General features: G+C 34.1%; 1 long non-coding RNA gene across 11 annotated transcripts; it reads left to right on the top strand.

Annotated features, from left to right (window-relative positions):
- Positions 1–40003: 40003 nt before the first annotated feature.
- LOC102152860 lies at positions 40004–225371 on the top strand. 11 transcript variants are annotated; one of them, XR_005382073.1, is made up of 11 exons: positions 40004–40245; positions 85919–86044; positions 99461–99511; positions 151953–152002; positions 153908–153989; positions 155566–155647; positions 156076–156253; positions 170360–170550; positions 173119–173249; positions 206859–206968; positions 224980–225371. It is a non-coding gene; the product is annotated as an uncharacterized LOC102152860 (long non-coding RNA). The 11 variants fall into 11 exon arrangements; XR_005382070.1 differs by lacking the exon at positions 99461–99511 and having other exon boundaries at positions 40005–40245; XR_005382076.1 differs by lacking the exon at positions 153908–153989 and having other exon boundaries at positions 40005–40245.
- Positions 225372–274634: the final 49263 nt, after the last annotated feature.

The following is a 274634-nucleotide window of genomic DNA, read 5'->3' as shown; positions in this document are numbered from 1 at the left end:
CCCAAGCTTTTTAGTCATTTAATTTGTTTCATGATAATTTTTATGCAGAAATTTAAAATTTATGCAGCTGGTTTTATCTGTCTTTTATGGCTTCTGGGATTTGTGTGAAAGTTAGAAAAGTCTTTACTACTTGGAGATTATACAAAACTGCCACTATGACTTTATCTAGTATTTTATGAATGTTTATTATATTTAAGATTTTAATCCTTTGGAAATGATCCAGGTAAAATATATATGACATGGTACTTAATTCCCATTCTCTACTCAAATAACCCAATGTCATTTATTTCTTCAGTGACTTGAGTATGTTTATTAGAAATGGTGAGAATATATTTTGGCTTTATTATGGACTGTCAATTCTGCTCCTTAGAACCTATTGGTTTCTTTATATGCTGTTAGAATTTTTTTTTTTTTAATGATTTTTATTCATTTATTCATGAGAGACAGAAAGAGAGAGGCAGAGACATAGGCAGAGGGAGAAGCAGTCTCCATGCAGGGAGCCTGATGTGGGACTCGATCCCGGGTCTCCAGGATCATGCGCCGTTAGAATGTTCCTAAAATTACGGCGGCTTTATAACTGATAGGAAAAGCCCTTCTGTTTATCCTCTCTTTTCATGATTTTCAAGATATTCATGCTTTTCCTTCTTCATATCTTTAGAATATCTGTATCTTGGGGCACTTTACATTGTTTCCAATAGCATCTACTTTCACTTACTCTCTTACCAATTTCAACTTTATTTGTGTGAAATATTTTGCCTTCTACTTTTATTCCAAGAAAAGGCACAATATTTTATTTATATGTGCCATATGTTTGAGGTTTTGCTTTCCTTATTTTTTATAAGTTACCATTTAACTAAATGCTATTATAATTTGTGAAAGTTTTTTCTCAAATATCTTTACATGTAATTTCCTATTTTATTTTTCTTTCTTCATTTACTTACATTATCTTTGTAAAAACTTTGCCTGCAATTCTTTTTAAATAATATGCATTAATAACGGGAGTTTAGTGGACTGCAGTCTTTGTGGTAGACTTGAGGGTAGTAAAGTGTCAGGGCTATGTTTCACACTGGGTTGTTTCTTGGGGTACAGTTTTGTGTTTGGGGTCTTTTGGGCTTCTCCAGATCCAATGAAAAGAAACACTTGTTGCATATTTTACAATACAAAGATTCTCTTCTTTGTTGCTACAGAGGCACACAAAGTCCAGAAATGTGGCTTGTTAGTGATATTCTTTATTTCCACCTCTTCTTCCTGAGTTCTTTGGAACTTATGTAGACACTGCCATCAGCCAAGGAATTCCCATTCATGTAGCAGCCAACTGGAATATGAAGCTTGTTCCGCATCTTGGAGAAATGTGACTTTTATTGCACAAAGCCATTAGATCTTCTTGGTGCTATGCTCTTTTCATCATCCTCTGTTCCACTTTTCCTCCACAGACATTGTTGCTATTTTATATCTTTGCAGCTTTCAAAAGATGTTTGGTCATTTTTTTCCATTAGTTTGTAAATATTATTTCATTGTCTTCTAGTTTCCAGTGTTATTGATAAATGCATGCCATATTCTTTTCTTTCACAATTAAATTGTTTGAGAATTGTATTTCTCCCTCGCTCTCTTTCTCACTCTCTTTCTCTCTCTCTCTCTCTTTTTTAACAATCGGATTTGAACAGCTTAGTTATCTCATAATTTTGTTTTCTTTTTTAGATCTCTAAAAAGGGTACAGGTTTGATTATTATATCTACATAAATTGTTACTCTTTTTTAAGATATTTTATTTATTTATTCATAAGAGACAGAGAGAAAGAGGCAGAGGGAGAAGCAAGCTCCATGCAGGGAGCCTGATGTGGGACTCGATCCAGGGTCTCCAGGATCAGGCCCCGGGCTAAAGGTGGTGCTAAACCGCTGAGCCACCCGAGCTGCCCAAATTGTTACTTTTTATATGTTCATTTTGTTTATTGGGACTTAACTTTAAATTTATCTTTACTATTATAAAATATTGTCTCTGCTTCTTTCTCTTTTTTTGCCTTTGTCTCATATCTCTTTGCCCAACTTTGGTTTAGAAACTTATTTCTTTCTTTAGTGTTTTCCTTTAATAGCATAGAGCTAATTTTAAATTTTTTTGCTGAAATCTGTTAATAAGAATTTAGTCTATTTACATTTACTATAAAAATTGACAAATTTTACTTTGTTTTTCATTTACCCTTTATTGTCTTGATTCTTTTGTCTCTTTTTCCATATGACCTTTAAGTCCTCACCAAGAGGACTTTTTCCTCAGTGTTTCCCTATTTCCATCCTAATAGATTGTAGCTTTTACTTTTATTTTCTTAGGAGGAATGGGTAGAGGGGGAGTGGCATCGGGAGAGGGAGAGAGAGAAACCTAAGCAGGCTCCATGCCCAGCATGGAGCCCAATGAAAGTCTCAATTTCAGACCCTGAGATCATGACCTGAGCCAAGATTAAGAGTCAGATGCTCAACCCAGATGAGCCACCCAGATGCTTTTACTTTTTAATGCCAACTCTCTATTCATTTAACATTTAAATTTTATTATAATAATTAATTATTTTTAATTTTATGATTCAGGAAAGCCCCTGGATTATGGCTTTCTTATATCAAAAACACCTATTCTGTTATATATATTTGTATTTCAAACATATTACCAAGTTACTAATATTTTATATATTTCCAGTCATTTTTTAATTACCCATTTAGATTTATCCATACTTCTTACAAAACTATTGCTTACCTTTGTTTCTTCTCTTATTATATTTCCCCATACTTAATTTATTGTTACATTAACATTTTAATAGAGTCTTTTCATAGATATTGCTCTTTGAGAGTGTAGGGGCCAATGGCAGGCTTCCCCAAGACTGACCAGTTTGGTAAGAACATAATCTTGAATTAAAAGCAATCAAAACCCAGTAGATGCAAGAAAAGCTCTCTTCACAGTCCTCAACTGCCTAAATTTCCATTGGAAAATAGAGCACCCTTATCAGGAAAAGCACTATTAACAGAGACACCCCACCCACCCACCCTTACCTAAGCAACTTATCTGCATAACAGGGCAACTTTTGTTTTTCAAAACATCTCCTTTCACCCTCCTGCTGATGGGCTTCCTCCCCTTTGTAACCATTAGATTCCTGACCCTCTCCTTAAATCTTTTGAGCTTCATGTGGTCTCATTGTTTTTGGAATTTCTGGGTTTATGTAGATTCCCCAGAGGGAATTTGATTTTCTGTTAAACTGTCTCATTTCAATTTGATTCTTAGTCTAGGTAGAATGATCTTGAAGGGCACAGGAAGGTCTTCCTCCCCAAGAGAATGCAGTCTGATATCTTCTCTTCTTCCCTACATATCTGCAAACATTTGTATTTCATGGTGATAGGTGAATGATATTATGAATAGGCATAGAATTATTGGGAACTAACTCCTTTTCCCAAGTGTTTTATGAATATTATTCTTTGTGCTATACCTCTTTTAAGTTGTTAATTCCTGGGACACCTGAGTGGCTCAGTTAAGCATCTGACTATTGATTTGGGCTGAGATCATGATCTCAGGGTTGTGAGGTTGAACCCCCCATTGGGCTCTATACTGAACAAGCAACCTGCTTAAGATTCTCTTTCCCTCTACCTCTCTCTCACCACTCTCTCTTCTTTCTGTCTAAAAAAAAAAAAAAAAAAAAAAAAAAAAAAAAAAAGGCATTGATTGCTATTCTTTAAATGGTGATTTTTTTTTTTTTCTATTTGACAATTTGTCAGAATCTCTTTGTATTTTCAAGACTATACCAAGGACTACATTCATTTTCTCATCTTCTAGTCATAATTTTGGTGGGACTTTTAATTAAAAAGCTTCATTGGTATTGATTTATTTCCTCCATTTTCTCTGTTCTTTATTTCCTCTTCTGATAATTTTATGCCAGTTTAGTGATGCTTTGAATTGTGATCTTCTCTGGTCATCTAATATTACTTACATTTTAGAGTTATAAAATAGCTCCATGATAATAGTTACTAGTTATATTTAGTGAGAGACAAAAGGCAGAATGAATGTACTTACTCCATCTGACCCAAATTAGAAACTTTTCTAGAGATTGAAATAAAAAAAAAAAAAGTTAAATGGCAGATTACACACACACAAAGAAGAGTAAACTTGAAGTTAGACCTAAAAATCATTCAATATATAGCAGAGATAAACATGGAGATGAAAAATAGGAAAGAGGGGATCCCTGGGTGGTGCAGCGGTTTAGCGCCTGCCTTTGGCCCAGGGCACGATCGAATCCCACGTCGGGCTCCCAGTGCATGGAGCCTGCTTCTCCCTCTGCCTGTGTCTCTGCCTCTCTCTCTCTCTCACTCTCTCTGTGACTATCATAAATAAATAAATAAAAAATTAAAAAAAAAGAAAAATAGGAAAAACAAGTTTACAATCATGGAGAATAAAATGAAGTAAATAGTATACATTTAGTTAGATTTCTAAAATTAGATAATAAGGAGAATGAGTGAGAAAAATAGTAAGAAAAAAGCTGAGGATTTTTAGAATCAATAAAATTATTCTAGAAAGAATTAAACATATTGATAAAACTTCTATTTATCTAAACAGCACTCTAAAATGTAAAGCTGGAATAAAAGATACATGTTAAATATGTATCCACAAAAGTTGTGTGTCAGGTTTCTAAAGAAACTCTACAAATCAGAAAAATAATATGGGAGAAAGAGACAAAAGATATGAAGAATCAGTTTGTTTGTTTTTTTCAGAAGATGTAACACTAATGGAGAACAAAAACATACACAAAGTTTACTTTCTTCGGTAATCAAAGACATGCAAATTAAAACTATAAGGAGACTTCATTTACGTGTGTTTTAAATTTATTCAACACTTATTTCACTGAGTATTCATTAATTGTACTAAAAATTTTAGAAACTATAAAGTTGAGGAATGCAAAGCAGGCTAACTGCCATCACTAAGTTTACAAAATGGCAGAGGAGAAATAATTTCTATGGATATAAGGTAAGAAAATAGTATCCTAGTTAAAAGGACACATTGTTAACAATAATTTTTTTTTAATTTTTTTATTTATTTATGATAGTCACAGAGAGAGAAAGAGAGAGAGGCAGAGACATAGGCAGAGGGAGAAGCAGGCTCCATGCACCAGGAGCCCGATGTGGGATTCGATCCCGGGTCTCCAGGATCACGCCCTGGGCCAAAGGCAGGCGCCAAACCGCTGCGCTACCCAGGGATCCCAACAATAAATTTTTAACACAGTGAAATGATGTGTGGAAAAGAGGTGTGTTACTTAAATAATTTATGGAGAACTAGTTAGATATACTAACTTTCCCCACCTGTAAAAATGCAAGCCTAACTAACATACTTATTTTTTGTCTTTTGAAACAGAATTAACTATTCATTTTATTTATTATATTGGAATAGTGCTTATCTAAAAATTAGTGCTACATATGTCTACCATTTATACATGGTAACAAAATTAATGACAGCAATCCCACTTTTTCATCTTAGACAGCCAGAATCCATCATTGCATCTGCCTCATAATAAATTTTAATTACAGGAATAAAATGTAAAAAAAATCATTTATTCATTGTGATAGAAATTGAAACCCAAAAAAATATATCTCTACTTTCTTTGGTAGATGATAAAAAATCGATGAAGATGGAGTGACATGATGAAAACCATATTTTAAAAAGATGAATTTACCTGCTCTCTACTTGATAGACTGGATAAAGGAAGAGACTGTTACAAGGCACTGAATACATCCATTGTGAGAGAACAAGCTTGTGAACAAGGGTACCAGCAGATGAGTAAAGATGATGGGACTATTCAATAGGCAAATTGAATATTAAATGAATAGTCTTTAATAGTGCATACAGTGGATATTGATGGCTAAGAGAAAACAAAGGAGGAAAGGACACAGAATATTTGTTCAGTGTGAAACTTCTCTATAGTATGTAGATCATTTCAACTGCAGGTTCAAAGATGAAATTAATTTAGTGAACCAGTTAAGGAGAAGCAAACACCAACACAATTGAATTGTATGTCGATAGATATCCAAGGTGGCTCAGAATAAAAAGAGTAAAGAAATGTTGATTGCACATTAAAATATGCAAATTATTCAGTGTGGAAATTATTTCTGGGAGAAGATGAATATTGTAAATGATTATATTAACAAAAGAGTAAATAGAATTGGAAAATAGGAGTAGCAGATGTTATCTTTTGTTTTCTACTTGTCAGAGCCAGCAAGTCCTACATTTTCAACATTGCGATTTAAATTCCTCTTGCCCACCAGTAGGCATCAGGTGTTTGAACTTAACCTAAATACTGGATAAGAAATCTTCAAACAAAATGAGACACTATACTTTGGAAGCATGCCTACCTAAGTTTTTAAAAGTTGAGCCTCATATTGTCAAATTCTTCACATAAAATTAGTCAATATGAATCAAGACATTTGTAATATGCTTTAACCTTAATGAACTTGAAAAGTTCTTTCCCTTTATTGTTGATCTGTCTATATACATGCGTAATCTATGCTACTCACTCTTCCCTTTATCTACTTGTATAATAATTTATAAAGACAAACTATAAATATATATTACAATTAGATCAAATTATTCCCACATATTCAACACTATATTATTATTCAAGTTCCAGAAATTAATTTTAAAGTGCTATTTTAAATATCCTAACATAGATAACACTTATTTTATACATAAGTAGGAACTAATTAATATGAGGTGGTTTTGGAAATCTAAATCTTCTTTCAACTTGGATACAGCTTCTATTTGAAGAGTTTCTTTGTTATATTGCTGATTGCACTATTTCAAATTAAAATTTAATGCAACATGTTGGTGAATTATCATGCTCTGTATGCAATCACCTTTATAGATTGAATGATTTTAATTCATAATATATTTACATAGATTTGACCAGAAAAAAATTAAATTGATTTAAAGTCAGAACAACTAAATTCTGTTACAATATTGTATAATTTAAGATCTTATCATTCAGTTTCTCTCTTGCTAATGTATGAAAATTATGTTTGCTTATTACTGTTTCAAAGAACAGCTAGTTGATGATTGGTAGTTGTAATAAGACCTCTGGTGTTTTGGATGAACATTCACCAGGGGAATATGTATATAGCATCATAAAATTGATTAAAACTTAAAAAATAATTTTGGTTTTGATGTCATGGGTATAAAATGATCTCTTCAGCATTAGTCTACATTTATAGCCACAACTGAGATGAAAGCTGGTATTTCCATCAAGAAGGCTATAGTCCATTATTTCTGACCACATCTATTCTTGTCACTTTTGAATCACATTTCCTCCTCACCGGAATTATTATAAAACAACTGCAAAACAAAAACAAAAAACAAAAACAAAAAACCCAAACATCTACCCAAACTTTTCTTTTTTGAATAACACTGAAATGATATTACTGAACCAAATTCTTATCAATAAATCTTTTTCTAGACACCAGAAATAATTGTATTATTTTTCATGCTTTCTGGCATGGTCAGGCAATCAGGTTCTTTAGAGAATTAAGTTTTTTAGTAAACAGCTTTCTCATGAACATAATCTATACATAAACTAACAAATTTCAACAAATAAAAAAAATTATAACACTGCTCTAATACTAAACACACATATGTAATTCATGTATATGTTTTTTTAATTTTTTTTATGTATATGTTTTAATACTTCATAAAGTATATCAAAACCTTACAGTGCATTAAAGTCATTAATAGTACTTATATTAACTATTTCATAGTAAACCTCCATATTTTTGCCTCTTTCCTTTTCCTCAAATAAAATTTTTATTATACTTTTAATAGATAATATGATCTGTGTCTTATTTTAGATATTATATGGCATAGGAAAAATTACTTGGTTCTTGTCCCAAGACATTTACAGTTTAATCTCTCAGTCATTAAAATATTTCATTCTTATTTCTATAATCCCCATGTTGTACCCTAATAGCAGATCAGTTTTTAACCTACATATGTCTTTTTACTCTGTATAAAAATAACTACCAATATAAAATTTTGAGAAATATTTTCTGCTCTAATTAAAATGGATTGGCTAAGATGTATTCTTAATTGATTCTTAGCAGTTTTAAAATAAGCAGAAAATAAAAACATATTATCCAACATATGTAACCATTATTTATGTGTGTGTGGTAAAATAATTATGAGAATAATCTTCTTTTGTAGTTCTTTTGTATAATGAGTGGCAAAATAAAAAGAAACTTGTATCATAAAACTTCTTAGTATTAATTTAAAAATCAAAGAAAAATATGTATTTTAAATCTTTAAATGCATATTACATTAATGCAGTTTTATATTTGAGGTAACCTAATATGGTAAAAAAAAATTGAAAGAAAAGAAGAAAAAAAGAAAAGAAAAAGAAAAGAAAAGAAAAGAAAAGAAAGAAAAGAAAAGAAAAGAAGAAAAGAAAAAATAAATAATTGTGATGGACTAAGAACTTGGAATGAACTAAAGTTTAAGTATCATTTGTAATACCCACTATTGTTCTGTAATTATATAAAATATTTTAAGGCATTTAAGATAACAAATACTTCATACACTATTTGATAATTGTCTCTTAGTGTTTTAATATTCTCAAGGCCTATAATGATTCATTGTGACCAAGGACCTTTGCTGAAGTTGAAAGGACCATGGGTAGCCCTGAAAATTATAGTATAATTAACTTGATTAGTTTATTTACATGTTTATGTTTTTAAAATATACACTGGATAAACATGTCTAACTCAGAAAAATATAGGATTGTTTTTATATTAACCATCTATTATTATCTTCATATGTCAAATGATTTTTATAAGACATCATTTAAGAAATTAAAAACATATGGGGTGCCTCCATGGCTCAGTTGGTTAAACATCTGACTCTTGTTTCAGCTCAGGTCAGGATCTCAGGGTCCCAAGATCGAGCCCAATATCAGGCTCCATGTAGCATGGAGTCTACTTGGGATTCTCTCTCTCTCTCTCTCTCTCCATTGACCCTCCCCCCGCTCTCTCTCTCTCTCTCTAAAATAATAATATAAATAAAATAAGTTTAAAAAAAAGAAAATCTTGAGAGTTTTTTGGTTGCTGTTATTTATTTATTTTTTTTTTGGTTGCTGTTAAAATAAAGTGGAGACCATTTGTTTTTATCAGTAAACCCATAATTGTAATTTTCTTTTTGTTTTCATAATTGTAATTTTCTTTTCTGCAATGGCATAATATTCTGAACAATTAAATTTTATTATTCAGGTTTTCATTATACATAGATTTAATACAATGTAATTTAAATTTTCCTATCTTTGGGAAGCCTAGGTGGCTCTGTGGTTCAGCATCTACCTTTGGCTCAGGGTATGATCCTGGGATCCTAGATCAAGTCCCACATCAGGTTCCCCACAGGAAGCCCACTTCTCCCTATGTCTGTGTCTCTGCCTCTCTCTCTCTGTGTCTCTCATGAATATATAAAAATCTAAATAAATAAATAAATAATATTCCTATCTTTTAAAAAATCTCTCCAGTATGTTTATAAGCAAATTAATGTTACTATAGTCATATATTTAGAATATTATTGTTTCAAAAATAAATGTAGAAAAATTAATTCCTTGATAATTGGAATAAAAATAAATGTTGATTTATCAAACTGTTTATACTTTTAATATATTAGTTCAAGTAACATACACATATATAAACATTCATATGCAGATACATATATGTCATACATGTGTAAGTGCATGTATGCAATGTAAATACATTTTATATTTATAAATATATATATAATGTGTACAAACACACATTTACTGTTATTCCCTATGATATAAAATGTATGTTCTTTCTCACTGAGTCAAAAGATAAAAATTGTGTAAACAATAACAGAACAATCCAATTTTTTTCCCTGACCACTGAAGAATGAGGACAGTGAATCATGATTAGTTTGACATTCTTTGTTTCTTTTTTATAAAGACAACCTTAACAGAAAGATCAGAAGTTTATAAGATGATTTTCAAAAGTAAAAGCAGTAACAAAACTAATTTTTTCAGTGTAAACACCATTTCCTGGGAGTCCCTGGAAGTATCACAAGTTCACTGTGTGACAAGTTTATTTATAAAATCTGGACTTTAGGTTCTTTGTATAATCAAAGCATTGAAAAAGAACAGTAGCATTTGATATATTTTAAAACTTCAGTACATTGTAATAGACACAATTAAGATTAAGAGACTAGGTAATGTAGACCAACCCCATTTTCAGAGGACATTTAGAAAAGATGTGAGAAGTTTTAGAAATGCCACCTTGAAAGAACTAGTAAACAAATGAGATAATAAATAAATACTGATTCAAATTGAGAAATGGACAGAAATCCAAAATTATTCTTTTGACTTGGGACTTTTTTGCTTTTGGAGAATGCTAATCTCAAAGACATGGATTAAGACTGTGCAAGGCTTTTGACAGCCTTGAAGTTATAGTGTGACACAGATTAATATCCAAGAATTGCCATAGTGAAACTTCATTACCTTGGAATAGAATCCTAAAAACTTATATTCTGGACATGGGGGAATTACCAAAACCACAAGCCAAAATAAAACAAAACAAAAACACTCAAATTCACTGTACTTCCTTTGTGACTGTCACATGATGACCCAGAAAAATTTAATTCTGACAAGGAGATTGCCATTGCCTTTTATTATCTTGGTGCATGTATCATAAGCAAATGGGAATCTTCTTTAGAAAATGACATCATGCTTGACTTCAAATTATTTCTACAATTTCTCAAAATATACTACCCTGTCTCACAATCCATACATTCAGAGATAGTAATTACCAAACAGTTAAGTTCAAAATAATTATGCAAAAAAACCTCAAAAACCAAAACAAAAATCAAAACAAAACAAAATAATTATGCATTCTCGATTTGAGGTTTAAAAAATTAAATATTATAGTAGATAATTGGAAACCATAAAAATTAAATAAATTTGAAAAATACTAAATAGAAATTCTAAAAATTAACATATTTACTAAAATTAAGACAAAATTAAAATTAGCAAGTATAACTAGAAGGAAATGGAATACAGAAATATAGTTAAATGAGCAAAAAATAACTAGAAATCCATTATATGTTTCAATATCAAATGGAGTTTTCAGTAACTCATTGTAAATAAAAAAAAGTTCAGTTAAGTTGTGAAATTATTTTAAACTAATTGTTATTGGAAATTCAACATCTAAACACTTGTGGTAGGAAGATAAACATCAAAAGGGATAATTGTATCCTTAAATATATATTAGGAAAATGTAAAATATGAAATCAGTGAACTATTTATATACATTTAAAAATAAATACATTCACATAGAAAAAGTAATAAAATATAAAGAAATCTCTCAATAAAAAAATAAAGCTACATACAACTCTTTAGTAGGAGTAAATGACTCATAAAAAATGAGAGGACAAAAACAGTCAATGTTGGGAATTAAAAGAGACTTTCACTCTAGACTCTGCATAGTTTAACAGTATATTAAAAGAATACTTGGATAGGGAATCCCTGGGTAGCTCAGTGGTTTAGTGCCTGCCTTTGGCCCAGGGCATGATCCCGGAGTCCCGGGATGGAGTCCCACATCAGGCTCCCTGCATGGAGCCTCTGCCTGTGTCTCTGCCTCTCTCTCTCTTCCGTGTCTTCCATGAATGAATGAATGAATGAATGAATGAATAAATAAATAAATCTTAAAAAAAATACTTGGATAAAACTAATAATATCTTTGAAAGTTTAAAAGAAATGGAAAAATTCCTAGAGAAACCACTGCAGTATATCTAAACAACATGATATATTGAAAATTAAATATTAAATATTTCTCTATAATTTGTTATGTATATGTTTTTAAGTATATAGAAAAATAATAAGATTTTCATAGTAAATACTCGTATATTCACCACTAGATTCTATTATTATTTTACTATACTTGCTTTATCACATAACTCTAGACATTCCTTTTGCTAGCCATAAATGCATTTTATTTTTGATGCATTGGAAAGTAAATTGTGGGGATCCCTGGGTGGCGCAGCGGTTTGGCACCTGCCTTTGGCCCAGGGCGCGATCCTGGAGACCCAGGATCGAATCCCACGTCGGGCTCCCGGTGCATGGAGCCTGCTTCTCCCTCTGCCTGTGTCTCTGCCCCCCTCTCTCTCTCTGTGACTATCATAAATAAATAAAAATTAAAAAAAAAGGAAAGTAAATTGTGGATATTAATAAAATTTCCTCTAAGCATACATGCTATAAGCTGAAGTTAAACTTTTATATACATTTTTATATTGAGGGAAAACTTGTATACAATGAGTTTTATAAATCTTAAGAAAATATTCAGTGAGTTTTGACAAATGTATATATCTATATAACCTTAAACTCTACCAAGGTATAGTGCATTACTTAATGGCCTGTTTCTAGTTAATTCCATGGTTTGTACCCATATACGTCCCTCAGTCTCTTCCTATTTTCTCTAAGTGATGATCCAGGAAGAGGGAGGATAGAGGAAAAAAAGGGAGAGCTCTTCAAACTTCAAAAAAAAAAATCACAAAAGAAGCTTCTAGTCATGACTGCAATGTTAGTTCTTGAATTAGATTGCATAGCTTGTTCAAAAGGTATTAAGATTTAGACGAGAAGAAAGCAATGGAAAAAAAGAAACCCATAAATTGTAATTAATTATATCATTGAAGTTGCCTAAAGAAAAGAGTAACCCTTAAAGGAAATTTATTTATGCAATAAAAATATTAGTATTTGAGCATATCTGGCTTATAGTTACCAAATTTATACCAGTTATAAAAATGAGGTTCAATAGATGAAAAAACATAAGTGTTGCTTCTGCTTTGAGTTACTTATGACCCCTTTCAATCTTTCTGGCTTTATCAGTCTAATAGCTTCTCAATCTAAATTCTTTGTGACAGTGAGCTCTTCTATTTCTCCCACTGAGGTAAGTGAGTCTTTAACTAAGGTTAGCTGTAAGAAATGAATCAGGATCAATACGAATACAGGGCTTCTGTGGGAGTATATAGAGTATTTCCAGCGTAATATGAAGTCTGGAGAAAGATTCATATGTATGAATAGATGAGACAAAATTTTGTCAGTATGAGATAAAATAGTTTCAAGTGTGGAAAGTAGAAGAAGAGAGAGATGAGAAATAAGATATTTCATGATTAATGAATGACACCAAAGCACACAGGATTCACACCGCATAACTGTTTTTTTACTACAAGCGTGATCATGCTTTCTTGTGAATATTCTTAAAAAAGGAAAGGATAGCAACTGTAAGTCATGAGGAATAGTAAAACAATGATATTCATGAGACAATAATCACGTATTTCAGAAAAGTTTTTCAAAACTCAGACTTCTCTATCCTTAATAGGCTGTTTATGGAAGGGCCAAAAAAATTATAGCTCCCTTGAGCTGCAAGCACAATATCATTATTTACCTCTACTAAATATAGAAATCCTTTACACACTTCTGTTGGCAATGGTGTTCCACAAATGTCAGCATCATGCTTTGTTTTTTAACTTTATCAATAATATCAATCGTAGTCTACTTGATTTCAATCACTCTGAGGAATCCAAATACACATCACCTTCTCCAGGGCCTCAGGTCCTGAAAAGAAGACATTAGTTCAAAATAAGGAAAAAGTGGAAAGGTCAAAAGGGACTTTAGGAGAACTGGAAGCTAAAATGAGAAAAAAAAAAAAAAAAGTGTGTTTGGAGTGTGTATCACATTTCACCAAAATCATATTATAATCATTTTAATACATAAGGCTCTCAAGTTCTATTGTTTTCATTATAGAAACACACACATTTATAATAGACAGTTGGCCAGAATAGGAAATATATTCTAATATATCCTGTAGATACAATGGTCTGAATTACTTTATATAATCACATCCACCTCTTTCCACCCTGACTGCTGAAAATTGTGCAGTTTTGTAGGTGGAAATAGAATATCTTTTCTAAATTGTTAGTGAGATGTTAATAGTTATTCCAAGATAAAAGAGACTATAATTGATAAGATTGAGAAAAGTTGGTTTAAAAAATTAAATAACCATATATGTCAGGGTTTCTCAAAAAATATTCTAATGAGAATTGTAACAAAGTGTTAGTGAAAGGTGACTGAACATGATGCTTGAATGTGGGAAGTGGTGTTTTATAGGAATTGGAAGTCAGTAATGTGGTACTAGGAACAGAGGAAGGGAGGCCGGAGAGATAGGAACAAACCAATTATGTGGGACTTTGTCATTATCTAAGAGGAGTGGAGAAAGTCTTTGAAAGACTTCAGAGGAGTAAGTAACCTAGGTGTTAGAAGATGACTCTGGCAGCACTGCAGAATGGATTTGAGCGTGGAAGAAAAGGGGATCCAAGTCAAGAGAATATGCCAGTAGTTGAGAGGAAGTAGAAGATCTTTAAATCAGAACAGTGGCCATGGTACTGTGGAGACATGTCTATGCCCAAGGCAATTTTATTGACTGATTTATGCATTCATTAAAAAAATTATTTGGTCTCTACCATGGAACTAGAGCAGTTCTAGTCAGAGGAGATATTAATGAACAAGATAGATAAGGGCTCTGCTCATTTAGAATGTATATCTCCTGGGTTCAGAAATATAAAAACATATGTAAAGAAACTAACTGAATAAGTAATAAAGTTTAACATGATCATAATAACTCTGCAGAAAAAAATGTAAGACCATTTGTGAAAGAATAAATTAGAATTCATAGAATTGAAAATATAATTGTTGAAATTAAAATCTAAATGGACAAGTTAAATAGCACATTAGAGAAGCTGAAAGAAAAAAGGTGACTGGGATGGTATTATTTAGAATGAAATACAAAAAGAAAAAGAAATTTTAAAAGTACATAGAGAAACTGAAGGAGAAGAAGAAAATTTATGGTGCTAAAAGTCAGAAAATCAGCTACCTGTAGGTGGTTATTGATTATAAGTGGCACAGTGATGCCTTCTGAAATACTGAAATTGTTCCATATCATGGGTGTGTATAAAAATAAATTTGTATTATGACACATTCTTCTATTTGGTTTAAAGTTCTAGATGTAAGCTATAACTCAAAAAAAAAAAGTAAAAACAAAGCAATAAATAAAAAGTAGATAAAAAGAAAAACTAAAAAAATATGTGGGTTTTTTTTTTTTTAAGATTTTATTTATTTATTCATGAGCGACAGAGAGAAGGAGAAGCAGACTCCATGCAGGGAGCCCGACGTGGGACTCAATCCAGCGTATCCAGGATCATGCCCTGGGTTGAAGGCAGCGCTAAACCACTGAGCCACCCAGGCTGCCCCAAAAAATATGTTTGATTAGAGTTTTATATGTAGAGAAGTAAGTAAATAGATGAAAAGCAAAGAAAAAATAACTGGAAGATTTCCAATGACGGTTTTAACATTTTTTGGGAAAAATAGAAACATGAAGAAGAAAAAGCAGTCTCTATAGAATTAACTTTGACAGGTGAGAAGAGTTTGAGTTTTGCTTATCTTAGCCAATGTTTTTAAGGACCTTTTCAATACTTCTGTAGCTTTGTACAGAACATTCCTATTAAATAATGTGAAGGACAATCTATAACATATGGGCTTCGTTTAGTATATTGAATATAAAGCTGTTAACATTATTCTGATCATTCATTAAAAGCAAAGACTTCAAAAACAGGCAACAGAAGACTTTTTAAAAGGGATGTTAGGATTTGGAATGTAAAAGGAAAGCGTGCTGTAGCTCCACTACTACTTTTAAAGCAATTGGGACCCTTGAGAATAATTACAGCTGTTACACTTCTTTATATCTTTATAGGATCCCATGAGAGGTACAAGAACATTTTCTTTAGGTTGCAGGTTGGACCTTTTTTAGTTCCAGGATGCTAATTGAATAAATAAATATTAAAACAAGAACAATCATCTCAATAAGCCTTCCAGAATTATACTTTCAACCTTTCCCCATTATTTATTTTTCTTCATCTTTCATTTTCATGCCTCCATACTTTTCTTGTGATATCCAGTTGTATGTTTCATAGTGACTATTGGAAAAGCCATGCTATCTCATAAGCAAAGTTCAGCCTATGTTCCTCTACTGCATCTTCAGTATAATACATAACATTTTGCACAATTTGCATCACCAAGATGCCTGTAACAACTTTATTTTCTATATAATCATGCACAAAAATATTACTGAACATTTTGTCACAGGTCAGATTCTGGAGAATATACTGGAGTAGAATTTCAGATGTAAGATATGTAGTAAGAAACAGCAGTAATGGGAAGGTTGGAGGAAAGCAAGAGTTTAAACTGTGATACAAACCATTCATCAGAATGTCCTATATCAGATAGAAATGGCTGAGACTGTATATCCTGTCTCATTAGAGATCAGAGCTCAGAGTTGTAGGGATGGTAAGCATGAAACCTCCCAGTAGGTAGGGGAGATAGTTATAAATGGGGCCATTCCCCATTTGTGGCACAAATCTTATATCTCTTATTACCAGACCTATGTATTTTTTTCTTTTGGGGATATAGTACCACTTTTTGTTCTCTGATTTTATGAAATACTGCATGCTAGAGAATGGCAAAACATCCTCACAGAGTGTTGTCTGAGCTGGCACTTCAGTTATGTCTTCAACAGGCAAGACAATGCTGAAACATTGAGTATGTGATACAATAAATGTTTCTTATGTTTGCAATCCTACACCCAACCTATTAAATGGTTCTGCTGGTCTGATACGTTCTTATGTAAGATTCCACGTTGAAAAAAGCAAACTCTTCCACATGCTTTCCTATTATAGTGCTGACTGGTCTCTACAGGAAGAAATGGTAACCAAACTATGGATGGAATATGTAACAATCCCTGTGAGAATGAAGTGTCATTCTATGATGAAAAAGTCCCAATGTAGTCAATTTTAGCCATGTAGTTGGTCAGTCTCTTTGAGAAATTATGCCATATGAGAGTCTTAGCACTTTTCACTCTTGTTGACAGGCTGTACATTTGGCATCAGCAGTAGATGGTTCAGTTTTGATAAGAATGGGTTCTCGGTATTGGCCATTATTAGCCTCCATCTCTATCAGTGTGGATACCTCAGTCATGTATTCATTATGGCAGGACTGGGTTGCCCAAGACAGAGGGGCTTATATAAATGGCTTGAATCATTTTGCCTTTTCATATTCACCTCAGACTACCTTGCCTCCCACTCCTGAATAAAACACTTTCCTTTGATTTTCATGGCCACCCACAGATGAGGCTGCAGTGAAACCTCTGTCAATTTTGGTTAGCACCCACATACTGAAATAACCAAGCACCCACATATATAAACTAACGTTGTTTTCATTCGTTCTCCTCCTTCAGCTGGTTATTTGGAATTCTTCCATAAAATGACAGACATATACTGTCTGAAGGAACAGAGCTATTGTAGAAGTGGTGGATACTGTATTGCTTGTGACTTCTTGTCTTATGTGTGCCTTTACCACTTTATCATACAATGGATTATCTCTTGGCCTTTATGGCCACATGACAAATCTGTAGGACCCAGCTCATGATGGTAGCTCCAGCCATATGGTCATTTAGTATCTCATGGTTGAGTCTTTTTCCATACCTACCAGGGCCCAGAGACATGTAAGAATTGTTTTTCAGAAGGCCTATAATTCTCTTATAGAGATTTCATGGCTTTGCTTCAGAAACTCAGGGCCTGTGTCACAATGCTTTTAATATGGCTTGCTACAAACTTCATGTGGAACCTTTTCCCTCCATTGATACTACCAATTTCATAAAATCTGCCAGATTACAGGGCCTCAGTGACAAGGATGTATGTACCACACCTTAGATCTACTGTAGAGGAATTTCCTCTTTTAAGACCCATTCAGAGATGGAAGCATTTTGCATGCCTGGTTTCTGACCAAGACATATTCCTAGGTATGAAATTTGCTGTTTCCAAAATGTGAAAAGGCCCACCAGAAATTTTGCCTCCTTCTTTGCAATAGGCAGTATAAGGTACAATAATTTATCTTTTACCCTGGAGATTATGTCTTCTTACCCATTAGAATCACTTTTAATATTTAAATGCAAAAAGTGAGCACATTTCTTTTTCTTTTTTAGATACATATGCAGGTCCAGTAGCTAAAATGGGCAGAACAAATGAGCTCCTGCTCTGTCCTCCACACTCTCCATCCAGCTTCAGCTGCTGCCAGCCCTCTCTCATTTTTAACATAGAAATTCACAGTGGCTGCTTTACACTACATCTGTAATGCATTATGTATTTCATATTTTGTACAGGTCCCTTCCCAACACCTCCTTACTTAAAAACAAATATTCAGAGGTACATCCTTCCTAGTGGCATCACTTCCTCTGCCACAAGGGGAGTCTGAGAAGATCTTGTAGTCACAAGTTACTTGGCAAAGGGGGTGGGATGGCAGAGCTGGACTAACCATCTACATTGCTGCACTCTGGTTTCGGAAGGAGGACAGATGAAATGGGACAGTATGGAGGGCACAGCTGCAAGTTAGCCATCTCCATGAGAAACTGGTAGAGAATTCTCCCCACCAAGTTTAGATAGATCAGTGTTCTAAAGTCACAAAAAAAGAAGAATCAAAATAATCACCAGTTCAAACACTATTGAGTTTTCAAGTTTTTCTCACCAAGGTAAGTCATATAACATTAACAATCGAGATCTTTCCAGGAAGTGAAGATAGAGCCCCTGGCATTCTTCCAGAGAGTTCTGTGCTCCTCCCTAGAAGTATTTGCCCTTGCTACAGTTGTAGTTCCATATTCAACTTATCAGTCTCAAAGACAAAAGGAAGAACCAGGATCATGAAGGAAAATGGTTCCAATCCACAAGACTTCCCTGGAAAACCTGTACATGTTTTGAGCTACAAAGAGAGAGAGATAGAGATGGATCAGAAGTGTCTCTAGTTGTGGACTGGGCCCTCTCTGGGAGCATCTCTATTCGACCCCACAATCTCTCTGACATGGCTTATTCTAGCTCCTTGTCATTCTCCTCTTCCAGTGCCTCCTTAGACTTCTTGGCATCGTCTCTCAGAAGCAATTTGTACTGGAACGGGGGAACCTCAGGGCTGGTAGGGTGGCAGCAACCATGGTTCTGGATATTATGTCTTGACCTGATTTGAACCACTAGACCCTTAAAAATATTATGGATAGGTGGCTCAGTTGATTAAGCATCTGACTTTTGGTTTTAGCTCAGGTCATGATCTCAGGGTTGTGAGATTGAGCCCTACATGGGGCTCCTTGCTCAGTGTGGAGTCTGCTTGAGATTCTTTCCTTCTCCTTCTTCCTCTGCCCCTCCCCTCACTGCTGCTCTCACTCTCTCAATTAAATAAATAAATAATAAATAAAGGGTTTTCTTCTTTGCTCAGTGCATAATAAGCTATGCAAATGGCAATATATCCCTTTAAGAGAATTACTGGAAGAACAATTATCTTGTATACTTGCTGTGTTGTGTAAGATTTTTCTTTCTGAATACTCAGCCACATCTTCAGTTGGTGGCTTCTAGGGTGACCAAATAGCTCAACTGTGGAAACCAGACATGAAATCACAGCCCTCAACAATCTAGTTCTTCATTGTTGATTTTTTCATGCTTTCCCTTGTCAGCTGCCCATGCATTTGTTTCAAAGGATGCTATATTTTATTAAACATACCCATGACTCAATGAGTCAGATTATTTGGGCTGCCACTTTGACCTTATGGGTTGTTGCAATAATTATGACCCCCACCCCGACCTCTGGAGGTTAAATTCTTCCACTTGGCTTCTATTGTTTCTATCATCACCACTATCTTTAAACTAAGTTTTGTAACAGTCTCTTACTTATATCAACTTGGGTGAACAACTTTGGGTTTTCCTGGAACAGAACGGTTTCCTGGGATATAGAGTACTAAAACTAAGAGAATTGGTCATCCTACATACCACCAGCCCTGGACTACAAAGGAGAACCATTATGAAACTTTTAAATTCATGCTGGTACTTCTCTACTAGAACACTTTTTCCATGGCCTGGGTAAATAATGTAGCTTCTGGGTCTTCTTGGGAGTCATGATTATCTATCTAGTTTATCTCTGACCACAAACAGTGTACCCTATAAAGGATATCTTATTCCCCCAAATTTCTCATCCCATCCTTTATGTTTGCCATGGCAATTCTGATATTTCAATTCATTCAGCAAAATTTAGCATCACTTTTTCCATGCATCTGAGAGGCACCCTGGTAATGCATTAACATTTCCTTGAGTCTTTTTCATCATGTTAAATATTATTCCTTGGAGAGTGCCCTTAAGTCAAAAACCTATTTCCTATCCAGTTTTATGGTTGACATTCAGTGCCCTCTGTCCTCCCACCAGAGGAGATAACTTTTTTGTGTACAAAGAGGACTCTGGATTTCGTAGCTGGTTTTAAATTGCCTATCTCCTACCCTCAGTTCTTCACTTTCTTTCAGTAGAGCACCAGTGGTACCTGGCAATAGCCATCCAGTTCCTTATCCTTACAGCCACTATGTCTTCAGTACATTTTAATGTGTAACACACCACGTATTATACATTAGAAACACAGGAATAGCTTCACATTTCATCACCAGTGAAGTTTTAACAATTGGACTGCCACACTGTGCCACTGGCTGCCTGTGGGCCATCTATCACAAATCATAGGTCCTCACTGCCAGCCAGGTAGTGAATCATCCAGCTCTAAAAAGTCACCATTTGCTTTCTTGGACTACTCCCAGTGCCAACTATTGCCAGTTGGGTCTCTAAAAGTAGACACTGAGATTGGAGTTTAAGGTATAAGATGATTATGAGGGATCAACACCAATAGAAGAAAGTGGGAAGAAACATTATTGAGCAGAGGAAGTAGTCAAGCTACAGTACAGGCCCAGCACATCTTTGATCCATCTGATGAGAAGCCCATCAGATTGCTCTGTGTTGAACCAAAGTGCATGGGCCTTTATATCATTCCTATCAGTAACTGTGGGATGTGGGCTGCCCCAGCGATGAGATCTCTGCAGCTGAGGCAGCCCCTGCAGGGTCCCACAGCTGGAGGGTATGTGCTGGCACTGCAACCATGTAGCCTTCCTTGAAAATAGATCTACAGGTCAACCTCCCTGTCTCCCAGAACATCATTCTCTGATTCATGCTATCTGAGAGAAAGAAAACAATGTATATTAAATGATCATTTTTTTTGCCCTATTATTACTTGTACTTGTATTCTGAACAAGAATATTTATAGATGTTAAATTCATCTCACCATTTTAATAGTAATTGTAATTATGCATACAATTGGCACTCTCATCCTAGTAAAATTACTGATATGTATAAGCTACATGTAAATATAGGAAACGAATAAAAGCTTGGCCCTGTGTGTACTAGATTATAATAAGAGTATAGGGGGAATTATGATAGGGTTCAGTTGCTTGCAATAAAAATCGGGCATAAAAAGCAAACAGTGGTACAAATGGGTAATTAGGCTGGTCTTTCTCATGTTACAAGTAGTTGGAAGGTCAGTATTACAGGGCTGGATTTACTGCTCAAAGGCCTAGTCTCCTTTTATCTTTCTTCTCTATTCTTCGCCTATCTTTTCTCCCCTTGATTATAAGATGGCAACTAGACTCCAGGCATGAAATTCTGTATCAGACACAGAAGGAAAAGGATAAATGGTAAAGATGGTTGATGACTCTTTTCCTTGTATCAGGAAAAAAACAAAAATGCCTTCCCGGAATCTTCCTTACTCAGGAGATTCATGCTTGTATCTCAATGCTTAGAATTATGTCACATGGTACCATTACCTGTAAGGATGCTTGTAGGGATGGTTTTTTACCTGAGCACATTAGTACCCAAAACTACATCTAGGTTCTTTTTTTTTTTTTTTTTTTTTTTAAGTAAGATCAGAATGTAACTTGCAGTGTTTGCCATAGGGCGTGTTTAAATTTTTAAATGGCTAACCGCTGACTGATAGTACTATTAATATTGCAAAAACAAACTTTATAGAGAATTTTAGTATCTTTAGCATTATGTATACTATTACCACTATGTTCAGCTTCTTTTATTTATAGATTGAGTCCAGTTTTCACCAGTAATTTTGCCCTGAGATGGTCTTACAATCAACAAAATAAAGGCACATTCTTTCCTGATATAGTCCTCACAAATTTAAAAGCATTCTTCTAAGATATCAAGAAAGGAAATGAACTTCTTTGCAGTTACCTATCATAAAAGTGTGTTAACCTTTTAGTCACATGCTGTTGAAATGTGTTTAAAAATTCCCCCTTCCTTTCAGCATGCAGTAGTAATAGATGAATTATTTATAAAAAGAAAAAAATGACAAGACTATAAAATAAGATAAACATCCCAGTCTATCAGAAATAAAACAAAAACTCAATAAGGTAGTAGGGCCAATGCCTGAGGCCAGCTGGACAGCAACACCTGAGGCAAAAATCAATCAATCAATCAATCAATCAATCTAGGAGTTCATCTTCTGTGATGTAATTGGTAACTGAAATGTTCCTATTGAGATTACCATGACCAAAGTCAGTTTCACATATTGGGCTGGAGCATGGATCTTCTGTCCATATAAGACAGATGCAAGAGACCTGAGGGTATTCACTGCTTGGGGCTGCAACTTCTATCAAGCTGTCTACCTAGGGTCAAGAAGAAGCAGGCAGGGGGATCCCTGGGTGGCGCAGCGGTTTGGCGCCTGCCTTTGGCCCAGGGCGCGATCCTGGAGACCCGGGATCGAATCCCACGTCGGGCTCCCGGTGCATGGAGCCTGCTTCTCTCTCTGCCTGTGTCTCTGCCTCTCTCTCTTTCTCTCTGTGACTATCATAAATTAAAAAAAAAAAAAAAAAAAAAAAAAAAAAAAAAAAAAAAAAAGAAGAAGAAGCAGGCAGAGCCTCAAGGCCAGAAATTTAGCCAAGTTACTTGCTACCTTAGTTATTATCTGTCTCCTCAATGTGACAGTGGGGATGGGGCCCTGAGTACCCCTCTTTCCACACTGGGGAGTCCGACAGCTAACATGGAGGAAGCAAGATTAGCACTGGCCAGATAAATGAGTTGAGTTTCTCTGCAACCTAGCCCCCTTAGAGTTATTCTTTAACTTCCTTAGAAACTCCCCCTTCTCCCCTTTTGTCCCTCTTCAGTTGTTTGAATCCACATTTTGAAAAAGACTGATCTCAGAAATTCTGATAAAATAAATAAAATAAAGGAATTTACTGTTTCTTAGAGTGGTTTTGTTTCTTTTTGAATTTTGAACTTTAAGGGGTCACTTCTGCCACCGTTTTTAATATATGTCCTGCCCCCAGAACAAGGCACACTACCGAATTCAGTTATACATCATTAGATTATTCCTTCTACTTTGCATAGAATTTATTAAATTAATATCACCTAAAAAGTATGCTAAAAATAGATGGCTTTCTTACCTACCAATGAGATGCATAACTGATTCAATTTGAGAGAAAGAAGCATTAAACCAAGTGAGATTTCAATAAAGGTAGCAGAGGGAGTAAGTTAGCTGTAGGAGGTGAGCCAGCTGATTAAATTGAGCCAGAGTCTAAAATTTGACATGAATATAACTCTCCAAATATTTTCTTCTTTGGGATACACCCTGGAAGTCCTGGAATCATATTCCTCTGACTTTCCTAAAAAGGCTTTCATATACTAAAAAATATATATAGTCACTTTCTGCAGAAGAAAATTAGGATTTCCCAATCCAAATACTATAATTTTCCAACTAGATCTTAACTTATTTAGCCCTACATTTTTTGTATTTTCAATAAATCTGAGTTAACATTGGTAGTTCTTCTGACTTGCAGCCCTATGAAGCAAATAATGCCTAAAATTTAAAGAATTATGTTTAGTCAGGGAAACAAATGTGCCTATGATTTTGGAACAAGAGAGTAGGTAAATTTCAACTTTTACTCTGGCTGCCAAAATGGACTAAAGTAAAAAGCACAGATCATTTGCTTTGTCGTCATAGCATCCACAGACATAGTAAAAGACAAGGCTATAATGTACTTATATTATTTTTTGTGCATGAGCAGAGGTTAGTTTTTTTCCCTAAGAGAATTGAAAATTGAAGACAAGCATGCATGCATGCAGGCAGACACACATACACACAGTGAATGGAAAGCATTTAAGCATTTTTGGTTGATCCAATACCCTAATCTTGTTCTTTTCAGGGGCAGAGATAGTGCCTATGAAACACTTCAACAGACACTGTGTTTAGATTTTATCTGTGATTAAAAAGATTTTACTGTCACTTATCTGACAGAATTGTGATGTGATCATTGGCAGATTGGTATAGAAAACTTGGGTTGCAATAAATGATGTAATAAACTTTCTTTTTTTCTTAGCAGGTTACAGCACTAGACACATTTTTAGTCTGTAAACTTTACTTATGGTGCTTCTTTTTCTTTTTATCAATTTGTGTCTCTTTCAGAGGACTTACCCTTTGCCAACCATACTCTAAACTCTTCTTTCAGACTCCCCAACTCATGAGAATTATATGATGTTTTATTGCTTTATAAAAGAATTTTTGAACTATTGGCTCCAAGTCTTATATAGTTTTAAAAGAAAAGTCAACAGCCAATACCAATACTTATTTTTTTTAAATTGAAGTTTGATTTGCCAACACATAATACCATCCAACACTTAAATCTCGACTTAACAACTTTTCTCAGAAAAAATTAGAAACTTTGAAACTATTAAATCTGCCTTCTCACGTGGTTGTGATTGTTGAGTGCTAAAAAGAAGCTGGCCCTCCAGAAAGGTTAGGTGGTCCCCAGTTCACCCAGGCTCTTCTAGCCTCTTTTGTATTATACTTGGATTTAGGCTATTTCTCTCATTTGCATTAACAGCATAGCCCCTGTGGGCTTTTGAATTTGTGACCCCTATTATATAACTTTCTCTCTGAACTGTCAGCTAAGCCCAATTAACATGTTTATTGATAAGACAATATCTCTCACTGGTACATATTAATAAGAACTACTTGAAATCTTTCAACACTTAAACCTTTCAAAATCTGAAGAAAAAAAAGTGGTTAAATAGAACATATTTATAGAAGTTGTTACCTCTGGACCAAGTGTTTCCTGAAAACTTCTTAAGAGTGGGATGCCAATTCTAGTTTCACCATTGGCCGTATGATCCTCTTATTCCATCTTTTTGAACCTTTATATTTACCTGTAAATATGAAGAAATTGGGTTGAGACCCCCGCCTTCCCCCACTTCACTATCTCCATTTCTACCTTGATTCCTTCTATCTATCCCTTAATCTCCCCTTAGTTTTAAAACTAAGGTTACTTCCTTCTGGAGAATATTTTCTAGATCCATTTTTATTTAGACAGATCTCTCTGTATTCTCAATATTTTATGCATACTTCTCTTGTAGCCATTATCATACTGCATTATCATGTTTTGGTTTTCACAAATGATGGAGTTGAGTTTTACTGTATAATATGTATCAGTAATAAGTGTTTCATTTTTTTTTTTTTTTAAGTGTTTCATTTTTTAAATGTCTTTGAATTTGGTCTTTAAGCCAGATCATCTAAGACCTCAACTTCCTATCCAGGGGAAAATCCAATTTTAGGACTGTTAAAGGGGAACTTTGTCCTTAAAGCCAGGAAAAATCCCCATGAGACCAAGTACACTCAAGGACAAACACTTTTCTCAATCAATAGTCATCGCTGTTGATAATTTTCATTGAGAGAGGTTCTACTGGTCTCTGTTAAATTTGGATAGGAGTATCTTAGCTGAAGCCAGAAGACTGATGCCTAAAATCCAGTCTCCATTAACAATTCATTCAAGCTAATCACCTGATAGCTTATATGGGCCATTTCTCAATAATTAATGAAATCACATAGCCATCCTCTCTCTTGCCTCAAGAAAATCACTTAAAATTTTTTTTTTCTCAAGTTGACACATTTCCATCACTTCTAAACTTCAGTTTTGCCTTCTGGGACTTTTGAATTCCATCTATTCTAGGAGTCTGGATAGGTATTACATTGTAGATGGTTGCCATTTATTCCTCTGTTCCTCAGACACTAGTTTGTTACCTTCTTGAGGAGATAAGGAAACAAAAACAAAAACATAGTGAGACAATAATTTTTTTAAACACTGATTGCGGTAATTTGATAGGTAACATAGAAAAATAATATGGAACCTTCATGCAAGAGCTAGGGAAAAGACAATATCTCAAAGATTGAGAATACAGTATTCGGAGTATTTTTTGTTACTTACTTGTAATTTCATTGAGGGTAGATATTGGTCTTAGTCGTGTTTATTTTCTCAGTATTAGCCCAATATCTGAATGGTAATAGATGATACATCTTTTACTTGGATAAATTTATGGATAATATAAGCTAGAAAATGTTATTGTTCTAAGAAATTTAAATATTAAAGTAAGGAAGAAATATTTGGAGATAAAAAATTAAAAAGAAAAAAAGAAAGAAAAAAAAAGAAATATTTGGAGATGATCTAAGGAAATAGCAGGATTTGGTATAATACTTTTATCAGAGTATATGTCTTAATAAATGTATAAACTTAAGCAAAGGAGATTGAAATTAAATGAATGAAAGAGCAATCAAGATAAACTAACATGCACTTAATATGACTTTGCCATCACACGATGAGATGGACAGTCTACTAATTGCCATCTTTGTTTTGGAAAGAACACCTAAGGGCATGAGAAGACTTCTATTTCTTAGAAACATTTATATATAATATATAAAATAAAGTCATTTTAACTTTTAACAGCATAAAGGATCACACACAGATGCAAACACACACCTAAAATGAATTAACTGAAAACTAGTGTTCCTGAAAATCCTACATTTGAAGTAAGGTATGTGTGAACACGGAAGGCACAGGAGGCATTACAATCTAATATTATACAGAAACAAAATCTAATACAATTTGAGACTTCATACGGAGAGCAATCATATCAGAGAGTAAGAAGGTAATAGTTCCTCTTTACTAAGTTCTGGTAAGAGCATTGGGAATACATTGCACGTTCAATCCTGGGGATCTCTGTACTGAAAAAAAAAAGAAAGAAAGAAATTCATCAGCTAGAAATATGTGAGAGAAGAGGTACCAAAGGTTGGGGTGTTAGAAGAATTGAGGCTCTTTGGGAAAATAACAAAATAACTTATAACATCTAATTGACCTAAATCATCTGGAGTAGGTAAAATTTTCTTCAGTTACATGGAGAGTGTAGTCACAGAAGACACTGAAGAAATTACCAGGGCAGTGCTTCCCAAAGGTTACCTTGAAAACAATTTCTTTAGGAATCTGATTGGACTCGGAAAAGCAATTCAACCTTAAAATTTTTCTCCCCAATGATATTTCCTATCACTTCCCACTCTTCATCTTGTTATTTAAAATTTTGTACAGTCCAGGGCTTTTTCCTTTCTTTCTGTTATAAACTGTAAGCTACTTTATACAGAAATCCATCCGTTCTGTTATTATTATTATTATTAACAACAATGAACAGAATGATAATCTTTCAAATTCAGGAAAGTTGAACATGTATATGTTCTTAATCAGCAGAAAGATTAATTTATTAATCTGATTTGCACAAGCAAAATATGAACAATGTTGGTGATGACATGTTTCATGTTTTTATGTTTTTACTTGTGCTTTAGGAAAATCTAGAATATACAAATATATTTTTAAAATGGTGAAATACAATTCCATAATAATTCTTTCCAAATCCAAAAATGAATGCACTGAGACATTGAGAAATTTGGATGTTTTTTGGCTTCATTTTCATAGCCATAGGTCTCAGACAGCATTATTTGTCATATAGTAAGATTTCTCTCTTTTCTTTAATTTTTTAAAACAATATTTTTATTAGAACTACCCACATATTGAATGAGCCTTTATCAGAGCACTTTATAAAATTCTTAAAAAATGCTTTAAACATCTTTTCAATTATTTTTTTTTATGTTTACATTTAATACTTGGTGTGTTTATTTTATTTTTGTACCATTAATGAGCTTTTGATGATGTCTTTTCTGAAACAAGTAAGCTTACTCAACAGGGACTTGCACTGGTGAGGATCTTTCAGGTTTCTGTGAGGTGGATTTCTTGTATTTGAGTCTACTCACATGTGCTGCATGTCCACACTTTACATGTCCCCATCCTCTACCTCCCTACTTCCCTTTACAACTTATTCTTTGAAAGAAAAATCCACCGAAGAAAGTTCCGCACTTCATTTAAACCTTTAGAGCTAGGATTTGTTACTATTGTGTCTGTAGGGACTGATGTGAGAGAAAAGTAGGAATTGAATCACTGTCTCTCATGAGCAGAGGATTTGCTTGCCAGGAAAGGGCTAAATGGCAACTCTCAAGTCCTCTTACTAAGCAACTGTATTTCCACTTATTAAGCAGGTTAAGGCTTATTAAACTGTCTTTTCTTCACAATAGCTAGTTTTCTTTTAAGTCAGTTGATTTTTATAAGAAAGAGTTCAACAGTATACCCAAGGCCATTACATAGTACATGATTATACTGTCTATACCAGTAGCAAAAATTGATAGATACAGAGGATTACAGTTGGGATGAGTAAAAATGGTTAGTACTTAATTAATCACATATTTATAAATCCTTCTAATTGATTTCACAGAGGTGCTTCAACCAATTGGAGGGATACACATAAAAATGCTTTACTTTTTTATATAACTGCTAATAGCTGTACAAAGTCAAATCCACTTTGCTAGTGGGAAATGAGTTTCCTTAATAAATTTCACTCTGATTACATTTTTAAATATAATTTGGATTTGGAATTTACTGTAGACAATTTAATTTCAATCTGATATTAATCTTTTAGTAATCCTTCTTACCACAGCTGAGGTGAGACTCATAGTTCTGAACTGAAGGCATGGGGTTGATTATTCACTTTCAATTCCTTCTATCTTCCCAGGGCTTTTTGTTTTTTTGTTTGCTTGTTTTTGTCTTTGTTTTGTTTTTTCCAATTGCTGAGAAAAAGATAAAAAAGAAAAGAGGATTCCTTATTCCAGCACCATTGGTGAGTAGGTTATCTTTCATGTTAGTAATAAATGCTATTTATTTTGTGAATAATTACAAGGTTGTAAAGGCAGCGTTGTGACTCCTCATATTGGCCCCAAAGTGATATAGTTCATGGCTCAGCCTATGGCTGGATGTGGGTGTGAAACCTTAGTGGGCCTACTAGTGAGCATCTCCCTAGGCCTTGACAATTAGAGACGGGACTATACCAAATGTTTTCCACATGGTAACATTAGACCACGTTCATCAAATGGACTCAGTCCCCACCAATTCCGTAGTCCCTGATCTCAATCACTTCCAATGGTCTAACTCAGGATAGCAGACAAAAATAGAATTAATTTTTCTAACCTCTTCAAGACAAGAGAATTAGAACCAGTGATTCTCCTCGCTTTGTCTTCTCATAGTGCACAGTCATTTGACTACAGTGTTTTGTTTTGTTTTTTTTTCTTTCCCTGGGACACATCAGCTGATTCATGCCTTTAAGTTTTTGTATTTCCTGTTTCTTCTTACTACAATATTTTTCCTTATAATAGATAAATAAATCTTTAAAAAACAGGGGCTACTGAGTGGCTCAGCCAGTTAGTGTCAGACTCTTGGTTTTAGCTCAGATCATGATCTCAGGGTCCTAGGATGGAGCCCTGCATCAGCTTCCATGCTCAACAGGTAGTCTGCTTGAGAACTGTCTCTTTCCCTCTCCCTAAACTCCTCCTCCATGCTCTCTCTCTGAAAAATAAATAAATAAATAAATAAATAAATAAATAAATAATAAATAAATAAATAAATCTTTAGAATATTATTTCCTTAGAAGTCTTTCATAGTACACTCTTTCTTCCTTCAGGTGGTGCTATGAAATTAATTCTGCTCCCCCCTCCCACTTGAATTCATATATTGAAGCCCTAATTAACAGTGTGACTATATTTGAAGAGGGTCTCTAGGAAGTAAATTAAATAAAATAAAGTCATAAAGGTAGGACTCTAATCCGATAGAACTAGTGGTCTTATTTTTTTTTTTTTAAGATTTTATTCATTTATTCATGAGATACAGAGAGAGAGAGAGGCAGAGACACAGGCAGAGGGAGAAGCAGGCTCCACACAAGGAGCCCGATGTGGGACTTGATCCAGGAATTCCAAGATCATGCCCTGGGCTGAAGGCAGGCGCCAAACGGCTGAGCCACCAAGGGATCCCAGAACTAGTGGTCTTATAAGAAGAAGAGAGAAAGAGATATGTTTCACTCTCTTTATGAGCATTCACCAAGGAAAGGCCAAATGAACATACAACAAAATGGCACCCAACTACTAGCCAAGTAAAGAGAACTTACAATGAAATTTATCCTGATGGCACCTTGATTTTGAACTTCCCTGCCTCCATAATTGTGAGAAATAAATTTTCTGTTAAGTAAGTTACCTGGTCTATGGTATTTTGTTATGGCAGCCCAAGCAGACTAAGAAAGATGGTAACTCAAAGGCCACTTGCTTAGAGAGAACATTCTCAGATACTCATACCCTCCATGAAAAAATCTCAAATATACTTCATAATTTGATCCTTATTCTCAGCTTTTATTGTGTAGTCCTAATGCTTGACAGAACTTTCTTATTTCCTTTGCTTTAAACTATGACTTGGATTTTTCTGAATAAGCCAACTTTAGCCCACCCATGTATTTATTTCCTCTGATCCAGTATAGCTCTTGGGGATGATTAATTTTTGTGAGTGGCGCTTCATTGGAAGTACTTTTCACAGATGTCCCTGTGGCTTCATGAGCAGGGTCCACAAAACATGGAAAAGAACTTTCCTGCTTTGCTTCACGAGTTATCATAATTGCTACTATAGTGACATCCCTCTCTCGACCAGAAAAAAGTGCTTGGTTAGTACTGTTTCTTTATAAACTCTTCAAAATGTGCCAAAATATCATTTGAAATTAAAATTAAATAATTATGCCAAACAATCTGTCATTATGTTGTCCTTTGTGCTCCACTGGAACATGTCATAAAATTATTATGATATGATGTAACAAAAATTCAAATATCACAAGAAGTTAAAAATGCAACATATAATCCATATTATTTAATTAATTCTCCAATTTTCAAATATAGTTTTGCTGTCTAAAATAACAAATTAATTAAAATAAATCTAAAACAATGTCTCCAAAGTTCACTGTTAATTTGGGAATCTTCTCCATCACTTTTCTCCCACCTATCCCTTTTCTAAGCTTATCAATTTATTTCTATCAACATGTGGTGGTATGGTGCTCTTAAGACTAACTATATACTCTCAGTTATTGAACATGAAGTTAAATGAATAAATTTTTCCTGAGATAATAGTGGAACTCTTGAGTGTCAAGTGGAAAATTAATCCAATGTAACAGTAACCTCCAAGAACACTAATGGTTCCAGAGACCATGAAACAGAAAGGATTTCAGACTACACTTACATCTTGAATCTCATGTTAGTTGAATCAATTTAAAACACACATCAAATAGCAAGAAGAAAGAGTTTAGGGGAGTTAACATTTTGAATAGGATGCAAGCTAGGTAGAAACAACAACTTAGAGGCAAACACACATACGAATTAATGAATAATTTTGTAAAATTTGTTTAGGTATATATTCATGAAAAAATGTCTGCTTAACACAATAGAGATATTCTTTTATTCCCTGCTTTTGTCTATTTAACAAACAAAATCAAATTATCTTTATCATTAACTGTAGACTTAAGTGATAATTTTAATAGTTTCCTATCACTGATATCTATATGTAACCTACTGATTTAGTAACCTCATATTATTGAATACTAGCTATTAATATCTTTTTTTATTAATGTGAGCAATACAATGTAGGAATTCTGCAATTGTTGAATTATTTCCTCTGAGTCAATTTCCTAATGTGTAGTCTTAGTAAAAGGATCAATGTCTTCTTCACACTTCTGAAAAAAATTGAAAGTATAGGTTGTGCTGCTTTAAAATGTCTATTGTAATCACCAGGATAGCCCTTAGGAGTGATTTATCATAGAATGGACACTCATGGGAACTACTTTTAATAAATTCTTCTGCACACCCAAAGTGGTAAAGGATTTTGCTTTCATTTGCATTCTTCCACAAATAATATTTTAAACTTAACAATTTTTTTTAATTTTTTAAGTAATGATCACTTTTGAACTATTAATCTGTGTTTTGGCAACCCTCTTTTCTGAGTAAAATCATTGGGTTCCAGATATTTTTTTTCTCATTAAATATAATCTAAAATACTTTTTAAAATCTTTCTCTTCCTTTTGTTTTCCTTTTCTTTCCCTTATCTTTCTTTTCTTTTCCTTTTGAGCATTTTAGTCCTAAAAACATTAGAAGGAATAAAGGAGTATAGATGTTTATGGTATAGGAACCTGGGGGTCAGAAGCCACAATGATATAAGAGCTTGCAGGAGGTGGGTTAGAGTTCACATAAAGTAATAGGCAACCTGTGAAGGAAAAGTAGATTGAAAAAGATGGCCTTGTTTGAGGTGTCACACCCCAGGCACTGTAGGGAAGTTTTGCATGTGGAAAGATGGACTCTTGAGATAATTGGAGTCCAGGAAATATTCACAGGGGCCTCGACAGTGGGTCAGTGATCCCGTATAAGGTGTTCTAACCTGATCAGAGAGAGAAGACCACCATGGGTGGTAAGATCTTGGTTTGTGGTGGGGAGGGTAGTTTTGGTGGGGAGAGGAGAGACTGGTATGATGACTGTGAGCTCAAATGGGGTGAGAAAGTCATTCATCCATTGGTGACACTGATATGGGGTGTCAGACCCTGAGAAATGTGAGGGGGGCATTTCAACAGAAAGTACTCAGTGTGAATGTCAGAGCCCAAGCAAGGTGGGAAGATTGTCTAAATGATGCATGACTTAGCACTGGAGGTCAGAACAGGGTAAGGATAGTAACTACACGGGCGGAGGAGATGACAATGAAAATAGGACATTTACACATATGAGAGAATTGATCAAGAAATTAAATATAAGGAAAACGGAAAACAGATTTCTTACTGTTTAAGAAAGAACTTCTAGTTATAGAAAAGCAGAAAATAGATGGCACCTGGGTGGCTCAGTGGTTGAGCGTTTACTTTTGGCTCAGGTCATTTTCTCAGGTCCTGGGATTGAGTCCCATATCAGGCTTCCCGCATGGAGCCTACTTTTCCCTCTGCCTTTGTCTCTGACTCTCTCTCCGTGTTTCAAATAAATAAATAAATAAATAAATAAATAAATAATTGAAAAAGCAGAAAATAGAAATTGTGCTGTTAGTTCTATATTTGTATATATTTGTTGGATACATTCTGTATGTATGTGTGTGTACATTCTGTAGATCTATTTATTAGGAGGTTTGGGGAATAATCACACCTCAATAGCAATATGTACAGTTATGTCATTGGGAAGGAAAGCAAAGCTTCCTAGAGAAATGTCTAGTTTCAAGATTGGGCCAGGAAAATGATGAGACAAGAAGATGAGCTAAAACATCTTGTTGTACCCCCAATAAAGAGAGTGTTTAAAAAATGAAGGAGACAATTTCTAAATAACACAAAATCCAGATGTATTGAGTTCTTTCTGGCCAAAACGAATACCTCAAGCATCAAAATAATAGTAATAATAAATTATCTTTTCACTGAATAAACTAAGAAAACATGAATCTATACAGATGTAAATAAGGGAATAAATACTTTGAGAGTTTGATGATGAATGGGATATTTTTACAAATTCAAAACATTGCTCCCATAAATTCATGTTAATTATGAAGAAGTAGAGGAGTAACTTTATATTGGAGAAACCTGGCAGATAACATCTTAAGTGATCAAAGTGAACACCATTAATAATTAGACAAATTGATGTTGCCTACCACTTGATAGAAGTAGTTAGAAAATGTACCATCACCCCTGTGATATTTCTGCCAAACATGTGTGGCCTGAATATTATGAGGAAATGTTAGACAAACCCCCCCAAAAGACACATTATACAAAATAAGTAGCCTATAATCTCAAAAGTGGGAAGGTCATGAAAATCAAGGAAAGACTGAAGAGACATTCCATACTAAAGAGACTAAGAAGGAAGGATATTTAACTGCAGTAGATGATGCTAAATGGAAACTAAATAATAACATTACTTAGATCTTTGAGAAAACTTGAAGAGAATCTGAAGATTAGATGGTATAGCAAACAGCCTCCAAGATATCCCCAATGACTCCTGATCCTACTATTCACATCTCAGTGTAATCCCCTCCCTTTAAGTGTGAGCTGGAGCTAGAAACTCACTTTTAATGGAAACAGTATGGTGAGAATTTTAAAATGCTTCTCTCAATAGTAGGTTATAAAAGGAATGGGGTTTCCAATTTGCGCCATCTCTCGCTTTCTTATCTTCTCACTCTGATGGAAATTGCCTGATGTTTTGTCAACTACTCTTTGGAGAAGCTCCTGTGGCAAGGATGTGAGGGAAGCTTCTGATCAATATAGCCAGTGGGGCACTGAGTCTCTTAGTTCAAGAACCTATGAGCATGTAAATTTTGCCAACAGCCATGTGAGTGAGCTTTGAAGCAAGTCCTTCCTGAGCTGAGTCCTCAGATGAGACAACAGCCCAAGTAGCTGCTTTAACTGCAATATTATGACCCAGTGGAAAGATCCAACTAAACCACATTCAGATTCCTGTCCCACAGAAAGCGTGAAATAAAAAATGTTTTAAGCAATTATATTTTAGGACTTTTTATGCAGTAAGAGATAACTATTACACATAGTTATCAATAATGTTTCCTTGCTAAATTCTTGATTTTGATGAATATATGATGGTTATGTAAGAAAGTAGCCTATTTATAAAATACACACACACACACACACACGTTTTGGAGGGCAATGAAGTGTCAGCTTGGCAATTTACTCTCCAGTGACTCAAGAGAGAAATATTTCCGGGATGCCTGGTGGTTCACTGGTTAAGCCTCTACCTTCAGCTCAGGGCATGATCTCTGAGTCCTGGGATTGAGTCCCATATCGGGCTCTTAGCATGGAGCCTGCTTCTCCTGTCTCTGCCTCTCTCTCTGCCTGTCTCTGTGTCTCTCATGAATAAATAAATAAAATCTTTAAAAAAGGAGAGAAATATTTTCTTGTAATACTTCCATTGTTTATTATTTTAAAAATGTGTTGGAAATTTAAAAAAAACTAATAAGGCATAGGTTTTCCTTATTATTTCATCTCTTTCTGCTTGGAAATATTGTTATTTCCTTAGGTTTATTTTTAGTTGTCTATCAAGAACATAATATTTGCTTCTCTGGAAGCTTCATTGTTTTCCTTGGACTTAAACAAAGGGAGTTCAAATATCAAAGTAGATGAAGGGAAATATGTGAATTCAATAGCTAGATCCAATGTCTCTTTTAATTTCCCTGTGAAGCTTTAAGTGGAAAATACATACTAGAATACATACTAATTATATATTCTGCAGAAATGCATTCCTCTATTAGCACAGATAATCAAGAATTAACTGTGTAGAAATAAAGTTCTATATAGACGATGAGAAGACAGTGCCATCACCTGCAAGGCAAGCTCATTCTATTCCTAGTTACATAATAACTGTTGTTATTTTGGGAGCAGACATTTGGAATTAATGATATTTGTGATCAGGCATTAATCTTCATCTTAATTATTTAGAAATTTTATTCTCTGTAATTATATTTTATTCCATGTGTTACTCTTCATCCATATTAGATTTTTACCTGCACAAACACTTCTCTTTAAAAATGTCCATTAGTTGATATACTTAAATGCTTATGTTTTAATCATAAAACAAAAAAAGTTGTTTTATGTACAATAAACTCATATTTTTGGAATTTTTATTTGTAGGACTATAGCACTATTTTTAAGTATTTTTTACAATCAAAACATTCCATGTCAATTTTTCTGTCTTTAATTAATTATTTTTAAAGAATTTTCCTAGGTATTTGATAACTCATTATCACCTACTGAGATAAATGTTTCTAGTTAAATCCCTAAAGAGTCAATGCTACAAATCCTGTAGCATCTATAAATAACAAAATCTAGATAATATAAGTCAAGCATAGGCAACATATAATACTTGTATTTGCAAAAGAAGCACAAGTTAGTTCTGGAAGTAATATTCCTCTACGTCTTTGATTTTTTTCTTTCTTTGTGCTTTCTTTTTTTTTGCTTCATCCTCTGCTTTCTCTATTCAATACAGTCAATTCTAATTATTTTTATTGTTTTTGTTTTCTGAGTTTACCATTTCTGCTCTTACTTCTTGTCATTCTGCATTATTCTGCAAAGAATCCAAAGATGGATTTAAGTCATATATTTATGTATTTTTCAAGATTGTCTTATTTAAATATATTAAAAGTTTTTGTGGAACTTATGGTTAAACATGTTTAAACATATGGTTTAAAAATCATTTTAGAACCTAAGAAAGTTGAGATGCCTGGTGGCTCAGGGGTTAAGCATCTGCCTTTGGCTCAGGGTGCTATCCTGGAGTCCCGGGATCGAATCCTGCGTCAGGCTCCCTGCATGGGGCCTGCTTTTCCCTCTGCCTATGTCTCTGCCTCTCTCTCTCTCTCTCTCTGTCTCATGAATAAATAAATACAATCTTAAAAAAAAAAAACTAAGAAAGTTAACATCAACTCTAAGGCCAATTGTAATATAAGACTTTTGTACATCTTACATTTCTTATTGTACATTTCTATGCTATTATTGTGGCTTGCATTTTTCAACCCACTAATATGATCAAGGCCACTTCTCCTGATATCTGGGCTGCATGATGTAACAGTCAGAGACAAAAGCCACATGGAATAAGGAAAATATATATCACCCTTCGTCTCCAGTGGAATAGAAAACTCCAATCATCTTGCTCTTCTCTAGAAGCACATAGTGCTATTAGAATTTCAAAACTTTTTACTAGAGCCTCAGTCTTGAGAAATTTTTCTTAAAGCTTTGGAAGTCTGTAAACATCTTAATTTTAGAAAATTTGGCAGAATGTTTAATTACCAGAAGAAGATCATGCTATTAATCAAATTTTGGAATTGCTACCATTACAAATAAATGATTGTAAGGAAATTGAGGATTTAATTACTTCTTTCAGATGCAACATTCTGTTTGCTTTCTCTTTGAAATTGTCTCCAAATGAAGACAGCACAATAACATCTTGAAGGAAATACTGGTAAACCTCATTTAATTTGTTTCTATCCCTTTTAAGAATCTACTCCTATTAAAAAGGAATGGCTTGTTGATAAGAAAGCAGTCCAGTGTTATGACAGATTCAGTCTCCCCAAACTACTGACTTTCAGTTTGGCTCCAGAGAAAGATTATTGCCTCAGATATTTATTTTGCTGGTTCTCATATAGTTTAAACTCCATAGTTGAATCAAAATGTTAAAAGAATAAAATGGTCAGAGAACTCTGAGAAATCTTATTAATTTTGTAATGGTGTTGAAAGCTTACCAAAGATTTCTGTTCCCTAAAGCTACTGCTTTGAGTAAATCAGAAGGGATTTCTTCTTAACTGCAGAAAAGAAGCTGGTCTTTCTCTGGTTTGCTGTGTATAAAATGACAAATGTGGAGCCTCAGCATGTCTTATGGATGCTTGTCTGATTATGTCAGCTTTGATTTTTTGAATACACATTACATGTATACAGGCACATGTATGCATGCATATATATTAATTTACAGCAGTACAAATATGAGGGAACAGAAAGTATAAATGAACCAATTGTTGGAAATTATGTTATTTGTTTTTTTTTCAAGTTTTCTTTTTTTTTAACTTTTATTTATTTATGATAGTCACACAGAGAGAGAGAGAGAGGCAGAGACACAGGCAGAGGGAGAAGCAGGCTCCATGCACCGGGAGCCCGACGTGGGATTCGATCCAGGGTCTCCCGGATCGCGCCCTGGGCCAAAGGCAGGAGCCAAACCGCTGCGCCACCCAGGGATCCCGGAAATTGTGTTTATGACTGTGATGGGTACATACCTAATCTTAGCTATCATTAAAAGTTACAGAATTTCCACAAAGTTGTTATTTATGAAAAAAATCATATGATATTTTAAATTAAATACTGGGGCATGGAACAAAAACAAAAGGGGAAGAAGGAAGAAATGTGGCAAGAGAGGTGCTAACAGTCCGGGAGAGTTACAAATAAAATCTAAGAATATGATATCTGTCAGTCTGTGGTAACAGCTACCTGAGAATTGACAGCAAATGAATAAAATATTTAATAAATTGAAAAAATGCACAATAATTATTGTATATGAAGAAATTATGTTCTACATTCTAGGTGACTTACCTTATGAAGTTTTTCTTCAGTTAATTATCCAACAAATATTAAGTGAGTGCTTACTATTGCCACATTTTATTCTAGGCACTTCTGAAAGGACAGTGAGCAAAACAAACCAAAATATGTCTTTTCATGGACCTTACATTCTAAGGAAAGGACTAACAATGAAGAGGTTAGTTGAGTGAAATATATGATGATTTATATAGCATTTAGAAATAGTATATATATAGTAGTAGAAATTTAAATAGAGTTGTTATGGGTGAGAGAGACAGAGTCTGCATTGGGTGAATGGAAGTCTCAGTCCTTGGATTCCCCATGAGAAGATTTATAGGGGGAATCTGCTCTCAGTATAAAGACAGCCAGAAGGAAAGTAGCAAGCACAGACACTCTCAAAGTGGGAGAGTTGGCAGGTCCCACTTCCAATGTGTTTGTTTGGGGATTGGGTATTACTGAGTGTCTCTGGGCTGGGGGGGAGCTGTGATATACAGTGAGGTGGTGTAAAATGGAGGCTGCTTCCAATCACTTGGGAACCTCCTCCCACAGGTTGGAAGGGGGAGTTTTTTGAACCTACAAGGTTTGTATAGGAACCCTCATGGCAGCCTTTCTTCATTGGTTGGATTTGTTCATACAATGCTAATGTATTATAATGAGTCTAGGGGCAGAGAAGGAAGAGGAAAATGCATGTTCTGTACCTGTGGCTCTTGATCATCGGGCCTGAGGTCCTGGAAGCCACAAAGTTAGGATGTTGTGTTCCCAGGCTTATAATGTGTAGCTTATTTATCTAGGTCCTTGCCTTCAGCTCACATGTCTCTATCATTTCCCTTCAAGGACTTGAGACTCTCCCTCAGATCTAGCTCCTCTCTCGCTTCTACATAACAGAGTTACTGTGTATGGTAAATATATAGTAATGTAGATGGTGATAAGTATTAGGTAGAGAACATAAAGCAGGGAAAGGGCATGGAGATTCAGTTTTAGTATGGTGGGTATGAAAGCTGTCACTGAAAGGTGCCTTCTGAATGAAGACTGGGGGTAGTGAGGGACTAGCTCTGCAAGATGTGGGAAAATAGTATTCTAGATGAAAGGACAGCAAGTGAATGGGCTCTGAGTGAATGAGATATGTTTAAAGAAGAATAGTAAGCAATTCCATAAGAGGGGTGTGAAGAAGGAAGAGAAGAGTGGAACATAAACTGAACTCTTAGAAATAACAAACAAATTGTGCAGTTTCTCCTAGGTCAAAGGATTCTGGGTGTTACTCTTTGTAAAGAAGAAGGTATCTGAAGAACATGATATGATTTATGTTTTAAATAGATCCCTCTGTTGATTGCAGTGATGCTTTCAAAGAGTGTATGCATTGCCAAATCGTACCAAATTGAACATTTTAAGTATGAGTATTTTTTTAAGTTTTTATTTATTTATTCATGAGGGACACAGAGAGAGAAAGAGACAGAGACAGAGACATAGGCAGAGGGAGAAGCAGGCCTCCTGCAAGGAGCCCAATGTGGAACTCATTCCCAGACCCGAGGATCACGACCCAAGCTGAAGACAGATGCTCAATCACTGAGCCACCCAGGCATCCCTATTGGTACTTTTTAAATGTCAATTATGTTTCAATAAAAGCTGTTAGAAATTTCATCTGGCTGCAACATTGAGAATTGAGTGTTTCTGGGGGCAAGGTAAATTCAGAGAGACCCCTTTGGGGCTCATTCAGTGATAGAATTGTGAGATCACAATGCTTGGACCAAGATGATAGCAGCAGATATACTGAGAAGTGAGCATGTGCTGTATATATTTTAAAACTGATACCAACAGGATATCCTGATGAGTGGATGTTCACTATGAAAGAAGAAGGGCATGAAGGAAGATACCAAGGTTTTGACTTAAACAACTAAGAAGATGGATTTACTATTAAGATGCAAAAGGTCAAAAGAAAAACTTGTTTGGATATGGATTAACAGGAACTGTGTAAGTGAAATTTCTATTAGATATCTGGGTGAATCTGTCAAATAGGCATTTGGATAAATGTGTCAAATTCAGTGGAGTAGTCTGTGCTGGAAATATCAGTGTAGAGCTGTTTATCATCTATCATCTATCAATCTATGTCATATCTACCTACATGTTCACATATCTATATGTCAATATCTTATGATGTTTGAAAGTATAAAGCTATGTGTTACCCTTTAGAAACAATGTGTAGACAGTGAATGGGAGATAACTGTGGGGGCATTCTCAAAGTTAGAGGTTGGGAAGGTGATGCAGTATCAGTAAAAGAAACTGACAGAGAATAACCAGCATATGAAAGGGAAATAGAGGAAGACAGAGTGATTAACCATGTAAATTACACTACGATGCCACATAAGATGAACCCTGACAAACAACATTTGGTCACACTGAAATAATGTTAATGTTGGCCAATTAGTAAAAACCTTAGAGGAAGAAATTGAAGATGAGGAGGAGAGAATTGTAGAAATTCTTTCCCAGTGTTTTTATCCAAGGGAATAAAAATAATTATACCATGATTTGGAGAAGGAAGTAGACCAAACAATTTGTTTAACGTGGGAACAAAGAGCTTATTTCTTTGTCAATAGAAATGAACTTCTGGGCTGGGAAGCATAGAAGTAACAAGACATAAGGGGAAATTGCTAGAATCATGTCCATAAGTCATCAAGAGGCATTGTGTTCAAGCATATGAATAGAGGAATCGGTCTTACCTATTGCATGGACAGTGCATCTGAAGACGGTAGGAAGGACATGTGCCTACAAATGCTGATAGGGAGATAGGTATGGCTGCAACTTGTAGAAATCTTTATCTCATTGATTTTTTGTTTTCATTAAAATAAAACAAAAATTCATTAGCTGAGAGTGAGGTTGGAGTAAAGGAAGTTGGAAAGTGTGAGAAGAGAGGGATAATTATGAGTCATTTACAGAGGTAGAAGAGTGAATAAAGTAGGGATGTATACAGTTGCCTGGCAGCAGTAAGGCTAACTATATATAATGGATATAAATTCATATAAATGGTGACCAGTCAGCGTAATATCATCATTTTTTTACTATAGCCATGTTCAGACACATGGATGCAGCTATGTGATAAAAGAGCTTTAGATTTAACCAGGATTGTGGTTGAATCAAAAGGAGAGTGATGCAAGATCAGAGATCTTAGTCTCATTTGTCTGACTTCAAAGCCCTTTTGCTTAATTATTCTACCAGATTCTTCCCACAGCAACTGTATAGATTCTGAGGAGAGAAACAAAAAATGGTCTAGATGCTTAGCATATTTAAAATTATCTAGATGCCAGAAATTCAAAAATTAATCATAACCAGGTTTTCACTTAATTGGATTCATGGTACTAGATATGAAAGTATTTTTAAGTTCCTTCCAGTTCTCTTAGACAAAAGTAGGTAAGCATTTTAAAGGAACTCTCATCTACTAGCTTTTTTAGCATACAATATTTTTATATTTTCCTCATCAATACTGTAAAAATTGTGTTAATAGTGGGAAAATGACTTCAGTTGTTTAAAAGTTTGATATACTCTTTAAGAGACTATTCATAATGTTACTATTGATGTTCATATATGTGACAGAACATCTAGTGAAAAATCACCATATTTTAGATTAAGTTTTACAGATGGTATTTCAGAAGTATTATAATGTTTGGCATTGCTGCTAGTTTTATGTCTAAAATTGATTAGAAAAATCTAAATTTTAATTTGATAATTAAACTATATTTTTTATAGAAAATATTAGAAGTCAGCCTGAAACTTACTATACAAAAATGAAACCTTAATGATTAAATTTGGTTACTCACATTTACTGAACTTTTATATTCCAGATGCTGTTTTTCAGCACTTTTATAAAAATTTTCTCGCTAGAAGTATACAACAATCTGAAATAGAAGCTAAAATTATTTCGATTTTAAAAATTAAAGCATAGAGAGGTTTAACAACAAGCTAATATCCATAATAAAAATTTAGTGTAAATATCTATGTATATAAACATGCATTTTTAATACACAACATTGCAAATATAATTTTAAGAATCAGCATATTAGTCATTTGGAATTTTGACATTTGTTAAAGAAATATTCCAATTTCATTTAGTTGAAAACTCCTTATTTAGGAAAATTCAATTTATGGTCCAAAAAAGAGGGGGTGGGAAAAAAGAGAAACAGATACTAGGGAACATTAATTGGCAAATAAAATAAAATATATGATAGAAAAGCCAAACTGGCAAATTTTTGTATAGTTCCTTTATAACCTGACATTGAAATATAACCTGATAAGGCTTACTTTATACAAATTTACATGCATACATACATATGCATACATACACATAATCTCTACTCTCTCTACATATAATATAATGTAGAAAAAATGTATATGTAATTTAATAAATAAGTGAATTCAAATGTTAAGTGAAATGTGATCTGCCTTACAACAGAAGAGATAATTCATATATAATTAAAATATTTTAAATATTTCTTCAATTGTTATATTATTGAGTTATATGAAACAAATTCATTGTCGCTTATGTTTTTCATAAAAAAAATAAAGTCAAAATGCTTATATATGTTGTAAACCTTCTAGTAAATACCACCGTTTTGGAAATGATGAGAAAACAAGAACAGATAAGTTAATATATGATTCTTAAAAGAAAATATACTTTATAGGTTTAGACTAACATAATATCTGGACATTCATTTAGTTCAAAAATTTTTAAATGATCTAGTGTAGTTTCTTGAAGGCAACATAGGTTATTTTGCAGTTATCAAAAAGCTATTTTGTTATTATATGGACTCTGCTTGGGATTTTTTTTTTTAATTTTTATTTATTTATGATAGTCACAGAGAGAGAGGCAGAGACACAGGCAGAGGGAGAAGCAGGCTCCATGCACCGGGAGCCCGATGTGGGAATCGATCCAGTGTCTCCCGGATCGCCTCCTGTGCCAAAGGCAGGCGCCAAACCACTGCACCACCCAGGGATCCCTCTGCTTGGGATTTGTAATGCACTATGCAAACATTAAATTTTATATTCAACTAATTGTTTTAGGTAATAGAAATATAGATATGGAAGAAAGCATTACTGACTCCAAGAGGGCCATGGTCTAGAAAGGGAAATAAATAAATTACAGTAAGTTACATTCTGACAAAAATTAATGCAGGGTGCTAGGAAAGCCCATACGATGAGCAACTTTATCAGATGTATGTGTGCCTATATGCAGAGAAGGAAGAGAAGAAAGAAAGGAGAGTCTTACAGGGAGAGCAGGAACTAGTGAAGATAAAGTAGACTGTAGGTAAAAAGGAAATCGTAGAATGAGATACTGCTAAGAACCTTATTCAGATCACCAATATCTTTCTCCCAGATTATGGCAATAGCCTAGTACCTGTTCATCCTGGTTCCACTCCTACTATCTACAACCAGTTCTTAACACTTAACACTTAAATTGATGTCTCTCAAAAAAATCTTCCCGCGAAGGAGGAAGTCTTTACAAGGCCCTCTATGACTCTTGTCTCACCTCCCTACCTCTCTGTTTCTTACTTGCTCACATTACTCCACTCAGATTGGTCTGTTTTGCTTCAGACATGACACACAGACTTTTCCTCATGACCTTTAGACTTGAAATCCTATTTTTTTCTTTATTTGGTTTGTTCCTCATTTTCTTTACTTGGATGCTATTTCTCAATGCTACCCACCCAACTTAACCACTTGAATTTACATCACAAAATTCCTCCTGTGATACTAGTATTCTCTTTGACCTTTGTTCATGCTTTATTTTTCTTCCCATAGCATTCTCCATAGCATTTAGTACCAACTAACACAGCATACAATCCACTTGTTTATTATATTTATTTACGTTTTTGGTATGCTTTATCTCCTATCCCCAAGATTTTAAGCAACATGAAGGCAGAAATATTTCCTTTAAAACTTATTTGTGCATGCCAAATCCCCAAACAGATTTGTTATTTTTTTGTCTCACCTATAGTAAATGCTCAATGTAATATTTATTAAGTATACACCAGAATAGAATGTTACGTATAAGAAGTCACAGAAGAGTGGCCATGCAACAGTCTGGAAACTTCAAGTGGTTTAGAACTGCTAGAATATCTGAACTTGAATGTCAAGACTGGAGAGAGATCACTCTAAAAACTATGCAAAGACTTTTCTGGTTCGTAGGTCAAATGTAAGAAACACATTTATCTTAGGTAAATAAGATAGAAAAACCTAGGGCTCACATTAAAACATGAAAAATTTATGCCAAAGGATAAACATTAGTACTTTTAAATACCAAACATCACTCAGAGTTGTAAAATGGTCACATGAACCATAATAGTCTCAGTTTGTTTTGCACTGGCCAGAACTAAATATTTAAAAGTTACACTCTTTCCCCCATAAAAAGGAATATCCTAAGGATAAGTAAATGCCTGGCCTCGTACAGAATTATGACAAAAACTTTGGAATTTCTTTTCCTTGGAGCCCATGCAAATAGCTAAGCATACTCCTTTTAAATAAGTCTATTATATCCCTGCAGAACTCAAGTTAATTGTAATAACAAGCTATATATGATTTTATAAGAGAAAAAAAATTCCTTGGCTTCCTGTAGGGCAAAAAGACAAATAGACAAAGAAAATTTCTCATCATACAGACTCTCGCTTTCTCTCTCTTGCACTTTTTCTATTATAAATTAGAAGTAAAGTTTAAATCACTTAGAAGATTATTTTTTATACCCAAGAAGCCAGGCAAGAGTATAATCTATTCTGAAATTCATGAGAAAATCCTTTAAAATGTCAGACAACAGTTAAAACATTCTATGATTAGGGCATATTTTAATTTTCTTAATGTCAAAACTCTGCTGTGGGAGAAGCTTATGCACACTCATTTGATATTCACACGAGCTGATATTAAAATGGAGCCACACTCTTACAAGTATCGATATCAGGGATTGAGGATATTTTTAAAGGGAGACCAGTCTGACCTTCAGCAAGGACAGTGCAGAGTAAGATGAACCAGAAATAAAATCATTTTTTTAAACAATAAATAGCATAATTTCTTTTAAGAGGATCTGGGCAAGGGTAGATAAAATTTTTCTCATGGATAATGTTCATTAAGTACATTTGCATTCAATTAAAAGAATTGACCTGGGACATATATTAAGTGAAGGTTAGACAAGGTGATCTTAAGTGTAAGATACTTCTATCCTTTCAAATAATGGGGACAATGCAACAGTCATGTGAACACTTCCCAGACATGGATAGGGGCCAATGAATTTAGTACATTTCATATTCTATAAATATTTCTTAAGAAAATGCAATGTTCCAAGTGTTAACCATTAGGAGATTTCTTTCTTCACTGAGCATAGGCTCCATGAGGGCATTTTTGTAGGTGAACTGTACTATGTATTGTGAATATAGGAGTGAACATGGGACAGACTTTGCCCTCGGGGTTGCATTGAAGTGAAAAAGATGAATGTAAGTCAGTCTTTAATTTAATGTCAAGTAGTGAACAGTGCTGTGAAAGAAAAGAAAAGCATATTTTATGGGGATAAAATATGACAAGTAAATTGCTCTTACTGATGGCAGTTGAGGAAGTTCTCTTGAAAGAATGGACATTGGAAGAGCGATGCAAAAAGTTGGAGACATGCGTTATAAACATATAGAAGAGCATTTATGGAAGAGTGAATAGCAAGCTTAAAAACTTTGAGATGGAAAAATGCCTTACATACTTATGGAAAATTAGAAGTCTGGTATGGTTGTACTAGAGGGAAAAAAGAAGCAGTGTGGTAGGTTTAAGATAAGACCTAGAGACATAGCTCCATGTCACATAGAAATCTGTAAGCCTCTAGGAAGGATTTTAGATGTTATACTAACTATAAAGAAAAGATATCAGGGGACTTTGAGTTGGGTAGTACTAGAGTGTTAAAATCTGATTTATACTTCAAATAGCTTCAGAGCAAATGCATAATCTCCTATTGCTTATATTCTAATGACTTTAACTATGAAAAAATGTCTTGACTTTGGTGATAGCAGCAACAAAACACCAAGCTATATATTACCTCATATTCTATGACTGACATTACCACATGTCAAGTCTTTCTATATGAGCTATAAGGGGTCATAGTTGGCAGAGAAATCTCAGTCTTTTGCACATACTATTTTTACTAAAGAGAAACTTTGACCAAGGCCGGCCTGATGAGGGTGAAAGAATGCAAAAACAACACAATCTGCATGAAAAGTGGAACAGAAAAGAATAGAGAAGATCTTATATGTTGGACAATTATCAACATAATTGTCAAGATGTTAAAATAGAGTTTATAGGGCACCTGGGTGGCTCAGCAATTGAATGTCTGCCTTTGGCTCAGGTCATGATTCCAGGGTTCTGGGATTGAGTTCTGGTTCAGGCTCCCCCCAGAGACCCTGCTTCTCCCTCTGCCTATGTCTCTGCCTCTCTGCCTCTCTGCCTCTCTCTGTGTCTCTCAAGAAAAAATAAATAAAATCTTTAAAAAAGATAGAGTTTATAAAATCTAACATAAAGGATCAAAAACAAAAAAAGCATATCTAATGTCATCCCTAAAAATAAGTGTAATACAGATGAAGCAAATTTAGAGTACTGTGGTCTACTTAAAATAATGCATGCATATCCCAACTCCCTTCTCTGAATCATCTCTTTTGCTATGGTACAAATGTAAAGGAAATGCTTTGGCAAGTGGCAGTCAGGCTTCCTGGCAAAATACCAGTTGAGAGGTCTCCGGAAACACTAGGAACACGCTCATTTTAGCATATTAACAACTTTTGGAATTCCCTTAAAACTCACTTCATAGCAAATAGCTTTTAGTTATACATAAATTTGAAATCTAAGCAACTCTTATTATAAGAATCAATGGAAGGTTGTCTATTTGTGGATTATTTTGCAACCCAAAAGGAGATATTTAACTAGTATAAGACCTTACCCTGAAAACCACTATTCAAGTTCAAAAACCTGGAGAAATACTTTGACCTTTGAATGGATATATTACTTTAATGTTTTTTGATGAACATAAAAAAAAGTTAGGTAAATGTAGAATTTAAATGCAACTTCAGATGCACAGCACTATACTTTTTTAGATGTAAAGTTAAAGGTAATGATTTTGTTAAATCTTCATTCAATATATGTGGCATTAAAATTATGATTTATTGTTTCACTTGCATTGCTCTACCTTCTGTGTTAAAACTTTGATTTTCCTTTAAAATAACAACAAAGATTGAAGTGAAAATAAATATGGTTAATCAGATCCTAGATCATGATATTCAAGATAATGAGTTCTATTTATTTGTCTTATATTATTTGGATACACGTGTACCTTTTTTTCAGTTCTTAGAAATAAACTCAAAACTCAAATAAAAGTTTAGGTATAAGTATTGCTATTTTTGTTAAATGCAACCCTTAATTTTCCATGCCCTAGCCATTTATTTTACTAATTTTACTACATTTGGAAAACACTAAATATATTTGAAAAGGATATTGCTAGAAGGATTTTTCTAATTATATCTTCATCTCATCTATGTGCATATATGGCAAATCATTGTTTATATAGCCAATTTTTAGACATCAAACTAATCATTACATATTACCTTTATTTTTAATATATATCCTTTGTACTTTATAGTGATTACTGGAATATAACCTCCATGAAGGGATGCTCTACAGCTCTTGTGTTTATCCATGTATTTCTATTGCCTTGAGTAGATATCTGTTGAATAAATGGCTTAATAAGTGATTATTCTCAGCACATCTTGCTGATTTTTATTTCCACTGCTGCTAACTATAGCCATAGCCTTTTAAGTTCTGGCTTACTTTTTGATCTTCTAAGGTTGAGTCAATCTCTCTCTATATTTTCCTTCCAGAGATGCCTTTCCGTTTGATTCTCCTTATATATAATATCCATTCTTATAACTTTCAGTGTTTTCTATGTATCAATGACTTCCAAATTTTTAATCTCAGTCCAGACACTCCTCTAAGCTCCATATTTTCAGTCATACTACCTACTTGATATCTCCATTTATCTATTTCTTAGGCATCTCAAATTTACTATGGTTAAATAACAGTATTTGCATCTAACCACTCAAAATATTTTTCATAATATTCCTTATCTTGGAGCTCAACCTGGAGATATAGAAGTCTCTTTTGATGCTTCTATATCCGACATCTTGAATATTGAAGATATCAACAGGTCCTTTTAGCTATTGGTCAAAATATTTTGAATCGATGCATGCTTTATATTTGTACTGTTGTCCTTTTATCTAAGCCACCATCATCTGTCATCTCAATCAACATAATATACCTCTAACTTATTCACTTTTCATTTATGTTCTCATTTCCCTATTGAAAGGGATGATAATATATCACCCCAAACTTTGTCTCTTAGAAACAAACAATATTTTAAGCTGAAAGGCAAGTAAAAAGTAGTAAGTGCGGCAAAAATTTCTCCTTTTTTATTTAAAGGCAGAAAATAAGTTCTCCTTTAACTAGAGACAGACTAATCATCCCAGAGAGGACACCAAAGGAATTTGCAAGCAAATCCTAAGAAGGTTGAAGAAAGTATTTTCCTTCCCTATACTATTTATTTATTTATTTTATTTATTTATTTATTTTTTCCCTATACTATTTAATACATAGTAGTCAGAATGATGATTTAAGTAACTAAAACTGCGCATTTGAGGTTTACAATTTGGTGTCTCAACTTGAAACCATCACCACAATCAAGATAATAAATGTAGCCATCAGCTCCAATAGAGTTCCCTTTATAAATCCTCCTTTCTGTTCTGCCTTCCTCTGCTTTTGCTCCATCCCTGGTCAACTCCTAATCTGTCTTCTGTCTCTAAAGATCATAAATCGATTCATAAATAGAATAATAAGTGAATTTGAGTATGCATTCACATCTGACTTTTTTTCACACAGTGTGATTATCAGGAGAGTTCTTCATGTTGTGGCATAGATCTATACTGCGGTTGTTTTTCAAGGGACATTTTATTATTTTCTTGTTTAAAGGCTTCCATTATTTTCTTGTTCATAGGAGATATTTGAGCTGTTTATGGCTGCCAAATTAGTTTGACCATCCTTATGGTGTCTGTAGATGTGTCCCCATTTTGTGTGTGTGTGTGTGTGTTTTTTTTTTTTTTTTTCTGTTGCTGTTGTAACACATTAGCACGATGTGCTTAAAGTAACACAAATTTATTATCTTACTCTTTGGGAGATCAGAAATCTAAAATGGATCTTCAGAGCTGCATTTCTGTAGGAGACTTTGGAGGAATCTATTCCCTTGCCTTTTCTAGCTTTTAAAATCCCCCCTGTATTTCTTGGCTTGTGGCTCTTTCCTTTGTCTTCAAAGGCAGCAATATAGCATTATCTCACCTTTCTAAATTCTCCTTTCCTTCTTTCAACTGTTTCTTAATCTTTCTCTTTCTCTCTGTCTCTGTCTTTGTGTGTATATGTGGCTAGCAACTATAAAGTTCCTTTTGCATGTAGTAACAAAACGTATCCAAAGATTCTGGGAATTAGATATGAATATCTTTGGTAGGTCATTATTTAGCTAATACACAGTCTTCTAACCTAAAATGAAAATTAAAATTCATTCTTCTAAGCCTTCTCATGGCTATTATGTAGGCATTTATTGTATGTTCCCCAGTCAGAATCGTTCATTCAAAAATCATGATTTAAAGAGAGCAACATGAGGAAGTAAGGATACATTTATCTTTTGTCACACATGATGAGATATATTTCTAAATTCTAAGAAGTAACAGTGGTGAAACTTCTAGATCCCAGTTCTGAGCAGTATCAGTAGCAGTGGTCACTTTTTCGTCTACAAAATTGAACTACTAGTTTTAGAAGGTAGTTAATAGTAAATTTTTTGTTATAGTAAATCCATATATTGTGATGTGGCATTTCTCCTAGAGAGCTCTGCTCTATTCAGTTATTCTATGAGCTATCTAGAAACAAAATCCATTATTTCCCTAAGTAAATTAGTAACAAATTAGTAATAAGGACTTTATTTCAGCTAAAAAACCTTACTGCTATGGAAATTGGTACTTAAAGTACCAATTCTTTCTGATGAAAGATCCTAAAGAAAATGGGAATCTGGAATTGATTATCAGGTCTGTTTGGGTCCCAGAGCAGTGAGATGGTAGCTATAATGAAAATATTGGGGGGGATCCCTGGGTGGCGCAGTGGTTTAGCGCCTGCCTTTGGCCCAGGGCGCGATCCTGGAGACCCGGGATCGAATCCCACGTCAGGCTCCCGGTGCATGGAGCCTGCTTCTCCCTCTGCCTGTGTCCCTGCGCCTCCCTCTCTCTCTCTCTCTCTCTCTCTCTCTCTGTGACTATCATAAATTTAAAAAAAAAAAAAAAAAAAGAAAATATTGGACTTTATCAGCCCATAGAATGAAATGGTATAATAGTTAAAATATACCATAATATTTAAAGTATACCAGAAATCAGAAAGGATTCCAGATAAATCCTTTCTCATTTATCTGGAAAGGAGTGTGCATTGGATGAAAAGTTTTTGAAGCAATATGATTAGCTTGAGGAATATACGGGCTATGGAGTTTTGTGTATAGCTTAAAGATTGGAAGTTATAAGCTCAAAATTCTAAATCTAATTCTACAGCCTCAAGAACTGTAAGAAAGTAAGGATTTTCTAAAATTAGCATAAAAGAATCTCAACTAAGATTGAAAAGGTAACATGGTCAAAGGTCAACCTGAAAATGTTCCATGTTCTATTTGTTAATTAAAACATGATTTGAGTTGAGAGCCACCAAATTCATGTGTGAAAGAGAAAACATTAGTAGGAAAAGAATGGGCCCTGTGATTGTAATGGGGGCATGGGAGTGTTCAGTTCACCAAGAGTACTTCAAGCCCCCAGAAGTCCCTGACTCTCCTCTACCAGCAAAAGCAGCACCTCCTCCCCTTGCTTTTTTTTTTTTTTCCTCCTCCCCTTGCTGATGATGCTAATTCTCCTTTGCCTAATGACCCTAATGACATCCCATGATATAGTTACTCTCCATAGAAAGCCACTTCTTACTTCCCAACCCGATGCCTTTTATTAACCTCATAACTAGAGATAATTGCCTACATAACCCATGAGGCCAATTATCAAGTCAAATCTTAGAGGAAAAAGGCTTACACATGAAAAGAATTATGAGATTTTACAACAATCAGAAAATATGTACCTATGAATAGATTCTGAAGACCAGAGGAAAAAAATAAATTAATTTTGATACAGGTTAAATTTAGCCATAAAGGTACATTTACCAGACATCCCTGAGTCAAATGTTTAAACTCAAGCAGCTTGTAAATAGTTCTTTTCTTTTTTCTCAGTATTTTGAATTAAGCATAGATTTTTTTGGTGACCTGTGAAAAATAAAGTTGATGTATTAGAAATCTTATGATATAATATAAAGAAATGCAAAGATTTAAGGAGCCAGGGATGTTAGAATGGATTTATCTTATGCAATCTGCCCAACCACCCACTAACCCTAATCCATTTCTAGTTGTGTGTCAGATAAGCCATTTTCAAGACAGTGAAAAAGACTTCATTGGGACAAAACATGTTTGAAAACCATAATGACTATTTTCTATAGGCCAGGAAAGGTGGGGTAAGACTTTGTCACTGAAATGGGCTCTCAGGGACACCTCGTTGGCTCAGCCGTTGAGCGTCTGCCTTCAGCTCATGCCATGATCCTGGAGTCCCAGGATTGAGTGCCACATTGGGCTCCCTGCATGGAGCCTGCTTCTCTGTCTGCCTGTGTCTCTGCCTCTCTCTGTGTCTCTCATGGGTAAATAAATTAAAAAAAAAAAAAAAAGAAAAATGAAATGGGCTCTCATTGTGGGAGTAGCCATATTGCAGTACTCAAAAAGGGCGATCTCCATGTGGTTCCACAGCAGATAGTGACTCAATGTTAGTACACACATATATTTTCTTCTATCATTTCTGTATTTGAAACTTTAACAACATTTACTCTATGTTAAATATCCCAGGAAGTGTTAGAATAGTGCTTTGGAAAGGAATATGTGTCTTCACTGCCCTTTTCTTGTTTATATTCTAAGATAATAAATTCAAACAGACATTGTAATTAACAAATCTATTGTATTAAAAGTCATCATCATACATTATAATAATGTGCATATTTCTTTGCTCTAGCACTGATCTGTGCATTCATTTTTTAAAAGATTTTATTTATTTATTCATGAGAGACACAAGAGAGAGGTAGAGACACAGGCAGAGGGAGAAGCAGGCTCCATGCAAGGAACCCAGTGTGGGACTTGACCCCGGGACCCCAGGATAATGACCTAAACCAAAGGCAGATGCTCAACCGCTGAGCCACCCAGGTATCCTGATCTGTACATTCTCAGCAGAACATCAACATAGTACCCTGAAAATAATTGTCATTAAATTGCGTATATTACATACTAATAATCTGTGTTTGTCTTAAACAATATTTAGTACCAATTTTGAGAGGGGATGGTAAAGAGAAAAATATAAATTTAAGGAAAGGTTTCTAAGGTAGGGTGGCAAGTATGAGGTTTGAAAAGATGATAAAAGGTATTTTGTGGATTGATAATAATATCACACTTGAGATTGGTTTCTTTTGGAAAGTAATACCAGGAGAAAGAAATGTATGGAAGACTGAATAATGAAGGCTGTGAGTAGAGAAAACCAATACAGAGGTATATGAAAGAGCGGGTCACTGCTTGGGTGCCATGGATTCAATCCCTCAGATCTTCCACAGCCACTGAGCATGGACCTCAAAATCGTAAGCACAAGAAACAGAAGTCCCTATCCCCTTTACTCACAGGTTGCTGAAGGGTGTAAATTCCCTTACACTTCCAGGCTTGCTCATGCAGAAGTGCTAAACTGGTTTCCTTAGGTACCCAAGAGTAACATTTCCAAGAAAGTTACTGGTCTCTGATCTTATCTCAATTTAGACTTCCCATAATTTGGATTCCAATGATTGTATGCTCTAGGGTAGTAATTTTGGAGAGTGGGGCATTGACTTCTGTCTTTGCCTCAGTCTCAGGAATGCTCTTTAAAATTATGCAGGATTCACTCAGCTGATTTTTCTTGAGTGAAAAATTAATCTAGATGCCATTAGAGTAAAATATACTTAGAAATGCATTTCTGTTTGAATATAAAACTGGTAATTAGAGAACTTTGCATATAAAAAAGAAAACTCTTCACCTGAAATAACCCACTGCCTGCTGTTCATTTGCATATCTTCACTTTAACAGTTAGATTCAAGCAGTCGGAATATGTTAATAGCTGCACCCATTTCATATCCTAATGCAGGAAATCCAATAGCTCAATGATAGGCATATATGTGCTTTAAAGAGAATCTCTAAAATTACTTGGCAAAGGAAAAATATTTCTTGCAGCTCTGCACAAGTTCTCAGGAAGCCCTTTCAGGAGCTACAGTGAACAGTCCATCAGCACCAGTTTTAAGCTGCAGAAATGGCATCTTTCTACCACAGGCACTATGTAATCTGAATTTTAATCACCTCCTTTTCTTACCATGTCTAATCCTTTCTCAAACAGCTGATCAATTTAGCTTTACCTTATAAAGAAATATGTTACATAAGTTCTATTCTGATATAGAAAAAGAAATACCGTGGCAGCTAATAAAATGTTCTTGGTTCAAATTAGGAAATAGAAATTTAAAACTTAGTTAAACAACCTCATATGACTCCCTGCTATTACATTAAATCTCTATTTAATCTCATCCTTCAGAGTGCCTAAGCATTATTCACGACATTGTTCAAAATGAAGGTCTCCACATACCCCAAAATGTAAATTTAGTTAGTGCAGAAGTGGCCTTTCAGTGTTTTGGTTCTTTTTTTTTTTTAAGATTTTATTTATTTATTCATGAGAGACACACACAGAGAGAGAGGCAGAGACACAGGCAGAGGGAGAAGCAGGCTCCATGCAGGGAGCCCAATGTGGGACTGGATCTCCGGACTCCCAGATCACGCCTTGAGCCGAAGGCAGACGGTCAACCACTGAGCCACCCAGGTGTCCCTGTTTCAGTGTTTTTAACAATCACAAAGGTGATTTTGATACTAATTTGAGAAATCCTACTTTAAACTGACAAAAAACCTGACATACAGTATATGTGTCAGTAGTATAGTGGGATTATTATTATGTATCTATATAATCAATGTATATCACATTTTCTCATATATTCTGATGACTTCCTTCTTTCCAGTTCCCAAACAGATACAGCCAACATGAGAACATAATAACTACCAGTTGTAAATTGGAACATTGTATCCCAAATAGAAAGTGTTAGCAGAAGCTGCCAAATGCTCAACACCTGCACGGTTATTTGAGGTAGTAGATCATGAAGTCAATGTATAAAATTTCTCATTGGCCCAGAAGAAAATACTGTCAGTCTGCTATATCACTTGGAGATTATCGTGCCAAATATGAAAACTTAGTGCATACATTCTCAGTATGTACATGATGTTTTATATATGATTAACCCCAACTCTATTTTATGTTTTATTTGCTTATTCATTTCTGTATCTGCAGTTCCTGGACCTATAAAATAGTCAGTGTGTGTAGTTGAAGAGATGTGTGTTCATAAATATATTTTTGGAAACTACAATATTTACCTGATTTACTTAGATCCAAATGGTATCTCTTTTTACTTCCTTATTTTGTATGTTACAACCGTTTGTACTAGAAGCCTATTTTGATGGGGCTGGTGGCAGCATTTCAAACTGAAGATCCCTGCTCAGTGCTATAGGTTTAACACCTCGTTTCTTGAACGATATTTTGGAAAACTTCCCAGTTCTACCTCCAAAACAGGTGGGACTGGGAAAAGATGCGTCTGTCAACAGGGCTCTATAACTCCTTCAGTTTCTGTCAAGTAGTCCACTGGTGCATTTACTTTCCCTTCTTAGCTATTCAATATCCAAGCACCCGGCTGTTGGCTGATGAACTGCTCCCTTCCAGTGCAAGCAGCAGTCCAGACATAACACACATGTCTCAGCTGCCTACACTGTGGAGAAAAGCACACTGCAACTCTTCTCTGTAAGAGGAATAATTAGTGACAATCATTTAAAAGGGTCAAACTTAGTCCAAGTGAAAGAAAGAGCATCTCATTGTGTTTGAATCCATAATTTAAAGAAAGTTAAGTTCACTTTTTAAAAGAATGTTCCGCCTCGGTCTGGTTGAAGGTGGTTTAATGACTAGAACCATAAACCTGACGCATAATGGCCAGCATGTCAAATACACAGAAACCATTATTAGACTGAACATTTTGATTTAGATGGCTAAATGGGTTATGTTTTACTTTAAAACTTAGTTAAATAACCTCATATGACTCCCTGTTATTATACTATCAACCTTTCAGTATGAGTTCAATAAAACACTCATGTGACAGAGTTCCCCAAATAAAGGACATTTCATTCTTAGTATTTTAGTGTATTAATATTGGTTTAATGAAAACACATTTGTGTAGTTGCATCACAATTGTTTATTAGCAATGGGATAAAAATATGTTTTACATTGATATATTTCTAAGAAATAATTAGAAGAGCACCTGTGTGCTCCGTGTTTCCCATTTATTATAGATTCATTTCATTATATATTGTGGCATGAAGATGGTAACTAAATTAAAAGTTAAAGTGTATGGACATTTTAATGATTTTGCTTTCCCAAAAAGACAATATTTAACACGCAATGTAAGATTCAGCTTTTGTAAGCTGATTCAAAACCATTTTTCTTAGCATTAAATCAGTTTCTGAACATACACTGAGAAGTTTAGAGAATTATTTTAAAAATAGAAATAATAAAATTGTACGTTTCTTACTGATTATATTTATTTTTGCTTTGTCACAGTGAAACCATTCTGTATTTTTTAAATTTAGAACTTATATAATTTAAATAATTATAATAATGTTGATGTGATTTAAGTCACGTGTGCTAAAGTTTTTGACAATTTCTAGACAAATGGCCAAATCTTATAAAATTATTTTTCAGTTTTAATTCCAGAAATATTAATTGAAAGAATTATGCTGAAATATTCCAACACAGGTTGAAATAAGATGGAAAAGGAAATAGATTTTTAAAAGAATATTTCTATTTAAGTTGATATTAAGAAATAATATCATTTCACCAGTCAACACTTTTATAATGCTGAGATATAAAAGAGGCTTGTTATCTATAAGGAGGCAGATGCTCCTGAATTAATTCACATATATCACTGGGAATTTGCTCTTTAGGTGAAATAAAGTTTATCATACTGGGTAGAAGGCAGAAATATATTTTTAAAGCCCTATGTAATTTCTTAAGCTCTTATAAGTGAAGAGCTGGAAAAGGCAGGAATGAGTCTTAATTAAGCATTCTTATTGATGAGTTATTTCTGTTCTATCAAAGATATCAGTGTTCTTAATTTTAATATAATTTTAATAAATTCTATTTAAATAAATATAAAAGAATTTGGAAGATAAGTAAAACATGTTAAGGAAATTTAACATCTAGTGAATAAAAAGTCACATGGAATATTAGAACTACACAAATTAGACACTATTCTGCAAACTAATATTAATGTGCTCAGCATTGTGCTAGAACTGACATAGTATCCCATATTCATTCATTAATTGTTTTTTAAGATTTTATTCATCCATTCATGAGAGACACAGAGAGAGAGAGAGACAGAGAGAGAGAGAGAGGCAGAGACACAGGCAGAGGGAGAAGCAGGCTCCATGCAGGGAGCCCGACGTGGGACTCGATCCGGGGTCTCCAGGATCATGCCCTGGGCCGAAGGTGGTGCTAAACTGCTGGACCACCGGGGCTAATCTACTTGGGGTGATAGAATAAATTAAAAATAAGTTAAAATTGTCTATTCAGATAACTGCATTTTTGATACAGGATAACATCGTGCTGATATACTATACTCTACTATTATATACTAGTGGATTATTACTCTATGAAGCGTCAGACCTCTAACTATAAAGCTAAAGAGTAGGAGGGCTAAGCAATAGCTTTACAGAGGAAACAGATACTGGAAGATTGTTGGGATTGAAATAAAGAGAAATGATGGCATCTCAGCTATAGGATAGAATGCAAGTATGTGGGGGAAAACTTAATAGGATTATAGAAATAAGAAAACTGACATGACCACACATGCATCTAACTGCTTCTTTAGTCTAAGACTTCTTTTGGATATAAGATATAAAGTCATCCTGGAAGAAATCGAGGAATATAAATTCTAAGAACTGAGAAATCAAAGATACTTTCAAAGTATTTCAGAAATAGAACAGCGACTTCTTTCACTTTGTTTCATTAAACACTGGTTGAGTTGGAAGGAGCCTTGGAATGTTGCCAAGTTTGCTTTTAAATGCCTATTATTAGTTAGAAAAAACGCCAATAATCTGAAATTGCTGTCAATTTTACCCTCTGACTGCATCACCCAGTTTTAAATGTTCCTTCTTTCCATCCAAAGTCAAAATGAAAAGACAACAGCATGACAATTATACGGAGTATCTTCTGTTTCCTTCTACTAAGGCATCTTTGTCAGGCACCAGACTACTTTTTTTAAGCTTCTAAACTTAAAGATACCCCTATCTTGATATATTGACATAGTTAAGGAAATAAAATGCTTCTTTCTTCTTATTTTATGTAGACCATTTTCTTCCTATGTTGCTGTATCTTCTTAATTTTTTTTCTATTTTTGTCTCCCATTTCAAAGCATTAAAAGAGTTCTTTCTTTCTCAAAATGTCATTTATGGTACTGAGAATTAACAAGTGTTGAGAATCAAAAAGTAGGAGAGTGGGAAATTAAGATTAAAATAAATAAAGGAGTAAACCAATTTTTTTCTCTTTTCTGTTCATTTTAATAAGAAGTCAAAAACATTTATGGGGGCTAACCAGGTAGTTCTTAAATAAGGCAACCAAAATTAAAGGAATTTGACAATAGTTAATGGAAAAATAAAAGATAACTAAAGAAGAGTGAGAAAGATAACCAGAGAAACTATAGTTGAAATCTTTTTTATTTTCTTCTAATGCTTAAGTTTAACACAGTATACTAAATCTGTCCTATTCAGATCCACAAACAATTTTGTAAAACTGCAACAAAGAAAGTGAAATGCCCCTCATTAATGTTAGTAATATATGCCCTGTTTAACAAAAAAAAAAAAAAAAAAAAAAGGAAAAAGGAAAAGAAGAATTCTAAGATTTCTAGAGCTGAAGAAATAGAAGATATTACCTGGTCAATCTTGAATTATAGATAAGAAAAAAAAAAAAAAAAAAAAGAAGAACCCTAGAGTATTTGTATCTTTTCTAGGAAATCTCATGTAATACAAAGATTAAAATAAAAGTATATAACTATATCCTATATATCAATCTCTCATCTCTATTATTTCTATTCATCTACATCATCTATCTATTGAATGCACTTTCATTTTAGTGTTTTTTCTAATATATCCAAACTCACTTTTTATGCAAAGTAATGTAGTTAATCCAATATATAGTATCTTACACGTATGCAAAGAAGGAAGAAAAAAGAGGAGAAAAAGGAGGAGAAAGGAGGAGGGGAAAAAGGAAGAGGAAGCAGAGGAGGAGAGAGGGAACCAAGCAAGGAAAGATAGAGGATTAGAAGGAAGGAAGGATGCAAAGGATAAGAAAAGTGAAAGAAATAGAGGAAAGGAAGTTTTTGTTTTGTTTTGTTTTGTTTTTATTCGAGAGAGAGAAAGAGAGAGAGAGAGAGAGAGAGAATGAAGCAGAGACACAGGCAGAGGGAGAAGCAGGCTCCATGCGGGGAGCCCAACGTGGGACTCGATCCCGGGTCTCCAAGATCAGGCCCTGGGCTGAAGGCAGCGCTAAATCGCAGAGTCACCCGGGCTGCCCTGGGAAGAAAGTTTTTAAAAATCCTTCAAGTGTTCTAAGGAAGTGTGAGAAATATTCTACTATATTTATTTAGTATGAAGAGTTTTTTTGAAATCTTGTGTCCAATAAAGATGTTTAATATAGATATCTGATAGGAGGGAGCAAGTTTTCATTGCATTTCTACATATCTTATGATAACACTTGTCCTAGAATATCTTTTTAAGGATATTTATATAGTATCCATCGTGTTTGCTCTGCATCACCCATATGGGGCTTGGGCCAGCAAGAAGAACCATAAGACTCATGCTATTTGTTATACCACAGGTAATAGTCCTTTGTCTCTGACCCAGAAATATCATGTCCTCTGCCATCATTTATGCCACTGTGGCAGGGTAAATTTTTAGCTTGTGAGTGTGGTAAAGCCTCGAACCCTTCACAATTTCTGATTGAGAACTGCTTCTCTTTTGGGGAAGGTTTCGGTGAGGATCTTGTAGAGACATAGTAGGGATATTAGATAAGTTGCCATTGTCCTTTTTAATGAAATGAACCATTAACTTACTCAGCAGTCCAATGTAGCCAAATAACTTCCTTACTTCATCTGACGAATGCTGTGATAGGTGGTGGACTCTTGAGCAAAAATAAAGCGTATCTATAATGAGAATATCATGTGCTTTACCCAGATGATGGGCAAGGTTGGTTTTTGATGCTCCTGAGGTTCAGGGCAGACCATCAGCCTCCAAATTTTCCAATCTGTGCCATTTATTAGCACTAAAGCGGTTCTAGAATCTAGCATCCAGTTGAGTGCAATTGGTATCTGGTTTGATTGAACCTGCTGTCACCCATGTACCTGCTTTTTTACAGCAAGACTGCAGATGTCAGAATATTATTTGTCAAGCACACAGTAAGATAAAGAATCTGGAGATGCTGTTTTTTCTTGCCACTAAAATTAGAGAGGATATGCTGAAAAGATAATATACTGTACAACTGGGTCAATCTGCCAGGCCAAAATGGAATGTCAAAGTGTCAGTTGTGATAATTATAAGATACATTATGATTAAATGGGCTTCCATCTGGAGCTCTGGTGAAGAATTATGCCTTGAGAAATTATGCCTGGAGAGATATAACTCAAAAGGCTGATGGCACTTGGTACTGAGTAACCCCGAACACACTCAATTGGCTATATTGTTGAATTCAGATTGATGGTCACTGACCAAATTTGGCACTCTGCTGAGATATTGCTATGATAGGCATCTCCTAATCGACTATTAAAAAAAAATAACATAGGGTCTTGCAGATAAGGTTAATAACTGAGAAAGTTTAAAACTTAGGCTGTGTACTTTTAAGTTTATATAGAACTTAGTCCTAAACAAATTTTCTTTCTACTCCCTCATTTAAAGCCATCACTATTTGTTCCTCCAAAAGCAGGGGTTACATTCATGTCTAAATAACCTCAAACAATTGTAGCAAGACTTCTGAATGAAATATTTGTGTTTCTTGTCCTGAAATGACACTGATGTGATCTTTCAGTGATCTTTCCTCTTCTAGCCATTTAATATTATCTTAATTTAATTTGTATTCAGGGTTTGTAACAACTTTAAAAAATTTAATGTATGATTTCACTCAGTCAATAATATCTACTATGCATATACCAGTTCCAAAATATTTTATTGAAAGTGACACAAGGAAGAGATTTTATGGATGCTTATATTAAAATGCTTACAGACAGGTTAGCTATACATAATCTATGTGTTTTAAAGGAAGCAATTAAATGTGTTTAGAGAATGAGATCATTGGGGTACATGTGATTTCAAATTATATTATTCAATATATACTAAATATTATCTGTAATAGTTCATTGAGAAGTACATAAAGAGTGAAATGATAAATACAAACTTTTGTTTTTTAAAGATTCTATTTAGGGTAGCCCTGGTGGTTCAGCAGTTTGGAGTCGCCTTCAGCCCAGGGCCTGATCCTGGAGCCCCGGGATCGAGTCCCACGTCAGGCTCCCTCCATGGAGCCTACTTCTCCCTTTGTCTGTGTCTCTGCCTCTCTCTCTCTCTCTGTGTCTCTCGTGAATAAAGAAAGAAAGAAAGAAAAAGAATGAAAGATTTTATTTATTTATTTATTTATTTATTTATTATTATTTTATTTTATTTTATTTTATTTTATTTTATTTTATTTTATTTATTTATTCATGAGAAACACAGAGGCAGAGACAGAGACAAAGGGAGAAGCAGGCTCCCTGCAGGGATCATGCCCTGAACTGAAGGGAGATGCTCAACTACTGAGCCACCCAGGCGTCAACTTAAATAACAACTTTAAAACCATATAAATAGTCATGGCATTCTTCTCTGAACACTATTGTTAACATACGATTTTCTTGACTGGAAGGCTTAATTTTAGATACAACTTTAAACTTTTTTATTTATTTATTTATTTGAGAGAAAACAAGAGAGAGAGATCATAGAGGGAGAGGAGAAGCAGACTTCCCCCTGAAGAGAGAGCCAGACATGGGGCTCCATCCCAGGACCCCAAGATCATGACCTGAGCTGAAGGCAGATGCCTAAACAACTGAGCCACCCAGGGGCCCCTAGATATAACTTTAATATGAAAAGATACTGCATTAAAATGACCTATAGACAGAATTTTAGAAACCACTAGGCATATCAGTTGCATCAACATGACTGTCTCTTATTGAAAATACTTATTTACATTAACTCCTAATATCTCACTATAACTTGTGCTAAAAGAAATCAATATTCTCTGGCCTTTGTTGGTCTCATAGAAAATTATAAAAATAGGGATCCCTGGGTGGCGCAGGGGTTTGGCGTCTGCCTTTGGCCCAGGGCGCGATCCTGGAGACCCGGGATCGAATCCCACATCGGGCTCCGGATGCATGGAATCTGCTTCTCCCTCTGCCTATGTCTCTGCCTCTCTCTCTCCCCTCTCTCTCTCTCTCTCTCTGTGACTATCATAAATAAATAAAAAATTTAAAAAAAGAAAATTATAAAAATATTAAACTTATATAATTTACTACATCTCTTTTCTGAGTACTGGATATTTTATCCAAATCTGCCTGTTTCAAACAGCTTATATAAAATCTTATAAAATTAAGATATAAACTCCATCTCTCATTGCAAGAATTCTAAAAATCTCACTTTTTCAGTTTTATTGAATTATAATTGACAAAATTATGAGATATTTAAAGTGAAGATCATAATTTGATATATGTATACATTTTGCAATAATTTTCCCATGTAAGTAAGTAACACATCCATCATCTCACATATTTATCTTTTATTTTTTTTTTATTTTTATTTTTTGGTGAGAACATTTAGATTCTACTTTCTTAGTAAATTTCAATTATACAATACAGTGTTATTAACTATAGTTACTGTATTATTCATTACATCCTTAGTCCTAACTCATCTTATAGCTGAAAGTTTATATCCTTTGACTAACCTCCCTCTAACTCCCCTACTCCCAACAATGGCAACCACTTTTCTACTGTTTGTTACTATTAGCTTAACTTCTTTTTTTTTTTTTTTTTTTAAGATTCCACATATAAGTGATACTTTGCAGGATTTATCTTCCTCTATGCAAGTTATTTCATTCAGTATGATGCCCTCAAGATCCATCCATGTTGTCACAAGTAACAGGAATTCCTTCTTTTTTGTGGCTGAATAATATTCCATTGAATGTATGTATCTCACATCTTCTTTATCCATTCATCCAATGACAGACATCTAGGTTGTTTTCATACCTTGGCTATCATAAACAATGGAATAATTAACCTGGGAGTACATGTATACCTTCAAGATAATGTATTTATTTCCCTTGGATGTACACACAGAAGTGGTATTGCTGAGTCATACAGCAGTACTATTGATTTATTTATTGATTGGTTGATTGAGGAAACTTCATACTATTTTCCATAATAGCTATACAAATTTACATTCCGATCCACAGCGCATCAGCCTTTTTCTCCCCATCCTTGTCAGAATTTATTATCGCTTGTATTTTTGGTGATAGTAATTCCAACAGGTGTGAGATGTGACTTTGATTTGCATAAAATCTTATTTGTAATAAGCTAATATACCTAACTAATTTTATTTCTGGATATTTATATTTTCTTCTCTATCTCTTCATTATTTAAATCAGAGATTGGGATTTGAATTTTTACTGATTGTGACATCTTGCTTTTTTTTCTTTCTTTTTTTTCTTGCATATTGTATTGTACTTGAAAGTTATGGAATCCACTGACAGATGAAAATTACATAAAATAGATCAATGAATTGGCATATATTTTAATAGTTCTTAAGCATTTTCCCCCATTGCTTTCCTTGGATATATGCTATCTCCTTGGCAGATCCATTTATTAAAAAGCACCTTTTCCTGTCCTTTATATTAAACTTTCACCTTGTTCTTTTGAATTTAGCTCTCTTCACTGATTTTCTAAAGCTTATAAGAAATGCTGGCAATATGGAAATGAGGTCTGGCAGAGGGGTGTTGAGATCTCCTGCTACTCAGAGATATAAAATAGATAAGGCCATGAAACAAAATGTCCTTCTGGGTATTGGCAATTGTAGTGCAACTTTTATTGCAGTTATTAGCCTCTAAGTACAAAGACTATTTTGTGGTTGTGCAGCTGTTCCAACAGATTGTCTTCTTCAGTGAAGTACAAGAAGTGATAGGAAGTTGGTATTTGTAAGTGAAATCTGAATTTAATTATTTCTTAATTAAGAAAATGTTGTTCCATGATATCAAAGCACAATACAAGAAAATAGAATCAAATGGCTAAGGAGATTTAAAAAGAAAAAAAACAATGCAATATAAAACAAAATGTAGAAAGTACATATCAGTGAAGATAAAGAACAACGAGAGATTTAAAGAGAGACCTGACAGAGAAGTTATATCAGGTGCAAAACTTGTCATTTTGTTTTATTGCTTTTCTGACATTAATTATAAATGACAGGTGACCTGTCAGCTAAGTACAGTGTGTTCATAGAGACTGTAAAAAAGTTTTAGATCCTCTGATAACTCTACTGGGAACAAAGCACAAATTCAAGTTAATTTTAGCAAGACTATATTATAAAAAATGGTTTTAGAATTAATCAACTATTCAAAACATTTTACAAACATTTGATAATTAATTAATCCTTGCACTGTAATTTTGTTTTTATTTGATATTGTCTGATTATCACATGTTTTCTCTATTAGAAAGAACAGCCTATGAAAAGACCATATTTATTTTGTTCAGCACATAGTAGGAGTTAAGTGAATATTTATTAAAGAAATAGTTCACCTGGAGACCAATGCAAGTATTATCCTTTATACAAGGAGAGATTCTCCTGTGTACTGAAACAGAAAATGCACTTTATTAATGTGTTTACATTCAAAGTATTTAAGTAAATATGCATATGTACATATATTTCAAAATCAATAGGAATAGAAAGGTACAAAATGATGTAAACATATTTTTAAACCCTTCCTCCATTCCTCTATTTGAAAACAAATAATTTGAACCAAATTAAATACCTTATTTACTCCCTGTTCCTCAGCTGTGGGAGAAGGTGCTCAATTTTGAAAAGAAACATCAAAGATCATAGAATAACAATAACTACCATCTATTGTGCCCTTATTAAATGCTATTAAGCCTTCATAATGGCAAATCTAAAAAGGTATTATTAGCATGCCTATTTTACACTAAGAGAGCTGAGTAGCTAGTCAGTTCTAAAGAGGTTTGTTTTTGCCAAGGAATACATCTTCTACAATACATTATCTGAAGCCCCTTTAGCATCATCATCATCATCATCATCATCATAATTATCATTATTACAAATAATTTTGTAGGATAAGTAATTCTATCTCTATTGATAGGAGATTTCTAACAGATATAAGAGAAAGAATTGACAGCTCTAGGTTTGATCAATTGGGAAAGAAATTATGGTCAATACTATCCAGAAGTCCAAGAAGCTGGTCATATTAGTGATTATTCACAGCCATGATAATAAGTAAAATCTCACATAAGATGTATTCAGTGAGGTCTGTGATACTGTAGACATGTAGACAGGATCAAAGTTCCTTAAATACTTATCCCAAATGTTTGAAGAAAAAAAGTTACACAAGAAGAAATTACAGGTATGCCCTCCGAGCACTGGAACCTGATATTTAGAAGGCAGTACTATATAATTTGTTATATCATTATTGTTTTATGGGCTTACTGCTCTGTGAGGACAAATATTACATATTTGTACCAATATGTACATCACAAACAATATTCCCAACATCTGCACATCTGCTAGCAACCACCCTCACAACCCCAAAGATGTCTACAGGTATAACTTCAATATTACCTAGACACCATCACTTATTGAGTCCCTTATATGATTGGTTTTCTTCTAAAAGATCAGATTCAGTATGATTTTTTATAAAGATACGATTAATCAGTGCCTTGATTGTGTAAACTACGGAGTTCTGCAAGATCACAGTCAAACTTCTCTGCCTTAATCTCTGGTGACCACATAGCTATCTCTAACCTCTGCAGGAGATATTTTGGAAATCCCAGTATCACAATCCTTTTCTTTCTCCCAGAATCTTGCTTTCCCCACTCTTGAGGGTGAAGGAAGGCCTCTGAACATAGTATGATGTAAGCAGCTTTTCCTAGAGCATAAAGCAGTGATGGCTTGCCTATTAAACAAAACAGTTGTCCAGCCAACATACACTGCTATGGTTTGTAAAAAAAAATCATGAAACATTGAAATAATTCAAAGAAGACTAAAAAACAAATACAATATCAAGGTGATTATGATGTGCAATTGCTAAGAAAGGTAATGGCCCCTTTGATTATATTTGGAACATAAATAGGAGTTACTAAGAAAAAAATCCTTTCTTTAGAAGCATATGGAGTAAGATGCTGAGACAGCTGAGAGAAACAGAACTTCCATGTTTTGGGGAGTTATTTTGAAAAATTATCCTTAGATTGAGGTGTTAAAATAGATGGACATAGAAGATATTGAGACATAGAGTTTCCTTGCAATATAAAGACCAAAATCCTTCCCTGATTAAAAAAGAGAAAGAAGGAAGGAAGGAAGGAAGGAAGGAAGGAAGGAAGGAAGGAAGGAAGGAAGGAAGGAAGGAAAGAAAGAAAGAAAGAAAGAAAGAAAGAAAGAAAGAAAGAAAGAAAGAAAGAAAGAAAGAAAAGAAAAGTAAGGAAACCAGTCTATATCCTCTGACTTTATTTTGTACTTCTTCTCTCAATGTCAACTACATTCCACCAAACTACAGTGTTTTTTCTTACACAAAAGTATGCAGAAGAGTAAGGAAAGATTCTACAGTTTTCATAGAGAAAGAAACAGTGAATTCAGTATAGTACAAATCAACTTGTCATATTACCTAGCAAATTCTAGGATTGTTTATTAAATGGAAGATATGTAGAAATTGAAAGACATGGAAAAAATGGGAAATAGAAAAAATGTAGAAATTATTTTATGCTTTTTCAAAAGAAGACATGCAACTTTTATCACCTTTCCTTTTTCTATTGCTCAGTGCATTTTCAGATTCTTAGTTCAAGAGATCACTTTATATTTAGGACAACTGCTTCAAAAATCTTTGTTTTTGTGCATAGTATGTATGCTGTACATATGCATAAATAGTTAAATATGCTCTTACCTTGTTAAAAAATTTTGTGTAAAAAATATTCTTGAGGATCTAACATTAACCTAAGAGGAGAGCTCTGGTAAATATATTTGCTCTATCATAGTGAATGTATTTATTAATATATTGAATTAAAAAAACATAAAGCATCCTCCTCAACTTTCCATATTTTTGTATTCATTCAACAAACATTTACTAATTTATTAAATTACTAGGTCAAAAATGAATAAGACATAGTTTCTACCCTTGGGAAACTCACAGTCTAGTAGGGAAGACATAAATAAATAACACCCTAAAATATGAAAAGTGTTATAAAGGATGCTTATGTCAATGATTCAAAGGGAAACCTAATGAATTTGATGACAGAAGTGATGTATTGATTATAAGTTCAATATGAGTCAACAGTGTGATTGCTGCCAGAAAGAGAAAACAAAAACTTAGCCTGGATTTGTGTATATTTAATGCCCAGAAATGAAGAAGAAAATCATGTCACAATACGATTTAAAAATTTGATCACATCTGGACTGTCACTCAGCAATTATATATGGGCTTTCAGTAATGGAATGGATAAACCACAGGGATAAAAGGTACAGCTTAGGAAATACAGTCAATGGTATTGTATTTGTATTTATGGTGATAGATGGTCACATTTATGGTGAGCATAGTATGACATACATATGTATTGAATCACTATGTTGTGCACCTGAAATTAATATAACATTTGTGTCAACTATACTTCAATTAAAAAACACCTAGATATGTTTAAAATTGACAGAGAAAAAAACTAAGTAGGAAAATTCTAGGAATGGTATTCAGGATAATAAAAATTGATGACATTGTGACATTGAAATATGTTGAAGAGAATGGGACTGTACTGTTTAGTATAAAGAAATATGGAGGGCACATGGATGAATGAATGTGGTTTTCAAATATTTTAAGAATTGCCACATTAAAATAAAATCCATTTACCTCCAGAGCATAGAACTAAGATGCTCTGGAACATTGCAGGAAGGAAATTCCTGTTATAACACAAAGAGCTGTTTTTTGTTTTTGTTTTTGTTTTTGTTTTTTTAAATAATTAGAACTATTTAGAAATTGAAGAAGCTTCTCCTAAACTTCTTTCTGACTATCCTCCACTTAGAGGAGGCAAATGAACTGTCAGAATTGTTGCAGAATAGGTTGATGCATTGGGTGGGTGAGTGAACTGGTTGACCTCATGTTATTTTTAAAGCTTACCTCTCTCTATTTCTCTTTTTAATACACCATGCACATAAACATAAATGCATGCATTCTTTCAATCTCTCTAACAGATTCTCTATTTACATACACACTTAAAACTTTACACACATGTTGTGTGTCTATGTAAATAGAAAAGGCATCTAAATTCATTGGAGCAATTTTTATTTGAAACAGGATAGGGAAAAAAACATTTACAATAGAGTATATCAACAATGACACATTATCCAGCGATTACATTTTATAGTAAATATGTGCATAAGAGATTATTGTAATGATCTGCTTAATCTTTGATACTGGAATCATTTTTAAGCAGTAAAAATAGATGGACCCCTAGATTAGTAGTTTATAGTGTTACCAGCTAACCTGTTTTACTACAGATTTAAATGTCCATTTTCACCTGGTTCTAAGATATTGATCCCCAGTATCAGACCGATTTCTTGCTTTCTCATCTCTATGTGCAAACTTGTTTTTCATTTGCTTATTTCTTTACTAGAATTTAAATTTGTGTCTCAGTCCTTACCTTTAAAATCTGCTGAATTCTTTTTTTCCTATATCCCCACCCCAGAAGGTCCCTGGTGTTAGCCTCCTACTATAAACTGAGCTACCCTTACAACATTGATGTTTTTTTGTTTTGTTTTGTTTTGTTTTGTTTAATTTTTTTAAATTTATTTATGATAGTCACAGAGAGAGAGAGAGGCGCAGAGACACAGGCAGAGGGAGAAGCAGGCTCCATGCACCGGGAGCCCGATGTGGGATTCGATCCCGGGTCTCCAGGATCGCGCCCTGGGCCAAAGGCAGGCGCCAAACCGCTGCGCCACCCAGGGATCCCAACATTGATGTTTTTAATGGAAATAATCTTGTTCTTAGAAAAATTGAAGACTCATTATATGTTAGGCACTAACCTCATTCTTTGAGAGACATTATCTCATTGACTTCTCATAGCACCATCCTGTGAACTAGATTTCAATATCGCCATTTTAAGGACAATGACTAAATCTGCAAATAAAATTTCGGTTAATGTCTTACACTTGTTCAGTGTTCAAGATAGGAATTGAACTCGTTATATATTTTAAAGTCAAGTAATTTATTAAGCAAATTAAAATAGAAACATTCCTCCTGAATTTGAAGTTTAGATTTCTATCATAAGCAAAAAAAAAAAAAAAAAAAAAAAAAAAAAAAATCATAGATAAGTATGAGAAAAATTAATACAGTAGTTCAAACATAAAAATAGAATAGCCAACGTAATAATGTAATATAAGATCTAATAGAACAGAAAGAATATATTAAGTCAGAAATGTAGAATGAAGAGTTTAGAGATTAAAAATATTGGGAATTACAAGAAACTGGAAAATGAAAGAAATTTAACAGATAGGAAGATATGTGGCATCTAAATCAAGAATATTTAACAAAAAAAAAGAATATTTTAAGATCACTTATAATTTGGCTTTCTTAGTTATCACTAAGTTCTCTATATTACTTATCATATCATGTAATATCATAAAAATAATTGATATTTTTATATTAATTAGCCCAGTATGTAAGTCAACATTATTTTAATTGTAAATGACATGTGCTAAAATGTGAAATTGGCTGAGATTAAGTAGCGCTGAAGAAGTAAAATTCTTCCTATAGCAATAAATAATTTTCATACATTAATGAAAAAATAATTTTGCTATTTTCTGTAGGAACTGAAGACTTCAACTCTTGTATCTATGAAAGCTGGAACATTAGAAAATAAAATCAAAAAAAAAAAAAAGGGAGAGACACCTGGGTAGCTCAGTGGTTGAGCATCTACCTTCAGCTCAGGGCATGATCCTGGAGTTCCTGGATCAAGTCCCACTTCGGGCTTCCTGTAGGGAATCTGCTTCTTCCTCTGTCTATGTCTCTGCCTCTCTCTGTGTGTCTCTCACGAATGAATGAATGAATGAATGAATGAATGAATAAATAAATAAATAAATAAATAAAATCTTTTTTAAAAAGCTGTAACATTAGAAAACTCAGTAAGAAAAAATGAGAATATTAGTTTATGTTAATTTCAACTTGTAATTTGTGAGGTCTTAATACAAAAAGACAAGCTTATCTGAAAAGTAATACCTATTAGCATAGATGACTTTATTTCTTTAGAGACAAGTAAGTTTACATTTATTAGGTAGGACCATGGAAACAACACTTAAATTTCAGTGCTATACATTAGCAAATGTTTACTGCTTACTCATATGGTATATTAGTTATATGTTGGCTACAGCTTTGTGGCACTAATTCATCTGTCCTTCAACTTGGGATCTAGACTTGGTAGTCTTTACCTTAGATGTGGACAAAGAGGTGTGAATAAGACATGTGATGGCTTTTAAATCTACTGCTTGGGTTTGGCATACCTTACCTCTACTTCTTATTTTTCATTAGCCAGAAAATGAAGTGGCATGCCCACAAGGAAAGAAAATAAACTACTTAAGTAGGGGTGAGAATGGCCAGGATATGTATATAAAATCTCTTTATTAATAAGGAAGTAAATATCTGTAAGCAGTAATACAAAGTACTATCCACTGTTTTGTTTCATATTCATATCCTACCTCTGCATGCAAAACACATTTGCACGTATTCAGGAAGACACTCTAAAAGTCTCATCTCATCAAGATATAGATTCAAAGTTTTAGGTTTCACAATAATCTATACATCTGGTATAGATGTGGCTGCTCTTGATCTGGATATCTAAGAACTGAAATATGAGAACACAGAGTAGTCAAAGAGGGATAAATAATTGCCATAAATACTATTATTTATTCTAGACAAAAATAGACAATAGCAACTGCTCCATAGCAAATTTCAAATACTACTGGGAAGATGTTTTGAGGACTCATTCTCCAGGTTTCATAAAATATTTCTTCCTAAGGCCCAGATTATATGTCCTGTGATTAGCTCTTGGCTTTGCCCTTTGGAGGTTTCTTTTCTTTTCTTTTCTTTTCTTTTCTTTTCTTTTCTTTTCTTTTCTTTTCTTTTCTTTTCTTTTCTTTTCTTTCTTTCTTTTTTTTCTTTTCTTTTCTTTTCTTTTCTTTTCTTCTTTCTTTCTTTCTTCTTTCTTTCTTTCTTTCTTTCTTTCTTTCTTTCTTTCTTTCTTTCTTTCTTTCTTTCTTTCTTTTCTTCTTTCCATTTAGTTCTTTGGTCATAAATGAAGCAGGCATTGGAGATTATGCCATGTTGGGGTTGGGTATCTTTCCCAGCTAGCTTTCTGCCCATAAAAGTTGAAATGACTTATAAAGCTTACCTTAATTACCAAGAAAAATTAGTAGTAATGAAATAGTAATAGTCATGCCTAACCATCCATTGGTCATAGCATCAAATTTCCTTTGGCCAGAAGTGAGAAAGCTGAGATCAAGAGATGGGCAGAGCACCTATTGTTAGATTGAAATTCCCGGGCCACAATTAGTTCAGTCCATAATTTGACAAGTTCACCCAACTTTGAATAGAAATTGAATAGAAGTTGACTAGATACAAATGCTGAAAAGTATCTACAGGATACTTAATGGAATTATACTGTCAGGGTACTCCTAAACTGAGGAAAGAAAAGCTAATTGGCACTTACTCAGATTCTATGAGAAATCCTTTGTTTCTACAAACTAACACTAAGTGTTAAAGAAGAGTAGGCTCTGAAAGAGGAGTCCCCACAAAGGCCATTCTTTGTAGTATCCATTTTATAAGGTGCCATGGGGGACAAAATAAATGGTCATCACAGATTGGAAACCTGTGAAAGTTCTGCCATTTGCAATTAAGGGAGCACTAAATGAGATAACATTTCCCCTGTTCTATATACATGCATTATATATCAAGGTGTAAAGAGTCATACTTCAAATCAAGTATTGCTACTTATTTTACTAGGAACATTTTGGCATAAAACTTGGTAAATTAATTTTAATATTTATAACTAATGTGAAAGAAGAACACTGTAGTAGGTAAAGGGATGTTAGCAAATATTTCCACTCTTTGTCACTGAGCAGATGGTAGATGTGATAGATTGTGATAACAATTGACACTTTTCATCCTTTAACATATCCAGGACTTTTGCCACAGGAGTTTTGTGATGTCACAGTTTCTCCCACTAAAGAAGCAAAATATATTTTCCTGCCCCTTGGATTGGTATTTGACCATATGATTGGCTTGGACCATTTGAATAAAATTGAAATGTCTTTATGCCAGTTTCAAGTTAGGGCTTTTATATACCTACTTGCTTTCTTACCCTTCTATCACTATTAAGAGCAGAACATGCTTGAACAAGCTGCCCCTGAAGAGGAAGAGAGAGGAGTGAGGCAGAGGTTAGCTCTGAGGTATGAGTAAACCGGTTAGTCATTATCAGCATTGTCATCCAGACAAGCCCAGCCTAGATTGGCCATCACCCAGGCAATCCAAATAGTCATAAGCTTAATAAAAGTTTAATGTTCATTTTGTATTTACTGTGGGTTTAGTTAACTGATACAATAGAAGACATGTCTCTGCTCTTTTAAATCCAGTTTGGCCATGTATCTTGTTTTGACAACCAAATTTTAGGAACTGATATACAATTTGCAAATCTCTCCGTGTCATGACAACAGAAGTGTTCTAGAGAAGGTATGCACCGTCAATTTGGATCTGTAAGTGGAGACAAAATAAAGCAAAATCACCGGAAAATCAAGATAGGAATCAGGCAGAAATGAGAAATAAATATTTTTGCTTTAAGCCCATCCTAACTGATAAATGAAGTATTTTTTTCTTTGTAAAATATTAAAATGTAGAAAACTAAAATGTGCCAAAATCTGAAAAAAGGTTATTGTCCTTTACATTAATATATAAGAGAGAGGAAAAGGAGAATTGGCAATAATAAAAAAAATACTATAAAAATACTTGGCCAATTGAAAATAGCATAAAATAAAAATAAATATGCAGTTTCTCATACTCTGAAATATTTCAAATTTAATCTCATAGTTGTATAGTTAGAAAAAAACAATGATAGTTTATTATCTTTAAATCAGGCAATTAGAACTTTTGATGTTAATGTAAGAAGCCTTATTTTGTTCACAAAATTCCCTCAAGTATTAAATTTTTATGTCTGAAGCACCTGAGTAGCTCAGTGGTTGAGTATCTGCCTTTGGCTCAGGTCATGATCCCAGGATCCTGGGATCAAGTTCTGCATCGGCCTCCCTGCATGGGAGTCTGCTTCTCCCTCTGCCTGTGTCTCTGCCTCTCTCCCTGTGTCTCTCATGAATAAATAAATAAAATCTTAAAAAAAATAAATTTTTATTCCTATTTTCCTAAAAATCAAAACTTGGACATTTTCTTATAATTTCTATTTCATCATTTCCTGATTCTTATAACTAGAGGATAAAAATAAACCATATTACAATAAAGACATGAATATTTAAGGACAGTTATCCAGAAACAAGGCGAGGGAGACACACCTGCATAAACCAGGTGCTAAAATAAAGTGCTACTTGATACTTAATATTAAAAATTAAGTACATATTTAACATCATACTTTGCATCCATTCTCATTTGTTATTTCAAAAATTACTAAAGTATGATCATTACCAGTTTTAGGGAAACCTATAGACTATAGTCTGGGACCTGTGTTTTACCAGGCTCCATTCTGTTCCTCCTCTGGATACACCTTTCTCCAATGTGCAAAGTCTGAGGGCTCAGGGGTATGTCAATACCCGTACCTCACATTTCTCACTCCAGACTATGCTCTGAGTAATCTGGATTTTAAAATGTCTGTTCAATATGCCCATGCCCACTTCCAGGGCTTTTGTGAGCTTCTCACTGGTTCTCATTCTCTCAAGAGCTTATGTGTTGCCAGGGTTGGTGTGCACAGCTTTGGGTCTATGTGAAGACTAAGGGGCAGCTGCTTGAGACAACTATAGAGAGAGGTTGAAGAGTCTGGCTGATGTTCTCACAAATGCCTTGAAAGACCCTATATGGTCTAAGGCAGAGCTAGGTGTCCGAAGATAAGTGATATGGGCTGAAGACCAATTCCTCTACCCCACTGCACATGGCATAGAATTCTGGAAGTCCTGAGAATTTAAAATTTTAAACCTTACCTTTCAAATCACCTTGTGATGAAGTTGTACTGTTTATGATGGAAGAACAATATAAAACATTTTGTGTAGCCATTTATTAGTTGTTTTTTAAAAATTTTATTTACTTATTTTTGAGAAACACACAGAGAGAAGCAGAGACAGAGGCAGAGGAAGAGGTAGGCTCCTTGCAGGAGACTGATATGGAACTCCAGGGATCATGACCTTAGCCAACAGCAGATGCTCAGCCACTGAGCCACCCAGGTGTCCCAACCATTTATTAGTTTGAATTATTACTTTAAAATCAGGCATATGGTAATTGTGTCTCCATTACTACTACTGCCCACTTGTACAAACAAAGTGACTAGGATTTAGGTTAAACCAACTGCTCAATTTCCTATGGCTAGTAAAGCACAGAATAGGGACTATACTGAAAACCTGTAGTATTTTAAAACTCTGTATGCTGGCCCATTTTAGTTTCACACTGCCTGCAAATGGAATGATGGAGTAAAGCATCATGTAGAGAGAAGTAGAACAGTGAAAAGTTGTACGATATTTACCAAAAAAAGTACATGTTGTATATGTCCAATTAAGACTTAGTCTTTTTTTTTTTTTGTAGTTTCAAGTTTTTATTCAAATTCCAATTAACATATATTGTAATATTAGTTTCAGGTGTAGAATTTAGTGATTCAACACTTAAATACAACACCCAATGCTTATCATAATATTCTCCTTAATACCCATTTAATCCATACCTCCGCCCACCTCACTCCAGCCAACCTTTGTTTTTTTTTCTCTTAACTATAAAAATCCATTTTGTGTATTGCCTTTCTCTTTATTCCCCCTATGTTCATCTGTTTTGTTTGTTTCTGAAGTTCCACATAAGATTGAAATCATATGAATTTTGGTTAGCATAATAAACTCCAGCTTCAACCATGTCAGTGCAAATGGCAAGATTTCATTCTTTTTGATGGCCAAATAATATTCATGTATGTGAATATTCATTCATACACACACACACACACACACATATGGGGATATTTTATCCATTCATAAGTTGATGGACATTTGAGCTCTTATTATAATTTGGCTATTGTTGATAATACTGCTAATGCATGCATCCCTTTGATCTGTATTTTTGCATCCTTTGTAGTGCAGTTGCTGAGTAGTAGGGTAGTTCTATTTTTAACTTTTTGAGGAAACCCCATACTGCTTTCCAGAGTAGCCACACCAGTTTGCTTTCCCACTAGCAGTGTAAGGAGGGCTCCCCTTTCTCTGCATCCTCCTTAACATTGATTGTTTCCTGTATTGCTAATTTTAGCCATTCCGATAGGTGTTGAAGTGATATATTATTGTAGCTTTGATTTGTATTTCCTTGATAATGAGTGATGGTGACCATCTTTTTATGTGTCTGTTAGCCATCTCCATGTCTTCTTTGGAAAAATATCTATTCATGTCTTCTGTCCATTTTTTAACCAGATTATTTGGGTTTCGGATGTTGGATTGATAAATTAATTATAGAGTTTGAATACTAACCCTTTATCAGATATGTTATTTGCAAATACCGTGCCCCATTCCATAGGCTGCCTTCTAGTTTAGTTGTATGTTTCCTTCACTCTGCAGAAGCTTTTTATCCTGATGAAGTCACAATAGTTCATTTTTGCTTCTGTTTCCCTTGCCTGTGAAGATAGGTCTAGTAAGAAGTTGCTATGGTCTAGGTCAAAGAGTTTGCTGCCTGTGTTTTCCTTTAGGATTTCTATGGTTTGTCTCAAATTTAGGTCTTTGACCCATTTTGAATTTATATTTGTTTGGTGTAAGAAAATGATCCAGTTTCATTCTTCTGCATTTTGCTGTCCATTTCCCCCGTCTATTTATTGAAGATATTTTTTTCCATTGGATATTCTTTCTTGCATTGTGGAAGATTAGTTAACCATATAGTTGTGGGTTCATTTCTGGGTTTTCTATTCTGTTCCATTGATCTATGCTTCTGTTTTTGTGCCAGGGCTACACTGCCTGGATGACTAGAGCTTTGTAATTATAGTTTGAAGTCTGGAGTTGTGATGCCTCCAGCTTTGGTTTCCTTTTTTCAGATGGTTTTGGCTATTTGGGCTCTTTCATGGTTCCATCCAAATTTTAGGATTTTTTGGTCCAATTCTTGAAAAATGCTGGTGGTATGTTGATAGAGTTTGCATTAAAAATGTAGATTGCTTTGGGTAGTATAGACATTTGAACAACCTTTGCTCTTCCAACCCATGAGCATGGAATGTCTTTCCGTTTTTTTATGTCATCTTCAATTTCTTTCATTGCTGCTTTGGTTTTCAGAGTACAGGTCTTTCACCTCATTCATTAGGTTTATTCCCAGTCTCTTAAGTTTTCTGGTGCAATTGTAAATGGGATTGACTCCTTACTTTCTCTTTCTGCTGTTTCATTATTGGTGAATAGAAACGCAACAGATTTCTGTCCTATAATAACTTTTTTTAAAAAAAAAGATTTTATTTCTTTATTCATGAAAGACACAAAGAGACAGAGACACAAGGCAGAGGGAGAAGCAGGCTCCCTGTGGGGAGCCTAATGTCGGATTCATTCCCAGGACCCGGGGATCATGACCTGAGCCAAAGGCAGATGCTCAACTGCTGAGCCACCCAGGTGCCCACCTAACTTTAAATCAAGTCAGTTGCTTTCATCTAATGTTTATAATAGTTGTTTCGCTGTGTTTGGTTCTTGAAACATTTCTTAGCAATTTTCAAAATACATTTACATCAATACAGTGTCAAATTTAGAGATTTTGATGATTCCATCTCCATGTTGATGAAATGGTTTACCAACTCACTGGAAATTAGTCTCAAGTTAATGTTGCTTCCTGATGTTATATATATTCCCATGCTGTCTTTAAAATGCATTTTTGACATATTTAACCTCCCTTCTTTTTCTTAATGATATATTTCAAATAATTATTTTTTTCCAAATAGAGCTTTTCTTGTAAACAAAATATAAACAAATAATTATTTTGTCTTTCTGCCCACTGACATACATTTATAACTTATAGATTATAGCTACAGAACATCAAAACAATGGCATGTAGGCAAAAAAGGGGAAAATAAAGTTTCTCACTGGCTCCTTTGCCAATAGGCAGGAATTATGGTAGGAAAAGTGATGGGGATTATCTACCAAGTGGATGTATGTATAATAGAACTGAAAGTAGTTAAGGTGTTTCTAATGCAGACATGGGTAAGTTATATATAATAAGATCTCAGTGGGTTTGAAGAAATCAAATAGGTCAGTGTTTCCAACCAGGGGTACAGATGAGAAATTTCTGGGGAGCTGTTAAAAAATACAAGTGCTTAGGTCCCACTACAAAGCTATTGAATAAGCATTTCCTGGAGTCCCTGAGGAAAAGAAACATGTTCATTATAGTTAAAGACAATTTTTTAAAGATTTTATTTATTTATTCATGAGAAACAGAGAGAGAGAGAGAGAGAGAGAGAGAGAGAGGTAGAGACACAGGTAGAGGGAGAAACAGGCTCCCTGAAGGGAGCCTGACATGGGACTCGATCCCAGGTTTCCAGGATCACACCCTGGGCCAAAGGTGGTACTAAACCTCTGAGCTACCTGGGCTTCCCCAGTTAAAGACAATTTAAATTATACCTTAGGGGAAGTAAAATTCTGTGTAGGTACTGACTGTGTCCATTGGCTAGGAAATAAAACAATCTTATTCAAGTTATGAACTTAAGTGTTACCTAAATAACATAATGTCTTAAAACTTCAGTATGTCATTATAAGAAACCAAATCCAATACAACTTAAAAAAATAAAATAACTTTTTATATCTTAGCTTTTGTAGGTATGTAACCTTGAGACTTTGGATAGAAGCCTATTGTGATTTCTGAAACTATCCAAGAAACTGCACTGCATTGAAATCATAGTTTAGCATAAGCTCATTTGCAGCATTTTTCATCTCTAGAGCATAAAGTCATCTTGAATACAGCAATATTGGAGAATTTAAGTCAGTGTATCACTCCATTTTCAAAGTCAAAATTATGCCTAGGCAAAAAACTGAAAAGACACACTTGATCAATAATTCCTTGTTTGATGGCCACTCCCTTTGACTCTCCTAGAAGTGCCCAGATATTTTATTTCTCAAACTCATAGAAACTTTGATCATGAATTGAATGGAGTTTTAGGAAATTTCCTTATCAAGATCAGGAATAAAATAGCTAGTATTTATTGAGTGGTTAATGTGTGCCAGCTACTCTTCTGAATACTTTGTATGGATTAACTTGTTTAATCCTTTAATAACTCATCAAATACTTTGTTATTATCTCATTTCATGGAGAAGGAAGCTGAGGTACAGAGAGCTTAAATAAGGGGCCTTAGGTCATACTGGTAGTAAGTAGCAGTCTAGCATAGAAATTTGGGTTTATAATCATGATGCAAAGTATATAAATATATATTAATATATAAATATGCATATATGTTTTATATTTATATTACATATTATATATTTATATTATTATATTTATATGAATTTGTTTATTTATTTATTTATTTATTTATTTATTTATTTATTTGACTGCAAGAATGCCGGAAAAATTATCCACTATTCTTAAGGTTATGTGATGTGAAACCGGTGTGTCCTTTACCTGTCTTGAAGCTATAGCACACTACCTCTCTCACTAACCTTTATCTTAAGTACTCTATCATGCATCCTCCCTGCCATCTGTTCCATAGAACTAAAGATTTGTCATCTCCATTCTATTATACCCTGCATTGAAACATATCTGTTCTGAGTTTCTAGCCATCAAAGGCAAAGTTTCTTTGCCTTCAAAAGGAGCATGACTAATTAGATGTACCACTATTATCAGAAAAAGGCAGAACTATCCAAAAAGAAGCAAATACACATTCTAAACACAAACTACTAGATTCTGTTAGAAAGTCTAGCAAAGCATGCTTAGTAAGAAGGTAACTCCTCCAGAAACCTGCCCATTTATCTCTTTAGCTGGTAGAGAGGAGAATAGAATTTTTCCTAGTTCTAAGCAACTGATAATATCTCCTGAGATTAGGATTAGAAAATACTTCTTATAAACAGATGGTTAAGAAACCAAGAAAATAGGATGAGAGTAGGAGGTCCCTCATACCTCTTGAAGAGCCCATTGGGTAATGATCTCAGTTCAAAGCACATTTCATATTCTCTTTTTTTTTTTTTTTGTTTTGTGAGAAACACAAATCACTTTGGCCACTTATTTTTATGCCTTTACTCCCAACATGAACTCAATATTGTAAACTTTTTCTTTGTTTCAAATATATTTGTTTATTATAAGATATCAAGAAAATAAATTTATTTTATTGCTGGTAATGTTGATTTTTTGTTTTGTTTTGTTTTGCTCTACACTTTTTTTTAAATAGAAGATTAACCAATGTTGAGGAACTGTGATTATATCAAAGGCAATTCATTTTAAAGAAAAAAAAAGTATAATAAAAATGAAAGCCAGCATGCAATGCTCTTTTCCCCTAAAAATAATAATTTAACAAACATAATCATTTACTGTCCAAAAACATAATGTCCAAATATTCAGGAGGTTTAATATTCTTATTGGCTGTTTTGTTTGAAAAATGTATTTAGATAAAAATACTTTTCTTCTAGCCAAACATATTTTAAAAAGTTAAAATATTTAGAAACATTCTGAATTAAAGAATTACATTGATTTAAAAAGCTCGGTTTTTCCTTTAAAATTAATTTATGTGCATAAATGAACCACAAAATTCCATATTTCTACAAAATCAGTCTAAAATTAAGGCAATTATCCAGATTAATTCAGGAAAGCACATTGTTTTCTAGGAAGAAAATGGTTTTCTTTTTCTTTTTCTTTTTTTTTTTTAAGGATTTCACTTATTTGTTTTGACAGAAAGACAGCAGGAGCAGGGGGAGGGGAAGAGGAAGAGGGATAAGCAGACCCTCTGCTAAGCTAGGAGCCTCATATGGGACTGGATCCCAGGACTCTGAGGTCATAACCTGAGACAAATGTGACTGAGGTATCCAGGCACCCCAAGAAAATGGTTCCTTAGTTTTCTGTTATCCTGCTTAACTGTTTATCTAAAATTTTTTCAGAAGAATGCCTACTCTTTTCATCTTTTTCAATATTTATGTTGGATTTTAGTTTTAAATGCGATTTTCTTGTAGCAAAATATGACATATTGTTGAAAGAAAATATGTAAATTCACATTGCTAAGTAACAAGCTTATGTCAATATTTCACACTTCAATCGTGAAAGCAAGTTCTATTAAGTTGATGTATAATTTAACCAGTTAATATCTTCATAATAAAAGAAATTTCATTTCACACTTTTATCCACAAAATACCATTTATATCATTAATAATGACATTTTCTATTTGATCTTGATCATTATATGTATTAATAGAATTACCTGTAATTTGTATTTTAATTTATGGAGAGTCAACTTAGACAATGAAACTAAACCCAGTGAAATATATTTGTTAGAGTTTAAGATGAGGTTTACTAAATGATATGGCACTCTAGATCATATCCATAAGATAAACTATTGTGATCATTTTTTAATTTTCCTGAATTTTATATTCATATCATGGTACATATATGGAGGAAGGGGGAAAAAGTGAGAAAATTTGTATTCAATATAAAGTTATAATTTCTACTTTTGTATTTCCTAATGCTGATTTATTTTATTTTAGTAAATATATATGATAGATTCAGGCTAATTATAATAAATATTTTCATCAGCCCCAAACTAAGTAGACTTTAATGTCTTAATCTATGTAATCATTTTTGTATTGAACTTTAATGCTTTTTTTTTTTTTTTTTTTACATTTTCTTTATATTTTAATTGATAGCATAGTGGTTTATTTTTTAGGTTATCAGTGTTATACTTTTGAGATTTTTAAGCTTCCACATATCTTGTAATGCCATCCTTATTTTTAGCCTCTGCTTCTTAAATAATTTCTACAAGTTGAAAACAGTTCAAAGCATTTTACTGTATTATTTATATCCTGATATACTATGTAGCATGTACATGGACATAATCAATTCAGGGAAAATACACGGGGGACATAAGCTATACACATAAAAACCTGGCTCACTCTCATGTACTATCTGGACTCATGCTCATACAAGTTTTACTCATATATATTGTGAGAAACTGTGTTTGAAGAGCAAACATATTTTATGAAATTGATGTTCACTGAAGGATTCTATTTAGATTATTGATGATGAGGAAAGTATGCCAGTGACTATTTGATTGTTCTGAAAGATTTTTCCATACATAGTTTTCTTTGTTTTGTTTTTACATAAATCTCTAATGCATCTAACATTCCAAAAAACATTCATATATTAATAATTTCATAGTCCATAGCTCCTCATTATGAGGAAAACAAATATCTGGAGTTTGACAGAGGAAATCAACCATAAGTAGTACACTATTTAAGAGATAACAGCATTATTTATTGTATCTTGATGAAAAATTGATCGGAAAGTGACTATATGAGGTAATAGTAAATCAATTTTTAATTAATAAATTTTTAAATTGTTGGAAGTCCATGCAGTCTTAATCTTAGTTCAATTTTAATCATTTTTTTGATCATAGGTCTTTATGAAAGTCTCTTCTGAAAAAAACAAAATCAAATTGTGGAGGGTTGTATCTGGTCACAGAAGAGATATCCAACATTTAGTGACAATATCCATATTTTTTTAAAATAAAATAAATCAAATCCTCATGGTTATGAAAATAATTGGAGATATTAAAGTTGCTCAATCTTTGTAATTATAAGAAGCATATCCTGATATCCAACCTATCCAGACACTGCTTTTGCTTTATGAGACAAGTAATATGAGAATTATTTAGTTCTTACTGTGAAGGGATGGATAGCATTAGGAAAAATAAGTTGCACTCACAAAATCATTACCTAATTTGTTTAAAAAAACTGCAAGATTAATGATTTTTTAAGGCAGTGAAACTCTCTTTTTATTTGTGCTGCCAATAAAAGAACCACAGATCACAATGAACAAGAGTTTTATGAAATAAGACTTTGTTTAAATAAACTCGTTTTTGTTTGAATAGTGCTTTCATGTGAAGAATTAAATAACATATCTTCACTGTGGAGCTTTCTTTCAACTCCTCCATTTTCATTTTTCCCACTTATTAAAGAAAAATCTAGAACATAAATTGTACTTTTTGGTGATAATCTCATAGATATATTTGGTCAAGGAATAATTATTAGCTACATCCATCATCTATTTAAGTAATCATGTGTCTCTAGAAATGCACTTTGAATATACCATGAAAAAAGTTTCTATTTCAGTTTTAAATATCACTAAATACAACGTTCAACTTGTTACTCTTTTAATTCTTTTTATAATAGACTACTCCCCTTTCCTCTGGTATTTGTTTTTTACATTATGACTTGAAATAATTTAGGATCAGGAGTTTTATATTATTTTGAAAAGATAAGACATGGTTAAAAGGTAGACATACTTTTTTAGTGAAGTTAGTGGCTTTGTAAAAAGTAAGTTTGTTGCCAACATTTATAACAAGTCTAGGCTGGGGAGTCTAAATTTGAGGCTCTTCTTCTGTGGTTGTTTTGCTCTGGCATGTGATCATACAGGACCCAGGCTGACAGAGGTTTCAGCATTGCAGAGCTGTGTTTGTTAAGGTCACTATATGTATATCCATGACAGTCTGTTAGAAAGAGAAAAGAGCATAGACAAGTTCATAAAGGATTGTTAGAGCCCAGCCTTGAAAACAGGAACATTGTTTCCATTTAGGGTGGCTAAATTCAGTTTGCTTTTGTCTTTCCTGATTTTAGCACTTAAATTGCCACATTGTGGGAATCCCCTTAGTTGTGTATAGAAATGGTTGGTTGGTCTCACTATTTCTGCTCACATTCCACTGTGGAGAACTTAGCCACATGGCCACACCTAAAGGCAAAAAAGCTCAGACAATACCTTGCTCTGTGGTTAAGAGGAGGATTATAGATTTGGCTGCTGGCAATCCATTCACAAAATCCTCCACAAAAGACTAGAATTTATTAATCTTTAGTTCAAAGGCCCTAGCTTAGTACTTGGCTTAGATAAGGATGTAAATAAATGCTGATAAAATGACATTAATGACATAGATATGTCTTTGTCCCTTTAAACTTAAAAAAAGAACTGAACAAATATATGGCTTTCTTATATAAAGCTCTGGTAAAACCCTTTGTTTAAGAAAAATATTTCTCTACTGTAATGACTTGATGTTAATAATGAACTCAGTTTTCTATCTTAATGCCCACTCTTCTCAGTCTCTATAAATTAGCTACTCTTGTTTTTAACAAAGTAAGAAAACATATTTTCCTTTAATGGACTGTTAAATATTGCACTTCATTACCTCCTCCTTTTTTGACTTTGGAAGCTCATCTATATTTAGCTGAGTGTGTAAGATGTAATTGACAGGGTACTTAGTAGAAGGAACAAGGATACGGATTCAGGTAACCTAAGTGTCATCCCTTAGCAGATGAATGGTTTTAAACATGTCACTTAAACTTTCTGGACTTCAATTGTTCATTGTTGGACTTCATTGTTTCTCAGATTGGAATATTAATATATGTCCTATCTATATCAAAGGATTATATGAAAGATAAAATTAGGCAGTGTAAACAGAATGGAAAATGTTAGGAGCACGTTAGGTCTGCTTAACCATGCTATTCACTTACTGGGACGTGTAAAGCAGCATGCTTGCTTTTCAGCACTGTCATAAAGCACAGACTTCAGAAATCTCTATTTCTGAGCATTTTCTTACCATTGCAGATAAAAGTAATCAATGAATCATCGTGTTGTTGGGACTTGTTTATTTTATAAGATAAATACCTCAGAATGGAGGGAATTATTTTCCCATTCTTGGAGAAACATTGCTTTTCTAAATATTGGCAGAGTAAGTTATGTTGAAATGTTTTACTATCTGCCTTTGGTCATAATACGTACTTCTAAAACTATAGGATGATGACCAATTGAGAAAAAAATATTGCAAAGTGATACATTTTTTTTTTGTGGAATATAAAGTTACCTGCCCCTAACAAAAAAGCATTAAGATAAATACACATATGGGTACCCAACTGATGATGCTAACTTCAACTGAAAAATAGATTTTAGCCAATGCATAAGGTCAGCATTTTTATGTATCCATTTCTTTACTTTTGAATTAATCAAAGGCAGTTTAAGAGTTCTTTGTTCTTTGTGATAATATGAAAGAGATAGAAGGAACAGAGAGCAGAAAGCTAGTTGGAAAGACAGAGGTAGGCTTAGAACAGGAGTTTTTAAACTATGTCTCTTGGGCAACTCAGCTGACAGGCAGAGAGTGAAAAGAGAAACAAGGCAGGCAGGCTGAAGCTCTGTCACTTGTACTTCAACCACAACAGTACGTTTTTATCTGATTCATGGATCCTGATGAGAAAGATATCTCACTCCTTTAAGGGAGCCTGAAAATCTTTTAAAATATATTTTAAATTTCATATATTATAGAAATACTTTTCAAGTTGTAGAAATTTGATCAAGGGTCAAGCAAGTGTTCTGGAGAAAGGGTAGAAACATACTGAACTGATGGAGACTACATTATGCTTTTATATAGTGAAGGAGTATCTAGGAAATAATCTTAAAGGAAAAAAAAAAAAAAAGCCCTAGAGTTAAACATATAATCAGCTGAAGATGACTCCGTCAGGATCAGAGGAAAGCTCTGAAGACATATATGACATAGGAGGATGCCATTGTTCTGATCCACAATGTCACTTGTTATGGCCACAGCTGCCTAGAGATAAAGTAATTTTGTATTAAAGGGGCTACACAGTTGGAAGTATTGGTGGACAGAGTAAGAAATTAAGTGCTGGTATGACTGAATAGATTCGATTTTAGGGTTTGTTACTTGAGCTAAATAATATCAGTAGTTAGTATAGATCGAGTGTTTTCTATGTGCCAGACACCTTAAGAATACACATTCAATAGCTCACGCAGATATTTCAAAATTATTATTCCCATGTATGAAAAAGGAAAGTAAATTATGGAGATTGGGTAGTTCCCCAAGGTCACACAAATGGTAAAAGTAAGGATTTGGATCAGTTGAGCCGAAGTTCTTAACCTCAATACTATATTTTATTTTGAATTCATGTGAAATATTGATATATTCCTCCAAAATGAAATGATCACTTTTTATTTGACTTTCTTAGACCTAAAATGTAATATTATACTTTTAAGAAATTACATTAGAAAAAAAATTGTCATTTTTTATCAACTTTTAATTGATAATTTGGAAGTAACATAAACTCAGTGTTTATATTCAGTCAGGCCTGGTTGGAATTCCAAATCCATCTTTCATTCTTACATGTAATTTGAGGACAATAGAATCTACTGCAAAGGATGGTTTTAAGGCCTAGATGATATACCATATTACCATATAAAAGTGCTTAGTTGTGGGCCTAATAGCTCTGTGAATGTTTGTCCTCCTTGATTTATATTTCATGTTTACAATCTTCCTCTCTGTCTCTGTCTCTGTCTCTCTCTCTCTCTATATATATATGTATATATATATATATATATATACACACACACACAAACACACAAATATATATATATAAATATAAACTATATTTATTTACATAAACAAAAGGCTTATGGAAGTTATTTAAAGCTTTTGTTTTTAAAATCTTGAACAGAATTCACACTAAGGTTAATCCCAATGGATTAATGGAGCTGTTTCCTAATGGATGAGCTTTTCATATTAGTTGGATGAATGCCATAGACTCTTTTTTTCTTGGTTTGATACTATTTTGAAATATCAACATTTCTTTTTGTCTCAGAAATGTTCTGAGAATGGACCCCGTTCTGAGGATGGATTCCCATTTGGAAGAAGAGAGGAGAGAGTGTTCTGCGCTCACTGCACTGAAAGTACGTTTGGTTCACAGAAATACAGAGAAAAATAGAAGGTAATGTTGGATTTTGACCTTCAAAAGATCTAAGCATAAGGCAAGTTTTTCCTACTACAGAGGACATCAGTAAAATATGGTAAAAGCAGAGGGCAAGAATCAGAGAGAGCTGGCTGCTCAGGAAGATTCCTCAGAAGTTCTGGAAATGACTTTTCACCCACTATGAGCTCAAAACACCAAAAGAAGGATAAAATTCTCAACTTATGTGGGAATCTGAGCAGAGGAATCCAGAGCATTGTTTTCCAGATGGGACTGAGGAAAATAGAAAGTTTCTAGAATTACCTCACATCTTGCCATGATTCATTAATTCATGAGTAATATGATTCATTAACAATCAACTAGATATGACTTTGGTTTGGTCTATTCACATAGAGAGACCCTGAAGCAATCCTTCTGAATTCACTGCAGATGTATAGTTACCTGAGAGTATTCCAGAATTCTCTGTGTTCTTCAAAAGAGCCACAAAATACATGGAGAAGGTCTATAGATTTGAAGAGGTCTATAGTCATGATAAAGAGGATATTGAGTGATGTATGTATGTGAGCTCTTGACCAGATAGGAATGAGGACGCTTAAGGGAGTTAGGGGATACACACTAGTAACTTTAACCAGTGGAGAAAAGTAGAATAGCAAGGGCAGGGAATCCAGGCAAGACTTGAATGTGGGTAGTTACCTCCTAGATATTTTATAAAATCATTTGGAAATGGTCAAAGTAGGAAAGATACCTGAATTCATTAAAAGAAATTTGTTTTTACAATTAGAATGTGGGTAATGTCCCCACTGCAATAATATTGTCATTGCCTTTTTAAGTTGAAGTATAGTTGACACACAATGTTACTTTAGTTTCAGCTGTACAACATAATAATTTGACAGGTCTCTTGTCATTCTGCTCTATCTCCTATATTTCATTGACCAAAACTTAAGGACTCATTAAGTGCAAGAAAGACTGAAAAATATGATCTTCCTACCCAGAGGAACAAAAAATAGATCTAGTGAGCATCTAACTCTGTTCAACAACATGGTAACAATTGCTGTCAAGACAAATACAGTCAATTGATATGATAGAGATTAATGGGGCAAATGTGTAGACAGTATTTTAAATATGATCTGTAAGGAAAGCCTGACTAGAAGACTTTTGTGTGGAGATTTGAATGAGGAGAATCAGTAAGCTACACAAATAACTGAAGGAAGAGCAGTCCATAATAACTTTGATAGATGGAAGTCATGGGTTATGTTCTAATAAGAATAAAATGACTGTACTTTGATATAGGCAGTTCAACTCCAAAAAAGGTATAGCTTTTAGATCTCTTTTTCTCAAGATCTTACCGTGAGCTTGGCAAAATATTTATGTAAAGAACCAATGGTAAATATTTTAGTCTTCGTGGGTTATATGCAATGTGTGTCTTAACTAGTCAACTTTGTCTTATAGTGTGAAAGTGCTGTAGACAAATACCAAAAAAATGGGTATTGGAATGGCTGTATTCCAATAAAAAATTTAGCAAAATAGGCAGAAGGCCAGATTTGGACTATAGGCTATAGTTTTCCCACTCCTACTTTATAGCAACATCTACAGGATGCACTGAGTTCTAATATCTTTTTTATTCTTCATTACTTGTCATACTTTTAAAACAATCAAGCAAATTATTTTATGCCTAACATAGAATTTGGTAACTTGCCTAACAAATGCATGTTTAAGGCAATGCAACATACTTCATACTATGACAAGAATAATCAGACTGAAATAGCACATTACCTTAAGATTACTTTAATATTTATGAAAGTATATTTTTAAAGTTATTTTATTATAAAACTTAGGAGAAATAAGTCAATAGAGAGATTGAGCAAAAACTATTGATAATGTTAGAGTGAGTTTTAATTTTTCCCCTGAACATCTGCTACTGCTGTAAATTTTTAAATTGTTAATGCCTTAGATTTTTCAGTAAAATACTGTTATCTTTTCTTTTGACTGTAATTAGAGACCAATTTTAAGCTTGACTAAGTGAGTCTCAAAGTCAACCTCCATTACACTTAGCTCAAGGTGTTTTTTATAGTTACTCTTGCAAATTCTCTTTCAATTTGACCTCAAAGCTATGGAAATACTTATGCAGTAGCTTTGTGTTGAAAACAGTGTAATAGAAAAATGAACTTGCTAAATTATTGCTTGATTACTACATTGCTTATGGTCTGATTGGAAGGCACTGCAATTTTAATTCTACTATATTGCAGAAAAGCATTATATATGCTTCTGCAATGGGATTTGATTTCTTAACTGATATGGGCTAAACACATTGATAATAACTTTGGAAGTTGAATAGTGTGCACAAATGCAATACACAAAATTAAATCATCATCTTGATTCAATATTATTTCAGGGGAAGAAATAACTTTTTATTTGCTTTTTAATAAAATATATATCATTCTAAAATGTTCATGTCAATGAGCCAATAATGAATAAAGAAAAGACAATTAATACTGTATGTGTGTGCACACAAACAGTATATGTGTATAAATGTATATATCAGCCACTTCAATCACTAAGATTCATACCCTCAAAATGAAATAGCATATTTTTCATTTAAAAATGTTTTCATTTTTAAATTGCCTATCCATAATAATAATCAAATGAGTTATATGTATGTATATATTTTTATATGTTATAACATATATAAGCTAATAGAGAGAGCATCTCTATATTTATTATCTATCTATCTATCTATCTATCTATCTATCTATCTATCTTATACATCTTATGTAATAGTCTTCCCTTCTCAACAATTTTACTTTCCAGTTTTAGTTTTCCATTGTCAACTCTGATCTAGAAGCAGATGACCCTTCTTTTGATGTATGGTCAGAAAGGTCACTGGTAGTCAAATGCTGTATCACATCCTCTGCTGATAAGGAGCACATGGCGGATTACTCTGTAGAGGTCCCAGACTCCATCTTCTCTGTTGCTCCACCATATCCTAAGGCATCTGGAGGATTATGTAGGAACTTTTAGATTCTAGGAGCCAGCCTTGCATCTCTTCCACGTTTCATTGTGTGTGTATTTGTGTGTATGCATATAGATAGATGATAGATAGACAGACAGATACCATATGTACATACATAACTGGTTTAACTCTTATTACACTTAGGCAATGGCAAAAAAAAAAAAAAAAAAAAACCTAAATTATGTTTTTAAAAATATATGGGGGATCCCTGGGTGGCGCAGCGGTTTGGCGCCTGCCTTTGGCCCAGGGCACGATCCTGGAGATCCAGGATCGAATCCCACATCGGCTCCCGGTGCATGGAGCCTGCTTCTCCCTCTGCCTATGTCTCTGCCTCTCTCTCTCTCTCTCCGTGTGTGTGACTATCATAAAATAAATAAATAAATAAATAAATAAATAAATAAATAAATAAATATAAAAATATATGGATGCCACTCTGTTATAGGCAAAATTTGTTGGTGTTTCTTAAGGTTTTGTCCTATTTAAAATCTTGCTTGGGATCAGATGGTCAAATTTTATTTGCAAGTCTAGAGAATATCAATATTGTGATAGTACATGGTGCTAGGCACTAGGGATATATAGAGTAAGAATACAAAATACTTGCACTCACAGAAATAAAAATCCACAGATATAATCCATCCAGTACAAAGTAGTGGGAAGAAAAAGTGAACTTTGCATCAAGGACTCTGATTTTGTTTGAATGCAGACACTAGCCAGCAGTGTAACATAGAGAGAGTTATTTAACATTTCTGGTGTTAACTCCTGAAAAACGGTAAATTATACTAGAGATTATATATCTGGAAGATCTCTTCTAATTTTAAAGTATTAAAATCTTAACATTGAATAAAGGCATACAAAATTGTCTCTACTTAAGTAACAACAAAATTTGATGTTTTGATTAAGAGTGTGTCTTGCTACTAAATGAATTATCTAGATTAATAAGTAAGGGCTTTCTATCTTTCCAAGTCAAATATATTTTTAAATTAAGATTTGAAACATAAACAAGTAATAAGCACAAGTTAAATTTGTATTTTGTACTTTAATCTGTACTTTTAAGAAAGGCTTATATCAGTAGGAAAAGTGGGATTTCAACAACATAAGAAGAATCATTGGAACCACATGTTTCTATAATTCTAACAGCACAAAATCTAAATCTAAAGAAATCCTCGCAGAAAAATTATTACTTAAATAATTTAGGAATATTTATAATTTATTGCAAATTACCAGAGTAGGGGTACTGGATTTAAACTTAGTCCTAAGTCAGTTACTTGCTAGTCAAATGAATTTGAATTTGAGCAGGCCCTAATTTCCTTATCTACATGGGTTTTAATATATGATCTGTTAGGTTCTTAAAACTAATGACATGCGGTATGATATAAATGGCCCATTCAAATATTTCTCATTTTGACATCTCTGAATTTCCCTTGCTCTTGTCCAGGAGCAACCATTTTGTAATTGCTATTGTTTGTACATGTGCAAAGAAGGGTACTTTTCTTGTCACAAATGGACAAATGCAAACCCTTTGCTTTCAGTCAACACATAATTTAAGAACCATTTGAAGAAGGAACGAGAATCTTGACTGTTATTTAAATATCTTCTGATGAAAATTTCTGGTCTAATAAATAAATTAACATCTTCAAATTTTGCAGAATGAGAGTTAACAGGTTGGAAAAATCTTCCCTTTGACAATAATGAAAAACTTTTGTAGAAATTTTGCATCTCAATTGCACAGAGAATATCTTCTGACGAAATATACATAGGATGACTCTAAGTAGAAAAGTAATTTAGAAGAATTAGATTCCAAAAAAAATATTTTAAGGATACCTGATCCACTGTATTTGCTAATATCTATATCAACGATATATATTTCTATCTATGTCTAAATTTATGCAAATACAACTAAAAGAGCTTTCCTGACAAATATAAAATATTATAAGTATAATTACATTCTAATGAAAGTGTATGCCATGTTTTAATTGACAGACTATTTTTTAGTGGATATATAATAATGGTATATTTTACAAGTGATGGCATCTTTGATTTCATAAAATACAATAAAGTTACATTATAAATTCAAGTGTTATATGTAAAAAGTCTTGGTATGTTATTATTACTAACAATATTTTGCTTCAGCATCATTCAGAAGCAAAAAAAAAAAGCTAATATGAAGATTACACAGGATATTGGAGTAACAGGTTATGTTGGGTAGTTGAGAACTTTTATATGTAAAAAATATATATGGCAGGAAAATAATTTATGGAACCAGATGTAAAAAAAAAATGCTTGCATTACCTCAAAGAGAATAAATAAATGTGACATTGATGGGAATTGCTAAATTTAATTTCTCATACATCTAAAAGCTATCTTGTGTTTCCTTCCTTATATTTATTTTTTAATATGCAGAAAAATATTAGAATACCACAGGAGGATTGGAGGGATATATAAGAAAAATTATATGTAGTATCAACACTAATATATTGACTTATTCAGTTACAAAGGACATATTAGAATTTATTATGTATTATGTTCTAGGTGCTGCAAATTTAGCTACAAACAAAACAGATGAAAATGCCTGTCCTTATGAAGCCTATATTTTAAAAGAGTCAATAAACATAAATAAATGTAGAATACATATTAGAAGATGGCAAATACTCTGACTAAAAATGAAGAGGAAAGTGATGTTCTCTAATAAGGAGACCACTGAACAGAGACCTGAAGTAAGAGGTAGAAGATATTTGAGCCTCAGATGCAAAAGTGCCCAGGCAGGTGGAATATTACATACAAAAATATTTTTTTATATAAGGAGTTCCTTTGATAAAAGAGTTTTGATAAGATAGCTTACAGGCTGGCATGGTCACCCACCCTAAAATTTTAGATGTAGAGTCAGATGATTCAAATCACTCACCAGTAAATAAAAGTAAAGTACATTCAGTGCTCACATCAAGTTGAAGATTTTGGGGAAGGGAAGAGCTCACATAGGAGTCTGAAGAGCAAGCTGTGAAAGCAACAAAAATGGACTTTAACTTGGACTTTAACTTAACTCATCTGTTAAGTTCCCATGCTTGGAGAAGCTAATGTCAGCTCATCATGTGATACTCAATTTGTACAATAAATTATGAACCTGAAAAATAAAAGGGGGCAGGCTGGGTGGCTCAGCAGTTTAGCACTGCCTGCAGCCCGGGGTGTGATCCTGGAGACTGGGGATCGAGTCCCAAGTCGGGCTCCCTGCATGGAGCCTGCTTCTCCTCTGCCTGTGTCTCTGCCTCTCTCTCTCACTCTCCAAAAAAAAAAAAAAAAAAAAAAAAAAAGAAAGAAAAAGAAAAAAAAAGAGGAACTCTGCTAATAGCTTTACATATATTAAAAAAAAAAAAAAAAGAATAGGAAGTGGTGAGAGTTAGCTTCAGATTTTTACTGTGAGTAGGGAATGAAATTGGAATGAGATTTCTCATGTGGTCTAGATGGACTGTGCTGTTTGAAATGCCCACCATCCTCCAGGGGCAGAAAGTACTCATAAGTGGGTCCTTCTAAGTCACAAAGATGGAGAAGTGACCGGGTGTTAAGACTGAAGAGGGAAAAGAAAAGGAGTGAAGAGGGAGACAGGAAGCCTACTTAGGGTCAAACATCAATGACAGAGTAATGTTCTTTATTATAGGAGTGAAGAGGGAAAACAAAAAAGGAGTGAAGAGGCAGACAGGAAGCCTAGTTAGGGTCAAACATCAACGACAGAGTAATGTTCTCTATTACAGGAAATCAATCTAATTTCAAAGCAGGTATAAAATACTTTATTAACATAATATCTTAAAAAGTATTTTAAAAAGATTTATAAGTACTGTAGAATAGTGAATGAAAAGATATTTGTTACATAAAAATATTGCCAATAAAATGGTAGGAATACTAGCAGTTTGGATTAATGAACAAAACTGCTTAGTGTTTTCATGTTTCAAACTGTTTTGCATTTTTAACAATTCAATTTAATTTATGTCCAATTTTTTATATATTTTTCTCTTTAACACCTGATATCCAAATTAACCTCTAGTACCTCTCAAATAATGAGAAATAATATAAAAGTAAATGAATACATGTATTTACAGATATGTAAAGTTTTCAGAAAATTTTACAGATATTTGGTAAAGAAGTCACCAAACTAAGGCTAAATCCAATATGCCTCCTGTTTTTATAAATAAACTTATAATGAAATGCAGACAGGCCCATTTGTTGAAGTATTGCCTGTACTACTTTTGTCCTACAATCATTCAGTTGAACAGTTATGACAGAGACCTTATGATGTTCAAAGCTTAAAATATTTACTATCTGGCCCTTTACAAAGAAAGTTTGCCTAGTCCTAATCCAGTTTTATTAATTTGATATTTTCCATTAATTTATAATGGTGTATAAGTGTAATCTTCATGACATACAGAATATTAAAGAACTCACAACTTTGTAAAAGTCATGTAAATAGATATAGGGATTTTACATTAGAATGTTCAGGGAAGGCTGACAGTAAAATACATATTATAGTTTAAAGAGAAAACAACAACAACCAAGATCACATCACAATCAAAACCCATTTTTAAATCAAAACATTAATTACTTCATGGTACTTAGCCGACTTGCCCCATGTCCAGATGTAGAAAAATGGATAACCATTAATATTATCAAAAGAGTTCCTTTGTCCTAAGAGCAAATGTTTATTAAAACCAATACTTTTGATAGTCATAGATGTTTAGACAGCTTTTCTTATCTAATTTTGTATTTGTCTGAGCCTGCTCTGCTGCTAACTGCACTTTAGAATGACTGACCTTGGGAAATAAGAGCCAAGAAAATAGTAAGCAGTAATAGTGTCATTTATGATTAAACTTCAAAAACCTATATATCAGGTAACTCAGCTTCCTCCATATCAAAAATTTCTGGTCAACCTTACCTTAATCATTGCCAATCTTTCTGTAAATCATCTCACTCTGTCTCTCTGTCTCTGTATCTCTATTTCTTTCTCTCATTCCATCCTTCTCTCTCTTCTTCCTTCTCTCCTCTTTCTCCTTCTCATTCTGCTACCTCTCCTTTTTTTTCCTTCTCTATCTTTCCACTATTTCTTTCTCTTTTCCAACACTACCTCTTTTTTCACCTTCTTTGCTAATCCTGGAAGTACTGGAATCAGTACTACAGGGGCCCCAGCATTTTAGAAACTAAAAGATAACTAAAAAGTAATCATGCTTCAAACTATAGTCCTCATGATGCTCATACTGAATATGAATTAAATTCTGGTTGATCCCAGTCATTTCTGGGATATTACGATCCGTCCCTCACACACACACACACACACACACACACACACACACACACAAACCTAGAAAAAAACCACACAAAACATTTTAGTAAGAAAATGGAAAATGATTATCACTGAAACTACATCCACAGCCTGGTCTCCTCTCTACTCCCATTTACCTCCATATCACACAAGAAATCACAGCCTCCACCATTAAGGTAATTCGTAACCTATCTTCTTCCTTGATTCTATAAACTGCACAGCAAATGCCATTCATAATATTGACTATATAATTTAATATTGATATTAATATTTAAATCTTAAGTTTTGTGTTTTTAATTTGCAAGTGTGTATCCAGACTTTCATTATGCATATATATATATATAATATTATATATATTATATAAGCTCCTATAAGGCACATGTTGTGCTTCCTCTTCTCATGCCTTTGTCCCTAGCTCCAAGTTCAATGACCTAAGTGATTTGTTTAATTTAAAAAATGCATTCCAAGAGATCTAATGATATGAAAAGACTGTTAAAACATTCCACATGATGAACTATATGATCCCTTGTGATAACATAAGGATGTGAAAACAGAAACCGAGAAATCTGAAAAGGATGACTTCATAGACACATACATCAGGGAGTCAGCATGTGGAGTGTTCATCAGAGTTGCCATGTGAAGATACGAAAGATGTCCCTTTCTATAATCCCTTGTACACAGATTGGGACATAGACTAGGATATTTCTTTTATCACTTTCTGAAAAATGTTCAAATATTATCAGTTATCTCCCTATCCTTTACTGCAAATTGAGTGTTAATCATAAATCTTGTTTGTTTTTGCTTTTTAAAGAAATATGAGCTTTCAGTCTTTTAGTCTATTATTCAAGTAAACTTAAGCAAGGCCACAGCAGTCATCTGGGTAGTTCCATTTAGGTGTTTTTCAAGCTGGATCATTCAGGTCAAATACAAATGTTTTTCAATCATGCAGGTTTTTTTTTTTTTCCCTTTCTCGATTTAATTTCCTCATCATTCCACTTCACATTGCCTATGTAAATTAAGCTGTCGTGCTGTAAACCACAGTTCCCCCTTGTCTATTTTCTCAGTAACAGCTTCAAAGTACTAAAAAGCTAAAATAGCTACAAAAGAACAATTAATTTGAGCAAAATCACAGAGGCGCTGTAGGTATTAAAAACACTACAATAAGGCTTTTATCAGCCAGCTAAACTGCACAGCATTAAGCTCAAAACTAATAGGGCTGAACATGCAGCACAATGATGAGGATGATAAAGGAATTTCAAGGACATGCAGAGAATTGGGGTAACGTGACTTAGAAATGATGCAGTTATTTCAAATAAACATCTACATAAGTACATATGAAAAATGCTGATCTGTTGGGAAAGGCAGGTTTAGACCAGTAAGTAAAATTTCATCTATTTTTGGAGAAACTTACATTTTTATGGAAATGACTGTTGATGATTTTGATACGTTCCCTGAGGTTGCTCAACATACACCTGTAGATTGGCGACTGGCTGAAAATTTGATATTTAAAAACTCAAATCTCTGAATTGTAAAAAAAATAATAATGGCATCTTATATCTAAAACTGCCTGAATGTTAACATTAAAACATAATCAGGAGTGTCACCACCTCCTGTGGTAAACAGAAATGGAAAAAATTATTTTAGTTTTTTAAAGATTTTTTAAATTTTTTTATTCATAGAGACACAGAGAGAGAGAGAGAGAGGCAGAGACACAGGCAGAGGGAGAAGCAGGCTCCATGCAGGGAGCCCGATGGGGGACTCGATCCCGGGTCTCCAGGATCAGGTCCTGGGCTGAAGGCGCCGCTAAACCGCTGAGCTACCTGGGCTGCCCGAAACGGAAACAATTATTTTAATCATTAATTGTTTATTTAATGGCTGCCCTTCATACAAAATTGTGTTAGGTTCTGTGGGCTGGAAAAGAAGTTAAGCTATTGCTGTAATTTCCAAGTAAACACATTAAATGCTTCCAGAACTAGATAGAGAAGAATGAATTTCTAATTGTTAAGTAAATACAGTGGATGCAACAAGACCTAGAGGGAGGATAATATGGGAAGATACACCTTTATTTATTTTGCAACCAGATATATCTATATTTAAATCCCAGGCCCTCCATTAATGTACTGTGAGATTTTTATGCCACTTATTCTTTCTGTTCCAGTTTAAGTTTCTAAACTGGAAAATGGAGGAGAATAAGACATACCTCACAGAGCTGTTATAAGGCCGAAATAAGAAAAATACTTTAACTGTGTAGCACATGGTCAGCGTTCTGGGAATATATGCTTAGTTTATCTTTTTTTTTTTTAATTTTTAAAATGATTTTATTTATTTACTTGAGAGAGAGAGAGAGAGAGAGAGAGAGAGCGCATGAGCAGGGGAAGGGTCGGAGAGAGAGAGAGAGAAGCAAACTCCTCCGCTGAGCCACGAGCCCAGGTGAGGGCACAGACCCCAGAACCCTGAACTAAAGGCAGATGCTCAACAGATTGAGCCACTCAGGAGCCCCAGTGCTTAGTTATCTTTAACAAAGATATCCACATACAACAAATACATGCCTACTATGCTTACTATAATTCATAGAATTAAAAATATTAATTTTTTTGGAAGTAATCATTTGGTCTAATGTATTTAATTTACAGATGTGAACGTTGATATTCAACAGCTGACATCTGAGATTCCCTCTGAAAAGGAATACCATGTACAGAGTGCCCTATAAAGAACCAATAAATGTTGTAATGTGTTTTGGAATATTAGATCCTAGACTCCACCGCTGAACATAAGAGAATACTACTAGCCCGTTTTTTTAGTTGTTCCTTCTTATTCCAATGTCATACTTCAAGAAAATCTAAATTACTTATTGCATAGATTTGCATGCTTTCATTATAATGTGGCCACACGTCAAATATTCATTTGCATATAATTCATAACTTAATATAAATAAGAGTTCCAAGTTTATTTAGACTGATTTATGTAAAACACAATGAGAATTATGAAAAGCAATTTGTCTAACATTAGCTCTTCAATATCAGAAAATTTTTTTTTAAATGCAAGATATTTACACCCAGAGATTGTAGAAAACTCACTGCTTACTTTGTGGTAACTATATTATGCTAATTCAATGTATATTAAGAGAAATTTTACCAGTGCTTATTATTATCAAACTGTGATGTGCAGTTAGGAAATATTTCCAAGCAAATGGAAATAATTAACAGTGGTCTTATTTTCACACATTTTTCTGGATATACAGTTTAAGCTTTTCTACTTCACATTTTACTTTATAAATTCCCAAACCTGCCAAAATGATGAAAAAAAAAAAAAAAAACCATATAGATAACACTTTCACTCACATTCACACATTTTTCCTCTTGTTCTATTTCTCTGTTGAATTATTTGAAACCTTTTGTAAATATCCTTTGACCTCACTCCCAAATGCTGAAGCATTTAAATTATATATGACTTTATAAGGAAATTTATCATTGATTCAATAATATTATCTAATAAAGAAAGCATAGTCAAAGTATCTTTTGGAGCCAGGTGTTAAATTCACATAGAAAGTTTTGCTCTGTACATACGTTTTTCCAAACCTATGAGTGTCACAGATACACTACATTTATACCCTTGAAATGTACAATCTTAACACTATGTAATGTAAGGTTTGTTTCAGATTTCAGTTATTACAGCTTATTATGATATTTTCTAAAATGACATTTTATAAAGAGAAGTGAATCTTGAACTGATCGCCCCATTTTATAATTCAAGGAAATATAAAGATGTACAATGCAAGTGTGAATAAAACAGAAAATAGCATGCTATACTAGTCATATACATCTTTAATAGAGATCATTAAATTAATTTAAAATCAGAATTTGAAATTCTGTACTCTAAAGTATAGAAAAAGTTTCTTGTATTCTTATATGGATATTTTGATAGTAATACCAAAAAACAATACTTAAATAATATTGAATTTATCCTTATAGGATTATAAATATACAAAATAGATTCTATTATTAAGATAACTTGAATCTTGATGGTAGAGCAGGAGGCTAGGCATCAGTGGGTGGTTATTGAAAGTACTAATACTTTATATATATATATGTATATATATACAAATATATATATATATTTGTCCTATACATTTCATCAACTAAATATTAGAGACATTTACTTAATGCAGTACAATATTCAGCATCCAACTACAGAAGAGATTTGTTTTTATTACCAGAACATTTGCCAACATATTTACTTGATTTTTTAAATGTATATGTTCAATCAATAAATACTGAGCGTCATCCTTGTTCATTACATGAAACCAGGTGATGGAGGGTATACGAATATGAGTTAGACATCTTAACTATTCTTAAGATGCAAAAATCTCATAAAAGAAAAGAAAACACAGAATCAAAATGTATTAAGTAGTTGAGACAGAATGAATCTATGTTACTTCTGGGAACAAATTTCTTCAGTTTGTTAGTGTCATAGTTTTATCATAGAAAAGATAAATAGAGTATTTGTTCAATGTGAAAATACCATGATCCAGAGAAGATCCAAAATGGTAATTTCCCTAACATTCATTTTTCAGATCTTGTTGTATAATTTCTAACTACACAATGAATTGCAAATGCAGTAAAATTGATATTCTTATTTTTTAAGATGTTACTTACTTATTCATGTGAGACAGAGAGAGGCAGAGACAGAGGAAGAGGTAGAAGTAGGCCCCCGACTGGGGAGCCTGATGTGGGACTTGATCCCAGCACCCCAGGATCATGAGCTGAGCTGAAGGCAGATGTAACCACTGAGCTACCCAGGGGCCCTGATATTTTTATTGTTAACAAACATTTAAAGCATAGATATTATGTATTGATTTAATATTTACTAAACTCTACTCTGTTTTAAGGTATCTTCTATATATTGTGGGTAAAATGTAAGACTTAGTTGCTTTAGTTAGAAAGCCACACTTGTCAAGCCTTGGCAGGATGAGAATGATAAAGGGCGATCCTGAGACTCTTCAGTAGTCTGTTTGATAAACTGGTACATGGAGATTGTTATTTTTTAAATGGACTTAGAGAATTACTTATAAGAATATAAATGTTGAAATTGATGCTGTATTCTATTTTCTCTGCCAACCCATTAGTTCAGTGGAAAACAAAAAAGAGACTTCATGAATCTTGATTCTGACAGAAAGGTAAATGATTAAAACCTATTCAGTTTGTCGGATGAATTTTCAAAATTGTTGATACACTGATAATTAAAGCTATATATTAGTTGTATTATATTTTTCCATAACTCTCCTACAGCAGCTGGAAGATATTAGTTTAGTGTGGAGCCATTTAAAATGAGTCTTTTATTTTATTTCCAAGTGTTAGTTTGGAACATAAAAGGTAAAGGGAAATTGTATGCTTCTATTAACTGTAGGAACAAAATATTGAAAGATTGGAGTTCAGGGAAATGAACACAATAGAGAAGCTATAGGAAATTATGAATGAAACATAGAAAGTAAACTGTAATTAAGCTTCTGAAGCTTTTCAATAAAAAACAAAAATATATGAGTGGAGGAGCATGGCCTTTGTTTTCCAGTTACAGCCTGTCATTCATTTCTCTTAGTCTGTTATCACATGACCCATTTAGTGACAGTAATTCCTGCACTGTTTGGGGCCAGCGATACTGAGCTAAGAGGAAAGCAAACGAGACCAGTTGGAGTTACAACAGCCTTTTCCAGACCAAGGGCGGGGCAACTGATGGAGAATAGGGTACACCTTAGCGTCAAAGGTAGGACAGGAAGCAAGAGAAGTTGGATGCATTTCTTGGACTGCACAAGTGAGTCCCCTTTTCTGATTAGGGTTTATGAATGTCTTTCTCATTAAGAAAATTTATTATTGATTGACTGATTGATTAATTGATTTTGCTACACATTATTCATTTTCCTGATGGCAAGGAAACCAGAGGAGCTTTCTTATAGAGACACTTTGAATTGCCTGAGAGCATTACAGATAACTTAGTGGACACATCAATAGAAAAGAATATACTGGAGATATTCAGTGTTCTCAGTCTTAGCATAACGTGTTAATCTCTTGCAGTTTGGTTGCAACTACAATTTTAATTAAAAATTTAAAAATGTCATACTCGTATATTCCTTGGTGTGTTACTGATCCAGATGCAAAGCTGAACAAATATATATGAATAAGATGATACTAAGTTTTAGAGAGAAAGTGACTAAAAAGGGCATAAAACTTGAAAAGAGAAAAAGAATTTTGTGTGAAAATAGAATAGACATTATTAAATAAGAAAAGATTTAGGGGTGCTTGGATGGCTCAGTTGGTTAGGCATCTGCCTTCGGCTCAGGTGGTGACCCTGGGGTCCTGGGATAGAGTCCCACATTGAGGTCCCTGCTTCTGCCCCTCCCCTCTGCTAGTCCTCTCTTTCTGCCCCAATTAAATAAATAAAATTAAAAAAAAAATTCATAACATGGAAGTGTTACTGTCATTATTATCCTTATATTTTTCTGTTTCTTTTTACTTCCACACATACAAAGACAACAAAGGCAATAGAATAAACCACATGGATTTTCAGATCATTAGTTTCCTCTCCTCTAAACCAGGGAAAAATGATGTAATTATATTCATCATATATAAGAACCTACCTGGTGTTTGGCTTACTAGGGTTCCATATAATTTGGTTTCCTTTCTTTGAAAGTGTTGAAAATTACTCCCTGTAATATTCAATGAAAAACCTAATACAAGGCCAGGCAATAAAATGGATTCAAATAAATGTATGGAGAAAAAAAATATTGTACACACAATATTAACACAAAACAAGCAATATAAAACTAAACACTAAATTTATGGCTCCTATAGTAGTAGAAGTATAATGCAGGAGTAATTAAAATAGCACAAGGCAACATATAATTAAATAGTGATACTTATTAAATCTAGCAGTAAATAGTTGTATAATTACTTGTTTAAGGAGGTCAAAGAAAATGGAGAATAATGGCAATTCTATTGGTCAGGAAATATTTAATGGAGATGGCAGGTCTTAAGCTTGAAGAAATGACCCAGTGGGACAAAGATCATTGGGAGAAGAAACCAGCTTTATGAACGAAAGGTCAAAGTATGTCTCCCCAAAACAAAAACACATATACAAGATGCATTGGCTATGTAGCACCCAGTCAGGAATGGTTTCATTATTTCTCTATTCACAAATGGTATGACTTGTAATAATAATCAGATGAAATCATAAAAATGTATATATGTAAAGACATTACATTCATATTTTCTTGACATAAAGTTTTATAAATTTTCATTTATAATTACTTGTTCCATATGTTTTCCAAAACATTTATTTTCTTGCCTGAACTTGACATAATCCTTCAATTTGGGGGTCCCCACCTTAAACAGAATAGCATTATCAAGGTGTAGCTTTAGAATGACTCATCCACAGACAGGAACTTTGGAATTCCTATTTTTTTTTTTTTTGTATTTTGTAGATATCCCATTATATTTTGTATATTTTAGAAATTTGTAAGTTAGACAATAGTGTCACAAACTTCATCACTCAGCTTTCACAATTACTAGTAGTTTGAAAATTTTCCTTCAGTTACAGCAATTATTATTTTTATTTTTTTTAATATTTTTATTTATTTATTTATTTGACAGAGAGAGAGCAGAAGCAGGGTGAGTGGCAGGCAGAGGGAGAGGGAGAAGCTGGCTTCCTGCTGAGCAGAAAGCCTGATTTGGGGCTCCATCTCAAGACCCTGGGCTTATGACTTGAGTGGAAGGCAAACACTTACCCAACTGAGCCACCCAGGCTCCCGTATTACAGTTATTTTTTTTTTTAATTTTTATTTATTTATGATAGTCACAGAGAGAGAGAGAGAGAGAGGCAGAGACACAGGCGGAGGGAGAAGCAGGCTCCATGCACCGGGAGCCCGACGTGGGATTCGATCCCGGGTCTCCAGGATCGCGCCCTGGGCCAAAGGCAGGCACTAAACCGCTGCGCCACCCAGGGATCCCTACAGTTATTTATTTATTTGCTGTTTTAGTCCTAAAATAAATCCTAGATACAGTTTAATTTTGTGCACACACATTACAGCATTCACCTTCAACAAAATCACACTTTTAAAAAACAATCTCACAAGTTACTGCATTTAATATAATTGACAATATTTGCTCAATGCTATCTTAAATTTTGATTCTGCTCAAATTTCCCTTTTGTAAAATTTACCTTTGTAAAAATTTACCTTTGTAAAAATTTACCTTTTTTGCACTTGATATTTATTTATTTTTTTTTTAAAGATTCATCTATTTATTTATTTATTCATGACAGACACAGAGAGAGAGGCAGAGACACAGGCAGAGGGAGAAGCAGGCTCCATGCAGGGAGCCTGATGTGGGACTAGATCCTGCATCTCCAGGATCACACCCTGGGCTGAAGGCAGCGCTAAATTGCTGAGCCACCCAGGCTGTCCTGCACTTGATATTGATTTGATTAAGCAAATCAATATTATATTTCCTTATTCAGCTTTTTGTCAGCTTGTTGAGATATACTACAAAATTGTAAGATACTTGAAATGTACTGCGTGATGATATCATATACATGTGCATTGTGACAGGAGTTAATTGACACATCATCACCTCACAGATTAACGTAATTTTTCTTTTTCAGTGAGAACATTTAAGTTCTACTCTCTTAGAAAAATTTAATTATAAAATACAGTGTTATCAACTATAGTGACTTTTTTTTAAGATTCCACATATAAGTGTTAGCATGCAGTATGTGTCTTTCTCTCCCTAGCTTATTTCACTTGACATAATATCCTCCAGATTCATCTATATTGTTGCAAGTGACAGGATTTCCTTATTTTAAAGCCTGAACAATATTCCATTATATACATACATAATATATGTATCTCACATTGATATATTTTATTATATATATTAAATGTGTATATATATTCCATTTTACATAGAGAATATGTGTATATCACATATACTTACTTTTCATATATTGTGATATATTAATAATGTTAATATAATAGATATTAAATATGGATATGTACATAGATAATCATTTTTGATCCTTTTATTTATTAATGGACACCTGTTATTTTCATAAGTTGGCAATTTGAATAATGCTGTAGTGAATATGGGAGTTCAGATATATCTTTGATAATATGGAATTAACCTCCATACTATCTTTTTATAGTGACTGTACCAATTTACATTACAACTAACAGTACATAAGAGTTTCCTATTCTCCACGTCATCCCAGCGTTTATCTATTTTTCCTTTTTTTTTTTTCTATCTTTTCAATAGTAGCTCTTCTAGCAGGTTTGAGGTGATATCATGATGATTTTCCTGATTAGTGATATTGAGCATCTTTTCAAGTACCTGTTGGCCAATTATAGCTCTTCTTTGGACCCACCCAATGTCATTTCATATATTTCTTCTCTCCTTTATTCTAAAACAGATTTCCTTCTCCTTAGCTTTTAATACTATTTATTGGTTGAAGATATTGGATAATTTGTCCTGTAGCATCTGGCTGATTTCAACTTTATGGTGTTTTCTAACATGTACCTTTATCTTTTATATTTCTAACACACTGTTATTTAATATGGAGGCCTTATTAATATTAAATTTCTTTTTTGGGTAAAAATACTTCATGTTAACAGTTTTGTGTATGTTGTGCTGCAGCAAATCAGGTGGTCTATAGTGTCTGATTTTCTAAATTTACTTTAAGTTTGATCAGCGAGTTCTGATGTGGTCATATTGATTCATTCATTTTTCTCTATCACAACATTTCCAACTTGTTTTGCTTAACTAGTGATGTGTTTTATATAGGTTACTTATTTCACTAGGGATTGCAAATGATGATTTTCTAATTTTATCAACATTTCTGCAGTTATTTCTTTTAGTCTTTAAGAACTCTCATTGATCAGTTATAGTTACCCTGAAATTGAATTGTACAGGAAATACCATATCAATGCTTGGTTAGATTTGTGCATTTATTTTTTTGGAATAACTAATTGCATGTGTTTCAATGATTTACAGTCAATATTCTGTTTGATGCTCCAATTGTCTTACACTTAGCCAGTGACTATCCTTCCAAGTTGGAGCCCAGGTTCTTTTAGGAACATTGATATTTTCAATGCTTTCTGGCAAAACAAAATGCCTGGGACATCCTATATATTTACTGCCCCGGATGTAGATTTATCCATTTCTCCAAAGAGCTCTTGTTCTTTTAATCACATTTAGAGATCACAATCTGAAGACTCCATGTGTTCACTGCTACTGGTTTGTCGTGAATATTGAAAAAGAAAAAGCAAGGAAATAATTACTATTTAGAAAAATAGAAAAAAATCATATGTTTGTATATTTTTTCTAATGCTTAGAAAAATCATTAAGTCTAAGTTTCATTAATTTCTTCTATTTTTATTCTATTTATTTCGCTTACACACAAAATCTTTTCTCCTAATGACTTCTACATCATTCCTTATTTGCTTTAACCTGTATTTATATCTAATATTTCAAAATACCATTGTTCTTACTAAAATGAAGACTATGATGCAGTTTAAGATTGTTTTGATCATTTTTCTACTGTAAATCGCAGTAAGAATACAGAGTCATTGATGTAATTTTTATCTGTGTTGTTGTAGCACCAGTTTTATTTAAAAGTTACATTCTTTGGTTTCAATTTACCTTTGACTTTTAGTTACTATGGTAAAGGATTGTTTTAGAAATCAACCTGGTGAAGGCAGAGTTTTTCCCATATGGGATTAGAAATTTATCTCAGGTATGGATTTTTCTTTGTGGTTTTCAATTCTTTTTCCAGCATCACTGTGTATAGACAAACAGAAACAACTAATTCATAGCCATCGTGTTCCATGCAACATTACCTCTGACCAGAGAACACTTAAAAGATAGAGGGCAGCAATGAAATTGAGTTCATGGAATTCTCTACTCCTAGCACATACTCCAACATCCAGAAACAGAGTAGTGAAATGGTCTACTGACAGCTCAGTGATGATACCAGTCAGGAGACAACTCCTTGTGTGGCTGGCCTTAAACCAGTGCCTTAAGCTGCTGCCAAGCATTTGATGTCATTTCCTACTGCCTGAATGCAGGGCTTTTCTTCTTCATCTCTTCACCCTGCCTCTATCACTGTAGATCTTGTAGATCACCTAGTTATAAAGTAGTTTGGGAAACTCATTTACATACAGAGATACTTGAGCACATTATGTCACTAGATTTATTGAAATTATTATTTTTTTTCCTATTGCCATCTTAATTGCTCTGTTTCCGTGGAGAGATTTGGAGAAATTTAGAAACACGAATGACCATTTTTCCCACCTGCTCACTTATTTTTTAAACTACAGTGGTACATTACTCATTCAGATCTGGCTTTCAATCCTAAATGTCATCAGATCTTTTGTCTCACATTTCTTTAGGAAAGTATTCCTGAAAAATTTTTTGATTTGGAGCCAGCAGGACAGGTTTTGATTTCTGTCTAGGTGACTTATTTGATGTGAGAATTTGAATAATGTACTTAATTTTCAGAAACTTCAACTATCTTTTCTGAAAAAGTGATAATCCTACTTACCTTAGACAGTAAGGAATAAAATAATGTCCGGGCAGCCCGGGTGGTTCAGCGGTTTAGCTCCACCTTCAGCCCAGGGCGTGATCCTGGAGATGGGGTATCAAGTCCCACGTTGGGCACCCTGCATGGAGCCTGCTCCCTCTGCCTGTGTCTCTGCCTCTCTCTCTCTCTCTGTGTCTAACATCAATAAATAAATAAAACCAAAACCAAAAACAAAAAAAAAAAGGAAAGAAAAAAAAGAAAAGAAAAAAAGAAAAGAAAACATTAAAAAAAAAAGATTAATTTCTTAGGCACAATGTTGAGACATGGATATTTTCCCTTTTCCCCATTGTGATTTAATTTTCTGTTTTCTAAAAAATAAAAAAAAAAAAAAAAAAAAAAAAAAAAAATTTTCTGTTTTCTTACATTTCAATAGTTGAAGACATCAATTAACAAACAATTTCTATTTTTCTTTGTAAACACTGCACCTTGGGAGTAAATTCCTTAAGAGAAAAATTGTCTAGCATCCAAAGATATTGAAGGAAGCACATTGGTTTATTTCTTTTCAATAAAATGTTTACCAAATGTATATTGTCATAGCAATTCCATCAAGAAACTTCTGACAGCAAGCCATCAAAAAACCTAACCACATTGGCTAAAGAGATCGGTTTCATTAAAAATATTGATCACTCATGTCTTCCAAAGTACTTATGCTGATTTGTCAGACATATTCAGTTTAAAAATAGTGAAAAAAATAGTAGTGTTATATATGTAATATATGTTTGTAGCAGATATGTGTAGTACTTGACTTTAAAATATAAATTCCTAGAAATTGAGGACCGTGTTGTGTCTATTTTGTGTATCACTCCTAACATATTGTGAGAGATCAATAAATATTAAACCAACATATTGTGCTTCCACAAAACTAGACATGAATTCAGAAAGTGACAATAGAAGCACTGGGCAAAATATCTCATTTGGAACTAACCATATAAAGAGGCAATAGGGAACAGATTAAAGGGCACTGTGGTCTCATTCCACAAGTTTAGTTGGAAAATAGACCAGAGAATATGGGAATATGTGATTGTATAGCTTTCCTATAGGCTCATCCCTTCTAGGCTCCACGGGGTTTTACAACAGTATCTTTCCTCTTCACTGCAGATCTGTGATGCTCACACATTGACAGCAGTTAGTTCTTCTACTTATTGAACTAAAATTTTAGTGTGACAGTTGTTCCCTCAATGACTAATGAAGAGTCAGAAAAACATAAACCACATTCAATTCAGTTCTACACAACCTTGGGTTGATTATTTTCAAGATGATAGTAGAGAAGTTAAAGTAAATGAAGTACATAGTCCATATTTTCTTTAAACAGTATTTTATAGATTCTTTCACTTAGTAAAGCTGTATCTTTAGTCTTGAACCGCATTCAGGTGCACCTTATATGGTCTCATTTGTCACATATCAGCAGGCAAACAGAGCGTTTAAAAATTACTATGATCTATGCTTTGTGTTTTCATAATATAACATTTTTACTTTTAGCACTGTAGAAAATATTAAAATATTACAAACACAGTATTTAGTCTTTTCAATTCTCTGCAGGAAGAACAGGTATTGTTTTTCTCAATAGAGAGATGAAAATCTGACCCTAAGAAAAATTATGTAATTTGCATAAGCTCATTAGCAAGAGGCCAGGCCAGAACTTGGGCCTCTGGGCTCTACTCTGCCACATATTTTTAAAGTGATACACTGGTTGAATTCATTAGTACTGAGTTGTGTATTGAGTGCCCACTATGTGTCAAGAAGGGCTACTCTGCTAAAAATGGTAGAAAAGGTCACTTCCTTCCTGAGCTCTGTAACCTAATGAAACATCTATACAAATAAATGAAGTAATAACACAATGTGTTAAGTGCAATAAAAGCAATACAGAGTGTGAGATACAGGACACCAGAGACAGACTGTGGTCATAGGGCTGCCAGACTAAGAAAAAACAAAAACAAGATACCAGGTAAATCTAAATTTCAATTAACCAGCATTTTCTGTTTGCATGTTTATGTCCTATGTAATATTTGTAACACTCAAAACATTGTTTAACTGAAGTTCATATTCAACTGAGCATCCAGTGTTTTACCCTGACCAGCTTCTTTCAGAAGTGACATTTGACCTAGGACCTGAATAAACTAAAGAGCTAACTATACAAAGATTCAAACAAAGAACATTCCCTTAGAAAATCAGCTAAGTTCTGAATCCAGAAGGCTCTTGAGAAACCTGAAGAAGCCAGTATGTCTTGATTTTGGTGAATGAGGGTGATAACAGTGCAAGATGAGGCTGAAGAGGTAAACAGAAGCCAGAAATATAGAGTCCTCTGGGTAAGGGATATGGACTATATTCTTAGTACTTCATATTAAGAGATTGTAAATTAGAAAGGCGATGACTGACTTTTGCTTTAAAAAAAAGACCCTTCTGGCTTCTGTGTAGAAAAGAGGTTGAAGATGGGAGCAAAAACTAAAGCAGGGTGCATGATGGGAGATTATTTTCAAGGTTCAGGGAGAAAATCTTGGCTTGAATTCAGGGATGATGGTACGCACAGAGAAGTAGATGGATTTGAATTTGACCCTTCTGTTAGAACCCAGAAGGCATGCTCATAGATTCGATATGAGGGATGAAAATGGGATGAATTAAGAACCCCTAGGTTTTGGACTCTGGTGTATAGTGACGGAATTCCCTGCGATTAAGCAGAATGTATAAAGAAAAACTCAGGGATAGGTGTTGATAATCAAATGATCTTTTTTTTTTTTTTAAAGATTTTATTTATTTATTCATGAGAGACACAGACAGAGAGAGAGGCAGAGACACAGGCAGAGAGAGAAGCAGGCTCCATGCAGGGAGCCTGACGTGGGACTCGATCCACGTCTCCAGGATCACGCCCTGAGCCAAAGGCAGCGCTAAACCGCTGAGCCACCCAGGCTGCCTCAAATGATCTATTTTCGGCATAAGTTTGAGAGGTCTGCTAGATTTTAAAATGGAGATGCCAAATCAATGATTGATTCTTATCCAAGAAAACAGAATGAAAGTCCTCAATGAGAGTGACATTTAGAGCAAGATCTGAGAAAATATCACAAAGAAAAAGGACATGTAGAGAAAATCCAAAGTTTCATAACTAAGGTCTGAAAAATTTAAAGGAGTAAAAATCAGCACAGAAAATGAGAAGGAGGTCCTATAATGTTAGGTCACAGAAGCTAAGAAGAACAATGTTTTATAAAGAGTAGGATGACCGATCACCTTTTTCTGAATATACTGCTGAGACTTACAGTGGGTTCAAGACAAGCGTATACATCTGATTTGGTCAAATGGCACTCACACTGAGAAAAAGAGCTCTTCAAAAGTATTAACTGAAAAATTCAAACTTGATCTCTAGCTATTTTGGAACTGAAATTTGTGTTTGTTGAAACAGTTTATGTTGCTATTTGTGGGGGATTCAAGCATTAGAAACTCTCTAATATATTAAGATGAGTGGAGGTATTCCTCTTCTAAAATACTGTTCCCTATTTACTTCCTTATCAAGCATTTATTTTGCGTCTATTATATACAATAACTAATTTAATTTTCCGGATAAAAAGAAGTTGCTAATATATTTCTTAATCTCAGGAATGAAAGTAGAAGAAATGGAAAAGTCTGTAACAAACTGTACAACAGTACCATTTTATAAGGGCTAAAATAGAAAAGTTAATAAAGTTGTACAAAATTTTGTTTGGGATATTTGGTGAATGTACATTTGAACCAAAACACCAAATAATATGCCAATCCTTGAATTTCAATTAAAGGAGTACTTTCCAAATGATTGGTCCTTCTTGCTGATCCCTAGAAGCTGAAGCTGGTGAATCACTTGGTAAAAAATCAGTATTGTTGCATATCCTACTTTGTCTTTTGGCATTCACAAGGAAAGATTAGTGCTACATTATTAAAGTGGTTGATGTTAACTTCATCCTAAAAGTTCCTTATTTCAGTGTAGATTGCAGAATACTATGAGAGGAGGCTTAAAATACATTAAATCTATCAATTATAATGTTGACTGCAATATACTGAAACTATTTTTGATCTGAACGATCCAAGCACATTTTCTATACTTTGTTAGTTTAATCTTGTCAAATTCACTGAAAAACAATCAAAACGAGATGTGTTTTTATCCTTTAAGAGTGAATCCATGGCATTGCGCTTTATATATCAATCTATATTTGTACCTTCCCTGGAGACAAGGAGAGCTCATCTTTGTGCTCCTGATGCGTATTTATGCTTCATTGTTTTGTATCCAATTAAAATGTATTATACATTTCACAGAAAAGTAATTTGTTTTGTGGTTATATCTGTGAAAAAAGTATGTGTTTAATCTTTCCATAATGCTTAATTGGAGGAAGTTACTTAGAGAAAGTAGCCTTAAAAAAAAGGAGTTTGGATGGATGAAAATACCATTACTGAGGTTTTGTAAATTTTTTTTAAATTTTTTTTATTTATTTATGATAGTCACAGAGAGAGAGAGAGAGAGAGGCAGAGACACAGGCAGAGGGAGAAGCAGGCTCCATGCACCGGGAGCCTGACGTGGGATTCGATCCCGGGTCTCCAGGATCGCGCCCTGGGCCAAAGGCAGGCGCTAAACCACTGCGCCACCCAGGGATCCCATTACTGAGGTTTTGAAGGGAATGAAATGCTATGTCAAATCATGTCGAGGAAAAAATTCTCAAATTCAAAAACACTACATATGTAATTCTCTCAAAAATTGATTTAATGTCTCCATAGCTTTGAAAATATCATCCTTATCCAACAGTCTTCAAAAAGAGTTATCAGTGGAGCTTTTCTTAGTTTATGATAACAGCATAACTAATGACTATTCTGGAGAATTAGCGGTATTGCTGACAAAAAATGAAGAGATTAATTATAGTAATATGAATAGTTTCTATACTTTTTCCATAAATAATTTGTACAAAACCATGAAAACTTATAATGTGATCATTATCACACCCAAATGTCCATATTTGTGGTTGTTCATGTAAACAAGGAAATAGTAATATAACTCTTCCAAAACATCTTCAATTGATTAGCTGTGTCATTGGAGTAAATTTTGGGTTCCAATTCTAATATTTAAAAAAGAGAAAAAAAATTGGTTCTAATTAAAAAATTACTACTACTACTACTACTTCTACTACTACTACCAATTAACCTAGTATTTATTGAACACTTACAACGTTCCTAATCACTTAGCATGCATTATATCATTAATGTTTACAATATTCATATGTGTTAGGTAAAATATTTTCCTCATTCTTATGAAAACTTGCCCAGGGAGTTTAATGTAACAGCTTAGTGTTGTCAGTGAGTGGTGGGATCAAAATTCAACAAATGCTGATGTGTCTTTAGGCATCTTTAGTCTTGTACCAAATAGTGTACCATGACACCTTTTTCTTTCTGTACATTTTTTTCCTAGAGTTATTTACTTCAATTTTCATTTCTTGGGTATTTTATATTGCTATTTATAATTCTTCCAAACTCTCTATCAGAATAGAATTTCCCACATGGCAAAGCACATCAGGTGATGTATCAGTTCCAATTAATTTTCTTTCCTGGAGTCTGTCCTCTTGGCACTTTCTATTCTTTTGCCCCTATTTGTACTCTAGTTCTGTAGGCCAATGGTACAGCTGGCTCTCCTCTTACTGATCTTCTTTGGATCAATTTTCTCCATTTTGCTAGAAAGTGGCTTCCAGAAAAGTATGGATAATGATTTGCATAAATGGTACATTTTTGAGATATTGTAAGCTTGAATGTATTTCCATTTTACCATCATTTTTAATTGAAATTTTTACTGATAAAGAAACCCAGTTGAAATTATTTTTCTTTAGAATTTTGAAGGCATTGTGCCTTTGACATCTCACTTCTGATAGTTCTGTTGGGGAATCAATTGCCATGTTAACACAATTGTTTACATGTATTTATCTTCTTTTCCCCCCTCATTTTAGCCTCTTCACATTATCTTCACTTTTCAGAAGTGAGAAAATATGTATTGGAAGACAATGCTCTGTGAATATTTTTACATTGATCATGATTTGCTGAACAAGGATTGCTAATGACCAAGGTTAAAAGTATGCTTGAATGGCAAACATGCATTGCACATTAGAAATTGCCTATTTCTAAAAAAATAATAAAAAAATAAAAGAAAAGAAAAGAAATTGCCTATTTCTTTGATAGGATTTAAAGTCTTCTCTGTCCTGAAGCTCTTTCTTCAGATTACAGAGATGAGGTAAAGGTAGAGATTTTCTCCTTTTTCTAGAGAGGAATTGTTTATATTTCAAAGCAAAGAATTTCTTACTCTTCTCTCTCTCTCAATCTCCTCAGATGTAGGAGAGCTAGATATCTCTTAATCCTGTACAAGCTACAAGAATTTGGAGTTTTTGTTTTGTTTTGTTTTTTTGTTTTTTGTTTTCTTGTGATGCAACCCTATAGCATATGCAGACTAGAACAGGCCCTATCCCTTGAATCATTCTTTGGGGAATTGGGGTGTGGGGAACTGGTATTTTGATGCTACTCTGCTACCATGACTAATAAAAGGTTCAAACTCTCACCTGGACATTGCAGGTTGACTAACATTTAAGTGGGTAAAATCTTAGATCTTCACAATCTCAGGTGCAAAAACATGTTCAATGTGAGTCATTTGTTCATTATTTGTTCAAGAGACCCTCAATCTAGAAATCTATTTCATTTAGTCTAAGATACTTCCTTTTATTGACTTTTGATGACTCACTTTCCTCTGTTTTCTCTGTTCTCTCTTTCTGGGATTTCTATTACTTATAAGTTAGAGCAGACTCCACTTTTCTTATTTTTCTTTCTTTTCAATTTTCCATGTTTTGTTTTTGATGTTGAGATTGCTATAATTCCTTCAGTATGACGTATATTTAATGTTCTAAGCAATATAAAAAAAACAAGATTTTTATATTTTGACTCGATTTTAAAGCAGTTTCTTTTATGTCCTGTGTCTTTTAAATATAATTAATTATTGTTTCATGAGTAAAAATACCTCACCATTTTGAATATATTATATTCTCAGATATTATAATATCTAACTTTTTACTCAAGAACTTCTTTTTCTTGTTTGATAATGTTTCTCACTGTCATTCCTCAAATCCAAATATTTTTGCAATGTCTACTCATATAAAATTTTGAGGCACTAAATAGCTAATGATAAACATTGTGGAAATATGAGGATAGGCCAGGGACTTGCCAATTGTTAGGATTTCTTGGCAGGGAATTCCCAAATGTGAGCCTGTGCTAGTCTTTTCTCTGGGACCATTTAGTTGCTAACTGAGGTGAAGTGATGGAAGGGAGTGGATGCTGATGTGTGACTATCATCATCCTAAAACTGAGCACCCCAGGGAGGTTGGAGATTTTAATCATTCAATGTAAAGATTTTCATTTAACCCCACTCTTTCAGATTTTGCTTTTACTGTGCTCCTCTGTGACTGAGATCCCAGAGTCTGGGCCCTTCTAGCTAAGTTTCTTTGTAGAATAAGCTAAACATTGAGAATAGTCAGTTTGCCCCATATTTAGAAGATAGCATGGAGTTGACATGGGGAATATAACATGTTTTTTTTTTTTCCTTACACAGGCTTTCTAACAAATTCTCTGTTTCAGTCATGCCTTCATTCTCTCCTTCCTACTTATCAGGCACATCCAAAGCCTTAGGATTTGTGGTCTTCAATAGAGAAACTCATATTTCTTCTTCTTAGAATTCATTTGTTCTGGTCTGGTGTTCAGCTTATTTTTCTGCTAATTTCTTCATGTTATTATCACCCTTCAAAATATTAGTCATCTATTTTTTTTATTCTCTTATACTTTTTTTATCCTACTTTTTTGAAGTAGGATAATATTTTTTTTTCAAAAAGATTTTTATTTTAAAAATTTTAATATTTTGTTTCAACTCAGGTTGAGCTGAGTTTCAGGAGGGAATATATCTAAAATATGTGTTCAATTCCCTATGTTAATTTGGAAATCCAAATTCACTTTTTGTTTCAAGTTAAACAAGTATATATTTTGTTTACTGTTACCTTGAGTTCTATATTAAGCTTTTTTATCTTAGTTTTTATACTAGCCATTATCTACTATGTCCTAAACAATAGCCATAAATCTGATTAAAATATCATTAAAAAAAGTCTAATTACTCAATAATCTGAATAGTCTATTCATTTATTGAGTCAACTATTCAGTGAATGCTTGAACTAAATGAGTTAATAAGAAAGCGAGGCTTCCTACTGCCTGTGAGAGCACATTCAATGAGGAAGCCAGGTATTAAACAATAGGCCTTATTATTAACCACAATAACTATTTTTATATAAATCATCATATGCTTTAACTATAATTTATATAGTGTATAAGATGGTTATACATTCTATATAGAATGTAGAAGAGGAAAGAAGGTTTAGAAATGCTAGACACAGTACGAGAAAGGCAAGTTGAAGTATTAACTGACAGTCTGCCTAAGCCTTATTTAGAGGTTGGTATCTGAGCAAGGACCTTAGGAAGGTAATGGAAAAAATCAAATGGATATTTAGTAAAGAAATGAATATGTAAACAAAGATACCAGTGCAGTAATGTGTCTCCCAACTGTTATGTTCAAGGAATAGCTAGGAACCTTGTTGGAACAGGATGCAACAAATACTGGCATGAATTTCAATATGCACCCAAGGCATTATGTACATTATAAATGGATTTTGAATTTTATAAACTGAAGACTTCAGTAGTTCACTGTATTACGGAATTCACTTTTTGTTCTTTCTGTTATTCTGCTGAACATAACTGAATGTTTATTCCTATAAGTATTTTTTTTACTGATTTTATTTATATATTCATGAGACAGAGAGACAGAGAGAGAGAGAGAGAGCAGAGACACAGGCAGAGGGAGTAGCAGGCTCCATGCAGGGAGCCCGATGTGGAACTTGATCCCTGGACTCCAGGATCATGCCCTGGGCATGAAGGCAGGTGTTAAACCACTGAGCCACCCAGTGATCTCTTTTTCCTATATATATAAAAGCTGTATTTGTGTTAATTTTCTGGATTTTTGCCCCCAAGAATATTGCACTGTTTCCTCTCAAGCCTGCCTATCATAAATGTACCTTTTCCTTGTAGTTTTAGTTCTGTATTTCATGCTGTAAATGACTATGTTTCACTGTTTTTTTTTTAAGTTTATTTATTTATTTTTTTAGTAATCTCTACAGCCAATGTGGGGCTTGAACTCATGACCCCGAGATCAAAAGTTGCATACTCTTCTGACTGAACCAGCCAGTTGCCCTATCTCTCACTTTTTTACTTTGTTTCAGAAATAACTGACACAAATTAAAAATACATTAAATGAATAAGATATCTCCATAAATTTTTAGGGAAGGAATTATGATCGTATCCAAAATACTCTAATAATTTTTACCAATAATTTTATCAACAAAATTAGTTGCACCATGAAAACAACTTTTATATGAGCAATAAATAAGTTGGAAGTAAACAAGTCTATCGCAAAAATGTAATATAATGGATATGGCATTTTTGCAACTAAAGGAAGAACTTAATATTGATTTGGTGGAGGAGGGTTGTGAGAGACACATTCCTTGGAAGGTGATATAGAATCAGATGAGCAATTTTCAGGCAGGCAGGCAGGCAGGCAACCTTTATGCCTTGAAGTCTTATACTCAAACTGCTCTTAAAAATAAATGTATAATGCCAAAACATCTTTAAGTGAGGATAGAATGGGGTGGGGTGAGATAGAATGGGGTGAAATACAAAGTATTTCAAAATATATGGAAATAGAATCTGGGCCTCAGTGAAGATTCATAAAAGATGCTACCTCTTTATCCCACGTGTTGGGATGAGAAAACCATTTTGGGTCCATGTAAATATGGTACAGGGTTCAGTTTATTCTTTCTGATATTCCCTGACCAGAAATAGCTGAGTCAAGTGAAGTATCAAATATATGTATTCACCTGAAACAGTCAGGTCAAAATCACGACTTCTTATAATTATTTAGTAAACTCGATGGCAAAAAAATAATTCACTCTGTGAAAGGTAGTATAAGTTTTTCAGGTCCATTTTGACAAGAATGAATAAAGCCATCATTAAGTGAATAAGATGTTTTAAACACTGAATTGAATCTATAGCTACTTCAGACCAGATCCTTGCACTTGTCACTCATCATTCATTAAATGAATGAATACGTACATACATACATACATACATACATATATATGTACATCTATACCAATGAGTTTAAATGGACCTCTATCCAGAATAAATTAGTGTATCAAAGGCTCAGGCAGTTTTCTCCTAAACTGTTTTAATTTTTACAAATTATTATTATTTATATTGACTTAAGGAGTCTTTGTTAACCTCCTAATTAAATGTATCCTCAAATCTGGTTTATTTGTGTTAACTAGTTAAAAAAAACAAATCCTTTTTACTTTTTAGTTTTTGATGATAGCAATTTAAGAAATTCTAAAATCAAATGTTTAAAACAAAGAATGTCCACATAAGTCATAAAGGCATGTTTCTCTCTGACAGCATGTCTATTCAGATAAGACATAAGTATAAATGTACCAAGCATGCACTGTGATTTTAGACTTCCTCCTTCATGTGCAGGAACGCAACCAAATTAAGTCCTCTGAAAGAATAAACTTAGAAATAGGATGCAGTGTTTGTTTGCATAGATGTGTACACACTTATGTATGCTATATCCCTCATGTTATTTTTTTCTCTCTTTTCCTGAGATTGGAGTCCATGGATGATCAAAGGGCACCAATTACAATGGCTCACTTACTGAACATGTTAAAGGGCTTTAGGACCTCTGTTTTGTTGTTGTTGTTGTTGTTGTTGTTGTTGTTGTTCTAAATGTTGGAGATTGGTTAGTTTCTCTTGCTAATGATTTGACAACACTGCACAAAAGGCATTGAGGAGCTATCAGAGATTTTCAGGCATTTCATATGAGAAATTTCCTGCCCTTCTTATTAATCACAAGAATATCTTTTTATTGTCCTCTTTCCAATCATATTCACACACTACTTAAGATTTCAAAGGGTAATTTCATTATCACTTAATATTTTATTACCACCCTGTACTATGTGTTTAAATGAAAATTTCTTAAAATTCCAGTTAATGGCAAGAGAAAATAGAGAACAGAATAAATATATAATAAGGTGTGCTATTTGGCTACTATGATTATTTTTTTATAGTATCTTGAACAGTTAACTTCTGGCTTAACTGTAAAGCCCAAGTCTCAATTAAGTTTATATTTCAGTGGTCACCAATTACTATAGAATAATTTGATTGAAATATAATATGATGTGAGTTGAGTTTACTGTTTTTCTAGTAAAGGAAAGGGCATTTTAACATCTAGAAATGCCTTATAAGTAGAATGAGGGAAAACCAAGACATCCATGATTTAGCTTCACAACAAAATTTCTATCTCCCAAACAAACTCAGAAGTTAATAATAACATTGGAATTTATGAATATTGATAATTATCTTAGCAAAGGTGTATAGTTTTCTTAAAAACTCAACATACTTGAGTCCCCATTAAGGAGATGGATTGCCTACCTTTAAACTCACGTTCTATACTTGCTAACTTAGCAAGTTTGAAAGAGTTTCTCAATTTCTTCCAGATACAGTTCCTTTCTCTCTAAAATAAATGTAATGCCTACTGCTTTAATGCCTACTGCATAGCTATTTTTATGGTTAAATGACATAATGATTGGAAAGTACTTAACATGGCACAGACATGCAGACATGGGACAGTTGTTAGTTGTCACTGCCATTGCTACTGCTGTTGATGTTGCTATCATCTTTAGAAAGCTTCACCTATTAGGTGGCTTAGTTGGTTAAGCATCTGACTCAGTTTCAGTTCAGGTAATGATCTTGTGGATCATGGGATTGAGCTCCACATTGAACCCAAGCTCAGCAGAGACTCTGCTTAAAGATTCTCTCCCTCTGCCCCTCCCTCCACTCATGCTCTCTTTCTCTTTAAAATAAATAAATCTTAAAAAAAAAAAAAAAAGCTCGAGCAATTAGAAAGTTTCCCTTCCATGAAGACAAAAATCTCATATTTGTAAATTTTATTTTCTCTTTCCACAAATTTTTTGCTTGATGAAGACAGTCAAGATAAAGCTCGATAGGTTTTAAGTGATACTTTCCACTAGATGTGGGATATATTTTAAGATTTTAAGAATATTTGGAATTTTTAAAATCTATGGGTTAAGAGTTAAGGTAGTTATCTAATTTATTGTTCCAAATAGGACTTATTTATTTATAAAACATTTTATTTATTTATTTTAGAGAGATGGAGAGAAAGGGAGAGAGCAGGGAGGAGGACTAGAGGAAGAAGGAGAGAATCTCAAGCAGATTCTATACTGAATGCAGAGCCTGATGCAGGGCTTGATCCCACAACCCAGAGATAATGACCTGAGCCAAAATCAAGACTTACTTGCTTAACTGACTGAGCCACCCAAGTGTCCCCCTCCCCCAACTATGACTGTTTTAAAATTAAGAATGGTTCTTATTAATTATGTGGGAACCACAAATTGAATATACGATTGAACCTCACTTATGCTATTATATACTTTTAAAATAAGAAATACTAATAGGGAATTTTGTAATGTTCACCCTGAAAGTATCTGTCATGCTATTACCTATAATAGGCTAGAAAATAAAAGAAGCACGTGTCCCTGTGTTTAAATCTGTCTCATTACAAAGGCAATATGATTTGGGAAATAATTTTAACAACAGCTCTCTGAAATTTTCCATAGCTTTGTGAGAGACAAGAGTAAATCTTAGGATACTAGGAAGCTTAGAGAATGTTCATTGCAATCTCTCATATTATAGATAGGGAAGTTGTGACTGATATATAAACTCACCTAAAGTCATATTATTGTTGAGTCCAGTCTTCTAATCACAGGCCATTTTAGTTTCCATTTGTATGTCACAAAGGCTTATAGGAGCAAAAATATAGACCAAGTAAGTGAAGAAGGAAATCCATATTTCCACTGAGTCATTTGTTATTGAGGGTAAACACAAAAAAAGTCACATGTGGTGAGGGTTAAACCAAAACTATACTCCTATTTTTCAGTTTTGGGGGGAGCATACCATAAAGATGTTTATTGATATGATAACATTTGTATTTTATGCATCTGGTTATATTTTGGTTTATTAAAAGACAAGACAGCGATCACTCAAATGAAATAGATTTACTTTGCAATACATTTCTTTAAATTATCAAGTAAATGCTGTAAACACCATTTCTAGTTTCTCTGAAGTCTTCCAAAGCTGTACTACAAAAAATAAAATAAATAAATAAAGTTGTATTACAGTAGGTCATCAATTTTGGAGAGGTGATATTGGTAAGATTTCATGATAGGCAAAGCATGTGAATATTGCATGCATTTAAATATGGAATAATAACTAATCATCTATAGAGGAATTTGCAGGAGCCAAGACTATTTGTCTTTTTTTCTTGCTAGGAATATGCATACGTCTTGATTTTTATACTCCTAAATGATTTGATAAACACCTGTACCCTTTTTGAAAAATGGAAACAGAACCATTTTACACTCTGACAAGTGCCACAAAGTCTTTTTGTTTCCTCATTCCCTGTTTCTAATTATGTTGTAAGTTTCCTCTGAATACATAAGATTTATGGTAATTTTAAAAAGTAGAGTGCAACAAGGTGTACTAAAATATTTTATTAAGAGTAACTGAATATGTTGGTATTTAAAACTTAGTTAAAAAAGAACAAGCAAATGAGAAACTGAACAAAGAGTAGGAATATTAGATATCCAACATGGATTTGTTCCCTCTTCTCCTATAGCCAAATTAGAGATGTGTAATGATGTTTTGTTAAGTGATTCAATGGGAGTCACTTGTTCTCACCACTCATTGAGCTGCACAATTGTCCTGCTTTCTTTAGGAGTCATCTCTCCAAAGGTAGCTGGGTAAGCACAATAAAACAATGAAACAATGTGTAGGCTAAAAAACCAGAAATTTATTTAATAAGGTTCAGGAAAACAAATCCCTTTAAATAAGCACTGATGTAATTTGGAATATTGCAAATGCCTACAATTTTCAAGAGATTAAGTCAAATATTCTTAATCCCAAGTCACATTAATTCTTCTAGCTTTTAACATTGCTTAACATTATAATATTATAAAGGAGTGATGTGAAAAAACACTTAAAATTCTATATAATCATGTAAGCCTTTTTCCCTTTTAAGCAATTGTTCTGGGAGCTGTTAGTATGCTAAATTTCTCAAGCTCTTTTTGAAACTGTTCTTTGGCTTTTCTTTCTTTCTTTCTTTTTTCTTTCTTTCTTTCTTTCTTTCTTTCTTTCTTTCTTTCTTTCTTTCTTTCTTTCTTTCTTTCTTTCTTTCTTTCTTGTCTGTCTTTTTTTTTAACCACAACCTACCAGAATGTTCTTTTTGATACAACTAGCTCTGTATATTTAAAAGATAACTTTCATATTCTCAAATAGCTAAAAATTCTTAACAATGTCTACAACTCTCTTCCAAATCAAAAACAGTGTCTCTGGGCAGCCTGGGTGGCTTAGCGGTTTAGTGTCACCTTTGGCCCAGGGCATGATCCTGGAGACCTGGGATCGAGTCCCATATTGGGCTCCCTGCATGGAGCCTGCTTCTCCCTCTGCCTGTGTCTCTGCCTCTCTTTCTCTGTGTCTCTCATGAATAAATAAATAAAATCTTAAAAAACAAAAATCAGTGTCTCTGAAGTGAGATTAATTTACTTGTGTGGGTCAGAAGTCCTCTCTACTATTGTCAGCGATTTTATAGTGACATTACAATTGTAATAAAAGTGATTCCAGACATAAAAGGTAAATTATTATGTCATGGTGATCTTTTAATTTGTAAGAAAGTTCCATGCAAATTACTTTTAAAATAATCTCATTAAATATATATATGTAAATTGCATATAATCATAAATGATAGGAACACTTGAGAATAGCAGAACAATAAACCTGCAAATTATCTCAAAATTCTATCATATTATAACATTGAACCAGCGTATACAAATTCTTCTATTAAGAAAGAGAGGAAGAAATAAAGATCTATAAGTTATCACAGTTTTACTAATAATGTTGAAAAATGGAAATGATCTAAATGTCCAGAAATAGGAGATGGATAATTATGTTCTCATTTAAATGCTTATGAAACATATACATGCTGTAAGAAATTGTTATAATAATTGCAAAAATCAGGACATGAACTGAATGTACAGAACGAGTGCACCAATTATTTATGCTAGAATAAATAGATGCAATAACAGCTATTTCTGTGGCGGCAAGGAGAGGAGATTTGGTGAGTTTAATTTTTTTATTTATATATTTGGCATGATATATTACTAACAATGAGCGTGTATTCCTTACATAGCTGGGGGGTGAGAACAGTAGCTGTGATTTACTTAATTTTTAAAAGGAAATAAACAAGAGGGTTAGAGTGTGGGTACTGCTTCCATGAGTTCAAACCTTATTCTGGTAAACAGTTTGTGTATAGTGCTGTGGATTGTTTGAGAAACGTAACTCAGTAGACAAATGCTTACTGTCAAAGCTCCTGGAAAAAATTGCAGGGCTTAAAATAAACTTTAACCCCTTTAGTGCATCTCTGTTCAGCTTCTCCAGTTCTTCCATCTGCCAGCCCAAGCCCATCTCATTGCTTTGGTTGCTTTACAAATACAACCCAATCTTTGCTGCCTCTCTCCTAGATAAAACTCACTTCATTTAGTACTACATTAAATTAATTTGCAGAAAAGTCAATATTTTTATATGGAGTAAATATTTTCTACTTAGTGGCAATGAATGATAGGCTTAAACATCTGGGATGTGTTTGCTTACTTAATGAAAAGCTTATTATTTCTGGCCCAAATACTCTTTTATTGAATCTATTGAATCTTTTATTTCTGTGTGTCCCTGAGATCTAATTTTCTTTGTGCTATTAAAACTCATTTCTAAGAACTGAGAACAGAGTCGAACCATCCTGACCACATAGGTCTTTTCACATAGATTGCTCCTCAATACATATACATTGTCTTATTCCAGAGTTTTCACTCATGTGTTCAAGAAATTCTTCTTCACAGCAGCAGCAAAGCAACTAATCTCTTCCTTCCCATCTCTCTATTAAAAGCTATTTACCTACTTATTTTTTAAAGTTATGTCTACTGAGGTATGATTTACCTACACTAAAATTCACCATTTGGGGACTTTTTTCTGGTCAACAAATATCACAGGGACCAAATTTGCTTTTTGCCTACAAGAAAATCAGGACAGGTGGGGAGGACAGAATGGTATTTCGACTATTCATCAGGAAGTGCAGGACTCTATGAGAAAGGGGAAGCAAATAAAATTAGTGCTGATGATTAACCCAAAATAACTGAATGGAGAGAGCCATAGTCCAGGGCAGGGGAAACTGGAGGAGTCTGTCAGGATTTATGTGTTGAGGGAATGGAACAGAAAAATATAGGAAGGATACACAGATGAAGTTTTCAAGGCAGAGAACCAGAGAGAAGGGGAGATTGCTCCAGAAAAGAGTTCTGAAGATCTCAAGAGACGTCTTTAACTGTTCGGATAAATAATATCACCACAAGCAGGTAGGAACAGAACCCAATCCCAGGGAAATAACCACCCAAAAGAAACAGATGGAACAATCACCTGGCTCACACAGGACCAGGAATAGTTCCTGTGCTCACTATTCTCACGATTCACAGGGCACTGAATACTTAGAGGTACTGCCTATGCGGTAGAGCAAAGTAAACCTTAGAATAAGAACCTTAGAATAAAGCTCTTTCACTTCAGTCTAATAAAATATAAAAGAAAGCTTCAAAAATATCAAACCTAATTGCATTCCAAAATAAAGCTCAAGGAGATTTATAGGAATCCAAAAATTCTCATTTATTTTTATGTGTATATGTGTGTGTGTGTGTGTGTGTGTGTACATATATATATAATGTATTTATACGACTACAGCAGTACTTGTTCCCCAACAAGACAAAAATTACAATGTCTGATAGTCAATAAAAAAATATTGGGTCAGACAAGAAGCAAGAGATTACACTCATAATGAAAAAAACCTCAGTGAAAAAAGACCCAGAAGGGCACAAAAGATAGAATAAATAGACAAACATTAACATAGTTAATGGGATTATATTTCAAATAAGAAGGTGAGAAAAGTTTGAGCTGATTAAATATAGACCAGAGCACATTATATACATTTATATTCTATATCAAATATATGTATATATCATAATATGTATAATATAGTACATACACATAAATCAGATTCAACTTAACAAAGATCGAAAATATATCTTATATGTAATATACAGTATCCTGTTTAGTGACTAAAAAACAAAATAAGGGCAGCCCGGGTGGCGCAGCGGTTTAGTGCTGCCTTCAGCCCAGGGCCTGATCCTGAAGACCCGGGATCAAGTCCTACGTCGGACTCCCTGCATGAAGCCTGCTTCTCCCTCTGCCTGTATCTCTGCCTCTCTCCCTCTCCCTCTCTCTCTCTCTCTCTCTCTCTCCTCTCTGTCTTTCATGAATAAATAAAAATAAATTCTTAAAGACACAGAAGTACAAACTGTTTTAAGTAAAATTCTGAAAAAAATACTGCAAAAATAGAATAGCAGTGTTTATGTATAACTTCAAACACCTGAATATAAGCAAATTTACTTATATTATGAAAATAGAAGAAAGAAATAATGGCAGAAAATTACCCAAATTTTATAAAAACTATAATTCCTCAGTGTCAAGTAGCTCAATGAACTCCAGGTATAAGAAACATAAGAAAAATAAAAATAAAAAGGCAACAGAGGCATGTCATAATCAAATTGCTTAAACCCAAAGATTAATACAAAATCATAAAATTAGTCCACAGGGAAAAATATAAATTGTATAAAGAAGAACAAAGATAAAGAATGATGGCAATGTTTTATCACCAAAAGCAATGCAAAAAGACTATGAGACAACATCATTGAAGAACTGAAAGAAAAAAGAATGATGTTAGAATTCTATTTATAGTGCAAACACCCTGAAAAAATATAGATGGAATAAATGCTTTACAGACATATAAAAGTTGAAAGAATTGATCACTAGCTGACCTGCCATACCAAAATTGTGAAAGATAATCCTTTAAGGCAGAAAAAGGCCAATACACTCAGAAATCCGAATCTACACAAAGAATAATTAGCACCAGAAATGCCATGGGGCTACTGTAAAAAATATCTTGTAAAAGGATAATTAACCATGTAAATAAAAAATGTTAGTAAAGTGCTTTTGATTATTTAACATACATAGAAATAAAATATACAGTAATAGTTATACAAAGGTCAGAAAGTAAAAAATGGAAAACAATTTTGTAAGGATTTTAAACTATATGTGTAGTCACATGAACTTTTTTAAGGATGGTCTGTGGTACGTTAATAATGTATGCTTTGAAATCTAAAGCAAAGACTAAAAAATAAAACAAACAATAAAGAAGATGAAATGGAACAATGAGAAAAATAATCCAATTAATATTAAAAACGTAGGAAAAGTGGAAAAAGGAACAAAGAATACATGATTTTAATTTTAATTCAACTACAGCAATAATTATATATAGATGATCCAGCCACCCCAATTTAAAAGCTGAGATTCAGAATAAAAAAAAAAAGATAACTGTGTATTGTCAATAAGAAATGGTTTCTAAGTATGAAGAACAAATACATTAAAAGTAAAAGGGTGTAAAATAGTATAAAGCACTAACACTAATCAAAAGAAGCTAAGATGGCTATATTAACATCAGGCAAAGTAGATTTCAGATAAAGTAGTATATTACTAATAATTAAGGGTTTCAGTTCATAATCTTAAAGGGGTAAATACATCAGGTGCACATAGCAATTCTAAAAAATATGTTACTTATTAACAGATTTTCAAAATAGACTCAAGAAGAAATAGACATATCCACAATTATAGCTAGGAAGTTGTCTATTCCTTTGAATAATAGATAGAAAAAGTAAAGAGAAAATCTATCTAGGTTTAGAGGACTTATCAATTGACTTAAACCTAAATGAAATTTATAGAATACTTAATTTAAAAACAAAAGAATATATTTTCTTTTCAACTACACCGAAGAACATTTATAAAGATAGACAATATTCTGGGATGTAAAAGGACAAAATAAATTTAATATTACTCATTTCACAAAGTATGCTCTCATTGGGTTACAATGAAATTAAATAGGAATTCCATAATATAATTACATCTGGAAAATTTCCAAATATTTGGAAACCAAATAGCACACTTCTAAATGACAAAGATGAAATTAAAATGAAAATTACAAAGTATTTGTACTAAATGGGAACCATAATTCATCATATCAAACTATGTGGAAAGTTATTAAAGCAGTACTTTAAGAGAACTATATTATAAAAGAAGAAAAGCCTCAGATCAATGATTTCAGGGATTGATAGACATGATGTGATTTATTATTAGAAACATATATTTGGTCTTCCTCCCAAGTCCTGGCACAGAGCTCCTAAAACTCTCAGAATTCCTTAAGTGATAAAAGCCATAAAGATGTCTCGATATTCTTAACAATTGCCTTTCAATCTTAGTTTATGTTAATGAGGTGACTTTTGGAACCTATCTTAGCAGGAGCACTAGTGTCCAGGGCACCAACCATGTAATTGAAGATTTGGAATTTTCTCAATGCCCTCTAGGGAAGGAAGAGGGGCTGGAGGTTGAAACAATTACCAATGGCCAATGATTTAATCAATCATGCCTACAGAATGAGGCCTCTGTAAAAACACAAAAGGACTTGGTTGAGAGAGCTTCTGGGTTGGTGAACATGTGGAAATTTGGGGAGAGTATCATGCTGAGAGAAGGCCTGAAAGCTTCAAGCCCCTTCCCTATATATTGCCCTATGCATATCTTCCATCTGGCTATTATTCCTGAGTTATTTTATTTTATAATAAACCAACAAGCTATTAAATAAACTGTTTCTTTGAACACCATGAGACACTCTAGCAAATTAATTGGAACCATGAAGGGGGTCATTGGATCTTCCAGTTTATAGTCAGTGGTCAGAAGCACAGGTAACAACCTGAACTTGCTATGAGGTCTCAAGTATTGGAGGGAATAGAGGAGAAAACAGTCTTGTGGGGCTAACCCCTAGCCTGTGGGATCTGATGCTCTCAGAAGATAGTGCTGGAATTTAGTTGAATTATAGGGCACCCAGCTTGTGTTGGAGAATAGCTTGATGTGGGGAAAGAATCCACACAATTAGAATTGATCCCAGAGTATATTTTTTGTCCTTTCTATATTTTATAAATGTCACTCCATTGTCTCTAATTTCATGAGATATCTGCTAGAATTCTCATCATTATTTCTTTGCAAGGAATATCTTATTTTCTTACCTGCCTTCATAATTTTCTATTTATTTTTGCTTTTCATTTGAGCATGATGTATTTGGATGTGTGCTGTTTGTTTTGGTACTTCTCCAAAATATAATTCTCTGATGCCTTTCATTAATTTAGGACATTCTCAGACATAATCTCTTCAAGTATTACTTTTTGTACTGTTCTTTGTCAGTTTTCACCTTGTAGGATTCCATTCCAAAAACATCATTTGATGTTTTTCATCTTTTTTTTTTTTTTTTTTCACTTGGGTGATTTCTATTGAATTACCTTAAGGTTCACTACTTTTCTCCTCACTTGTATTGATACTACTAATGAACACTTTAAAGGAATTCTTCATTTCTTTACTGTTTATTTTGTTTCTAGCAACTCTTCGACTCAGTTACCATCTCTCTGCTGAAATGGCTAATCTGATCATGCATGTTACCATAATTTCCACTGGAATTTTAGCCGATGAATCAGTTATGGTAATGATTATATGATGAAAGTGATGACAATGGTATTTAAATTCTCTCTTAATTCTAATATCTGGGTTATTTCAATCTGTTTCTATTTATTCCTTTATATATTGACAGTGGATTGTATTTTATTGCTTTTCTTTGTGTTTCATTGCCTTGATTTTTTTTTTTTCATCAAATGTCCCAAAGCATGCATAGAATGGCAGAGACTAAGGTAAAGAATATTTCTATCTAGACATGGACATATGTCTTTTGCTAAGCTTATTGAAGGAGGTTATGTCAATCTACTCAGGATTTAAGCAGAGTTTGAATTTTTCTGTTGCTCTACTTATTAATGCCCAAGAGCTTCAAATTCCTTTAGCTTTGTTTGACCTAGGATGAATGCTGTTTTGACTGTGAGTTTTAATCAATGTTTCCATTCTACCCTCAACTTTAGCCTTTCTTGAGCACCTGTGCCAATAAGGGTCCCTTTCTCCATGTACTTGCCCCTATCCCAGTGGTACATTTTTGTTGATGCTTATTTCATGCTTACTAGCTTGATGGTCAAGCAGGGTGGTCATCTGATGTCATAGTTTGTCCCAGTTAGGCAAGACATGTTTGGGTGCATTTCAAGGTGGGATTTTCTAAATAATCCTGTTCCTTCTCCTTACAGGCATCAAAATCTGCCTTGTGGGACACCTGGGTGACTCAGCAGTTTAGCACTTGACTTCAGCCCAGGGCCTGATCCTGGAGTCCCAGGATTGAGTCTCACTTCGGGTACCCTGAATGGAGCCTGCTTCTCCCTCTGCCTGTGTCTCTGCCTCTCTGTGTGTGTGTCTTTCATGAATAAATAAACTCTAATGTTGTTTGACATTATTCTTTAAAAAAAAAAATCTGCCTTGTAAATTTTGGGGACTTGTGCAAGGGAATTCCATCTCCTCTGCCAGCTATGCAAGATTACTAATGGTATTTGTATAGAGTAACCCTTGAAAATGTGGGTTTGTACTGTGCAAGTCTATTTACATGTGGATTTTTTATAGTATGGTACCATAAATGTATTTTTTCTTCTTTATGATTTTCTTTAAAAAATATTCTATTTATTTTAGAGAGTTGGGGAAGGGCAGAGGGAGAGAGAGAGAAGCAGACTCCCCACTGAGTGGGGAGCCAAATGTGGGACTCAACTTCATGACCCTGAGATCATGACTTGAGCTGAAGTCAAGAGTCAGATGCTTAACTGACTGAGCCACCCAGGTACCCCTTCTTCACTATTTTCTTAATCAGTAAGGCTTCTTGTCAATAGTAGGCTATAAGCAGTTAAGTTTTGAGGGAGTCAAAAGTTATGTATTTATTTTTGACAGTGCAGGGGATCCATACCCTAAACCCCTGTGTTGTTCAAGAGTCAACTGTATATAGTAAATAGAAAAAGACCATCCGGAGATGTCTTCTAGGGACCAAATTGTCTGCCCAACTATTTTGGATATGCTGAAGCCCTAACCCCCAATGTGCCAGTATCTGGAGATGGGATATTAAGGATGCAATCTGGTAATACTGTGACCTTGTAAGAACAGGAAGAGAGAGAGAGGTTTCTCTCTTTTACACCAGTTGAGGGCACAGCAAAAAGATGGTCTTCTACTAGCCAAAAAGGGAGTCTCAACAGAACTTGACCAGGCTGGTCCCAGACTTCAAGGCTCTGAAACTGTGAGAAAATAGATTTTTGTTGTTTAAGTGACCTAGTCTATGTATTTTTTATGGCAGCCCTAGCTGATAAGATGATGTCCATGTCTTAGTCCCTAGAACTGTGACTATGTTAACTTAAATGTTAAGAAGGACTATACAAATGCAATGGAGAGATTATCTAGGTGGATCTAACTTGCTTTCATGAGTCTTTAAAGTGAAGAGCTTTTCCTGGCTATGGTCAGAGATATGAAAACTGATGGAGGGTCAGAGAGATTTGACATGTTTTCTCTGAAGATGGAGGAAAGGGAAAAGAGCCAAGGGATATGGTTGGCTTCTAAAAGCTGTAAAGACAAGGAAATAAATTATCCTATATCCTCCAAAATATACACAGCCCTTGTTCAGTGAGATATATATAGGAATTCTGACCTACACATATGTAATCAGATTGATTTGTATTGCTTAAAATGCAAAGTTTGTGTTAATTTCTTACAGAAGCAAAAAGAAACAGACCCAATATAGAATTCTTAAGCCATAATTGTTTCCTGTCCCTACTACTGTCCCAAATGTAGATGGTTATTTTATTTGTTTTGGTTTTGGTTGGTTTTGTTTGTTTTTAGAGAGAGAGGGTAGAAGAGAGGGAGAGAATCTTAAGCTGGCTCCATACTTTGTGTGGAGCCCTATATGGGGCTGAATCTCACAATCCTGAGATCATTACCATAAGACCATGAACTGAGCTGAAATCAAGAGTTGGTTGCTTCTCAGATTGGGCCACGCAGGCACCACTTAAATGCAGACCTTTTTCATTTGTTTTCTTTTTATTCTTCTCCCAGTGATAAGTCTTCAATTGTGCTCCCAGGGTGAAAAAAGTGGACCGCCCCCATCTTTAAGGTTTCTGCTTTTTACAAGAGAAAGGTCTGTGTCCTTTTTTAAGCCTTTCCTGTATCTCAATAATTGGTCCCCTCCCTCAAGCCAGAACCACAAAGTAGACTCCAATTTTCCTCCCTTCCTCAGCGTTTTTCATGAGTCCCTGATAGAGGAGAAAAATGTGCATGCCAACACAAACTCTACCTTGGCTTAAGCTCTTCATGCTTTCATGCTTAGCATATACTTGATATTTAACTGTATGTTAAATTTTTAACTGAATTATTCGTATTCTATGTGGCAACCAGAGGCTCTGCCTCCCATACTTTTCTACAGATGGCTCAACATTTATGTTCTGTTTTTCCTATGAAGAGCTAGCCTTCCTTGAGTTAATACTACTTAATTAAAAAATGTTATGATTTTATATCTTATCTGGCTTTTCCTTATAATAAGGGTGGGGGCAATGCTCTTGTTAGCTTTCTATATCTCAAGTAGAAGCAAATTCCAATTCCACTTTTAATGCAGGTCTTTTGCCTCTTTTGTTCATGAACATGAAATGATATAACTAAATATATGCCCTAAAACTTAGCATGTCTAATAAAATATTTATATTACATATTCCAGCATGAACACATTATGCTTTTAAAACCTATTTAGTAATAAAAATTAACCACCTATGTTACTTTTTATCTGGATTCTTTCATTTTCTATGTCTATCTTGAAATATGATCAATATTAAAACTAATGTTCTAATAAGAATATATTACTAAAATAAGGCAAATCAAATGCTATTATATAAACTATGTTATATAAAAATTTACTTATAAATATGTATAAAACATTAAAATGAATGTGGAGAAAAATAATTGCTAGTAGAGATACTCATATTCTGGAGATCCATAAAGATGTCTTCTAGATGTCTTTTCTAGAGGAATTATGCACATATACATAAGAGAATAATAGCACTTCTTTTTATTTATTTATTTTTTATTTATTTATTTTTTTATTTATGATAGTCACACAGATTGAGAGAGAGAGAGGCAGAGACACAGGCAGAGGGAGAAGCAGGCTCCATGCTCTGGGAGCCCAACGTGGGATTCGATCCCGGGTCTCCAGGATCACGCCCTGGGCCAAAGGCAGGCACCAAACCGCTGTGCCACCCAGGGATCCCCTAACACTTCTTCTTAAAAAAGATTTTATTTACTTATTCATGAGAGACAGAGAGAGAGGCAGAGACACAGGCAGAGGGAGAAGCAGGCTCCATGCAGGAAGCTCGATGTGGGACTCGATCCAGGGTCTCCGGGATCACCCCTGAGCCAAAAGCAGGGGCTCAACCGCTGAGCCTCCCAGGCATCCCAATGACCCTTCTTTCAATAGTTTTGTAATGAAGAAAACTTGGGAAAAAATCTTAAGCAACATAGAAAAGGTTAGGAAAAATGGGGCTTATACATAGAGCAATATTGCTGTTAGAATGTATTATATTTATATGAATAATACAGATAAATGTCAAAATCATAACATGAGTGAAAAGAAACTTTCAGAAAGATATGTACAGTATGATAAAAATTATGAAATATGTGTATAAAACAGAGTGGTATAAATTATTTTGAGGTTTTTGCATGTGCATATGGGTGTAATACACTTTACAGAGCAGAGACTTCACAAACCAAATTCATAATAGAGCTAAAGTATGGTGGTGAAAGGATAAAGGAAATGGGGTAGTTCGTAATTTGATTTCATCCTTATCTCTAATGTTTTATTTTTGACTACTAAAATTATGTAAAGTGACAATGACAAAATTGTATTAATCTTTAGTCAAATTATACTGCTATTTATTTTACTCTCTGATTGTCTGAATTTTTATTTTGTTTCCTAGTTATAAAAAAATACTACATTGGATATAATTTGTAATCAGCTTTGACAATTTCTTTCTTTAATCTGTACTTAAGCTCTACCAGGATTCTTCTAGGCAATACTATATGTTATTTTTAAGTGTATGTCCTTGCATTTATCCCTGCTGGATGTTATTATTTCTTTTGGACAGTTGACTAAATCTTAAAAGGCAATGTAGATTTCCTTATTACACTTAGCAATAGTATCTATCTAACACCTTACTATTGCCTGTGAATTGAGTGAGCATATTGGCAATTCCTTTGTTCAAATCATCCAGATATTTTTATTGAATGAACATAAATAAAGAATGTTTACTTTTGGGGACTACACAATATCCCACCTTGGGATGATGCTTAACTACTGGTAACTATCGAAATTCAGCCCTAAGGCCCATTAATTAGTCTAACCACTAGAGTCAGTATATGCAGATCTAGTAGGAAGAAAAGATGGAGGCCAAAGATATTTTCCAGAGTTTGATCATCAGTAATTAACATCTTTATTGTAATAAGGCACAGGTTTACATATTGATCTCTGATTAGCAATACAGAAATTCTCATAGCCTTTCAAGAAAGAGACTAAAACACTGTGGAAATCTAAAAGATTCTAAAATGTGATCCTCATATTTTAAGTGCAAGATTGAATGTGATAGGTATATGGTTCTCTGTTTATGAAGGAAGCTTAGGAGTACATGTCAGAACATCTAAGAGGCAAAGAATGCATCATAATTCATCATCAAATGTCCTATTTTTAGTGAGCAGATTTAGAAGCTAGGACAAAAACCGGTTAATAAAATAAGCACAACTGGAAATAAAAGTTAATATGAAAGTTACTGAAAACACAAGCAAACTTGTAGAATTCAGTTAAACTTATTACTTTGCTCTTCTCTATGTTATATGACAGTTATAAAGGAAAATGAATGATAACAAAGATCACAATTTATTGAGTAGGTGGTATGTTCGGTAAAACCTTCAATTTATTGAGTACGTGGTAGGTTCAGTAAAACCTTCTTTTACGTATATTTTTTTATTGAATGACAAAAATCATAATTACAGTAAATAAACTGTTTTTTTTTTTTTTAATTTAGAAATGTAAGCTATACTTGTACTCCCTTTAACTGATTCCATCAGTATTGTCTGGATGTAACTTTGCATTCTAGATTTAGTTTGACTCTATATACATTTTTAAGAGTTTATTTTGTATGATATGAATTTCCTAAGACCATATTATTTTTGCTACAGTCTTTAATGCACATGAAGACATTACACATTTATATTACTGTAATCTTTACGTGCATCTATATATACATACTTAGATAATATAAAGGATTCATAGATCATGTTTCATTTTAATTGCTCTTATAGAGATGAATTTAGTTGGGGCACCTGGGTGGCTCAGTTGGTTAAGCGTCTGCCTTTGGCTTAGGTCATGACCCTGGAGTCCTAGGATCAATCCCTGTGTTGGGCTCCCTGCTCAGCAGGGAGTCTGCTTCTCCCTCTCTCTACCCCTCTGCCCTGCTTGTGCACTTGGACTCTCTCTCTCTTTCTCTCTCAAATAAGTAAATAAAATCTTCTTTAAAAAGGAAAGAAATACATTTAGTTATTTCTAGCAGCTTTTATAAATTTATTTTAATTATTGCAGCATTAACATTTGGACATTCTTTTTAATTTATTTGTAATTTAATATTATTTTCAATTGGTTTTTCAATTGGTTTTTAGTTGATATAATTTGTAACTAAAACATGTGTTACCTTTAAGTGTTTTTAAAATATTCCTCATGATGTAAGAATTATCTGTTCATTAATCAATGCATAAAACCTTTTGATGTATTTTATATATTTTATTTTAAAGCTCCAATTATTTGATAGAGTTGTAGGGGAGGAAAACTTTCCCCTTCTTCTCTTCTAGTTTCTTTGGCTGACCTAATAATTAAGTTGATATAAAACAGATTTACAGGAGAAAAAAACAATTTAATTTCATATATACATAAACCCATAGAAATATGAGACTCAAAGAAATGATCATAGCAGGCATCTTTCATGTCTTTAGACAAAGAAACAATAAATTTGTGAAGAATTGATAAGACAATAAGAATTGATAAGGGTTTGGGGTTAGGGAAGTAAATAAGTAAAGAAGTAACAAGGTTTGTAACAGCCTTCTTGGCTCTAAAATTTCCTATCTCTAATGAAAAAGGTACTTTCTATCGTTGTGGCACAAGGAGGGTACTTTCACATGGGAGGTTCATTTCCTGCTTTCAGAGAAACAAAGAAGGATCAAAGTGTCCTTGCCCTGGTTGTTTCTTAAGTAACATTAACTCAAAATAATCAAAATGGCAGGACACCTGAGTGGCTCAGTCGTTGAGCATCTACCTTCCACTCAGGGCATGATCCTGGGATCCTGGGATCGAGTCCTGCATTGGGTTCCCTGCATGGAGCCTGCTACTCCCTCTACCTGTGTCTCTTCCTCTCTTTGTGTATCTCATGAATAAATAAATAAAATCTTAAAATAATAATAACAAAAATGGCATATTTTGAGGTGGCATATTCTATTCCTCTTGAGAATACTCATTGCAGATATAAGCATCTCTTAAGTTGTTTTAAAAAATTACTCTAGGAGACATTTGTTTTTCACAGAATATCAACACAATTTTGCTGTTGTCTAGCTATTAAGTTAGGCATATTATATATATAGTTTTCCAGGAGAATTTAACTGGGACTCTTCAGGATTAATGATTTATTCTAGACTGGATTTTCAGCTGACCAATACATAAACAAAGTCATTAAAGAAAAATAAAAATGGCCACAGCATTTTCCTTTCTCTAATCCTTTGGGATGCCTTGTCCTGCATGATTTCCTCAAGATAATGGCAAATGGTTCATCAATGACATCTGACATTTCCTTAATTACCCTCAGGGCACATGACAGGAGAATGTTCTGATTTGAATTCTTCCAATTTTTCTAGGAGATACTTTCTCATTTCAGCCTGATTCTCATTCCATGCTCCAGGTAACAGGTTTCTTCTAACATTAAAAGCTTTATTGCTGGCTATCATTGGGTTTCTTCTTACCTGTCAAAGTAAGGTAATTTCCTCTGATTCTCCTTTTTTATTTTTTTTCTAATATATTCACATACTTTTTTGAAAGGATAGGTAATATTTTATGGACTCTGTGAGGAGTATTTCCTCTCTATTTCTGGCCTTCCAACATTAAACCTAAGTAAGTCCACTAATTAGACATTTCAACTCTTTTACCTAACTTTGAATTCTGTTTTATACAGATTTTTAAAATTTCAGTGATCAATTATTGAGTTTCTAGGCATATTTTCACATTCAATTTAGTGACACAATGGGATTTTCATCAAAATGAATTCCCAGTAAGTGAAATTTTAAAGTACTTTTATTGTATTCAAGCCAGAATTTTGCCTGGGCAAAAGTTAGTGGCAGGGTTTCATCAGAAACATTCCCTTTATGGGGGCAAAATTATTGGATTTTGGATTTAGAAACCAGAAGATACAGGTTAAATTGTATCTTTGTGACCCTGGAACAAATTCAATCCCTCTATGTGTATATAAAACATGGCAAATAATCTCTGCCCTACCTACCTCACAAAGAACACTGCATATGAATGCATTTTATAGACCATGAACCTAGGGACAAATGCAGTATACTGTTGTTAAAAACATATCCTATAAAGAGCAAATAAGAAAAAGACTGAGGAACTGAGAAAAACTGTTGAGGCCATGTCTTCCAAACTTAAGCATTCCCATAGCATTTACAGTTATTCTCCAGAAACTCTATTGTATACTTGATTTAGTCAGATGTTACAGGGGAAGGAAATCTGCTTTTGTAGCTTTATGCTGTAAAAATGGATAATCCCTATGTCATTCCCTAAGGGAGTAGGAGGCTATCAAAAGCTCTTCCCACACAACTCACTCCAGCTGAGTTGATACACATACCTTTTCAGTTCAGTGTCAAGCTCCCATTGAACTCTGTGTCAGCTGAACAGCTCTTCAAATTTCCTTATAAGCTTCATCACTAGTTGCTCACTGATGCTGAGATGTTGCCACTTGGTATATTCCCACTTCTTATACTGAGGGCTAAAATTCCCTGTTATCAGAGGACTGGAGAACATGAAATGTTCAAGTCTTACTGGGAGGCTGTCTTTCTTTAATATTTCACATTAGTCATTCCATTTTATTAAGCCAGATATTGCAAAACACAAAGAGGGAAAAAGGTGACAGAGGAAAAGGGATGATATGCTTTATACTTGATACATTTGAATTTCTAAGATGTTAATATTAATGATTAAAGTGCCTAAAATGATGTCCTAAGTAAAACTAACCATGGCTTATTTATTTTTGTTCCAATGGACACAATGGCCTTTCTTTTTCCAATTACTTAGAATTTGAGTACTTAGTTACTGGTCAAGTTATTAACCCTGGGCTTTGGACAGTTCTCTCAACTTCTTTTAGACACCATCTTCTAAGTTGTCAAATGGGACTAGTAATATTTATGTGTCCCAGAATCTGTGAACAGTGATTGAAATAATATATAGGGAAGCATATCTTTAAAGAAATAGAGTATATTATAATTGGTATATATTTCACTTTCAGCAGGATCTGTAGAACATATACAACAAACCTATACCCAAAAAAATTAAGACATAGGACTATTATGCCAAGAAGCATAAGTTATAATTGTGGATCCAAGATCAAAGAATATAATAGTAGATACAGTATACAAGAACAGAACAGAATACATAGTATACAAGAGCAGAATGTACTGAAATATATTTGCTAAATATTATGGTTCAATTATTACAGCTAGGTATTCAGGGAGGTTAAGATCAATAAAAAATAAAGTGGGAAGGACCTCACAGAGATTTTCTGGGAGGCTTGGAGATATATAGGATTCAGATAGGCAGAATATTGGATGGAGAAACTCACAGGTAAAAGGAGAAGCATTCATGATTGCAAAAATCAAAATGACTGAGAAAAAAATGAGGACTTTGCTTTCTAGAACAAGCATCATATTCAGCTGATATGAATAAAAAAGTAAATGTTTGAGGGCAGCCCAGGTGGCTCAGTGGTTTAGCGCCTGCCTTGGGCCCAGGGTTTGATCCTGGAGACGTGGGATAGAGTCTCACGTTGGGCTCCCTGCTTGGAGCCTGCTTCTCCTCTGCCTTTGTCTCTGCCTCTCTCTCTCTCTCTCTCTTTTTTTCTCTCTCTCTCTGTGTCTCTCATGAATAAATAAATAAATAACTAAAAATCTTTAAAAAAAGTAATTTCTTTGGATAGGTAAGATGAAGTCAGTTTAGAAAAGATTTTAAAAGTAAACATGTAGTGCATTGAGTGGGATGGAAAATATGATTTTTTTTTAAAGATTTTATTTATTTATTCATGAGAGACACAGAGTAGAGAGGCAGAGACACAGGCAGAGGAGAAGCAGGCTCCCTGCAGGAAGCCGGATGTGGGACTCAATCCTGGGGTCCAGGATCACGCCCTGAACAGAAGGCAGCAGCTCAACTGCTAAGCCACCCAGGCGTCCCTGGAAAATACAAATTAAAGCACAGCTTTTTAGCAATAAAATTATGTTAAATTTCTTTTAAATTGTACTTTTTTTTAAGAAGTAGTCTAGCAATGAGAAGAGAAATTAGAATTGAGAAAACAAGCTCTTTGTGGCACCTATTTATGTTAAAGGTGATGATGTTATATATTCAAATATGGTGGGAATAGAGAAAATGATAAAACTCACAGAAAACAATAATATAGTCAAGACTAAGTATCATCTTTAAGACTGACAGAAACAGTAGCAAATCATACTGTAACTCTCCTGAGAATTTCTTTCACCCTGCCATTTTAATATGAGTAAACTTAGGTAAAATTAACAGTTAATGGCCATAAAAAAATAACTCACTAAAAATGAAACCTGATATGCATGTATTAAAGAGAAATAGTTTCTTTGTTCTGGCAATGATGGCAGACTTTCTGGACTGATTTTTAAAAAATATTCAGATATCATATACCTGATTTTTTAGTTTCAGTTTATAAAATCCTCATTGTTCTACTCCTTCAATGACTGAATAGGATTCAACAACATGGAGCCCTCAAGAGTCTGGGGTCTGGGCTGATTTTGTAAAATTGCTCTCTATTAGATAGACTTCTGAAAGCAGTTGTCAAATCAAACAAGGCTGCATTGGCTACAAGCTATTGAAAGCAAAAAGACAAACATAAAATAAATGGTTGACCTAGCTCAGCTTTGCAGTGAAGGAAAGCTACGCATGTCAGTCAGATCACTGTACAATTCTTCCTGGAACAGATAAAACTTACAGGAGGAGAAAGGAGGGGGAAAAAAATGAAAACTGAAACCTAGAAAAGATGTAAAGACCAAGTGAAAAAATAAAACCCCATAGAAAACAAAAGGCAGGCACAGCACAGTAGAAAGGCCAAATTCATTTTTATTTAGTAGAAAATTCAAACATTCATTTCCCCTTCCTTTTAAGTTGATCACCTTAGGGCCATAATGGTTCACAGAAACAACCCAAAGCACAGGAGAGAAACAAGAGCATCCGATGGGGAAAAGAATCAATGAAGACAAGCTGGTTTAACTTTGAAGAATTATTAACCACCAGAAAAGTCAAAATGGTTAAGAAACAAGGAGATGTAAGTCAAAGAGGAGAGTGTGAAAGATTTATTTTTAAATCCAGTTGACATGCCAGTTTACCCAGTCAAGAACTAAGGTAATAGCTTAAAACATCTTGGGAACTTTTCTATGAAGTATGGTAAAACAAGAATAGAAAGGGCTTGCCAGCTCTGTAGGCATGCACAGATTCATTGAATTCCTAATTACCCAAAGGCATCTTTTTTTTTATTTTTTTAATCAGATGATCTTTGTTCACTGCTGCTAAAAAATTTAGTATCACTTTAAAAGTCACACAGAATATATTACGAGTAAGATTGGAAAATGCAATCTTTTCTGATGATGGGTCTCTGAGTTTGCCTTCTCTGACATCCTTAATGTAACTGGACAACTGGCACTTCTTGGAAATAAAGCCCATGGCCATCTTCGAAAAGAGAGTTTTAAAAATAATCTAATCACACTATAAGCCCATCAAATTATGACTTTATATTAATTTATCTTACAGATGGCAGAAGCAGCTTATATACATATTTGACTATGAAATAAAACAATGTTTTAAGGGTAAACAGAAAATATGTGTTCCCAAGTTTCCTATTATTTTTCAGAAATATTAAATACTAGACTAATAAAAATGTATTCCATTACAATTTTTAAAGCATATTTCATACAATTAAACTTAATGCTTTGTGAAACTTAAGTAGACAAAAAAGATGGGTAGCTAGACTCCTCCCCACCACAAACACAAGCACAAACACAAAACATTGTAGCCGCTCTACATCCCCAAGGTATTTTCTCCAACTTTTGGGTTTCCCTTGGGATCTCTCTCTTCCTCTACAATAATGAGAGATGTACATTCTCTCAAATTCATCTAATTTAAATTGGGAGAACATTGGAGTGTTCCTCCAGTTTTCCCTTGCCACTTCTATTACTCTACCATCCTTACAGAAAGTTCCATCGGTTCTCATTCTTATGTTCAGCTTTGCAACCCTGTACCCTCCTTCCACCCAGTGTTAGCTACTAACCTAACAACTCCCTCTCAGGTTTAGAGATACATGGTCAGTCTCCCTGTTTATCTCACCACCTGTATCATCTGAATGACATTATTTTTCCCCTCAGGTGATCCAGACACTGTAAATCATCCACTGGAATACAATTTTCCTCTCCACTGTACTTCAACCACACCCTTTGTGCCCACAAACTAAGATTTTTGTCATTTCCCTCAAACTGTTACACCTCTGAAATAATAAACTTATATATAAAGTGATCTATCAGAAGAAATATGTATTTAGTCCTGTTTCTGCACAGAGCTCCTAAATTCCTTGGAATTTCCCCGCAACAAGAGTCTTAATGGTGTCTTTTGTTATGCTAATGAGTGACCTTTGAACACTCCTCACCCTCCAGCTAAGGATTGGGGCTAGTTGCCAGTGGAGCCACATTGTAATTAGAGGATTAGAACTTTCAGGCCCACCCCTTTCCCCACCCCCCAGGAGGAGATACATGCTGGAAGTTAAATCACCAATAGCCAATGATCTAATCAAATCACACTGTGTAATGAAGCCCTTCTAAAAAACCCAAAGGACTGAATTCAGAGGCCTCTGGATTAATAAATATGTGGAGATTTGGGGAGAGAGGCATGGAAGCTCTAAGCCCCTTCCTCATACCTTGCCCAATGCATCTCTTCCATTTGGCTGTCTCTGAGTTATATCTTTTTATAATAAACTGGTAATCAAGTAAGTAAAATGTTTCTAAGTTCTGGGAGCAACTTGGGCAAATTAAACCCGAAGCAGGGGTGTTTGGAACTTCCAATCTATTGTCAATTTGGTTAAGAGCATAGGTGACAATCTGGACTTGCCATTGGCATTTGAAGTGGGAATGAGGGGGCCAATTTTTGGGCTTGAGGCCTTAACTGGTGGGATCTGTGACTATCTCCATGTAGGTAGAATCAGAGTTGAGTTGCACTATAGGACACCCAGCTGGTGTCTAAGAATTGCTTGGTGTGGACAAACAACAACAATGTTGGATTTAGTGTCAGAATCCCACTGTAACATTCCACATTCTTTGGCTCCCTTAACTCAGTTACTCTTCTCACCTTTCCTTCTACCTAATAATCTTCTCCACTCCCTTGAAACACTGTTGCCTTATTAAATCATTTTTCACTTTTTTAAACCTCTGGCCCTATGATATCCTTATTGATTCTCAGCCAATGATTCGTATTCTTAATTCAAAGACAGTAGGAAAGTAATCAAACAGAAAAGCCTTCAAATTTCTTCCATCAAACTAAAACTCATCTCTCCACCATCCTTTTATGGTTCTTTCTGTTGTGCTTCTGTGTTCTTCTGTGGGATGAAATTCTACTCAGACTGTAATCAGATCTTAGTTTTGATATTCTGACCTCCCAACCCCCATCCAATTGGAGTCAAGGGCCTTTTTAATCTGTTCCCAAAGCATTTTATATATTTCTTCTTTCTTTCAGGACATCTACTGACTTCCGGCAATAGCATATTAAGTTTGATAAACCTTTCATCCTACCAAGCAGACCCTAGAATATCCACCTGGGTACATACACATTTACACAAATGAATACACATATATTTATGTATGCATACATAATATATGCATAGGTTCATTTTTTAGTACAGTTTTAGATTTGCAGGAAAATAAAAAAAAATAGAATCTCCATAAACAGAACAGTTTACCTTATTGTTAAACCTTTAATATGGTGCATTTGTTACGATTAGTGAACCAATTTTATTACATTACTATTAAAGCTCATAGTTCAGATTTCCTTTTTTTTTTTTTTTCCCCACTGTCCTTTTTCTGTTTTAGAATTCCATCCAGGATATCACATTACATGTAATTTAGTTTAGTCATGTGTCCTTTGGCTACTTTTGACTGGAAGAGTTTCTCAAACTTTCCTTGTTTTTAGAGCCTTTATAGTTCTAAGAAGCATTGGTCAGTATTTTTTAGGATGTGCCACCATTCAAATTTGTCTGCTATTTTTCTCATGATAAACTACGGTTGTGAGTTACTGGAGGAAGATCAGAGAGGCAAAGTGCCATTTCTTCACATGGTATCAAAGGTAAATAAGATCACCATGATATACAACTATTGATGTTGACCTTGATCACCTAGCTGATGTGGTGTTTGCCAGGATTCTCCACTGTAAACTTACTTCACACACTCCTTTTCCATACTGTGCTCTCTGGAAGAAAAAAAAAATAAAGATTTTATTTATTTATTCATGTGAGACACAGAGAGAGAGAGAGAGCAGAGACAGGCAGAGGGAGAAGCAGGCTCCATGTAGGGAGCCTGATGCAGAACTAGATCCCAGGACCCCAGGACCCCAGGAACCCAGGATCCCAGAATCCCAGGATCACACCCTGGGCTGAAGGCAGGTGCTAAAACACTGAGCCACCCAGGGATCCCCACTCTCTGGAAGAAATTAACTGTGTTCTGCCCCCATTGTGAAGTCAGGAGTTATGTTCCTTCCTTGAAGGCAGATTATCTATATAAATTATTTGGAATTCCTCTGTATAGGAAATTTGTCTTTTCTCCTTCATTTATTAATTTGTTTAGTTATTTATTCATATCACTATGGGCTAATAGGTATTTATGTTACCCTATGGTTATAATATATTATTACTTTATTTATTTTATTGTTGTTCAAATTGTATCAGCTTTGGCCACCTGAGGCCACTGGGAGCTCTTTCAATTGGATCTGGGCTCCTTTGTCATACTCCTATTATTGCGTATATGTGTGTGTTATGTAGCTATTTTGGTTTGTTTTATTTTAAGCATTTCTTTATTTTCCAACACTACAAGTTGTTCCAGGTTCGTCTTGTATATTTCTTGCATGAGCCCTAGAATTAACAATTTCTCCAAGGAGCCTGCTTCTTTTTGTTGGAGCATAGTATTAAAACCAAGACTTGGATACTAGTTATGATCATTGCTAGTGGGTATTTATTCCTTTTAGGTCCTCTCCATTGTCACAGTAAGAAAATATATCTATGTATACTAACCTATGTATATTCACTTACCTGTACACATTTTTATATGTTACCCTCCATATCTATATTAAGCTAAACATGAATTCTTAATTATGACTCCAACATTAATCCATTACTACATGGATCATTCTTGCCTACTTCTTTTGTTTTATCTATAAATTCCCACTCCAACACTGAAAAGCCTGGCTCCCAAAATCCCCCATCCATTTACTTGAGTCTACATTTCCAGTATACATATAAATCAGTATGAGATTTGTCAACCATTACCCTGTGGAAAATAATTTATCTGCTAGAGTACAGGCCTTATGTGCTGTCCCTCTACCTGTGTTCTTACTAACTTCACTCAATTCCAAATGAATAAGGCTCTGATATAATTTTGCTTGCAAAGTAGGGTTTTGTTATGGAGAATGATCTGGGTATATATTTTTAAATGGTTTCCCTATCCCTGTTAGAAAAATAAGTTTTTTTCCTTTTTCTTTTTTCTTTTTTTTTTTTTTTTTTTATTCTTTACCATGAGAATCTGGTGGGGTTCCTGGAGGTAGGACTTATGAATATGTAGAAGTTCCCCCAACACTTAAGGCCCCCAGGATTTTCTCATTCTCATACTAGTTCACACTCAGCCTCTAGCAATTTGTCAAAATTAGGATTTAAGTGTTCCTGCCATATAAACAGCTTCTGCTCCAGGTAAGCAGATCTCGGTTGTTGAGTGGCAGTTTGGCAGTCTGATGAATCCAAGAAAAGTAGTTGATTTATAATTTGTTAGCTTTTTTTCTTATTATAAAGATAAAAGTGATGACATCTAAGCTCTGACTTTACCTGCTGCAATTGAAACCAGAAATTCTTCATATAATTTAGAGGAAGCAACTAGACTTCTTAGACTCCCTCTACTTACCCAGTTCAGCTTTTTTTCCATACCCGAAAAAAGCCATTCAAGAATGCTGTTAATTCGATAATTGTACAGACTTACCAGATATCTCCCCAGGCCAAACATTAGGGTCTTTAGTTATTCATCTTATATATATGTATAACAGTGAGATTAAAAAAAAGTGTAGTGGTAATAATTCCAGAGATAGACATACTAACAAAATGAGTAAAAGCTGAAAGAAATACAGAAGACTGGGAAAAAAACAAAAGCTGTTGCAAGCAACATAAATTCTTGCCAGTCTGCCAACTTTTAGTTAGGGGGCTCACAGTCTTACAAATCTGTTATATAAACCTGGTGGTAACTTATGTGTTTCCATTGAATGTAATAATTCAGGTAATTATAAGCTCAAGTCATGAAAATACAAAAACACAAAACTATGTCTGATGCATTAAGTGTATTAAGGCAGGGATATGCCTAACGTATTTTATAGCAACCCCCACACTTAATACACTTACACTTAAACACAAATTGGGACATAAGTTAGTCAGCTTCTATTGCCTGGAAAGCCTTATATAGAATACCCCAGTCTTCCAGGGTTCTCAGTAGGTGAACTGGTTTCTGCATATGTTATCTATGAACTATCTGCTACAATAGGTAATTGTAGCAAGTGACAGCCATATTAAAAGAAACATTTTTCTTACCCAGGCAGTGCTATTATGGATAAATCTCCATGAAATATCTTGACTATATGCATCAAACTGAAGTTGGTTAATAGTCACCTAATTCTTGTTCATGAGAGTGAAAACAGACTACTGGAATATTCCCTGATGATAGATTGTTTTAGGGACATGACAAACGATCTTACAGTTAGTGACAGAATCATCTTTTACTTTTTATGAGAGTGGCTGAAGAACAAATGCTTGCACTGTGACCATATTGTATAAATATCTGTTTAAAACCAATTTGGGGGGATGCCTGGGTGGCTTGGCGGTTGGGTGCCTGCCTTCGGGCTCAGGTCCTGATCCCAGGATCCGGGATCGAGTCCTATATCAGGCTCCTTGCAGGAAGCCTGCTTCTCCCTCTGCCTGTGTCTCTGCCTCTCTCTCTCTGTGTCTCTCATGAATAGATAAATAAAATCTTAAAAAAAAATTTTTTTGGAAGGGGTAACTCAGTCTTTCCTTGTAAAGACACATTTAGTAGTTACTTAGAGTGCCTCATGAAGCTGGTTATGGATTTTCACGAGAGGATACTAATGGTTCTCAATGACCAATAATTGATTAAAAGATACTTTCAGATTGCACACCAGCAAGCTATTTCAGTACAGAAGATACAATTTACAGAGCTTATCATAGTTCAAAGTTATGCTCCTTTGCCTGAAAGTCTGGCCTGATGTACTTCAGAGTCTGAGAAAAGGAGTGACATTATCAAAATGACACTTTCAAAAGATGATTCTTGGCGTCACTGGGTGTGACAGATCAGAGTAGCAGAAGCTGGCTCTGGAGAGGTTAGAAAGGAAGCACTTTATAGACATTTAGCAGCAGGCTGAATTTGGCTGGACGAGGATTCTGGGTTATGGCTGAAGCAACACAAATTAATGGCTGTAATGTGGAAAATTAAGGAGAAAGTTTTGGCAAGGCTTGAAGATACTCTGAAAAATCAAAGGAAAAGAATAATATTTACTTGTCTTCTTACTGAATAGAAATGTCATTAATTATGGCTTTGGGGAAAAATTATATCAGAAATGAATTAGCTGCTATCTGTCTGAATTAGGGACTGAGGTATTTCCTAATATAATGAATGCTTCAGCATGGGGAGATACTGTATGTAGAATAGGATGTCCAATGGGATATGAGTGGGTATTGTCCAATTAAATTGCAACCAAGGCACAATGCAAAGGGTAAGGGTCTTGAAATGCCTTTTTCCAAAAAAAAAAAAAAAAAAAAAAGTTGCCAGAAGTTGGAGTCAGTTACCCTCTTACAGGTCTCACTGAGTGCTGACAGAAATAGCCCTTTATTTGCCATATCCATAAACCTCTCCCCAGGAAATAAGGAGTGAAAGTAAACAGTGCGATTGTGTGTTGGAGGATGCTGATATCCCACAAAGTATATTATTCTCTTGTCTCACGTCAGCTTTTCTACCCTGAGCCAAGTGAAGGAGGATCCAAGAACATCACTCACAGAAATTAGAAAGGCCTGGAGAAAAGATTATAGTAGGATTGTCACATAAAATATAGGAAGCTAGTTAAATATGAATTTCACATAAACAACAAAATTTTTGTATTTCAAACATGGCTTATGCAATATTTAAGATATGCTCACAATAGACCATAGTTACTCTTCATCTAAAATTTGAGTGTAACTAGGCACCCTGCATTTTTATTGGCTAAATATGGCAATCTGAATATGGTGACCTGGGTGATAGGCATCTTGTTTCCTGGATGAGTACTTGTTTCACTTATTTCACTTCAATTTTATTCTATTATTACCAGCTGGCTCAAGCATGATGAGAGAATTTTTTAAAAATGTATTATGGGAGGCTAAGAGCATGGCACAGTGTTGAGATGTCTCAATGAACCAGTTCTCTGCTTTTGAGATGTGATAAGCTCGATTGTCTTTCCATGACAAGCCAGATGCCTGCCAAGAAATTTCAAAGAGTAGCAGTATCTCAGAGCAGGACTCCTAAAATGTACTGTGCAAAAAGAATTCCCAGGGGATCTTGATAAAAAGCAGAATTTGATTTTGAAGGTCTAGGGTGGCACCTGAAATTCTACTTTTCTATTATTAGAAAAGTTATTGCCAAGGTTGAAGTTCCACTCATCACACTTTGAGTCACAATGCAGTGAGCATTATCTAGGGTGCAGAGTTAATGCAAAATATTAGGTCCAAAAACTTGGTCTTGTCACTGACCTCAGAAATTTTGGTCATCTAGATATACTAATCTAATTTGTTTTAAAGATTTATTTATTTATTCATTCATGAGAGTCAGAGAGAGAGGCAGAGACATAGGCAGAGGAAGAAGCAGGCTCCCCACCGGAAGCTCCATGGGGGACTCAATCCTGGATCCCAGGATCATGCCCTGAGCCAAAGGCAGATGCTCAACCACCGAGCCACCCAGGAATCCCTACTAACCTAAATTTAATCAAACTTCAAGCAAATGAACTGGTGTAAGAATCCAAAATACTATGCTGTAAACCACCTTCTTCCTTATTAATAAATTAAAACCTAGCACAGAACATGTCATTTCTCTCCATAAAGCCCTCTATAGCCTCCTATTCTCAGAGTAAAAGCCAGTGTACCTCATGATGGCTCTGAGGCTCTGCATGTCCTGCCTCTCATTTACCCTCGTGACCTCACTGCTAAGAGTCTCCCTACTTATCCTCACACTCCCTTTTCTTGCCACATTAACTTCATAGCTATTATTGGTAGAACACATCAGACATTCTCCTGTCTCCAAGTTTTTTTTTTTTTTTTTGCTTGTTTTTCCCAAATTCTCTTCCTTCCAACATGCACAGAGCTTCCTTTCCCCCATCTTTCAAGACTTCACTTAAAATGTACCTTCTCAGTGAGGCTTTCCTGCTCATCTTGTTTTAAATTGCAACTCTTTACCCCACACTCCGGGTATTCCCTTACTCTGATCTAATTTTTTTCATTTCTGAATATAGCATATATTTTGCTAATGTGTCTTTTTAATTGTTATTCCTTATATTCTTATGCTAGAATGCAAACTTCATGAGGGCAAGAATGAAGCGCACTGCTCAAACATCATTCAAGTCATAATAAGCTCTTAATACATGCTTTCTTGTTTGTTTGTTTGAATTCAAGTAATTTATTTGAGAGGAATTACTGAATGAAAAGTTACTTTGAAAAGACAAAGGAGGTGGAAAGTCATGAAATACACTTATACCACGAGATAGTAAGCCTGATAAAGCATCCCTGGACCTTACCATGTCTCTAAGAATCTGATCGTTTTCTGTTGATATTATTCTATTTTTTGTTAATGAGTTTTGGAAGCACTTTTCCAAAAATTTGTTTTCTCTCTTATTCTCATTTCTCCTTGATGGTTGTATCCATTTCATTGAATCAATATTTTTAATGTTAACACCACAGACTTAGCTATTCTGTGGAAGAATTTTATCTTTTTCAGATAGCTGGACAATTATTTGATATGATCTAGGATAGCTGATTTAATTCTCAGAGATAGGGAGATGTATAGATGTAGAGACTTTGTTTTGTATGACAGCATCTGAAAACATATGATGTTGAAAAGAACTAATGGTATGAACTGACGACATAGTTCATAATGTGTAATTTTCTCAATTGTGTAATTTTCTCAATTGTGTAATTTTCTCAATTGTGGTAGAGAAAGGGGAACAAAAAATTATGAGAGTCCACGTTACATAAAGAAACTTCATATAGCAAATTCAGTGTCAAACTATTTTAACTGTTCCATATTTAGTATTACATTAGTTTATTTAATCCAGTTTTTGAAATATCTGACATTTGAAGTGTAAGAAATGAAGATAGTTGAGAAGAATGTTAAGAAATTGTTTGAGAAAATTAGGAAATGTCGTTGAGATACAGCTTTCCATAAGGGAGGGAAGATGAGGATTAGATAAAGAATAACACTGATTAATCAGGAGTTTAGTAGGTACCCTATATATAACTTGGAGTGTACTAACATAAAACAGGTTTAAAAATTATATAAAAAAAAAAAAAAAAAAAAAAAAAAACATGTGAAAAACCCATAACCTAAATTCCATGACAAACAGATCATATAGAACATTTCGGATTTCCCCCAAATGATTTTATACATTTTTGGAATTAAATCTCTTTTACAGTGTTGTTTTTTTTTTCCTGAATATCCATCAACATACTCTGTATTAAGATTTTTGTTAAATTTTATTTTATTACCAAAACACCAATCAAAACGGCACTAGAAACAAAGTCTTAGTAATAGCATTAACCAAAATGATTAAAATACTTCCTTTTATACTTTTAAAGCTAAGGGTTAAGTGTCAGTATGTGTTTTAATATGAGACATAGAGAGAGAGAAAGAGGCAGAGACACAGGCAGAGGGAGAAGCAGGCCCCATGCCAGGAGCTGGACTCAGGACTCGATCCCGAGACTCCAGGATTGCGCCCTGGACCAAAGGCAGGCGCTAAACTGCTGAGCCACCCAGGGATCCCCTTACTTCCAATTTAAAACAAACTTGAGACCATGTCTGTATTGTTATTATCATGGTTTTAAAAATAAGTTCAAACTCTAAAAAAAAAGTGTTGAATAGTTTCCTAATGGTCTTTAATATATGCATTTCATTTTATATTTGAAGATTTGAAACTCAGATAAAGTCATGTACTTGAAATTACCTTTTTCTTTCCTCTATCAAATTTTGAAATGATAAAATTTATTCTCTATATATTGGAAAATATATTTCCATTTTGACAAAATAAATTAATATCTATATAATATCATAAGGAAATTTGAAGTTCCATAAAATGTTCAGAAAACTTATTTCCTACCTTTGTTACTATAGATGTCAGAGCATTATTACCTGTTCTGACCATACTCCAATTCCAGATTCATAGTTCTCACTTCCTGCAATGTAAAGGTTTTGTACCATTAAATCGCCCACCTCATTACTACATAACTAATTGGACTAAAGGGGAAAACCTGACCTATTGTAGGCTAGCCATCTCTGTGTCATTTGACATGTCAGGTAAAGTTGAGCCAATCTGATTCTCTAATTCAGAAATTTAAATTCAAAATAAAAGGAAGAATTGTCTTATTAGAAGTAAAAGGGAAAAAATAATATGTATAGACACATGATTGGGCAGAGTGTATGTCATGTAGAAGCCAAACTAATGAGAAAGCACAGCAAGTCAATTCATAGCATGATAAATAAAGCAGACACATAATGTCACTGGACTCATGTATCAGCAGAGGACTAGAGCAAAGATTGGTGAACTCTCTCTAGGTTGTCTTCAGCCTGTGTGAATCTAAAACTGCCCACTTGCTCCAGACTCACTTTGGCCTATTCTACTATATCCTGTTTTCATAAATCTTCATGAAAGAACTCTCATGGATTCACATCCATCATTATAATATCATCCTTCTACTTGAATTAATTTGACTGTGTCCCTGCTCTTTGCATTCAAAGATGGATTTTATCCTAACTATACCTTTGAATATGTAGCAGATTGAATAGTGGTCCCAAAAAGGTAATCCACAGAAACTGTGCATGTGACTTTATTTAGGAAAAGGTCTTACAGATGAATGAACTTAAACATATCATGCAGGATGATCTCATCCTGCATTACCCTGGTGGGCCTCAAATCTAATGATGAGTGTTTATAAGAGACAGAGAAGATACAGACACAGAGGGGAAGGCCATGGGAGGACAGAGGCAGAGATCAGAGGGATTCAGATAACAGGACCCTTGGGAGTCACCAGAAATTGGAAGAAGCAAGAAAGGATTCTGCTCTAGAGAATTCTCCCCTTGGAGGAGTTTCTTCCCCTTGGAGGAAGTGCAGGCCTGTTCTGGATATATAAATCTTGCCTTTGTTTTCTTAAATGGAATATTGCGGGTATAATTTAAGCTTTTCTTAACTCTGGATAACCTTTATAAATTTTAATTTTATATTTTGCAAAGATAATGATTCTGTCAGTGATTGTAGATGTTTTTAGAGCTGTTGGTCCCTCCACCAAGTGACATTATTTCTCCTTTATGGCAATATTTTTTAGCTGTTTATCTACTCTTTAATTGTCATCATTTTATTTTCACTTATTAAACAATATTCTACCATAAAATATTAATTTAACTTATTTTGCATATTAGTGCTATTATTTTATAGAAATGCAGTGCTTTCAAAAGCTATCATTGGTACAGAACAAAATCATTTCATTTCCTAATTATTATTGGATTCACTTTGTGTTTGAAGGGAGGCATTAAACACTATATCTTATCTATAAGATTTTGATTAAGTTGGGGCAGCCCAGTGGCTCAGTGGTTTAGTGTCGCCTTCAGCCCAGGGCCTGATCCTGGAGACCCGGGATGGAGTCCCACGTCAGGCTCCCTGCATGGAGCCTGCTTATCCCACTGCCTGTGTCTCTGCCTCCCTCTCTCTCTCTCTCTCTCTCTCTCTCTCGCTCTCTGTCCCTCATGAATAAATAAATAAAATCTTAAAAAAAAAAAGATTTTGATTAAGTTGTTAAGCATCCTTTACCTCAGTTCCTCTGTTTGTAAAATAGGGATATGATTAACTACTTTATGTGAGAATTAAATGAATGGATATACATGAATACTTAGATCAGTGTAGTTTTATATTAAACATTACACTGTCTAGTATTAACCAAACTCACTGTTATTTATGACTATTAATAATTAGTTACTACTTATTTTGGTTGTATGTGTTTAACAATATTTCCATCACCTAAAAAAAAAAAACTTTACTTTTGATATATGCACTGGAAACAACATAATTATATTTTTATAGAAACATTTTAAGTGCTAGTATGTAGTTTCAGATTAATAATCAAAAGGGTTCCTCTAGTTGTCTAAATTTCAGTGCTTCTTTTACAGTACATATTTTTATTCCTGAGTCTTTTGTTTTTTTAAGGGAGCTATAAATACTCAGCTTCAGTCCCTTCCTTATGGAAGACAGGATATAGTTGTTGCAATTTTGGTTTTTCTATTTTTTGTTCATATTGCTGTATAGTTGGTATTTAACATTATATTAGCTTCAGTTGTATAAAATAATGATTCAATACTTGTATATAGTAAAAAATGAGCACCACAAAAAATCTAGTTAACAGCCATCACCATACATAATTACAGAATTTTTTTTTTCTTGTGATAAGAACTTTTACGGTCTATTCTCTTTAGCATCTTTCAAATTTGCAATACAGTATTATTAACTGTAGTTGTCATGCTATACATTACATTCCCATGACTTATTTACTCTTTATTTTATGAGTCTTTTTTAATATTAAAACTAACCTTGCTGATCCTCCCAACACCCTTCTTCGATGCACTCGATCCTAAAAAAAGGCATCACTGGATTTTCTCTTCCTCAATTTCAAAATATAGAATTAACTTCTTTTTTTCTCTCAACGTGGCATCCAATCTGTTAACAATCCTTTCTATTCCAACTCCAAATACTTTTAGACACATTTCTACTTCAACTTGTATAGTTCATGCCTTACTTTCTATAGCTTGAGATATGGAAACAGAGATTTTATTTGCCCTTTCTGTACTGTTTTTGCATGTATGTGTGTGTAACTAAAGAGAAACAACATAGATATATTCCCAATCTCATGCATGATACATAAGGATATAAGGATAGATGCTCTGCTGCCTCTCACCTCTAATGTTTCATAAGGGTTGCCATTCCTTGATTCTCAAACACCTTAAAATGATTAATTATGACACAATGGAGGCTATAAAAATCATCTCCAATCTCTTTAATTCTTACTTTGGGTAATATTCCAGCCACTAACACCAGTTAGGTTCCCACATCAAGTGCTAAAGGAGAACATATCCTTCTTTTTAGAGTTTAGGTTCATGGATTTTTTTCCAACATTAAAATTACATTACATATAGTGACAAACATCTAGAACTTTTATACTTTAGCAATAATTTGGGTAAAGTAGATTTTTATGGTAAGAAAAAGCATCTAAGAAGTTTAAATACTATTTTTGTGTTGTAAAAAAATGATACAGAGACAGCAAATTCTAAATGATAAAGAGAATATATTTTAAGAGGCCATCTCTATATCATTTATACATATCTATATGTATATATGTAAATACACACGTGTGTATGTGTAAAGGAGGCATACAAAAGCATACGTTTACACATAGTGTGGAATACTTGCCCTATTAGAATTTCTGTGCTATCCCAACATCCTCAGGCACAGGGTGGATTTTAGTTAGACAATCAACATTATATCATGAATGACTACTAGTATTAGCAAGGTAAATGTCACTGTCTTTTTTTAGTCACTCTAAAGAATCTAGTGATCCACAGTTACCTATCCAAACTGGCTAAGGCAGGTTGGATGATGAGGCTATAAAGAATGTAGGGTTGGAAAAGACAGCAGGAAAAGAGGCCAAGAGAAACTTCAGAGGCCCCATGTGAGACTCTTTCTATGTGAACCAAAAAGTGTATTTCATCATTTTCTGAACAGGCACTTTTTTCCCTTGCTCTGACACTTTTAGGTGGAGTGACTATCCTTGGCCATCAACCCAAACATCTTTATCCAAAAGAGGTAAGAGGAATAAATTCTGTCATTGCATTCCTTTCTGTAATGTTGAGAGACACCGAGAGTACTAGAGCTAGCAGGAAATGGGCTTGGGCTCCAGGATTAATGTGGCTGGGCCATCAGACAAAACAGTCTAAATTCATGCATGTTCTCCAAAACCACTCCAGAAAAACACCACTTGGCAACTCAAGGCCTTTCTTTTGTAGGCATGGATCACAACAAAAATAGACTAGATGAATTTCTTGTTTTTATAAAAGACTGAGCTAAAATGGAAAGGCCACTCTCCCATTCCAACCACAGAATTGCTAGGGGGAAAAACCCACCACAGGAAAAAACTACATATAAAAAGATTGAGTCTATCTCCATAACAAAAATAAAAATCCTGGTTGAAAGAAACAAAAAACTAACTCCAAATCAGAGCAATGGGAGAGAGTTGAAGGCAACAGGCACACAACACTGATAATCATCTAGCTGTGTCCTCCATGTTGCAGGGGTTTGGTAGCTTAGAAAGCAGCCCCATACACTCAGGGATCTGGGATAGAGGTCCCTTCATAAAGCTGGAAGGTGTACAGTCCATCAGTGGACCTAGGAAACTCTGTGATTGTGTTAGCGAATATATAATAGAAGTATGCCACCAGACTGGGCCATGAGAAGAAAAACCTCTTGCTAGAAATCTGATACATGTAATTATGCTGTTTGGGATAAATTCTGAATTTTAAGTAACTGTGAGTGGTAGAGCTTTGTGCCTAAACTCACATGGTTTTTGGCCACCATTGTTGCTACTAGGCTAGGGCTGTCAGTCTGTGCAGGTATAACTTGACTACACTTGGCCTCTGGTATGTTATATGCCTCTTGCTTCCTGTTGTGGACTTTTCTACATGGAACGCATGTGAGAACTACTCAAGGAGCATTCTGACTTATCCATAAGTCTGAAAATTCAATGGAATTAACACCAGAAGAGGCAACCAATGACCAAGTGAGAGGAAAAGCTGATATATAAATACTCTCTTGTGTTCCTTATAGGCAAGTATGCCATATTTAGCAAATAAGAATACCAGACACCATCATTTTAATTTCAGACAAAAATTTTATTTTATTTTATTTTTAAATTTTATTTATTTATTCATGAGAGACACAGAGAGAGAGAGAGAGAGAGGCAGAGACACAGGCAGAGAGAGAAGCAGGCTCCATGCAGGGAGCCCGATGTGGACTTGATCCTGGGACTTCGGGATCATGACCTGAGCCGAAGGCAGATGCTTAACCACTGAGCCACCCAGGCATCCCATGAAATTTTACTATAAATAAATTGCATGCAATATTTGGGACTTATATTAAAAATATTGTTTATCTGAAGTTCAAGGTTAATTGTGTGTTCTGTATTTGATCTCCTGATCGCATTTGAGAAGGCAAGTCTAAGACTCATTCTAAATGGTTCCTCAGAGAATCCACACTGGAGAAAGTCCCAGTTACCCACAGCAGTGGCCAGCTTAACACACCATTTAATGTTCACTTATCTCTAGTTTTATGCTGGTCAGTTCCTTATTCCCATTCCTGGGGAAATCTAAAAAACAAAGGTTTTCAAAGCAACAGCACACAGAGATGGTTTACTTGGAGAGAAACCATAAAAAGTAACTCTTGACAGGACACTCTCCAGTGGGATTCTGGAACTATATCACTGACAGGGAAGCAACAATTAGTACCTATGGCTGGTGGGAAGTGGACTGATGATTACTATAGACTGAATGTGTGCCTCCAAAATATGTATGTTGAAAGCATAATGCCCACAGAGGTAGTAATAAACGAGGTGAGGCTTTGGGGGAGGGGGGTTGTTTAGGAAGAGAGACTCGGATAGGACTATTCCCTTGCAACTGAGACCTCAAGGAGCGCTCTTTCCCCCTCTCTTATATACAGAGACAACAATAAGTCTGTGACCCGGAGGAGAGTCCTCACCTGACCATGCTGACACCCTGATAGGCTTCCAGTCTCCGGAAGTGTGAGAAATAAATTTCTGTTATTTATAAGATATCGGTCTTTGATCTTTTATTACCACAGCCCTCCATTAAGGCTAAGCTAGCTAGTGGGCTATCACTTCAGTAAGGCAGTGATAATCCTTGGCATCCAATTATGATAGAGTTATTAAGATTCTTACATATAAGGACTCCTGGGTGGCTCAGTGGTTGAGCATCAGCCTTCGGTTCCGGGTGTGATCCTGGAGTCCTAGGATCAAATCCCACATTGGGCTCCCTGCATTGGAGCCTGCTTCTCCCTCTACCTATTTCTCTGCCTCTCTCTGTGTGTCTCTCATGAATAAATAAATAAACTTCTTAAAAAAAAAAGATTCTTACATGTAATGGATTGGGATGAGGTACCAAAAAAAGGTGAGGCATTGAATTTTGCAGTATCTGTCCAAAAACTGTGTAAGTAGCCAACTTTTAAGAATGGATTGAAAATCAAATGTTTGTCAATGGCCTTAAAAAAAAAAAAAAAAGGCAAATAAAAAAAACTATAGGCCAACTCTGTTGTAAGTGAAATTTGTGACCTTGTCAATATCTATAATTGTTTACATTTTTTTGCTATTTATGATGTACCATATTAGTCATTTTATATCATCCCATAAGAAGAACCAATTTTCATCATTCCACTTATTTATTGAAAAAGCTATTATTTCCTCACTACTTTGCAGTGTCACTCTGTCAGATGTTGTTTCCATATACATGGGGGCCTGCCTCTGGGCCGCTTAGTCTATTCTATCCTATTAGTTTTTCTCTAAAACCAATACTATACTATTTTAATTACTATAGCTTAATAGTAAATCCTTTATCTGTAAAGAAAATGCATGCTTTCATGTTGTTTTTCAAGAGAAAAATATTGGATGGGCAGCCCTGGTGGTGTAGCGGTTTAGCACCACCTGCAACCTGGGTGTTATCCTGGAGACCTGGGATCGAGTCCCACATCGGGCTCCCTGAATGGAGCCTGCTTCTCCCTCTGCCTGCGTCTCTGCCTCTCTCTCTCTCTCTCTCTGTCTCTCATGAATAAATAAATAAAATCTTAAAAAAAAAGAAAAGAAAAATATTGGATATTTTAAAAAGTTTTTTTTTTTTTTTTTTTTTTTGGCTGTAATTGCATTGGATCTATAAATCAGTTTGGAAAGAATTTCATCTTAATTATATTACACTTTCCAATCCATAAGTATGTTTATCTATTTAATTAAGTCTTTTTAAATGTTTCTCAATAAAGTTTTGTGATTTTTCCCATAGAAGATGCCCACATATCTTGTGAGATTTCTTTCTAGACAATTTATATCTTTTTTTCATAACATTGTAAACAGTAGCTTTCAAAATTTCATTTGTAAACTGCTTATTGCTAGTAAGTAGAAAATAAATGGATCTCTACATTGATTTTGTATCCAGCATCTTTGAAAAACTTTCTTATTATTCTTATAATTTATCTATGGATCCTAGGAATTTCTCTGTACACAATCATATCATCTACAAATAATGACAGTTTTATCTATTCCCTGCAATTTTTGTACTTCTAATTTTATTTTCTTGTCTTACTTTACTGCCTAGGATCTCCAGTGTAGTGCTGAATAGAAGCAATGGAAATAGCCATTCTTGTCATGTTCCTGATTTTTCCAGTGGTCCATCACAAGTATGTTTGCTCTAAGTTTTCCAAAGATAATCACTAGCAGATAATTTTCTAAGTTTCCTATGGATGTTTGTCTTAAATATTTTTATTTATTTAACCCTTTTTTAATGCTATCTATATAATAATTTGGTTACTTTAATATGTCAATTTATTGAATTATAATAATTGTTTTTCCTAATATAAATAACCTTTTAGTCAATCTTATTAAAGTATCAAATCTATCTGAATAAAACTATAGATAAAATGCAAATCTATTCAAAATTCCTGCTATTTCAGAGAAATTCGAAATATATTTCTAAAATGCATATAGGAAAGAACAAAGCAAGTTTTAATTGGAAATAAAATTATTTTTAAAAATCTATGTCCATATTTTCTTAAACAATCCAAAAAATCACTTGAAAGCTTATTTTTTTTTAAATCTTTGTCTAAAGATGTCGTCTGCACTGGGGTCTTCATTCTCCATTCAACAGGGAAGTTAACACCCAAGGAACAACTCTGAACCTATACTTCTCCCTTCCTATGGAGTGCCTTCAGCTCACCTCCTCAATGAACCACTTTCACCCAAATCCTTTTCTCACCATCTTTTTTGTGGGAACATAAAACTAAGAGGTACTTTGGATTATTTTTTTAGCCATCTTTTTCATTCTCCCTTTCTTATATTTCTTAGGGTTTTCCATAAATAAACAACATGCTTACTTCCTAAATAATTGATTTTAGCTTTTATCCTAGAAACATGTATAAACTAGAATAATGTAACATAAACTTCTGGTGACTTAACTGTTTCTACTATATTTTAATTTTGTAAGTTATTTTTTTCACATTGTTTCTTTATTGTTCAGTATTGTTTTTAAGATCCACTTTTTTTAAAATATTTTATTTATTTATTCATGAGAGACACAGAAAGAGAGGCAGAGACATAGGCAGAGGGAGATGCAGGCTCCATGCAAGGAGCCTAATGTGGGACCTCTGGGATCACGCCCTGAGCCAAAGGCAGACACTCAGTTACTAAGTTACCCAGGTGCCCCAAGCTTTGATATTTTCAGGCATCCATAAAATCATCATCACAGACAAGAAAGTGAGCATATTCATTACCCTAAAAGTTTTCTTATACCCTAATATGATTCCTCCCAATTCTTCCTTCATTGCTAGAAAAGCATATAGGTGTGCTGTCTCTCCCTAAGGATTAATTTGTTTTTCTAGAGCTTTATATAAATGAAATCATATGTGGCTGTATCATCAGCACATTCAGTTCTGGTGGGAAGGAGACCTTTATTTATTTAGTAACGTGGGGTTGGTGATCCATATTAGCAAATGAAAAATTGGGTTATTCTCATAGACACTCCTGTCTTGAACAATGTAACAGTCAACAACTGCCTTTCAAATTTGAAAAAGGGAATAAGCCTAATTGCCCCATGGTCAGAAAGCGAAGTGACAGGATAAATTGTCAGTAATCTAAATACAGCATAGAAAAGTAGAAAATAAAATAGAAGGGAACTGAAAATGAAAGGCACTTCCATGGTGTCTATGGTTGGGTCTCTGTACAACTTGTTTGTTTCTGATCATAGATTGTACCTGCATCAGTACATCCTTTCAATAACTTTAGAGCAAAATGCTGTGCCCATATTTATGCAACACCAACTATAGAATTATTGTTTTTAAATTATGTTTCTATTTTACAAAAGGCATGCTATAAAGATGAAATGTCTTTCAGGCTTATTCTTCATATTTGAGGATCATAGTACATCAAATTATCATATTTTTTAAAGTGAGAGAGACAGAGGGGGAGGAGCAAGATGGCGGAAGAGTAGGGTCCCCAAATCACCTGTCTCCACCAAATTACCTAGAAAACCTTCAAATTATCCTGAAAATCTATCAATTCGGCCTGAGATTTAAAGAGAGACCAGCTGGAATGCTACAGTGAGAAGAGTTCGCGCTTCTATCAAGGTAGGAAGACGGGGAAAAGAAATAAAGAAACAAAGGCCTCCAAGGGGGAGGGGCCCGCGAGGAGCCGGGCTGAGGCCGGGGCGAGTGTCCCCAGGACAGGAGAGCCCCGTCCCGGAGGAGCAGGAGCTGCACCGACCTTCCCGGGGGAAAGGGGCTCGCGGGGAGGTGGAGCAGGACCCGGGAGGGCGGGGATGCCCTCGGGCTCCCCGGGACAGTAACAGCAACTGCGCGCCCAGGAGAGTGCGCCGAGCTCCCCAAGGGCTGCAGCGCGCACGGCGGGACCCGGCGGGACCCGGAGCAGCTGAAGGGGCTCGGGCGGCGGCTCCGCGGAGGGGGCTGCGCGGCCCCGGGAGCAGCTCGGAGGGCTCGGGCAGAGGAAGAGGCTCCGTGCGGAGGGGGCTGCGGGGGGGAGCAGCTCGGGGGCTCGGGGGCGGCTCCGCGGAGGGGGCTGCGGGGCGGGAGCACGAATCCAACAGCGCAGGCCCCGGAGCACAGGGCGCCGGGACACAGCCCAGGATCCGGCCTCCCCGGGACAGGCAGAGGCCGGGAGGGCCCAGGACAGCGAGGACGCTCCTGCCCCAGCTGAGCAGAGCAGCGGCCCCGCCCGGAGCCTCCAGGCCCTGCAGACGGAGTTCCTGCCGGAGCTGAATCCAGGTTTCCAGAGCTGCCCCGCCACTGGGGCTGTTCCTCCTGCGGCCTCACGGGGTAAACAACCCCCACTGAGCCCTGCACCAGGAGGGGCACAGCAGCTCCCCCAACTGCTGACACCTGAAAATCAGCACAGCAGGCCCCTCCCCCAGAACACCAGCTAGACGGACAACTTCCAGGAGAAGCCAAGGGACTTAAAGTACACAGAATCAGAAGATACTCCCCGGTGGTTCTTTTTTTGTTTGTTTGTTTTTGTTTTTGTTTTTGTTTTTGTTTTGTTTTGCTTTTTGATTTGTTTCCTTCCCCCACCCCCTTTTTTTTCTCCTTTCTTTTTCTTTCTCTTTTTCTTCTTTTTTTTTTTTTTTTTTTTTTTCGTTTTTTTTTTTTCTTTTTCTTCCCTTTTTTTTTCTCTTTCTCTTTTCTTTCCTTCTTTCTCTCCTCTCTTTTTCTCTTTTTCCCAATACAACTTGCTTTTGGCCACTCTGCACTGAGCAAAATGACTAGAAGGAAAACCTCACCTCAAAAGAAAGAATCAGAAACAGTCCTCTCTCCCACAGAGTTACAAAATCTGGATTACAATTCAATGTCAGAAAGCCAATTCAGAAGCACTATTATACAGCTACTGGTGGCTCTAGAAAAAAGTATAAAGGACTCAAGAGACTTCATGACTGCAGAATTTAGAGCTAATCAGGCAGAAATTAAAAATCAATTGAATGAGATGCAATCCAAACTAGAAGTCCTAACGACGAGGGTTAACGAGGTGGAAGAACGAGTGAGTGACCTAGAAGACAAGTTGATAGCAAAGAGGGAAACTGAGGAAAAAAGAGACAAACAATTAAAAGACCATGAAGATAGATTAAGGGAAATAAACGACAGCCTGAGGAAGAAAAACCTACGTTTAATTGGGGTTCCCGAGGGCGCCGAAAGGGCCAGAGGGCCAGAATATGTATTTGAACAAATTCTAGCTGAAAACTTTCCTAATCTGGGAAGGGAAACAGGCATTCAGATCCAGGAAATAGAGAGATCCCCCCCTAAAATCAATAAAAACCGTTCAACACCTCGACATTTAATTGTGAAGCTTGCAAATTCCAAAGATAAAGAGAAGATCCTTAAAGCAGCAAGAGACAAGAAATCCCTGACTTTTATGGGGAGGAGTATTAGGGTAACAGCAGACCTCTCCACAGAGACCTGGCAGGCCAGAAAGGGCTGGCAGGATATATTCAGGGTCCTAAATGAGAAGAACATGCAACCAAGAATCCTTTATCCAGCAAGGCTCTCATTCAAAATGGAAGGAGAGATAAAGAGCTTCCAAGACAGGCAGCAACTAAAAGAATATGTGACCTCCAAACCAGCTCTGCAAGAAATTTTAAGGGGGCCTCTTAAAATTCCCCTTTAAGAAGAAGTTCAGTGGAACAGTCCACAAAAACAAAGACTGAATAGATATCATGATGACACTAAACTCATATCTCTCAATAGTAACTCTGAATGTGAACGGGCTTAATGACCCCATCAAAAGGCACAGGGTTTCAGACTGGATAAAAAAGCAGGACCCATCTATTTGCTGTCTACAAGAGACTCATTTTAGACAGAAGGACACCTACAGCCTGAAAATAAAAGGTTGGAGAACCATTTACCATTCGAATGGTCCTCAAAAGAAAGCAGGGGTAGCCATCCTTATATCAGATAAACTAAAATTTACCCCAAAGACTGTAGTGAGAGATGAAGAGGGACACTATATCATACTTAAAGGATCTATTCAACAAGAAGACTTAACAATCCTCAATATATATGCTCCCGAATGTGGGAGCTGCCAAATATATAAATCAATTATTAACCAAAGTGAAGAAATACTTAGATAATAATACACTTATACTTGGTGACTTCAATCTAGCTCTTTCTATACTCGATAGGTCTTCTAAGCAAAACATCTCCAAAGAAACGAGAGCTTTAAATGATACACTGGACCAGATGGATTTCACAGATATCTACAGAACTTTACATCCAAACTCAACTGAATACACATTCTTCTCAAGCGCACATGGAACTTTCTCCAGAATAGACCACATACTGGGTCACAAATCGGGTCTGAACCGATACCAAAAGATTGGGATTGTCCCCTGCATATTCTCGGACCATAATGCCTTGAAATTAGAACTAAATCACAACAAGAAGTTTGGAAGGACCTCAAACACATGGAGGTTAAGGACCATCCTGCTAAAAGATAAAAGGGTCAACCAGGAAATTAAGGAAGAATTAAAAAGATTCATGGAAACTAATGAGAATGAAGATACAACCGTTCAAAATCTTTGGGATGCAGCAAAAGCAGTCCTAAGGGGGAAATACATTGCAATACAAGCATCCATTCAAAAACTGGAAAGAACTCAAATACAAAAGCTAACCTTACACATAAAGGAGCTAGAGAAAAAACAGCAAATAGATCCTACACCCAAGAGAAGAAGGGAGTTAATAAAGATTCGAGCAGAACTCAACGAAATCGAGACCAGAAGAACTGTGGAACAGATCAACAGAACCAGGAGTTGGTTCTTTGAAAGAATTAATAAGATAGATAAACCATTAGCCAGCCTTATTAAAAAGAAGAGAGAGAAGACTCAAATTAATAAAATCATGAATGAGAAAGGAGAGATCACTACCAACACCAAGGAAATACAAACGATTTTAAAAACATATTATGAACAGCTATACGCCAATAAATTAGGCAATCTAGAAGAAATGGACGCATTCCTGGAAAGCCACAAACTACCAAAACTGGAACAGGAAGAAATAGAAAACCTGAACAGGCCAATAACCAGGGAGGAAATTGAAGCAGTCATCAAAAACCTCCCAAGACACAAGAGTCCAGGGCCAGATGGCTTCCCAGGAGAATTTTATCAAACGTTTAAAGAAGAAATCATACCTATTCTCCTAAAGCTGTTTGGAAAGATAGAAAGAGATGGAGTACTTCCAAATTCGTTCTATGAAGCCAGCATCACCTTAATTCCAAAGCCAGACAAAGACCCCACCAAAAAGGAGAATTACAGACCAATATCCCTGATGAACATGGATGCAAAAATTCTCAACAAGATACTGGCCAATAGGATCCAACAGTACATTAAGAAAATTATTCACCATGACCAAGTAGGATTTATCCCTGGGACACAAGGCTGGTTCAACACCCGTAAAACAATCAATGTGATTCATCATATCAGCAAGAGAAAAACCAAGAACCATATGATCCTCTCATTGGATGCAGAGAAAGCATTTGACAAAATACAGCATCCATTCCTGATCAAAACTCTTCAGAGTGTAGGGATAGAGGGAACATTCCTCGACATCTTAAAAGCCATCTATGAAAAGCCTACAGCAAATATCATTCTCAATGGGGAAGCACTGGGAGCCTTTCCCCTAAGATCAGGAACAAGACAGGGATGTCCACTCTCACCACTGCTATTCAACATAGTACTGGAAGTCCTAGCCTCAGCAATCAGACAACAAAAAGACATTAAAGGCATTCAAATTGGCAAAGAAGAAGTCAAACTCTCCCTCTTCGCCGATGACATGATACTCTACATAGAAAACCCAAAAGTCTCCACCCCAAGATTGCTAGAACTCATACAGCAATTCGGTAGCGTGGCAGGATACAAAATCAATGCCCAGAAGTCAGTGGCATTTCTATACACTAACAATGAGACTGAAGAAAGAGAAATTAAGGAGTCAATCCCATTTACATTTGCACCCAAAAGCATAAGATACCTAGGAATAAACCTCACCAAAGATGTAAAGGATCTATACCCTCAAAACTATAGAACACTTCTGAAAGAAATTGAGGAAGACACAAAGAGATGGAAAAATATTCCATGCTCATGGATTGGCAGAATTAATATTGTGAAAATGTCAATGTTACCCAGGGCAATATACACGTTTAATGCAATCCCTATCAAAATACCATGGACTTTCTTCAGAGAGTTAGAACAAATTATTTTAAGATTTGTGTGGAAACAGAAAAGACCCCGAATAGCCAGGGGAATTTTAAAAAAGAAAACCATATCTGGGGGCATCACAATGCCAGATTTCAGGTTGTACTACAAAGCTGTGGTCATCAAGACAGTGTGGTACTGGCACAAAAACAGACACATAGATCAGTGGAACAGAATAGAGAATCCAGAAGTGGACCCTGAACTTTATGGGCAACTAATATTCGATAAAGGAGGAAAGACTATCCATTGGAAGAAAGACAGTCTCTTCAATAAATGGTGCTGGGAAAATTGGACATCCACATGCAGAAGAATGAAACTAGACCACTCTCTTTCACCATACACAAAGCTAAACTCAAAATGGATGAAAGATCTAAATGTGAGACAAGATTCCATCAAAATCCTAGAGAAGAACACAGGCAACACCCTTTTTGAACTCGGCCATAGTAACTTCTTGCAAGATACATCCACAAAGGCAAAAGAAACAAAAGCAAAAATGAACTATTGGGACTTCATCAAGATAAGAAGCTTTTGCACAGCAAAGGATACAGTCAACAAAACTCAAAGACAACCTACAGAATGGGAGAAGATATTTGCAAATGACATATCAGATAAAGGGCTAGTTTCCAAGATCTATAAAGAACTTATTAAACTCAACACCAAAGAAACAAACAATCCAATCATGAAATGGGCAAAAGACATGAACAGAAATCTCACAGAGGAAGACATAGACATGGCCAACATGCATATGAGAAAATGCTCTGCATCACTTGCCATCAGGGAAATACAAATCAAAACTACAATGAGATACCACCTCACACCAGTGAGAATGGGGAAAATTAACAAGGCAGGAAACAACAAATGTTGGAGAGGATGCGGAGAAAAGGGAACCCTCTTACACTGTTGGTGGGAATGTGAACTGGTGCAGCCACTCTGGAAAACTGTGTGGAGGTTCCTCAAACAGTTAAAAATATACCTGCCCTACGACCCAGCAATTGCACTGTTGGGGATTTACCCCAAAGATACAAATGCAATGAAACGCCGGGACACCTGCACCCCGATGTTTCTAGCAGCAATGGCCACTATAGCCAAACTGTGGAAGGAGCCTCGGTGTCCAACGAAAGATGAATGGATAAAGAAGATGTGGTTTATGTATACAATGGAATATTACTCAGCTATTAGAAATGACAAATACCCACCATTTGCTTCAACGTGGATGGAACTGGAGGGTATGATGCTGAGTGAAGTAAGTCAGTCGGAGAAGGACAAACATTATATGTTCTCATTCATTTGGGGAATATAAATAATAGTGAAAGGGAAAATAAGGGAAGGGAGAAGAAATGTGTGGGAAATATCAGAAAGGGAGACAGAACGTAAAGACTGCTAACTCTGGGAAACGAACTAGGGGTGGTAGAAGGGGAGGAGGGCGGGGGGTGGGGGTGAATGGGTGACGGGCACTGGGTGTTATTCTGTATGTTAGTAAATTGAACACCAATAAAAATAAAAAAAAAATGATAAAAAAAAAAATAAAAAAATAAAATAAGATGTAAATTCTGTCCTACAAAAAATAAAAAATAAAAAAAAAAATAAAGTGAGAGAGACAGTCCTAGGACATTAAAAATGCCTTTCAAAGAAATCTACATACAAATGTACTTATTTGTTATTAGTGTATACATTGTAATATAAATTTGATATAAATGTTTGATATAAATATCAAAGATAAAGAGAAATTAGGTACTAGCAAGTTAAATAGGGTTGATATGAGGACAACATTCCAGTATCTCAGAAAAGTAGTTTCACAAACTTAAATTACCCCTAATTTCTAACAAAATTAAGTTACTCATTTCATCTTGTTTATTTAATTATCTGGTAAAAATAAAAAGTCAGGGAGTGAGTCTGAATCAAAGTAAAGAAAGATTTAATTTTTGTTTTACAGTGAGTCATACAACTTAGTAGTTAACAATAAAATGTTTTAAACCATATGCTACTTGTGGTTTTCTGTTAAGCTAGAAATTAGATTGTACTAATTAGAGTGTGGGCTACATAGAAAAATATACTGCTTTATTGCAAACATGCTTAGATAGAGACCTACACTGAATCTAAGTAAAAAAAACACCCAAAAACCAAAAAACCAAAAAACTAAAAAACCAAACAAACAAAAAAAAACTGTATGATAATTATCATACAATTCAATAAGTAATTTTTTTTTAACTTTTGGATAAAAAAACAAATGCCTGGCTCAAAAATCACTTAATCACATTTTTATATATCCCTTCTGTCATACAATTTATTGTGCATACACAAGTGACTTGTGTACCAATATAATATGATTATATTATACCCTTAAATTTTCAGCACAAATCTATTTTGGGCTACTCAGTATTATCTTCATATTAGAGATAATTCCATGAAAACAAAGCCCAAAAATCTAGTTCTGATCTTAAGGTATTATATTTTGTCTTACTTAGTAACCACTTGGTAAACTAACCTACCATTCATTTTTCCTTTTTGCTGGAATTATATACTAACATGGTTTTATCATTGTATGAGGGAAAAACATTTCTTAGAATAGTGTATTAATATAGTAAATCATAACTTAAATAGATACCATGTAATAATAACCCTCTTATTTACTTCTGGAAAATTAAAAGTTGACAGAAAACACAGATGACTTTGTCATTAATACATTAACATATTGAAGTTTACTCATATGACAGTGATCTTAGTACTATTTTCAGCAGTGGTGTAATTTTTCATAGATTGTGAAAACATTCTGAATATAAAAGGTGAAATTAAACATAAATTGCAGAATTAAAGAGAACAAATATGAAATAAAAATTAAAATAAATATTCAATTTAATAAAAAATAACTTTAAAAAAATGTTAAGGGAAAATATTTTAAATTACTATGAAAACTTTAGGCCTTCTATTAGTAAAGGCAAAAAGCAGAAATAGAGAGTCCAGAGAAGCAATTTTGCCTGACTTTGAAAATGGAACAAGCCTTAAAATGATTTAATTTCTTTACCCTTTTGCACTTCTTATTTCTATATGCATTTCATACATCTCACTTCTTTTTACTGCTCCAATTCTTGGAACCTTAGAAATGGGTTATGAAAGGAGTGAGGGTATGCTACATGAATACTGGATTGAATGAAGAGAAGGATTCCTAGTGAAATGGAGTTGGTTACTTCACTCTATGTTCAGAGAGATTTCTCCCCTTTCCTCTCTTTTTCATAACTATCTTCAATCTCCATTCCTGTAGAATATCCATGCATTTTCCTGGTCAGTAAAAACTTCTTTAATCTCTGTTTTGATGTCATTGTTGCTTTCCCATAATTGTGTTCATAAACATGGCTGTTTAAGTTCAAAGCACTTATTTTTTTTTAACATGCAATGTTTCTTTTTGCGTTCAAATTAGTTTAGAATATGTTAGTCCCTCATCTAATTCAGGAAATAGCACATTCCTTTTAATTATCGCTCTTGTCATTGACTGGAAATTAATGAAAGAAGGACCTAGATAACACATTATTAGATTCCTACCCAAAACAACTTGCAAGGAAATATATGTCTTTCCAGCGATGAATGGGAAGAATTCTGCCAAGAATTTACCATGTCATTTGTTGGGAAGCCATGTGTTGACGTTGATCTTAATTGGCTCCCATCAAATGACATATCTTGTTGACATAAGATTGAGTATGGCCATCACCAGTCATCAGCACTCTAAATATTGATGTAACATTGCTTTGCACTGGAGTTTAAAATTAAAGTAAATATGTAAGATGTGAAGTAGAATCAGTATGAGCCAGATACAAGTTACTAAAGAATTCTGTGCCTAAGAACAAATATGACATACAGAATTGAGTGACATCTTTCTTTAAAATTCTAGGAATAGTTATTTTATTTCCAAGGCTAAAAAGCAGTTTCCTATGGTTCCAAGCTAGTAACTTTCTGTGGCGAGCACTGAGGAGTTAGAGGCAGATACTATTAAGTTAATGATGAAAAATGAATTCTAATTTTTAGCAGTTATTTTTAAATAAGTCAATGACCCTATTGATTGTGTCCTATTATTTTTAATAGTGTTTACTTATAAGGAAAAGGTGTGTTTTTATAATGTCTTATAGAAAAGAAAAAAATGAGGGAGAGAAAAATCTTTGTAGCATATCTCTCCTAAATAATAGGTGATTATATTCCAACTCATTTTTACTCCCAAAGAAATACTGAATTTGGGAGCTATAAATATACTCTAAGTATCGTATCAAGCTTCCTTGTACCAAGAAAATATGCCATGCAAAATCTTCTAGGTAAGAAAGACAAGACAGGAAGTTCTGGGGGGAAAATATGACCTTTTTATCCTGCAACTCTTTGTTCTTTTCTATAATCAATATGGTCTAAAATCAAAGACAAAAATCCATATTTTTCTTTATAAAGTATATTTTATATGAAGTATAGTATGTAATGACAGTAATAAGACCTATTGACTTTTAGCTGAATTGAACTCTCATACTTAAGCCTATTTAATCTTTCAACACCTGTTATTATGCCTGTATTTCATATAAAAATATTCTTCATTGAAGTTAATTAATTTCCCAAAATCACAAATTTAATAAATATTGAAGCTACATTTCAAACCCAAGGCAACTTAACATAAAAGCTTGTGCTCATTACCATGCTATTTAGTCTCCTAAGAGCTTACATAATAGTGCAACTCCATGGGTCCATAGAAATAAATAGCATTTACACTTAAGCACTGAATTGCATTCCATCAAAAAATAAATAAAAATAAATAAAGGTGCTCAAGAACATTAGTAAATATATAGAATTTATTTTCTTATTTAAAGAAAAAATGAGGTTTGGAATGGTTAAGTACCTTGCCTAAGGTCACACAGCAAGTGCCTAGCAAGACTTAAATGAAAATATAAAAGTAATTTATATTACATATCTAACAGTGAATATTATAATTTATAATACACACACTATTTGAATATATCTTTCCTGCTGGGGGCATTTGATTAAAAAAAGACAAGGGGAAGTATAATCAAATTATCTATTTAAACTACCTTGCCCTAGAGAGTGTATAGATTTAATAACCTAATAGCAGGTCCAGTGGAAAAATAGGATCTATGAATTACATAACGGAGAACCATTGCTGTTTTATTTTATGCTCTTTAGTGAAAAGGCAGAAGTGGAAACAGAAATTCAAAAATAAAAAGTAACGATATAATTGCCTACTGATATTTCTGTGGAAGTCATTCATTAGTCCTTTTAAGAAATCACATATGAATCTTTTAGAATAGAACGGTATCCTAATGTCCCCATCAAAGGAAAAGGTTAACCTTTGACTTACAGGATTCTACTGCAGGCAAAACACAACTAGCAGAGAGTCTGGCAGAAAATAAGTAACAAGATTATTTATAAATTTTACTTTATTTCGTGTCTTCAGGTTTATTTGTTTATTTGATGTCTCAGGTCATATATGAATGGTAATTGCTCAGCAGCATCTGGGTTTTGTGTGTTATTACAAATGAAGAAAGTTTATCATTTAATCAGTTTTCCTTTTTCTATTCTCCTGGATCATAAAAAAAAAAAAAAATAGACCCTATTTATCTGCATTAGAATTCTTTACACTTCTTATTTTTCATCTATTAAACTCTTTGTTGTGTTACATAGGTTAAACTCCTCTACCATTTTGGAGTTGTCCTCCCATTCTCTAAATATTCTTTTTATTTATTTATTTTTATTGAAGTTCTATTTGCCAACATATCGTATAACACCCAGTGCTCATCCTATCAAGTGACCACCTCAGTGCCTGTCACCCAGTCACCCCATCCCCCACCCACCTCCCCTTCCACTACCCCTTGTTCATTTCCCAGAGTTAGAAGTCTCAAGTTTTGTCACCTTCTCTATATTCTTATGGTCTAGTCTTAGCCCTATGGCTCTCAACAATTTTAAATGTTATTTAGTTTTATTTAAGTGGTATCCTCTATATTAACAGGAGATATATTACACTAAAAATTCTAAATACTTTTTTTTAAGATTTTATTTATTTATTTATGAGAGACAGAGAGAGAGAGAGGCAGAGACACAGGCAGAGAGAAAAGCAGACTCCATGCAAGGAGCCCGATGTGGGACTGGATCCCAGGACTCTAGGATCACTCCCTGGGTGGAAGGTAGGTGCTCAACTGCTGAGCCACGCAGGTGTCCCCCAAAATTCTAAATAATAAATGTTTTATTTCTTCTGGAGAAGTATGACATATTAGATTGGTTAAAAATAAATCAAGTTGGGTACACCTGGGTCTCCTGCCTTTGGTTCAGGGCATGATCCTGGGGTCCTGGGATCAAGTCCTGCATGGGGCTCCCTGAGGGAGTCTGCTCTGCCTATGTCTCTGCTTGTCTCTCTCTGTCTCTCATTAATAAATAAATGAAATCTTTAAAATAAATAAATAAATAAATAAATAAATAAATAAATAAATAAAGTTGAATGACACTCCTACCACCACAGTAAAATTATTTACTCCATGTATACCGATGATAGTCTTCAAATGAACTCACTAAATGGTGGCAAATCAAAGATGTCACAAAACAAGTTTCTTATTTATATCCTTATGAAATGCAACACTAGAATAGTAGTAAGTTAAAGATGTCCCAGAATTATGTTTCTTGTTTGTTTATTTACCAAGAGCAATGTTGGAAATCACAATAGCAGCTGTTCCAAGTGATCGACATTTGGGAAAATACATAGCATTAGAAAGGAGTCCTGGGACACATCATTCCTGGAAGAAGCAGATATGACATGAAGCTCAAGCTTCAGTTGCGTTTATGTGATCATATATTGCTAACAAATAACTACCAAAATATATATTTGCAAAGTTTACAATGTATGATATTTTTTGGATTGTTTTCTTAAAGAGTACTCTCAAGTTGTATAAAATTAAACCCCACAAATTCTGGTTCTATACTTGACTCCTTGACATATAATCTGGTATATCTGGGATATGAAAATTACATGTTTCAGTAATATAGCAACATCATAATTCTTGGCAGTGTGAGAGGCATTAAGGCCCATCCTTTTGATTTCACAACAAAATGAATTAAAATTCTTAAATTATGTTAATATTTAAACTACTAATACAGTGCTAATTTGGTGCTTTCCTCTTCCTCTTAAATTGGCAATTAAAACGAAAATAAACTTTGTTAGAGTATAATTTAAATACAATAAAATACACCTGTATTTAGGGTATATTTCCTTGAGTTTTTGGCTAATTTACACAGTTATGTGATGATATTTACATTCAAGATATGGAGTATAGCTCCTAATGCCATGAAAGCAGAGGCATTTTGTGGATCTGCTCCCCAAAAAACTGATGAAAATTATTTTAAAAAACATTCGAAGTCTCTGAAATTAGCCCTAAGTTTATATAGCAAATGAAGAAACTTTCATTCAAGAAAATCTTGAGTATCAGTAAGAGCTGTGAGACTCTATGGTTTCTAAACGGAGAATGCATTTTCCCTCCCCAGTCCTAGCTCAGGTAGGCAGAAACTCTGTTTCAGTCTAGTACAGTAAGAACACAGGCCTTCTTCTCCCTCTAGTCCCCAGTCAGTGGGTTATCTTCCCAGGAGGGGCAGGATATCAGCTTTTCTCATTCTATCACTGGCTACCTACTGGGAAGGCTACATAACAAGTGAGTCAAGAGGTGAGGTTTTCCTTCTTGCCGCCAGCCCCCAACCTAATGTTTGACAGTGGATTCTTACATGTAACACCCAAAGCATGAGAAAACAAATAGAAAAATTTGACTTCATGAGTGCAAAGATTTACTTTGGGAGAAACATTACCGAGACTACTGGAGTCATGATCTCTTATTCCTCAGCTCATGAAGTGGGTATGAGTGTGAAAAAGAGGCAAGTTGAAGAGTCTTGGGACTATTTTCCACCCATCCACCAAGAACTCAACTCCTAAAGCTAGAGTATCACTCAGAAAGACACCGTTGTTCCTGCTCCTAGCACCAGAACCATGAATTAGAGAATTTGCCTGGGAAGAGAATTAGCCTTCAAAACAGTTCCAAATCATTTCCAAAAGGAATTAACTTTTTTTTAAAAAAGATTTATTTATTTATTTATTTATTTATTTATTTATTTATTTATTTATTTATTTCAGAGACAGAGACAGAGAGAGGAAGAGACACAGGCAGAGGGAGAAGCAGGCTCCATGCAGGGAACCCGACTTGATCCAGGATCTCCAGGATCATGCCCTGGGCTGAAGGCGGCGCTACACCGCTGAGCCACCTGAACTGCCCCCAAAAGAATTAACTTTAATTGCAACAGACTATGTAGAAGTTCAAGCCTAAGGTAACTCAAAAACAATGAAAGTTGTGGAGAATCGCAATTGGGAGGGATTGGCAGATTCATTGGAGATAGAGGCCAGCTAGTTTGCTCGAAAGAAGCAGGGAAGACTCCCTCACCCTCCAAACTCCCCTTGGGTAATAACAAATCTCAAACACTGATCTCAGGAACAATCCTTTTATAGAAACCCAGATTTAACTGGATTAGCCTGTGAAGTCATCTATTCAGTAGGATATTATGGAAAACAATAGATGAAGCAGCTGGTACTTTGTGGAGCTTGATGGGCAGGTGTGGTCAGAGAAAGAGATAGTAAAAGAGATCTCTGCTAAACTAGTCATCCCAAGGCATATCCAAACTGCATACCCTTAGAATTACACTTCAGGGTGAAATAAACATAACTAAAATAACATAGCCAGTCACCAAGTAAAGAAATGATATCAATGAGCCCCATAGAGGAGGAGGGCCAATACACAAAATTGCTACAATTATCTAAAATATCCAAGTTCTAACAAAATTTCCAAAGCATGCAAAGAAAAGGTATAATTCACTTTTTTATTGTACAAAGTAGCTTCAAAGGAGTCATTATAAACATGTTCAAATGACTAAAGAAAACCATGAGAAGATAAGATATAACTATAATATCATATCAAATAGAGAATATAACAAAAGAAAGAAATGATTTTTTAAAAAGCCTAATAGTAATTTTAGATTTGAAAAGTACAAAACTTAGGGCACCTGGTGGCTCAGTTGGTTAAGCATCTGACTCTTGATCTCTGGTAAGGTATTGATCTCAGCCTTTGTGTTTGGCTCAATGCTGGGCATGGAGCCTAGTTGAAGAAGAAGAAGAAGAAGAAGAAGAAGAAGAAGAAGAAGAAGAAGAAGAAGAAGAAGAAGCAGCAGCAGCAAGAAGAACAGCAACAACAACAAAACTTAACTGAAAAATTTGCCAGAGAGGCTCAATAATTGATTTGAATTGCAAAATAATTAGTAAACTTGAAGATGTGTAAACGTGACACATGAGTTCAAAGAACAGACAAAACGAATGAAGAAAAGATAGAGTCACAGAAAAATGTGAGACATCATTTGTATACCAACACATAAATATTGGGAACACCAGAGGAGAGGAGATAGAGACAGAAGAAAAAAAATACTGAAAATCTTACTAAATTTATTTTAAAAAAACAGTAATGGATACAAAGACATGTTTTTTTTTAAGAAGACACAATGCCCAAATTGATCTATACATTTAACCCAGTCCCTATCAGAATCCCAGATGGCTTCTTTATAAAAATTGACAAGATGTTCCTAAAATTTATATGGAAATGCAAGGGACCCAGAATAGCCAACCAATGTTGAAAAAGAACAATTTGGAGGATTGACACTTCCTGATTTTAAAACTTACTACAAAGCAATAGTAATTTAAAGCACTGTGGTACTGGCATAAAGATAGATCATAGGATACAAGTGAGACTCCAGAAATAAACTCTTGGCTTTATGGTCAACTGATTTTTAACAAGGATACCAAGATCATTCAATGAGGAGGCAATAGGACATTCAGTAAATGGTAATGGGAAAACTGGATAGCCATAAATAAAATGGTAAAGTTGGACCTTAATTTGTTCTATGTAAAAAAATACCTCAAAATGTATCATGAGTAAATATAAGAGCTAAAAGTATAAAACATTTAGAAAAAGTATAAAACATCATGAGTAAATATAAGAGCTAAAAGTACAAAACATTTAGAAAAAAAGTATAAATCTTCAAGATCTTGAATTTGGCAATGGATTCTTAGATATAATACCAAAAGCACAAGAGAAAAATAGATAAATGGGACTTCATGATGACTAGAATCTTTAGTGATTCAAAGGACACTATCAGGAACATGAAATAGCAACCAACAGAATGAGGGAAAATAATTAAAAATTATATATCTAATAAGGGACTTGTATCCAGGATGTATATAGAATGTTTACAACTCGACCATGAAAAGACAAACCGCCCAATTAAAAAATGGGCAATAAATTTTAGTGGACATTTATCCAATTAGAATAGGTAAATGGGTAATAAACACATGAAAAGATGTTCAACATCATTATCAGGGAAATGAGGACCAAAGCCATAGTTACCACTTCACACTCACTGGAATGACTGTAAGAAGTTAGATAATGACAAGCATTAGTGAGGATATGGAGATATTGGAACTCTCCTACACTGCTGGTGGCAAGATAAAAGAGAGTGACAACTTTGGAAAACAGTTTGGCAATTCCTCAAATAACCCAAACAATCAAACATAGGGTTATCACAAGACCTAACAATTCCATTCTAGGTATATACCTAAGACCTATTAAAACATATGTCTATGGTAAACTTGCACATAAATAATGACAGCAGCATTATATATAACAGCTAAACATGGAAACAATCCTCCAATTTCCATCAACTGATGAATGGCTAAACCAATGGGGGTGTCATAGCCTGCTTATTATATAAATATTATATATATAATAATATATATTATAAATATATAAATATTATATACTGGGTGGCTTAAATAACAGAAATTTGTTTTCTTAGAGTTCTAGGGTCTGGAATTCCAAGATAGAATGCCAGCATGGTAAGGTTCTGATGACCACTCTCTTCCTAGCTTGCAGACAGCCATCTTCTCACTGTATGTTCAAATGACCTCTGTGCATGCCCTTGGAGAGGTAAGTCTCTCTCTTTTACTCTTCTCTCTCTTTGTAATTTTTTAAGATTTCATTTATTTATTTGAGAGAGAGAGAGTGAAGAAGAGAAAGCATGGGCAGGGGGAGAAGCAGAGGGAGAGGAGAAGCAGGCTCTTGCTGAGCAGGGACTCTGGGGATCCTGACCCAAGCCAAAGGCAGATGCCCAAGAGATTGAGCTACCCAAGGCACCCCTCTCTTTTCCTCTTCTATAGCATTGCCAAGCCTATCAGATTAGGATACCACTCTTATAACTCGGTTAACTTGAATTACCTCCTAAAAGTCCTGTCTTCAAGTACAGTCACATTGGGGATTAGGTTAAACGTATGACTTTCAGGTTAAACAGAACAGATGGACAATTCAGTCTATAGTTGTGATATTTAGCGGTAAAAAGAAATGAGGCACTGATATATGCTACCACATGAATGAACCTTGAAGGCATTATGCTGGGTGAAAGAAAGTGGTCACAAAAGAGCATACATGATTTCATTTTTTATGAAATGTCCACAATGGGCAAATCTATAGAGACAGCAGATTAGCAGTAGTGTAGGACTTGGGAGGTAGGGATGAAGGGGGCAGGTGGCAAAGGAACGAGAAGCTGAGAGGCAAGTGATAGTTAAGTATACATGTTGCTTTTTGATGTGATGAAATGTTCTAAAGATAACTATTATGATGATTGCTCATATCTGTGAATATGCTAAAAAACATTGGATTATATCCTCCAAGTTCATAAATTGTGTAAGATGTGAATTATATCTCACTTAGGCTGTTATGTAAATGATATGGTGTATTTCCCAAAATATTTCCTTCAGCCACACTCCCATCTTGCCCCAGGCTATCCCCGATCTTTCTTACATTATAAAACTAGATTTGTATTTTCTAAAATGTCATAAGAATGAAACCATAGTGAATCTACTCTTGTTTCTAGCTTCTTTTGTTCATTATAATGTGTTTGAGATTCATCCATACCGTGTACATTGCTAGTTCCTGCTTTTTATTCCTGAACAGTATTATACTAGCGGTTATACCATGTTTGTCCATTATCTTTTGATTTTAGTTTATGGGGATTTTATGAATAAATCTACTCTGTACATTTGTGTGCAAAGCTTTGACATATGTTTTCATTTCTCTTGGTAAGTACTTTGAAGTGTAACTGTTGAATTCTATGTTAAGTACAGTAGTCAGTAAAATCAGCAATAATTATCTGCTATTTGCTAAGTGTCAGCCATTGTTTTAATTTCTCTCTATATACTAATTCATTTAATCCTCACATAGCCTAGGACCCAGTGTCCAATAGCAATGATTTGTTATATATTATTTAATATATATGTATACAGTAAAGTTATAAGATATTTTAATAATTTATCTAGTCTATATTCTTAGCCCAATTTGTACCTGACAAACTTGAAATACAGTTTCTTCAATAGCAATGCTTGTTATTATACAGAGATTGCTAACATATAAATGCACACAGTAAAATTTCAAGATGTTTTGACATATTCTGATATTGGTTTTAATGGAAAACAAATTTAAATCTTCATGTGCAATGATCACTGGAAAAAATGCTTAAAATATGAGGAAAAATTTCATTTATAATTATGAAACTGGAAAATAAGTTTTGATCTCCTCAATGTTGTCTTTTGTGGAACATAATTGTTTATTCATTTCTCTTTTTTTATCTACAATCTTTCTTTCTTAATTAATTCCTCTTTATCAAGTTACTAATATAATTAATAATAATTATTATTTTTAACTTTGTATACCAGTGTACACTAAAGTGTATTTATTTAATTTTTTATTATTATTGTTAGGTTTCAAAAAGGATCATGATTTTGCACTCTGAATCTCACAGTTGGTGATGTTCAGAACCTTATCTGTTAATTATTGGTGTTGACTACAATGCTGGTGAGAGTGCACGTTGTGAAAGAGCTCACCACTGCTCTGCACCATTTTGACTCCCATCTTACATTTCTACATACATACATAAGAGTTCTGTTTCTAACACTCGTTTCTTCTAGATTCCACAGGTAATGATATTTATTTCCAAATTTTTATTTAGTTGTTATCATACTCAAAACATTGCCAAATAAATTATTGGATGCTTACTTTAAGATACAGACTGTATTCTCACCTCCTAATTAGCATTTCCACCTACATGTCTGGCTGATCATTCAAACTCAGTGCATCAAAAAACCAATTTCCTCCATTTGGCCCATTTCCAGTTAAACATTATTGATGATGATGATGATGATGAAGAAGATGAGGATGCTGACAATGATAGACTCAAAACAGATTTGCCATTCCTTCTAGATCTCTTTAATTAGCAGTGTTACTATCTATTCACTAAGTCCCATATATTTTCCTAGTCTATGTCTTTTCTTCTTCATAGATATTCCCTTATTAATGCCCTGCTTTATCCTCTTCCTGGAATAATAACTTTTAACTGATATTCACACAATTACCCTTTTCCTGTCTGTATAATTCTCCAGACAGCCACTAATACAGTATTAAAATCAAACCTGTTTTTGTCATACTTTTCTTAAAATAGTTTACAGTTTCCTTTGAGATAAAAACCAAAGCTCTTGTCTTGGACTTATGAGGCCTCTCATCATCTAGAGCCAGACTACATTCATACTTCTCATCTCATGCATTCTCCAGCCATACAAAGTTATAGGTCACATGGTAACATATAAGGCCTTCAATAAAATTGATGATATCCATGCTTTCTCTTCATAAGCACTTTTGTACCTTTTGTAGACCAGAAGAAGAACTACTAGAAATACAGTTCTCTTGTATGACATAGCATAGGCATTTTGCAAATATTTACTGATGCAAAAATACCACATTTAGATATTTTCTATATTTTCTATAAAATTCTGGCAGCCACGGAGCTGCATCACACAAAACTCTCTTCAAGAGATAATCTGCTGCATGGAGTACAATTAATTAGCCAAGAGCCTCCAACTGTAGCACTTTAGGAATCTACCACACCACCATTTGAGGTAAGACCACTCTTCCCTCCCTGAATGTTTGCTATTCAATGATTGCACACAGCAAATAATCCAGTATCTGGTCAACTTTTGCCCACTACTGGACACTCGTAGACAGTATTTACCCTGGAAAAATCTTTGGGGGATGGTTGGCACTTTCTCAGAGGTACATTCAAGTATGAAGCTATCCCTATCCAATATCCCTTTCCTTATCCTCTGCTTTCATGGAAGTTGGATCACCATCAGTGTCAGAGCTCTCTCTAACTACTCGTGCTCCTTCTACTCCTTATCCCCAGTACCCTCCTGGGCATCTAACTTAACTCTGTCTCGGTATTTACTTTTATGAGGTCCCAGACTGACACAAAGGCCTTTTTTTGATTTCCAAATCAAACATGAATAAACCTGGAGGATGTTATTCTGAGTGAAATAACCCAATCACAGAAAAACAAATACTGTATGATTCCATTCACCTAAGGTATCTGTAGTAGTCATAGAAGCAGAGAATAGAAAAATGGTTGGTAAGAGCTAGGAGGAGGAGGAACTAGGGATTGCTGCTCGATGGTTGTAGAATTTTCAGTCATGCAAGATGAAAAAGTCTAGAGATCTGTACAACAACGTGCATGTAGTTAACAATACTATATATGCTTTACACTTGACAATTTGTCAACAGATTAGATTTCATGCTATGTGCTTTTTTTTAGTATAATAATAAGTTAAAAAAACTCAGTTCTCATACTCAGAGAATTTTGTAAATTTGTACATTGTGATACATTTTCCAAATTATATTCTAAGATTTATTTATGTTGCTCTTTTTACTATAATATGAGCTATATCATTAGTTGCGTGAATAGATTTTTATTAAATGAATTTACCCATTCATGATTTTAAATTTATCATGAAAATGCATTATACCCCTACACAGATTTTTTTTATTTTTTTATTTTTTGCATGCACACACACACACACACACACACACACATGCAAGTCTGGTTAAAATCATATTTAACTTTTCATTCAGGGAAATTTTCTGAAACATCTGCTATTTTCATATTCCAAAAATAAATATCACATAGATTGTGCTTTGAGCATGCCACAGTACTTATTGGAATTTATTACTTTGGGCTGAAAATAAGTCTCTCATCTCTCAATTTCAACTCAGAGGATAATTATAACTATTCCTTTAAACCACACAGAGAACAAATATACTGAGATTAACAAAGTTCAAAATGAACTCAAAAAGTGTTAGAAAGTAGAGGATAACTAGTATAGTTTTAAACTCTTGAGCAACCAAACTAACTGAACAATATAATGAATGGAATTTACCAGTCATACTGGAAACAAAGGGGGGGATGAAGCTAAATTAAGAACACATAAGCTTACAAAATGATGAGATCCCAGTAAAGTTGGAGTTGTAGCATGGCTGCTCTTTGTACAACCGACGACCTCCTAAAAGTTGAATTCTAGCTGCAAATGTGCATATATTAAATTAATTTGCTCATTGTTATAATTCTGAAAATAAATTCTTATGGAACTGAACTAATTTCAAATTAAAATCAACTAAGAATGACAATATTCACTTCAAAGGACTGCCTATTTTTGATAAGGTATAATTCATTTGCATTTCAATTTCTCAGCTTAAACCTTAAATAAATGTTATTCAAATTTACTCTCACTATGTCTTGTTTACATAATCACAACAGACACAATGATATCACACCACCTGGGTTCTGTGTGATGTGGTATTACTTTTAACAGTAAGTATGAGACTTGTTACCATATTTTGGCTAAGAAATTCTGACTCTGCTAATGTTTTTCAATTTGTCAAGTGGTAGAGGGGATAAAGACAATATAGAAGACACATTATATATCTTTAATGAACTTGCAAACTAAATGAAAAGAGAACAAAGTTATGTATCAGACAAGATGAACATAATAAAAATTGGAGCAAAAAAAATGGAGCAAAGTATTCTTTTATTTTTTTAAGGTTTTACTTATTAATTCATGAGAGACACACAGAGAGGTGGAGACACAGGCAGAGGGGGAAACAGGCTCCTCACAGGAAGCCCGATGTGGGACTTGACCCCTGGAGGCAGATGCTCAACCTCTGAGCTACCCAGGCGTCCCGGAGCAATGTATTCTTAAAATGAATATGATCTACAGCTACAAATACATTATTCGGTAGAGAAAACATTATTGTACAACCTCTGGAAACATACAATAAGTTTGTAGCCCGGATTAAGACTGTCTAGATAGAATTAATAGAAGTTAGAAGGAACAATAGGAAAAATAAGATAGAAATAAGAATTATTATGATATTATGTGTGAAAATAAAGTGAAAAATAAAGACAAGAAGTGTGGTTTAAGGCACCAGGCTTTAAGATAAAGAATTACATTTATCAGAATAAAAATGGGACAAAATTTAAAGGGAAATGCAAAACTTGGAGATAAAGATATTTAACAAGGTTACTGTAGATGTAAAGATACATTTAGAAGTCAATTAGAAAACATGAACTCCCTAAGAAAGAGCAAAATCTATCAACAAAGCATTCACAGAAAAAAAGTTCAAATTGATAGTAATATATGCTAACTACTTAGCTTGACTAGTTTGAGTAAGCAAAATCACAGTCCTCCCCAACCATGTCCATGTTAAACTTGCTGGAATGGGTGAATATGTCATGTTCTGTGGTGAAGAGGGACCTATTTTGTTACTCTAAAATATAGCCTTTGACATAAGGATTATTTTGAAAACAGCATGTACAGGAGGGCATTCTGAGCTCCCATTTCCTTCCTGAAAGCAGGAGATAGAACTACCTTGTGAAAGATGGTCTCCCTATTTCAGGAGGAAAGAGACATCACCAGCTCTGGGGGGAAATGACCAAGAAAAATCTGCACAAACACACCTTGTTAAAATAACTTTTAACTACCTTTAATCTCTCAATATGTTTAATGACTTTTCCACAACTTCCTCTTGTTTGCTTAACCTGGTATAGATGCATTTAGGGTTGGCTGCTTCTGTGAGTCTTTGTTTCCTTAAGGCTCCCATGTGACATAATACTTATGCTGAATAAATGTATTTACTTCTCTCCTATTGACCTATGTCGCCTTAATTCTCAGGCCCAGCAAGGACGCTAAGAAGTTAGAGGTATGAAGTTGTGCCTCCTTTCCAATGGCAATGAGAATCTAAGGTTCCTAATTAGTTGACTTTTGAATAAGATTAACCTGGGTTGTGTGAACAGACCCAATGGAATCATAAGGACCTTTAAAAGACAAAAGATAAAGGCAAAGAGTCAGAGTGATGTGCTGTGAGAGAAACAGGATTTGAAGATGGAAGGGTGCATGAGGCTAGCAAAGTGGGCAGTGTTTAAGAAGTAGAAAAGGGAAAATTAACAAGGCAGGAAACAACAAATATTGGAGAGGATGTGGAGAAAGGGGAACCCTCCTGCACTGTTGGTGGGAATGTGAACTGGTGCAGCCACTCTGGAAAACTGTGCGGAGGTTCCTCAAAGAGTTAAAAATAGACCTGCCCTACGACCCAGCAATTGCACTGTTGGGGATTTACCCCAAAGATACGGATGCAGGGAAACGGCAGGACACCTGCACCCCGATGTTTCTAGCAGCAATGTCCACAATAGCCAAACTGTGGAAGAAGCCTCGGTGTCCATCGAAAGATGAATGGATGAAGAAGATGTGGTTTATGTATACAAGGGGATATTCCTTAGCCATTAGAAACAACAAATGCCCACCATTTGCTTTGACATGGATGGAACTGGAGGGTATTATGCTGAGTGAAGTAAGTTCATTGGAAAAGGACAAACATTATAAGGTCTCATTCATTTGGGGAATATAAAAAATAGTGAAAGGGAATAAAGGGGAAAGGAGTAAAAATGAGTGGGAAATATCAGAAAGGGAGACAGTACATGAGAGACTCCTAACTCTGGGAAACGAACAAGGGGTGGTAGAAAGGGAGGTGGGCAGGGGGTGGGGGTGACCGGGTGACGGGCACTGAGGGGGGCACTTGACGGGATGAGCACTGGGTGTTATGCTATATGTTGGCAAATTGAACTACAATAAAAAATAAATAAATAAATAAAATTTTTTAAAAAGAAGTAGAAAAGGCAAAGAAACTGATTTTCCTCTACCTGGAGCCTCCAGAAGAATGCAGCCCTTTGACATCTTGATTTAATCCTGTTGAGACCCATTTTAAAATTCCTGACTGCCAGGATTATAAATAATAACTTTCTACTATCTTAAGCTCTCAAATTTGTACCAATTTGATATGGCAGCAACAGGAGACACAAATAATCAAATTAAGGGACTCCTGGGTGGCTCAGCAGTTGAGCATCTGCCTTTGGCTCAGGGCGTGATCCCCGACCCGGGATCAAGTCCTACATCGGGTTCCCTGTGTGGAGTCTGCTTCTCCCTCTGCCTGTGTCTCTGCCTCTCTCTCTGTGTCTCTCATGTATAAATAAATAAAATCTTTTAAAAGAATCAAATTAAAACATTGATCAGATACATTTTCTCAGTTTGGCAAGAATAAAATAAATAGCCCACTGTGTACATTGGAAAAAGCTACATTCTCATGTTAGGATTGCATGTGTAGGGATGGTTTGGTACAAACATTCTGGAAGATGAATTTACAGTGCACATCAAAAGATTTAAGAATGTTGTTTCTTTTAAATATTGGCTCATTAATTCTGATGGTAAGATCTACTAGAGGGATGCCTGGATGGCTCAGCAGTTGAGTATCTGTCTTTGGCTCAGGGCATGATCCTGGGGTCTGGGATCGAATCCCACATCGGGCTCCCTGCCAGGAGCCTGCTTCTCCCTCTGCCTGTGTCTCTGCCCCTCTCTGTGTGTCTCTCATGAATAGGTAAATAAAATCTTAAAAAAAAAATCTACTGGACATTAATATTTTGAGAGATATTCTTAGTCTTATGACAGAATATAAGGTGTTGATTTCAACCAAATAATGAAATACTACACATGTATTAAATTTTGTTTTTTGTTACTGTTGTTTTTTAAAGAATTGCTAGTAACATAGAATAGCAGAACCTAGTTCTCCACCCATCCCCTTGGGCTTTGCCACTCTACCATTCCAGCATGTGCATTACTGCCTGAAGCCTTTCCCTGAAGCCAAAGAGGGTCTCTCTGGCTAAGCAGGAGTTAGGCCCAATAGGTGGGACAGAAAATCAGGAACACCCATTCTGTGTACTCATCTCAGTATATTTACCCTATTCTTAAATATGGAACATTATTTATTCTGTTATTTTCAAATACATTTTCTTTGTTCTTGTTTGCTAATATTCTCTCCTGTTCCATGTGAGCCAAAAAAAAAAAAATAATAATAATAAAATAAAAGCCATATTTTCAATGGATCTTTGTCATTTGAGTGCTTTCTGGATCATTAATAGGAAATTAATAGAGACTCAGGACAGCGAAGTAGGTTGTTTTTCTCCCCTTTTCAAAATTGGTGAGTTGTCATACAAACAAAACGCTCATCTTTTTACTGTTCAACAAGTCATATTGGCACTTTATCAGCATAGTTTATTTATAGGGCTTGTGTGGGTAAGAATTTCACTTGAAATGCCATTGCTCCTGGGATTCGGGGAAGCATTTTATTTATTTTATTTTATTTTATTTTATTTTATTTTATTTTATTTTTATTATTTTATTTTATTTTATTTTTATTATTTTATTTTTTTAATAAATTAATTTTTTATTGGTGTTCAATTTACCAACATACAGAATAACACCCAGTGCTCATCCCGTCAAGTGTCCCCCTCAGTGCCCATCACCCACTCACCCCCACCCCCTGCCCTCCTCCCCTTCCACCACTCCTAGTTCGTTTCCCAGAGTTAGTAGTCTTTATGTTCTGTCTCCCTTTCTGATATTTCCGGGGAAGCATTTTAGAAGGAGATGTGAAAATAACTCCTCTTTGTCTTCAGGTGCCCCCAATCTAGAAGATATCAGAGCTCAGTGAAAAAGGGGAGTTAACCCACTTCTCAAAGTTCATAGTTTTGAGAAAACTATGACATTCTTCTTAGATAATTGAATCTTTAATTCATACAGATAGATTTAGGCATCTTTCACTTTGTAGAAACAAAGGAATCCTTTGTAGGTGTCACAGGTTTATAAATCACATTTGCAATTTGTTTTAAGATTCCCTAAAATTGTAATTAATTATATGAGAAAAATTTGTGATGGAAAGGGTTGTGGAAGAAGTTTATTTATGTGTTTGTTGACCTTTATGAGGCTTAATTTTTCTCCTAGCTAAAAAAGATTCTTCCCATGAAAGAGACAAAATACTAAATGTGACATTAATTCAATAATTCAACAAAAATTTACTGAATATCCACTATGTACCAGTTCATGTTCCACTGACCTTAGACATAATAGTTGACAAAACAAATAAAAATCCTTGCCCTAGTAAAGTTTGCTCTCTGGCATTAAATAAATAAATAAAAATAAATAAAATTTCATAGCTTGTTATGTGAACATTCAAAAATATGTGATTTCTTTGTTAATGAAGATGAATTACTTTGGAGTGTTGTAATTACCACCTGTGTGTTTTTCTGTAAGTCTTAAACAAATTTTTTTACAATGGTCTGGGTGATTATACTAAAGTTAGCAATCAGCCGTGACTCTTGTACTTCTTCCTTATCCTTCTTCTTTGTAAGCGACTAGCAAATTTGTATTATGTCTATGCAATGGGTAAATTAGAATGAGAAATGTCTGGTCTGTCGTTCTTGGCTCTAATAGATTTCCTGTTTTTTGTTTGTTTGCTTTTTTCCAAAAAGTCAATTGAAAAATAATTTATGTTGTGCTATTTAGGTGTGATTTCATTTGTTTCAATGAGAGGAGAGTTGAAATATATATCTTAGTTCATCTTATTTTTTTTAATATTTTATTTATTTATTAATGAGAGAGAGAGAGAGAGAGAGAGAGAGAGAGGCAGAAGCAGGTTCCACCACACAGGGAGCCTGACGTGGGACTCTATCTTGTGCCTCCAGGATCAGGCCCTGGGCTGAAGGCGGCGCTAAATCGCTGAGCCACCGGGGCTGCCCCATCATATATTTCTGTTAGAATAAATCTATATCAAACTAATTAATACTAGGACAGCTGACAAACATCCAGAAAACCAAATAGTGGCAAAAGTTTCCAAGGTAGCCAGTGGTTCACAGAGGATAACGATGCCATGGTAACAGCTGAGCAAAAGGCAAATTCTAAAAATATATATAAAAAATAATTTTGCTTGGTTTGCTGTGAATTGCAAAATAATTTCCAAAATATCAAGCATAAAGGTAAAACCAGAAGAAAACTGGATACTTATTACAAGTGAAAGGAATATTCAACAATTATTTATTGAATGTCTACTAGCTGTTGTGCCTCATATTATTAGGTCTTGGCATGGAGTTGGGGATAAAGTAGACCAGACTTAGTTTGTTTCCTTAATAAGTCTATATTCTACTGGGGAACAGTCACATTAAATAAACACACACATATAAATAATATTAAAAATTATTTTATGTGCCATGAAGAAAAAGGACATCATATTATGAGAAAACTTGACAGAGTGATATAATGTATTTTGGGAATAAAAGAAAACAGCTTTCCCTCACTAGAATTTAAGCTGAGACCTGAAGCACTAGCAAAAAGAAGGCTCAAAGGGGTGGAAAGATACTAGGTCATTCTAGAAAATAAGAGATGGGTGGTATACCTTCACCATAGTGAGCATAGGAGAGTGAAATGTAAGGAGGCCGAACAAACAGCTTTCAGATTCAGGGTCTTATAGGTCATTCTAATAATTTTGTATTTTATCCTAAGAGCAACAAGAACCAGTCAAAAATTTTAAGCAAACAGAACACATCAACTTTAAGTTTTACAAAGTTTATATTGGCTTTTTATGGCAGCAGTCAGAGGATAGGAGCACTGAGGGGATAGGCGTTAGTACAACTGAAAGACAATGTTGGTTTGAACCTGGTTGGTGGCGGTGGAAATACACACACACACACACACACACACACACACTACTGGATGAGTCAGAAGGATGGATGATACAGAAGATGAAACAAATAAAGGTGTCAAAATTTATTCTGTTTCCCAAACAAACCCTAGTGAATCGGAGTAGAACTTGAGAGTTGAAAAGACAATAGAATTCAGTGGTGCACACAAGAATAGGTAAAAATGTGCCCCATATTTGCTCAATTTACAACTTGGACTGACCATATTAAAATACATTAAACTGTTTTTCTAACTTGGTATCAAGTGGTTGTACTAATAAATTATAACTTGGCATCAAATATAAGACCTATATATTCATATGTACACATATGTTTGTATAAGAAATATAGTTTAAGTGCCTTAAAAATATCACTGCCTACTAACTGATGAGATTCAGTCCTTTTGAGGAAGAATCAGCAAAAGTTTCTGTAATAGGACCAGTAAATGTTTTCAGCTTTAGGTACAGAGTCTATTACAACTACTCAACCATGTTATTATAGTATAGAATCAGCCACAGCTGATATTTAAATAAATGATCATGAGCAGAATTGGCCTGGCTGCAGGTTGCCAAACCACAGAACTTTTAAATAAACATAGGATGGACTGAAAGGAAGAAGCATTAGTATTGGGAAGAAGCATTAGTATTTTAAAGTGTCCATCTTTAAAAAAAAAAATTAAAAAGTAGTAGAAAGTTAGTATGATAGTTTAAGAGGTTTATTAAACATATAATTTTGAATTATTCCTGGATCGATGTTATTTTAAAGTGAATTTCCTATGATAAGAAGTTTGACAATTTTGATACTGAAGTTTTTCATACTTTTCTACGGTATTTCTATTGCTATGTGTTGTGATATATGATTGTCAAAATAACAAACAAATGAAAAAGTGTGAAAAATTGAAATGACAACATTGTTGAAATAGCTTTAACATGGTGATGTGCTGAAATCTAAGAGCTGAGATATAGTGTGAGTTTTGATATAGTGAAATTAAATCGATATCAGAGAGTGACCAATGTGTCTGACTACCCAATGTGCCTAGCATGCAACACTAAAATTCTTCTAGCACAAGTAAGGAAATTGTCAGTGTGGCTGTCAGAGACAAAAAGAGGAAAAGAGAAAATCAGTTACAGACTGGCTGATTCTGAGAACAGCACAGGATGTATACTCCCAAAAAAGATTATGTATGTTTGGCCCTTTTATCTGGTAGTACTACATAACACAACTGAATCAACTGGATCTATCTAATACCTTATTTGAGGAATTTGCTACATACATAAACAATTGCACATATGCATATATGTGTATCTATTCAAATTTTATTCACCTGTGTCATAGACCGAATATACCCTCCCCAAGATAGCTTCATCCTAATGCCTGGGGCCTGTATATTCCTTTACCAAGGTAAAAGAGATTTTGCAGGTGTGATTATGGTAAGGATTTAAGATAAGGAGATTTTTCCAGTATTATCCAGGTGGACTCAATGTAATCATAAGCATTCTTATAAGAGGGAGTCAGGAGGGTCTGTCGGAGGAGGTAAGACTTGGGAGGGGGTGAGGAAGGAGTAAAGAGCAAACGGTGCCCTCTAAATGCTGAAAAAGACAAAGAATTTTTTCTGAAGCCTCTAGAAAGAATGCAGCCCTACTGATAGGGGGAATTTAGACTTCTGATCTTCAGAACTGTAGGAAAATAAATCTATGTCATTTTAAGTCATTAAAGTCTGTGGTAATTGTTGCAGTAGCAGTAGGAGCCAGGAAAATATGTAAAGTCAACCTTGCTTGGCATCATTTTCCTGGGAATGGTAGAGATATTTTGGGGTGACTGCTGTCATAATTTTGTGTGTGATTAATTATGGAACTCATGTCATATAGGGTTTGTTGTTGCTGAACCTTCAAACTGAAAATTTAAGATTTAACTTTTGTGATATTTTAAACATGCTGCTTGTATAAGTGATTTTATTTTTTTCTCATCCCTGTGTAAAACTCAGCAATATGATGTAGCTACAATGATGCAATGTTATTTGAAATGTGAAACCAAAAAAACTAGATAAAAATGATTCATAGTTGTTATTATGCAAGCATGAGATCATAATATCATAATACTAGTCAAATATTGGATACTTGTGACAGGCTAAGAATTTAATTTGCAGCAAAACTACATTGCCAAGTTTCACTTTTGTTTTGTAATAAAATCTCGATTTCAGGAGATATTGAAATGTAAACAAGAAATAGGTGTCAGCCTCAGGTCAGACCTACATTGCATGGTAAACTTATTTACACCAGTTATTTCACAATTGTTATCTTTAAGCTAAATAGTCACTTCTTTGAATTCTTCTTAGGAATAGACACAGCTTTTGTATGTGTAACACTTTTATATTTCCTTTTAAGGATACTAAATATGAGTGAAGAGACATATGCCAAAAGTGATGGATGTTGGAAACGATCTTGAGCTAGGAAACAGCATGAGGAAATTGAAATGTTTGAAAGATAGGTTATATTGGATGAAGAGAGGAGAAAAAAAAAAGGATATATTTATTGTATTTTAGATAGCTATCTCCATTCTCTGTGCATTTTCTTTCCAATCAAATACTTGATCTTTTTGCAGAAAACAAAACAAAAAAACAAGCAGGCAAAAATAGCAACAAAACAGGAAAAAAAAATAAAAAAACGACTTACTGATATTGAACACTGCCACAAAATAAATTTTAGATTAACTTAATTAGAATTAAAATTATATTTTTAGGGGATCCCTGGGTGGCACAGCGGTTTAGCGCCTGCCTTTGGCCCAGGGCCAATCCTGGAGACCGCGGATCAAGTCCCACATCAGGCTCCCTGCTGGAGCCTGCTTCTCCCTCTGCCTGTGTCTCTGCCTCTCCTTCTCTCTCTCTCTGTTTGTGACTATCATAAATAAATAAAAATTAAAAATTATATTTTTATAATTACAAATAATTGTAACCAAGGCCACAAGCCATACCAGAAATAGATTATAAGTTAAGACAGAAGCACAAAAAAGGAAAGAAAGAAAAAAACATAGGCAAAAGCATGAAACTCAATTCTACACAGAGTATATCAGAAATAGAAGGAAAAAAGCTGCTTAGACTGTAAAGGGCAGAAAACTTTAATGAAAATGAAGATGAACCATTGATAAACAAGGTGATCTATATTCATACCTATTCTTTAATAATTTTTTGAATAATCTATGCATTTAATAACATTTATTTTAGATCTATGCTATGAACTATTTTAAACATTCGGAGTCAACGTAAGTGAAATAAACAGGGTCCCTGCTCTTAGATAGCTTGTTTGGTGATAGAAAAGACTCCAGAAATATGTTAATATGTAAATAATATATGTGCTGAAGAAAATGATGAAAAGAGAATATGCTCTATGAACGTGTAAATGGAAGAACCTCAGTTTTTTTGTTTTGTTTTGTTTTGTTTTCCTTTATATGTAGGGAAACTAAGTTTTTCCCTGCATGTCTCCTTTACTACTTATATAGAATACTTCATTTCTGACACTTGACACTTCTGGTCACCAAATGTGTGGAAGCTCTTCCCCACACCAAGCAATTCTCTGAGACCCAAGCTGGGTGTCCTACAATTGAACTCAATTCTGACCCTCTCTACCTGAAGATAGCATCCAATAAATACCATAGGTTAAGGGCTCAGTCCCACAAGATGAGCATCCTCCTGTTTCCCCACTCCCACCCCAACTTCAGATTCTACTTACAAGCTCAGGTCATACATCACCTGTGTTTTTGACCAACCAGTTTCAGATCAGAAATATAGGCAGAAGGAGAAGCAGGCTCTCTGTGGGGAGCCCAACGCAGGACTCCACCCCAGGACCCCAAGATCGTGACTGAGCCACCCAGGTGCCACCCATCCCATCTTTTTAAAGGTTTTATTTATTTACTCATGAGAGAACACCCCTTCCTTGGGTTTGATTAATTTGTGATAATGGCTCACAGAACTCAGGGAAACACTTTCAGTTTATAAAGGATGTGACAAATACAGATGGGCATCCAGATGGAAGAGGACATGGCATGTGGAAAGGGGTGGGAAGCTTCCATGTCTTGCAGGTATACCACTCTCTCAGCACCTCTACAAGTTCACCAACCCAGAAGCTCTCTAAACCCCATACTTGTGGGAGTTTATGGAGGCTTCAGCACATAGATATGATCTATCATTAACTCTGTTTCCACGCTTTCACCCCTCTCAAGAGAATATGGGGCAGGGTTGAAAATTTCAAGCTTCTAATTATGGCTTAATCTTTCCTATGATATCTCATCCAGGAGCCCACCCAGAGTTGCCTCGGGAGAACAAAAAACACATTTTATCACCCAGGAAATTACAAGGACTTCCAGAGCTCTATGTCAGGAATTGAGGGCAGAGATTTCACATATATGTATGAATGGATATATAATCTCCTATACCTTCTATGAGAAGGTATATATACATACATCTATACATACATATATGTCATAGAAGGTATAGAAAGTAATTTATTTTAAAAGAGAATTGTCAGGAAAGGCCTCTTGATAAATTTCTATTAGAACAGATGTATAAAAGAATTAAAGAATTTTAAGGTTAAGGTTCAGGGCATGAAAAACTATGGAGGAAGAATTAAAGGCAGATAGAACTATTTGTACAAAGGCCGTGAATCAGGAGCATGCTAGGTATGTTGAACAGCTAGGAGTCCAGTATGCCTATAACACAGAGAAGAGGTGGCTTGTAGAATGCTCTTAGGTGGAGAGGTAGCTTTGAGAAAGATTGTACACTCCAGCAATTCAAAGGAATAAATTGTGTGTTTTATTCTGAGTGAGATGGGAAATAGTTGGACTCCTTTGAGCAAAAACATCATGTGGTAGCATTTGTTTTGAAAGAATAATATTAGATATTCTTTGGTAAATAGATATAGACAGTCCAGGTTAAGAAAAAAAAAAAAAAGAAAAGAAAAGAAAGAAAAGAAAAAAGCATGTGGTAACATTGAAACAGTGTGGGTGGAAGAATACGAAATACTGACTCGGAGGGACACATGCACCCTGAGGTTTATGGCAGCACTGTCAACAGTAGCCAAATCATGGAAAGGGCGGGGATGTCCATCAACAGATGAATGGATAACGAAGAGGAGATACACACACAGTGGGATATTACAGAGCCATTGAAAAGAATGAAATCTTGTCATTTGCAATAACCTGGATGGTGCTAAAGAGTATTATGCTAAGCAAAATAAGTCAGAGACAGATGTCATGTGATTTCACTCACAGTGGAATTAAAGCAACCAAAAAGATGAACATAGTGGGGAGAAAAAGAGAGACAAACCCATAAGAGAGACTCTTAATTGTAGAGAACAATTTGAGGATTGCTGGAGGGAGGGAGGGAGGGAGGAGGGATGGTTGGGTCACTCACTCACTCAGGTGCTTGCTTGGTAGGTCTGTCAGGATGGGGTAAATAGGTGATGGGGATTAAGGAGGGCACTAGCTGTGATGAACACCTCATATTATATGTAAGTGAAGAATCATTAGATTCTACCATGACACTAATGTCGCACTGTATGTTAACTACTGGAATTCAAATTAAAACTTTGGGGGAAAAAAAGGCAGTATAGATGGGAGATAATGTGTCTGTATTAGGTTCTAGGGCTTCCATCACAAAATCCCACAGACTGGATAGCTTACAAAACAGGTTATTTTCTGAGTTCAGAAAGCTAGATGTCTAAGAACAAGGTGTCAGCAAATTTGGTTTCTTCTGAAGCCTTTCTTCTTAGCCTGCATATGGCTGCTTTCTAGTTGTGTCCTCACAAGGTCTTTACCCCATACTTCCCCATACAATCCTGGTGTCTCTCTGTGTGTCCTAATCTCTTCCTTTAAGGACACACTTCATATTGAATTGGGACCCACCCTAATAGTCTCATTTTGGCTTTCATGTCTTTAAAGGCCCTATTTCCAAATGCAGCTCTATTATGAGGTCCAGGGAGGTTGGAGCTTAGACACATGACTTGGAAAGGGATGTAGTTCAGCCTTAGTTAGGTGGTGATGGTGGTAGTGGTCGAAATGATAAATAGTCCAATTCAGGAAAAATATTAGAGCAAATATAAGATTTGCTGATGGACTAGAGATTCATTTTCAAAGATAAATCTGATGTTTTTGATCTAACAGCTGGAAAATGGAGTTGCTAACAATTGGGTTATGGCAGAAGAAGGAAGGGATGAGTTTGCAGTCTGTGTTAGGTAGTGAGAATTTCTTACAATGTGAAATTTGAAAGACCTTTCATATATCCAAGTGAAGATGCTAACTGAACAACCAAATATCCAAAGAAATCTTACAAATGTCCCTACTATAGACTGTATAATTTCATAAGCCCATCTGTGATGGGAGCTCAGTCTGTGAGTGAAGTTTAAGTGTGAGCGGAGTGAGGTGTAAGCTCTAAAGAGTAAAGGAATTCACAGTGTACCCAGTAGATTTCTCTCCTGGAAGTATCATAGAACAATCTGTATTTTTTATCATTTTCCCTTCCTATTTTCCTGAAAAGATGCCAAAATGGCCAAATCAAGAAACAATATAGTATTGTCTGAAGCAATGCCTTATTTATGTTTCTGACAAACACTGCCTCCTCTCTGCATTGTTTTTGCCTCACTTTGGAATTTAACTTTTCATCATTTATTCATTCATTTAACCTCCTTGACCCACAATAAATAATTTATTAAGCCCTTTCCATGTGCTCTACAAACTCTAGCAGGATTAGGTGTGCAGAAACCAACAAGACTGGTTTTTCAGAAATTCTGAGAATGACCCATTATTAACATGCCAGAAAGGATAAAAAGACTGGAGAGTATGAAGCACTATACTTTCTAGCAAGCAAGGAAAGATACATACATATGTCTTTAAAAGTCTCATACTCTATTAGAAAACATAAAAGATGTTTGGAACTGTAAGGGTTAGAGGAGATTAATTTAAACTTGAGGAAAGGAAATATGTTTTATGTTGTGCCTTGAATAAAAAAATATTTGGGGAGAGCTTTGTAAATATTATCATTACTTATTATCGTAATCACTGGCTGGGGCCTTACATGATTTCTATTTGCAATTACCTATGTCCATTTAATAAGCTCTGTCTGTATGTCAGGCGTTACTCTAGGCATTGGGTAAAAAATATTTTAAAAGGTAGGTTCTAGGACACATACTATTAAAGTTAACAGAATGTCTAAGGTTCTGATTTAGGAAAATCCTAGTCATAAATACCTTTCCCTATTGTGGTCTGCATCTGTCTAAAAAAACAAACTTAATTTCTTTTTAATTATAACTTCAATTAAATATTTTCAATTCAGAGCTTCAGGAAGTTTATTCCAGTAATTTGAAATATTTCTGGAAAGAAAACTTGCTGTTTAGAGAGGCTAATTGTTCACCATGGTAGCCAAGCAATTAATCTCACGTCATTTTTTAAAAATAAATTGAATGCTGTAAGAGCTTATCTTTTCACTTACTGTATAATTTTCAAATATAATTGAGACAACTACATGGAATTAAGCATGCTAAAACTCTGAAGATCATTCAACTGGCAAATCTGAGCATTTTAGAATTTGGGTTGTAGAATAAATCCATTCCAAATATTTCATGTGGCCTAAATGAATAAAAAGTGTAGTAAATCTCAACCACAATAAAATGTTAACCTTTAAGGATTTGTTGGGTTTCAAAATATCAAAAATATTTGAACAATTTATTACTGCAGTCTACTTATTTTTTAATACAGATGAGATCCAAAATATATTTTGAAAAGTAAATTTTAAGGTAATTATAAAATTTTCATAGGAGAGTTACTAATAACGTCTATCATTAAAATAGCACTTACTTCAGTAATGATTTCTCTAATCAGAACCATGACATAAGGAGCCTTGGCATTAGTAACTACACAGTTAGCAAAAAATAGCTATCAACTGTAAATTAAAATATTAATTTTATATATATATATTATTCCTTTAGTCCTAATGTATACAGAAAACCTACATAATGATATTGGATGTGAGTACACAAAACACCAATTATGTAGGGAAGGAAGAGGGAAGAAATATAGCATTGTGTTAAAGAGAAAAAGAAATCTCTAAATGATAATTTTTCAAAATTAGTTGTACAAACATGGGAAAACTAATAATACCAATGTAAAAAATGCATTACTTGATCTGTAAACTGGGTAGTTAAGTCTAGGAAAAAATTAGCTAAGAATAGATTTTCTATATTGTTGAAGGGAAAAAAAGAAATGTGTTTTCTGTCTTGTAAGTGCCTATATAATGCTTCAACTCGCCCATCTTGGCCGGCAAAACCTAATGTGTTTACCATCTGACTCTGTAAATGTTTGCTATCCCCTCGTCTGGGGTTTTCTGTATTCCTATATATCATACTACAATAGTTATTCAATTTTATCCAGACAAAATAAATTTGCCTTCCTACTAGCCAAGAAAATAAAGTATCTAGATGCACTTACCTTTGATGATTTTCAGTAAAACATCGTCATTTTTATTAGCATACAGTTTTTCAGTACATACACACAAATACTGGTTAAATTGACTTTGCAAGCAAAATATAAGTTGACCTTATTAATAGGTTTCTCAAATAAAAATCTAACATTTCCTGAATATTGATTTATGAGATGTAGGATTAAATCATTTAATTAGCTGAGTTACAGCTGTCACACATTACTGGATCTCTTCTTATTAAAGGTTGAAAGAAAATCAAGCATGTCCTAGAACTGTCAACATAAAAAGTTTCCCCCCTGCAGAGTTCTTTGATTTTTATTTTGTTCTACGTAAGAAAGTAGATACTTTGACTTTTTCTGCTTAGCCAAGGAATCAATGAATTGAAAACTGTTCTGACCACCGGTAGATTAGGTGATATCCCTGTGACTCTTGGGGTATTTTAAATCACGTAGTGTTAGAAAGATGCAACTCAGTGGGGTTTTATAACTGTTTGTACTGGAATATTCTTAACACATATACAAATATTTCCTTTGTGCACTTATGTTCTATTATCTTAGTGCTCTATTTATCTAAATAATACAATGGCTACAGCATTTAGCAGATCCAAAGTGTATACTCTAAATTTTCTTTGGATACATCACTCTCTGCAGGAAGCCAATTCACAAGCAATTTTCCTGTTTGTGCTTAAAAAGCCTAACTTTTTATATGCTTTTAGAATCTGGTTCAAACACTTGCTTTTTCCTGAAAATCAAGTCTCCTTTAACATGAATTTCAAATTCCCATTTTTTCTGATTCTTCAAAGTGCATTAGAAGTTAGTATACCCTGTGCCTTGAAGCAACTGTATGTGGGCATGAGTAATACGCCAAAGCCTATCATTGTATCCATTCCTACTTACATTGCACCTTCACTGGATAAGGCACTCGGGCTGGCATCAGGGGATCTCAGTGCAGACTATTTTAAGAAAGGATCAACTATGAACCTGGATTTCCTTTATGATACTATGTATACTATGTCCTGGTTTCCCTATTCCTACATTTATCCATTTATATTTTCTGTGTTTAGTAAATTCAGTCTCTGTAACTCATCTGCCATGGTATTTTATGTCACCAGGCAGCCTTTATCTTATATCTGGTTCAGCCATTAAAAAAAAAAAAAAAAAAACTTTTCCATTCATAATAGATCATAATTTAGGACAGTTACAGATTATGTACCATTCAAAAAAAAATAGTAGTGAGGACCACAATTTTCAGATTAGTTTTATACATTTTACAAGACTGTCATGTTTTGTTACATCAGTGAAACATATACTAACATGTCCTCTCTGATGTCAGATTAAGTTGGGTGGTCACTGTATTAATGATAAAATCACACACACTCACATGTGCTGTGCACCCAAACAGAATTCTGAATTGTGTATTAATCTCAGGGTTAAAAATATTGTTTTGCTATTTGGAGTGATATGGCAGTACCATAAGAAAAAAACATTCAAATTTCACCAGGCCTTATCTGGAACTTTATTCCATTCCCCACTGCAGTAGACCAAAGTCAAGAACACATAATGAAAATTAACCCGTATGTGATTTTCTTTTCTACTTATATTTGATCATGATATGATATAATTACTACCTATTCATGAGACTCAATTTAGATGATGCCACAAGGTCTGTCGAACTAATTAAATGCTTTTTAAAAATATTGGTATGGTATTTTGTATTTCCTAAACCTCTTTGATTAGAAGGACATATAAAACTTTGCCTTTAAAACCATTATCAAATAACTAACAGACTACCATTGCAACATTTAATGCATAACAACACATTTTTAACTCTAATTATATTCTGAGTAATTCCGTGAACTTTCACATAACCATTAAAACAATATGTATATATCTTTATCCTTTTCTCTGTTTGGCTATTATTTGATTTTTAAGTATGTGAATTGCCCTAGGATAGACAGACATAATAAATAAATGTATTGGGCCGCTTGGGTGACTCCGCGGTTGAGCTCCTGCTCCTGGCTCTGGGCATGATCTGTGGTCTCAGGATTGAGTCCCACATCCCTGGAGCCAGCTTCTCCCTCTGCCTATGTCTCTGCCTTTCTCTCTCTGTGTCTTTTATGCATAAATAAATAAAATCTTAAAAAAAAAAATAAAAGTATTTAGATTTATAATGAAAAATCATGAGCCAGCGACACCTATAAGAAGATTTACTTGAGAAAGCTGTATGAATTTGTGGGATATTGTTAGGAAAGAGGAGAGAATTGAATTCTTGTACAAGGAGAATATATGAGAAAAAACTAATAAGTAAAATTTGTAACATGTCGGTTTGGCTTTCAGCATGATTAGTAGAAATTGATTCTTATTTTGCTTATTTGGCAAAAAGGATAACATCTATTGGAGAGGCTTTTTAGTTCCCCTGTATCTTGCTTTCCCCAAGCAATAATATAAATAAATCAATATGGAAAGAGAAGTAAAGCATGGAAAAAAAATCCAATTCTTCATACTGGCATATGGACTTTCTTTGGCATTTAACAAGGTGGGCACCTTACAGACATAGGATCACTTGGTAGTAATATTTAATTGATGTGGCTAAGGCCAAATCTTCTATGTTGAATATATACCACCACCACAACTACATATCCTGTAGGAATGTTATGAGATTTACTTATATACTTTATACAATAACTTCAGTTACTTGAAAGAAAAGTGTTACCAAAAAAACAAAATCAAAAATATATATCAATAAGTGGGTTCTTGGAGAAAGAAAGTATTGCTCTAAAATCAAGAGTTTTTTGTTCTCTTGGAATTATAATGAGAGAAATTGCAATGCAAAGCAAAGTGCTGGAAACTTCTAATTTCTTATTACTTCTCAGCCACTCATCCTTGCAGGTCAAGCTAAGTACATATTATTACATAAGTGTGTAAGAAAGTGGAGAGAAAAGTGGAAAGGTTCTGGGATATTAGCAACATTGATAAATGAGGTGCATGGTCAACTCAATCACCAGTTTAGCCAAAGGTTTCTAAACCCACTACAGAAAATCTTTCACTTGAGCATTGGACTAGGTGAAACTTCACAGTTTTGTGTTGACACTTCATTCCTCTTCAGGTGATAATGTGAATAGAAAGCACAGCATGTTTAAGTAATAAATCAACCCCTAGATCATCACACCTGATGTCTTGGTTTTAACTCCTTTGTCTTAGAGGTCATATACATGTCGATTTACAGCCCCATTATCTGCTGATAACAAAAGAGAATGTAAGTGATCTTCAGAAATAGTTCAAACATGCAACTCCCAGATTTTTGAAAAACCACAAGTGATGGGCAAACAGACACACAAAAAAAGAGCTCATTTTCTTGAAGAACATCCTATAGTAGCATCTGTGAACTGAAATGTGGTAAGGAAGAGAGAAGTCTCCCTCTTCCCTTCCCATTGCCTTCTTCCCCTCTCTGATGTCCAATTTTCCTGACTTATCTAAGGAATCCAGACTGGGGGAAAGAAGTTATTGATGAACTTAGGGAAGGAGACCCACTGATGGCCAGGCCTATGCCTTCTCAGAATTAGTTATAAACATTCCATTTTACTCATTTAAGGAAGCCTGGGGGCCACAGGGTTCTGAGTCACTGTCTTGTAAAGTACTGCATAACTTTGAACTTCATTCAAGGTGCTCTGGGGAAATGTATCTTTGGGTCCTACTCGCTGAAGAGGATTATGATGGGTTCTTATTCTAGGCAGCCTGGTAACTTTGTAACAGGTTGTAGTGGTCACACATTTTTTTTTTTTTTTTTTAAATAACAGCTTGGTTGAGATATACTTTACATACCACACGATTTACCCATTTAAAGTATACAATTCAATAGTTTTAGTATGTTCAGTACTTTTAGTATTTTTATCACTCCTAAAACCTTGAACCTGTTAGCAATCACTCCCCATTTCCTTCACTTTCTTTGCACCCTCACCCCAGCTCTAGGGCAATCAAGAATCTGTATAGATTTGTCTATTGTGAATAGTTCATACAGATGGAGTTATTTCTTTGTGGTCCTTTGTGACTGGCTTCTTTCAACAAAGCTCATCTATGTTAGAGCATGAGTGAACACTTCCTTCCTTCTTATGACTGAATAATCCATTGTGTGGGTATACATTTTGTTCATTCAGCTGCATGACATTTGAATTGATTAGGCCTCTTGACTATGAGGATAATGCTGTTATAAAATTAACATACGAGGTTTAAGACAGTACAATCTTAATGAAAATATCTTTGTATTTATGTCAGAAAATCTGCAGTCTCTTCGAAATGTAGTATTATCTTATGTTTCCTATAGGGAATTTGACATGTCACACTACCTTGTTCCTATGGTTTCATCTTTATAGATTTTTAAAACCTCCTTACGCTGTCCCTCAACTATTTAAATACAGCATACTATGATTAATGAGCTATTTGTTAAGCACTTAACGCAATTAAAATATTAAAAACATATTTTTAAAAGAGCACACTATATAAATTAAGAGCTCCCTTCACCATATGTGGTGGTCTAAAGGAATTGTAATGTTTCATGTTGGCTATTGTCAAGAGTTCCTCTATTAATCAGTGGGGTATGTGGTAAGGGGAAACCATTGGCATAGGTGTTCTCATAGTAAAGTGGAAAATGCTGAATTAGACACTTTCTGAATCACTTTAGATCTAGCAAATATTTGGTAAGTCTTTGCTGAATACATAATTCCAGGGGCAGCTGGGTAGCTCAATCAGTTAAGTGTCTGCCTTCAGCTCTGGTCATAATCCCCAGGGTCCTGGGATCAAGCTCTATGTTGGGCTCTGTGCTCCATGGGGAGCCCCTTCTCCCTCTCCTGCTCCCCTTTTACTTGTGCTCTCTGTCTCTCTCAAATAAATAAATAAAAATTTTAAAAATAAATAAAACGTAATTCCATGGGCTAGTGTATAAATAAGATGAATCAAATGTGGTCCCTGACATCATATAGTGGTGTGTTACATTGCAGCAAACAGGAATGCATGAAACTGAGAGAGCCAGTTGATTCTAAGGGAGAAAAGAAGAAATATAAGTGTGTTGAGTATGAGAGTATTCAGACTTACTATTATAAACCTGGTAATCTATAACACTTAGTATTATGTATTTCCTAAACTTATTTGTCCATAAGCCCTTATGAGGAAGAGTAATCTTTAGTTATCAGCATTTTTTTAAATGGTAACAAAATACACATACACACACGCACCTATGTTTATATGTTATTTCTCCTCCTCCTTTGATGACCATTCTTCTTCCTCTCCCCTTTTCTTCTCCTTCTCTTCCTTCTTATTCTACTCTTATTTAATTTTTCCTAAGCATGTGTTTCAAAGTAGAGGGTTCCCTTGTGTTGGATAATAAAATAATATGTTAGAATTTTAAAATCTTCATATATCCATCTTAGAAGTGTGATCAATGCAGAAGAGTCCTCAGTGGTTTGGAGAAATCATGTATGGGCTTTTAACACTTGGATGGCCAGAGGATCATTCTACACAATATATAAACAATAAGCATGTGTAGTGAAGATGGAGGATGTTCAATCCAGGCAATACTGATGCATAGAAGCCTACACTAAAATGGATAACAGACAAGGTGGAATATAAAAACACTGCTTACAGGAATGTCCAGTCTCATTTAAAATTTTCTAACTTGTGGCTCCAATGTTAAAGCGTCCAACTCTTGACTCTGGCTCAGGTCAAAATCTCAGGATTGTGAGATCAAGCCCTGTGTTGGGCTCCATTCTCAGCAGGGAGTCCACTTGAGATCCTCTCCCTCCCCGTCTGCTCTCCATTCTCTATCTCTCAAATAGTAAATCTTTTAAAAAATAAATTTTTCTATATATATTGACCAGAATCTCTATGACTGGCAAGGATTTTATATCCTTTTAGAACAATAACATCCAATGGAGCTAGCACAATTACCTAAAGGATATTTTAGAATTTCTGAGCATGTTTCTAATTATCATAGTTTGGAGGGCAATATTGCTAGACATCTTGCAATGATCAAGATAGACTATATCTTAAAGAACCAATCATCTGTGAAAATGTTGCTTAATAAGACTAGAAAATAACAATAATTAATACTTAAAAGTCAGGTATTGTTTGTACAATTTTAATAAATGGAATTTCCCAAGAATACAACAAAAATTAAGGGTAGCTTTTTTTTTTTAAGATTTTATTTATTTATTCATGAGAGACACACACAGAACAAGGGGTGGGGGTAAGAGAGACACACACACACACACACACATAGGCAGAGGGAGAAGCAGGCTCCATGCAGGGAGCCCGATGTGGGACTCAATCCTGGGTCTCCAGGATCATGCCCTTGGCCAAAGGCGGCGCTAAACTGCTGAGCCACCCACCTGGGTTGCCCAAATTAAGGGTAACTTCTACTTGATTTTGTTCAATTTATACTTTGAGTTTATCAGTATTTTGTAGGGTCCTGTCATGAACAGAAATTATGTTCATGATATTTGAATCATCAAAACAGCACACGTGTCTGCATTGGTACTTGTAGCATTAGGTGTGAGCATTTCACTATGTCATTATATTTTCTATTGTAGTATGTTTGAGCAGTTGCTTATTAGAATTTCTATTGTTTTATTTTCAATTACCTTCCCTCTATATATGCTTCATTTTACTGACACAGTGTTATATTGATGTAGATTTTTTGAAATTATTCATACAGGTTGATTATGGTATTTATGACTTCTATTTCAGGATAGAAAAAGGATGTTACAAAATATTATACAAAGGAAGTAGAAACTTTTACAAGATTGCAAAGTGCTACCTGTGGAGAGAGACAAGAATCCTTACCTCTATTGAGTTACTTAGGTATCACAGACTGACAGGCAGTCAGAAGGGTTCACCTGTTACCTCAAGCACTCATTTACATAGGACTCTTGAGTCCTAGAAAGATTTTTTTCCCCCAGTAGTGACATAGTTTCTATTCCTATCACTAACTTGTTATCTCGTAAATTTAGAATTTTCTGGGCACCTGGTTGGCTTGGTCAGCTATCTGCCTTTGGCTCATATCATGATCTCAGGGTCCTGGGATCAAGCCCCTGCATCAGGCTTTTTGCTCAGCAGTGAGTCTGCTTCTCCCTTCCCTCTGCTGCTCCCCACTGCTCAGGTACATACACACATTCTGTCTCTCTCTCTCTCTCTCTCTCAAATAAAATCTTTTTTTTTTTAATTAGAGTTTTCAGCTTAAATAGCAATATACAAGCTATTGTAGATCATTAACTTGTTTTATAGATGAGGTAAATCAGAAACTTATTTTACAGATGAGGAACTGGGGCTGGAAAATCCTGCCTAAATGGAGTTATGTATAATTTACACTCCTGCTCAGGCTTTACAGTTAGATGTTTCACTACAGTAGGTCTTTATGCATTTGTGCATTATTTTCTGCTCCATATTATGTGCTGGTAATGCCAAAAATACCCATAATTACTATGATAAGTCAAAGGCATAATAATTGTTATTATAGTTATTAGCTTTAAAGATTTTGATTTACATTCACAAGTACATAATAAACTCTACCGGTTGCACGTAAAACAAGTTGGAAATGATTTCCAAACGTGTGATCAAGTTAAACACACATTTCTGTGTTCTGATCAAAGAACTGAAGTATCAAATAAATACCAAACAAAAGTAGAAATCATGTGTTCATAGATAAAGGGCAAAATACTTTTACATAATATTATCATTTCATTTGGATTTGATTTCTAAAACTTCAGTTTATTTTCTAATGTTATAGTTATTATCAATTGAACCAAATTAGATGCACCTGTTATTTATATAGTGTTGCTGAATTAAAGCAATATTAATATTTTTTGTTGCAGTGGCAGTGTTTTCCTTATTTCTCTATTTTAAAAGGTAGAAGTCACTACACTTAACTGAATAGTGGCAGTAGAAAGTAGGGAGAAGATTTATGTGTTCTCAAGCAGAGGAAAACTATGAAAAGAAAAATCTGGCTCAGTTCCATAATAGATTTCCAATTTTTTACCTGATTAGTTGTGAGATAATTCTAAATGGAAGTGATGAGTACTTCACCTTCTAAATTAGACCAGAAAATGCTGATGAAATCCTTTATTCTCATTGTCAATATCAATGCAAGTAAGGAAACAAAAGTTTTTTTTTCTCTAGTGAAATACATAGAGTGAATAAAGGAATTTTAAAATATTCTATGAAGATAAACAAATAAGGAATGAAATACTCTTCAGAATTTAGTTTTTATTGTATGCATTTGGAATAACCCTAAAGACTTTGGAGTCTTTCAAGCACATACAAAATGAATATATTGAACTTTTCATTCAAAAGAGTAAATTATATTTAAATACAATTGCACTGTTTTACTAGTTTTGACTTCAAAAATACCATTTATTGACGGCTTTCAAAAAGAAAAAGTAGATACATTTTTTTTTCTTATTCTGCCTGTTAGTAAAACAAACAAAAGAATCCAAAAAAGCTTGCCTGCTAATACAATAGCCCTGGCTATTATATATAAAATAAACATAAGGGGGATCCCTGGGTGGCTCAGCGGTTGACTGCCTGCCTTCGGCCCGGGGCATGATCCTGGAGTCCCGGGATCGAGTCTAGCATCAGGCTCCCTACATGGAGCCTGCTTCTCCCTCTACCTGTGTCTCTGGCTCTGTCTGTCTGTCTGTCTGTCTGTCTCTCTCTCTCTCTCCGTGTCTCTCATGAATAAATAAATAAAATATTAAAAAAAAATAAGACAGAGATAGCTGGAGAGAAGCAGGTGGAAAAACTAGTGACCTCCAGACAAAAGACCAATATGGTTTTGAATTTTCTATCACTCCCCACCTTATTTAACCAGAATAGGTGATGGAGAACCCAGTCACTTAGAAATGCTTATAGATACAGATGAAGAAAAGGCCCAAAAGAAGCATTTTCTTTATAACCAAAGGGCCAGGAAATAAGAAACTTAGCCAGACAGAAAACCTTCAGAAAAATAACTGCTCTATTGCCACCAAATACCAAAATATAACATTTGTGGGCCACCCAAACCAAACCACCAGTGGCTAAGTGAGGAGCACAGACTTGTACTCTTCCTAAGGAAGAGTTCCTCTCTAACCTCCCATCCTACCGGAATAGTACTGAAGAAGACTGAGTAGGGAGTCTGGGCTTTCGCCTCTACCTGGATCATCTCTCCCTCACATTTGTGTCAGAGGAGTCCACACCGGAGAGTACTCACAAGGCATTCCTAACTCTCCAAGCCAGGGAGTATCAGTGAAGGAGCTATTGGAGAACTGCAAATATTCTATTCTCACCCAGCAATGATGAGAAGTTCTTCCTCCTTTAAGTGATAGCTGAGTGAGAAAATTAGGCTTCTATCCCCATTGAGCAGCAACTCAATTCCCTTTTCCTGGTTGAGCAGGGTCAGAGAAAACCTCTAAAATAGAAAATTTACATAAAATCCAGGGGCACATGACATTATACCTACATGTCCAGGTTTCGATAAGAAAAAAAAAAAAAATCATTCATACTAGGGACCAGAAAGATCTAACTGAATACTAAAAGGTGATCAATAGTTACCAACATCAAGATGGTACAGATACTAGAATTATCTGATAAAGATATCTTTTAAAAAATCAGAAATGCTTTGACTAATTATGAATGTGCTTGAAATGAAAGTCTCAGAAAAAAAATCTCAGCAAAGAGATAGAATACATAGAATATATAACAGAATCAAACGAAAGTTTTGGAAATGAAAAATAGTACATCAATCAATAGCTTCATGGATAGGCTGAACAGGAGAATGAAAGGAACTGGAAAGAAAATAATTTAATATAGACAAGTGTGGAGGTTCACCTGGGTGGCTCAGTTGTTGAGTGTCTGCCTTCGGCTCAGGTCATGATCCTGGGGTCCTGGGATCGAGTCCCACATCAGGTCCCCCATAGGGAAATAGACCAGTGGAAATTATCCAATCAGAGCAACAAACAACACCAACAAGCAAAAAATACAAAAACAAACAAACAAAAAAAACAGAGATTCTCAGGGACTTGTGGGAGTACAGCTAAAGATCTCACCTTTGAGTCATGAAGTGCTGAGAGGAGTGGAGAAAGAATAAGACTAAATGATTCCTAAAAATTATAGTGACTGATAATATAAGTTTTCCCAAAAGGTTTGAATTTACAGATTCAAATCTGAACAAATCCCAAGCAGGCTATGCTATCTATAAGAATCTCACTTTACTTTTAGTGACATAGCCAGGTTAAAAGTCAAAGAAGAAATTTACATTCCATCAAACCACCCAAAGAAACCAGAAGTGGCCGTATTACTATCAGAGAAAGTAAACTTTGGAGCAAATAAAATTACCAGAAATAGAATGAGATAGTATATAGTGTTGAAAAAGAGCCAATTTCCCCAATAGCAATCCTAAGTGTATATACACTGAGCAATACAACTTCAAAACACAGGATGTAAAAACTGAAATAAGAGACAAATCCATATTTACAGCTGGAGACTTCAATATCATTATAACAACATCTAATCAACATGTTTGAATACTCCACCCTACAATAGAAAAATGCACATTTTTAAAAGTATCCATATTGTAAGATAGACCCATATCATGGGCCATAAAATCAATAATTTAAATTATTGAAAACCAACAGGGAGTGTTGTCTTATCCACACAGATTGTAACTAAAAAGTAATAAAGGATAGAATGGGAATCTCCAAATACTTGAGAAATAACCACACATTTTTAAATAATCCATAGGTCAAAGATGAAATCTCCTCAACCTTGAAAATGAAGAGAAATATAAATGCAAAACAAGGAGAAGGAAAGAAATTATATAATAAAGCACAATAACCAATAAAGTAGAAAACATAATATAGTAAAAATAAATGAATGAAAAAGATGATTTGGGGGAAAGATCAATAAACTTGGCAAAGTTTTAGAAAGATTGACAAAGAAAAAAATGAGAAACATTTTCCCCTGAGATCACAAACAAAAGAAGGCTGTTCATTTTTACCACTCTTATTCAACATAGTGGTGGAAGTTCCAGTAAACACCAGGAGTCAATAAATGAAAATTAAATAGATACATCTCAGAAAAAAAGAAAACTATACCTATAAGATATGATATGACTGTGTAGAAAAATAAAAGGAATCTACAAAAACTTTCCTACAACTGAGTAGTAAGTTCAGGAAGGCCAAAGGATACCAAGATAAAAATACAAAAATCAGTTTTATTTCTATACACTAGTGATGACATGAACACATGAGCATCAAAATTATAAAACAATACCATTATACTTGCTCAAAAATAAAGTATTTTGAGGTAAATCTAATATATGTATTAGATTTACGTATATTAGATTTCAAGTTGTGTGCTGAAAACTACAAAATGCTGATGGCAAATCAAACAAGACCAAAATAAATGACCAGGCATGCAGCGCTGAAGGATTAGAAGACACAACATAATAAAGGTGCCAATTCTTCCTAAATTGATATACAGGCTTAATACCTCTATTGAAATCCAAGCGATAGCTTTTAGAGATAATAGCGATCATTCTAAAATTTGTATGGAAAGGCAAAAAGACTAGCATAGTTTTTTTAATTGAAAAAAGAATAAAGTGGGTGGAATCAGTCCATTTTACTTCAAAGAGTTATTACAAAACTATCATAATCAGATCATCTAATATTAGAGATAAGTACATAGATCAGTGGAATGAAGAATCCAGAAACAGACCCATATTAGTTTGCCCACTTGATTTTTCACAAAATTGAAAACGAATTTTAATAGAGGAAGATAGCCTTTTCAAGAAATGGTCCTGGAGCAACTGAATATCCATAGCCATGACTATAAAAATCTTCAACTAAGTCTCACATTTTAAACAAAGATTAACTAAAAATGAATGTATTATTAAAATATAAATGTCAAAGTAAAAACTTTAAGAAAAAAACAAAATCTTCTGAATCTAGATCGAGGCAAAGGGTTTTTAGATATGATAAAAAAAAAAGCATGGTCCATTAAAGGAAAAATAATAAATTGGATTTTATAAAACCTTGTTATATAAAACCTTGTTAAGGCATATAAGAGCAAACTACAGTATTATTATAGAAAATATTTGGTATTCACATATCCAAGAAAGGACTAGAATCTAGAACATGTAAAAATATTCAGAACTTGACAGTTAAACTGTCCAATTTGCAAATGGGTAAAACACATGAACAGATATTTCTCAGAAGAGGATGGAAATATATATATAATACATATATATAATACATATATATACACACATATGGATGGATATATATTATATATATTTACATATACACAGATAGCAAAGAAGGATGTGAAAAGGTATTTAACATCATTAGGCACTCAGGAAATATAAGTGAAAATCATAATAAGATATCCTTACACACTTATATAGTTAAATAGTGCCAAGACCCAATGCTGACAGCCATGTAGAACAGCTTCATCACTGACACATTGCTAATAGGAATGCAAAAATAGCATAGTCACTATAGAAAACGGCTTGGCAACTTATTTGAAAACTAAACATGCAAGTAATATACAATCCAGCAGTTGAACTCCTGGACATTTATTCCAGAATATGTTTATAGCAGTTTTATTTGTAATCATTGCTATAAACAATGGCCAAGAACTATAAACAACTTTGACGTCCTTCAAAGGATGGATGGTTAGACAAACTGTGGTACGTCCATACCATTCAGTAATGGAAAGGAAAGAACTATTGATACATTCTGGGTCAATCTCTCCAGAATTAGGCTGAGTGAAAAAAGCCAATCCCAAAAGGTTACATACATACTGTATGGTTCCATTTATATAACATTCTTGAAATGATAAAATTATAGAAATGGAAAACAGATTAGCAGTATCCAGGGTTACAGAAGAGTAAGGTCTAAAACGAAGTGGGTGAATCTATAAATGACAATGTAAAGGATCCTTGTGATGATGGAAGTGTTCATCTGGATTGCATCAATGTAAATGTCATCATCCTGGTTTTGATATTTCACTAGTTTCCCAAGATGTTACCACTGAGGGAAACTGAGAAAAGAGTGCACCAAATCTCTCTGTGCTATTTCTGACAACTGCATGTGAATCTACAGTTGTCTCAAAGTAAAAAAATAAAAAAAAAATAAAAAAAATAATAATAATAAAATAAAAATATAATTAATTATTTGTAATAAAACATTCTCTTATTTCTTCTCCCTGAAAATTTTCATATCAGTCTTAAAATCTGAGTTTCATAAATTTTAATTTCTCACAGTTTTGAATTTTAACTACTTTCTTTTTTGGTGGTTCTTAAATATTTTATTTCAATCAGTTTGATTTTTGTAATCCCTTATTGTCAGGAGCTGAGCTGAACTAGAAAGAGCTGAGCTGCCAGGTGTAGTAGTAAATTACAATAACAAACCAGGGGTCTTCAATCATGTTCTCCCATAGTGAAGCAGGAAGCTAAACTGAAGGACACACTGGCCCCCTCATGGTCCATTTTTCCCGTGGAACAGAACCAGGTAAAAGTTAGGTAGGTCAGCACAGGTAAAGGGAAATTTTCATCGCCAAGAGGAGTCTAATGGCTGGTGGGGAGAGCAAAGGATAAGCCCTAGGTTTAGAGAAGTACTCAAAGCCCATGAGTCCCATGAGTCCTTGGAGAAAAATGTCTCAAAGATTTGCCTCAGTACCCCCCCCCTCCGCCCCCCGTGGCCAATGAGGTCTCAGCAGAGCTCCCTGCTGAAGGAATGCAGATTTGCATTAGAGTATGGTTATTGCCAGGGGACTTTGAATCCACTCCCTTCAGAGACTGTAGCTGTGCACCCAGTCTGGTGTGGGGAGGGTAGCTTGGCCCCTGAAACTGCCAGGTCAAGCCTTGGTAACTATCTTCTGTTCAGGCCTGAAAAATCACACATAGGATTTCAGTTCTCCCTTATAGCCCATATAATCCTTTTTCTTCTTTTTACATCATGTTAAATTGATATCATCACTGTTTTTATCAATTTGGTTAAATAGTTTCTGTGAGCCCATGTATACACTCTTGTCATTTAATATGGATGACTCTGGGTCACTCAGCAATCGAAGAAAGAAAAGACAAAGCTTTCATGTTTGCTTTCCACTTTCTCTAGGCCTAGAGGAGTTAAAAGGCAGAATGTGAAAGCCAAAGAGAACAAAAACAAGCTCATTTCTAATGAAGACTTTGATTCAAGTTTTTACTTTTGGAAGCTTCAAGTTCAGTGTAAGTCTTCCTATTTAAGCAAAATACTTTACTCTAATTGATATGAAATTTTATTTATTAAAAAATCTAAAGCAGCATGTCAAATATGTTTTAAGTTGTTTTTTCTTAACCACTTGATACTTGTGAACATGAAAAAAACAAATCCTGTAAGTTAACTTGGTTTCGAAGTTGTATATAGAAAGCTAATACTCATCACCATAAGAAATCCTCACACTGGCTTTGGTTACAAACACACCTAATGTGACTCAGATGATTATTTCCCCTGCAGGAATATGAACTCAACAGAAATGCATTTTCTTACAGCTGACAATCCTTTTCATAATCCGGATATTTTGATTAGTGTTCAGAATATTTTATAAAAGGACAAAAAAAAGAAAATGTCACACATATAATATCTCAATATGAGATTCAAATTGTATATCAGACAATGTGAAGCATGTCAATAAAAGGATTTTATTTTCTTTCTGTTGCTTAGTTTCCGGGTCATGGCGGATGATGCTTTAACAGGATAAGTACAGTACTTTATACAGAATACTTAAAAACAATTTCTAGCTTTTTTGCATTTAATTCTTCAGTAAATACCAGTCAACCTTAGTATCACAAATCAAAAAGTAGAGTGCGGAATTGACAAGATATAAATAAATCCATCTATTTTCTCATGTCTTCTCCTATAATTATTCATTAATTCTATTTTAAATATAAACTTTAGTTGCACGTTTTTAAATTTAGTCTTCTATTTAAGGAAATTATTCTTTAAGTTACATTATTTTCATTGTAAAACCTCAAAGATTATGTCAGTTTTAAAGAAGGCCCAAAACTAAAAATACAATAAAATATTTATAAAATTATCAAACAACCACTTTACTCAGACCCCTAAAAGAATTAGAAATTATGAAAGCTAATATTAAAAACACACAAACTCAGGTAATATTTAGTTTTTATTTCACAGGATATTTCTCATCCTCCTTAAGAATGTTCCTGATATCTCATCCTCCTAGTGTGGGATTTATGATCATAAACACTTAGAATTTTGGTGCCCCAAACACAATATCATTGGTATGCTTTGAAGAAGTGAAAATATTGAAATGATAAGTGAATCTGAATATTAATATATTTGGAATTATGGAACTAAAATAATAACATTGTTTTTAAGCACCATCAACAATGCCAGTTTTCAGCACAATATAGTCCAGCCCTCCCAAAGGGTAATGGGATAGTTTATGGTAATGTTTAGTTTATCATAGAAAAAATGTACACAGGATTAAGATAACTGAATGTTTGATGTAGTAAAAATATAGCCTAGTGCATATATAAACTTACAAAATATATACAATATAAAAAGTGATCTCTTTACATAGAGTGACAGAAACTGACTATCCTGCAATATATTTATATTTGTGTATTATAATTCTATTTGTATGTTAATTCCTATAAACATAAATATTTTTTATTTAATAGAAATGTGTGTGTGCATGTGTCTCTGTGTGGATATTTAACCTTTAAGTCAATGTGAGGGTTTTTTTTTATGACTTTGAGAAATTTTTCTTTAATTTAAAAGGTGGACTTTTGACAATGTACTTATACATCTCACCCTACTTTTTCTTTTAATAGTTTGATAACAAAAGAATAATGGCTGCATCATTGTTGTCTTTATCTATGATATCTGAATGCTTTATCCAATTTAATTCTATTTTTTCATGGCATTATCTTAGGCATTAAAATTTAAAATCATAAACTAGCAATGAATCAATGAATTATGAAGAAGATGTGTATATTTGATGACTTACTATTCTATTAATAGGTTGGACTTGTAAAAATTGAATACTTTCTCATGAAACTAGAAATCATCATGTTGGTTTATGTGTTCTATAATAGATGTTGTTACCACTAGATTTTTTGCCCTTTTATTTATTATATTGGAGACACAAAAATATAAGCTAATAATTTATTCAATATTTCATTTAAACAATAAAACTCATGCAGTTGTTATAAAAGGTAGTTATTATACATTGCCCTTTAAGAGAAAATGCCTTCTGAAGTCACTATAATAAATATTCATTTTCCCTTGTAGATCATGCAAAGGAACAATTTTTAATGAAATTTATGCTTCAGTTTATATTATTTTAATATACTAACGAGACTTTAAAACATCTTACTCCATAGAAAGGATGATTGAGAGTAATATGAGTATGAATGATTTTGCGTAAGAAAAAGAAATAAATGTTTGCTGAGAAACATAATGTATGTGAATCTTTCTGCAAATAAGTACTCTATTAAATAGTATTTTGTGACTGCTTAATTGAAATATTAATATCAGTAAAATGCATTATATTTACATTGTACAAGCTAAGTTTGGCTTATATGATGAATGTATCACCATAATCAAAATAGTGAACTTATCTGTCAACTAGAAATTATGTGACACTGTTTGTAATCATTCTTATCCTCCTTTCTATTTCCCTTTCTATTTAAAAAAAGATTTTTTTCTTTTCCCCTTTCTAATGATTAATCTGTTCTCTGCAACTATAGATTAGTTGTTTTATTTTTATTTTTATTTTTTTTAGACATTTGTATAAATGAAATCAAACAAATGCGCTTTTTTTCTTTTTTTTAGGCCTGGCTTCTATACACAACATAATTCTATTGAGATTCACCCATGTTGTTGCATGTTTCAGTAGGTGATTCATTTACAACACGGAGTAGTACACCATTATATGGGCATACCAAAAATTATTTTTTCCATCTACCTATAGATAAATATTTGTGTTGTTTTCAGCTTTGGCCATTACAATGATGTGTCTATGGACATTTACATAGAAGACTTTGTGTGAACATACACATCCTCTTCCCTGGAGTAAGGACCTATAAGTATAATATATCTATTCTATGTTATTTTTCTAAAATATTTAATTTATTTTTTCATGAGAGACACAGAGAGAGAGAGAGAGAGAGAGAGAGAGGCAGAGACACAGGCAGAGGGAGAAGCAGGCCCCATGCAGGGAGCCTGACATGGGACTCGATCCAGGGACTCCAGGATCATTCCCGGGCCAAAGGCAGGTGCTAAACCACTGAGCCACTGAGGCGTCTCTCTATTATATATTAGATGTATATTTAACTTTTTAAGAAACTGCCAAACCATTTTCCAAATTTGTGACAGTGTACATTTTTATTAAGTACATGACAGTTCTAATTCTTCTATCCTTGCCAATTCTAGGTAACCTTGATTTTTATTTTATTATAAATTAATTATTAAGCAATCTCTATACCTAAAATGGGGCTCAACTCACAACACCAGTATCAAGAGCCACATGCTCCTCTGACTGAGCCAGCAATGCATCCTGATTTTTATTTTAGTCATTCTAATAAATGTGCCAACATATTGTGTCTACATTTTCATTTCCCTAATTACTAATGATGTTGAATATCTTTCCATGAGATTATATGCCATCCATAGATCTTCTTTGTAAAGGTCTATTCAAATATTTTGCCAAATTTTAAGAGTTTTATTTTCTAATGAGTAAGTTTGGATAAAATATATTCACTAAAAAGTTTTTTTTTTAAGATTTTATTTATTTATTCATGAGAGACACACAGAGAGCAGAGGGAGAAGCAGGCTCTCTGCAGAGAGCCCAATGTGGAACTCAATCCCAGGACCCCCGGATCACACCCTGAGCAGATGCTCAACCACTAAGCCACCCAGGGGTCCCTGAATGAAACATTTTAATCAGATAGATGTTTTGTAAATGTTTTCTCCTACGTTGCTGTTTGTTTTTAATTCTATTGATAGTGTCCTATGAAAAGCAGAACTTAAATTTTGATAAAGTTCACTTTTTTATGGAATGTTCTTTATTGTTGTGAGAAATACATACAACCTAAGGTTGCAACAATTTTCACTTATGTTATTTCTAGAAGTTTTATAGTTTTATTTTTAAGTTAGCATTCATTTTAGTTTTTGTAAATGATGGGAGTTCGTATTTTTTTCAATAAGAATAGCTAGTTTTTCTTGAAATACTATTTTTTTCTCCACCAAACTTTGCACTTCTGTCAAAAATTATCTAAAACTGGTAAAAACTGACTAAAGTCTGTGTATATATATATATATATTATATATAATATTCTATAAATATGCATAATATATATATGGTCTCCATGTCTATGTATGTGTTTATGCATATGTGTGTGTGTGTGTGTGTGTGTATTTGAGTATATATCTGGATTCTCTACTTTGTTCCATTGATGACTTTTTCCTCTCTATTTGCCAATATGACAAGATCTTGATCACTGCAGCTCTATAAGAAATATTGAAATTAGGTACTGCTAACCTCCCAAATTCATTCTTTAATTTAAAATAGATTTTCTTATGTTATTCTGAGGTCCTTGAACTTCCATATGAATTCTAGAATCAGCTTTAAAATTTCCACAAAGGCATTTATTTGTATTTTCATTGGGATATCTATTATTCTAGAGATTAATTTACAAAGAATTGAAATCCTAATAACTTTGAATACTCTAGCTCATAAACCAGGTACATCTCTCCTTTTACCTAGGACTTCTCTCAGCAATATTTTGTAGTGTTCATTGTATAGGTTTTAACCCTTTTAGTCTGATTTTCCCAGAAGTATATACTTAGATACAATTATAAATTAATTTTAATCAGTTTAGTAACTTACTGCTAGTAAGTATGCAGAAATATACTTGTTTATTTTATATTGATTTTATATATCACATTCCTGCTAAATTTGATTCTAGACCTTTTGTTGTGTACGCCATTGGATTTTCTATGTAGATGACCATATCATCCTTGAATAAGAACAGTTTGCTTATTATCTCAAATATGTATGCTTTCATTTTTTTTTCTTGCTTGATTGTACTAGGTATTACCTCCAATAATAGGTTGGATAAAAGTTATGAAAGCAGGCATGCCTACTTTATTATTATTGAATTTAGGCAGAAACCTTCAAATATTCATTCTTAAATAGGATGTTCTCTGTAAGTTTTTCACAGGTATCTTTTTTTTTCCACGTTAAAGAAGTTCCTTCCCTCTATTCCTATGAATGGATGGCTGTGAGGTTTTTGTTGTTGTTTTTCCTTTAAAGCTTTATATTTTAAGAACAGTTTTAGGTTCAGAGCAAAACTGAGAAGGTATACCCTGCATCACATATACATGACTTGCCCCATCATTGGTGTTCTACATCAGAGAGATTTATTTATTACACTTCACAAACATATATTGATGCACCCTAATCAACTAAAGTCCACAGTTTACATTAGGGTTTTATCTTGATATTGTACATTCTATGGGTTTGGACAAAGATATAATAACATGTATTCATCATTATAATATCCTACAGAGTATTTTTACTGCCTGAAAAATCCTCTGAGCTTCACTTATTCATTCTTTTGCAACCCAAACCATGGCAACTGCTGATCTTTTTACCGTCTCCATAGGTTTAGTTTTAGTTTTAGGTTTTTTGTTTGTGTGTGTGTGTGTGTTTTGTTGTTGTTTGTTTGTTTTTGTTTTTGTTTTTTTTGAGACAGAGAAAGGAGAGGGGAGGCATAGAGAGAGGAAAAGAGAGAATATTAAGCAGGCTCCATGCCCAGCCTGATGTGGGGCTTAATCTCACAACCCTGAGATCATGACCTGAGCTGAAATAAAAAGTCAGATGCTCAACTGACTGAGACACCCAAGCATACCCCCATCTCCATAGTTTTACCCTTCCCAGAGTGTCATAGCTGTAGTCATATCTTATATAACCTTTGTAGATTACTTTTTTTTTTAGTCAGTAATATGCATTTACTATTCCCTCATGTCTTTCATGGCTTGATAGCTCATTTATTTTAGCACTAAATGATAGTCTATTGCTTGGATATACCAAAGTTTATTTAACCATTCCCCAAAGAAAAGTATCTTGGTTGCTTCTAAGTTTTGGTATGAATAAAGCTGTTATGAACATCTTTGTGAAGGTTTTTGTGTGGACACATGCTTTCAACTTCTCTGGGCATATACCAAAAAAGTGCATAGCTGAATTGTATCATATGAATCTGCTTAGTTTTGTAATAAAGTGCCAAACTATCTTCCCAAGTGGCTGTACATCTTGCATACCCACCAGCAATGGAATGAGAATTCTTGTTTCTCCACCAGCATTTGGTGTTATAGTTTGGGATTTTGATCATTCTAGCAGGTATGTAGAGATATTTCAGCATTGTTTTAATTTGCATTTCTCTAATAACATGATATGTAGAGCATCTTTTCATATGCTGCTCATCTGCCATTTGTAGATTTGTAGACATTCTTTGGTGAGACTCTAGTCAGGTCTTTTGACCATTTTTAATCTGGTTGTTTGTTTACTTATTATTACATTTTAAGAGTTATTGTTATCTTTTGAAAAAATAGTCCCATATCAGATGTGTCTTTTGGAAATATTATCTCTCAGTCTGTGGCTTGCCTTCTCATTCCTTTGACATAGGCTTTCCAGAGCTACATTTTTAATTTTAATAAAGTCCAGCTTATCAGTTATGTCTTTTATTGACTATAGCTTTGGTATTCTGTACAAAAAGACATCATTGTTTTGCTTCATTGCATTTTCTTTGTCCTGTATCAATGATCAGGTGGCTATATTCATGGGGTCTATTTCTGGTCTTCTATATGTTCCATTAATCTATTTGCCTAAAATTTTGTGAATATTATACTGTCTTGATAACTGTAGTCTTAAAGTTTACAGTAAGTCTTAAAGTTGAGTAGTGTCAGTCTTCCAAATTATTCATTTCCTTCATCTGTCTTGGCTATTCTGATTCATTTCTCTCTCCACATAAAACAACAATCCGTTTATTAATATCAATAACATAGCTTGATGAGATTTTAATTGGTATTACATTAAACCTATAGATCCAGTTGGAAGGAGCTAACATTTTTGACAATACTGGGCCATCCTATCTATAGACATGGAGTATCTAATTTTTTATTTCAATTATCAGAGTTTATAGAATTTTCCTTATATTGATCTTGTACATTTTTTGCTAGGTTTATAACTAAGTATTTAATTTTGAGGGGTAATAATATATATGGTTTTGTGATTTTGATTTCAAATTCAACTTGTTCATTATTGTTAAAGGAAATTGATTTTTGTATTCATTTTGTATCGAGCAAATTTGCTATAATTGCTTATTAGTTTCAGGAGTTTTTCTGTCAGTTCTTTTGCATTTACTACAGAGACAATCATGTCATCTGCAACCTAAGAGTTTAACTTCTTCTTTCCAAACTATATACCTATTATTTCCTTTTCTTATATTATTGAATTAGCTAGTATTCCAGTACAATGTTGAAAAAGTATTGAGAGAGAACATTTTTGCTTTGTTCCTTATTTTATTTAGAAAGCTTCTAGTTTCTCATCATTAAGTATGATCTTAACTATAGGTAAATATGTATATTATATTTATGATTATATTTATATTATTATATGTAATATCAAGTTGAAGAACTTCTCCATTCCCAGTTTACTGTGAGTTTTAATTATGACTGTGTGTTAGATTGTGTCAAATGCTTTTTCTGCATTACTAATATAGCCATGTGTTTTATAATTTTTGTTTTGGTTATTTTGTTTTATAGTCTTGTTTTGTTTTTTAAGCCTGCTGATATGCTAACGCGCATGCCTGTGATAAATCCCACTTTGTCATTAGGTATCTGTTGTTGTTGTTGATTTGTTAATATTTCATTAAGGATTTTCATACCTGTGTTCATGAGAGATATTAGACTGCAGTTTTCTTTTCTTGTATTGTCCTTTCTGGTTTTTCTTTTTAGGGTTATTCTGGCCTTATCAAGTGTTTTGGGAAGTATTTCCTCTGTTTGTTTATTCTTTAAGAGATCATAAAGGATTGGGATAATTTTTCCTTAAATGTTTGGTAGCATTCCTCAGTGCCCTTGTTTGAAACTGTTAATTTCTTTTAGAAGGTTATTAATTATTGACACGATTTTTAAATCAAATCCTATTCAGATTCTCTATTTATTCTTGCGTGAATTTTGGCAGATCGTGTCTTTTAGGGAATTGGCTCATTTCAACTAAGTTATCAAATATGTGGGCTTAAAGTTATTCATAGTATTTCTTTATTGTCCTTTTTATGTCCATGTGCTCTGCAATGATGACCTTTCTTTCATTTTCTGATACTAGTAATTTATATCATCTCTTTTTTAAGAAGTCAGCCTAGTTAGAGGCTTATTACTCTTGCTTAGCTTTTCAAAATCTACCTAAACTTTTTTTTTTTTTTTTTTTTTTTTTTTTTTGAGAGAGCACAAGTGAGGAGGGAAGGGCAGAAAGAGAGGGAGAGAGAGAATCTTAAGCAGGTTCCATGCCCAGCATGGAGCCCAAAGTGACACTTAATCTCATGACCCTGAAATTGTGACCTGAACCAAAATCAAGAATTGGTCACTTAACTGACTGAGCCATGCAGATGACCCAAAAATCTGCTTAACTTTTTGAAAATATGGAATAGATATATAAGAGCTCTTTTAATGTTGTTAGTTATATTTAATATGATATCTAGATTAACTTAATTGGTTTATTCTTCTCTCCATTATGCAGTTACATTTTCCTGCTTCTTTGTATTTTGGATATTTTATTGCATGCCTAATGTGATGGTTAATTTTTATGTGTCAAACTGGCTAGGACACAGTATCCAGATATATGGTCATACATTATTCTGAATATATTTGCAAGGATGTTTTTTTGGATGACATTAACATTTCAGTTGGCAAACTTTGAGTAAAGTAAATTACCCTGTTAGAATGTAGGTGAATCCTTGAATAAGTTGAAGGTCTTAATAAAGAAGCAATGACCTCATCAAACTTTTTGAGTAGTTTTCTCAGTCTCCTGTGAATTAGGAAGCCTTCTCTTGTGAGTGTCAAGTACTATTCTCTTTAATCCTTTTGGATGGTTCTTTCCATGTGCCTTAGTCACTCTGGGCTGCTATAACAAAGTATCATAGAATTGGGAGGCTTATTAAACAACATTAATTTATTTCTCAGTTCTGGAGATGAGAAGTCTGAAATAAGAGTTCCGGTACAGCCAAATTCTGGCCAGAGTTCTCTTTCAGTTTACAGACTTCCAACTTCTTGTATATTCAAATGGAAGAAAGAGAGAGCTAGGTCTTTGGTCTCTTCTTACCAGGACAGTAATTCCATTCATGAGGGCTTCATCCTCATGACTTAAATGCCTCTGAAGGCTCACCTCCAAGTATCATCATATTGAGGATTAAATTTTAACATACAAATTATGAACTGAGGGAAGAAACATTCAGGTCAAAATATTCTGTCCTTGGCCCCCAAAAACTCATGTCCTTTTCACATGAAAAATAATTTCATCCCAGCATCCCTAAATGTTTTAATTTGTTCCAGCAATAACTCCTAAGTCTCACCTAAATATATCTAAATTAGATATGAATATGGTTCAAATTATAAATCACCCTGAGTCAGAATTCTTCCCCTGTTGTCAACTTGTAAAACCAAACAAGTTATGAGCTCCCCAAATATAATTGTGGGACAGGAATATAATAGACATTCCCATTGAAAAAAAGAGAAATAGGAAAGAAGATGAGAAGGCTTATGGGTCCCAAATAAATCTACAACCTAGCAAAGCCTGAGATCTTAAGGCTTGAGAATCATTCTTTTTGATTTCTTGACCTGTGGTTCAAGTCCACTGGGTCTGTGTTCCTGCTGTCATAGGGAAGTTGGAGAGTTTCCTCCCCCAAGAGCTCTGCTGGGCAGAGTTCAAGCCCCTATGGCTTTGGGCAGAGGTTGGCTGAACTGTTGAAAATGAGGTAGTGGGCCATCACTTCTGAAACTGAGGAAGCAGCCCTGATCATTTCTGAATCACCTTTGGGGTCATTATTTCCTTATATTGAAGAATAGAGCATGTTCATAGCCAAATAGCTCAATAATCCTATCCTGTAAACCCATGAGTCTGGCAACCTTCCTTTATTCCTTCTGATCTTCTCCTTCACTTCAAACTGTTAGTTTTCTTGATTGGACTAGCTGATTAAGTCCACAATTTCACACTCATACTAATCTCCTCATCAAATGGTTGTTTGGCCACACCCTTAGCATTTCTCTTCTGAACATGCTTTCTCATTTTTTGCAATACGCGTAGACTGAGGAGTTTCCAAATCTTTCCATTCTACTTTCTTTTTGCTGAATATTTTATCATCCAGTAATTCATCTCTTCTTACATTTACTATAAGCAGTCAGGAGAACCAAAATGCTCCTTTAGTAATTTTATCCTTCCCTAAATATCTCATTTCATTGCTTGAAACATTTACATTCCACAAGAAATTGGAACAGATAAACAACTCAGCTGCTTTTGTTGCCACTTTACAACAAAAATCACCTTTGTCCAATAAGTTCTTCCTTTCTGCCTGAGAGCTCATCAGAATGCAGTTTATTATCATACTTCTACCAACATTCTATACATAATTACTGATATATTATCTAAGAAGACAAAAGTTTTATCTTATCTTTTTTAATTTTAATTTTTAATTTTTATTACTATTTTTTTAGTTTTCTCTTTTTAAGACCTCACCACATTGCCTTTAAAAAAGATCCTGCATAAAAATCTTTGCTGTTTATAGCATGTCCTTCAATAGTCTTTCAACCTCTACTCATTACCAGTTCCAAAGTCACTTCCACATTTTTAGGTATTTGTTACATGAGCACCTCATTTCTCAGCATCAATTTCTGTCTTAATTTGGACTGCTATAACATATTACCATTGACTGGGTGGGTTAAACAACAAACATTTATTTTCATTGTTCTAGGGGCTGGAAATCCAAGATTAGTGTGCCATCAGGGTAGGGTTTGGTGAGACTGTTTTCTAGTTTGTGGGCTGTAAACTTCTTGTATCCTCCCATGGAGGAAAGTTAGTGAGCTAGTTCTCTGTCCCATTGTTTTGAGAGCAATAATCCCATTCATTAAGGCTCTACCCTTATGACCTTCTTACCTCCCAAAGGTCCACCTCCAAATATATTCACAATGAAGAATAATTTTCAACATATTAATATTCAAGAAACACATATCCAGTTTATAATACAATGTTTTTAGGTGGTTTCATTAAATGCAGTGTACCGATTAATATTAGGCTAAATATCTGATTTCTCTGTGTAGCTTTATAATAATTTGTACTAATATCCTGCAAGTCCACCTTCTTTGGTTTGCTGAATTTTTAACTTTATCTTTTCAAATATTATGAGCCCTGGGTTCTGCTTAGCTTCCTTCTCTTGGCACCATTTTTAAAACTCTCCTGTTGCAGAAATTAATACTAAGTTCATCTCGTCGGTTCAGGGTTCCGTGTCTTTTATTGCTTGATGTCCATTGTCTTGAAAACCATTATGTCATATATTTTGTTGGTTTTATTGTATATAGTTTTGTTTACTTAAAGCATAAGTGAAAACTGACCCTTGTTGTTCCATCTTCCCTGAAAGGTCTGGTTAGTAATTTTTTTCTTTTAATTCAAAAAATTAAATGATAAGGAAAGAATGGTAAGGAAACATTATTTGCCACAGCCATATATCATCTTATGAACTAGTAGATCTAGCACCATACCTGTAAGATGTGAAATAGTTTGGCTACCACTAAAATTAAGAAAGGCAAAAGAACTAACTTGAACTAACTTGAAGAGTCAAGACTATTATAAGACTAAATCTCTAAACTTTAAAGATAATGTAGTATGTCAAAGGGTGAAACTCCAAACAGTGTGAAGCAGTGGCTTTAACCATCTAAGCAGCATGATATTCTGAAGATTGTCTTGTCATGCTGGAAGGTCAGGTTCAGAAGGCTCACTAGAGAAGTTTCTCCCCACAGAGAAGGAAAGAAAGAGTGGCAGAAGTTTTCTGCACACCATGAAGGTGACTTTGTTCTCAGTGTGAGAGCAAGGTGGTCACAGCTCTATAGACTGAACTTGTTGTAAGCCTATCTATAATGCCTGTGCAGGAAGCAGAGAGGTGAGTTTAGCTCTAGCCTTTTTTCTTCCCCTCATGACCTGGTAGCATGAGTCTAGTGCTGACCAAAAGAAAAGAAAGAAGGGCAAGAGACACCAAAGACCTTCCCAAAATTGGTATATAATTTTCTCATAAGGAAAATAAAACCACGAAACAACTCTACCAGTGGCATAAAATGGGAGAGGAAAGGAAATGAAATAGAATGCAAGCACAAAAGAGTTTTGAGAAAGGGCCATATTTTTAAGAGTTTATCATGTTGGAGCCAATTTCTCTGGGTTATTGCCTCTAAAACATGTTAAAGTCCAGGTCTATGATGTTTTTTGTCAGTTTTATAGTTCAGGCATTGTAAATATAATATATTGTCAAGTACTATTAGTACTACACCAATCAATATTTGTGCAACCCATGTATTTGCTGAATAACATTTGCTGGCTTTTTTTTTTTTTTTTTCCTTTTCCTTTAGGACTTGGGCATTAATCAATCTTTAAAATGGGTTTTGATAATTATCTTTCCCTTTATGCTACAGATTATATGTAAATATATGGATATTATACATACACACATCTAAGTGTGTTGGATGTATTGAAATCCATTTGAAATATATTGACATCTTTCATTTTTTTTATGTTCCATTCATTAACTACTTTACTTCAAATTGGTGACGTTTTATTGCTTAAAAACTTTTGATAGAAAAAAAAAACTTTTGATAGTAACCTTGCTTCCTTTCTTCCTTTCCTTAAGCTTGTCTTACATATTTTAACATTTGATCTGTTAAACTTCTCTGCTGTTAAAGATCACAAAAGAGCTTCCAGTGGGTACTGTGACACTTAGATGTTAGCCATCTTGGAATCCTATTGGAAGCGGTTTGGGGATCATTCTGTGAAACTTTTCAGCACTGCTTACTAGGTATCTTGAATTTATCTAGTCTTCCATTGTTTTCCTGTTATTACATTTTTTTTTCTTCTAGTTATCTGGTAATTATACTCATAAGTTTTCTACTTGAAAGTGATTTTTTTGGAACATTTTAACCAGTGACTTTTGTCTAGTCACTTAAATTATATACCAGTATGCCATAGACACATGATCCAAAATTTGTATAATTTTTCTGAAAAGCCTATGGGATGAATCTTGAGAATTCATATTCTGATCCATAATGTGTTTCTTTTGGCTTATGTTTGAAATGATTTTAATTATGTTTATGCACATAATAGTTATCAGGTCAGGTGAGGTTTTTTCCTCCTTAATGTATAATAACAATGATAATAATAACCATAGTAATAATATAAGGATACTGTTATGATTTTGTCAATTTAACATTTGTTAAGTAGAGCACCGAGTATTGGATATTGGGCCATAAGTTCAACAATAGACCATATGATAATTGAAAGAGAAATTTGTCACAGTTCATAGGAAGTAAATGGCATACCCTGAAGGACCACATGAGAAGGTAAGATTGCAGAGACAAGACTTGGGGCACATGCCTTTCTTAATGCCTATGGAGAGAGTGCACTGGGGTTCCCAGGCTAGAGTGGTTAATTCAAACCAAAAGTGTGAAATGTTGGTAAGTCCCCATGGGATCTTATGTAAGAGGTACATAAGGCATACAGTCACTGGGAGACAAGGAAGACAGTTGATCACAAGAACTATCGAGGAGTCACATCAGGAACTTAACATTTTCTTACAGCTCTGTGGCTGCTGTCTAGGGCATGTGCAAGAGAAAGGAGAGATTGAAGGCTTTGCCATTACTTGGCTTCTTATTTCAGCTGTGTTCTCTCACAGGTTCTTTGGCATTTCTGCGGTACTACATAATTGTGCTCAAAGTACCTAATAAAAACAGCATAAAATCATGAGGGAATGGAATTTTTATGTAAATATATGACCTAATACAAGATTCTCTCTCTCTTCCTCCAGTTGATGGACTTTCCTCCAGATCAAAATAGTGTGGAAAAGCTTAAGTTTTCCCTCAGATTATCTAGTTGATTTATGTTATCAACCCAAGATAAATGCCAGTGGCACTCAAAACAGCATGAAAGCCTTTAAAGTGAGCCAAGGGCATTGCTATGTTCTACCAGTTTGGATCAATATTAAAATTAACTTTTCTCCAGTTAATATGTTTTCACAATTGGCTAGAAAAGCCTATCTTTTTGTTTTGTTTTGTTTTACTAGTTTAGTCCTTGTTAGTGCGAGTCTTGATGAATTCATTTTGATTCTTTAAAAAATGTAAAATAATTACTTAGCAAATAGGAGATTGAATTTGGACCTTTTGAACTTAAAATTTATCTATAATGTGAAAAATATGTTTCCATAATATGGCTCCTTTCATATACCATAATAACTTAAACCATTGGAAAGTACCGTTATTTGAACATTTTTAATAAAAATCAAAATGATAATTTCATGTTCAACTAAATATAATCAAAGATAATTATTCTACAAAGGGTTCATGATATACAGGCTATTTCAAAAGGAACACCAGGTCATGAAAAATTTCAGAAGGGATATTACTTTCAGAATCATGGAAAACAAACCTAATTTTATTCTAGTTGCATTTGATGAAATAATATTCTGGTATATCAGACATAATATAGAATATTTGGTTTTGTTACCTTGCGTATAAATTGACATTATTTAAATATGTGTTCATATATATGAATATACATATGTGTGTGTTCATATATATATTCATATATATATATGTTCATATATGTGTGTGTGTGTGTGTGTGTGTGTGTGTATTTAAACACCTTTTCCTGGAAAGATCTTGACACTCAATGGCATAACATCTCCAAAGTTTGAGACTGTCAAACAGTCACATTGGCACTGTCAGGCAAAAGGCTAATGAGTCTGAGATGGTCCTAAAATAAGGACTAAAACTTTTGGGAGGCTTGGCAGATAGCATTAAATAAATGGGAAATATTCAGCTCTAGAGCAGTTGATTAGGAAAGAGGGAAAATTTTACTTGCAAATAGGACATAGTTGGCAGGTTAACCTGCACAGGTCTCAGTGCTATTGAAATCTCATAATGGTGCTTTGTAAATGCTTGCTCTTAAGCTTTGACATTTTATAATTAAGTTATTGGTATATAGTTTCTTTGTTGGGTGATGGGCTGTTTAAGGAGAAAAACCTTTAAAAACTACAAAAATGCTTTTAGTTCATAAGTATACACAGTTATCGTTAGCCTAAAATGAAACCAGCAAATAACCTTTTGATTTTCTCTTTTCCAGTCTGTACCGTATCTATGAAATTATAGTTGCCTTTTTCCTTCTTTCTTTTTCCCATTTCCTTTTTCTTTTCTCTCTCTCTTTTTTTTTTAACAGTCTAGGAAATGGTAGTTTGAAAAAAATGATTACCATCAGAAATCCCTATTCAATTTTGGCTAAATATCAGAGCTTGAATGGAATTGCAGTAGGTTGCACTAAACCATTTTTGTTATGACCTTGTATTGTGAAATTTTGACTCAGACAAAATTCTGTTTATATTTGTTGAAAGAAACTAAATGTATCTGGATTATTGGAAGAAAAGTTCTTATCCTCATATCTTATATAGACCTGACTAAAGTTTGAGAAAATATAGTGAGTATTATTTTCTTATATGTAATATGAAAGTTACAATTTCTTGCCTATAAGAAAAATTATATAATAATCAAGAAAAAAATCTTGATTTTAAAAATTCAAAATTTCTTATATAATTAAGTTGGGATATGACATTATTTTAGGATTTCTTTTGATATGAGTAAAGTAACTCGGAAATAACTTGTGTCAGTTCCACACCTGTAATTATGTGGAATTATGTTAATTAGACTAACTAAAAAGTGTTGAACATTAATGATTAATGATAAGAAAGGATGGATCATAAAATTCTAATAGAATTCAAAACTGATCTAGAGTGAATATTTTGAAAGGAGTTATGCCAATAAATGGAACACTTAAATGCTAATAAAAACAGCAATAAGAATAAATTAATGATCAGAGTTTAGATTTCTATTGAAAAATTCAAGCCATTGATATGTCTATCAGAGAAGATGAACTAATAAAAATATACTACAGTATATTGTCCTTCAGTGATTAACTTTACAGTTTTCAAGATATATACATCCATTGTCTCATTTGTTTCTTATGTAAACTCTGTGGCAATGCTAACTGGAAACTGACCTCAAAGATGAAATAGCAAACCCCATTATGTAGAGTGATGAAATTGAAATTATGAGTCAGATGTTCTTCTACATTAGTAACAGAGGCTCAACTAACATAAAAGATAGCAATATGATCTATGTAATAATGATATAAACAAAATTATAGTCTAGATACAATTATAAGATCTAATCCAGAATTTGACCCTCTCCATTTTCAATGATTAAATTCATATTGTCTCTCTGGAAAACAATAGAGTTAATTCTCTAAATTTTAGGTTTTGACTTCTTCTCTGGGACCCTCAGTGTCTTCTGAATAGCCACTCACTTTGTAATTCCTCCTCCCAGTCGTGTCACTTGCCTAACTGCCACCTGTTGATATATATATATGATTTATTTATATTTATATTTTTGAAATGTCTATATCTAGGATATTTATATTTCTGTATAGGTATGTATATCTATATCTAGGATATGTCACACAAATATGTAAGTAGGATGAAGAGAATTAAGGTTTTTATTGGACAGAAGATTACTTAAAAATTGAAGCACAGTTTTACTGCTCTTAAAAACTTAGAATAATTTTCTAAGGGCAGGGGTGACTAAAGCTTTGCTTCTTTATCTAGATGAAAGAATTTATAATTTTTTTCCTGTATCTCAATCTGTTACCATTTATTAAGAAGTGAAAGGTAAGAATTTCTTGTATTATTTTTATGTCCAAACAAGAGAACTAAATGATTAAAAACATTTAGTAATATGTAACGTGAATCATTTGATGGAATTGCTCAGGTATGAAATGTACATATTCTTAAGCAAAAAGGAAAACAATACATCAAATTTATATCTTGTTGTTTGTTACTCAGATGGCAAGTTCTTTTATCATCTGTTATCTATAATTTCTGAAGCTATAAATATAAAATTATCTTCTTTCTTAATTTTATTTTTTCTTTCTTAATTTTAGAGCCTGAATAAGACTCTTCAACTTGCTCATTTTTATTAAAAATACCAAAATTATTTAATAATCTTATGTGAAGTAATATATAAAATTAGAGGGGATCCCTGGGTGGCTCAGTGGTTTAGCGCCTGCTTTTGGCCCAGAGCGTGATCCTGAAGTCCCGGAACTTGCTTCTCCTTCTCTCTCTCCCTCTTTCTCTGGCTGTGTCTCTGCCCCTCTCTCTCTCTGTGTCTCTCATGAATAAATAAATAAAACCTTTAAATATATATACATATATATATGTATATATATATATATGAAATTGGAAAGTCCTTGAACATCTTATTCGTAACCATACATTTATATGTAACGTGACAATGGAAAAGGTACAGATTTTCCTTTTGTAATTATCAATGCTAAGATTGTCATTCCTAGAATCTTATTTAACTATGTAAATTAAATGTTTTTCTTCGTGTAAAATTATATTAGATTTATATGTAAATCTATACATACTTTTTCTAGATATTTTTGAAAATACATAAAATTACATATACTATAATTATTAATTTCTTATTAAAATAAGAAAAAATAGATATTAGAAAATCTACCAAATACAGATTAATCAGCTAATTGACATTGATTCTTCCTCAACTATATAGAAGTCGTTAGGGCAGCCCCGGTGGCGCAGCGGTTTGGCGCCGCCTGCAGCCCAGGGCGTGATCCTGGAGACCTTGGATCGAGTCCCACGTCAGGCTCCCTGCATGGAGCCTGCTTCTCCCTCTGCCTGTGTCTCTGCCTCTCTCTCTCTCTCTCTCTGCATCTCTATGAATAAATAAATAAAATTAAAAAAAAATCTTATATAGAAGTCGTTGTAAATGCTACATTTATTAGTTAATGTATAAAATTAGAGAAAGCCTGATTACTTTTCTTACAAAGCTAACAAACCAGTTTTGTTTTATCTGGCAGGACCTAAAAATACATGGAAAGATGATTACAAACAAATGCTTCATGAATAATAATTCAGTGGCAAAGAAACAAAGCAAAAAACCCACAACTACAGGGGGGTTCATAGACTCGACTCCCAATCAGTACAGGAATGAAGAATATTATAATTAATAATGATGAACTTTCTGGAAGCCTTGAGCTTGGAGTCAATTTTGAAGGAAGGGCTGGCCAATTGGTCATCCAACTTTGCTCTATAGTTTATTATGAGTAAAAGTCTGACGCACTAATGAAAAAATGGTTGAAGGCAAAAGACATGAAGAGAAATCTCACAGAGGAAGACATAGACATGGCCAACATGCACATGAGAAAATGCTCTGCATCACCTGCCATCAGGGAGATACAAATCAAACCCACGATGACATACTACCTCACACCAGTGAGCATGGGGAAAATTCACAAGGCAGGAAACCACAATGTTGGAGAGGATGCAGAGAAAAGGGAACCCTCTTACACTGTTGGTGGGAATGTGAACTGGGGCAGCCACTCTGGAAAACTGTGTGGAGGTTCCTCAAAGAGTTAAAAATAGACCTGCCCTACGACCCAGCAATTGCACTGTTGGGGATTTACCCCAAAGATACAGATGTATGAAACGCCGGGACACCTGCACCCCAATGTTTCTAGCAGCAATGTCCCCAATAGCCAAACTGTGGAAGGAGCCTCAGTGTCCATCGAAAGATGAGTGGATAAAGAAGATGTGGTTTATGTATACAATGGAATATTACTCAGCCATTAGAAATGACAAAGAACCACCATTTGCTTCAACGTGGATGGAACTGGAGGGTATTATGCTGAGTGAAGTAAGTCAATCGGAGAAGGACAAACATTATATGTTCTCATTCATTTGGGGAATATAAATAATAGTGAAAGGGAATAGAAGGGAAGAGAGAAGAAATGTGTGGGAAATATCAGAAAGGGAGACAGAACATAAAGACTCCTAACTCTGGGAAATGAAGTAAGGGTGGTGGAAGGGGAGGAGGGCAGGGGGTGGGGGTGAATGGGTGACGGGCACTGAGGGGGGCACTTAACGGGATGAGCACTGGGTGTTATTCTGTATGTTGGTAAATTGAACACCAATAAAAAATAAATTTATTAAAAAAAGAAAAGAAAAAATGGTTGAAGATAGAATGTACTTCTTTTCATATGCTGATAAACCAAGGGAAAGTTAGAATGCTCCTATAAACATACATTAAATATGTGATATTTTGACCTGGTATGGAAATTATTTCTAGCCATTTAAAAATGCATCTACTACATATTTTCAAAATGAATTATAGGAAAGGTGAATTAGAAAAAGGCCTCCCAAATATATATGTAAAAACATAAAATAACAATCTTGCTAGAACTCAGTGTTTCTAGGTAGAATTAAGTCAAAAACTATTGAGGCACATGATATCCAAGTATGTACTGTCTTAAATACCAACATAAATTGACCATGAACAAAGTGAATTTAAGAAATATTCCAACTGATGCTGCGAGATACTCAATGAGTTCTGGGAAGCAAAAGTTATTTAGTCTACAAACATTTCCAGGGGAGTGACTTAGAAGAAAGGGTGGTGCTTTTCTTGATAGACTGCCTACTATATACATAGCTATCAGTGACAGGACAAGACACCACTCATAACCAGGAAGGGTAAGTAAGGCAGACCATACACTTTCATTTTCATCCATATGAATGTGCTGAAGTGAAATAAATGGTAATTTTAACAATGTATGACTATTAAAAGCATATATATCCCTTAATCAGTTTCCCTAATGAGATTGGATAACATTTAAAATAGATCATTGAAAGGGCACCTAGGTGGCTCAGGCAGGTAAGCATCTGACTTTGGCTCAGGTCATGATCTCAGGGTCCTGGGATGGAACCCCAGGTTGGGCTTCTTGCTCAGTGGGGAGTCTGCTTCTCCCTCTCCCCCTGTGCTCCCTATTTGTTCTTGTTTTCTCTCAAGTAAATAAATAAAATGTTTTTAAAAAATAAATCATTTATTCATACTACTGTGAAAATATTTTTGAAAGAAAAAACAATTCCAGAATGAGTTTAATTTTCAAAATTCCATATATAGACATGTCTAATTTCTTTGAAATACTAAATAGTAATATACATAATCATAAAATTGCCAATTAATATCAACATTTAAATATTATGAATCATTCTCATTTTATTTTTTTTTATTTTTTTTAAATATTTATTTATTTATGATAGTCACACACAGAGAGAGAGAAAGAGAGAGAGGCAGAGACACAGGCAGAGGGAGAAGCAGGCTCCATGCACCGGGAGCCCAACATGGGATTCGATCCCGGGTCTCCAGGATCGTGCCCTGGGCCAAAGGCAGGCGCTAAACCGCTGCGCCACCCAGGGATCCCTCATTCTCATTTTAATATCAAAAAAGTTTCAGAATTTCATCTCATATCAAATAAAACAGAGAAAAATCAGCATCATAAATTTTCTGACTTTTGCCTCCAAATATGTCTTTTGTTTTTGAACTTTTTTAAAATTTAAATTCAATTAGCCAACATGTGGAATATCATTAGTTTCAGATGTAGTTCAATAATTCATTAGTTGGATAAAACACCCAGTGCTCATCACATCGAGTGCCCTCCTTAGTGCCAGTCACCTCATCACTTCATCACCCCATCACCCCGCCCATTATTCTCCAGCAGCCCTCAGTTTCTTTCCCATTGTTAAGTGTCCTATGGTTTGTCTCCCTCTCTGATTTCTTCCCATTCCGTTTTTCCCTCCCTTGCCTTATGATCCTCTGCACTATTTCTTATATTTCTCATTGAAGTGAAACCATATAATTGTTCTTCTCTGAGTGATTTATTTCACTCAGCATCATACCCTCCAGTTCCATCCATGTTGATGTAAATGGTAAGATCTCATCCTTTCTGATGGCTGAGCAATATTCCATTATATATATATATATATATATATATATATATATATATATATATATATTATATTCCATATTCCATATATATCTTTGGGGTAAATACCTAATACTGCAATTGCTGGGTTATAGGGTAGCTCTATTTTTAGCTTCTTGAAGAATCTCCATACTGTGTTCCAGAGTGGCTGCATCAGCTTGCATTCCCACCAACAGTGTGAGAAAGTTCCACATCCTCAGCAACATTTGCTGTTTCCTGTTATTAATTTAATTTTTTCTATTTGGTATGAGGTTATATCTCACTGTAGTTTTGATTTCTATTTCCCTGATGCCAAGTGAAGTTGAGCATTTTTTCATGTGTCTGTTGGCCATTTGTATGTCTTCTTTTTTTATTCATAAGACACACACAGAGAGAGGCAGAGACATAGGAAGAGGGAAGATCAGGCTCCCACTTGGGGAGCCTGATGCGGGACTTGATCCCAGGATCATGACCTGAACCAAAGAGATGCTCAACCACTGAGCCACCCAGGTGTTCCTCATTTGTATGTCTTCTTTGGAGAAATGTCTGTGTCTTCTGCCCATTTCTTGACTGGATTTTTTTTTTTTCCGTATTGTTTGATAAGTTCTTTATAGATATTGGATACTAACCCTTTATCTGATATGTCACTTTCAGATATCTTCTCCCATTCTGTAGGCTGACTTTTAGTTTTATTGATTATTTCCTTTGCTATGTAAAAGCTTTTTATCTTGATGAAGCACCAATAGCTCATTTTTACTTTTGTTTCCCTTGCCTTTGAAGACATGTCTAGCAAGAAATTGCTGTGACTGAGGTCAAAGACGGTGCTGCCGTGTTCTCCTCTAGGATTTTGATGGATTCCTATCTCACATTTAGGTCTTTCATTAATTTTGAGTCTATTTTTGTATGTGGTGTAAGAAGATGATCCATTTCATTCTTTTACATTATGACTGTCCAATTTTCCCAACACCATTTGTTGAGGAGACTGCCTTTTGTAATTGGAAATTCTCTCCTGATTTGTTGAATATTAGTTAACCATAGAGTTATGGGTCCATTTTTGTGTTCTCTATTCTGTTCCACTGATCTGTTTGTCTGTTTTTGTTCCAGTTCCATGCTGTCTTGATGATCATAGCTTTGTAATATAGCTTGAAGTCCGGCATCAGACATACCTTCTGTAACTTCTTTCAAATTTTAGTAAATATGGCAACTTTGTGTGATATGATATAAACATGATCTTCTTTATGTAGTAATATCATATTGATCTTAATAGTTAAAGGTTAATGTCACATAAACTAGGTATTCTATAAATATCTTTATAAACATGGCTTTCATTTCAGAGGACACCCTAATGTATTATAACACAATTAAGAAAAACATTATGACATGCAAATATATTCAGTTTAGATCAGCATTAATATAGTGAATATATTTAGAAAATATTATAATAACACATCAATAGAACATGATATTCATTAATTAAAACCTTTTGGCATTTAAACACATAACATCACCCAGTGGAATATAACACCTTAATTTTGGTTTTCTGTTCATTATAAATTTGAACAATATTATTTAAAAACCAAGACTGTTTTTATACATGATTGGTTATTCAATAAAAGCATTAGATGGTAAACTCCACAGTGATATAAGATATTACAATTTGAATTAGTTTGAGTACTTTCTTATATTTTTTTAATTGGTTAAACATATTGAAACCTAGGAAAGTGAAGTAACTTGCCAAAGATACAAAACATGAATGCTGTTTATATTATTCCATGTGCTCTATGTTTGAATTACAAGCAAAATTTATATTAGAGGCTATAGGGTAAACAGTGATTGTCCAAATTTCCAGAGACACATGCATTTGTTTTTTTCTTTGAATGTTTAACCCTTTCATTCATCATATATTTATTGCAGGCTAAAATTTCCAAGATCTAATGGCTTAACTACGGATACAAAGAATAGTAAATTATACTTAGTTTCCATAAATAGAATGACAATTAACAGTGCAATGTAATTTGCATTGTTGTGCTAGTTTCTGAAAGCTCCAAGGGGAGTTATTTAATCCAGACCAAAAAAATGAAATGAAGAAACATTCTTTATGATATCAGTGTGTGTGGGTGTTTGTTTTCCCTAAGACATTTATGTAGGGAAATATTTACGTTTCCCTAAGACATTATGATTTTTGTTTGTTTGTTTGTTTTTAATGGATCACACCTAAAATCCTCAAATATTCTTTAAGATTTTATCTATTCATGAGAGACACAGAGAGAAAGGCAGAGACATAGGCAGAGGAAAAAGCAGGTGACTTGATCCCAGGACCCTGGGATCATGACCTGAGCAAAAGGCTCAAACACTGAACCACCCAGGTGCTCCTAAAATCCTCAAATATTATATATCTGTTAGAAGATGTGTGTAATGAAGTAAGAACTACTCATCTCTGACTGTTGAAATTGCTACCTTACTGGTCTGTACCCACATAGTCTGCATTTCCCACTTGTAAAACAAAAGCACTTTGCTTCTCCTTAAGGAGACACCTTCCACCTGAGACTGAATTTCACACTGGCTTAGGCAAGGATTTCTCTTCTGCAAATATCATGTATAACCTACATCACTTTCCATTGCTAAGGAAAAATTCTCATCTACATGGAAATATGTTACACCTATTCAGCTTGAGAAGAAAAAACAAACTTTTTTTTTTTTAATCTCATCCTTGCTCTTTTCCTTGCTCTCCATTTATGACACTATTCTACAACATGGTTAATATTGTTCTTATTCACCTCCTGATTCCAGCCTTAATCCACTTCTGTTGGGCCTTTCCCCCTTAGTACTTTTCTTAAACACCAGCAGTCTCTCTTTGTGAAGCCCAGTACTCAGGTTTTGTTCTGATCTTGCTGGACCTCCCTCCCCATTTAGCTGTTGACCCCTTTCCCTAGATTTCCATGTAATCACACCTTCATTTTTTTTCCTCCTCCTCCTCTTGGCTCTCTTGCCATCTTCTCACTGTTGTTTAGATATTCCCACAACCTCCAATACTATCTACATATAAAAGGTTATTATATCTTTATTTCCAACTCTGTTCTCTTTTGAGCTATTTTCAGTATCTTCATTTGTAAGTCTTATCAAACATTTTCAAATAAAATATTAATCCCCCATCCCATACCATGCTCTTTCTCCAGTCTTCCCCTTCCAAGTCCATGAAACCTTTCTTCCCCTAGATACTCAAAGAATGTCGGAGATCTTAGGTGTACCAGAGAAAATTTAGAATACCTAAGTGAAAATGGAATTTCAGATAAGTAATAAATAATATGTTGGTATGCATATGTCCCAGATATTGCATTGGCAATATCTGTAGTAGAGTAAAAATATTTTAGTAGAGTAGTTAGAGTAAAAATATTTAGAACCCTTTATTTTTATTTGCTATATCTTCCAACCCCAGTGATCATATTTGTCTCTACATCAAATGCTAATAATCTCCAAATTTTATCTAAAATCTTGCAGCTTCTCATCAGCTCCACTGTGAAATAACTCAGTACAAACTGAGAGGTTAAAGCTATCACTTCCTCTTGGACTTACAACAAATTCCAAACACCAGACAAAAGCCTGACATACCTCATGCCTCACGTGACTACCTGTCCAATGTCACTTCCTAACATTCTCTCTTCATGAAATTCCAGTCAAACCCTTCTTGTATCTGTACCTTAAATATACTATACATTAATCTACCTCAAGGTCTTTGAATTTACAATTCTTTCTGCTAGAATGATTTTCACCTATTCTCTTTTATCATTTAAGTTTCAAATCTGTTAGCAGTTATTTGTTGTGTGAATTAGTTCTCATCTACAACTCCAAAATTATCTATCCTTATAATTTATTTCCTTATTATTAATTGCATTATCTGAAATTGCTACATTTTTATTTGTTTATATTTCTTTTATTCTATATATTATCTTGGTTAGGGGCAGCCCCAGTGGCCCAGTGGTTTGAAACCACCTTCAGCCCAGGGTGTGATCCTAGAGACCCCAAATGGAGTCCCATGTCGGGCTCCCTGCATGGAGCCTGGTCCTCCCTCTGTGTCTCTGCCTCTTTCTCTCTTTCTGTGTCTGTCATGAATAAATAAATAAAATCTTAAAAAAAATTATCTCTGTGTGTTCTATGCTTTGTTTATTCCATTTGTTCCTATATTCCCAGAGCATAGATAGCCCCTGGTAAATATTAGGTGAGCAATTAATATTTACCAAAGAAGTAAATTGTTTCCAAAAAGTAGTTAGTTTCATTTAATATCTTGATATCATTATCAGCAAAATATATTTAGATATTGATAACAGAATTTTTAACAAGCACTAAAATAATATTAAAAATATCTTGTATTGCAGTTTATCAAATATAATTATTTAACCTTATATTATTTAATGATGGGCAACATATGTGTTTCCTCCATTTAATCACAATGATATGGGAATAGTAGCTTTATAATATGAATTTCAAAACTAAGCATTCTTACATAGTAAGTTTATTCCAACAGTAGTGATTTTGAGAAATATTGCATATATTCTAAGAAAAGCTATTTCTCTCTTTTTAGATTCTGTTTTTTAATGGTAACAAAGTATTAGAAGAATATTCTCATAATTTAAAACAATTTACTAAAATGAAGAAAAAAATGTATCTCATATTAATAAGCCAGTTTGGTATATTTATAAAATTTTATTTTAACCAAGTAATATTTTATCTGATATTAAGTTAATATAATTACTTCTGTGAAAATAATTTATATTTCCATGTGAATTATTTTTCAAGACTCAAATGTAAGTATGTGCATTTTAAATGACAGCTGTAATCCAAAGACTTGAAATATTGAATGGAAAGGTTGAATGTTTTTTTCATAATCATCTCTTTCTCTGTCTTTCACATCACCCCATAACAAGAAGGCATGTAGAAAACTTTGAAAGAAAAAAAAAAAAAAAAACTTGTGAAACTTTTCTCCCCCTCGCATTGTTCTATTCCTTAATTAGAAAGCTGGCTGACAGTATCAATCCTTTGTCAAACCTTTATAAAGGCACACACTCTCTGGCTACTGGATTATAGAATTCTTCTGATTTTCTTCAAATTTTGGATTGGTCAAAAGCTAATTTTATTTCAGATTGAGAAATCAAGCCAATGTAATGGTTGAAAATGATCAGAAAATATTACTTCGGTAATTACATAGGAGTCATTTGGAGAAGACATAATTGGGAAACTTTTATACATGTATACACCAGGAATTGGTACCTCATTTTTATTTTACGTTATCCTTCAAGAATAGTCATTAACATACTTGAAACAATAACATTTTATCATGGGAAAGCCTTTTCAGTGTGGAAATTGGTTGTTTAATGGGCAGCCCTGAGGCAGAACCACCAGGCAGACAGGAACACAATATTTGCAACATACCCATTAAATAATGCTTTTTAAAGAAGCTATTTATATAGAGAGATTTGGACCTATAGTGGAGAATATGAATGAATATATGGACACTAAGTATGGAATTCAGATGCAAAATTTCTGAAAGGAATCTAAAAATGTTTTCCAAACGTCTTTATAGCCTGAGGCCTGGTTGAAGACAAGTTTATGATTTACTATGTGGTATCTATTGTTCACCTCTTTTTGCTAAAAACTAATATCAGAATATTTTTACAAAGTGTATGAAACATTTAATATTGTTGAGAACGCCTAATAATTCAAAATTCTCACACTAGTTCTAAAAATATATTTTAATTAAAATAATTTTAAAATGATATGATTTGGTGAAAATGCATACAGTCACACACCAGGTGCTTGGATAATAATTGGCAAAATAAAGCTAACATTTTTATTCCTTGTAGACTTATGGAAAATCCAGGGTTGTTTTTTTATTTTTTTTAAGATTTTATTTATTTATTCATGAGAAACAGAGAGAGACAGAGACAGAGACAGAGACAGAGGCAGAGGGAGAAGCAGGCTCCATGCAGGGAGCCCAATGTGGGACTCCATCCCGGGACTCAATCCCAGGACTCCAGGATCACACCCTGGGCTGAAGGCAGACGTTCAACTGCTGAGCCACCCAGGCATCCCAAAAAATTCAGTTTGAATTGAGTTCCTGCTCACAAAGTTTATTTTTTTATAATGTAGTAAAATCACAAACATCTCTTGAAACTCTTCAATGGATTTGATTGTCTAAAAAATTTTTTTAAAGGAAGTTAAAAATACAGAGAATATTTGCTTCCTCTGCCTCCTTATTGATATGCAAAAATGTGAAATAATTTACCTATAAATTACCTAGAATTGCTCCTTCATGTGTGAGATCAGAATCTATTATTTAAATTTAAAAATCAAATATTTTCTCTTAAACTAAGCAATTCACTTTCCATTGTAAGACATAGTTCTCTAATATTAATTTTCATGCAATAATTATCACATTGGTAAAAAATACAATTTTAAATATTCTAAGTACTCATAATTATAAAATAATTACATTATAATACAACTGTAGCATTGAGCAATATGTACCTATTAAAGAAATATGAAAAAGCTAAAACACACAATACATTATTAAATGAAAAGAATAGACTACAAAATTACATATACAAAAACATGTGTGAGTACATATGTCTTTGTGTATATATATAATATATATAAAATATATGTGTAAAATTATGAAATATATATCATGTATATGTAAAATGTACAAAATTACATTTAACATTATTTAACACTAAGCAGATCTGACATAATGGACCCATTAATAACATCACATACACACAAGTATATGCATATATATAAACATTTAGAAAATATATTTTAAAATCTTAAAAATAGGATCCTATAATTTAGCGATGAAAATTTTCTTTGTAAAATTATTTTGAAAATATCTATTACATTAGAATGTATGAGAGGTATGGCATTAGTTTTGAAAGATTAAGGTTATTACATTTTCTTTCTAACTTTCTCTTCAAAAGCGTTTCAGGCTCCTCTCTATTTAAGCTCCAGATACCATCTCTGGCTAAGTTTGACATAGACATAAAAAATAAAAAAAGTAAAAAGAAAGGGGAAAAAAAAGCACTTTTGGACAATTAGAAATAGCTCATAAAAATCAAAAACAACTCTTGAACAAAGAGGCTCAGGAAAGGGACTACATGTGGCAGGAATTTTCCATATAAATGAGACAAACCCATCATTTTCCAGCCATATGTAACCTTAGTTCAAGATCCAAATTCTCAGGGTCAAGGGACTCTGTTCTTGCCTGTGTTCTGTGCCCATTATTTTGCCAAAGCGAGATGAGTATGTTGACTGGGCGTCTAGATGGCTGTGTGCAAGGAAGCCTACAGTATAATGGTGCCTGAAAGAATATTATGGTACAGGGAGGAAGAAAAATGGTAAAGGCATGCTGGCCAGGCTGACAAAATGACAAATCTGCCACGTGTAGGTTAGCATACCCACCCTAAAAAATGAAAACTCTGATTTCTATTTCACTTTACAAGTTTATCTACAAAGATGGGTAGCTTTGCTCATTAAGTTACACTGTTAAGTCTCAAGTTTGATAAGTGAAATACTCACACTCCAGACACAGACAAGCAATTCAATTTCCCAATGAAATTATTCACAAAATAAGCAGCCACAACACATGAGAAGTAAGTGTGGACTTACACAGTAAAACTAGAGTCTTGTATTTTGAATGCTGACAAATACCGTGTAAAGATGTTTAGTGTTATTTGCACATTATGTGACTTTATGTCCAAAAAATCCATAATAATCAAATGAAATATGAATCTTATTAATAAGACAAATTCAACAAACATGAAGCAAAATAATTTTACATTAGGTTACCAGTAAGAATATACTGTTAAACATTATTTTCAAAACAACAATAGACTATACAATTCAGTGTAAGCAAAGAGGAAAATGCATGTTACACATATTAACTCAGCTAGAATTTTTATTCACATCATGTAGTTAAACACAATTCACATGCATTTAATGATTAAATATTTCAAAATAAATTATTATAAGAACAAGAAAATATAATTTTAGAGAGTAGAATTTCTAGGAATAAAAGTGATAGCAAATATAAAAATATTTTTAAAATCATACATTTGATTACAAGTTGCTGTACATCAAGGAAAGCCAGGAAAATGTTGTTTATATGTATAACAAAAATAGTATAAAAATGTTTAGGCACTAATGGAAATATATAATAACATGGAAAAATGATAATATATTTCATATGAGATGTGCCCACTTACACATTATAACTAGAGTTATTTTTTTAAATCTATAAATAGAAGGGAAATAAACAGCAAACATGTTGAATATACGATTTTTCTTACCGCTTTTCTTTATTATTCTCATATTCTATAATGAATAAATATTCTGCAATAAAAGTTAAGTTCCATTAACCCACATAAATCATTAAACTCTTTTATAAAACAATATTTTCTTTCTCTATGAAGCCATTAATTTTTTAAGTATTTCTCAAATTCTTCAGGGAATAGTTTTCTGAGAAAGAGGTATTGTAGAAACACTACACAGAAATGTCAATACTTTAAGTCACGGTGAACAAATAGCATTAAAAAAATGTTGGTGAAAGGAAATGAGTCTCTTTCTAGGTCTCTTGTCTATGAAATGGTCACAGATGAGACAGATTTATCCCAGGCTTTGGGGACAGATAGGTTATAAATATCAGGGAACTGGGAAAGCATACACGTCATGAGGGGTATTTATTTTTTCCAAGTTAGCTTTTCTGAGAAATTATGATTCATCATCAGCTTATCATGAAATGGTAAGGTTTGGGATTCATGTTTTTCGTACAAAAGAAATGACTGCCTCAGTCTTTTGTATGTAAAATGCATCTCCAAGTACATGACGAAGCATTTATAGCCATGCTCAGGGAATTAGTTGTCCAATGAACACATCTGGTGAGTGGCTACAAATATAACAGAAGAATGAGCTGAAAGGATCAGGAAAACTTTTTTTTTTTTTTTTAAGATTTTATTTATTTATTCATGAGAGACCAGAGAGAGAGAGAGAGAGAGAGAGGCGGAGACACAGGCAGAGGGAGAAGCAGGCTCTATGCAGGGAACCTGATGTGGGACTCGATCCCGGGATCGAGAAGCAGGCTCTATGCAGGGAACCTGATGTGGGACTTGATCCCAGGATCAAACCTTCGGCTGAAGGCAGGCACTAAACCACTGAGCCACCTGGGCTGCCCAGGAAGACTTCTTTTGACAGGTGTCAGCTCATAATAGTGTACCCCAGGTAATAGAAAAAATGCTTCAATTAAAAGCATAGATGCAAATTACTTTATACTGACAGAGCCACAAAGTAACTTTGTGTATGTTTAGCATGTTTTCCTTGATTCATGTTAGTGTTTTTTATTTGGGACCTGTTAAGACTGATTTTCATGACAACAAACATTGAAAGGATAGCATCCAAGTAATTATGTTTGTTGTTTGCTTTGTCTTTTGTTTTCAAGAATTCTTAAAAATAGATTAACTAGATTTTTACAATGTGAATGAGTGGTTTTTGGAGCAGTGATTTTAACTTTATGTTAAGAGTACCAGAGATACAGAAATCTGAAAAGAGCACACATTTTCTTATTCCCAACCCACCTAGCTGAAAGTAACAAACTAATGACTACTTATGTATAAGAGTGAAGCATATTGAAAAGATGAAAAATATAAAAAACATAGCCTATGGAGTGTGATTCCTGCAGATCATTTAAAAATGAAGCTCTTGGGGATCCCTGGGTGACTCAGCAGTTCAGCGCCTGCCTTTGACCCAGGACGTGATCCTGGAGACCCGGGATCGAATCCCACATCGGGCCCCCTGCATGGAGCCTGCTGCTCCCTCTGCCTATGTCTTTGCCTCTCTCTCTCTCTCTTCTCTCTCTCTCATGAATAAATAAATAAAATCTTTATTTTTTTAAATGAAGCTCTTGTGCTACCCTATGACCCAGCAATTGCACTACTGGGTATTTACCCCAAAGACACAGATGTAGTGAAATGATGGAACACCGGCACCCCAATGTTCACAGCAGTAATGTCCACAATAGCCAAACTGTGGAAGGAGCCACAGTGTCCTTTGACAGATGAAAGGATAGAGAAGATGTGGTCTATATATACAATGGAATATTATTCAGCCATTAGAAAGGACGAATACGCACCATTTGCTTCGATGTGGATGGACTGGAGGGTATCATGCTGAGTGAAGTAAGTCAATCGGAGAAGGACAATCATTATATGGTTTCACTCATATGTGGAATACAAGAAATAGTGAAAGAGATTATAAGAGAAAGGGAAGGGAAACCGAGTGGGGAAAAATTAGAGAGGTAGACAAACCATGAGAGACTGACTCTGAGAAACAAAAGGTTATAGAAGGTGAGGTGGTTGGTGGATTGGGGTGACTGGGTGACAGGCACTGAGGGGGGCTTTGATGGGATTAGCACTGGGTGTTATACTATATGTTGGCAAATGAATTTAAATTAGAAAACTTAAGAATGTAATCTTGGGTATTCGTTTATTGGTTCATTCACTCAACTATCATTAATTAAGTATTTACTATGTGCTAGCAACATCTATACTAGATTCTGAAGATCAGATGTTAAGCAAATATTGAATTTTAACCTTCATGCAGTTCTTTTTTTTTTTTAAGTTTTATTTTTTCATGACAGACACACAGAGAGGGAGAGAGAGAGGCAGAGACACAGGCAGAGGGAGAAGCAGGCTCCATGAAAGGAGCCCGACGTGGGACTTGATCCCAGGTCTCCAGGATCCGGCCCTGGGCTGAACTGCTGAGCCACCCGGGCTGCCCCCTTCATGCAGTTCTTAAGAAAACACTCCATTAGTCTCTTTTTATTCAATTCCAGCCTCTTATATTTATCTACATTAATTGTTTTCACATATTTTTCTTTTTTCCTTCACTCTCCAAAATCCACTTTGTGATATAAAACACTTTTGTGAAACTTTGAATAACTCTTGATTCCGGGGTACAGATTTACAATAATATCAAATAAATATGCTGCAAGAGTAAATAGGACTATGAAAGGTTTAGTAAAAAAGTATCCTGACATATCTAACATTCAGTAGCCTACATAAGTAGAATACTTACTGATTCACCCCAATTATCATATTGACATGAATAATCCCTAAGAGATTTAGAAACAAGCGAGATTGCAAATGGAGACATTCTAACTTTTGAGGACCACTTGAGTATTATTAGTCATAGAACAACTAGTTTAATGGGACGAAGTGTCATGTACAGCACCTGAGTGACATCCGTATTATCTACTTATGTTTAAAACTACTAGGCTATCCATGAGTGCTGTATGTGGGATGCTTTTTGCTTCACATGTACTCACTGAATACAGCTAAATGGTTCATTTCTAACATCCAGAATGACTGGTTCTATGGGCATGTCGGTCTATGTTATATTCTCCTCAAAAATGACAATTACAAGGGACACTTGGGTGGCTCAGTCAGTTAAGCATTTGCCTTGGGCTCAGGTCATGATTTCAGGGTTTAGGATTAAGAGCCACCTCAGGCTCCCTGCTCAGCGAGGGAATCCGCTTCCCCCTCTCCTTCTGCCCTTCCTCCCCTACCCTGCTGCTCATGTTCTCTCTCCCTCTCTCAAATAATAAATAAATAAATAAATATTTTAAAAAGACAATTACATTAAATATATACACAATTTAATATGGATAAAATATATATATTCAAACACCATTTTATAAAAGCAGTATTAGATTTCCTTATCTAAACTGCTAAAGGGAGTAGGCAGAGCCTATACACTAACTACAGTATGGCTTTTTTCTCATGTCATTGACATGTAAAGGGGAATTTGATTACCAGTTTTATATAAAATCTTTCTTAGAGAGTTTCTTCTTGACTCCTAAGAGTTCTTAAATTGTTGAATTTGATTATTTCCTATTGATCATAAATTATAATCTCTTCAAGCATTTCATAAAAGGACAAGTGGAGTATATGCCAATTCCCTTCCCTCCATGATAGAGGAAGACAATACATTTTTCCCTATGTACATTGAATACACCAGAAATAATAATAATAATAATAATAATAATAATAACAATAATAAATAGGAAGGTGGCTATTCACCATTACTTGGATTACTGTCTCCACATGTTAGAAAGAGTTATTTTCAGTGAGCCTTCTAAGGCCATGGAAATAAAAGAGGTGGGAAGACAATATTGATATGGCAAATTGCTTTTTATTGAAAGATGTTTTTTAATATGAATATGGCTTTATAATCTGTCAAATGAAGATGGCATGCAGAGATAAAAATAAAACGTCAGAACAAAAATGTTCTTCTCTTCCCTGTGAATAAATTTACACGTCAGTCAAGTATCTGTCAGTGCATTTGCTGAATGAGTGACATGTCTTAAGTAAGTAAAAGCAGAAGGAGAGTAACTAACAAGACTAACTAAAAGGAGAGGTGGCAAAATTGACAGCCTTGATGAGTGAGGATTCTTCTCTAACACACAGAATGTATTCAGTTAGAATAATGCCTCCAAGCAAGTAGAGAAATAGTGACAAACTACCAATTATGATGGAGGGAAATGTAAACAGAAATGCAAATTCTGATGTTTGGCTCTTTGTGATGAAGGATTCAAGAATATGTGGTAGGATTACCTTTCCACCCATGGGCTAGTGATTCATTAACATTTTATTAATATTCATTGATATTACTGTTTGCATGACATTACTTTTCTTTTAGTGAGGATAAGAGAGTGCCTAATTTCATTTGCTTAAGCAAGATTTTGGAAAAACATTTTGAAGAAATCTAACATGTTGCTTATCCAATGAAGAAGGGCTATCTGGAGGTAACCACAGATGAAATGGGGTTTTTGGAAAGATAGATTCAATTCAGGGTTTCCTAATCCTCAGGTTTCTAGAACTTCAGGTAGTAGCACAGTAATACCACCTTAATTTAAGAGGCTGCACATTTTCATTATAGTGCTTAAGTTTAAATAGTTATTTTAAAATGCAATTCAAGCTGACAATTATTTTATTTCAGAAGCAACATTTGATTTGAAATTTAAAGGTTAAACACTTGTTCACAATTTTACATACATTTTCCTTCTATTTAAAAAAATCTTATTACAATTCAGAATATGTCATTATACTACACAGCTTTATTCTAGTAATATTTACATTTAAAATATTACTTTTATTAGTAAACTTATTAGTGCTTATCCATGTGCCAAAAATCTGATGGCTAAAGGGGTGTCTTGTCTAAATGCATCCTTAGCAGTCAGAAAAGTGATTTGCAAGTAGGGTTGGTGCTCAAAATATATTTTGAATGAATAATGCTATTTATCTCTTTACTTTCCTGTTAAAGCATCTGAAATAGATAGGCTGGTTTGGGCTGAAGTTAATATAAATACAAATCTTCAATGACATAAACAATAAGACTATATCACTTCACATTACAAAAAGTCTGCAAATTCAGGACGAGTTAATTGAACAGCTTTACAATGTTATGTTTAATCTTTTTTTTTGTTTCTTTCGGGGAGGGGGAGGGGAAGGACGGGGAGGGAAGGGAGGGAAGGGACGGGACCGTGCCGGGCCGGGCGTGCACGTGCCGGCGGGCCGTGGGTGAGGTGTGATGACGGTTCTCTTTCGGTTCCTTCCTTCCTTCCTTGCCGGGCCTTCCTTTCCTTTCCTTTCCTTTCCTTTCCTTTCCTTTCCTTTCCTTTCTTTCCTCTTTTTCCTAAATCTTTCTTTTCTATCATCCTTACACACTACATCCTAGTATATATATATAGATTTTACATTCTAGCTTGTTCCTTTATGGTCACAAAAGTTTCAGCAGCCCAGGTAAGGTCATAATCAAACATCATACCTTCTATTTTCCAAAAGGTCTTAGCAGATGTCCGCTCCTAACCTATTGGCCAGAAAGGCACCATATTCTTAGGGCATACTCCTATTCTTAATTTGTCTGTTTTAGCTTACATTGATGCAGTTTTTTTCATGGGGCCAGAAAGTTTTCATGAAAGGCATGATCAACTGACATATAAAATAGTTATCTTTCTTTCTTTCTTTCTTTCTTTCTTTCTTTCTTTCTTTCTTTCTCTCTCTCTCTTTCTTTCTTTCTTTCTTTCTTTCTTTCTTTTTTTGGCTAGCAAGCAAGAAAAGAGGACTAGGAATACACTTGAAAATCTACTAATTATGTATGCCACAGAATATCCTCAAGTATGCATTGAAAGATATATGTGAAATTCTATCATTTTGATAAATTTTACAATAACTTTTTCTGCTGCATGTAACTCAACAGGGAGTTTTCATTTTGCTTCAGAAGAATTCTAGAGTAAACACTACTATAGGGAACACATATTCTATTTTTTAATGAAACATCTACTTTGAAACAAAATAGATTCTCCCATGTAAATGAAACACAAGGAAATAAAAATATTGAATTATCTAAACTGTAATAAAGAGATAATGAATTTACCAATTTTAGTTGAGATAATAAAATGATTTCTTAAGAACTGAACATATTTCTCTTATTTGTTATCACCAAACAATGCACATTTTCTATATATTTTCTCTTTGTAATCTAAAATAGAGTCCACCTGCATATTTTTCATCTTTATTATTTTAAGCTGCTATTCTATTACTTTCAAAGTAATATTTATATTTCTAATATTTTCATAATAGAAGATGAACATACTTTAGAAGTGGTGTACCATCTGTCTTTTACTGAAGTGACAAGGTAGAAATTAAAGTGAGGAAAGATATTGAGTATTATCTTTTGTGGCTGGAAGATATCTATCATGAGATTTTGACAATGTAATAACAGTAAGCATGGAGACAATTGCATATTTTGATATATTTAGTAGGTCGCACTCAGCAGAAGTAAAGAGGGTGTTTTTGTTTTTGTTTTGGCTTTAAATAAAGATCAGTTGACTCTTATCAACACACCTACATTTTCGAGCTTGAATTGTCAGGGCAAAAGATGCCACAACGGATATGAGTTTTACCAGATATTACATGTGAATGTCCTTTTGTCTCATCAGAATTCCATTATAAATTCACACTAATTTCTCCTAATTATTTTTGGGAAGCAATCAGAACTTCAAATCCTTATGATAGCTAGCATATAGTACTGAGAACTGAGCACTTGTTCCTTCTATGACCTAGATATATCTGATTTTTAATCTATAATCAAGAGAGATTAAAAATTACATTACAAGAGGAAGCACAACTCAGAGAATAAATAGTGAAACAATAAATGAAAGCTCTGGCCTTAGGCAGATCTGTATTTTAAATTTTGTTTTTCTTTCTTCTCTCCCTTTTCTCATTCTTGCTCTCTCTTTCTCTCTCCCTCCCTTCTCTTTTACTTCATCACACTGTCATCTTTAAAAAATATATTTGGTTTACCTTACTTTACATGCACTTTGTGTAAAACTAGGTTTTAGATCTTAACAGAGGTGATAGGGGAGAAATGGCCAGCCTTATACTCAGTCTATGTGCAAAGATGTTTACAATTAACCTTACAGTGTAGTGACCTGGCATCATCTAACCAAGAGGTCAGTGGTAACATTACCAGGAATAGAACAAATCAACCTCATGTGCCTTCTGAAGAAGACCACAATACTATTTCTAAGCATTCCTGCCCAAATTATAATGTCCCGAATCTAATAGTGATGAACAATCAGAAAAATCCAAATTGAAGGACACTGTACAAAATGTATGGTTTGTGCACTTTAAAAATATCAATGCCATGAAACAGAATTAAAGACTGAGGAACTGCTCTGGTTTAAAAAACTAGAGAGGGGCAGCCCAGGTGGCTCAGTGGTTTAGCTCCGCCCTCGGCCCAGGGTGTGATCCTGGAGACCTGGGATAGAGTTCCACGTTGGGCCCCGTGAGTGGAGCCTGCTTCTCCCTCTGCTTGTGTCTCTCTCTCTCTCTCTCTCTCTCTCTGTCTCTCATGAATAAATAAACAAAATCTTTAAAAAACAAAACGACTAGAGAGACGTGGCAATTGACGGTAATATATGATCCTGCATTTTTTTTTCCTAAAAGGGTAATACTAAGACAACTGGTGAAATGTGAATAATGTCTGTATATTAGATAATAGTACCATATTGAGGTTAATTTCCTAAAATTGATGCTTGTGCTGTGATAATGTAAAAAAGTGTTATATTATCAGCCCAGTTTTGGGGAAATACATACTGAAATATTGTGGTAAAGGAACACTAAATTTGTAACTTATTCTTAAACATAGTAAAATGTTAACATTTGGGGAAGGAAATTAGTGAAATGATTTGTACTATTCTTGTAATATAAATTAAATATATACATTTGAAATTATCTCAACCTAATATTTGAGAAAAAATAAACAATAAAGTTATAGCAATAGCTTTTTTCCTCTGAAAGAATTAATACTTCTTTCTGACCTCAAATTATTGAATATCAAACAGAAATTGAAATGCAATTGCAAGATGCAAGCCTTTGTGTTAATGAATATGCATCATTATTTTATTTCTTCTGAAGTTTATAAAACTTGTACCACTCAAAACATTTGCTAATGTTAAATTCTACTACTGTCTATCAATCACTTTATGAAGCTCTATGTACGTATTTCTCACTCTGTTCCTTCCCTAATTTGTATACATACTTCTGACATCTGTAGGCGCATTTTAACCTCATGGGAAAGTCTCAGGAGGCTGAAGAGATTGCTGTCTCTATCTAAGCAACATGGCAACTGATTTTACACAAAACCATATCACTTTTTTTCCAAGTAATCAGGATCCATTGCTCTGAAAGAAACCAGGAGAATAACGAAATGTCATGTACTATCTCTGGAAAATGTGGGTCAAAATGTAACCTAAAACTACACACATACATAAACTTTCCTCTCTCAGATATATTTTTAAAATTGCATTTTAAACTTAGGCTGACATTAAAACCATTACAAGACAAAACATTTATTGTAAATGGTTGAAAAGAGAAAATAAAATTCTGTCATGCATGATTTAAGAAAGAAATCGTCCACTCTACTGAGGCAAGTAATTCATGTGAAAAATTAGATTTTAAGCTAACATATTTTATCTTTCCAACACATTCAGTATCTCCATGTAGTTCTACATATGCCAACAAAGTCATACTCCCATGAAAATAAAATATACTTACCAAAGGCATAGACCTATAAATTTAGGAGGAGGAGGCCAAGAAGCTTAACTAATTCTTGTCTTACAGGGGGTGTTTCAAGCACACACGTTGTGCTTAGTAGCCTTTGATCTCCTATGAAATTTATATTCATGACAGTCTAACACAGAGAAGAGTGAATAAAGTGAAAACATAAGGGACAATGGCCCAGGGGAAGCATAAAGATATAGTCGTATTTTAATATTATTTTTCTACATAACAACAGTAATAATGTCCTGGATTTCAATTTCTTTTTGCATTCAAGTGCTCAAAGACCTTAGTAAAGTCAGAAAAGCCTGCTGGCCATGCAAGTTAGTCAAGTATTATTACATATTTTATATGAAGGTAAATCAATATGTAGCAAAACCTAAAGATTATTCCAAAAGAAAATATTCTCTACCAGTTGCAAATATTTTAGCCACATCAGGTTATGGCCAAAGAACAAACGATTAGGGAAATAACAGAATCAGACACTAATAGAGGGAGAAACAAACTTCTTTTATATTGGAAAAAACAAAGCTACTGGTGTTTTCTTTTTTTTTTTCTTATTAATGTAATAACAGGGAGGGAAATATCAAGGATATACCATAGATATTTATTTTTAGAATATTTTAATCATTGGAGCAACCGAGTGACAGGACTTATGCCATGGTACAGAGAATTGACCATAGAAAAATAACATTTTATTTTGTTTTTTAGCAGAAAATAGGGAGATGGCAGCTAAGATGGTAAAAAAGAAAGCTATGATGACACTACTTTGTGCCACATGTCAAGAATGTGCTTAAATTCGAAATACTGGGGCACCTGGATGGCCTTTGGCTCAGTTCATGATCCTGGGAACCTGGGCCCTAGTCCAGTGTCAGGCTGACTGCTCAGTGGGGAGTCTGCTTCTCCTTCTATTCCTCTCTGTTGCTTTGATCTCTCTCTCAAATAATAAAAATGTAAATAAATAAATAATAAATAAATAAATAGATAAATAAATAAATAAAATCTTAAAAAAAAAGAATTGCCTGGTTTAGAACTAAAAGAAAATAACAATAATGTAGTAGCTAAATCAAATGTTAGATTCAATTTAATGTTTAATTTTACATATGATTTTTATTCCATATAAAGTTTAATTGCACAGCAGTGTCCTCAGTTTATTGAAAAGCCTAGTCATGAATATAAAGGAAAAAAGTACCATGGTAGGAAATACAAAGCAAACATAGTCACAGGATTACAGAGAATGATAGGTATGTGATATATGACCTTTCATATATAAAATACTTAAAGAATAATGTGATATTATAAATTAATAGGAAAAATGTAGATATTAGATGAGGCCCAGTTTACAACTATTTGCTAACAACTTAATATCCAATTATGAGCACTTGGACTGAAAAAAAAATTATAACACCAAAAACAGAATTTAAGCTTAGAAGGCCTGATTAAATTCTAGGAAATCACTAAATTGAAACTTTTATTTAAAAGATAAATGATCTATAACATATTCCCTTCGATAGTATTTATAAATATGATTTTCTGAAATCCATAGCAATATAAAAAAAGCCATTTGTGTTTATTGTCTATCACATCAGACACCTTCTCTCTTCATAAGATACAGTATCTTTAGCACATTTTATTTTTTATTTTACTATTTTTTTAAAGATTTTAAGTAATCTCTACACTTAATATGGGGCTCGAATTCAGGACTATGACGTCAAGTGTCACATGTGGCTGCCCATGAGCCAGCCAGGTGCCCCTGTTTATTTTTATGTTTTATGCTTTTCAAACTCATGCTTCCTTGAAAAATAACTAAGACTAGGCAAAACAAGCATTTTAGTTTTTCTCATACTTTTAGTATTTTATTATAAGTAGAAAAATGATATTTGCTTGATAATTTTACCTTAAGAATCTAATGGGAGTGAAGTAAGTCAGTCGGAGAAGGACAAACATTTTATGTTCTCATTCATTTGGGGAATATAAAGAAATGTGTGGGAAAAGTTTTCATAACACTAGATTATTTAGTCTAATCTCAGTTATTTTCCAAATGCCTTTAAAAGAATTAGAAACTTCCATTAGAATTGTCACAGTCCTGGGGTGCCTGACTGGCTTAGTCAGAAGAACAAAAGACTCTTGATCTCAGGGCTGTGAGTTCAAGACCCACATTGGGTGTAGTGATTACTTAAATAAACTAATTAATTACATTAAAAAATAGTTATCACAGTCCTCATCCTATTGAAGTCTTCAGGTACAATGCTGTCATTTTTAATCTCAAAGTAAGCATTCCTTTTTAGTTGTCATTTCTGTGACCACCCTTTTAGTAAGTACAGATCCTGGATCGCTGCCTTTCTTTTGGGCAGCTGGGCGTCACCAGATTCCACCCTAGATAGTTCCCCATTACTGTCTGACACAATGTTTGTATTATAGCAGCTATCCAATAAATGTTTAATGGGTAACCTAACAAGGGAATACCAGGGTACCTTGGACAGTGACCAAGTGAAGTGTTATATCCATTTAGGTCTTCTCATTTTTCATGCAAACTCTTCCTTTTTGCTGTTTTATGCATTGTGGTTTAGAGTAATAGAAAGAGCACAGACTTCAGGGTAAGACCAACTTTGACCTCACCCTGGCTGTGATAACGCTATGAGATTTAGAGTTATTTAACTACATACTTCCATTTTTATCTCATGGCTAACTAAAAAATAGTTTCATATTTCACATTATGGGTTTGGAAAAGGATAGTTAAACACGGAATGCGAAGTCTCCAGTGCCATACAATGAATATGTCATGGAGCAGAGGAGATTTTCAATTTTTCCAACCTGTGTTCTTTCAATACCACCCACGTCTATTTTGTTACCTTGACTTGTTCTTTTTTCTGTCTTTCATTGTTATAATCATGGCGCATTAATTCCCTTACATTTATTTAATGTCCATTCACTACAATTTCTACTAGGAAAATATAGCAATTTCTTATATGTTTCTTACCTCTTCTCAAGTATTTTTTTAAATATATTTCACTGCATTTTCTGCATCCCTTTACTTTCTGGACACATATCTTCCAGAATTTCACTGCACAGTATTTTGCTAGATGGGCAATTTTTAAGAAATATTGATGTAAGAATTATTCCAAACTGAGTTGTGTTTAATTCCTCAAATTGAGTAGAGGCTATTCCTGTTTTTTGTTTTGTTTTGTTCATTGAAGTTTTTATTCTTCACATCTGTTTGCCCTTTAGTTATTGACTAGCTTTTCTACATGCTTCACCACTATGTGCCATTCAAACAGAAAAAGTGACTATTGAGATGAATCAATCTGTGCTGCAAGATTGCCATTAATAACAGCAAGGAAAACTTATCTGTGTGTTCGGGTTCTTTAGCTTACTTTTTTGATAAATGGCTACATCCTCCTCATTGTTATATTCTATATGGAAGGGCTAAACAACTATTATTATCATTATTAACTATTGTTATTATTTCCTCAAGGGAAATAAATACATCAAAGAATGAATCTTCCCTTTTATGATATTTCTTGGTTCCTCCCTTTACAGCACATATTATTATGAGGAAGTCATTGTTTTAAGCATTTGGAATATTTCTGAAATATTGTTCTTGGAACAGAATGAAAGATAACTTGAATCAAGAACATTTTAGAGAAAATAAAAGCTTAAAAATACGTGTAATCATCCATGCACAAAGTTAAAAACAGCTACATTTCATAGTAGGATTGATAATGATAAGTGAGGAATGAATTCAAGATGCGTTTTAAAGAAAATATTATCCAAAAACTGGTGCCAGAAAATAAATTAGAATCACAGGAAATAATGGAGAGGACTCGCATATGAATTTGCTGTGTGAAGAAAAGAAATACAGCAACTCTATATCCGAAAGGATAAAAACAGATTCAGGAGCTAATGTTGTAGGAGCATCACTGATAAATCCAGAATATTATGTTGGAAGAGGATATTGATTTCCCTATAACATTGATAACTCTAGATGTTATTTATTGAAGATAATTATTTATACATTTTGCACATGCACATGTATTGTGTCACATTTCTTTGTTTCCAGGAAGAGTATTTTTGGTTGTATATATATTCTTCACACTTGTCTCCCATCTTTGTAAGTTACATTATCATTTCCTCTCAAAATTTTCTTCCAATTGACTAAAAATATGATTTACATAGTAATGTTTTGTATTATATGCATATTTTTAAAAAAAAACCTGCATTTAGTTTGCATATTACTTTTATTTATGTGTGTTGTAATGCAAGAATTATGAACATGGGCAATGAAGAATTTAAATGGTGGTTGTGCATCTCCATATATTGCAGGTGTAAATTTAAATTTTTTTTAACATATTTTAGAGGGAATTTTATACTAAAGTTTATCATCATATTTACAACTACCTTCTGAATAGTTACATATGCAAGGTACACTCAAGCTTTAACATTTATATTTAAAATCATCCCTTAACCATATCATTATGATTAATGATGTCCCTTTTATAATCATGAAACTACATTCATACTCCCAGTCATCCAGGCTTGAAATCTGGACATAATGATTTTATTTGTAATTCTCTCACAACCAAATCCAATCTACTTCCTAGTCTTGTTTATCCCACATTCACACTTTTTATTTTTAATGAATGATTTTATATTGACTCCTGCTAATTAAAACTCTTATTCAGGTTCATCAATAATTTCATCTTAAACAATTGTATTATTCAAAAATTGTTTGTCTTGTAGGTTTTCTTTCCCTCCATTCTTTACCTTAAGTACAATTACAACTGATACTTATCATGTATTTAAGAATAGTGGCAAGTGCATATGTGTAGTCTTTCATTTAGTTCTTACAACTTCACATAAGAGATACTGTATTTTATCATCTTTTATCTGCATTTCAGCACTAAAGTACATGTAGACTAGAGAGATAAAAGGCTTCCCCAAGTTCACAAGAGAATATTGCTGCTGGGATTAAATCCCAGGAATCTGACCTGAATAAATACTTTCAAACAAAATACAATAATGCCAATTTATAGTGTCTCCAGATTAATCTTCAAATATTCTTCTGACATAGACAATGTATGGCTTGAAATGTTCAGTGATATCCTATTGCCCAGTGATGAAATTGTGGTCCTAAACCTGATTTTTATCCTTATTTTTCCTCTCCTTTATTGTGTCCCTAGATCATTCCAACACATGTTTGCATTCCCTCTCTATGTCTTTGCTGAAACTATCCTCTCCAAATTCTCTTGTTTCATGGACAAATAGAAATCCTTTGTCACCAGCTTCTAGTCCTGTCTACCTCTTCTGAGACCCTTTCTGTATGCCTTTGTCATTTGTACACTCCTATGTGCTATTTTCTTTTCTACCATAATAGACTGTTAACCCTGCAGACAAATATATTACCATTTATCTTTGAATCCTCAGCAACTGATAAAGTATCTTCTGGAGAGAAAGTAATTGATGATTATTTATCGATTCAAATGATGAAATGCTTTCTAAAATTATAAATAAGATACATCGATAGAAAGTGAATATTGACCACAAATTCTTAAGCATAGTGTGTATATTGTGTTCTTAATTTCGTTAGCTAACATGAGGTAAATCTATACATTCTTATACATTAGGCACTTTGATATTTTTATAATTTCTTTGAAATCAAAATGATTATTAAAATAATAGTATTTGCTAATTAAAAATGAAAGGAATCCAACCTAAATTTAATTTACAATGTTCCCCTAAACCCATGGCTTTTTGATATCACCCTTAACCTACTGCAATTTAACTTTAAAACAACCATGTAAATTTAATTATGTGTTGGCTCCTAAGGGATGCACTCATATATCAGTTTTCATCTCTCATGAGCAGATCATTTGCAGTTAAGTTACAAACCACTGAAAATCAATTTTTAATGGAAATATTCATACAACCTTAACTGCAAAAGAGCAAAAATTCAGGTATAATACCAAGTGGCAGGTTATTAACTATAACTTCAATTTTATGTTCTTTTGACACAAGACTATATCAGCCATAAATAAGTGTGCATTTGTCACACAAGTCACACTTACCCAAAGATTATTCATCAAAGAAAGTTTTAGTGGGCCCAGCACTGAGTCCATAGGGGCCCTGGGGGAAATTCTGAGCTGCTTAGCAAGAGGGCACTGAACCAAGAAAATTGTGCTGAAATGATGTTAAAGGTCTAAATGAAAACCAGAGAAGCAAGGAAATGTAGAGTTAAGTTGACACTCCATCATTAACCATACCAGCCAACTTAGAAAGCTTTTTCAGTATAATAAATAAGCTATCTCAAAAATCAGTAACAGCATTGGGACAGTATTTCTGCAACATAGTATGTTCATTCATTCTTTGCCTATATTTCTATAGTTTAAAACTTATTTTTAAAAGTATTCACTTGATTATTTATTTTAATAAGCTGAAATTCAAATGAACATGACCTGCTATTAATTAGAAACTACTAAGGACAGTTGCAAATGATATAGTTTTTCCCCTCATGAATTGAAAGGTCCAAATTTCTTAGCTAAGTAAGGCCTTATTAAAGTCCAGTTTACAAATGTAAACATTACAAAGTTACCTCAAATAGAAAATTATCCTAAGGTTTATAAATAAAAAGGTTATAACTGGGAGGCTTAAGCATTGTTTTGTTTTGTTTTGTTTTGTTTTGTTTTTTGTTTTTTTTTTCCTTTTGGGAAAAAATAACTTGTATTGCCCTTAAAAAATAATTTAGTCATTATTTTTAATACTACTCATTGACAATGTGTTATGTGAATAAATTTTTTTAAAGTCACTAATTATGAGTACTAATTTAGATGATTTGAATCTGCTATAACAGTTAAGTACCCAGTACTTTAGAATTTAAATCATATTATATTTTAAAATATATAAAAATAAACTGATTACCTCAAAATTGTCACTGAGTGATACTAGAATTTCAAACCATATACTGCTTTTATTGAATTCTTTTTAGTCTTACATTTTAGAGTATTATTTATTTATTTATTAAAGATATTATTTATTCATGAGAGACACACAGAGAGAGAGAGGCAGAGACACAGGCAGAGGGAGAAGCAGGCTCCATGCAGGGAGCCCGACGTGGGACTTGATCCCGGGTCACCAGGATCACGCCCTGGGCCGAAGGCAGGCTCTAAACCACTGAGCCACCAACAGATCCCCTACAGTATTTTTTAAACACTAAGTTGTAATTAGTCAATTACACACAAACACACACAAAACTGATAAAACTTTTCCTAGGGAATTTTATATTTTGTTTGAAAAGTGCTTAATTATGTTTAGACATGAGGGAATTATTTGCTTTTATAATGAAAAACTATGAGTTATATTTTCACTAAGACCTAGGGAATATGTTTGAAGTTTACCTATATTTAATGTATATTTGAAAAACAGTATATGAAGTCACATGCACTGGAAATTTTTGTCTTGACTTAGAAGTTGACTTACTAGAACATGAGCTTCACAATTAAAGGTTTTTTTAGGGTTTTTTTCTGCTGTAATCCTGTAACCTAGAACTGTTCCTGGAACATAATAAAGCCTCCTTAGTAGTACTATAGTATATTAATTATAAGAATTACTTACTAATATATTAGTATTAGTATTAGCTACTTTCTGATATCAACTACCATTCTTTAAAAATAAAATATATTTGAAAATTCAAAATGGTTGCCCACATTACCAAGGGACAGTCTGAACTATTTAATCTTACTGACACATTTCTAACTAGAACTTCTAGTTGCTTGAGGCTCAAGTTGAAATCTCTTGCCTTTCTAGTATAATGTGAGTTTAATCTTTACTGTCAATTTTGTTCTAGCCTGAACATGAATTATTTTTACAACATTTATCATCAGAGAACCTAACTGTTTTACAAAAAGCAATATATTGTATGTGACTGTAAAATGAATGTCAGTATTTACTTGATATTAGAAAGTGGTTTTGTACTTAAAGCAATTGAAGAAGACCTGTATTTTCTTTTAGTAACTTTATGCAGTAACTAAGAAGACATATTTTGAATAAAAAAGTGCTTAAATGGAAAATAAGTTAATTCTTATAAAGCAAAAACAACGTTTGAAACATTATTTAAAAATTGCAAATTTACTTTTGACACTTAAAGTACAAAAAAGGACCAGTAATAAGCAGATTAGTTATATTTCTGTTGTTGCTATTAATAGTGTTTCATTGTTGTCTCATTTCTAAATTTTTATCCACTTTATTTTAGTCTCTTTGTTCAGTAAATAGTGCTCTTTTGCTCTCTCCAGGCTTCTGCTTTGTTTGAAGGTGTAAATCTTCAATATGACTTGAAGGTGCTTTGGTGACTAGTTTACTTTTTATATAAAGGAAAATGAGCCTTAAATAAAAATAAAACCCTAAAACTCAAGTGTCAATACGGACTGTCAAGAAATACTGTTGAATAAAATGGCTACCTAGAATTGTGAAATGATAATACTGGATCAACTGCATATAAATAACCTCTTATATAAAACCAACTTTGGACATGGATTCAAAGTATTACTTCTTTAGGGATTCATTGTCCATCACAATACTAAAAAACAATAAAGGAGAAAAAGCAAGACAGAATCATCTTGTTTTTAAAAACCAAGTAAAATAAAACAAAACGAGTTTAACCATTTAAACTTAAAAGTCATACAATTCTTCCAGACATTATTGTTGTACTAACAATAACATTTATTTACTTGGTCACTACTTTCTTTGGAGGAAATGTCTTACTAGAATAATTGTTAACCATTCAGTGCATTGAAGTAAGAGTATTCTTTCCAATTGTGTTGGGGAAAGGATGTGGGTTTACCAGTATCTGAGATGCTGGGATTGTGGGCTATGCACAATTTTAGAGAAGTACATTCCATAATATGATTTTACATCTATATAAAAATCTAAAATAAACTAGACACAAGGGAACTTTTGAAATGATGTGTATGTCCTATACCTTAATTGTTCCGGTGGTTACAAAATGTTTATTTTTCAAATGCGTCAAACAAATGTGTCAAAGTATACACTTAAAATACCTGCATTTTTATATACAAACTATTTTAAATAATACTTTTTTAAAAGTACACATTACTGTTTTTATTTAATTTTTTATCTTTGCCATGAATACATATTTGTCACAACATATTACTAATTTCTTTGTTTCATCTCCATTTTTTAAAAAAACTACCGTCCTTTCTGTTTTAATGCCTTCTTTCTAAAATGCATATTTTAGTGGTTTTCTTAATAAAGGCCTATATAGAGTAACATTATAATCTTGATATAAAAAAATCTTTAATTCCTCTCATTCTTGAATGGCTGGTAAAATGAGAATCAAATTCTAGATTGACAGTTATTTTGAATATATTATTTTGAATGTATTATCCCACTGTCTTTTGGCATGCATTGTTATAAATGAGAAATCTGTCAGTGTGTCAGTCTTCTTAAAGTAGTCTTTACATTACTTTTTTTTTTTTGTCTTTGATGTTCTGCATTTTCAGTCTGATGAGTCCCAGTGTGAAATTGTTTTCATATTCCTGTTTGAAACTTGATGTGATCTTTTAATTTGAGGACTCATGTCTTTCTTCTATTCTGGAGAATGTTCAAGACTTTATTTCTACAAATATTTTCTCTTCCTCATTCTATTTATTTCTGAGATTCCTAAAAGTAAGTCTTGTTATTTGCAAGCAAAATAAATAAACTACCTGGTTAAAGGGTGAAAAATGATGGAAGGGTATGGAAAAATGGAAATCAGAAAATGATCAGAAGTCTAGGAAAGTGAAGAAATAAGCAGTTACACTCACACAAGAGCATGCCACAAAAAGTGCCTGGAAAGAGCACACCTCTACTGCTGAGCATTGGCTTGGTAGCCTGCACAACCACCATCACCAAAGCCAGACATGAAATTGGCTTTACAGCCTGCTCCCTTGAATTCTAGAGACTGGGTATTGTGGTGCCCACAGTTCCTTCTCTACTTCAGTGTGAATGTGTTGGCCTACCCCAAGAGGTAGATCCATACTATCACTGCAAGAAAGGATAAGAAATTACATTTTCTTTTCTTTTCCATGTCTATAGTAAGATAGAGACTCTACCTTCCACCAAATCCAATAATCTGAGACGTTTCTTAATACAAAGTAGTTTCAGACCTTCAGGTCCCTGAGTAAGAAAAGAGTCACTAGAATTCAACACTTTGGATATTTTTCTTCCAAAAAATATTTCTAAATGTAAGATTCCATTCCCTAGTATGAATGAAAATGCAACTGTTCTCAATTCTAAAGCTCATCAGTTATTTCTGATCCAAATCTTCATTCTCCCCCATGTCACTTAATGATTTTAGCTCAATTTACTCTAATCTATGAGCTAGAATAAAAATTTAACCATCACCTGAACTGTGTACAAATTAATGGAGAGGATGGGGAATGTTGTAATAAAATGTAAAATTTGTTAAATATAGTGTTAACACACCCTAGATACAACATATGGGTAGCTATTACTATTGTTTTCACTACTCACTAATAATAATATTGGTTACTATTGATGAGAGAGCTTCAGAAATTACTTAGTTCATTTACCAGCAAATATAAAGAGGAAAAGCTCACTAAGAAGTGACAATTTTCTCTCCCCATCCTTGTATCCCCCACACAATTGAAAAAAGATAAAACTGAAAAGGCCTATTTTCAAAGATTAAATCAGAGTATGGACTTCACATTTATTATTTTTCTTTCAAAATGCATTGAAATATAAGTGAAATATAATAACCTGCATATTTTCAAAGTACATATTAAGATCAGGTTTGGTATATGTACACAATCCAAGAAAGCACTGCCACAAACAATAGGAGCAATGCCAACACCCCTAAACGTTTTCTTGTGCTTTTTGTAATCCATTCCTCCTATTTACCCCCTTCCCATGGAACTGCTGACCTGTTTTCTACCACTTTTAAAACAAATGAATGAATTAGGGTGTCTCAGAGCAGAGATCACATTAAGAATGTAGAGACGACTAGAGTTTATATCCCTTCCAATGTACAAAATGCCTCAGGGGAAAGAGAATAGGTATGTGACTATCCCACTAAAGCATCAAATATTCCAGATAGTTAAAAAGAAAGAAAGAAAAAGGTACATGAGTTATCAATCAAAGAACCATAGAGAAGTGATATTTACACCTCAAAAATTATGTTACGTATTATTTCTGTCACATTGACTATAAATTGGAACTAAAGAAGCTAAACAACTAATAGCTTTGGAGTTTTGAAAGAATTGTGCTTTTAACAAACAAACAAACTAGCAGTTTAGATGGTTTGGGACCAAATACAACCTACTGTTTCCCTCATCTTGGATGTCTAGAAAGCTAATTGAGTAATCTACTGTCAAGGAGAATTTAGTCTCCTCTAATTTCCAGAAGAAAAATCAAAGATTACCAAAGGATCATTCCCCACTGCCAGGGTTGTGAACCTTCCAAACACTTATCTTGTAAAATTTTAAAAATGATTGTAGTATGCCTCAGTGCTTAACAACCAGCTCTCTGGGGAAAATAATTCCTATTTGTAGTATTGGCCAATTTCCCTGGTATAAATATCCCCACCATGGCCAGTTGAGCCCCACCAAGCTCCCAATATGATGTTAACTGACTTAAAAATTTCCCAAAAATTTAACAGTAAGGCTTTACAAACCAGTATAATCTGACAGTAGAACATTACTCTCTCTATTCTCCTCTTTAGAGAAGAGAACTACATATTGTAGTTACATTTTCTTTGTTTCACTACTGTGTTTAGAATTTATGGACCATGACCAGTCCTTTCAATTCACTGTCACAGATCAAACATCCAGGCTGGGTAGCAAAATTACCACATGGCACACAGAGATCTTGGACTTTGAGACTGAAATTATAACTAGCTATAACTTTCAGAATTTTCCTCTGTGAAGGGGTAAGAGTTAAGTATTTGGAGAACAGATGAATACATGGTGGTAGTCACTAGTGCTACTGGCTGAATATTTCTGGTACCTGAAGTTTCAGAAACATAGCAGGAATATAAGTCCTTGCTGTATACTTATTTTACCTTTCTGACTTCTATTACTTGTCCCTCTTGTCTCCTCATCCACACCCCATCACATTGGCCTCCTTGTGGCCCTGATATCTGCTAGGCAAATTCGTATTCATTGCACTGGCTATGGACAAAGTTCCCTCTGCTTGAAACAGTGTTTTCTTGGTTATCCACCTGACTAACCAACGGTCTTCTGCAAATCTTTATTCAATTATGATCTCAAGGGGACTATTTTAACCACAATCATTCCAAAATGATTGGACACTCTGGATTCTCTTCCTTTTTACTTTTTTTCTCTCCATCATATTTATCAGCTTACAAAATATTACATGACTTACTTTCTTATGATATTTATTGTTTTTTGCTTTGTTTTGTTTTGTTTTGTTTGCCTTGCTCCTAATGAGAATGTAAGTTCCATAAAGAAAATACTTTTGGTTATTTAAATTGTATTTTTCGCATTGAATTTTTTTCCTGTAATTATCCCAAGGCACTAGAACTATTATTTATATGGAGTAGGAACTTAATAAATATTTACTGAATAAATAAATGAATCTTATGTATAATTTAAAATAAAACGGATCAAATATATTCATCTGTCCCCAAATACTAGATTATGTTTCCTTTTAGGAACTTGAAGATGAAGTAAATTGTGGCCATGGTGGAAGTGGTCCATATCAGTATTGGTGAGGTGAAGTTGCTTTCACCTCCATTATTGTGTCATCACAGTCACTTTGTTTTTTTGTCTTAAAACTTCAGCAAGCACTGAAGTTTAAGGGAAAGTAGGATAACTAATATCCTTAGAACAAGTCATTCTGTTCTCATGAATATTAAGAATCTCCTGTACACTGCAGGCCTTTTATTTCAAAAGGGATAAAACTATTTTCCTTTTGTTTTGTTATTCAAATGCTAAATTGCTGCAGGTAACTTTACAGACATGTTAGGTTGAAAATTCATCATACATATCAGTGATATTGTTGCAGGTTTCTTATTTAATACTTCCTTTCCCTTTAATTTGAATGCGCCTAGGCTGTGATATGACTCAGATCTGGAACTTGGATAAAATCAATTGAACACTGTGGTGGCTCAAGCCTGACCTCTTTAATCATCAATATCTAGAATATTCTTTATGCTATAGAAATTAAAGTAGGAACTTGGGGCATCTGGGTGGCTCAGTTGTTTACGTATGAGATTCTTGATTTTGGCTCAGGTCATGATCTCAGAGTCATGAGATCAAGCCCCACATTAGCCTCTGTGCTGGGCAGGGAGTCCACTTGAGATTCTCCTCTCTGTCTCTCCTCCAGTTCACATGCACTTTGTCTTCATCTCTCTCAAATAAATAAGTAAATCTTAAAAAAAAAAAAGAAATTAAAGTAGGATCTTGAGGGGATAGCCATATATTTTAGGTGTTAGGGGTAATACTGTCAATTCCCTCATGTCAAGCATCCTTATGGGTTAGACTATTTGATCATTATTTTGACCTTGATGTTCAATATCTTAACTCTGCCAAACTCTGCCACTCTGGAATTGATCTATTTCCATCAAAAGATCTTCCATCTCTACCACCACATCTACCAATGTCTGTATCCTATTAGAAACTACCACAATGCCACAATAGTGCTTTTAATTTCTTGGTGCCTTCATGAAAAGACAGTCTTCTTAGCCTCGAAGGAGAAAAAATGTAGTAGTAGAACAGTTATTCTATATATCATAATCCATTCCGATAGTCTTTTACTTGTATTTATCATATCATTTTAGGGATTTTATGACAACTTAATCTTGTTTCACATCCTTACAGCAAGCCAATCAAATAAAAAAAATAAAACTAGCTGCTTATGTTAGCATATTAAACCCAGACTGTCTGGCAAATGGGTCTACATCATGGTTTCTTACTCTGGACACAGTTGACATTTGGGCTGGAAGTTTTTATTGTTTGTTTGTTTGTTTCTTTTTTTTTTTTTTTTTGTAGGAAATTACCCTTGTTCATTGTAAGTTATTTAGCAGCATCCTTGGCCTCTACCCATTTTTTAAAAAGATTTATTTATTTATTTATTTATTTATTTATTTATTTATTTGAGAGAGAGAAAGAGAGTGGGGTTAGGGTAGTAGAGGGAGAAAATCTTAAGCAGACTCCCCACTGAGCATGGACCCAATGGGCAGCTTGATCCCAGGACTCCAATATCAGGACCAAGCGAAAAGCAAGAGTCAGGCACTTAACCAACTGATCCACATACTCGCCTCTGGTCTCTACCCACTAGATGGTAAGTATACTGTCCCCCAAATTGATAACCAAAAATGTCTACAGATGTAGCCAGATGTCCCCTCAAAAGAGCCAAATTGTCTATGAATGATAACTACTGAATGAAATCAATATATTCATCTGAAGAATTTTTTTTTTAATACCTCCTGGTCAAGCCCTGTCAGAATATATATCCATACATTCCCCACAAATGTGCTAACATAAATTGATCATGTCTTGCAATTTCATTTGTGGTCTATGTCTCCTCTACCTTTATTGGCCTCTTTGCATGCTAGAAGGTGACTCTAGTTATACATCTGCAAGATAATGGAACTGGAGGTTGAAGTTTGGCTTTCTCCTCATATGTAACTTCCTGAGGTAAGGCCAGTCAGAACTATCGATCAAGGTGAAGAGTGTCTTATTGTCTATGATAGGTGGTAGGCAGCTCCTAGGTGTCTCAGTCAGTTAAGTGTTTATGGTAGGTGGTGAAGTTTGGTTACCAAGGGAAGTATAGACATATATTCACTTGTTTATGTTTTATCCAATGAATTTTTAATATCAGCGATATGTTACTAGTTTCTAATTTCATCCCACTGTGAATAGAGGAGATATTTTGTATATCTTTCTTTTAAAAAATGTTTTGTTTTGTTTTTTAATTTGTGGACTGATATATGATCTGTCCTGGAAATCCCGTCTACTTTGAGAAGAATGTGTATGCTGTTGTAGTTGGGTAAGGTGTTCTGTATATGTCTGTTGGATCCAGTTGGTTTATTGTGTTGTTTAAGTCTTCTATTTCCTTATTTATCTACAGGTATGATATTCTGTCATTTATTAATAGTGGAATATTGAAGTATCCAACTATTATTACAAGACTACTCCTTTCAGTTCTGTCAGTTTTGCTTCATATATTTTGATGGCATTTTTTAGGTGCATAAATATTTATAATCACTATATATTCTTGCTGAATTAAACTTTTTATTAATATATAACATTCTTATTTGTCTCTAGTAGTCTTTTTTGACTTAATGTCTAATTTGTCTAATATTAATATAGCTACCCCTGATCTCTTTTGATTACTATTTGCATGGAATGCCTTCCCATTCTTTCACTTTCAATCTATTTGTTTCTTGGGATCTAAAATAGGTCATTTGTACACAGTATATACTTGAATCATGTTTTCTTATTTACCCTGCCAATATCTCTCCTTTGATGGTAAAATTTAATCCACTTATAGTTAAGATAATTGTAGATAAGAAGGGACTTACTTCTATATGCCTTACAATTTTTTGTCCCTCATTTCTTGCATTATTATTTTCTATTGTATTTAATTTTTTGTAGCAAAATGTTTATTTTCTTATTTCCTTCTGTATATAGTCTATAGTTATTTTCTTTGTGGTTATCATGTGATATATTTAATATTTTAAAGTGATAACACTTTAATTTGAATTTCTACTAGCTTGTATTTAATAACATAAAAATTTAGCCCTGTAACAGCTCTGTCCCCCCTCCTTTCAGCTGCAGATACCACAAAATTATATCTTTTTTAAAAGATTTATGTATTTATTTTAGAGAAAGAGTGCACATGAGCAGGGGAGGGGCAAAGAGAAAGGAAGGGAGAAAGAATTTTCAAGCAGACTCCCCTTTGAGTATGAAGTATGACGCAGGGCTCTATCCCAGGACCCCGAGATCATGACCTGATCTGAAATCCAGAGTCAGCTTCCCAGTTCATGGAGCCTCCCAGGTCCCCTACAAAATTACATCCTTATACACTGTATGCCAAATATAAACTAATAATTCTTTTATATGCACTAGTCTCTTAAATTATGCAGAGGGTAAAATGTGGAGTCACTGACCAAAATAACAGTAATATTAGCTTTTATACTAAGTATTGTTTTTTAAACTATTCTCTTTCATCATGTAGAAAACAAAATTGGAGTTATAAACTGTTACAATAATAATAGCTTTTATAATCGCCCAGGCATTTACCCTTATTGAGATCCTTATTTTTGTATATTGCTGCAAGTTACTGCTAGAGTTATTTCATTTCATGCTGCAGTACTCCCTTGAGCATTTCTTGCAGGTCTAGTCTAGTAAAAACTCCCTAAGATTTTGTTAATCTGGGAATATCTTAATTTCGCCAACACTTTTCCCGGACATTTTTTCTGCATATGTAATTCATGGTTGACAGCTTTTTTGGTGTGTGTGTGCATGTGTGTGTGTGAGCATGTGTGTGTGTGTGTTTGTATATTTGTATTTTCCTTTAGCACTTTGAATATATCAACCACTGCTTCTGGCCTTTAAAGTTTCTGATGAGAGGGATCCCTGGGTGGCGCAGCGGTTTAGTGCCTGCCTTTGGCCCAGGGCGCGATCCTGGAGACCTGGGATGGAGTCCCACATTGGGCTCGCCGGGGGGGGGGGGGGGGGGGGGGGGGGGGGGGGAGGGGTTCTGATGAGAAATCTGCTAATACTCTTGGTGAGGAAGGCTTGCATCTGATAAGTTACTTCTCTCTTGCTGCCCTCAAGATTCCCTCTTTGGATTTCAAAAGTTTGATCATAGTGTGTCTCACTCTGTGTCTCTGAGTTCATTTTGCTTGGAATTTTTTGAACTTATTGTATTGTTATAATTATGTTTTTCATCATATTAGGGAAGTTTTCAGCCATTAGTTCTTGTAATATCCTCCCTGCCTATTTCTCTCACCTCTCCTTCTGGGACTGTCATAGTGCATATGTTGGTCTTCTTACTGATGTCCTACAGATACCTTTGACTCTGCTTACTCTTCTTCCATATGTTTTTTCTTTTTGTTCCTCAGATTCAATAACTTTCATTGTTCTAACTTCAAGTTTGTGGATTCTTTTTCATGCCTACTCTACTCTGACTATGAATTCTTCTAGCAAATTTTTCATTTTAGTAAATTGTAAGTTTTAGCTCCAGAATTTCTTTCAGTTTCTTTTTTGGAGTTTTCTATCTCTCTACTGACATTCCCATTTTATTCATAACTTGTTTTCTTGACTTTCTCTTCTCTTCATCTTCCTGTAGATTTTTAGCATCTTTAAGACTGTTGATTTAAAGTTTTTGTCTAGTACATTCTGCTATCTTTTCAGGAACAGTTTCTATTGATTTATTTTTCCTCTGAATGAGCCATACTTGCTTTTTCTTTGTATGCCTTGTGGTTTTTGTTGTTGTTGTTGTTAAAAACTGAACATTTAATAATGTGGTAACTGGAAATCAGACTCTCTACCTTTCCTATGATTTGCTGTTTTTATATCTTTGAAAATTTTGAAAATATTTCTTTTAATAATTTGCATTATTGTTCATTCTTGTTCATTCTTGAAATATATATATGTGTGTATATATATATATATACATACACACACATATATATATATATATAGTTTGTTTGTTTGTTTCTGCAATAACCTGACTCTGTGCTGTTGCTGCTGTTATTATGAACATTATTATTATACATTGAGTTCAGATTTATTACAATGTACTTTATTATATATACAAGTTTCTTGAATTCACATTTGCACTTACCAAGGATTAATAATTTTACAAGTTCACAACATGTTGTAATGTAAATTTATCCATGGTTCCTACATCCTTAGGTAATTTAGAATATTATATATACAAGTTTCTTGAATTCACATTTGCACTTACCAAGGATTAATAATTTTACAAGTTCATAACATGTTGTAATGTAAATTTATCCATGGTTCCTACATCCTTAGGTAATTTAGAATCCATTCCCAAACATGAAGTATAGTTAGGGCTCTGACTTCTCAGTGTCTCTTTCCTTCTTTATATTCTGAATAGTCAGTAGGCTTCCAGGATAAAACAAGGAGTTCTGACTTTCATTTTGATGATATGCCAGTTTTTTAAGCTAATGTCTTTATGTGATAGCATAGACATCAAATTTATAGCAAAAGTTAAAGTACTAGTTTGCTGTCTCAATGTAGATGCTAACATCTTTAGTTACAGTTGTTTAGATCTTTATCTAATTCTGATTTACCTGTGATTTTTCTGGACTTAAGTCCTACTCACAAATCTTGACTATGACATGATGATTTCTGCTTTTTTGTATGATTTCTTAATGTTTTCCTTCTTGGTTTAAGCTAGGGCTTTTCTAAATTATGTATTAATTGCTTTATCGTTTTAGTGATAAGATGATAACTGAGAGTCTCACACAAATTTGAATATGTCATATCAAATAGAAATCAACATTAACAAGGCTTAAACTATACTATGTGTTATATTTAACATTTTCTAAGATGACTAAAGTAAAGAATTTGAGTCACATCCCAGAGATAAATTCACATTTGAAAAATTCAAGTATTAGCCTCTCAATTTGTACTTTAATAAGTTTGTCATATTTCTTTTTCTTTTTTTTCTTTTTTTATCAAAAGACATAAAAATATAATGTGGATTAACAGTAGTCTGTAATTGCAAAGTATTCTTTAAAGATACATATTTTTCTTTTTAATAAATGTTTATTGACTACTTACCATGTGCCAAACACTGGTTTAATTACTGAGGATATATTGATAAATAATAAAGACGTATTTATTACATTCAGTGAGTTTATTTTCTAATTTGGGGCTTAAAAAATTTGTACACACAGAGTACTATATAAGCATAATGATAGATACTGATAGATGTAGGTTATATGAATAATTTTTAAAAGGTTAATTGGGGAAAGATTGAAGGTGTAGAAGATAACTATAAGCAGAATTATGAAGGGAAACTTCTTGAGATGTAAATTTGGAAAGAATCTGAATCAACGCGGGGAGGGGAGAGCCATTTGAAAACCTATGATAAGGGTATCCCAAGTAGAAAGAACCAAAAATTTACATGCTCTGACATAGGAATAAGTTAAACATATTAGAAGAAGATAAAGGCCACTAGTATGAATACATGGAAATAAAGGAGGAGAAGTATTTTAGAATAGAAGACTGAAGATGTAGCCAAGGGCCACATGCTAGTCAGAATCATGGGCCCATGAAAATGTCCATATCCTAATTCCTGGAACCTGTGAATAAATTATGTAACATGGAAAGGGGAATCAGATTGCATATAATTACAGTTGTTCATCAGCTAACTTTGAGATGAAGAATTTATCCTGGATTATCTGGATGGTCCCAATATAATCACTAAAGGTTTTTATAAGTAAAAAAGAATGTTGTGGAAGAGTCAGTGTCAGAGTGATACAAAATAAGACTCAACTGGTTATTGCTGACTTTGAGGACAGAAGGAGTCTACAGGCCAAGGAATGTGGACAACCAAGAGAAACTGTAAAAGGCAAAAATATGGATTCTTTCTTAGATCTTTCAGAAGGAACGTAGCCCTCCAGACAACTTTATTTTAGCCCAGGGATATTAATTTTGGACTTCTAATCTTAAGGACTATAAGATAATAAATGTGTGTCACTTATGCCACTATTTTGGGGTACTATGTTATAGCAGTAATAGGAAACTAATATAGGTCATATCATCTAGGGCCTCACAGTATTTGGATTTTTGTTCTAACATTACATAAACCCACTAGAACACATTAAGCAGAAAAATAATGCAATATACTTTAATAATTTATAGTATTCTTTCTGACTATGGAGAATAGACTATATGGAATTATTGGTATAAGCAAGGGGACTAGTTAGGAGGATATTGCAATAGTTATATAAAAGGAGATGGGGGCTTAGACAAGGACTACACCTATGAACATAGTGATGTATAGCTATATTCAAGTAATATTTTAAATGTAGATCCATCTGTATTATTGATATGAGCTGTGCTTCTACGTGGTTATATAAGTATACCTATAACTGGTAACTGAAGGTTGAGCAAAGGATTTGGAAATCTATGAATATATGCTATTTAAAGTCAGGAGACTTGATGTGAATAACTTGGTATACTATAGATGAAGAAGTGATAGAAAGACTAAGGCATGGAGTACTCTGACATTTAAAGTGTGAAACAAAGAGAAATGTCCAGAAAATTAGAAATAAAAAGAATGACTTGAGAAGTAGAAGGAAATCTAATAGAGTATATGTGCTGGAGGCCAAGTGAAAAAGTACTTAAGGAGATAGGACTGACCTATCATGTCAAATAACCACGAAAAGCAAGTAAGATGAAAACCCAGAACTGATCATTGTCACTTAGAGATATTTTGTGACTTACCATATGTATATTTAATAGAGTGATGGACACAATCTTTTTAATACTGGATTTAAGAAAGAAGGGAAAGGGGGTAAAAGTAAAGCTGGTGAATTGTCACCTTTTAATATTTATTTACAGATCAAGTATGTTTATTCCCTGACAATTTCAGAAAAAAAAAAATGGGGACAGTAAAAGAACATATTACTTAAAAATGGAGTAACTCGGTGAAAAAAAAAAAATCTTTACTAAAAGATTCACATTTTGGAATACATCCCAGGGTCTAATGACAATCTGAGAAATTTAGGGGAGTCACTTAAAATTGTTGAGCCCAGAGAGAATTGGGCTATAATCTTAAATGTCACTTCTATTTCTTAATAACCACTTCCCATTCTCCCACTTCCCTATAATTAACATCTCCTCTTTCCACCACCTAACAAAAATTTTAAAACATTATGACTCAGGTTCACAATTCAATTTCATAAACTGAATTAATTTTAGTAGCATTCATAAAGTTTAATCCAACATAAAAATGTTCTCTGTTTATCTGAAGATTTTTAAGCAACCATTTATTTAGGATAGAAGTAGGTTGAGGTAATATATGTATTAATTAGAACTTAATTCATTTGAATCCTACTTATTTTAGTTTTAAATGCCAAATGTGTACTATTGAATATAAAAGTTGATTTTAACAGATTTGTGTTTACATGTTTATTTGAGTCAAATATTTACATGCCTAAAATATAGAAAACATCTAATTTTATAACTTCAAAATATGCTAAAATAGTTGAAAGTAGTAGCATGCAGTATAGTTTGCCCATTTATGCAAAATTTATTTGCATTTTAAGGTGTATATATTAAAAATGTTTATATTTCTCTTTGTAACATTTTAAATGCCATAGTGAGTTAGAAAAGACAAGGATTATATTTATGCAAAATATAATAAAACTAGTCAACATATTTTCTCTTCTGTTTGACAGAATTACAGCTTGCTTACAAGAAGAAATGTTCAGCTAAGGAAAAATTAAAATGATAATGTTGTTCATAATATTTCTCAGGAAATATACCTGTAGAAATAATAGTATTCTAAAGAAATTTCTATCTTATTCTTTTTCCCAGCTTCTCCTCCCTCCAAAAAAAAAAAAAGTGCTTTTGAAACTTCTTTTATTGTAATTTATTGGTAATGGCATACAAGTGGGAATAAAAATTGAGGGCTATGTATTCCAGTGTTTGGCATCAACATGGGTACTAGCTCTTACTACATTAAAATTGTTTTACTATCATAGAGAATAATATTATGTGTCTCAACATTATATTCAATATTGGCCAAACTATAGTATAATAAAAGCCCATACTTCGATATCAAATTGACTTTAAAATTTGGATCCTTTATTATTTAGCCATATAAAAATAACAATTTAAAATTATTGAACAATTGCAATACCTTATGCCCTAAACCTTACTCATTTAAAAAAAAAATCATGGCATTAGTGTAATAATTGTATGAAATATACATAAAGAATGATTCTAGTATTACAGAGCTAGTAAGTAACAGAGAAATTTAATGTTATAAAATATGGCTTTAACTATCTGTACCTCCATCTTTTTTTTTCAACTGAGAATTAAAAGCACAGAAATTGTGATAATGTTGGTATAGGTCCTGATATCTATTAAATAAATGATGATTATAATTTGTTAAAATCATTTTCAACATTTGCTGAGAAATAAATTATATCAAGAAGTCTTAGGTTAAACGTGGGATATTACAAATCAAATTGCCAGATTTATATCAGAAAAAGAATGGATTAGAAGGCTCCAAGCCCTCATACCCTACAGAAAATTTTTAAAAACAAGCAAACAAAAAGAGGACAAAAACAAAACCAAATAAAAACTCTTGAACTAAAGACTGGCTAAAATAACTTTATAAGAGCTCTGGAAAACAAAGGTCCACAGCAAATAAATGAACACCCACTCAAGAAAAAGTTACATACAAAATAGTCGGAAATTTCATGTCATTATTATTGACTTGTCCTACCTTCCCAGATGGTGAAGTCTCATTCTAGATGAGGCACCAGCTAAATTCCTGGTACTCTGCTTTGAATAGGAAGGGCCAGAGAAGACATAATTTGTAATATTCTTATCTATGTGGGGATGACTTGAAGGACTGCACTCTCTTTCAGCTAACTTAGAGTTAAGGCAAAGGATTTTGGGGAAGTGGTATAACCTATATGTTGGAGGGAAACAGTGGGTGTTGAGGAGAAGCTCTGGAGAAACTCTTTGGAAAAGTAAGTCATTCAAATATAGTTGTGTATATGGAGAATTAAACACACACACACACACACACACACAAGATGCATGTTTAGAAAGATCTGAAAAAACCTTAAGCTTTCATCTCAGCTGATCCCAAGGATCAAAATACACTTAAAAAACAGGTAGAAGCTTTTCTCAACACAAAACCAGTGTACAAAGACTGAGAGAGGTGGCTTTTTGCTCAGGTTCCTCCCCCCCGCCCCGAAAAAAGAGAGAGATACAGTGAGCGTGTGTGCATGTAGAGCAACATGAGGGCTCAATCCCACAACTCTGAGATCATGACCTGAGCTGAAATCAAGAGTGGTTGCTTAACCCACTGAGCCTCCCAGGTGCCCCTCAAGTGCCCTTTTAGTTTTTTCTATTTTAGTTTTTTAAAAGATTTATTTATTTATTCATGAGAGAGAGAGGCAGAGACATAGGCAGAGAGAGAAATGGGTTCCCTGCAGGGAGCCTGATGTGGGACTTGATCCCCGGACCCGGGATCATGCCCTGAGCCAAAGGCAGATGCTCAACTACTGAGCCACCCAGGTGTCCCTCAAGTGCCCTTTTTAATAACAAGTACAGAAAAAAAATATTTTAAAAGCCCCAGGAAATGTGGTCCTTCAAAAGAAGAAAATAGTGTACACATTATGAGAGTCCCAGAAAGAGAAGAAAGAAAGAAGCAGAGAGATTCTTTGAAGAAGTAATGACTGAAACTTCCCAAATGTGAGGAAGGACATGGATATATAAATACAAGAAGCTCCAGAAACTCTAGGAAGGTTTAATCTAAAGAGGACCACACTGAGGCACACTATAATCAAACTGCTGAAAGACAAAAATCTTAAAAGAAGTAAGATAAAAGCAACTCAAACGGGGATCGTCAATCAGAGTATCAGTTGCAATCTTGTTAGAAACCTTGGAGGTCAGAGGCAGTGAGATGATATTTTTAAAGCGCTTTGGGGAATGGGGAAGCCAGACAACAGAGAATTCTATAGTGATTTTCAAATAAATTATAAAACAAACTTGTGAATTTGGAGAGAAAAACAGTGTTTAGGGAGTTTTGAGTTGATTGAATCTGTAAACCAATTTCTGAAATTTGTGGACAATGACAATATCAAATATTTCAATTTGAGATTTCACTCAAATTCTTTACTCTTTAATTTCCCTCAACAATATATTTTTTTAATTTTCAATGTATATTTTGCAACCATTTTATTAAGTGTATTATTATGAATATTGGTTTCTTGGAGCTGCTATAACAAATTACTATAAACTTGTTGTCTTTAAGTAAAATAAATTTGTATTTCATAGCTCTGGTGCCCAGAAGTCTGAAATCAAAATTTCTGCAGCCCTACATTCTCTCTGGTGGCTCTAGGGAAGATTCTATGCTTCGTCTCTTTCTGCTTCTGTTGGCCGTCAGCATTCTTTGGCTTATGGCAGCATCACTCCAGTCTGCTTTCTTTGTCACATTGCATTTTCATCTGTGCTTCCCTTATAGAGGCATTTATCAGTGTGTTTAGTTCCAGGATGATCTGATTTTGAGATCCTCAGTTCATTTACAACTACAAATTCTGTTTTTACCAAAAATGTAACATTCACAGGTTCTGGGGATTTGAATTAGGGCATATCTTTGGGGTGGGGGAGGGGGTTCAACTTAACCCATTACACTATTTGTTTTTTGGATAATATGAAGTTTTTATTTTTATCATAATATCTGATAATTTTATGTGAAAATGCACTAAATAAAATTAATTTTATTAGGCCCTAATCATGATATTTTGATAAATTCACTAATAACTTCTACTTAAAAAAAATTAAAGTAATCTCTGCACTCCACATGGGGCTCAAATTCAGACCCTGGGATCAAGAGTTTCATGCTCTACCTACTGACCCAGCCAGGAGCCCCTAATTAGCTCTACTTTTTATGTATCCTGAGATTTTTCAGAATAATATATGTAAACATTTATGTCAGTTGTGAATAAAGATAATTTTACTTCTTACTTTTGAAACTTTATACATTTTTTCCCTTGTTATACTGATTACATACTCTGGTAAGATTTTGAATAGAATTGGTAAAAGTTAACAAACTTTTTATTTCCAATTATAATGGGAAAGTGTTCAGTATTTCACCATTAGGTACGTCAGTTGTAGTTTATGTAGATTCACTTTATTATGTTCTTCCATTTTAAGAAAGATATCAAAATGAGATACCAATTAGTACATAACGAAATTAAAAAAAAAATGCTTGTGAGTGTTTGGTTTCTTCATATGCTTATAGTAGATATGCAAATATATACAATTTTGCATAAAATAACTTGACAACATAGTTATATGCTTTTACTTGATAATTTCAATAGAGAAAAAATGATGTAGAGAAAATATTTCTAGGGAATGGTTAAAAGGAAAATTAAAATATTTTATGAATAGGTAGGAGAGGAAATAATGAAGGCAGGAGATAATGAACACCACTTTGAGATTATATGGCATAAGTGACTTTAAGAAAAGTAGACTATCTGGTAGGCTTGAAATAATCATGTGAGCTCTTAAAAGCAGAGAACCTTCTCCAACTGGTAACAGAAGGAAAAGTCAGATTCAAAGCGCAAAAGTAATTAAATATGCTTGTTTTGGTTTTGAAGATGAAAGAAGCTCTATAAAAAGGAACTCTGGCTGATGGCCTTTAGAAACTGAGAGTACCCCTTAGCTGAGGCCTAGTGAAAAAAGTGGGTCCCCGGTCCTACAACTCAGAGGAACTGGATTCTACCAGATTCTACAATTTGAATGAGCTCAGAAACAAATGCTACTCCGGATAGGAACATAGACTGGCCGAGACCCTTAATTTGGTTTTATGAGATCCTAAGCAGAGAACAATAGCTTCAATTTCTGACCTATAGAAATGGGTGTAAGTCACTAGGCTAATGCTAATTTGTTACTGGGCAATAAAAAAAATAAAAATAAAAAAATAAAAAACTCGTATAGAATTCAAAGAAATTCTTTAAAACAGATCCTTGGGTCTCTTATTCCAGTTTTAATAAATCAGTATTCAAAACTTAAGTTCGGGGTTAAGTTCAACAATCCTGTACATCAGTAAAAACCTCTGTTCAGTCACTACATCCCAAATAGTTTTCTTTTCTTTTTTTTAAGATTTTATTTCATGAGAGACACAGAAAGAGAGAGACAGGCAGAGGGAAAAGCAGGCTCCATGCAGGGAGCCCAATGTGAGACTCAATCCCAGGGCCCTGAGATCACACCTTGAGCTGAAGGCATACGCTCAACCACTGAGCCATTCAGGTGTCCTAAACGCTTCTATGTTCCACTTTCACTGAGTTCATTATCCCCTCATGAACGACTTCCTATTCCTTTTGGAACTGAAACCTCTTTCTTCCCTTAGAGATACCATTTCCTCCCCTCCCCCAACTTAGGATTTTCATTATTGCTTCTAGCTCAATTATTTATCAGTTTCTACAAAAACGAATCAACAAACAACACCACCACAATAAAATATCAAGTCTTGTGACCTCTGCTATTGTTTAGACTCTCTCTCCCCACCAATCTTCATTCCTAATAACTAACATCTATTAAATCCTTAGAAACCACATCCCTTCCACAAAAGAGCTTGGCCAGGTCTTTGAATGGCCTCTTACGGTATATGGTGACTTCTGATAATTTTGTGCCACTGTTTGTTCCACAATCCTACTAATTGTGGACAGCTTTTTTTTTTAATGCCTCTTCTGCAATAGAAAATTTGATTCCTCTGCTGCCATTCTGATCTCTAAAACTCAATTCAAACATACGTGTCTCATAAAAATTTTACTTCTTTAGTCAAAAGGAAAATCGTAAATATTTTTTTCCTTTTCATTAGGACACCCAGTTCATGGATTGTTCTTCTTTCTGTCAATCCTTTCTTCATGTCTTACCCAGGAAAAAAATTATTGGACATTCATTCATTAACAATCTAATTTACCTTGCCTTGCATAGCAAAAACACTAACTGTGGAAGAATCTGTGTTTATTTCTGTGCTTTGTTATGTATAGTCAGAAGTAAAGGAATTCTTCATGCATGAAAAGTCAAATACCTTAAATGTGACTGCAACAGTTTAACACTTTATTTCTATAGTGCGTATTACTAAAATTTAGTGTTCAAATTTAATGCCTTAAGTTGACAAAACAATGGCTCATAGATTTCTGCATTATTTATAAATATCTAAACTTACTTCACTGAATCCTCTCCATGCAAGTGTAAGATGAGAATGCCTTCTACCAAACTCTGTATTTCTACAATTTATTACCTGGTACAATACAGGAGGTGTTCTTCGAAATACTTCAAGTGATTGCTTTAAACTCGATGGCAGATTAGAGTTCTTATTTTCACTTCAGGAATTTAAAATTCAATACTTTTGCTCGCACATTCAATACTTCGATTGCCCTCATATAAGAGGATCTCCTATTTTAAAAGTACCAAACAATATCGACCACACATTGTCCTCCTTTTGCCTAACCTGTCTTCTTCCCATTATAGATGAATTTATTCTTTCCTTAACTTCCCTGACACCCTCTGATCTGATTTCCACCTGACTCATAGTCTTAGTAAGGTTAACAATAAGCAGTACTTTTATGACTTTGTATTTAGTATTTCATAAGAATTCTTTGCTTGTTTTCTTGCTTGACTTCTTAGGAATATTTGCAGCAAAATTCTTGCTTCTATTGGATTCCCATACAAAATTTTTTTCTGATTTTCCTCCTACCACTATGGTTAAACTGTCTTGCTATCACAAGTTCATTTATTAGGTATTAATATAAATAATTGGATTATTCAAGACTTTGCCTTGAACTTTCTTCTTCTCCCTGTATACAATTTCTCATAGGTAGGTTCATTTACTTGGGTAAATACCCATATCTAAATGACTCTCATTTTATATCTGTAGCTCTGGTATCTTCTCTGAGCCCTGAACACTGATAAACCCTAAGCTCAATATTGGGAAACTAAATTTAACCCTTCAAAGAAACACCTAACAGGCTATTGATTTTCTTCCTGATAATCTCTCATATTTACCCACCTCCTTAATTCTATACATTTTCTGCCCTAATTTCATCTTCAATCATTTCCTTTCTACCTGAGTCTTTTTCTTGGTTTAACAAAGCACTTCTTGATCTAGAAATTGTTTGGCCTTATGCCAGTTTGTTGTTGATTCCTTTCAAAAATATATTTTTCTCTTTGGAGATACATTGTTTTCCATATAGTCACCACTATTTTTGAATTTTTTGAAGTCTTAGTTTAATTTTCTGTTCAAATTAGAATTAAAGTTATTCAAGTTTTAAATTAATATTTATTAAAACTCTAGAATTAAATATTCTTTAAGCATTTAAATTCAGCTTATACATTAGATCAGTATATTTGCAAATCTAATGAAGTAAACTATATTTCATCTTATTCACATTTGTTTGCCTCTAGTTAAGCAGATTAAATCGTTTAGATAATAATCCTTAATTGACAACTTAAACTTCCTCATAGTTCAAACTTTAAAATTTAATATATGGAATTTTCTTTCAACAGTTCAATTTTGTATGACATGCTGGGAAACTTTTATAGTGATTAAACCTCTCTTAAGCTTAATACATTGAATTTATATATACAGTTGAATTTAAAGTTTACAGACCGATCAAATAAATTACCTTATATATTTCAAGTTCAAATCTCAAAAACAAACAAACAAACAAACTCATAATTCCACATTAAAATCTGAAAACTAAAAGGGTTGACTAGATGGCTTAGTGGGTTAAGCACCCAACTCTTTAGTACAGTTCAGCCCATTAACTCATGGTCAGGAGAAGAAGCCCTTGTGGGGGAGGTCAGCACTCAGCATGGAGTCTCCTTGAGATTTTCTCTGTCTTTCTCTGCCCCTCCCCCTGCTCACGTGCTTGCCATAGATAAATAAATAAATAAATAAATAAATAAATAAATAAATCTTTAAAAAAAACCCTGAAACCTAATGTATCAGGCCCTCTAAATTTACTAAGTTATTAATATGTTGTATAACAATTTAAAAGATTCTTCTTGAATACAAAATTACAGACATTATAGGAATGATTTGTTTTGTTTTCTATTTACAAATAAGGTTTTCTGGGATTAAAAATATTTAGGAAAAGAGCTTGATCATTTCAAGGGAGCAGAGATTGTCACCCTAAACAAAGGGAGGTTTCTTAATCAGCTAGCTGGCCAGATAGTGTGATACCCTTATTGGGCTTCAAAAATACATATTTTCACAACTATTCTAACTTTTTTCTATGTAAACATGGTACTTCAAACATACATTTTCAAAGAGAATTTATTTCAAAACTACTGAGTTCAGTTTGCATCATTACCTAATTCTAAAATTTCAATCCCAAATCATAACAAATTCTTTACTTAACTGTTAATTACAAGCTTAATTATTTTTAAAAATATTTTGAAAATATTCTTAAAAATCATACATCACCCAATTACAGCAATATTCTATTCTTTTATCTATTCCCCATTACTACTTCCCCAACTTTTATATGTTGTTGTTCTTGTTTTTAATCATTTTAAAGCAAAATGTTTCATATTTGAATTGAATTATCTTTCTCCTTTTTGGTCAGTCAGGACTCCACCCTTAAAGATTGCAATGATACCTAAGTGTTTTCTGAATTTTCTCATCTATCATTTCTCATCTATCATGAAATTGCTGGGATTAAAACAGTAATTTCATGATGATGATATACCATCCCAACCCAGTAAGTCTGCTATTCTCATTACCATGTCCCCTTAAGTCCTCAACCCTGTTTTGTCATATTGCTTATTTGGA

The sequence above is a fragment of the Canis lupus genome, chromosome 31, assembly GCF_011100685.1.
Source record: "Canis lupus familiaris isolate Mischka breed German Shepherd chromosome 31, alternate assembly UU_Cfam_GSD_1.0, whole genome shotgun sequence".
Classification (NCBI taxonomy): domain Eukaryota; kingdom Metazoa; phylum Chordata; class Mammalia; order Carnivora; family Canidae; genus Canis; species Canis lupus.
The sequence above is the reverse complement of the archived record's forward strand: the minus strand, read 5'-3'. Positions and strand labels throughout refer to the sequence as shown.